This window comes from Tachysurus vachellii, chromosome 13, assembly GCF_030014155.1.
Source record: "Tachysurus vachellii isolate PV-2020 chromosome 13, HZAU_Pvac_v1, whole genome shotgun sequence".
Lineage (NCBI taxonomy): Eukaryota > Metazoa > Chordata > Actinopteri > Siluriformes > Bagridae > Tachysurus > Tachysurus vachellii.
Window position 1 is genome coordinate 8,985,593 of NC_083472.1, and position 288,358 is coordinate 9,273,950.

The following is a 288,358-nucleotide window of genomic DNA, read 5'->3' on the forward strand; positions in this document are numbered from 1 at the left end:
CCCGGCTTGCTCATTAGGGATAGGGATAGATATATATTATTTAAATTTTAAGTTAATCTTTTTTAACTTCATTTTAAACTTTAATTGTATATATTCTTTTATTTATTTTTCTTCTTATTTCTTCTTCTTCGTCGTTGTCTTCTTCTTCTTCTTCTTCTTCTTCTTCTTCTTCTTCTTCTTCTTCCTATTATTATTATTATTATTATTATTATTATTATTATTATTATTATTATTATATATTTATTTCTTTTTCTCTCTCTTCTGTTTCCATACTTCTGTAAAGCTGCTTTGAGACAATGGGAAATTGTTAAAAGCGCTATACAAATAAATAAAATTAAATTGAATTTACTTATACTATACTGAGGAGTTTCTGTAGGTGATCATTTGCATGCTCAGATTCATTTCTTTACCAAGCAATATTTACTTGCTTTCCATTTCTTCACCAAGTTATCAACTCACAAATGCATTTGTTCAAAAATAAATAAATAATAATAAAAAATGTTGCTTTGGTAAAGCCATTGTTTTTTTGTTTTTTTTTAGATTTTGCTGTTGTGTTTTTAGTGTTTTGAATATCGACGGTATGTTGGTTATGTTGGTTTTGCTATTGCATTTTTAAAGAACAAAGAAGAAATGAGCACTCAAAAAAGCTCTAAAGATACACAATATTTAATGATTCAAGTAAAATTCCAAGACAAGAAAAATCATTACACCAAATGTATATGAATGTATTTTTTTCATAGATTCTAAAGGGATATTTTACAGGGGCAAGACAATACACAGTATATTTTTTATTGTTTAATAGTGTACTGCTGGCACATATCAAAGCTGTCATCTTTCAAAGCAAGTGTGAAACACAACAAATGATTAAGTTACAAGCAGATATATTATAGCAATAGGTTCATATTGTTTTCCTGCTTTATACAAGATGCATGGTGTGTACATTATTCTGACCATCTCTGTGCCAGTATACATACATGCACACACACTAAGACACCCGCGCACACATACACTGATATATGCATAATGACGTCCTACATTATGATGAAGATTGTCTCAATGTTATAAATGTATAAATTCTGCTTTTTGTGTATTTTATCAATAAGTTCAAGACACACCAACCACACTTACCTCTGCCAGTGTTTTGTCAGATCATTTCATCTGAGGTTACTTCTAAATATATGTACATATTTTTCCCCTTCATGGCCTTTTCCATTTTTGTCTTTTTTTGCCACATGATGATGAAAGTTGGTTTGATTTCTGCGTAAATTATATGCACCAGTGTATTGAAATGTTGATATTAAATAGAGCTTGCATTATTTGTGTTTATTACCGCCATGACAATTTCAGATCTACAGTCTAACACAATCCAGGAATGGTCACGATGCACATCATCACCATCAGACATGAGCCAGGGGTCAAAGGTGAGAGATAGCGAGATAGGAATTTCCCCACGCAATAGTCTTAAAAATAAATGCTTTTGTTTTAAAGTTGCTGATGTTGCTTTCACAATGCACTGAATAGTTAAATATAAAACATATAAAAAGTGTTAAAAGGGAGAATTGTCATGAACATAGTGTACATTTATGCATTTTCCTATTAGAGATTTTACAGATATTTTTCACTTGCGAGACCTTTGGCACCAAATGTAACTCTACTAAACTAGTTACACACTATATATACGGATATTTATTAAAGGTATTATTACGAAGTTTGCTTTATGAAGAGCTTGTTTTCTTTAGATAGGCGTGAACTCACACTTCATGGCATTGGGGAGAATTTTGTTTTCTGCTTAAAAGTTGTTAAACTTTTGTGGATGCATGCAGTTTGAAAACAATATTCAAATTTGAATGTTAGTATTTTTCCCCCAGACTGACTTGGGAAATTGGCAAATTATATATGTAAATTATATAATATAAATGTTTTTTTTTTTTATATAATTATATATATAAATGTACTAATTGTAATTGGCAATTCATTACCAACAACTTAATGTATGTGTTTGTAGAATTTGTAGACTCCCATAAGTAATCATCATTAGCATTTTTAACCTCCCAGTTTACTGATCTATCCCTTCGACAAGTAGAGCTTCATCCAACAGGCATTAAAATCCCTATTCAAATGATTCTATCTTAGTAAGCAGAAAATAAAGTGTTCTACTGTACGGCCAGTCTATGGCAGTATCCCTTGACGCAGTACCATCCTATAGTTCTTCTCATTGATTAACAGCTTTAAAGGGATTTTTTTGCTGTAGTCCGGGGAGTTGCTGCCAATGCAACTGTGCATTCTCTCAGATCAATGAGCAATACCGCAGACCCAGTCTCATCATACCACTCTCCTGGCATACACTCTTTCACTGCTATTCCACCTAATTTATAAGAAAGTAATTTTTTGGATCACTAACTCAAATGCTTGGGCTTCATCAGTATGTACTAAGCAGAATTGCTGAATTAAAGAAAGCATGCTTGCTGGAGCTGGCTCATTTGGGGTCTGGCTAATTCCAAATTAATATAAAAAATAAAAGAGTGCATGGGACTTTGTTTAATTCAAGGAAACAAAAAGAGGAAGAAAAAAAAGAAAACGTGCGACTAATTAACTACACTGTGATGTTCATAATTACAGTTTAGTATTGAACTTGTTATTGTTTGGTGGCTTTATGATTGACACTGTCTGCTGTAAGACTTTAGGTCTGCATGATAAACACAGCTTTATTTTACCAGTTACAGCTCATCACTAGCTATGGAAAGCTATAATGCTGAAAAAGAGGGGAAAAAATGCTTCTGTTTAGCAGTCAAAAAGCATACAGGTCACAAATAAGTTTGAGGTCCTTGTCTGAAGCGAAAACCAAAGAACAATCCACATCAGGAACTTAGGGACCTAGTGTTATGATTTTTTTGTCAATTTTAAAAAAGTAGTGTGCCACAAAGGTAACACACAGACACACATGCAAAGAAAAAGTAAGCCAATTATACTATTACAGAGCAGTCTTCCACAGCTATGGCTGATACGGTGATTACAGATCAAAGTAATTATACTATCAAGAGATTCTCATAATTGGTTCCATAGCACTTGTTATGGTGCATAAATTGTATATTTCAAGAGCAAAACTTGATGTAGGAGAGAAGGAAAACAAAGAAAGGCTCTTTAACAAATCTGTCTGTGCCTTCCCAAGCTTGGTTAATAAGAAAATGAGTAGGTTCCTAATAATGGGAGAAAAAAGGGTGTCAGATGCATGGAAACTACAGACATCAGAGGAAGCCTCACTTTTCAGTTCATGAAGAAAAATAGAAGCTGATTTCATGAGGAGAAAAAAGTGCTTGTAAAAACTTTCGACATGTTATGAGAGCGCAAGAAAAATAACATGTTGGTTGTTTGGAAAAAGTCTCTGCAGCACTTAGATGAGGAGAAAATCTTGCTAGAAACAATTCACACTATATACTCACTGTATCTCACTGAAGCTAACGTTGCAGTCACTCGCGCAAAAAAACACCTCACTAACTTCATTCAACAGCATATGTGTATTTCATAATTACATCATTACTTCATAAAAGGCTCAAAAACATTGACATCATCTCTGAAGCTTGTTTCGTTAGCTGCTACCTACCTAAAGAGACACAGCTTTTTTTTTTTTTTTTTTTTTTTTAATTTATTTATTTATTTATTTATATATTTTTAAAGTTTTTTTTTTGTTTTGTTTTGTTTTTAACTCTGTTTTTTCATTTGAGATGCTACTTTGGTTTAGATCTACTTGTAGATTATGTAGTCTGGTGTTTCGAGAGTATCATGACTGTCTGTTCACTTAATTAATTTCTATCCTGACAAAGATACAGAAAAAGAAATCCTTTTATAAGCATTGCAAATACAGACAGATGATAAACTTTGTTAAGATTTTCTTTCGTAGTTGTCAACTAACTTATGATTTTCTCATCTCACTTTTTTTTTTGGGCGCTGTACCTAACTGGAAATGCTTGATTCTTGCTTTACAGCTGATGCTCGTGTAAGAATGAGGACTTGGTGCCAGCACCCGAGTTCTGCGGGCTCGATGTGGCAGAGAAGCTGGCCAGAGGGATAACCTTCACAGCGTCCTCTTTCTTGCTACAGTGTCTGTCCAGTGTGCTGTAGAACTGGGGCCGATTGCTCCCTTTGTCCAGATCATCTCTGGGCACAGATCTGCCGAGGGTGTGACGCCCGTCTGGCATGGCGCCACTGCGTGCCCAGCTCTGCTGAAGGCTGAATGAGGGCAACGTGGCAGCAGCAGTCGTCTGGAACTGGGTCATCGCTGGGGGCATCCAGCAGCTGTCAGAATGGCCGAGGATCAGACATTCCTGGGTGCAGGTCTCCGAGGCTTCAGCCATGGCCTTCTGCAGGTTCACTTCAATAGCTGTTGAAGAAAAGGAACATCATGAAAACTTTCAGGGTTCTCAGGGATATTAGAGAAGGAAGCGTGAACTTAAAAGAAAGCCTTTTAGCTGTAGCAAACTAAAGTGCAGCAGTTATAAATGTTTAATTCATCTCATAACAAGCACAGGAAAATCAGTATGTTTAATTTGCACCATATTCCCATGGTTTTCAATGTTTACCTGCAATATGCACTGAATTCCCTGTAGGTTAATTAAAGTGCTAAAAAAAAGAAAGTCTCATTTGTGTGTGAGAGGGGCTCTGCCACATTCAATAATTAATGAACAGCTCACAAAAGCAGTGTTTATTTTAATAACCGTCTTTGTGGAACACTTCATATCTTCAGATCTTCTCAACATTTGATGAATCTGGTCAAGTTAAATCTGACAGAGATCTCTGAAAATACACCTACAGGCTGACTTTGCCTACTTGTTAGCATATTTGACAATATGTTAGGAACAATAAGTCTAGCTTTGAGGAACCGTATTTGATTTCAACAAAAGAAGTGAACTGGAAGGTTCTGCAACATCCTACCTCATTAAGCCTGTTCTGACATCGTACATCTGATGGATCTAGAAAACATGCCTTAGTCTCAACTCTGAAGCCTGTCAGCTCAGATAATTAGAATGTAAAACAGTATTTCCAGAGGCTATGGTCTTATTATTCTTTACCTTCACTTTGAGCTGTCATGTAGAAATAATTGATCATATTTGCATGAGTAAGTACACTATCAATAATTAAGCAGGACACTATCTCGGATTTCCCCGCATTCTCTGTTTTACATGCTCTGCTGAGTTTTATTTGCTAACCACCATCCAGCTGACTTAAAGATTTAATCAGGTTTATGACCATCCAGGAAGGAAGAAAATGACATTATGATACACTAAATCCACAAGCATTCAGGTTTATTGTCAGTCAGAATAATCCTCCTATGATCTATACAAAAACTGCATTTCTATTGGCAGCGGCTTTAGAATGTACAGATGGGAATGAGCGAAAACGAGCGAGAAGACACACACACACAACACAGAGAAAGAGAGGTGAGAAGAATGAGAGAGAGAGAGAGAGAGAGAGAGCGAGAGAGAGAGAGAGAGAGCGAGAGAGAGAGAGAACGGGAGATACAGACATGTGGCTGGATCCCTCTGGTCCTGCACTGTTCCAGCCTGCCTCAGAGAATCGGTGCATAAATCAGCCGAGCGGTAAATGTGTCACCTTTCAGAGGGTCACTAACTTCATTAAGGAAAAATGATGCTGCTCACTCACTCTCTGCGCAAGCAGAATAAACGGGGGGCCAGAGCGCTTGCACAGCCTTCACTGTAAATCACCTCCAAGCTGCTTTGGAAATTGGAGGTGTCTTTCCAAGCCATTGTTCTTCACAGGAGCAAACACTTCATGCCACAATGGACACATTCATCCATGCTGGCAAACATACACTCTTGCAGTGTGCTCACCTGTGCTCCTAACTTCGGCTTTTGTGCAGAGACAGCAGAGATCAGCCCAAAGTGAACAACCTCATGTGTAATTATCTGATGCATGAAAGGTGATTTCGGTGCCTCTGTGCTTTCTACAGAAGCACAGCGCGAGCTGTCAGTGACGCTGTGTCAACAGCCAAACGTGCTACTATATATATGTGTACATTTTTTCACATTAAATAGCTCCAAATATGTAGTCAGTATCAGTTTCCATCTCCACAGGGACTGTTATTGCTTGACTGATGTGGGTGACAGTGTTGAATGCTTTCGTCAGCCAGAGGCAAGCAGCTCACTCTGATGCTGTTTAAGTGTCTTTTGCATAAAGAAGGAACTGCCACTCTCCTGCCGAGATTTTCTTTCCTCATATCACATGCACAGTCCAACCCCATGCATTTGAAAGTTATCCCTAAATTTCCTATATTTTTCTCTGCAAACCAAAGACCTCCTGCTGATTTGAAAACTGGAATTTTGTGTTAGATATGTGTACTCTTTAGTACAGTCCGTGAGGCATCATACACTCGGAGATGTTAAAAAAAAACATGTTCAAATGGATCTTGGCTTCTCAGCTACATTACGTGGATCGGAGTCGTACGGCTTGAAAAAGTTTTGTAAAATGACTGGTTGCTATTGATTTAGGCCTTGGCCGATTCAGACTGGTAATTACAGTGGTACAAATGCTCGGAGATGTTTTTCATCTCCTTTTCTCTGCAAATGCTTTTCAGTTCCTTCACTCTTAATCAAATGGTCTTGCCTTTTGACTCAGCTGGTGAGTTTGCTTTTATATGGTTTACAGCCTATGTGGAGAGAGAAAAAAGGCAAGATGCTGTCCTCATTTGATTTTTGTGTCAACAAATGCAATGCACAAAGATACAACCTGAAGGTTTTTAATCAGATACAAAATATTATCACATCTTGCAGAAAACTGGAGATGCAAGTTGAAAGCTGAAAGAAAATGAACCCAATGGAAACAGATTAAAAAAAAAAAAAAATCCAGAAGCATTTGTGCATCATTCATGTCTGAGAAAATGACAATAAACACAGATGACACTCAGCAATGGGACTGCTCAGAAAAACAGCACGACCTGATGGGATTTACATGGATAGACGAGGGATGATTACTCATCTCATTACGGTAGCATGTGCATACCTATTACTACCAATTAGAAGGCTAATTGCATAAATATAGAACATTATTTTCCATCCTTCTAAACAGTCTCTGGTGGGACAGAAAGCTTGTGCACCATAACTGAGATAACACTGTTGTAAATTCAGGTCTAACATGGTAATAATGCATATGCATTTATATTGATTTATCTAACATGTCCTGTATATATATATATATATATATATATATATATATATATATATATATATATATATATATATATATATATATATATATATATGTATACACACAATATCAATATTATAGATTTAAAAAGCATTTTAATCATAGATTTTTCCAACATGTTGTGTGAACACATACAGTAGCCAAATTAGAGCGTTTTCCAATCCAATCCAATATAACTTGACTTATTCAAGCTTTTTAATAGGTTGTTGCATGAATGACATTTTCAAGGACACCACTTTTCATATGTAAATGAAGCATAAATGACTCTTCATAAAATTTATGAAGCTAAAAAGATGTCAGCGGTCTGTGTCACACTCTGCTACATTTCCCTAACTAGAAGTACTGAACAGTTTGAATTTCACAAAACTGACAAAATTGGCCAATTCAACGATAGTTTCATATGTTGTAGTATTTAAATAGTGCTTATGTTTTTTAGATGCAGCCATCAGCCATAACATTAAAACCACCTGCCAAATATTGTGTAGATCTCCCATGTGCTGCCCAAACACCTCTGACCCATCAAGGCATGGACTTCGCAAGACCTCTGAAGGTGTGCTGTGATATCTAAGATGTTAGCAGCAAGGCCTGTATGTTGCAAGGTTTGACCTCCATGGATTGGGTTGTTTGTGCAGCAGATCCCACAGATTTGGAGCTTGGAGGTCATGTCAGCACCTTGAACTCTTCATGTTCCTCAAACCATTCCTGAGCAACATTTTCAGAGTGCAGTATCCTGATAAAAAACAGGCCACTGACTTTAGGGAATACTGTACCACTTGTATGATGGAATGTACTTGATCTACAACAATGTTTATTTAGGTGGTTTGTCAAAGAAGCATAACCATAAACGCCAGACCCCAAGGTTTTCACCAGAACATTGCCAATTGCCTTCTTCCCATAATGCATCCTGGTGTGTATCCTATGGTCGAAAGATATATCTACATAATGTAAAAGAAAATGTGATTCACCTTTTTACTTTGCTCCATGGTCCAGTCGTGATGCTCACATTCTCACTGGTGTCTTGTGACTGTCTTGTGGCTATGCAGCCTCAAACACAGCAAGCTGCAGTTCACTATGTCTTCTGACAGCTTTCTATCATAGCCAGCATTAACTTTCTCAGGAATGTGTACTATAACGGCCTCTCTGTGGGATTGGAGCAGACTGGATAGCCTTTGCTCCCCAACAGCATCAATGAGCCTTGGGTGCCCATGACCCTGTCACCAGTTCACTGGTTTCCTTTCTTGGTACACTTTTGGTAGTACTGACCACAACATACCGGGAACACCCCACAAGACCTGCTGTTTTGGAGATGACCCGACCCATTCATCTAGCCATCACAATTTGGTCTTGTCAAAATCACACAGACCCTTACACTCGCCCATTTTTCCTGCTTCCACAAATCCACTTGTTCACCTGTTGCCTAGTATATCCCCCCTTGACAAGTACCACTGTAACTCTGTAGCAGTTCAGTATCTGTGTGTCTAAATGAATTTAATGAAATATACAAAAAAGGAACATAACAAAATAATCAAAGTCTAAAAATATTACATATGGGGAATCTTGTCAGGGTTAAACACAATTTTCAACACGTTCAATAAACTGTCTATTAAAAAAGAACACGTGCTCATAAAAGATCCCACGTTGTCAGCCAAAATGAAATTTGAAAGAAATAATTGAGTTTGTAATTGCACAGACTGTCATTTTATTACAGCGCCACTCTGCCTCTACATCTGGATTGGCAAATGGGTGATCATTAATAATAATGAAGCCATTTAACCCCATGGGCCTTTTACAAGGGGAGCAATGCCATTTTTCAAATGTTGGACATGACCATAAGGTGAAAGAAGAGGCCTACTTTTCATTCTCCGAGCAGAAAAGGGCCACTTACCGCAGGACGTGTGCATTTCATCATGATTCCACTCCAGGTCCTCCACTACTCCTTCATCACTGATAATGTGTGATTTATACTTTTATTTCTGAAGAATGACTGATGTGAATTTGTACCACTTTTCTTTATTATGTTATTCATAAATTCCTGACTGTACATATGTCAAAAATTACAGCACAACATGTGGTGCAAAGCAGAATTTACGACCGAGGGCAAATAACATAACAAAACTAGAAAAAAGGTTCTATAGACATATGGGATTTGACAACATATTTCATACAGTTATGGGAAAATTTCAGCAGCCGTTTGTGGTTGACAGTTGAAAAAGTAGCAGTTGTCTTTTGGAGTGGTCTGGGGTTTTCTCAGTTATGGCTTTATGAGTAACTTTCTCTGACAAAATCAATGTTGCAGAGACTATTTTGCCAAGAGCCATCAATGGGATCTCGGTTATAACTCAGAGGATTAATGACAATTGTTATCTTTTTCTCCTCCAAAACTGTTAGAGGGCTAATAATATATTTTGACTGCAGCACTTTCATAAACTTGAGGTGGAACTGACGCTGTTATTAGCTGAATAACTAAAAATATGGTGATTTACACTTGTTACCAATGTGTAGTTTGGTGGAGTTAAATTAATACTTGAGTTTTGCAGAATGCAACACAGCTTTTCTCTATAATCAGACAGATCTCACCATCTGTTACTGTTAACTCTTATTGATGGTGAAGAAGAACAAGTCAAAAGCAGTAGGGGCCATCTATGCTTGGTTTCTGAATGAATTAATATGAGTAAATGTATTCCCAGTTTTAAATGTACAAACAGAGGACCTCGGTGAGTGTGATTCCCAGCTCCTCAGTTATTTAGCTTCATTAACACCTGTATGCAAAAAAATAAATAAATAAATAACATAACTTGTGAGCTCTCAGTTTTCAGAACATGTTGTTATATTTTCCTGATGTTGAGAAATCCAGCAGTTTGTGTACATGACAACTGTCAAGGATACTATATTTTCTTAAATGTCAGAATGATGAACATTTACAAATGAGGTTTTTTTTTTGTTGTTCATTTGAAAATGTAGATTTATACAAAAACAAAACTTGAGTTGGTGAGGACTCGACAGTCAAAACCATTGGCATTATTAATAAATAAATTAATTAATTAATAAATAAATTCTCAGATTTTCAATGTGGTCTTAGTTCTTTGGAGCCCTAGGTAGATAGATAGACAGATAGGTAGATAGATAAATACATATCTAGGGTTATTGTGTATACAATACAATATAGCTATTGTGTTATTGAATAAATAATAATAATAATAATAATAATAACAACAACAACAACAACAACAACAACAATAATAATAATAATAATAACAACAACAACAACAACAACAATAATAATAATAATAATAATAATAATAATAATAATAATAATAATAATAATAATAATAATAATAAATGAACTGTCTGTATCTGAAAGCATTCACTTTACAATTATTACACCTATATACTATTTCAACTGAATGTCTAGCTTACTTAATATCTAGGAAACAACAATGACTTCAATAAACATTCAATAACCTAGTCTTTCTGATAGATTATGGGCTGTTATTCATAGAGTAAAAGTAATGATATATCTAAAGGTTTTTCTAACTAAAGAAAAATAGCTGAAAATAATGAAATATTAAGTAAATAACCACTTCACCATATTTTTCTCAACTTCTATACAATCTAAATGAAAACGTTTAATGTCACGTTCAGTGTGGCACGTATCACACCTCACAATGTCTTTAGACATCTATATGCAGACTGACTCATTTATAATTTCTGCAGACAAACTGTCAAGGCACAGTCATTAAACATATTAAAGTATAATATCAAATATCAAAATAAACCTCAATTTTGGCCAAAAACTGATTCATAATTTTATTTTGTTGTGGTGTTGAAGTTTGTACTTTCTCTATGGTGTCTCAGTATATCAGTAATACTAAGCCGTTTTTTTTTTTTGTACGCAGAGCTTTGATTTAGTCCACAGTCGAGAGCATGTTTTAATTTCCTGCACCCACAATGATACTTTAACACTGGAAATTGAGTCATTCAGTGTTAGGAATATATCAACTGCAGCATGTTACAGTAAATGCCTGAAAGCTCTAGCTTCACACCTTTCTAGTTCTTCGTCACGTTCTCCCTCTACCACTCCATCCTCCTTCATCTCACATTTTTCTTTCCTCTCTGTGTCCATGTTATGTTTAACCCTACGAAACTATAAGTAATTGCGAGGCGAAAAACAACATTTAATGATACAACATTTACTGAGCCCGAACCGACGGAAGTTACAGGTAGGCACTTGCAACAAAAGACGAGGTTTTTTCTCCTTCGCTCCCGTTTCAAATGACAAAGAATATTATTGACTCAGCCAAGATTAAAACACCAAAACAAATAATGGAACAGCATCAAGGCCAGGGTGCAGGAGGAAAAACATGGCCTAGAACTTGACAGGTTAGCTGATGTCCCTTTTGTTAGTCTTAATTAAAAACATTCAGTGGCAAACAGATTAGATTTTTCACTTGGATATAGATAAAATTTCCTGCTCTGGTCAAGTCATTTGTATAATAAAGTCTATACGTGTATATGTCCACATTTATTGTGTAAAAAAGATAAAATGATAAAATGTACAATAAACTGATTGCATAAGTGTGCACATCCCTAAACTAATACTTATATATTTTATCAAAACATTCAATCTTTTTTGGTAAAAGTCGATCAGATTGGCACATTTTGACAATATTTTGATATTCTTCCCTCTAAAAGCATGTTCCCTCCAAAACTCAGGTGTCTCCTGTGCACAGCACTTTTCAGGTCACCCCACGCATTTTCGATTGGATTTAGATCTGGACTCCCGCTGGACAAGTCCATAACCTTGATCTTGTTTTGGTGAAGCCATTCTTTTGTTAATCTGTGGGTGTGCTTTGGATTATTGTCATGCTGGAAGGTGAAATTTCTCTTCATCTTAAGTGTTTTAGCAGAAGCCTTGATGTTTTGAGCCAAAATTGACTGGTATCTGGAGCTATTCATTATCCCCTACACCATGATAAATGTCACTTCCAGCTCAAGAAAAGCAGCATTAAAGCATGATGCTGCCACCCCCATGTTTCAATGTGGTGATGGTGTTCTTTAATGAGGTGCTGTGCTTTTATGGGCCAAACTTTCAACTTTAATTTTTACACATTATTCCACATGGGTTTGGGAGATTGGATGTTTTTTTTTTTTGCAAACTTTAGTCAAGCTTGGATTAGGTTTTTCCCATTGCCACTCATCCCTGTAGTCCAGACATATGAAGAATTTGAAAGATTGCTGTCACATGTAGAGAGCAACTAGTACTTGCCAGAAATTGTTGTTTTAATCTTATTGTAGGCCTCTATGCAGTGTCCCTGACCAGTTTTCTCCTGGTCTTCTTATCAATATTATAGGTTTGTCCTGTTATATTAATGTTACTGTTGTGCCTTACAGTATGTTCTCCACGTGTTGATTATTGCCTTTACAGTGTTCCATTATATATACAATGTCTTGTATGTTTTTTGAAACCCTCTTCTAACTAATATTTTAATCAGTGATGATCTCATAGTGCTTTGTAAGGTCTTTGTGGCTTTTCCAGTCGGACGTTACCAAGAAGAAATCAGAAAAATCCTGTTGGAACAACTGTAAGTTTAATCATTCAGCTATATAAGCTATATACTAATTAGTATTTAACATGAGTTTGAAGGTGATTGGTTGATTCTAAACACTGACACATTCCTAATTACAAAAGGGTGTGCACACTTTATTGTACATTCTTTATTTTATTTTATTTTTTTCCCCTAAAATGATTCTTGCTGTTTTCCACTTTAATATATTGGTTGTATTTTCACATGAAAGTTTGAAAAGGCTTTAACATTATCTCAAAGGATAGCTTGATTTATTTTTATAAACAACAAAAGCTTGCCATTTTAACATGGTTGTTTAGACATTTTATCTCCACTGTATGTGTGTGTTGGATGAGAAGTAAATGAAAAAAATATCTTGATTTCTATTCCCTTAGTGAATGGTAAAAAAACATCCATGTCACTGCACTCTGTCTTCTGACTACTTGACTTTTTTTTTCTCGTCAGCTCCTGTTGGCTGATGGGCCTGATTGCTTGGTTTTCATTATGTCTGATGGCCCCTACCTCTTGTCTCCTCTCCTCCGCTTAGGCCTCTCCTCCATTAAGAGTGTGGAGGAGGAGAGGAAAAGGGGGGCGGCACAGCGTCAACACAATCAGCACTGCCCAAACACACAGCGTGCACCGAATAGACGAGAGGCGCAAACACCATAACAATCAGCAATCAGCACTGATCATGATAATCACACGGAGAGCGCTACAAGATCCATGCTGCGCTCTCCCAGCTTGCCAAGAGTGGTTATTGTGTTGATAGGTCGGTGAGTGAAGAGAAGTAATAAATTCGTCCGTAATATGAGAGGTAAGAAAAGAAAATGTGACTCAGTTTTTTTTTTTTTTAAATAAATGCATGTATTTCAATATGCAGGTGGAAATTTGCCGGTAGAAGTGACCTTTTCTTAGGATAATGCTTTTTGAAATCTAAAAGGAAAGAAACAATTTCTCTGATGGGGGGAAAAACTCTACCTCGTATACTGAGAGGGTGCTTTTATGAAGAGATAACATAGATGGATGGAGCAATATGTGCAAAAGATTAAGGAGAACTGTGAAGACAAGGGCACTGAGACGAAGCCATGCTCTGCCTGCTCTTAAACCCACTCACCATTCATATCAGCTGTTTGAAAAGCTGGGAAGGGTCTCTGAGGTGATCAGGTATAACTTTAGGGAGCTCAGGCAAATACACTCACATTAAAAAAAGAAAAAGACACATCTACCAATAATCTAATCTATAGCGCTTGTACCTGACAACTTACAGCAGCATGACTGAAGTTCAACAATTCTAGCTTTCTGAACCTGAACCAGCGATGCTTCTGTAGAAAGAGCAACCTGGCTAGAAACATTCAATTTAAAATTCCGTATATATGGTGTATATATATTCATTCATTCATTTTCTACCAGGGAGCCTGTGCCTATCTCAGGCGTCATCGGGCATCAAGGCAGGATACACCCTGAACAGAGTGCCAACCCATCACAGGGCGCACACACACACACACACACACACACACACACACACACACACACACACACACACACACTCTCATGCACACACTACAGACAATTTTTCCAGAGATGCCAATCAACCTTCCATGCATGTCTTTGGACCGGGAGAGGAAACTGGAGTACCCGGAGGAAACCCCAGAGGCACGGGGAGAACATGCAAACTCCACACACACAAGGCGGAGGCGGGAATCGAACCCCCAACCCTGGAGGTGTGAGGCGAACGTGCTAACCACTCAGCCACCGTGCCCCACATATACTGCTCAAAAAAATAAAGGGAACAATTAAGCAACACATCCTAGATCTGAATGAATGAAATAGTCTTATCAAATACTTTGTTCTTTACATAGTTGAATGTGCTGACAACAAAATCACACAAAAATTATCAATGCAAGTCAAATTTATTAACCCATGGAAGTCTGGATTTGGAGTCACACTCAAAATTGAAGTGGAAAAACACCCTACAGGCTGATCCAACTTTGATGTAATGTCCTTAAAACAAGTCAAAATGAGGCTCAGTAGTGTGTGTGGCCTCCACGTGCCTGTATGACTTCCCTACAATACCTGGGCATGCTCAAAACAGAGTCTATTTGAACGTGGCTCTGTGAACCTTTTCTATTAAACCAATTAAAATTGTTAGACTTTTAACCTTGATGTAATCACCAATGGTTAAGCACAAAAAAATACTTCTAATTGCCTGAATTATTTATAATCAAGGAATTCATTATTGTAAATTCTACTTGAATATCCCTGATGTATATCATACAATACACTGTATTATAATATAATTCGCTTTTATTAGGTAGATAGTTTGCTTTCCTAATACACGCCACATGCACATTTATCAGTCCAAACCACTTTAAAATTCGACTCAACTAATAATGGAGTACAATTGGTCATGGAAAGAGCCTTTAACTCTTGGTGCAGTCTATAGTAAGCTCCCTCGAGGTGTGAGCAAATAAACTATGCTTCTGGATCCACAATATATCTGTTAGTCACTTGTGATTTGTTCTTGTTCCCTTAGCCATATATTTCTGTAACTGCTGCTATGGTCAGGGAGATAGTGAGTACATGGCATCAAAAGAAACCATCCTTCAACCCTTTACTGGCAGGACAGAAAGCTGCTTGCCACAGTTGCTCCTTTGTCTTAGAAAATAAATGTCTCTGAGAAGGAGAGAATCTGTTACATTGTGAATTGGGCGAGAGGAAGTCTGCTAATTAACTGTTAACAGGAAAAAAGTGTGATAAAAACTCAGTTTCTTTGTGTCAGCGATATATCCTTGAGGCCAGTGTACTTGCTACATGGCCTCTGATTATTTCAAGAGACAAACCACTTCTTTGAAAATGAGCTAAGAATAACTTGAGTTCCTCTGAGGCTTCTTACTGAAAAGCTTCTCCCTTTTTTTTTTTTCCAAATGAGAGCCTTGATGAAGTTTCTGCAATGTTAACACACTTGTTTCATGAGGATTAGACACGGCTTGAAGCGTGAATAATTTGACTGGGTTTGTTTTTGTTGTTTTTTTTTTTTTTCAAATGCGATAAAAGAGCAGATATACAGTATGACGGGTTAACATGCAATGCAACAGTCACAGTGAAGGATTTTCAAAGGTGGTCCTACAAATCTCAAAGGAAACAGGAATATGAAATTCAAATCACAAGGGAATAAAATTATATACTTGCATATATTTTATCATAAAAACTTTACATTTCTGCCATGCTCATTCGTTTCCCAATCCCCTTTATAAAAGAGTGACTTTTTCTTACTTCATACATAAACTTTTTTTTTCTTCTTAGAATATTAGAAAATAAGGACACTTTTTGGGTATTATTTATAAATGTCTGTAGAGTAAAGATGCTGTTTATTTCTCTGCTTGTCTTGTATCAGTCAAAGTCAATCGAACTGGAACTACGTGGATTACAGGGCTAAGCCCCCTGTCTTTCCAAGATAAAAAGACATCAATATGCTATTTCATTTCAGGCATCCAGATCAGATCAGATCAGATTGCTCTAACAAAAATTTTAAAGCAGATTTCCGGACTGTTGAACAGTATCTATAGTGGTCATAAGAAAAATACACTGAATGCTATTAAGAACTGAGGCTGAATTCTTTCTAGCCTAGACTGTAGATTCACGCAGCATATCAGTGACAGTTATATCAAATTCAATTGGATTTGAGTGCTTTGTCACAGCCACGTGCCTCCATGGGAACAGAATTCAGACCCAAATGCGAGATAAAATGGGAGTCAGACGTTTTATAAGGAAAATAACTAAACTAACAGGCACAGGCAAAAATATAGAAACAACTGTCGATGATTTGCTGTCACATCTCTAATACTTGTTTATCATCATGTACACACTTACAGGTGTAATAAACATGAGAAATATGGATTATTCACTTTATCATAACTTCCCCCCAAATTTTGGAGTAGCACTGAAAAGAATTGATGAAAACTAAGTGCATTCTGTCCAAGCAAACAGACCGATGACAGAACCATAAGTATATTTAGTGTTTTTATTTCCATTTTGTTACCTAGATGGTCACCTGATAAGTCCCACCAACCAGCCAGCTCTCTTCTATAAGATGACAGATACAAAGTGGACAGGGATAAGGCTAACATCTGCTTGCCCCATAACACATAAATCCAGTCAACTGGAGTTTTTTTTCTGAACTTCTGCTCATTCAGTGTCACAGGGCAACAAGACACAGTCAGAGGAAAGCTTTATTTGCCCTCTTCCACATATATACGCTTACAGATGTCCAGGGAGAGAGAGACTATGCCATCCCTCCCAACCAGACAGCACAGCCAATTTTGCTTCCTTGGATCCCAGTCACAGAAGCATTGTCAAACTCTCAATCTCCTGACAATAGTGCAAACGTTTTTTTTTTCTTTTTCTGCACCACATAAAAGCAAGGGTGTTAAAATTCTGTTTACCTTGTTTGGCACTCAGAGGAAACATACCAATAGAGCATTACAGACTTTATCAAACATGAATTATCTAAATAAATAAATAAATAAATAAATAAATAAATAAATAAATAAATATAATAATAATAATAATAATAATAATAATAATAATAATAATAATAATAACCTTTATTTTCTATAGCGCCTTTAAACGTACATCTCAAAGCGCAACAAAAATACACCACATAATATAAAGATTAAAATTAAAACAACAAAAATAGACTATAAAATAAGCACAATGTAAAATTACAATTAGTCAATTAAAAGCTACCTTAAAAAATGAGTTTTAAGCTGAGATTTAAAAATGCAAAGAGATTTTGCTTGCCTTATCTCAGTTGGTAAAGAATTCCAAAGTTTTGGAGCTAGTGAAGAGAAAGCCCTATCTCCGATTGATCGTAAACGAGTTGAGGGAACAGTTAAAAGACCAGTTTCAGAAGAACGAAGGTCGCGAGATGGAATATAAGGAATTAAAAGCTTAGTCAGATATTGAGGAGCCAACCCGTGTAAGGCCTTGTAGGTAAGCATCAAAATCTTAAAATCAACTCTAAACCTAATGATATAATAAATAATATAATAAATATTAATAATAATAAATAAATAATGAGTCACGATGCTCTTGTCTATCTGCCTTTAAATTTGTGTCTAATACTTTTCCACACATCATTCTTATTACGCTATCAGTGAGACCTTGTAATATTATGCATTCCTCACCTCAGAATATTTTCACTGTTGAGAAATTGATAAATATTACATTTTAGCTCACACCCAAATGAGTGTTATAATCTACAAGAACATGCCAAAAAATACAAAGTTCAAGCACACTGACGTTCCACTAAACATTTAGTCATTCCTGAGTTAGCATTAATGACTAAAATTCCAAATTAATATTTTTCCCCAAAATGAACTAGATGTGTCTATACAGCTGCAAAACCCTATTTACCTCCTTATTTCTAACTGCCAGAAAACTGTTTACTGCTACAACAAGAATGCTGCGCTTAAAATACATACAGTATGTAGGATATATATATATATATATATATATATATATATATATATATATATATATATATATATATATATATATATATATACACTGTATACATTTCATGATTATGATGATGATGATGATGATGATGGTGATGATTGCACATATAAGCTACGTATAAGCTTGTCTCCACAGCACACACACACACACACACACACACACACACACACACACAACACACACACTCCTGGAGCAAGGCGACAAATGCACCAAGTGAGTAGAGGAAAATATTTTTAGGGCTATTTTTTTCCACATATGAGCAATCAATGCAAGAGCTATGCCAGGGGCACTTACTGTGAGATGCTGAAGAATTATAGCAGTAGAAGGTGAAATGGATTTTTAGACCTCAGTAACAACAGGAAGTAATAGGCAACAACAACAAAAACCTCTGACAGTTTGTGTAAAAAGGAAAAAAAAACATAAAACCAGTTTGGATTATTTTTTAGGCTCAACAGCATGTCTGGGTAAATCTCATATAATTATTACGTTACTTGAAAAGCAACAAACACACAAATAAAAGCAACACAGATAATGGCTGATATGTGAAGGCTGCATTGCATGCAAGCCATGGTCAGTCGTAGTAATGGGAAAGCTGCTGTTTGATGTTTTCTACCATTTGATTTCTATACTGAGCACAACAGGAGGATCTGAGGAGGAAAAAGCAGGCTACTGCCTTTAGAAATAAAGCATATGTTTTCTTCTTTTAGTGTCCCAAATGCACAAGCATAATGCATTGAATTACTACACACACAAACAAAAAAATAAACAGAGCAGTAGTAGTGTAACTTCAAGATCCAACATAAAATATAACTTAGGCCAAGTAGTGAATAGTGATCAGGAATATATACAGTATTATTAAACGTTCGGTGTGATTCTATTAAGTATTGCTTATTAGCAGCATAGTGGCCTTGCTTTGTGCTCTGAGAAGTGGAAACTTAAAAATACAAACACGGCATAAAAAATCAATAGATGAGTGATCTCTAAAGGAGCAGACACACTGGGTTCCAGGAACAGGCACATGGCTGCGTTGCAGAGAGCACCAAAGGCCAAGACTTGTAGGGAGTGAGAAGAATTGGAAACAGCCACAGGGCCTATGCTCAATAGACTGCCTGAAACCTATTGACCTCATTGCCTTGATTTTTTTTGTGTGTGTCTTGCCTGAGGCAACCACTATCAAACATTAACCACAAGTTCAGCAGATATATGTATGTGTCTGGGTCTGGATCAGGCATATAAGTTATGCCTGGCCAATGAATTCCAAGAATACAGGATGGCCTGGACGTGTCATCCATTCTGGACATACCCCTCCCCAATAACCCTGTGTCTGTCACATTTCATGGTTGGCATCTCTTACAGCTGTAATGTCAGGACCCATTAGTGTGGCATGCTGACGGCACAGAAAGACAGAAGCTCCGCAGACCAAATGTCAGGGACTTTTGTCTTAGTATCGCACGCTCAACGTCACTGTTTGTTGTCAAAGACCATTCTGCTTCCTCTGTACACAGTCTGTTCCAAGTCTCATGAACACACACTGATATTGATACAATATGTATGATAATGCATGTTATTTGTATCGGAAACTCAACACAGCGTGCCTCATGCAATATATTTCCACAGCCACTGCAAACAAGTTGGGAGAAATTCTGGAGAGACAGCTGCTTTTAGATTACATTCATTATTCCATGGGGTTTGCTGTTCCAGTCTGAAGACAAGAAGCCTAGGCTTTAATTTGGAGCTAAGATTAGCCGCTATTGGTCAGCGTGAGGGCTCAGAGCATGCTACGGCCCATAATATTCAAGGTGATCCCTTCATAATTTCTCTCTTTCCAGACCCACTGCTCTCCACTCTAATATTTGATAATTAGGCAAAGCCATCAGGTAGACAATTTCGTTTTCAATTAAAACTCCTTCTCCCCTTGTGACCTTGAGAATAACAAGGGAATGCTCTATATAGATCAGTGTTCAGCATGGACATTTCAGGTGCCATTTAAAAATACATTTTAATTTAAAGCTGAACCCCCCTCAGCATCTAATCGTAATGCACATTCACCTTCATAGACACTGAAGGCATACCATGAGGTAGACTGGGATAAATGTTAATGTAATTACTGAAGCTGACCCAATTAACTCAGGGGATATGACTGGACACCATCTGAATGACATATTTATGACCATATATTGTGTGGCACTCTTGCAAAAACAGATTGTAAATTTGTTGGACTCTCACGAGAGCGTAAAGCATGCTGATGAGCTAGCAACGTGCAGACCTTATTATAAAACATAATAGTGTGATTAGACTTTATATCGATATATCAGAAAAAATCATTTCAACAATCACTTAAAAAATTATAACGCAGCACAGCACATTCACCGATGTGTGAATCTATTTACTACTGACAGTGATAAAGTAGATTAGGATTTATAGGATTTGTAATCATCAATTTAGGTGTTATTTTATGGTTATTATTTTGATTTAGTGGTAACTTGATTTGAGCAAGCTTTCAATATAGCTTCTGTTTCTGTCCTGAGGGTTTAATTTTAAGGGTTAAATGTTCTGTTTGTTTGACACTTTTAGCGCGCGCATCTCATCATGATTATTATTATTGTAAATATTATGCCGTGTCACAATTGACTTTTCCATCAAAAGTTAATTACTTGGCATCCACAGACACCACAAAATTCATCACAGAGTCTTCCAAATTTCTTCTGTCAGTTAGGAAACACTTTGATTCAAAGTTTAAACCCTTCTACATTGTATAGTAAAGTATAAAAGTAAATACTAGTCTTTAGTGGTAAGTATGTATGGAAATTTTTGATCTATAGGTACTGGCCTTCTTATTATGAGGATTCAACCATTAATGTGTCTAAAATGTCCCATGAATTGGTTATAAAACTTTTATGACTATTTTGTAAAATCTTCTAAATAACAACAAGCTGTTGGCATCCTAAGGTATTCAATGGTACCCGTCTTTTTTCGGGTGTCTAGAAATCTGGTTTCAGCTGTTACTTTCAAATGTTTTGAATTTTCGGAATATTCTCACAAAATTGTGGCAAAAGATTGGTAAGTAAGAAACAACGACAAAACATTATTTATTTATTTATTTATTTATTTATTTATTTATTTATTTATTTCATTGTTGAACTGAACTATCTAACAACAAAACATCAACAAAAACATTATTATTATTATTATTATTATTATTATTATTGTTGTTGTTGTTATTATTATTATTATTATTATTATTATTATTATTATTACTACTATTATTATTATTATTATTATTATTTTTAGTATTATTTTTATTATTATTATATATTATTATTGTTGTTATTCAGTTTAGGCTTGCAGTTTACAGTAGGTTATATGAAGAGGTAAAAAAAACGCAGTGCTAGATATGGACCCACTGAGCACAACAAACTACTTTAGATTTCTTCAGTTTGTTTTTGCTAATGTTAACTAATCACATTTGAACAATTTGGTTAAATTTGCAATAGTGGCCCACAAAAAGACAATTTTGCATGTGCACTGTCTTTTACCCCACCCTAATTTGCCATCCCAACAAACTGATTGGTTCTACTTTGGCATCGTACAATGTCTGGCTATAATCTTGTCGTCAGAGTAGAAATTTTTAATTTTAATATATTATTTCTTTTTAAATATTAATTTTTAATTCTTATCACTGTCAGGTACCAACTTCATTTAGCTTAATTTAAAAAATAAACAACTGCTGATAGTGACAAAATCGAATACAAAACTATAACTGGAAGACATATTTGAGGTGTCTCATTGCGGCATGTTGAAAAAAGTTATGAATTCTATCAAAATGGCTTTATTGAAATGAGTTTTTTAAAAGTCATGTCCCACTACTCAACTTTTCACAGAAGTTGTCTTATATAACTTCTAAAATTACAATCATGAGACCAATTTGTAGCTCAAAGATGTGTCCTACCACTGGGAATGGAATTTCTATTGCATTCAGTGCAGACAAGTGCACTACCATTGGGACATAGGTATCTAGTGCATCCCACAAAGAGAAGCACATCACTACTACTGGGACTTGAGTTTCCATTGCAGCTGTGCCATCTGTAGCCAAGGGCACCCAACTGGCTGTGTTCTCATTAGGGGGGGAAGGACAGCAGGGTCCCAGGTATCATTAACATAACAAACCAACCAGTCAGGTGTCTATGTGGTCAGTTGATTACCATTCCCCAAGCACACATCAGAGGCTGATATAGCTGTGCAGTTGATGGTTTGGAAAAATACAGTGGCAGGCTACATATGCCATTGAGGAAAAAAAACAAAACACATGCTGTATTCTTTCTTGTTCTTTTTTTAAGAGGCACACAGCTGGTAGAACATTAAATATGACAACAGTTTGAGATAAATAGATCAGCAAATAACAGCTCCTGAGCCAAAAGAAACATCTCAACATCATCACTAACGTCCCTGAATCTCAAACGGCTTCTGTTCCCGACAAATGCATCTCAAAAACATGCAAAGGTTCTTTGTGGCATATAAAGTGTAATGCAATTAAACCACAGAAATGTCTCGTTTCATAATAATACTTATATGTAGTACAGTTCTAATATTTCTTCAAATAAATAGAAAGTTTGCTGTAATGCTGCAAACTGCTAATATAGAAGTGCTGTGCAATCAAACTGGCCTCCGACAGTGCTGCCAATCAGATGAATGTTTATTCAGCCCTGCTGCTGCTTTTCATTTTAGAAATCAGCAGAGATGGTGCAGTACCTTGGAGATGATGGAGGAGAAAAAAAAAGTTGATTTGTGATTATTCTCTTCAGCTTCTCAGTATGGAATGTGTTAGTAGGCACTGCTTGCACTACACACAAAATGAAATAAAAAAAATCATAAACAAGTATCGATAAACCTGTATTAGGGCTCTCTCGCTCTCTTTAAGATGGGAAATCTTAGAAGATATCAAAAGCTGAATGCCCAGGATTGGTTTCAGTTGATAGAAAGGTTATGATACCTCAAATATCCACTGTGTGACCATGGTGACCAGAAAGGCAAACATTTACATGAATGGACTAAAACAGCAGAAGACCAAATCAGGCTCCATTCGTGTCCAGCCAAGAGCAAAAATGTGAGGCACAGGATCACTGAAACCTCATAGCTGATGACTAGTTCATCAACATTTTTAGTCCTGGCAACATTATTCCTATTTTCATCTGTCCAGTTTTACCAGCTTTTCTCGACCATTGACAATGCTCTAGAAGACTAGTACACTGAAATGGATCAAGTAAGATAGACTTGTTTCATGCATGAAACCTTAAATTGCCCCAAATCTGTTTGTTTGAGTTGATAAGAGAAGAGATATGAAAATGGCCTTTGAAATGAAAGTTTGACAACATCATATAGACGTTATTTTCTGCAGTGATTAGACTGGCCAGGCAGAATAAATGGCAAAGGCAAGATTATCTAAATGCAGTAATTGGCTATCTGAAAATCCCTACCTTACCACCTTCAATCGATATGGCCAATGTAGATAAGAGTGTTCATTTTCAATCCCTCAGTTCAGCGCTAATGTGAAATGATGCACTTGCAAACTGATTGTGACATCCAAGCCTTCCTCAGTGGTCACTGCATACTCCTAAATGCACAACGTGTTTTCTAGTCTTCTTTATCTTTGCTAGAATATGATTTATTTAACGGTCCATCCAGATCACATAATCAAATACACTGGACATTAAAAGTCTGAATCTGCTCTGGGTGGTTGTTTTTGAGCTGTTCTCTGTTTATAACAACCACACGATGAATTTATTGGGCTTGACATTTTAATGCCTTCCTTCCTTATTTTCCCTTCTACCATGACGTCATCAGCACCTTAAACCTGCAATGGCTGGTTCATGACCAGAATAATGGAGTGTGATCTCTTGATGAAAGTAGAAAAGATCATCTTAGTGGAAACGTGTTGGTGCAAATTCATGTGTGATGTAGCTACAGATTCTCACACAGAGAAGTATCCAGAACTCGAAGAAAAGTCAGTCACAACTATGACAATAGATTTCATGTGATGCTGTTCCATTGTCTACTGTCTTATTTTAGGAATGGAAATGAACTGAATCAGGAGCAATTGCCTGATTAATGTGAAGGGAAACAATAATAAAAACAAACATGGTGTATTTCAGTCTGGTTTCCAGATGCATATTATTGCACAGATGATTCTGCTTGTCTGAGATAATGAAAATGTTTCTATTTTCCTTCTGTTGGACTTGAGTGCCACATTTGACACTACTGACTATATGACTAGTACATTTCAGTGAACAAGCTTGAAAACATTGTAGGTTTAGAAAGACACCAGCTTTAGATCATATTTGACAGAACATTATCAGTTTGTTAGCATAAATCAAGATTACTCAGTTCCTTAAAAATGCAATATGGTGTCCCAAATAATGTATGCCTCCAATTATCCTGCATTTGTATTTGTCCCTTGGCCATTCAATTTTGGCTTTAATTTCTATGCTGATGATACTGTATAATAAACAGAATCTTAACACAATGAAAAACATCTTTCACCTCTTTAATTCTAAGTAAACAACGGCATTGTCTGCTGTTTTTAACCTAGAGCTTGATGGCTATTCTAAACCAAGTTCTAGTTCATCCTTTGTTTATTCATATCTAAAACATCTTAAATATTACATGTTAACATCTGAAAAAACATAACTAAAATAAGCAATAAGCTAACCCTACATGACACTGAAAAACTAGTGCATGATTTCATAACTTCTAGAAGGGACTATTGTGAGGTGTTGCTGGATGGCTGCCCTGCTGCCTCTTTAAATAAGCTTCGGCTCGTTAGAATAGGTTATGGCATAATAGGCTCCAAGGAAAGTAAGATTATTTTGTATGCCAGACTTTGTATGCCAGACTTTATATATATATGTGTGTGTGTATATATATACACACACACACACACACACACACATATATATATATATATATATATATATATATATATATATATATATATATATATATATATATATATATATATATATGTGTGTGTGTGTGTGTGTGTGTGTGTGTGTGTGTGTGTGTGTGTGTGTGTGTGTGTGTATAACGGATGTTGCTGTCTGATGAAAACCATGTAACTCTGACCATGAGGTTTACCCATCTAAATAACCCAAATCCAAATAACCAAGCTGATTAATGACATTTAACTAATTTGTTGTACAAAATAATGGAATGCCTCAACTTCCAAGTAAAACCAGCTCTATTCTTCATGCATTTCAACTTCACTTTAACCTACAGACAGGATCCAAGTGGATGCAGCATTTAAATTCCATGAAGTCTCACCCCAGCCACAGAGTCCTGATTCTTACCCACATGCACTGGTGCACCATTCCACTGGGAAATCACTGATGACATACACCAGGCCAGTTCAACAGACCCTGTCCACTCCTGAAAAGGTGTACATACCTGCAACACATCTGTCCACAAGTACTAAAGCAGGTACATAAACTTCATACAACATTGAGCTATTCATAGTCAAGTTTTCTACAGCTTATCCTTTTATCCAAGGCCCCCAGCAAGTTTGCTCTACGAATCAATGAAAACTAACCAAGATCACTGGCCCCAATTTATCTCTCATGCATGGCAAGCATTGTGTAAGTTATTGAACGTTAATGCTCAACCCCATAAATATAGCCCACTGGCTAAAGTCAAATAAATTTGCAGGCTTCTCACAATTCTACAATATCAAATGGATTTGATATCTTTGTTGAAAAGTATATGCATAGAACTCTGTTACTGGTAATCTCAAAGCTACTGTATGACATCAATCCGCTGTCCTTAGGTAGAAAGAAGACATGAGCAGTTGCATGTGTGAATATTCAGCAAAGCGTATGAGACATCTGTCTTGTTTGTCTTGTTTGTCTTGTTTTGTCTTGTTTGTCTTGTCCTGCACTGTTTGCACCAGGTTGCACAGTTGCACTTTATGTGGCTAGGACTTACTTACTAAGTCCTAAGCCCTGTCTTTGTTTTATGTAGCACCATGATCCTGGAGAAACGTTGTCTCATTTCACTATGTACTACATCAGCTATATATGGTTGAAATGACAATAAAAGCTTTTTGACTTGACTTGACATCCAAAGACCAATGATGATCGTCAACATCATCCAAATGTTGTGGTTGTCTACATGCAACCTGCGTTTCAACCTGCGGTGGTTGTCTACATGCAACCTGTAGTATCACTTCTCAAGTCTGTTTATTCTCTATTATTACCTCTTCACAAAGTCTTGTCTTCTATCTGAATTATTTTGTGAGACTTAATGTCTGTTTTTTCAATGGATTTTGATACTTTGGGATTGTTTACTGCTTGACACTTTTGTCTATTCTGTCTGGCTGTTTGAGTTTGAATCTGTCATAGGTTGGATCCATTCCTAATAAACCATCAACTGCATATATTTCTACTATATATTTATATAAACTATATATTAACATTATCTGCTTTATTTCAGGACTGAGTGACAGCATACAATTTAACATCATTTTTATTCTTACATGCTGTATTACTTAAGATATTTGTTCCCCAAATGCTACAGTAATACTCCTGGGGAAGTCTTTACTTTATTATTTTTTTTCCCTGACACAAAGTAAAATCTCTGCATTCTTATACAGCTCAGGTTTGTTTGCATGACTGCGTCTCAGGTTATCTGAGATGTTAATTGCTAATGTGGAGTGTCGGTTCATTCTTTCTTCACAATATACTTACTCCGAGAAAGGAAAAGCAAGTGCTTATAATGAAGTAAACAAATATACCTGCCAAACATTTGGAACAATATACAATATATGTTACTTATGATACTGTAAAATCTGTTCATAGGAGGACCAGGCAGTAGCCTCAGAGGTGTTAATCCAAAGAGGTGTTGCAAAAAATAACAACTAGGCAGGCTGACATGCTGGCAAATCTATTTTAGAGAGGTGGCCTGGATTCCTTCAGGTCCCCTGGTTTCCTTCTGCTGTACAAAAACAATCAGAAGGTCTGTGGATTGGCTATGCTAAACTTCCCCTAGGCGTGGAAGATTCTGTAAATGTGTGTGTGTGAATGTGTGTGTGTGTGTGTGTGTGTGTGTGCCTTGTGTCTCGCAATGAACCGTGAACTCTCTTATGAAATCTCTCGCCTTGTGCCCCGTTATCTGGATAACCTCGTACTTGTACAGAATAAAGAGGTTACTTAAGATGAATGAATGAATATAAAAAGATATATAATGTAAAATAATAACTGGAATCAATAAAAAAAAATCCTAAGACGATTCTGTACAATGTTTACTATGAACAGTCTAAAAATCTATATTAATAAAGATGAATAATTTAACTCTAAACTGAAAGATGCCTAAATTGTGTTGTATGAGAAGATATGTATATTAGCTGGATTTTAAGATACATATTTTTCATATTTCAGACTGAAGCAAGAGACTAAAATATAGTTCAGAAGCAGAAGTACACTGTCAGTGAGAGGTTCATCTGTATTTCTTTGGCCTTTCTTTGGCCATAGCTTTTTGTAAAAGATTTATTTTATCTTTCTTTTGTTTCTTGATGTTATTTATTTAGTTCAGAGCAGGCGTTCTTCTTGACACTATTCCGAATGACTTGTGTAGGTTGGCGAAGGCCTATCCATCTCTCTGGCAAGCTGAAAAGTAATTTACTAATTTGCTTTTGTGTGACCTGGGTCATTTTTATTTATGATCCATTAGTGAAATATATTCAGGCATCAAACCCTCACGTTAAGAGAATGATAGAGAATTATGTAGCCTGAGCAACAGAGCAAGCTCACACTTCACCCAACTGTTTAAAGGAGGAACTCATGATAGTGAGCATGCTTTGAAAAGCAGAAAGTGCATAATTTGTTCCCCTAACCTGGTTGATAGAAGTGTGTGAGGAAAGGAAATCTCTAAGGTTTATAAACTGAACTTTTTATACAACGCACATAGTATAGGACAATTACCATTTATAGTGGTTGCATGGCCTTTGCAGCATCCCCCTGCCACCAACGTGCCTTTTTATATGAAAAGTACTATACATTCTGCCATTACCTAATATATTGAGTGAGGTCACACTGGTAGAATACAGTGTGGGTTATTGAACTTGGTAAATGGGCACAGATTGCTCCAATGCCTCAACTGTCAATGCCTCATAAAATGGAAGGCAGTAAAAATGGAGTCATTAAAAACTACTCCACCAAGAGCTTCATCTTCATTTAAATATAAAAAAGCTCCTGTTCTTTTAACCAATGGGTTGAATTCTATAGGCACATCATGTCCCTAAATTTCGCTATGATTTATGTCATGTAATGAACGCAAAAGTCATGTCATGTCACGTAATGAACGCAAAAGCTGATGCAATGATGCAAAGAAAACAGGCACTTTTATTAAAGTAACATGAATGTACACAAAACACTGGACCTTAGGATCAAAAATAAGGTCAGGGAACAAGAACATCTAGACAGACGCTCAGAGGAACATTGTAAAATACTAACACGTCATCTTTTATATTGTCTTATCGGCTTAACACACACAGGAAGCACAACCTGCCAAGAGTTCTAAATACAGGAGCCAACAATGCTTACAGCATTATTAATTTTCCCCCCCAATTTTTCCTGAATATTTTAGCAGCATGTCTTTAGCTCACCCTTTGAGGGCTAAAAAAGTCTCTGAAGTGGATAATTCTCCTTTCATTTGGAGAAAACGTTCTGCCTGCTCATGTCAATACAACTTCTCATGAGATGTGCATCAAAGTCTGCACAGCTGTGATAAGTGTATTGAGAACGAATAATAATTCAGCACATTCAGAGTGCATGCACATATTTATTCCATATTGTAAATTAAGTCATGTCCCCTTGAATGTGGCTTTGATGTTTTTTTTACCCTCCATTTTAGCGAATCCAAGCTGAGGTGAACAATAGAAGGGGACGCTTCCTGTAAATTCACGGACAAAGCATCAATTAATGAATTGAAGTAAATAAATAAGAAGCGTCCCTTAGAGATGAATGAAATTTAATGTGTTCTGTACAAAGAAATGAAAAGGCAAAACCGAAAAAGTACAGTCCAATAACAGTAATGCAGTCTAGCTCTTGAGTTTAAACATTTTTTAACCACTCTCTCTCTCTCTATCTCTCTCTCTCTCTCTCTCTCTCTCTGTCTAGCTCTTTCTCTCTCAAAATAAGGTATTACTAAAAAAGTTAAGGCCTGTGGATTAACATATTGTTGGCCAGATTCGCATAAAAAGTGCAGGAGTGCATCCTCTATCATGCAGCCTGGGAAAGCAAGAGATTGTGGACTCTGTGGTTGAAGCTCTTTTGATCAGCGTCAGACTACTCCTCCTGCTGAGCCCTTCCATCCTGTTCACAGTTGGATCAATGAAGATGAGTTTCTTTCCCTAATGAAATCTGCACTGGATCATGGGTTTTTGAACGACCACCGTAAAAGGTCAGGCAGTAAAAAAGCTGTTTTTCCTCAAGCTGAGAAATAAAAAGCCTGCATCGAGCATAATGAGTTTACATTACTTTACATGAGACTTGACACTAGCCACTCTGTGAAAAGTTATGCCTTCGGTTTTAAATAGGTCGATAAATTAATACGGCCTGAGAGTGGACCGGGTTAGAAAATCGCTAGCCTAATTTACCTTGACCCATGAGCTTATCAAGTCATTAATGCTGGTGACAACATATACTGAGGTTCTTGCAACACAGTGGTGTTTTGCTACTTCACTCGGGATAGAGATGGACAGGAAAATTATAGGCTCATGTTTATCAGAATATTATTTTTATTCACTTCTCTTCACATTTATTTCCTACTTTCACACTTTTCTTGCTTCGCTTGTAGTATGTCTCTTGTGTTCATGTACTAGCTACTTTTAGGTGTACACTGTCCTGTATTGTAGTGCTATGCATCTAAAGTTCATCATTTAGACTAATACACTAATTAGTGGGGGGAAAAATGGTTGTTTGAATTGTAACGTTATGTTCCAGGCTTTGTACCACCTTTGTTGGCTAAATAAGTAAAGCAAGCAAATATTGTATTTAGTACATATACACAGCAGAAACACCGACAATCTCTGCTACTTGCTTATATATATATATATATATATATATATATATATATATATATATATATATATATATATATATAATATTTTTTAATTGCTTAATTAATTTATTTTGCACTTCAAAACATTCATGATATCTAAATGCACGTAGGAACTAAAATTGATTGGGAAACTAAAAGATATGCACAATAGGCTTGCCTGGAGAAATCATTCAAGCCATCATTTGGATTTAGTGCTTTAATAATTTGCACAGAATTGAGAAAATCTGCATTCAAATGTTGCTTGTCACACTGGCAGTATGTCATGTGGTGCTGTCACTGAAAATGTAGCTCTGTGTCACGTTCGTACATAGAAAATGAATGGCCGCCTGTCTATTTGTCGCCTGCTAGCGAGAACTTAGGGTCAGGGAAAGCAGTTAAAAAGCAATTAAATGACACATTAGGGTATATATTTTACTTTAATGCACTGTATGTTCAAAGATTTCAGGTTTCTACATTTCATGGAATCTCACTGGATTAATAAAAAATGTGCTGCAATTTTCAAACCTGGTTCTGTAAATATTACCTATCTTCTCCATTTAACACCCATAGGCATGCTGCAAGTGCTGCTCAGGCAGTATGTGGCATTTTGGATTCTCCGTTTGGGTTCTTTCATTAATATTTGAATGCCACATGAAAGAAATATTACAACATGGAGGGAACAAAAGGAAACGGACTCTTCCCCAGTAGAGGAGAATATAAGTTTTGTATCCGGCACGCTCCTCAATGGCGGAACGTCATGCTGAATTTTCTTCCCCTTCTTCCTGCTATCTGATGCAATGCTCATCTTTCACAGTCAGACACCCTCTACATCGTCTACAGGTTACACCTGGCACGTCGCGCTACGCATCATTCTGCACCATCTAAGAAAGAAATCTCAGGCTGTGAACATGCTGATGCCTCTTCAAATGTCTAAAAGGATTCAGCCAGGGTTATCCAGAAGTGCATCATACTGTCATATGACCTTTCAGCATCCTCTGGATCTCTAAGAGGTTTAGATGGTTTAAGAAGTTGGTGTGGTTTAGACTGTAATAAGGCCCCAAATGTACAAAGCATGCATGGTGCAGGAACAGAAGGCTTATTGTGCTGGCATCAATGCATGAGGGCCACTTTAAGAATGCAACCCAGTCACGCACAGCATGGCCTCCCTACTATACACAGATGAAACCGTATCCCATTGATCAATGGCAGGATGTCTCATTGTACAGTAAACACGAATCATTCTTTATCATCTGGCCTTCAAATCTGATTGCTTGCGCCACTACTCAGCCGCAGCACAGTGCCTCATTTCACTGACATTTCAAAGCTTGAGTGTTTAGATGCAGCACTGAGAAGGATGATGAGTTTACTGAGCTTGTTTCTTGACCTTTTACTGGCCAGCAGAGGGCAATAATACTCTTATGATATTTAGGCAGCATAAATTTTAAACTATAGGTCTATTTGTGTGCTTAACGCATAAACGATTAGCACTGTATTTCCACCCCGTGAAAAAAATAGTAGAAGGAATCGAATATTAAACATTAATTCGTAGCTAGTAAGCGTGCATACAGTAGAAGTAGAGACAGCAGCTACGTGCAGCCGACTGGTGCCTTATGTATCGTTTCTGCCAACGTATTTAAAATTTACATCACACGGATTTACATAAAACCTACATAAACCCTTCAGACAGCTGACACGAAGAAACGACCAACCAAATAAATAAATAAGCTTTTTTTTTTAGCAATATCTTCATCTGTTATAAAGACTGCTTTCATCACTGCATACATTTACATCGTGACACCTTCTGTACGTTAAATTATCATAAGTCAAATGATCTTTAGTAGTAAATCTGTCTTTCAGTATATCACATGTAAATGGACAGTGTTTATAACACCTGACACTCGTTCAATAATCCTTTTTGATGTTGTTCCTGTTTCTGTACATTTATGCCATGTGTCATTAAGGGCTTATGTATTGTATGTGTCGTGTATACATTAAAATAATAGCTGTGAATGTACAATATATAGGTTACAGTAAATTATTGGAATGTATTGTAAACAGTAGGGCAATCTGAGCAGTCCGCTGGCCTACAGTCAATTATCCAGAAAATACAATGTCTAGCCGGATAGGTGACATTTTTAACAAGAGTAAGAATGATGAAAAATCCTATTTTTATGTAAGTTTATATGCTGGTCAAAACTATCAAAAAAAAATATTTATTTAAAGTCTTTATTGAGGGTTGATGCACTGGTAGTGGTTTTGAATTGGTGTAAGCTAGCTGAGAGACGTGATGTCTCAGTGGTGATGGCTTTGAGCTCAGAAGGTTGTTAGTGCCATGGTTGCCATGGTTGGCTCCTTGAACAAGACCCTAAACCTTCAACTGCTCGGCTTGTAGCCTGCCAGATCTCGCTGATTTACAAATATAGTATATTCTAATTCATTTCCATTGCATCAATGAAGACATTATTCTGTAAAGACATTTTGAAATCTTTTAAAGTATTTTGGTATATTGTAGCACGATTGATGTCCTATTACTACAGTAATAACTTTCATGAAAATTTCGGACATTCAAAGAGAAGATATCAACTACTGTACATGCGGTTTCTGAGGACAACAACCTCCTAATAAATACACAATTGTCAGACTGTAGAAAAGACATTATTTATAACGACACTCCGGTGTTTATGATAATTCACACTCTCCGGTGTTTATAACGATTTATAATCACACCCTTCAGTGTCACCCAAATAAGGATGAGGTTCCCTTTTGAGTCTGGTTCCTCTCAAGGTTTTATCCTCTTCCATCTAAGGGAGGTTTTTCCTCACCTCAGTCGCCTTAGTCTTGCTTATAAGGAATAAATACAAATACGTTTAAATATAAGTCTAATATTAATTTTAAACTTTTCATCCTGTATTTCTTCTGTAAAGCTGTATTTCTTCTGTCAATATCCATTACTAAAAGCGCTATAACATAAAATTAAATGAAATTGAATTGAATATCATAGTTTGTGATAATATACCGGTATTTGTCTGAATATCTTGTTCACACAACATTTGTCTCATTAATACCTAACACCAGTGCAGGTTGTTTTACCTGACATACCATTTCCACAGTGGTATCGAGTTGTGAACTAAACACATGCAATTTGAACACAATTAGTGTGACACTAAGTGTTAAAAATTGTACTAAAGTTTAATTAACCTAGATATTCCCTTATGGAGTAGTTATTAAAGAGACTAGTCTTCTTTATAATGTGAGGAATCATACGTTATTAATGCTGCCAATTATTTACTTAACTTAACCATGTAAGCCTTTATACTGATGTTTTGCCAATTTAAGTAAAAAAAAAACACACAAAAATGTCTCAATTCAGGAAGTTATCATGTATCTGAAATCCTTTAGAGACACAGTGTACTTGTGGCAGATGTGGCACCAGTACTGGAGTCAGGTCCAGAGACAGACACAGAGACAGAGACAGATAAACTGGAAAAATAGAAGACGAGGTGGTGAAGGATGCAGTGGCAGTAACGATAGGAGGTGAGATAATGACACTGTAAAGCTGTGAAGTTGCAAGCCACCTGATTTAAAGTGGCTACAGTAAATAGGCTACTGTGAGAATGTGTGTGTGTGTGTGTGCATGTGCGTTACCGAATGTTCTATGCTCCAGTCTCAGCCGCCACAATATGAAGTGACATGTCGCTGCCATTATATAAGTGAAAACAGCTGTTTATTTATTTTTTTTTCCATGGAGAGGCTACGGCTGGTTAAGGTCCTGAGCATACAGGGAAAGAGTCCTGTCTCATTCATTCTCTTAATACACACACACACACACACACAGATAAAAAAAAAGCATGGAGAATGACCCAGATACAAACAGAACCATCCATTTTGCAAGACATCCATTTGCCTGATGCTTCCTGTTGACTGAATTTGGATGCACATTCTACATTTTCTTTACAGAATGAAGGAGAGGATGGTATGCTTTTAGCAATTATCTAAATATATTTCTTAGGCTTGTATAATAATAGTGACCGATTTAATTGTGCATCTATTGTACGTCAGGAAGGACAAACACAACCGCTCCAAGATTTTATCACACCGTGCACAGAAAGATACACTGGATGTAATTAGTTATGCTATTATTTTTACCATTTATATGCAAGACTGGCATTGATGAAACTATCAGAAGAAGACGTTCTATTGAGGGCGACTTGAGAGTTTGACTGTAAACACTATAACAAACCACCTTCTTATGCAAAATAGGACAATGAGCTATTTTGCATGTATACAAGCAGCCACCAATTCCCATTTTAAGGGAGGTTGAACAATTCAGTGCTGTAATCATCTCTCTCCATTCAAGTCCCTTTTGTTCTTCTCAAATGGTGTTCAAAGGAATGAGCATTTTCTTTCCAGTCCACTTGAGTTGAGAATATAAAGTGCGACAAAGCAATCTACTCCACCGCTCGATTGAATGAGAGATGTACTGTATTGTATAGAATAACTATGAAACTGTAAAGAAAAGTAGCTATAAATGCATATGCGCAAATGTATACTTAGGATACACATATATTATTCAGAAAGAGATTATATATTCAAATATTCAAATATTAGTCTTTTTTATTTTATTTTATTTTTTACAGGGGCTCACAGACCATCACAATATATTGTGCTAGTGAGAGATTTCTACTTTCGTGTGTGTGTGTGTGTGTGTGTGTGTGTGTGTGTGTGTGTGAGAGAGAGAGAGAGAGAGAGAGAGAGAGAGAGAGAGAGAGAGAGAGAGAGAGAGAGAGTGGTCAAAAGACTGAAGTCTGAAGAACAAAGACAGACTATGTTAATTAATATAGACAAGATTCCTTTACAAGGCTTGTTCATCATCCTTAGTGAATGTCTGGACCACACTGGTATAAAGTGGAGCTTCTAATCTGTTGATATTTAGAAGCAACTAAATTCATTACTGTGGGTGAATACAAAGAAATATAATCAGTGTGTGATGTGGCTGAAGTTTTGGAACAATGAAGGAAGGAAGGAAGGAAGGAAGGAAGGAAGGAAGGAAGGAAGGAAGGAAGGAAGGAACAAATAAAGTAAGGGTGGAGAGCAAGGAAGGAAGGAATGAAGGAAGAAAGGAAGGAAGGAACAAATAAAGTAATGGTAGAGAGGAAGGAAGGAAGGAAGGAAGGTAGGAAGGATGGAAGGAAGGAAGGAAGGAAGGAAGGAAGGAAGGAAGGAATGAAGGAAGGAAGGAAGGAAGGAAGGAAGGAAGGAAGGAAGGAAGGAAGGAACAAATAAAGTAAGGGTGGAGAGCAAGGAAGGAAGGAAGGAAGGAAGGAAGGAATGAAGGAAGAAAGGAAGGAAGGAAGGAAGGAACAAATAAAGTAATGGTAGAGAGGAAGGAAGGAAGGAAGGAAGGTAGGAAGGATGGAAGGAAGGAAGGAAGGAAGGGAGGGAGGAAGGAAGGAATGAAGGAAGGAAGGAAGGAAGGAAGGAAGGAAGGAAGGAAGGAAGGAAAAAAGAAAAAAAAAATTAGAGAGAAAGAATGGAAGGAAGGAAGGAAGGAAGGAAGGAAGGAAGGAAGGAAGGAAAAACGAAAAAAAATGGGGAGAAAGAATGGAAGGAAGGAAGGAAAGGTAGGAAAGGTAGGGAAGGAGGAAGGAAGGAAGGAAGGGTAGGTAGGGAGAAAGAAAGAAAGAAAGAAAGAAAGAAAGAAAGAAAGAAAGAAAGAAAGAAAGAAAGAAAGAAAGAAAGAAAGGTGTATTTGTTTTAAATACAAATACAGGTGCAGATAATTTAATATTCAGATAATTTAATGCATAAGATAAAGCAGGTAATTTAAGATATATTTAATTGCAGTGTGTTAAATCTCTAATACATGCAATAACCAGATTTCTGCTGTGCTTCATGCAGCAAAATAGAGATAATACCTTTATTAGGAGCTTAGTATAGGCTGTGCATCTGAGCACACTGTCCTTGCTTTTAGGATTCCAGCAGATGATGGAGGTTATCTAGGCATCTCATTTCCCTTTGGACTGTAATTCGGTGGCAACAATGTGCTATAGACCCTAAAGGCTTGCCATCTGCTGATGTTTTTCTTTTTCCTAAGGTGAGAGAGCCAGACCTCAACCTAGAAGTTCCAAATTGTGTAAGAACACACTCCACTTGCGCTCACTCTCTCTCTCTCTCTCTCACACACACACACACACACACACACACACACACACACACACACACACACACACACAAACTATAAATCCCAAAAAGCTCTTGCAAAATGCTGATGCCTGCTATAGACAGCTCAGCATCAGTGTGAAATGACAGAAGTTCCACTATGTTTGGACCAGATTAATTACGCCAATTGAGGAAATAGCTGCACACTAAATAGCCATTAGTCCCTACAAGAAACACTTAGAGCAAAACAGAAACAACAATCAACACCCTGCCAAGTCCTGATCAGACTGAGGGGGTGAGGGTGAGGAGGGGAATTGACAGAGAAAGGAAATCTCACTTAGCCAGCTTGAAGCCCGTACTTCGCTGGTGCTAAACCTCTAACTAGGACAGACACCGATGAAAGAGAAACAAAAGGGCATTGCTCTTTTACACCAGTTCTCTGTCCTCATTGACTGTAAGATTTATCTTCACTATCAGTCACTGTCTCTTGGTCCTCCCCTTCTTCTCATCTGTGATTTCAAGAGGGATTTGTCATGACTGTACAATCTTGAACTTCTGAAAACTGCTTCCTAAGAACCATTTATAGTTTTGGCTTTGTGATGGTAAGAAGCATGATAACATTTCTAGGCACAATTCTGTGTTTTTAGGGCTCAACCAGTAATGCAATTTCCTTCTACTATCTATATTATAAAAAGCCAATTTTACTGTTATTAGATCACGTCCATGGTTACATCCTGGAAATTTGAATGTTACGACTCATTTTTTCCGGAAAATCTATAATTCCTAGTAACATTAGTCATCTGTTATTTCTTTATATTTATATTTGTATCAGTCTCAAAAAAACTGCATGGGGGGGGAAATAAAAACATTCTATTAGAAGCCTTTTAGTACACCATAAATGTCACGTAACTCAGAAATATCACAAACTAAACAAATCAAACTTTCAATTAACAATTAAATTCACATCAACCTTCTGCATCAGTGTCATATGGTAAGATAGCTTCCTTCCCAAATCCTAAATGGTCGTTTATAGTCAAAACCATTTCCTGTCCTCATAAAAGTTTCTTATAAATATGGGCTGGCAGGTTAGATGCTGTTTAACCCTGTTTTTTTTTTATGTCAAAGACTGACAGTGACATTTAGCAAGAAGAAAAGCACATTGGCTCTATAAAAAGGGCCCTAGGAAAAGACTACACTAGCTGATATTTGGATGAAGATATGACCTTCTGTGACATGTACCATATAATAAGGAAACAAGCTATTGTTAGTTTTCTTCTTCTTATATTTTATTATGTATTTCAAAGGTAAATAAGGTACAATAACACAGCGGGAGTGTTAAAATGTCCAGACGACACAAAGCGTTCAGCACAAGGAAATTAACGGTGGATGTTTTCATTTACACTCAACCTTGTGAATCTAACCTAGAGCCTCATGAACAAGGTGAGAGGTGAGAAAGAGTAAATACAAGCGTATAAGGTGAGAAGGAATAAGATGAGAATGAGTCATTTCCCCTTAGGGGATCAATAAAGTACATCTAACTAATTAACTTTCTAAGGCTTAGCTGTATGGCAAGCACTTCATTTGCACTTCAATATCAGTGTGACTTAAGGTTGAATGATTTACAATGTAGATATTTTTTGGATGTGTGCATGCTGAAAAAAAAAAAAAAGTTAATCCATCTGATAAATTGATACATATCTGAGCACAGATTGCTCCAGAAATGATCTGTTGCTTCAGGAACCAAGTTGGCCTAAAGCATGGTAGGATCCTGAACATGCTATTTATAAATAGCCAACACTTCCTGAAAAAAGGGTGTATAAGCAATCAAATCTGACAGACAAGGACACATGACCCGGAGAGATGTGAGGTTACATTCATTCTTCCATCAACCCGGCTTCTGTTTTAATGGGTAAATAGCCGACCATTAAGCCGTGCGGTTGCCACAGCAACACGTCAGCTCTGAATATCCGGAGACGCTTTTGAAAAAGGGGCCAAGTGTTTTTTTTTTTTCCTTTTTTTTTCATTGGTGATGACACTAACCAACAAAGGAGAACTCAAGTTCCACTGTTCTGGAAGAATGTTCCAATGCAGTCTTCCTTCAAGTCCTTCCCCAGAGTATGATCATGAGACCAATTACATACACACATAGCAACCCATCCATCCTACTTTTTTTTTTTTTTTTTTACCAGTTTGCTAGGCACTGTTCCTGATAGCATTAAGAAAACACACAAATTTTGCAAGTACACATCAAGATGTTGATACTCACTAACCCCCATCGGACGCTGCGAGGCATGCAGCGTAATTCTTGGTTATTAAGAATTCACTTAAGTGCTATAATTAGTCGGAGAATGACAACAGTCAATTCGCAGAGCTCTAATGTAATCAGTGAGCTGTAAAAGCAGCACAACACTTGGTCGTTTCAGACACAAAACTGTTATAAAAATAATCTTTTCATTACAAGTTATTACTTGTACAAAATATGAATAATGCCGGTGAGACCCTTTAGAGTTTTGATTAGTTTACTAGCTCTGTTACGGCAATTAAGCATTGATGACAATACCAGTGGCTACGTGTAAAAGCATTTGCTTACAGGGAAAACAAGACAACGGAAAATGTGAATCATACTGAGGTCTGTTTTTTGTGTCTTTGTGCACGTCATGGTGTGATTTTTAGAGACACCATATGGCTTCAGTAGACATGGCTTTGGCAGCTGGAAAAAGATCAACTGGTGCCAAAGTGGAGCTCAATCACAAAACAAAAACAACAAAATAAGATTAGCCAGTCGGCTGTGCCTAATATTGTAAGGCTTAGCCAGTGTCACCCCTATTTTCATACAGTAGTCAATAAGACCCGTGTATGCGCCACCGAACTGCTCAATATTCTGCTCAAATAGCCAAAAAGCAAAGATCCTATATAAGCAATGCACGTTCATAAGAAATACAGCTATAATCATTCTACTTCTTGCTGCCAAACACAGTTCTGACACCACGGTGTCAAAAATATCCCAGGAATACATTAGTTGATAATGCACAGCAGCACCTCCAGGGTTGAACACACTGCTTTTGTTCAGTTGCATGATGCAATCAGATAATGTAGCAATACATCACCAGCATCATAGCTATCAAAGCTATACATTTGGCAAGTTATGCTCCAATCAATCATGTCAGAGGCTCTCTGGAAAGCCCTCCGCAGAGCGTAAGCGTGCGCAAGAACATTACTGAAGGCGAGGATCAGAGCACACACAAGCCAAGTAACAGTCAACTGCCTTGGCTGCTGTGTGTAAGAGCGAAGGTCATAAAAGAATAACGCAGAAATTTTATAATGGTGAAGTGGTGTTTACATAGAAAATCTGCCAAAATGGCTTTGTGTGTGTGTATGTGTGGTTGTATGTGCATGTGTGTGCTTGCTGAATATATGTAAATGTAGTGCCCCTTTATTGTTAGAAACATTTGGCATAGTCACTTAGTAATGTTCAAGTTTCAGTAAAATGAATCATTTCAAACAAACAATAAAATCCTGCACTTGTGGTAAAATCACATACATTTCCCATGATTATGTGTGATTATGTGAGAAATATATGATTTCTAATGTCAGACTAATGCCCTGAAATTGTACATGATTGCAAGCAATCATGTGTGACATAATAATAAGAATAATGATGATACTACTACTAACAATGCATGTGAAAATATTATCGATATTACAAAAAAAATCTAGTAGTTAATTATACTTTATACTTTTATATACAAACCCGATTCCAAAAAAGTTGGGACACTGTACAAATTGTGAATAAAAACAAAATGCAATGATGTGGAAGTTTCAAATTTCAGTATTTTATTCAGAATACAACATAGATGACATATCAAATGTTTAGAAATGTATAATTTTAAGGGAAAAATTAGTTGATTTAAAATTACATGGCATCAACACATCTCAAAAAAGTTGGGACAAGGCCATGTTTACCACTGTGTGGCATCCCCTCTTCTTTTTTTATAACAGTCTGCAAACGTCTGGGGACTGAGGAGACAAGTTGCTCAAGTTTAGGAATAGGAATGTTGTCCCATTCTTGTCTAATACAGGCTTCTACAGTAGTTGCTCAACTGTCTTAGGTCTTCTTTGTCGCATCTTCCTCTTTATGATGCACCAAATGTTTTCTATGGGTGTAAGATCTGGACTGCAGGCTGGCCATTTCGGTACCCGGATCCTTCTTCTACACAGCCATGATGTTGTAATTGATGCAGCATGTGGTCTGGCATTGCCCTGTTGGAAAATGCAAGGTCTTCCCTTGAAAGGGACGACGTCTGGATGGGAGCATATGTTGTTCTAGAACTTATATATACCTTTCAGCATTGATGGTGCCTTTCCAGATGTGTGAGCTGCCCATGCCACACACACGCATGCAACCCCGTAGCATCAGAGATGCAGGCTTCTGAACTGAGCGCTGATAACAACTTGGGTTGTCCTTGTCCTCTTTAGTCCGGATGACATGACGTCCCAGTTTACCAAAAAGAACTTCAAATTTTGATTCGTCTGACCACAGAACAGTTTTCCTCTTTGCCACAGTTCATTTTAAAGGAGCCTTGGCCCAGAGAAAACGGCTGCGCTTCTGAAACATGTTTAGATATGGCTTCTTTTCTGATATTGCTCCACTATTTTTCACCGGCAGCATTGGGGGAATTGGTGCTCCTCTGCCCATCTTGACTTCTGAGAGACACTGCCACATTGAGAGGCTCTTTTTATACCCAATCATGTTGCCAGTTGAGGTAATAAGTTGCAAATTGGTCCTCCAGCTGTTCCTTATATGTACATTTAACTTTTACGGCCTCTTATTGCTACCTGTCCCAACTTTTTTGGAATGTGTAGCTCTCATGAAATCCAAAATGAGCCAATATTTGGCATGACATTTCAAAATGTTTCACTTTCAACATTTAAGATGTTATCTATATTCTATTGTGAATAAAATATAAGTTTATGACATTTGTAAATTATTGCATTCCTTTTTTATTAACAATTTGTACAGTGTCCCAACTTTTTTTGGAATCGGGTTTGCACTTTACTGCTCGTTGTTCGGTAAAATCTAAATTTTACACTCACATATGGCTTATTCGCTGTGTGTTAAGCTCCCTTTTGGAAACTATAATACACTGAAATTTCTGATTTTTATACTTTTGAAACTTCTTCACTGCATTTTATATAATATAGCTATTTATATTATGTAGCTATAGCCACTGCAGATTACAATGATATTTTAAAATATGAAACTCATCTTGAGGTATTAGTGATTTACTGAACTCTTATAAGCTCAAAGTAATGAACTGCAGCAGTCAATTAACACAATAGCTAAAATTAAGAGGAGTAATATGCTGCCAATTGTAAAGATGTGCATTTAGAAAATGAATACTTATAATACAAAGATGAAGATTTACTGTGCATTACCACAAGTAATAATGGAATGACTGGTTGTTTTCAAAGAAATAGGTAATAAGGAACTGAGCTTAATATAGTCAATAGGCCACATTTCTAAGAATTAAGCCTAAAAAAAGATGATCGTAATGAACTCCTAATATGTGTTTCATAAATTAATTATCACTGAATCATGTGGAAATTACATGTACTAGTTGGCTTTAGTTGTGCATCAGTTTATATTATTATTATTATTATTATTATTATTATTATTATTATTATTATTATTATTATTATTATTGGAGGGCACGGTGGCTTAGTGGTTAGCACGTTCACCTCACACCTCCAGGGTTGGGGGTTCGATTCCCGCCTCCGCCTTGTGTGTGTGGAGTTTGCATGTTCTCCCCGTGCCTCGGGGGTTTCCTCCGGGTACTGCGGTTTCCTCCCCCCGGTCCAAAGACATGCATGGTAGGTTAATTGGCATCTCTGGAAAATTGTCCGTAGTGTGTGATTGCGTGAGTGAATGAGAGTGTGTGTGCCCTGCGATGGGGTGGCACTCTGTCCAGGGTGTATCCTGCCTTGATACCCAATGACGCCTGAGATATTCACAGGCTCCCTGTGACCCGAGGTAGTTCGGATAAGCGGTAGAAGATGAATGAATGAATGAATTATTATTATTATTATTATTATTATTATTATTATTATTATTATTATTATTATCCATCCATTTTCTGTACGTTGTCTTACACAGTGCATATATCAGGAGACTCAGGGCACAAGGCAGTGGACATCCTGGACAGCATGCAAACCTATGACAGGGCACAGGCCCACACACCCTCATACACCCACTCACACACTATGGACAATTTAGAGACATCAATTAGCCAACATCATCAAAATCACATGAATACAGCTTCTCTGAAATGTCCGCCACATAATTATGTGAATATTCACATGTGGTTTTCCTGTAAAATGTATTGTATGTGTTCCAAGAAAAGGAAAGAAATATTCATCAAATAATTTAGTGACTTACATTCATTCACACTGAACATCTGGTCACATATTGGTTTGCTCTTAAACCACACAGCCGATATATTTCACTTATAGAATTTTTAAACTACCCGTTATTGTGCGTACAGAGTGATTTGGACTTTTCTTTGGCTGCTGCACAGCATGGGAGCTTCAGTGATAAAAGGAGCGGAACTTCAAAGAGATTAGCTCATCAGCTAATAGATGCCAATAGGCCAATAGAGGAACAAGAGGGTATTTGTTGAAATTTCTGTATTTGAAGGCAATACAAATATACATATAAGTATAATATATACAACTATTATATATACAAGTATATATAAATGCAACCATTTTATCTTCAAGATGATTGTTATTAAGTCATTAATGCAGTCTCACTAGGAGAGGACCAGGTAAAAGTGGAGCAAACCTTTACAGGAACAACAAGCAGAAATGGATTAAGTGTTGGAAGTCACTGGGGAGTAGCAGAATGTAAGGTTTACAACACACAAATGTGCACCTGAGTCCCCGGTTCGGCACAACCCCTTGCTGAACTCGGAGCTTGTTAAAGGGGCTCAGTCATGTGATGTGTTATTTTAACGGCTGTTCCTCTAGATTGGTCTCAGTGGCATCGTGAAGGCTCATAAAGGCTGATTCATCACCTGCGTTGTTCACAGAGGGCACGGCTAGCCCGAGACAAGCTCCTCGCAGGTATATTAAAGTCACTCCCAATGGAATATGTTAACTCAAGACAACTGCCTTCCAGACTTGGTGTCCCTTGAGACACAACAGAGACTGTTCGTCTCCACTGGTTCTCAAAAATGACCAGAAAATTGTTGCCACTTGATATGTACTGCCCTCATCTTCATAACCTCAGTGCAATCAATGTGACTGATGTTATCAATATCACTACGACACATATACGGACAATACAAAGTAAGAGCTAACTTTATGGCTCATTTCCTGTGAGCCACACTATACATTTTATCAGCTGCCTTAACTTTAAGCAGGTCATTAGCGTTTGGCAGGAGTTATGTGTGATACTCTGAGAGCAGATACCCTTGTGTTTAAGGGACAATAACTTTCTGCAATGTGTCACCACATGGCGCAATAGAAAGGGACTTCAGAAGTGTCACTTGAGCTGATATCATTGGTTAGTTATGTGTGATTTGAAAAAAGTGGCACATTTTTGTATTTATTTTCTCCTCCGGATGAAAATACTGAACATCCTATGAAGCAATAAAGCCATATGCTGTTCAAGGTAATACAAAATGTAGAGTAGAATGTGGAGCCGGGGTAATACGTTTGCAGGATTTGAGAGGAAATACATAGTGAGTGTAACTACTTTATGATTTCGGATGTAACATGAACATAGATTTCCTTTTATGCTTGCAAGTAATGCCATCTGTCTACATGGCTTTAAGTTACAATTCCACATAAATTGACTTTTTAAACCGAATGTACCCTGGCTAGCCTCTATTTTGCTAGATGCCTGAGAAAGAAAGCAAAAAAAAAAAACAACAACAACAATTGGAACAGTCTGCAGCAATGCGACAACATCAAGAACCATTTCACACTATAATAAAATTACTCTGGAAATTTTCAGGATGACAGAAGAGTTAGAAGTTAGTTACTGACAGAACTGTTAGAAAATACTTGCTATGAATGATATCTATAATACTCATAATGTTTGTTGGCCTTAATGGGACATTGCACAATATTCTTAAATATCTTAAAAATCTAATAAAATTTGTAACCTCTTTACAAATATAGCACTAATATCCAAGTTGAATTCTTCCTTAACTTCAAATGTGAGGAAATTTATTAAACATAACATATTTTATGCTAAAGAAAACAACGTAACGTTGTTCATTTCGAACAAGTGACGTGCAAAATGTAGTAAAATTTGTTTGCTAAAGCAATCATTTCATTTCATTAGCTAACTTTATGCTAGAATGGCACTAGCTGTTTGCTAGCAATGTTTTATGTCTTTGAATGCAAACCAGCTCATCATCAATCAGAGCTTCCTGATATTATTTGTGTATACCATATAAATTACAGTTTATATATAGATTATTTATTTATAGTAGTAAGCTGTTAGGTAGCAAATTAGAGGCTAGCATAGCATGTCTCCTTTCACCGCTAGTTAAATATTAATAAAGTTTTATTAATTTCATTTAAAGTGATTGTTCCTTTTTTTCTAACACAGCATTTCACTGTAGAAACTACTGAAGATGCCCATGCACGCCTCTATACTGATGTCAGTTATAAAAGCCCATACATATTGACCTATATTTTCTGCAACACAGATGAAATCAGTTCAATAATTCCTCTTCTCTCTTCTTCTGACCACATATAAGAACTTTTGTTCCCCACAATTTCTAAGCTTGACAGGTGGAGCCTGCAGAAAATGGATTGAGTATGGATTTAGATGGGAGGTGCGTCAGCCTGTCTCGTGCTATTTTTTTCCCTCTCAGCTCTGCACCAATTTCATATTGATGAGCTCAGCAGCAACTTCAATTGCTTGTCTTCTTTAAACATTTAACCAGAGAACAGAGAGGTTAAAATGAATACAAAATATAAGGAATACCTGTAGTGCAGATCAACAATGATCTGTTGTGTTGACTGAAGTCTTGCTATTATTATTATTATTATTATTATTATTATTATTATTATTATTATTGTTATTATTATTATTACAAATGCTAAGCTGTATTGATTGTATTTCACATGTTAACATTCTTGAAAATATTCTCACAGTATGAACTGACATATGCAGCATTCTCTGAGCTCATATTTTTCCTTTAAATAAAATCCATTTTCCCTGTAATTGCATGGAAACATGGGTGGCAAATATGGGAAATATGGAGTGTGCAGAGGATACCGCTGCTGTCTCCCAGCTCAAGGGACCGCAGTTCTATCCTGAGCTCAGATTACTGTCTGCATGTAGTTTTGCATGTGAGGATTTCCTCAGAGTTCTCATGTTTCCACCCACCTCCTAAAAGCATGCAGGGAGATGGACTGGCTTGTATGAATTGGGTGTGAATAACTGTGCATGGTGTCTAGTGATAGACTGGTGTACCATTCATCTGTAAATATGGAACTGCTGCTTGTTGGATGCTTTTTTGTTTTTCATGCATTAACGCTACAGAATGTTGTGTATAAAAATCCAAGGCGACTTAAACAAGACTCATAAACTATAAATATGGCTTCATATAGTGGGATGTGCTAGCCTATTGGTTAAGGTGTTGGACTACTGATCAGATGGTTGTGAGTTTGAATCCCAGGGCAACCAAGCTGCCACTGCTGGGGCCCTGAGCAAGGCCCTTTACCCTCAATTACTTAGTTGTATAAATAAGATTATTAAGTTGCTCTGGATAAGGATGGCTGCCAAATACTGTCACTGAGATCACCATTTTTTCTATTCTGATGTTTGCTGTAAATATTGACTAAAGAATCTGCATTATGTTATGCATATGCATCTATCTATCTATCTATACATATATATATATATATATATATATATATATATACACATACAAATATATATATATATATATATATATATATATATATATATATATATATATATATATATATATATATATATATATGAATGCTACACCTAACTTTATCCAGGTCTACAGTCATCATCGCCATACAATGTGTCTACTTCCTGGATCCAGTATATTTTGCACTAAGGTAGGAGAAGAGAGTATTCTGAAGTGCTAGAATTGCTTGCTGAGTGGCTTGAGTTTCACCATTTTAAGTTGAACTGGCAGACAAAGAAGTGCCTTAGTCTTAAAAAAAAAAAAAAAAAAAGAAACCGGAAAGCTTGTAAAAATGTGTGGCCTTTGCCTGCTTTCCTGTTTCAAATTTTCAGATGTTCAATTTCCATGAAAGGAACGAACTTCCTGCTGAGAATCACAGAAAAGATGAAGATGAAGGAATACCTGACCAAAGACTGCTTTCAAATTATAATGCGGTGCTCCAGAAAATGCTCAGACTGACTTTCAAAATTCCAAGCCTTGCCATCCTTTTTTTTTTTTTTAAGTATTTCATGTGTGTGTGTGTGTGTGTGTGCATGTGTGTGTGCGTATACTTTAATGTGGAGTTGGCTTGGCATTAGCCTTGCTTCAAAAGGTTATATTTAAAGAGTTAAGGGTAATTACCAAAAGCAAGAAAAAAAAAGAAAAGAAAAAAAAATCAATCCTGTATACAGAGATCCATAGCAGTGTAGATGCTAGGGAATATGATTTTTTGAGCACACACACACATTTTAAATGCTCCAGTTTGTAACACAAAAACACCAGGACACTTCATCTCTGCAGAAAAAATGAGCAAAGATCTTTGAATCCCATTCAGAGAAAAATGATCTTTGGGGAGTTCATCCAAAAAAAATATCTGGTTTTTCAGCACTCATAAATTCTAATCACATTAACAGAGATAATCATTAGCATTTGTGTTTTTATAGGACAAGAGAGGTTGCTTTAATTAGCAATGAAAAACACAGGGATATGACCCGGTGATGATGCTCTTCTAAACCCGCTGTGAATAATTTCTGAGAGTAAATCAAAAATATTAAATTACCCCCATTCAAATTAGGCCAAGGGAGGAGAAAAAGAAAAACAGCTCGGAAAGAAAAACAAAAGTGGTTCATAAGGTGCATTCATAGGTGGATTTCTAGAGTAAAAAAAAATAAGAATCAGCTGGAGCTTTGGGAAACATATAACACATTGCAGTGCTCATGATTCCTTTGATTCACCTATTGCCATTAAGAAGTGATAAAGTTCAGATGGGCTAAGTGCCATACAGTAGTTCTCGTTCTGTCTAAACTTACTGCTTTGCCGATATTCATTCGGCGTTGTGATGACTGTGAGGTTTTGCTGGTGCGTGCGGTCGTCAGGCTCTTTCAAGGATCGCTTCTCTTCTAGCAAATCTGTCAATTTGTCTAGTGATTTATGATGTTGACTAAACGAGTCGGTATCATCTAACTAATTCACAGAAAGGCTGTGCAGGTTGCTTGGCAGCCGTCTACTGTGCACTAGGAAAAGTTGTCGGTAAGCAAAACCCTCATGAGGAAAGCAGGAAAGATGAGAAAATAAGTGGGTCAAGCAGCAGGCGCAAGGTCACGAGCTTGAGACGAGGACCCCTGAAATCAATGTCTACTTCTTCGAGACTTACTTTTGTGAGATATTGAACAACTGTAAAATGCTTAGCACAATGGTGAGTGACAGGGATAGAAGCAATATCTTTTATATCCGGCTTTGATTAGTCTGTTTCTATGTGCCGGTGAGTCATTTAAACACAGAACAGGCGTCAAGGATCATATCGTTTCCCTGCAGTGCTATTCTTCAGGTCTGCCGTGTACAGGCTAATCATAGAGGCCTGCTGTGTGTAAGCTTACCCAGGATACAATAATGCAAGCCAGCCACGCACTGTTACAACACATCAGCCATTCGATCCAAGCACGTGAAATTTGTTGGATGTTATATAAAGTTGTACTAAAATATCTATGTCTTACTCAAAAATCATTTGTTGTAATGTGACACCATAGTGTTCACAAAAATACTAATATGCAATTTCACTCATTATGACAGCATCTGTCACAAATTGACAGTAAAAAAATACATTTTGAGAGAAAGGCCATGGAAATGAGACAGAACGGTTCAATTCCTCACAATGTGGACCGTTATTCTGACAAATGACACACCCACGTAAATTTCTATAAACATGTTATGTTAAGTAGAAACTATGGCCCTATTTGGACAGGATTAAGTTGTATACTGACTCCATTTATAACATGCTACTCAGTAATTTTATTTCACTCTTGTCCATGTTTGTGTTGATTCTCCCATGAGAAAAATGCACACCAAATGACTGTTTTGGGCAAACTATGTAGTTATCTCATAATTTTAGTCCCAGAGATAGACACCTCTGTTATTTTGCAGACAAAAGCTGTCGCATGTGTTTGGAAAACCTCCACATTAAACACATCGTTAAAAAGAGTGGAGTAAAGCAAATTGATTAAAGTGGCTACTACAAGTATATATGAGATGGAGGGTTGTGTTCCTGTTCCCAGAATAGGTTCGGGATCTACAGCATCCGTGATCCAGATAAAATGCTTCTTGAAGATGAATAAATTAACTGATTAATAATGTTCGCTAGATTCAAAATTGCTAGCTTACAAACAGCATCAGACTGTGTATGAAAGAGGAAAGACAACCGTGTCGAAATGTTCTCATCCTGCATATATTTAATTGCTCTTTGGGCGCAAAAGTTTTATAACGGAGAAGACATATTATTACAGATGTCACCTAGACCCATGAATCCTATTTAAACTGGGATTTCTTAGCTTTGATTAAAATACTGAATCATTATTGTCATAATTTTTCAAATTGTGTTTAAACTCTTAAAGACAAAAAAAAAAAATAATCTTTTGTCTAAAAAGACAAAAAACAAAAACAACAACAAAAAAAAAACCCCTGAAAATATAATGAATACAGTCTAATCTATCAAATAATATGTCTACAATGAACCAAATATTTCTAGGCATTTTGCTATTTTCAGGTTTTTCTAATAGATAGCTGATTTTAAGCATTTAACAAGCATTTATCAAGCATTTAACAAGCATTTATCAAACATTTCTAACAAGAAGCAAGATTATTTGACAAAAGAAGAAAATAAAGCTTGGAAAAAGAAACGTTTACAAGTAGGCTTAATAATATAATAATTAATAATTAGCATCTTATAAAAGGACATGCTAGATAAATAAAACTATAAACAAGATACGTTCATTTTGTTAAAAAAAAAAAAAAAAAAAAAGGAAAAAGGTGCTTGAAAAAAGCATTGTAAAAATTGGAAAGTGTGTGTGTGTGTTGTGGGGGTGGGAGGGGGGTTTCATAGTGAATTTCATATGTGAAATATAACCAACCCAATAATACAATTCAGATAATCAAGGCATATGGTATGTTTGTGTATTTTCTTTTTTCTAACTTAATTTAAATTCCTTCATTGTTTTGTGTTTAGATGTCCTTGTTCTTGCCTGAAATTTCACTTAACTGTAGTTGTTCTATGTACAATGACAATAAAGTACCTTACCTTACCTTACCAGATGTGTTAGTGAGTAGACTAATAAAGGTGATTTAGAAAACAAATTCATTTAAAAAGATGAATCATGCAAGCAAGTGCATTTATTTACTATTCCTAGCCCATTGATGGGATGCTAAATGTGCTTAGATACCATGAGTATTAGAAATGAACCACAAGATAAGCTCCACTGTTTTAAAGGGATTACTGCTGTGCAATGTTTATAACACATTCACTGGAGTTCATATATCTCACCTTCCTGACAAGCAGTCACTGTTGCAAATGCAAGCATGGCATCAGGCCCACAACCTGACTTTTCAACAGCTCGCAATTATTTATTTATTACATCCTGGATAAGCACATATAGCTACCAGTGCTCTCAACCCTAAACAGAGCCATAGCACTACTTGAAACATCTATCTGCTCTCTACAGGTGTGTACAGATAAGCCATTTTGCTGTAGGTTAACTGTGTTATCTGCCATACAGAGCAGAATTAGGTTTATCTTGACTTAGCATTTCCTTTGCTGCCTTCAGGCGTGCTGCTGGCAGGAAAAAGACATTCTGGGCTCATCAGCTGTTTACTCATTACACTGCTTTTCAGTTAGAGCACAGTATTGCTCTGTTTGAAGCACTGAGGTAAAAGTCGGATTTCCCAGACATGTTAATCACTGCTAGATGAGCAAGCTTGCATGAATTATTCCAATCAATATCAACAGTAAACATTGACATCTATTTAAAAAGGATTAAATCCTACATTAGTCACTGAACAGGTGTGTATAAGTATATAAATCACTGCTTGAATGGTGAGAAGAAAGCGAATAGCCTGTTTGCCGTGCAGCACACCAGTGTTAGAGGTTCGATTCACACCTCCGCCTTGTGTGTGCAGAGTTTGCATGTTCTCCCCATGCTTTTGGGGTTTCCTATGGGTACATTGGTTAAATCCCCTACTCCAAAATCATGCCTTGTCTTTTGATTGGTTGTGTGTTTGAGCGTTTTTGAGATTGTGTTCCCCATCTTGTGACCTGTGTCCCCTGGGATAGGCTCCAGGTTAACTGTTAAAAAAATATATGAACATGTATGATGCAAACATCTGAGTTTGTACAAAACAATCATTGGAAATTTCACTCATTAATTTCAAAGTTACTATATATGCCATGGGGATGTGAGAGATTTACAAAAGAAGAAATGTGTAAGACTTTGTACACTAATCCTATATTAAGCAGTGTTAGAATTGCAAGCCAGCTAGATCTATTCCAATCTTTATCAAATGGAAAAAGGAAACAATGAGAATTATATACTAATAATCATGTCCTAGATTTTTTTTACGATCTCCAAATGCTCAACTTGTGTCTACTGTAGCAGGAGTTTTCTGTACTTGGCTGACCAGAGTGGAACCCAGTGTCTTCTGCTGTTGAAGCTCATTCACCTCATGGTTCAATATGCTGTGCTTTCTGAGATTCTTTTCTGCTCACCCTCGTTATGAAATGTCCACTCACTATTTTTTCTCCTTTACAGTACATTTATTTATTTTTCGCACCATTTTGTGTTAACTCTAGAAACGTTTGGTCAGGAGATCAGAAGTTTCTAAAACACTCCATTCATCCTGCCTGGCACCAAACACACCATGGTCAAGATCACTAAGATAATATTCATCCTCATTCTTATTCTGATATTTGAGCAAAAATGTAAGCTATTGATCTTTATCTGCATGATTGTTTGTGCTGCTCCACATGCTTCATGACTGAATAATTTCATGAAAGTCCAAGTGTACAGGTGTTCCTATTAAAGTGGCCAATGCCAACTTGGATATTACAACTGACCGGGTTGCCATACTTTATATCAAAATGTTGGTGAAGGCTGATAGCACTAGTCATGGTGGTTTAAGATGCAAAGAAAGAAGCAGAACAATCGACTGATTTTACACTGTATAGTGAACATCACTGTAGCTTACAGTAAATCTCCTACAGGCTTCAATGCAAGATGACAAGAATGCAAACGACACAAGCAAAATCTGAGGTTAAACTCGATCAATTATAAGGGAAACTATCGAGACTGACATGTCTTTTAATTATGTTATTACACTGATCATAAGTGCTGTCCAGTAAACAGTGACACATAAGACCGGAGACAAGATAAAGAAATACACTCTCACGCATTCATTTTCTACTGCTTATCCGAACTACTCTCATTCACTCGCGCAATCACACACTACAGACAATTTTCCAGAGATGCCAATCAACCTACCATGCATGTCTTTGGACTGGGGGAGGAAACCGGAGTACCCGGAGGAAGCCCCTGAGGCACGGGGAGAACATGCAAACTACACAAACACAAGGCGGAGGTGGGAATCGAACCCCCAACCCTGGAGGTGTGAGGTGAACGTGCTAACCACTAAGCCACCGTGCCCCCAGATAAAGAAATACAAATTAATGAAATGATTGCAATAAAAGAAAGTGACTTTTTCTTTAATGAACATGTTTTCACAAAAAAGTGATGACCCCTACTCATAGAAATTCAAATTTTCATGTGGGAATTAAAAGTGTAAGCAGGATGCAATGATTGAAACACTAACATGAAATAAGAGTGATACTGATAAGCTGCAGCTGCTGAAAGTTATTCCAGCTTTTATATAACTGAGAGAGAAAAAAAAAAAAGGAATCCAGTTGAAAAGAGGCTGCTGCGAGCAAGATCACATGATTTCAGTAAATGTTTTAATTTGATATAAATCATCTTAGGGCTAGATGAGGAAATATCTCATTTACAAATTGTGTCCTCGTTTGTTAGTGGCACGGCACCTCAATTACCCGCCAAGCAGCTTTTTATTTATTCATGCACACAAAGTCATGTATTCATGAGGATTAAGCAGCTACTCTCATGGAGAGTGGCAGTCACAGACAGCATATTTTACCAGACAGGGAAAATATGATGCAGATTAAACTCAAAATAGATAGAAGAGAAGAGGCCGCCTATGACTTTGTGCCTTCGTAGGTCAGTAGTTGGACAGTTTCACAGTAAAAAGCTTCAGTCTTGGAAATAATTTCCGATGAATGAAAGAACACAAAGCTGGTGTTGCTGCGATGCCTTTAAATCAGGCAGGAATCCTAAACCGCTGAGAAATGATATACTAGCAATGAGCATTTGGGGACATTTATATATGATAATGTATGCGCCATTGTAATGGGGAGATGTCAGAGCAAATCTAATAAATTCTTTCTTGCAAGGTGTCCTCCGATCTCTTATATATTTCATGCTAAACAAAATAGAGGGGAGAAAATGAAATGACACTGTACTGGAGAACGCCGAGAATGAATTGTTTTGATAGCTATTCATGTGACTGATATTTCTAATAAAGCATCCTAACATGCTGAAAAGCACACTGGCATTTGTGGCCCACAAAAGGATTACAAAGTTGCATTGTTCTTATTAAAAAAAAAAAAGTAAAGGAAATCGTCAAGCCCTTAATTTACCTTAATGCCTGCGCTTCCCACGGCCGTGTTATGCGCTAGACACATTTATCATGATCCAGTAGCAGCGTTATGACGAGCCTTATCAAATTATCGGGGAGCGGAGTGGCTGCAGGCGAGGAATTGGAAACACCAAGTCCACTGAGGAATGCAATTTGCTTAGATCTAGCGTAGCAAATGCTCACAAGTGCATCGCTGGGCCTGGCGGAGCATGCACAGAGACACTGGCGACGCATCCTGATTTGCTGTCTGTAGGGACAGATGTCCGCGTGTCTCTCTGACTGGTGAGGTGGACGTCCCTGCGAGCCATGACAGATGCTCTCAAAGGTAAAACAGATGGGCCTGACTTTGGGCCGGTGCAGAGCTATAGGCATTTAAGCAGAGAAATAATGGGGATAATCATTCTGTAAAGCAAAAGCAGTAAGGACATCGCACACTCCAAGTCCCACATGGCTCGTGAAGTGACAAGGGATATAAATGATTGGGACCTGGTGCCGAGAACGATTATTTCTGTCGTCTGTGATGTCTATGCTCTGCTACACTTTACTTTTCTGACAGAGGGGGAAAACAGGTGCGCGGGATCACTAGCACATTACGATACATAATCCAGTAACAGCACACAGGAGCGTTTACTCTTACTGTGAAGAAATGGAGTGTAAAATGCCTAATTAGATACACCGTGTACAACATATTTGCTTAGACTTGAGTAGGTACAATACCTTGGGCATAATGAAATGGCTAATCCTAAACCTAATGGAATAATTAGCCATGGGACAGGCTAATCAAAATAAACAAACTTGTGCTTTGATTCATTGGATGAGAAGAAATAAACATGGCTATAATGTCTTTCTGGAAAAAAAAAAGAAAAAAAAATTAGTCTCAGTTGTGCCGTGTTTACTTTCTTTCAAGTCCACTCATTACTTACTTATGAGACCACCATCTCAGAGCGATGTTTAAAGAAGCGTTGGCGATACAGAGGGAGAACATTCCTGGAAGAGAAGGGCCACTGTGAATAAACTGTTCATAGCAAAGCTCCTGTACGTTGCTATTGGAGACAGTGTCACTTCAGAGAAAGGCATAATTAACTGGAACTTCAGCAAGACGAGGTGGATGAGAGATCTATGGGCTGAAGCACATCAAGGCGCCTCGAGCACATCATTAGGATGCAAATCTGCCATTTGAAGGACAAAATGCTCATCCAGCGGTACAATAGGCCTCCTGATGTTTACACAGTTGCGGTGTAATACCTTTGCCATGCAGCAAAAGAAGCAGTCCTGTGTCTGGTGTCTTACTCGCGTGCTTTCTCTTGTACGGACCAGTGAGTTCTTATGCTGACAGCAGGCCTGATCATCAATTATTATAGCTCACTGGGTCTAATAGGCATTTCCCCCTGCTGTCAGTCCTGCCTCTCAGGCTGGTGGCCAGAAAGAGCAAGCTCTGGGGCATGATGCACCTGTAACCTTGCCACAAGACAACATCTGCCTCCCATGAGTTAAGCCAACTGCACACGTAAGGCGCACGCTGACAGTTAATCAGCAAACTCTAGCTAAATGGCACCTGATTAGCAATTCTTGCAATTTTAGACGTGGAGCTTAATAAAGTGCTATGTTAAGCATAATGTCAGATCCTGCCTAATTAAAACATTTACTCAGTATTATAATAGCCAATAAAGATGTATATGCAGCAGTGTTTTAAAGCAGAGTGTTTGACAGATGTGAGACAGCTGAGAGCTTAGGGAGTTATGCTTGACTAGAATGAGAGAAAAATCAATGCAGCCAAGCAGGTGTGTTGAGTTAGTGGGGCAAAAGGGACCAAATGGCCAGGCCGGGTGGCTGATGGCATTTCGCGCTGGTGGCCTGATCCACTTCAGCCTGGAGGTCTTGCAGATGTTCAGCGGTGGCCAACTTGACCATGGCAAATGTGATGAATGCGCTGGTTCATCTATGCTGCACCCGCACCGCTTGCCAGGTCTCTGTGTTCACTGTCAAGCCCTCAAAAGCTCCCTGTCATACTCAGTTAGAGCAAACATTTCCTGCAAGGGCGAGCATAATCCATCCTCACCATGTCCCAACAGGAATAACTGGAATCCTTTTTTTCCTTCACTCAGCAAACCTCCCCAATTCCCCACGCACTCCATCCGTCTGTGTTATCCAGCCCCTTGAGCTCTTTTTGAACTCATCCATTTGTCTGTGAATGCAAATTTATCAGCGAATCACAGCGCACATCGATCAACTGGACTACGGGGTGCCACCAAGTAATCCAGCCCTTGAATGCACACGCACATGCTAAGATTAAATCCCACTGATCTGTCCGAGACTACAAAGGCCAGGAAAAATAAATAAATAAATAAATGTTCCCATATTAGCCTTTATGGGACTTTCATGCTGAATTTTTTTTAGGAGACTGAGAAAAAAAATTATGAAAGCTACAGATATTCTATCCACCACATTGTTTGGACTTGTGGATATCCACCATGTCTTTTTTGAATTTTCAATAATATTCTCATAACAGGATTTCTCTCAACAGCAAACCTCCCTAAAATGGTGGCAGCATATGTTTGGAGTGATAGCTGTTAATAGGATGTAAGCACTACAGAGGGCAACAGCGTTAGGTTTTGTCAATCCTCAAATGTTCTCTTTTCAGCCTTTAGGGGGAACATATCGCTTCTCGGTTATTTTGGTCAATAAGTCCGTCTGACCGGACCCGTCTTTATCCTTGATGCTGTCTGCATGTGCAAAATAGAAGCTGGACAAGGATGCATTTTAATCAGTTTACCATGGAATATGGTAGAGCAAGAAGAACACACCCTCATGTCAGCTTCAGCTGTACTCCAATCAGACCTTGATCATAATTAATTATAATTCCTTAGAGATGATTGACCTTTTTACAAATCTACGGGGCCCCAACCTGCAAGCTATGAAACAAGGGCTTGATTACGACTGTAATGGAAAAAAGGATTGTAAATACAGGGAATCACACCGGAATGAGCAATGAGCATCTATCGGATGACACAGTGGGAAGCTATGCATATGCATATATACATATATATATATATATATATATATATATATATAGCGTGAGAGAGAGAGAGAGAGAGAGAGAGAGAGAGAGAGAGAGAGAGAGAGAAATGCATAATCAGTCTCCATTCATAGACTCAAGCCGTACTCAGATTGGACTACTTTTACATCAGGAGGTGGGGTAATGTAATTATTACCTGAGTATCTCAGGGATTTTAGCCCCATGTGAATCTGTTATATCAGTCATTTTTTTACACTGTGTGTCCATGTGTGTGGAAAGACTAGACTGTATTGTAACTTCCATTAAATGACTAGTAGAAATAACCTGAGGTAGTATATATCCTATCCAAATGGACATGTTGGTAAAGATTGCATTATATCCTTTGGGAAAAGAGGTTTCACACATTTTCTTCAATATGGAGACACTCCAGGAAGCACACTTGTCTATCGTATCTTGCCAAAATGAAAACAAACCAAGAACTGGCCAAGTTTATAATAGAACCGCATAATAAAAATTAAATAGTGTTTAAAAGAACATCACAGAGAAGCAGCTTTTCTCTTGGTTTGGGGAAAGTTACTGAGTTTCTAGTACATAAAAAGCATATATGGCTATGTGACCTACTAATGATAACTCAAGGTGTATTACAAGCAGGTATAACAAGCACAAAAAACATTGAATATTTAGTATTTTAGTGTTTTTTAGTAATTTAAAAAAAACAACAACAACAACAAAAAAACATCATTAAGACACTCCCATTTTTCTGATTTATCCAATTTATATAAATCAATTATCCCATGCAGTTTGATAATTTGATAAGTACTACTGATTTTTGATAATTTGATAAGTACTGTACTACTTTTCCAGCGATATTACTCAACAGACATCTGTTCAGAAATATTCTGGCATCCAAATAGTACTTAAAGATTGAAACTGCATGATTCAAAAAGTTCTTTCAGGCATAAAGCAAATCAGCCGACTGAAAGTGACAGCAACTGTTTCCTCTCACAAGTGCACATTAACACATTTCCCATTTGTCAGTGTAAACACTGAGCAATAGTCAGTTTGTAGGATTTCAATAATTCAACAAAATTTCAAACATTCAGTTAATCTCTATGAGAAAGCCACGCCCTAGATCTCGGCTGTGCCAAAGAAAAGTGGTGCAACACTATCGACGTTTATGCTTAAAGCAGCTATTTACAGATGCAGTGCAAACCTTATGGGGATTTTATTAGATAATACTCCTACTCGGGAACCTCAAATGTTGTATAGCCCCTCATACCAAACCACCCCCCATGCCCCCCACACAAAATGTGGGCAGAGATTGTGCCCTGTATGCCACTGACCTTTTAGACTCATTGGTGCTGGCTGGGAGAAAAGAAGAGAAAATAAAAACAACAGAGGAGGAAGAAAGCCACCATTTTCGCTTGATGTCAGATCACAAAATTTTCTGGGCATAATTTATGGGTAATCACACACGCGTTAAGTGCAGACGGTCTGGCTGTCTGCTGTGTAGGGGTGCTTTAAAAAGCTACCACTGTCCAAAATGACAGTGGATCTGAAATGGCTGCTTTTTTGCCTGCAATTGGGAAGGCAAAGCGATTTTACACTCATCTGGCAGAACCATGGTTTTAAGCTGTCTAAACCAAATTACACTGAATCCAACAGTTGACCTAATTCCCAAGCACAATGAAAATCTTTGTGCTAAATCTATTACAGAGAAGAAAAACAACCCAGGGTCCATGGCAACCTTTTAGCTAAAAACACCTCCATAAAGAACGACATGATGATATTATGTTTGCCGTAACATATGACAGCTTTCGTCAGTTCATGACACGGTACCACAGGCATATGTCTGTTTTGCGATTGACATTATGGCACAGTCACTTATGATGTATGACAGTCTGTCACAGATTGACAGTCATCACCTTTTTTTAAGCTGACCAAAGCAGTATGTCAGGAGAAAGGATAGCAGGCGCAGTCATAAGATTCAACCAGTCAAACAGCCGAGTTAACCGCATGACATTCTGCTTGACATGTATTTGATTTATTTTAACTTTTCAATGATAAAGGTACAAGATTTAATATCAACTCATTGTGATTTTTTGCTGACTCATGATGCACCTGTCTGTCATTTCTCTACTTTGTTCATGTTTTTCTGTTTTTTTTTTATTATTATTATAGCTTTGAGTATTATTTATATTGTCTTGAGTGTGTCCTTTGCACGTACGCCTCAGTAGAAAAGTCGACACTGGAACTGATTTCAAAAATAAGCAATCTCTTTGACTAAACCCTGCCTCATAGTCACCCTCTTATTTGTGGTAAAACTGCAGTTTTTGATCCACCAGAAAGATTTACAACAGTTCCTGATGTAGCCGACAGGATACGATGGTCTCTGTCCGTGTGCCGTGACGGCTCAGACGATCCTGTTTAAGATCAGTGCTAGGATTTATGTATATGTATATTATTTTGCTATTGGTTGGAACATCTAAAAGTTGATTATGATTCCTGTTAATGAGATTTCACTTATACCACAAATGAATATTAATAAAGAACAGAAATGTATGTCAATGCGACAAGTTCCTGTTAGCACTTACATTACAGAAGCCACAAAACGTTTGAATACTTTATGATTTTCCATCAGCAAAGACTTTCACATGCTGGAAAACTTACTGCCTGTTACATCACCCTGACACTGGAGACTCCTTCCAGGAATATTACTGTAAATAAACATCTTTTAACAGAAAGCTTCACCATTATCAGTGATTATTTACTGTATACATGTTAAATAACAGCATGTTTTTAATCCATTACCATTTATAGTAATATAAGTCTGTAAAGAATGAATCCCTCCACTGTGTTTGTTTATTTATTTATATTGTTAGTTGCAGCTAAAAAAAGTCTTGATTTTGCTGAAATTTGTGATGTGGAATTGCAAGCACAGGATTCTTTGACCAGTGAACACACATATGTAATATTTCTATTAATTCTATATTGATGCCTACAAATTAAAGAGGTCTTTGGCTGAACGTGTGGTGTGATAATGTCTCACAAATGTGTCTTGGCCCGAATCTGCAGAAAATCTGCATAATTTTGAAAAATTTCAAACCTTTCAAAATGAATCATGTTTCATGTTAATTTAAACATAAAAATCATGGAGGGACTGATAGAAAAAAGATCAGAAGCACATTGAGCCTCGTGTGGTGTTCTCGTCAAATTGATCTGTTTTATATTTTTACTAAAAGTGTTTTGCGTTTGTTGTAAATTGTTTGCATTTGCACATGCACTTTTTAGAGCTGTATTACATAGCCAGTGACTGCAATCATCTGTGCTAGCTTGTGCTTCTACGGACACTACACACTACACAATCACACACTACGGACAATTTTCCAGAGATGCCAATCAACCTACCATGCATGTCTTTGGACCGGGGAGGAAACCGGAGTACCCGGAGGAAACCCCTGAGGCACGGGGAGAACATGCAAACTCCACACACACAAGGCGGAGGCAGGAATCGAACCACCAACCCTGGAGGTGTGAGGCGAACGTGTTGTTCATCACCTGTATTTGATAAATCAGTTCATTGTTCCATTTATTCTAGATTTATGCTCCCATAATGTTTGTAACACTATATTTTGTTACATAAATTATATCTTCATATTATAACTAATATGAATTATACTGTCATTATAAAATGAGATCTAGTTATTAAACATTTATCACAATAGTTATTCATATTCTTGGGATTGAGATAAAGGCAAGATATTTACAGTAATACTTTTTTTGTAGTGCTTTTAAAACCCAAATAATGTCCAAAGAGTGAACATAACGCAAAATTTAATATAACCAATGGAATTACAGCTGGCACTATTGTCAGGTTTTGGCACTAATTATTTTTTGTGTATGAACATTGATCTAAGGAATTCCCTAAATTGCATCTGTGAGTAACGATGATGTGGATTACGTGTTTAATTTCCTCTCCACGATCTGTAAGTCAAATCTATCTTTGATCAGTAAAGTACCAGAAGTGAGTTTGAAATCTGACCTGACCAGAAAAAAAGCATCGTTCATACAAAATGTAGGGGTAAAAAAGAATCGGGTACAGCGATATGACAGGAGAAAGAGCTAAGACAGCTAACAAAGCATGGCTATGAATATTTATACATAAGCCTTAGTCTGCAGCAGTTTTGAGACCAGTTGCTTCCTCTGTTTAAAAAAAAAATTTTTTGAGTCTATTTATAATAAGACGTATTTTATAAAACACTGGCAGATTGAAACGCTATTACTTCTGTATGCTTTCCTTTGGTGTTTAGATAAGAATAAGGGTCTGGCAGCACATCATTACACCTCTCACCATGCAAGATCCAGCTGCTTTGACTGCTCAGACATCTGCAGAGAAAGGGAAATCTTTGGAGAAAGTTTCTATCACATATAAAGACAATAAATTAAATAAACGTGGAGTGAGAAACACACCTGCGATATGATTCTGCTCATCAGGAAAATCAAAGGCGTGAAAAATCACTGTTTATCCGAGACATAAACCTTGCATTTAAATGCTCTTGTAATGAGCTGTACATGTTCTTTTGGCAATGATGCATGAATGCTGTCACTGAAATCATGCCAGTTGGAAGGTGCTATATCAAATTGGCCCTTTGTTAATGAAGCCTTGTAAACAGAAGAGGCTTTGGCAGCAGGTCTGGAAAATGTCCACATTAGAGATGGTGCTTAAAAAAAAAAAGAATAGAAGTTCATATGATGCATATGATGGTGGGTTGATTTTAAAGTTGAACACTCTGTCCCCCCACTATGCTTTAAATACAAATGCCTGTGAGCAAAAAACTCCTAGGAGAATATACTATACAGTATAACTGTCTCTTAGTCGTCTTTTATCATAATTTAGTTGGATTCTGGTTGGCACTCATTAGGATTTCAAGGCATTTTTGAGCCAGGTGATTTCGATTTTCTGAACTTCAGTTCTTGTCAGAAAAATGAGGCATACCAATTTGATAGGCAGTTACTGGGTGCTCCCATGCTGAGCGTTTGAAGTTCCCTCACAGAGTCCACAACACTGAGAGGCAATCAAACGTGGCAGCTATCGATCGCCAGAAGGATGACTTAGTGCACATGTTAACAAGTTGACAATGGTTGCCTTAATTGTAAACGTTTCCCTTAGTTTACACGTTTTAATTCAGGTTAGTGTAAAGTAAAGGCGGCCTCCTGCAACAAAATCATAGAAACTAATAAAAAGTATATGAATTTTCATGTATATATTTGTATATATATATATATATATATATATATATATATATATATATATATATATATATATATATATATATATATACAGATTTCACACACTGTTATTACTGTTTAACTGCAATAATAAACAATAACAAAGTATAATAAACAACAACAAACTATTTTAAACATGTGCAATAAAAGGAATTTTTAAAAATGTAGTTCCCCATTGTGGGACGAATAAAGGTATATCTTATCTTATCTTATCTTATCTTATCTTATCTTATCTTATCTTATCTTATCTTATCTTATCTTATATAAGTTTCCATAATTTCCAGTACTCTAATTTGATTGGTCGAGCAGCGTTTCTACAAGAGCACGCAAATTTTGTATAAACGCACTGGAACCTTTCACTGTGTGTATCACTCACTTGTCTGTGTAAAATTCTTTCCTGATTTTTAGCATTTACTGCAGTAGAGTTAGTGAAATCATTAGCAGACATGGCAAAGGATACATAACTTTAGGCTTAGAATATTAAAGCTCGGCAAATCAAGATGAAAAGGAAGAAGTGATGCCGATTTCACCAGAAGCACCTTTAACACAAATGTACAGATCAATGCGAGCTATGTTCTAGCTGACGTGCTATAAAGAGAGCGTGGTTTCTTTGGGATCTATTTCCTCAAGCAGAGCAAAAAATAAACAGAACATTTGTGTCTGAAATGTGACTTACTCAATATCCATTACTTATAGAACTGTTGTTTTAAAGCAATTTTGCAGAAATTGGTTTTACAGAAATGAATCGGCATAGCTGTGATTAGCCTCGCTCTCTCTCTCTCTCTCTCTCTCTCTCTCTCTCTCTCTCTCTCTCTCTCTCTCTCTCTCTGAGTTTGTGTCTATATTCACTATCACTGCACTCGTGCTTGTGTGGTACCGCTGAAATCTACATGTCTCATAATTTTTTCCTGCTGCCTTTAATTTTAAATTTCTAAAAGGAAGATTTATAAAAATAATAATAAAAAACAAACAAACAAACAAACAAAAAAAAACAAACACAGTTTTGAGATTTTGAAAAAATGATTTAAAGCTTTTGGAGGGGGGAACATTTAGTGTGGCGAAACAAATAATAATAATAATAATAATAATAATAATAATAATAAGGAGCAGAAGTAGAAGAAGTAGAAGAAGAAGAAGAAGAAGAAGAAGAAGAGGAGGAGGAGAGAGAAGAAGAAGAAGAAGAAGAAGAAGAAGAAGAAGAAGAAGAAGAAGAAGAAGAAGAAAAAGAAGAGGAGGAAGAAGAAGAAGGTTTTATGTTCCATACAAATAGCTCTGTTAGAAACTATGCTAAACACTACACTACACTTAGATAACATTTTATTTAGTTAGGCTATGTCAGTATTATCATTCTGCATCATCATTAGCATGCAATGTTAACTGCACAAAAATTATAGCTATTTCAACAGAACATAGAAAGTATAAAAAATACATATATTTATCTTACTATGGGTCTTATTTCGCATTGTGACTCTTGTTAACTCTACTTCACAACTGAGGTGCTTCTCAAAGCATCTACGTTTCCCTGGGAACTCTAAATGCTTCACTTTTAACCTAGTTTACATAAAATCTGAATTTTTGAGATTTCGATTTTTTGAGATTTGTATTTAGGGTGTATTTCTGATTAGGGTTTGTTTTTCTCTCAGCACTGTAACCTTTAACTGTTGATGTTTTGGATGTTTTGAAATCTTAAACCTTAAAACAAAGAAATAAATCAGTGGTGAAAATATCTATTTTTTTTTATTTATTTATTTATTTTTTAAATACACTACAAGAAAAAAAAATATGTAATTCGTATTCAAATATTTTTGGCAGCTTCCGAGCCCAATACCCAGGAGTCTCTGCACTGATGAAATGCGCATCTTCCTACACGAGTCAGTAAATAACATGCTTAAGAACCTTCTCTCCTGCATTAACACTAAAATGCACCTCATAAAAGAAACAAGCACTCGCAACGTTTTTAATAGGCTACATGTATTTATCTTCAATGATGATATTACTACGAATGAGTGTTCTCTCCTTTCATGACACTCTCTTATAGCGAAGGCGGTGTAATGAACGCAGGACCCTCGAGGTCTCTAGATTGACTTCATATTAACAGGTGTTCATGTAGACCTTGTACGGAATTATCTCCACTATCTCCACATTTCTTTTCTCATTTCCTTTGTTCATGATGTTCATTATGTACTCTGTTCCCCAGGGACACTTAATGCACCGTGCATGAGCTGTCTTACATGACACTCCCCAGTCTCTTTGGAGGAAATTTCAGAGCTTTGACTCGCCTCGCCAAATCAATAGCCTGTCTCCTTGAGATGACTATCAATGGCATTTGATCCAGACGAAACACAGGTGCCCCTCCAGATCACCTCGGAAGCACGCGCGCTTCCCTAAAACCCCAGCTGCTACGATGGATATACAGATGAATCCATTTAAATCCCATCTGGCACAGCCAGAAACCTGAAAGAGTCAAAAGATGAAGGAATAAAAGACTTGAAATCAGCAAAAGGAAGAGACTGACACAGTATGTGGGTTAATACTGTTGGTGCATCATTTAGGACCAGCGCAGCAGCTGGGGGGAAAATTCTGCCTAGCTGTAGCACAAAGGCATTTGGGGAGATTATGTAAAGAAAGGAAATTACCAAATGAGATGAGGTGTAAATCTTTGTGAAGTCATACAGCACCCGAGAGAAATAAATACATATATATTTTTGCATGGCTGTATTGCCTATAATGCATTTTTATCTTGGCATTTATGCTTTGAGTTGGCTCTGCAGAATATTTAAACTATGCTACAGGTTGGTGGGTGACATATTAGGGCTATAAAGCCTTTAATTGTGAACATCTGGGGTTGGAGAATGACAGCAAAATGAAAGATTACAGTGTTAGGAATAGAACTGCTGCTAGTGATCATGAAATAAGACAACACAATGACCGGTATAATTGACCAAGCAAATTGTAACGCAACATTACCGCAACTGCCAATTCTGTCCTTGTAAAGAGCGACTGCTCCCATGATGTTCACAGCACTCCATTGCTAATTAGTATTGTCTTTGTTTTGGACTGATTTCAAGTCATGAAATGCCATCATTCGGTGTCAAAATGTTTCCAGAGAGAAATTTGGTGAGTAATAGAGATTTACACAGCTCAGTGTAATTAAGCACTACATTCATTAATGCTAATTGCATTTAAAAAAAAAAGAGAACTGGGCTTGAAATTAATGAAAATGTGTTTGACTGAGTACTCAGAGTGCCATCATGCTTCTTCTGTGTGGGCACAGAATCTTACATGTCCTGCTGCATTATCTGTGTTAGTCTAGTAACTGCCTCAATCACCGAAAAACAACACTAGATGGGTGTTTATGGGTGTGTAAAACTGAGAGAGGGAAAGAGAGAGGGGAGGGAGAGAGAGAGAAAGAGAGAGGGAATGGAGAGAGAGAGAAAAGAGAGATAGAGAAAGAGAGAGGGGAAAAAGAGAGAGAGGGCACAGAGAGAGAGAGAGAGAGAGAGAGAGAGAGAGAGAGAGAGAGAGGGCATGGAAAGAGAGGGAAAGAGACACAGGGCACGGAGGGTGCAGAGATACAGAGAGAGGGTATGGAGAGAGAGAAAGAGGAAAAGAGCGAGAAAAAAGAGAGAGACGGAGAGAATGAGGGTATGGAGAGAGAGAGAGAGGAAAAGAACGTGAGAAAAAAGAAAGGTGGAAAGCAGAAGAGAATTTGAGAGGGAGAGGGTGCAGAGAACGAGAGAGAGAGAGACTGTGGATATGAAGAGAGAGAATTTGAGAGAGACAGGGAAAGAGCGAGAGAATTCAAAAGAGAGGAAAAGAGAGAGAGGGTGCAGAGAGTGACAGAGAGATCGAGAGAGAAAGAGAACGGATGCAGAGAGAGAGGGATAAGGGAAGGGAATTCATTTAGGTCAAACCACATTTGTGTATATTATTCAGAACAAAACCGTATGATGAGAACAAATAAGCTCAGGAAAAAAAGTACATTAAGACTCACTCTGTAACCTTATTACTTTTAAAAAGTTTTAAAAAAAATAGTTTTTAATATCTAATTATTTGGTTTATGCAATTTGATCACGTGTACTCCTTACCCCTCTACTGCGTACTGCTGCTGTAAAGCAACTCACCGTTCATCTGGACTTTTTGAGCAGGAAAACCTTTTCACTGATTGGTTACTTTTTATTCCAGTCTTCCTCTGTTTCATACTGAACATCATTTTGTTGCACTCTATCAAAAGTTCTGGAATTTTCTGCTATTCGTTAATTATTTGCATATTTTTGATGACATAAAAATACCTAAGAGATCTTAAATATTTATTCTAAATCTTTGCTATTATTTGAATTTTCTTGTCTTCCATTATAAACCAAACCATACCATCCTCAGCATGAGGTTTGTACAGCACTTCAGTCAGTGTAAGTTGAATTTAAATGTGGTCTATAAATAAACTTACTTACTTGCTTACTTACTTTCTGTAACAGCCGCCCTGACGATATTGCTAGCTCTAATTTAAATGATAGGTTTAAATGATTGCGTTCATTCCACGATAAGCGTTGGGTTATTATTGATATGCCAACATTTTCTCTGAGACAGTGATCATTTACAGTATGGAAGGAGTCTCCAGTGTCAGTTATTTGTAACGGTTAAAGATCAATAGAATGATATCGAATCATAGTAGAAATAAAAGTATGAAGTTCTTTAAAAAAAATGAAAACTTGTTAGCATTTCAAATTTTATTTGTCACATACAGTGAAATGCTTGAAGTTTTCACATATCCCAGGTTATTATGAGCCCTGGGGTCAGAGCGCAAGGTCAGCCATTGTACGGCACCCCCGGAGCAGGTAAGGATAAGGACCCAATGTTGAGATCTAAGCAGTTTGTGGGCTTGAACCCGCAACCTTCTGATCAGTAACCCGAAGCCTTAACCACTGAACCATCACGTCCTCATTTACGAATAGCTGTGAAATCATTTCCAAACATTGATATTTACATGATATTTGTCCAGGCTATGGAGAGCACTGCTTTGTCAATTCCTACAGATATTATGAGAACTAAATTATAACTCTCTTTTCCTTCAGTGAAAGGGAGGGGATTCATTTTGAAACATTTTGGAAAGTACAACATTCCTTGTAATAAAAGAAAAGTCAAAAGTGGAGTAATGGAGCCATGGAGTTAAATTGAATGTGTTTACCTCTGATTCAGCAGCAGAAAAAAAATCTTAAAAGCGAGAATTCCATTGTTGTGTGGTGTTACACTATTTTCCGTGGGTTCATTTTTCTGGAACATTCTCAGCATAGCGGTGGCACTATCGTGTGCTGCACTTGTACCAGTGTAGGAGGCTCAGTGCTGGTGCTTTGAACCCAATTAAAACCACAACAAAAAATATTTAAAAAATTTCAAAAATGTTAATCCTTCCCCAGCCCTTGTTCAGTTAACTGGATGTTAATGGCTGGTGCACTGTTTCTCAGCCTAGTAGTGATATTGTGTTTATAATCTCAGCAACAGTGCCATGTCTGATCTAGTCATAGCATTGCAACACCTGCTAACGTGCCACTATCACGTCAATGTAACTGCTGTGCTGTGAATGTTGCACTATCCAAACAATGTCTGCTGCTGCCTTTTTACAGGTTTACCTGTTAAAGTGTCAGTGAGTGTAACTGCTTGCAAAGTGTACCTTAGACTTATGTGTATAATCTACTCACTGGCCGCTATATAATGCGAATAATCCAATTATTCGATAAGCTAATCGTGTAGCTGCAGTTCTGCAGAAAATGGAACATTTTCTGTTAAACTTGATTCAGCTGACAGAAAGGATAGTGTAGCTCAAATAACCACTCTTTACAACTGTGGTGAGATGAAAAGCATCTCAGAATGCACATCTCAAGGTGTTTAGGCCACAACAGTCAACATTCAGTTGAATATATTGGGTTCTACTTGTATCATCCCAGAACAGGTACAGTATCTGGGGCTATAGTAGACACAGGTTTGTCAAAAAGTAGCAGGTTAAAGGTGATTCTAAATTTCTGCTTGGACTTAGTTTAGATGATGAGTTTAGATGTAGATGATGAGTTTAGAATTTGGTACCAATTCATAGTCTTTAGTGAACATTTGACTGAAGGCTGATGATGGGGCATCGTTTCTTTACGCATATTGAGCCACTTTATACCGTAGTAATGGTGCACCATTTAAATGTCAAGGGTTGCTGTGGGTGCAGGTCTTCATTACAGTTGAACAGGAACTAGACCTAGTGTAATCTGTTCATTTTGGCTTTCTATAGACTCTATAGGTGTGGTTTTTGTTTGCACCTACACTGGCCCTTTCCGGATAAAATATAGACCTGACATATTCTGTGGTGAATTCAGAAATTCAATGCTGATCCATTAGTTCCTCAGGAGCTCTTGGTCGCACAATTCAACTCAACTACAAACTGTTGTAGAAAGGACATTATTTACACTTACATTATTTACTCTGTCCATTATCAATCAAATGACAATGGTGCCCCTTTTCCACCGAGGCAGTTTGAGTGCTGGTTCGGAGCTTAATTTAGAACCAGTTCTTTCTTTTTCGACAGCCAAAGCACCGGCTCTGAACCAGGAAAAGTGGTTCTTAAGTAGCACCAAAACGTTGCTGGTCTACACTTAAGAACCGCTTGCGTTAGGGGCTGTGGGCGGGGCTACTGTTAGCGCATTTTATAATGTACCTTAAGTATACTAATGTTTAATACACTTTTACTTTACCGTGATATGATACATTATCAGCACACATGATAGTAGTTAGCTAAGTACACACTAAGACTAACTTTTTTCTGTGTTAATGATAATATAATTTTATGTACTTTCTCGATCACAACCTCCATTTATACAGATTACATGGAGCTGCACGTACACGTTGGATTCGCTCCGTTTGGGTGTTAATGTAGGTTCACAAAGCCATGAGCATTAACAGTAAAGCAACATCCGCCATTGTTGATGTGTTTGTGTTTGCCGCTGCTTCGCTAACATTGCTGGGACACATGACACGTATACAGTGACGTCAGACTCGACTTTGTGACGGCTCTTTAGCCGGTGGAAAGGCAAACCGGTTCTTAGAAGGTTCGCCAGTGGAACCAACTTTGAACCAGCAACAGTACTAGCTCTGAACCAGCAACCAGTTCCTTTTGGTGGAAAAGGGGTATGAGTTCCCTTCTGACTCTGGTTCTTCTCAAGGTTTCTTCCTAATATCATCTCAAGGAGTTTTTCCTTGCTAATGACACCTCCGGTTTGCTCATTAGGGCTAGATGTTCAAGATAGATAGTAACTTCATTTTAAACTTTAAACTTTTTATTCTGTTTCTATACTTATGTAAAGCTGGTTTGAGACAATGTGAATTATTAAAAGCGCTATACAAATAAATTGAATTGAAATTGAATTTAATATAGACAACTCTACAGTTATGGTTAATGGTGCTTTTGGAAAGCACACACTCAGAGATATAAGAATTTGTAGTGTTTCATGAGTATCTTCCATGAGTTTTTTTTTTAACCTAGGGGCAAGATACAGAAAAATAAAGGAATATATAGGAAAGTTGCAATAAGTAGCCCCAGGTGGTCCAGCGCCAGGCTGTCATGGCTGCGGCCCAGGTTCGATTCCTGGGCAAGGAGCTAACCAAGCCACTGGAGAGATAACTCTCAGCGCCGGTCCTAAGCCCGGATAATAATGGGAGGGTTGCTTCAGGAAGGGCATCCGGCATAAAACCCGTGCCAAATCTAATATGTGGACCACATGATCCGCTGTGACGACCCTGAACAAGGAGCAACCAGAAAAAGAAGATAGGAAAGTTGCAATAAACAAAAATGATTATTTTTTTTTCCCACACATATGTCTCTATCTTCAAAGCAAATCGTGATCTCAAACCCATTTATGCTCTCTAAGATTCCCCAAGTGCTTCTTTTCACCAGCACAAGTTCTGTGTATCTAGGTTATTCCAACAGAGGCAAAAACATCTCACACTGAAAGCCAACAGCGTGCTGACTAATTTTGAACAATTGTTAATAATAAAATAAGTTTTTTTTCGTATTGATCGATAAGCAGTGGTATCTGGTGCAACAAAATTCTCAATTTTTGTCTCATTTCTCAAAATTCATGACTGTAGTTATTAGTAGTTACTGAGTCTGAATCTGTAAATTCAATTAGTCGGGTAGCCAACATTATGTGTGGTTACAACTGTACAAGGGCAGAGGAAGGGGAATAAAAGGATGCTCTTTACTTCGTCTTGCGGATCCACAGCCTTAAAAATAAGTCAATTCTACAGTTCTATGAAATAAAATCAAATCTGTTTTTGTATATCAATAATAATAATGACAATAATGAAAAACTAGTGTCATCTGTTAAATTTGTAGAAACACGTTATAATATTGGATTATATTATACACTCTCTAAAATGATTTATATCAGTGACGGTATTTCCTTTCAATCCGAGCTGATTCCACTTTTCCATGCATTTGTTTACTCAGTTTAAATGGCACGGGAGCAGGAGGAAGACTACAGAACACACACATCAGCCACAGTCACCATGGTGACAGCTATAGGCGAGATGCACTTTTTATGCATTATACTGTTTGATGTTAAGTACAAAGGTTTGGCTACAGCCTGGAGGGACGGTTCAGAATTAAAAGTGCTAATTGTTTGAGACATGCATCTCCCCCTCCGCCAGCTGTTTGGGGAACGAGAGAGGAGGTGGAGAAGAAGGAGCATCCATGCTAATTCTGCCACAGCAAATCGAGCCTTTTAGACAATCGGCCAGAGGCCACGGCACATTCGACCGGTGTGTGTGTGTGTGTGTGGTAGGGAGGGGTAAAGAAGAGGGGAAAAAGCACTGCTCACTGTCTGATAAAGCAGTGCTGGAGGAGAGGAAACAAAATAAATAAATAAATAAATAAAGTGGCCGTAAACCGAACAGCCTCCTCCCTCATAAATAAAGGCAACATAAACGTCATATGAACTTTATTTCAAGAGCGGGTCGGCGTAATAAAGACGCCGTTTTTAAAGAGGAGTGGAGAAATTCATTGTCATAAGAAGGCCATATCCCCTTGCTTCTCTGCACTGGCCGTTACTCAGTAGAGAGTTGACACGCCAGACCTTGCCACACCACCACGTAGACATAAAGCCTGGGAGGTCAGGCGCTTTATTCGCCATCACCTTTTTTTCCTAGGTCTCTCTATTCTTCCTTTCTCTCTCCTACCATCCATATCACCCTCTGTCTCTTGTTCTCACTCTTTTCAAATTGAGACGACAAGATAAGCGATTGCCACAGCTCCGGCAGCCTGCTGCTCATTGATAAAACCATATCTAATCCGTCTCGGGCTCGCGACACCACCGATGCACTCGTCTCCCAGTCTGTCAACAGAGCACGGATCTATCTCTCCTTTTGAACTCTCAACCACAGTGTCAGGTTTTATCGGTGAACTTTTTTTTAAGTGAGTAAACGAGGAGGATGAACAAGCCGGTTGACTTCAACATCACTTGTCCCGCGTTGTCAGATTCTGTTTCAAAGCCCTAGTGCTTAACCCCCAAACCTTATTATATATACATGACAGCAAGAAAAAAAAAATTCTATCCAAAACTACTGCACGACTGCAAAAAATTTGCGGGGATAAAAAAGAGTGCATGATGTGTTTTTCATTTTTCAGGCAGCACCGGATTGCACATGTTTATTCATGGTTCTGTCAGTTGGGAAGCTTTCGGGTTTCTAACACGCACAGCAGGTTCTTAACCATTGCTTTGACAATAGAATCAATGATACATTTTTATGTACAAAGGACCGGTTTTCTTAGACGTATGAATTACAAATTAAAAGTGGGTTATGTTAAAAAAAAAAAAGATCTACTGCTAATGAATTCCACAGTGTTTCTCTTAACACTGTTAGCAAAAAAAAAAAGTGAGGAAATACTGAATGATTGCATTAAAAAAGTTATTTAATTATTTCTTTTTTGATAATTAGCCTAGTTTTCACAGCTGTAAGGCTGCTTGCTGTACATGTCCACTGCTGAATATTATTAATCCAGGAAATATTTACAGCGTATTAAAGCAATGTAGAGGCTGTAAGCTTTGTTTTTTCTTTACAGTGCATCTAAAAGACCTGATTATGCGCCGGCAGCCAGCAATATGCAGCAAAAGGTCATTATCATAGAATGCGGGCTGGTGGGACAACAGCTAATCTAAGGGAATAGATTGGTGATCATGGGTATGGAAATAGGCAGGCAGGGGGAACTGCATGAATCCATTCATCCTCACACAGACACCGCAGGTTCTGTCAGAGCTGTGCTGCAATGCAGAGAGGAAAGACGAGCTCGCAAACCGCGGCCAGAGATGCTGTTGTCTCATTTACGGCCCAGGCTGAAAGGATATGTGCAGGTGTATGCAGGCAATTTATTCCTCCCCTGTCCTGTGTTTAAAAAAAGAGCTTGTGTCGCCTGTGACAACCGGAGCAATGCTATGGTAATTCACCCATATCATTGATGCGTAGGCTGGAGCGGGATGAAGAGATCTACGCTGATCACAGTCGGCCCACTGGCTTCCTGATTATGACACGGAAGCGGCGGTAGAAATCAAAGCCTCTGACACTGGCTTTTGACAGTTCCACCGTCTGATTCCAGTGGCTTTACAACACCAGATTTTGTAAAGCCCACCAGATAACTACAAGAGGGAGGAGATCTAGCATGCTAGCAATGTGCTTTTGCCAGTCAGTCACATTAATGGCTATCCAATATATACAGCATCACAGTGGCACGCAAATGCTAACCAGTTTTTGTGCGCCTCATTAAACCACAACGACTTGAGCAAATAAACACCCTCCCCCTGATCAAGCACTATTTGTTCAGCACTATTACAACAAGCCATGCAGCGTCCACCAACCATGGCTTGCCTATCATCACCCAGCCAGTGGCAGAGCTTTAAACCTCATCATCTGTGTATGTGTGCGTGTGTGTGTGTGTGTGTGTGTGTGTGGTAGGGTTTGCATGAATATTAATTTTTATTAGTCCGCCAGTAATTTAAAAAGTAGCCATCTGCCAAATCTGATTCAGGGCATAAGAACCTGACTTTACTAGTAGTGCAGGTAAATACTACAGCAATAAACAACAGGAAAGAACACGTCAAACTGCACTTTCATTAACAGCCCTACACAGGCTACAAATTACATTTCCAGCTTCGGTGCTTCTTTAAGCTGCACTATTAAAGATGAAAACAAATAAATCAGTGCAATAAACGTGCAAAAATATTAAGCTAATAAGAGACACGTCAGCACCGGGATCCTGTGGGACCTCGACTGAAAAGTCCCAGGCGCAGGTGGGTTTTCTCTCTCATGACACGTGGGCAGGAGAATCTGGTCCGATACAGTGCTCATGGGACACAGGAAGGCCATGCTGTTTAACATCTGAACATACTGAAGTGACCTGTATAACCACAGCTGGTGTAAACTGTCATTGTATTCATTCATACGTTCTTTTATCTTTAGTAACAACTTTATCCTTGTCTGGGTTGCTGTGGTTTAAATTATTGTATGTCTAGTTCTGGGAAAAAAGTCAGAAACCAGCAAAAAAAAAGAATAATAATAATAATAATAATAATAATAATAATAATAATAATAATAATAATAATAATTGTAATAAATAAATACATACATAAATAAATGACTAAAGACATGACTCTATATATTCATATATTCATTTATTTATTTTTATCCTTATTTTTTTCTTCTTTTTCTTCTTCTTATTATATATTTATTTCTTTTTTCTCTCTCTTCTGTTTCCATACTTCTCTAAAGCTGCTTTGAGACCATGGGAATTGTTAAAAGTGCTATACAAATAAATTGATTCTAATTGAATTCAGTTCTATAAAATAAATTAAATAAATTGATTCTAATTGAAAGCTCTTCATTAATTAATTATATCAATTTTGACCTTATTTACTTTAAAATAATAAAAATAGTAATAAAAGTAAGTTTTAAAGTAATCAAAATAAATAAACGCCTCTTCATCAAGCAATTAAATACCCCTATTAATAAATAAATAAATAAATAAATAAATAAATAAATAAATAAATAAATAAAGTTTTTCTTGTGTTTTTCCATACTGTACTAACCTCTCTTGTAGACTGATGGTACTCTGGTAGTCTCTGAACCAGTGAACTAGCTTGAGGATATGTTTTCGATCCAGACAACACAGCACTTCTATAAATCTCTCTGGATGTGTCTATCTACCAAATGCCATGAATGTAAATGTGAATGTAGAGGTAGGAGGGTGCTTGTTTGATATAGACTGTCATCTTTGCAGAATACTAAGATTTACAATTATTTTATGAGATAATATAATGATAACAAACAAATCTACGTTATAATGTAAATACAATAAATTCCAATCAGCTAAGAATATTTACTGTAACCCATTTTAATAAAGCTAGAATAAATGTAATGCAGTTTAATTATTATCAATTAATTAATTAATTTATTTATTATCGACTGGATGTGCGGAAGATCTATGAATAAATATGGGTTTAGACACAGATTCTTTCTTGTTGTTGTTGTTATTTTGATTTTTAAATGATATAACTTTTAGAACTTTTGCTTGAGACATATGCAAAAAAAAAAAGAAAAAAAAAAGAAATATTTTTGTTTAGTTAAGTTTCAGAATATTTTTATTTTTAATATTTTTTTTCCAGGATACCAAATATTTGTTTAAAATTTGCAAAATAACTGCTAGATCTCGTGGGATTGGTCAGAATTTCTTATCCAGAAGAGTAATATTACATGATAATGATATTATAATATTAGTGATTATTCCATTAAGGCAAAAGAAAATATAAAAATGAGTTTTTACAGTGTAGTCTTACAGCAGTGGAAGCTGTCTGTAGATTTGACTTCATCTAGTCTGAAATATGTAAAGAAAAGTACATATAGCACATGAATAATACTGAACGGTCTTTATTATTTTCCACACTGTTTTTTTTCCCCACACTTTCCCCCTTCGAAGCAAATCGACATCACAACGGTGATAAAATATTGAACGTATATCAGAACACTTGTCTGTGTAACTCCTAGTGTGTGGTGGAAAAGGATAGTAGTGGGCACTTACTAGACTCGGGGTCAGAGTTGCCGTCACCCTCGGTGCGGCTATTAGGCGATGTCTGCTCGTAATACTCGTCCTGTGGGAATCCCAGTGGCAGCGACTGAGTGGTGCTGGTGGCACCGGCAGTGCTGCCCACCTCCTGTTCCACTGGCCCAGTGGCATTACAGCTCTCCTGAGAACCATCCGGAAGGTGAAAGGTCACACGCCGCTGACTCTGCTGAACATACAAACACATATGCAAACAATGTTCAGTAGAAGCAGAAAGCTAGATGCTTTGTGCTCCGAGGCCGACAATTGGAGGCAGGAATAATGTTGATAACGAGTATCTCAAGCCGCACACATTGTATAAAAACGGCTTGTTTAACCCTTATATTCAGATCAATATATTCAGTGCTTTGAAGATGAAAAAAATAAATATACAGTATAAAACATGAAACTTTGTCTTGGACACTCACTCTCATTCTCATTCATTTTCTACCGCTTATCCGAACTACCTCGGGTCACGGGGAGCCTGTGCCTATCTCAGGCGTCATCGGGCATCAAGGCGGGATACACCCTGGACGGAGTGCCAACCCATCGCAGGGCACACACACACTCTCATTCACTCACACACTATGGACACTACGGACAATTTTCCAGAGATGCCAATCAACCTACCATGCATGTCTTTGGACCAGGGGAGGAAACCGGAGTACCCGGAGGAAACCCCGAGGCACGGGGAGAACATGCAAACTCCACACACACAAGGCGGAGGCAGGAATCGAACCCCCAACCCTGGAGGTGTGAGGCGAACGTGCTAACCACTAAGCCACCGTGCCCCCCAGTCTTGGACACAGTTTCTCAGAAAGATGCAGTAAAAATGGTCTGTTAACAAAAAAGGTGATCCTCAGTTTATGTTTCTTCAGTTATCTTCAGTTTTCAAATTTCTCAAGACCTGTATACCAAAACTACCACTTGAGGATCTTCAGGAATGTGAAGGGGTGTAATTTATTCATGCAATGCAGTGATAAATTAACACAAATATACTTAGCAAAAAAACTTGGCAGCTGAAAATCAGGGCACTGTGCCAGCAAAGGTATATAAGCAACTCTTTGTTTATTTATGTATTTATTTATTTATTTGTTTTTCTTTGTTTGTTTGTTTGTTTGTTTGTTTGTTTGCTTGCTTGCTTGCTTGCTTGTTTGTATTCTAAATTTTCACTCTGTCCATTTGTTTGTCTGTCTGCCTGTTTTATTTGTTTGTTTGTTTCTGACACACAAAGGAACATTTTGGAAGGTGGGAAAAAAGAAACAAGGGCCCTATAGACATGGCACTATCACTCTGAACCTGCTGCTCCGCCATGCCACTCTGCTGCATAAATTCAATGCATATTCATTGAATTTTCACAAGGTAATAAAAAATAATCATTTTTATAACACAGACTTTAAAATGACTGCAAATCCGATACATGAATATGGAAGTATCATCTGCCATGCTGTGAAATATATAATTTTTTTATCATTTTGTTCTATTCATGCATGGTACAAATGCCTGTGCCAGACATAATGATGTACTGTGTGAATAAAGCATGCAGAAGGCATTGAAAAAAAAGCATATAGAATTGTATTCTATACATGTACGTGTTCTGTACGTGTTTATATACAAACAAGTATAGGGGAAAGTGGTAGTTCAGTGGTTAAGGTGTTATATTGGTTGTGAGTTTGAATCCCAGGGCTACCAAGCTGCCACTATTGGGCCCCTGAGAGGCCCTTAATCATCAATCGCTCAGCTATATAAATGTAAGAAATGTAAGTCGATCTGGAAAAGAGCATCTGCCAAATGCCATAAATGTAAATGTCTTCACTGGAACTAAAATGACCAAGTCAAAGTTGGAGTAGATCTCAAGAGTCCTGCTCAGAGCCCTGACCTCAACCCCACTGAACTATCAGATGATCTGGAAACCCGACTTCACCCCTGACTTACTCGCATCAGTGCCTGACCTCCCTAATGCTCTTCTTATTGAATGATCACAAATAGCCACAGCCACGCTCCAAAATCAAATGGAATGTCGTCCCAGAAGTTATTATGGAGATGATTACAGTGTAACAGCAAATGGAGGACTACTGGAATCAGGAAGAAAATGATTGTAAAGCACATAAATCCAAACACATGTATTTTTAACCATCAGTGCCTGACTTCACTAATGAACTAATATTTCTACATGGATGTTACATACTGGATGTTATAACAGACGATATTATATTATAATAAGGGTTAAAAACTAAATTCTGCTTAATAGTGAGGTTAATAGTGAGCATCCAATGTAAAGGATTATTTACTTTACTGTACTGAGTTATAAATCCTAATAAAAAAAATAAAAAAAAACCAAGCAAAAAAAAAACAATACCCTTGTTTTTGCACAATGACTTTTTTCAAACCGTCTTTTTAGACTGTGAATATTACTGTGTGGAGATGAGTGCAGCTACTTTATTGTGCACAATCATTAGTGAATTGTACTTAAAGAAGTAGAAGAGAAACAGAAGCATGGTGTAATTCTCCTAACTACTAATTCCCTTGACAACTGAAATCCTGAAAGGATTGTTTTTTAATGTTATTATATTTTATTTTATTGGTTCACTTTGCTCTGGCTTGCATTTGATGAAGACAGAATTGCCTGGGTCAGAGATTAACCACAGACTGTGCCAAGCGCAATGTTGTTACCACTGTAGTAGTGAACACCAGATTTTGGCCAGAAGAGTGTAAAACACAATCTCCGGCATGGCAGTTGTTGGCCAGGATAATCAGCCTGGCAAGCAACATTAGGGAAGTTTCTCAGCCCAAGCTGGTCTTTTGCGTGGAGAAGATTACAACTCAGGAAAACTCATGATTGCTCGCTAAGGCATGAAACCAAAGCAGTAACGATATTCCAAACCTATTCCAAAAGCTATAGATTTTGTGACAAGATTGAATACTTTGTATATTGCTCAGGTAAAAACACGCAAAAAGGAGAAAAAGTGTGGAGTAAAAGTACTTATGGAAGTAATATCTGTTTCATCTGATTAGGCAAAATAATGCAAAAAAATGTAATAATAATAATAATAATAATAATTATTATTATTATTATTATTATTATTATTATTATTATTATTATTATTATTATTATTATTATTATTATTATTGGTGAATCAACAAGCTTCAATTTGTTGTGATAACAATTATAATAATTACAGAATTTGGGTTTAAATTCCCAAAATTATGTATTAATTAACACATAAAAACAAAACAGACATTTAATTTGCTTTGATTGAAATTGCAGTAAATTATTAGGTAGTAAATCATTTTTCATGGCTTTGTGAGTTTGTTTGTGTGTGTGTGTGTGTGTGTGTGTGTGTGTGTGTGTGTGCATTCAAAATTGCATGAATACAAAAAGAAGAGAATCAGTATTAAAAACTATTAAACTAAATCCTTAAAACATCAGAATTTAATTACTGACAACAATGTGTGTGCACCCACTGTTTATTTAAATAACTGAGATAAATTTAAGATTGGAAATATTACTAAAATTACTTTAAATTGTTAAAAGTTGGCCTGGAACAAAATCCAGCAAGCTGTAATTATGTTGCATATTATCACATGCTGAAATGTGTTTAGGAAGAATAAAATAATAAGTAAGCAGAAGAAGTGACTTCAAACTTTTGTTGTAATATCCTCTTTTGGATGTCGAGTGTTTAATTGATAGAGATTGCCCACTGCCATGCAAAATGGTGAATCTTTTTCGCTAGGCTCCACCGCTTTCGACCCAGTGGCCCAATTTAGAGGAAGGAGAAGGATGTGGATCAAGTGGCCTTAACCAGACGGGTCCACGAGCGTTATAAGGATTTTCTCGTTCAAAGAAGGAGCACTTCTGTCTCTCTGGGGACGGAGCTGCAGAGGTTTGAATGGATGACCTTTTTACAGACAGTCAATTTGTTGGAAGTAAGAAAACAGCCAAAGGCAAGCACAGCTTTGCTTGATTCTTTATGAAACAGAACTAACTGGATATTCTCTCTCTCTCTCTCTCTCTCTCTCTCTCTCTCACGTTGAGTTTGCATTAGTCTGAAAGCCAGAAAAGACCCATTTGTTTCCCTTTTCATTTGCAGCTCTTGGATGACTTCCTGTAACATTGTTAGAATAAGAATAGAAGTGACGTACATCCTCATATTTGCTCCCAGAAATTTGTGCAGATGAAAAAGCAATAATGCGGAGAAATGTTTTTTGTGTTTACACTTAGGAACCATTAGTGTATGCAAGAGGAAGACAAGATGATGGTATTTTTCTTGTCTTGTCCTTTTTTTTCTAAAGAAAACCGTTAATAAATAACTTGCAAAACAGTGAACCTCTTAAACAGTTTTTGATAGTTGGCAAATAAATCTATCTTGTAATCTTGGTAAAAATGAAACAAAACAAACAAACAAACAAAAAATCCACCTACTGAATGATTGGTTGTTTCTTTTCCTTTTTTTTTTAGGTAAATGAGAAAAACATTGCTAGTCACAGGTCTAAAAGAAGCTAAAATAGTATAAAAAAGAATATAAATCAAGCTTTAATAAAATATTTTTTTTCTTCTGTCAAGTAATTACTGTTTTATGAGGTTAAATAAAAAAAATAAAAATAAAAAACAACAACTAAAATAAAAAAATAAATAAATAAAAAACATCAACAAAAGCGGGGTGGCATAAAAGCAGGCTGCTTTCTGCCAAAACCACAGATCTCCAAACAGCTTACCAGTTCATTTACAAACTATCGGTGGATTGACTAAAGTAAATCCTTATTACTGGCAAGCTGAATGCTGAGTTGTGCTATTGGGTGTGTAACAGACATTGATATCACCACCTCGGAAATTCATACAGAAGCCAAGAGAGAGAAATCTCCCACTGTACTAATGGATTATGCTTTAAAGGGATCTTAGATAGACTTATCGGCTAAGATTGCCTCAACTCTGCGCTCTCAATTCAATTCATTTCATTTAAGCTATAATGATACTCTCTCGTTTTGACAATATCATAAACACTAATCTCATTTAGCATTTAGAAACTCCCTGCGTGGTGGGGTGGTGGTTAGGGAATGATGTAAGATGTAATGAGATTGGAATTAAAAGCGGAGGAACAATGAGCAATTCTACCCCCTATAGCCTGGAACCTTTGCTTTAAAGACCAGATCGAAGTACACAAAGCTATTCTCCTGACCTGAATCCTCAGTGCTGGGTGATGTTCAGACTGCTTTATCGTCGATCTGTGCTGTCAGAACAACAGGATGTTGATGTGGAATTATGTACTCTATAATTTAGAGCCTGAGCAGCTTTGTGCCACCAGATGTGGCGTCATTTATTAAGGGGTCTGTCTGGAAATATAGTCAGAGATAAACAAAGAAGTGAGGAACGTTTTACAGATGGACTGCTGGTGTCGGAATAATCACAACAAGAATACTTATTTAAATTAGTAAATAAATGAGAATATCCTTTTATTTATTTATTTTTTTACAGAAATAATTCGTATACATAAAGCGACACTTCACTTTTCTGCCTCGAGGCTCCTGGGTTTCAAATTCAAATCCAATTTTTTTTTCTCACATACCGTAGTCATAACTACACACAATACAAAATGCTTTACAACTGTGTGACAAAAGAAGTAGAGTAAAAGGGAAAGAAAAAGAAAAGTTACCATAAGATACAAATAGAATTATCTATACAAGCAAACAAAGAAAAAAAATGGATTTATATACATACAGTGGATTTGGAAAGTATTCAAAATCAAATCAAATCAAATTTTATTTGTCACATACACATACATACAGAGTACGACATGCAGTGAAATGCTTTTGCACCTGTCCGGTATTCAAACATAAGGAATGCACTTAGGGATAAAAAATATAACCAAAGGGAGGTAGATAAATAAAAAAGTATAAACTATATAAAAAAAAATTCATAATTTTTTTTTCTTCAATGTTAGTTTGTTATCATTTATACTTCCCGTAATGACAAAGAGAAAACAGAATTCTAGAAATGACTGCAAATTTATTAAAAAGAAAAAAACTGAAATATGTTATAAGGTATTCAGACCCTTTACTCACTACTTAGTTGAAGCCTTTGTTGACCTTTGGCAGCTATATATAGTTATATATATATAGTAGGTGGAAGGATAGTATGGCTACTGTGACTAAAGTGCAGATGTGTGCAATTTTGTGCAATTTTTACTCCAGTTTGGGTTCCTCAGAGTTCTCCCACTTCCCAACATTCTGTAGATGTACCAGCTACTGTTAACTGCTCTAAGGTATGACCGGGTGTGTAGATGCGTACTGTATATATAGGGTTTACATCAGGACACACTTCCATGGCTTCACACTTAATGACTTTTCACACAGCGCTTAACCTCAGGTTACTGTCATCCTAATCTCTGTGCTTAACCTCGGGTTACTATCATCCTAATCTCTGTGCTTAACTCCAGGTAGAGAAACATTTCACACTTATGAATTAAAAGCATTGCAATGCCAGATGTGTACTAATTGAAATGAATACACTAACGTTACATGCCTCACGTCAGGTGTTTCGTAAAGTCTCAGAAACCCTTTGTGTTGTACTGTACAAACAGTAGTACACCATATGAGGATAAAATAAAATGGTGACTAAAAGCATGTCAATTTATAGAGAAGAAAAGACAGTTTTATTTTTACACTTGTGCTCAGATGCTCAGAAATGGATGTTCAGAACAAATTGGATGGTGCAGTCAGGAATTAATGAGTATCTAAGGAATTACCTGAAAAATTTGCAATTAGGAAGCAGATATCGACAAAGACCTGGTCAAATACACAACAAATTTACAAAGGACTAAAAAGATTACCAAGCTGTGAAAAATAACAATGCCAGCTCATACGCAGACCTGTAAGAAGTCTTTTCTTTTTTAAGACAGAATTATTAAAGAGCAACCATGTGTCAAGTGTTTTTTTTCTCATTGTTGTGAAAGCGAAAGCACAAAACTAGACGTGGTTGCATCATTACAATTGAATATTCATACATTTAGAATAGTCTTGCATTGTGTCAGTCCATTTGTTTCTTGTCATTTTTTATGACCTCTCACAGTAATGGCTCAATAACAAAATCCGAAGACAGATGTTCTTTACGTACAGTACCTCAAGCAAAACGCTGCTTCATAAGGAGCAGTGTGAATTCACCACGCAACTTAATCTGCTCATTACGTGTTGTGAAACTGTTACAAGCTTTAAATGTCAATATACTTTCTGATGTGAAATCTAGAAAGTCCTAGTAATTCTTTGTTCACTTCCAGTACAATCCATGCATACACCATACACCGCCTCACGTATTCTGTTGCTGTTTATTAAACCTGAATATCTTTAAAACGAAATCCTCTTGTACCCTAGAGTTTGAACAAACATCTACCATCTCATTAGAAGGTTTAAGGTGCGGATGTAGGGCATTAACTTATGCCAGAAATCCATAGTGCAAGCACAAGCTGCTCAAGGAGATATCCAGACCAAACAAAGCCTGTATAACCAGATAAAAACACTGCCATCAAAAGTATGTGCATAGAGATAAAGGGGAGGAGCAAGCCAAATTTTGTACTGAGTCAGCTTCTGCCAAATGCTCCTTGCTAGTGGCGACCGAGGCGCTGTGCAGATGGAGCCAGATTGGCCGGTGAGCGGATTATGTGCTCCTTATATTAATGTAGATAGAGAGAGAGAGAGAGAGAGGGAGAGGAAGAACATCAGCGACCTGCACCAGAGGAAGTTGCGGATCAGTGCTTCGCCACGTCCTCTATTCCTAGCAAAGTCAAAACGTCAGAGTTATTCACCAAAAAAAAAAAAAAAAAATCTCAATTTCCATATGAGATGGCAAGCGCAGCCTGTCCAGCCTCATTCTGAGTGACAAACAGCAGCAGCTTAAGGAGCAGATCACCAGAGACCGGCTGGCTGGCTGAAGACCCATCCTTGCGGCTGAATTGAGCTGTGAAAAATCTATTTAACTGAAAAGGCTAATTCCCAGTCAATTGTTTAAAATAAGACTGGAAAGCAGAAAAAAAGAGCAAGATCGTGATGATCTCATTTGCCTTATCTGCATGCGAGCACATCAGATAACAGGAATTATACTGTACATTTCGGGCCATCATGTTTTTTAGAGGCAGAAATGATTTTGCTGCCAGATAACAAAATAAACGTAGCTTGACTTCGGCCTCGGTTTTGATCTTGTTTATAAGTTATGTTTTATTCATCCTAATTCTAATACTGCGAAGCTGTATAACAATAATACAAAAAAAAAATGTAATTTCCCATTCTTTGCCATAGTCATCTATTCTTCTGCATTGCAAAATTGACAAGTTTGTACGAAAAAACGAACTGCTTTAAGTTAAAACCTTCTTGAGCTTAAAATATCTGAATTATTCATAGCTACCTTACAACTGTTTTTAAGCCCTTTAACCTCATAGGAGAAGCAGGGATACGGTTTTGCACCTCGTCTCAGCTTTTCTCTATTTAAATGTGTCAGGAAAAAAAAAAGAAATCTAATTCACTTACTCCGTTTTGTGTAGCCCTCGGTCCAAAGAAGCTGCAGAAGTAAACTGTTAATACAGCACAAGCACCGAGAGGGCGCGCAAAGTATTACTCAGCTTCTTAAATCTAGTCGACTTTCTCCACTCTTCGGGTTTCTTTTTTTTTTTTTTCCTGTTGAATATGAGGTCATTATCAGTTTGAATTTGTTGTGCCGCTTTAATTTTTTCTCATGAATAGAAAATGAGAGGATAACTAATAGGAGTGTGCTCATGCAGAGTGACCCTGACTACTGCTCTGCCTTTTGCCTCCATGGATAGCAGGCAGAGCTGATCTCCAACTGTGGAGCACCGTGAAATAGCATTACGGTTAATTTTCTCGTTTGGTGCTTTTTCGAAAACCAGCAAGACACCAAACAGGCGTCTTTCCAGATCTGTGCATGGAGCTCTTCAACTAAAAAAAAACATATGTGGCCTGTATTTATTTATTTATTTATTGACGTCTTCTGAAAGAACCGAACGCCTAAGACCTAAATGTCCACAACAGCATACAAATCCTAGTTGTTTTGAAGCAGCTGTTATTTTAGGCACTTGCAGCTACTGAAGTTTATCTTTCTTAGCCTGAATTCCAGCTCCTGACTCAGCAGACAAGGGAGCAGACTGCAATACTAGACCCGTCTGCAATATAAAGAAAATCTGTATGCTACAGATGAATATACGCCTTCATATAGTGACACATGGAGGTAAATAACCTGCGGGAACAAAGATCAGATGTCAGCGAAGGACTTGTAAGCAATAGACTCTTATTTATGAACGTAAAAGTCTTTTTTTTTGTGCCACAGGCTGAGCGAGAAATAAAATCGAGAACAAATGTGAGCGCTGAGAATGTTTTTATACCAGGACAAAAGCAAGCGCTTACAGATGGAGCCTCTGTTCATTTTTAACCTTTAAGATTTGTTTAGGTCAGAATGATGCTTTTTATTTATTTATATTTTTTATTAACATTAACATGTTTTCTTTTTTTTTTAAAAATTGCCTGTCTTCGCTTCGTATTCGAAGCTGCGTTTGAATCGTTTTGACCTGAACACGACGAGACGAGACGTCCCTTTAAACGTAGAACGTGTGTTCAGATCACAAGGGTTAAAACACACGATGTTTAACAGATTTAAAGCTGACACGAACTGAACCTTGAGAGCAACATAATTAACTAAATGCCTGAGATTAGAGATCACTCTAATCATAACTTAGATGAACGTTTGACACCACGTTAGCGCTTCATGATAATGAAAAGATGAGCTGGTCTGTGCTGAAACAAGCACTTCAGAGACTGAAAAGACAATCTCAGCAGTGCTTAAGGCCTGTTCCCCCCCTGATGGAGCACACTGAGTCACAATGCATTTGCAAGTGACATTTGCTTAAAGTAAATGCCTTTTGATGGAACAGAAATCAGAAAATTGCTCATTAAAGCTAGGATAAGCCTTCGTGGCCTTACAGGGGAAAGGATACGGAAAAGAACTGTCACTTCATTAAGCATCACAGGGCTAAAGCACAGAAGTCATTAGCTAGTCTGGCTAGTGCCACATTCACATTACAAACTGATAATGACAGGTGAGAACGGGATCTTTTGCCTTTTTTCTCTTTTTTTCAAGAAAGTTCATCGACCTGGAGAGCCGAATTAAAATACACGATAAAAGCAAAAGCCAATGCGAGAGCTTAAGGCTGCACTATTGCTACTTTCTTGAAAACCTGCATAGCAAAAGGAGGAAGGTCGTGCTGCAATTAACCTCTTGTCCAGACACTTTAGAAGACTTCCTGGAACAATGACTGTCATACACATGCTTTAAGATTTGACCAAGGTTGCGTTAAATACTCAAACTTACTCTATTGACTGTAAGAGAAACAGATGGAGACGCATAGGTGGATAAATGGAAAGATGTTTGCATTGGTTTTGACGTGATTGTGTATTGATTTTTCCACTAGACGTGTCACCCAGCTGTGATTACGGCATTAGTACTCTGACATATCTCGTAGCGGCATACACAATGACAATGGCGTGTGACAGGCAGCCCCTTACACGCTGATGAAGCCGTCAGAGAGCAGCGTATATCCAGTGGATGATCAAAAAAGAAAAAAAAAACTGAAAAAGCGTGACATGGCTCTAAATGGGGAACACGGAGCGACTATTTGTATTTGGAACAAATAGCTTTGTCTCTTGAGGGACTGTATAATTACTCTAACAGAGAGAGACAGAGAGAGAGAGAGAAAGAGAGAGAGAGAGAGAGATGTGTTTAATTATTAATCACTGAATTTGTGCCTGCATTCTGTATATTATTCTCAGACAACTCTCATCAAAAGGAATGTGATGGAGCAGGAGTGGCAGTTACTACAGGACGACACACGCAACTCTTATGGCTTTTGAGCCACCGGTGCATGGGAGGCGAAATATTCATGTCAACAAATCAACAAATCACTCCAGGAGCTCAGGGGCCAGCCAGGAGCATGTAGGAGAGCAAGGAACTAACAAAGAACACAGGATGCACTGAATGATGTGGCCTGTCAGGACTACAAGGATACAGATGGCACGGCTGAGGCGAAGATCCACGTCTTGTCCGTCCAGGGTGGCTAAAATGCGGTCCTTCACATGCCACGGGCATAATTGCATTTGTCATGGAAAACAACAGAGATTCGTCAGACTGATCAAATATTAAAGGAGAGACCTCTTGGTCTGGTCATTTATAAGAGACATACATTTCACTAGTGACTGTAGCCTCTGGCAAAGCCTACTGGATGGTAAATGTTTCCACAAAACTTTCATATGCAGTGAATTATGAAACACTAAGGTTTAATATGTGCCTCAACACCTTAAGCCACTACTGTTGAACTTTATAAAAATAATAAAAGTAGCACCAATAAACAACATGATGATATGCTGAACAGATTTCCCTATAACTAGATTTGTTGAAGAATTACGTAAGTTTCAGCAACCTGCTCTCTCAAGTAAAGGCAAAAATACAACCTATTTGCTATACAATTAATTTGATCTGTTCCAAAAGGCTTGGCTTTGTGTGTCCAGGGGGAAAATGTAAGCCTCTGTAAATGCCGAGCATCAATAAGCTGTCGGTAGGGCAGAACGGCTTTCTCCGCCACCTCTTCATCGTGACACAGATTGGATGGGCTCATCAGCAGCCACTAAGCCATCTCTGCTTGTGGATTTATTGCTCATGAGTGATGTGGTTTCTGGAAAAGGCAAGCGCTTCTGCTTCGACAATGTATCTCAGAGTTAAAGATTAAAAAAAACGAACAAACGAATTAGCTCATTAGATAAAAAAGTGCACTTTCAAAAGAGATACAGGTTCAACCTGACATTAACAGGGTGGCCAAATTTAACCTTGAGTAGCACTACGTCCCCCAGTTCGATCCTTAGCTCGGGTTACTGTCTGCGTGGGGTTTTGTATGTTCTCCACGTGTCCGTGTGGGTTTCCTCCAGACTCTCAGGTTTCCTCTTACCTCGGAGCAATCATTCAGTAGGTCATCTATGGATATATTGCAGCCTAGTGGTTAAGGTGTTGGGCTAACAATCGGAAGGTTGTGAGTTCGATTCCTACGTCCACCAAGCTGCCACTGCTGGGCCCCTGAGCAAGGACCTTAACCCTTAATTGCTCAGTTGTATAAAAATGAGATAAAATGTAAGTCACTCTGGATGATGGCGTCTGCTAAATGCTGTAAATGGAAATTGAAATATATACTGCACCTAGGTATAAACAAATGTGTGTGTGGGATTATAATCCATCCCATCCAGGTTGTACTGTATTGTATGCATCATGCCCAGTGTTCCCAGAAATGGATCTGGATCCACTGTAGAACTGACCGTGATACGAAAAATTACGGAGGATAAATGAATTGAAAAAGTTTAACCTTGCTCAGAACTTGTCACAAAAAACCCCATAAAGATTCTGGTTATTTTGCAGAATAAAATCCATATAAAATGTAAGACCTGTCTGTGATTAATAAAGATTAGCTTTTTTGACCACTTTTCCCTTGAAATGAAGAATATAGTTTGAAGATCTGTGAGAAAATCAAGCCGGAGGGAAGAAAACGAAAAATTAATCAGAGCTCTGTGTATCGGGCCAAGTTATGGATGATTCAGTGTTGTATATTAGATGTTTAAAGAAGAGGTCATTGACCTTTTGCTATGCGCAGTGGCTCCTCAGACCAGCGCTGTCAAAGCCCTGCAAGAGAAATGTGGAGACAAGTGCATTTGTTGGCGGAGCACATCAAAGCGCCACTGCATGTCTCAGTGAGCCACAGCACAGAGGCACGAACAAGACCTTTGATCATCTCCAGCTTTCTGATCATTAAAATATCGGATGAATAATTGATTAAAAACAGCAGGGCTTATTGTGTTGTGTCTCTAGATCCCAATTTATTTCAACCTTGAGAAGGATTTTTTTTTCTTCTCCTTTAAATGAACAAAGATACAAAGATATAAAGATGTATCGCGAGCGGTGTTCCTGATGCGGTCGGGCGTTGTGTAGCGATATTTGTTTTTCCTGTGACATCACATTAACCTTAAGCATTTAGAGCTTATTAAAAGCGAGCGGAAGGATGGACTAGCTTGTATTTTAAAATGATAATGATTTTTATTTATTTATTTTTGTCGGAGTAATCACAAAAAGCAGAGAGGAAGGGTCTACCAAGGTCATATTTCACCAAGGGGTCTCATCTAGAGAAGGTTTTGTACATAAAAATTTACAAATATAAGCTACGTTCTATTATTCCTGGAGGCTGGGGTTAGCATCTAAGGGTCAGAACATGCTCGTGAGATTTCATGCCATATTGATGGAAAATAATAGCAAATATATGATACCAAATAGGAGCCATTGAGAAGGAGAAAATTATTCCAGCTACATTATGTGATTATTTTTTTTCACACTGAATTACAATGATGTAAAATGGACACAACTCATTGTTCTGGGGCAGCTTGTGCTGTATTACTTTTCTAAAGTCATGTCACTGTGCATGGTTCATATACAAAGCTTAACTGTGCAGAGGCTCAGAGACGATGAACTAATGTTACATTGCTTATTCTATTTGGCTGGGATCAGATTTGGCTTAAAAACTTCATCATATAATAAAATCTAATGTCTTTTTTTACTGTTATTTTATTTTTCTATATTTTTTGTTCAATACATTTTAACTAGCATTATGCTTCACGTCTCCATGATTGACACGAAAACCCCACTAAAACATTTCGGTAGTTGAGAGTAGTGACAATTTCCTAGTACATTATGAGTCTGTGATGTTTATTGAACACAATTTTACCCTCAGCAGCATATAAAAACTGTTATTATAGGTTGTGCTGATTACATACTTGGAGCAATCAACAATCGCGTGGCTCTGTCACGATCAGTAACATCAAGGCAGCTACAACAACAAACATGTGGACGTAATTTATGTTAGAGACACAACACCTTTAGAAAATAAAATACATGCATTCACCTTTATTAATCGTAACAGCTTGTGGGTGAAATCTACACACGTGCTAAAAATATCAGTGATTAACTATACACTCGTTAGTTTGTTCATCCGTCTGTTTATTCGTTTGTTCCTTCATTCCTTTGTTCTTTCGTTCATTTGCTCGCTTGTTCACTCACGCAGTCTCTCACTCACACACTCACTCACACTCTCACTCACTCACTCAATCTCTCACACACACACACACACTCACTCACACTCTCACTCACTCACTCAATCTCTCTCACACACACACACTCACTCACTCAATCTCTCTCACACACACACACACTCACTCACACTCTCACTCACTCACTCAATCTCTCTCACACACACACACTCACTCACACTCTCACTCACTCACTCAATCTCTCACACACACACACACACTCACTCACTCAATCTCTCTCACACACACACACTCACTCACACTCTCACTCACTCACTCAATCTCTCACACACACACACACTCACTCACACTCTCACTCACTCACTCAATCTCTCTCACACACACACACTCACACTCTCACTCACTCACTCAATCTCTCCCCACACACCACCCACTCACATCACTCATCCTCTCACACACACACCACACTCCACACTCACTCACTCAATCCCACTCCCACACACCACCACCACACTCTCACTCACTCACCAATCCTCTCTCACACACCACACCACACTCACTCCACCACTCACTCACCTCACTCACTCACTCCACCACCCACCACTCACCACCCACATCACCACCACTCACTCACACACACACTCACTCACACACACACACACACTCACTCACACTCACTCACTCACTCACTCACTCACACACTCACTCACACTCTCACTCACTCACTCACTCAATCTCTCTCACACACACACACTCACACACTCACTCACTCACTCAATCTCTCACACACACACACACTCACTCACACTCTCACTCACTCACTCAATCTCTCTCTCACACACACACACTCACACTCTCACTCACTCACTCAATCTCTCTCTCTCACACACACACACACACACACTCACACTCACTCACTCACTCACTCACACACTCACTCACACTCTCACTCACTCACTCACTCACTCACTCAATCTCTCTCACACACACACTCACACTCTCACTCACTCACTCAATCTCTCACACACACACTCACACACTCACTCACACTCACTCACTCACTCACTCACACACTCACTCACACTCTCACTCACTCACTCAATCTCTCACACACACACTCACACACTCATTCACACTCTCACTCACTCACTCACTCACTCACTCACTCACTCACTCACTCACTCACTCACTCAATCTCTCACACACTCACTCACACTCTCACTCACTCACACTCACTCACTCACTCACTCACTCACACACTCACTCACACTCACTCACTCACTCACTCACACTCTCACTCACTCACTCAATCTCTCTCTCACACACACACTCACACTCCCACTCACTCACTCAATCTCTCACACACACTCACACACTCACTCACTCACACTCACCACTCACTCACACACTCACTCACTCACACTCACACACTCACCACTCACTCACACACTCACTCACTCACACTCACACACTCACCACTCACTCACACAATCCCTCACACACACTCACTCACTCACTCACTCACTCACTCACTCACTCACTCACACACAATCACTCACTCACTCTCTCACTCACTCACTCACTCACACACACACTCACACACTCTCACTCACTCACTCAATCTCTCACACACACTCACACACTCACTCACACACTCACCACTCACTCACTCACACACTCACCACTCACTCACACACTCACTCACTCACACACACTCACTCACTCACTCTCTCACTCACTCACTCATTCACTCACACACACTTACTCACACTCTCACTCACTCACTCAATCTCTCAAACACACACTCACACACTCACTCACACACACACACTCACACACTCACTCACACACACACACTCACACACTCACGCACACACACTCTCTCACTCACTCACTCACTCACTCACTCATACTCACTCACACACTCACTCACCACTCACACACTCACTCATTGAAACACACTTTCACTCACACACATTTACTCACACACTTAATGACACTTAGGTACACCTGCTAATTCATGCAATAATCCAGCCTGTCATGTGACAGCATAGCGATGCATATAATTAGGCATATACATATACCTGTATTGACAGGTAATAAGCTTCAGTTAACTCCAGTTTACTTGTCAGACATTTGCGGTCAGTATTAACAAGTCAATTATTTTATTGCTGCAAGTTAAAAAATTAATTGTGACAATGTTGGCTTTCAGTGTGAGATGTGTTTACAAATGTTGACCTTACCTTACATAGATGTTTAGTGGTTGAAAATAAGGCCTTTAAATTTTAGATGCTTATGAACAAGCACTAGGGGCATCAAAGAGAGCAGAAATCAGTTTGATATCACCATCTACTTTTTGAAGATATAAACATTTGTATAGAAAAAACTTTTTTTTTTCTAGGAATATACTGTACTTAGTAGGCTAGGGAAAAACAGAAATGCTTATGAAAAACTGCACATTATTAAAACACAGAGTCTCTATTTTCATATGAGTCATTAACCACCACTGTGGAATGTGATATCACAAAGAAATTCAATGCTGAATATTGTCAGGCCAAAACAGGAGGAAATTTCATTTTTTTGGCCTCTGGTAAAAAAGAGTTAATATTCACATCAAACATCAGAATGAGAAATCAGTGACTACGGTTGCAGGGAACCTAGAACCTATTCCGGGGGACTTTGAGCACAAGGCAGGGTATACCCTGGACAGGATGCCAGTTTATTAGATGCGAGTGCTATTTCATGCGAGTCAAGATGTTTTTTTTGTTATTTCAACCATATATAGCTGGTGCGATACATAATGAAATGAAACAATGTTCCTTTAGGACATTGGAGCTACATAAGACATAAAGCTCCGTAAAACAACAAGGAACCAGGGACTAGTACGATCACACGGTCCCACATAAAGTGCAAGTGTTCAAAGCACGAAGACAAGAGACGGTGCAAAACTAACATTTTTGCAAAATGGCATTTCACAGACACTTATCTAGAGCAACTTCCATTTATCTCATTTTATACAACTGAGCAGTTGAGAGTTAAGGGTCTTGCTCAAGGACCAGAAGTAGCAGATTGGTGGTCCTGGGATTTGAACTCAGCCTTCTGAAGATGCTCTGTTATAAAGGGTGTAAGTGAGGATGCTCTGTTATAAAGAGTGTACTGTAAGTGAAGATGCTCTGTTATAAAGAGTGTAAGTGAAGATGCTCTGTTATAAAGAGTGTAAGTGAAGATGCTCTGTTATAAAGAGTGTAAGTGAAGATGCTCTGTTGTAAAGAGTGTAAGTGAAGATGCTCTGTTATAAAGAGTGTAAGTGAGGATGCTCTGTTATAAAGAGTGTACTGTAAGTGAAGATGCTCTGTTATAAAGAGTGTAAGTGAAGATGCTCTGTTATAAAGAGTGTAAGTGAAGATGCTCTGTTATAAAGAGTGTAAGTGAAGATGCTCTGTTGTAAAGAGCGTAAGTGAAGATGCTCTGTTATAAAGAGTGTAAGTGAGGATGATCTGTTATAAAGGGTGTAAGTGAGGATGCTCTGTTATAAAGGGTGTAAGTGAGGATGATCTGTTATAAAGGGTGTAAGTGAGGATGATCTGTTATAAAGAGTGTAAGTGAAGATGCTTTGTTGTAAAGAGTGTAAGTGAGGATGCTCTGTTATACAGAGTGTAAGTGAGGATGCTCTGTTGTAAAGAGTGTAAGTGCGGATGATCTGTTATAAAGAGTGTAAGTAAAGATGCTCTGTTGTAAAGAGTGTAAGTGAAGATGCTCTGTTTATAAAGAGTGTACTGTAAGTGAAGATGCTTTGTTGTAAAGAGTGTAAGTGAAGATGCTTTGTTGTAAAGAGTGTAAGTGAGGATGATCTGTTATAAAGAGTGTAAGTGAAGATGCTCTGTTGTAAAGAGTGTAAGTGAGGATGCTCTGTTATAAAGAGTGTTAGTGAGGATGATCTGTTATAAAGAGTGTAAGTGAAGATGCTCTGTTGTAAAGAGTGTAAGTGAAGATGCTCTGTTGTAAAGAGTGTAAGTGAAGATGCTCTGTTATAAAGAGTGTAAGTGAAGATGCTCTGTTGTAAAGAGTGTAAGTGAAGATGCTCTGTTATAAAGAGTGTAAGTGAAGATGATCTGTTATAAAGAGTGTAAGTGAAGATGATCTGTTATAAAGAGTGTAAGTGAAGATGCTCTGTTATAAAGAGTGTAAGTGAAGATGCTCTGTTGTAAAGAGTGTAAGTGAGGATGCTCTGTTATAAAGAGTGTAAGTGAAGATGATCTGTTATAAAGAGTGTAAGTGAAGATGATCTGTTGTAAAGAGTGTAAGTGAAGATGATCTGTTGTAAAGAGTGTAAGTGAAGATGCTCTGTTATAAAGAGTGTAAGTGAAGATGCTCTGTTGTAAAGAGTGTAAGTGAAGATGCTCTGTTGTAAAGAGTGTAAGTGAAGATGATCTGTTGTAAAGAGTGTAAGTGAAGATGCTCTGTTGTAAAGAGTGTAAGTGAAGATGCTCTGTTGTAAAGAGTGTAAGTGAAGATGATCTGTTGTAAAGAGTGTAAGTGAAGATGCTTTGGTTGCAAGGAGACAATCACACAATTACACTCTGAGAACAATTTATAGATGCCAGTCAGCCTACAACAGAAGTCTTTTGTCTGAGAGAGGAAACCGTAGTACCCAAAGGAAACCCCTAAGGCACAGGGAGAACATGTAAAATTCTCACACATATGGTGGTGGTGGTGATGGGAAACACCCCTTGAACCCTACTGTAAATGTGTGAGGCAAATGTGCTAAGCACCAGGCCATCATGCCTCCCAGCTACTGCCATGCTACTAAAAATGAAGGCAAGCTAGTAGTGTTGCTAGTAACGGGTTATAACTGGTGGACGGCAGCCATGGAATATGACCATACAACAAGATATACAAGATCTTAATTTTACTGTTTTGATGTTGAGTAGTAATCACTGTGTATACTGAATTCTTATACCTGCCTTCTTACATGAAGCAGACTTCCTGAAATAAAAAAATATGCAATGTTTCTTATCAATAGGGGATTTGAGGAAACCGTGTATATGACATATGATATTTAATCAATTTTTTTAGACTAATAACCATTAAGTTGAACAAAGGCCATTTGATAACATCTTGTAATATAGCACTTAGCACTAAGTCCTCACTGAAATGAATAAACATACTATAATCAAATGCACTTCCTTTACAGCCTGCTGCTCCTCGTCTTAATACGATTTTACATCACTCAGTCCATCAGTCTGCCTACAGCAATAGAAAGGTACTGTACAGCTAAAATAAGCAATGGCACATAGCGATATGGGAAACTGCAGTCATGGACCAAGTGTTAATCATGTAGCAGGATCTTTCTGTTCTGATCCAAACTCAGAACAAAAAAAGTTATTTTGTACTGTATTATTTCGTGAAAGAAACTATTGTAAGCGAGTTTAGCATTGATCACAAAAGTTTCCTACTTAACTAGCTCTGTTTCTTGGCATTTTTATTTAAAGAAAGTTTCTCACATGCAAATGATGCATTCCAGATTTTGGAAGTTTCTTCTGGCCTCAACAAGCTGGCTTGGAAACAAGGATCTTCTAGCATTTCAGCACAAACCTTCAGCTGTGAGGGAGTGACCACTAAAATGTGTAGGCATGCTAATCTATCTCCAGGTCCTCAGGTACATTTATAGCTCAGTGCATTATTCTGATGAATAGTCCATGGTGAGGTGCCTGAGTACCTTCACAATGCTTTGCCATCTGAGAATGTTTACAACTAGAGACACCTGGTGTTCTCTTTTCCCATATTTCATTCGCCGTCAACTCACTGTACATTTATTACAGATTATAATTTCCTGTTCTGTTTCTTTCGGCACACATGAATAAACATAGGCAGCATGCTCGTTAGGTAGCCATATGGTTGGGGTGTTTGCAGTACTTATGAATGCCTTTGGAATGCCGTCGTGTAAGACGTCCTTGCTGCTGTCACGGCCCTCTTGCGATGTCTGCCATGCAAAGGAAACGTTCACTTAATGTCCTCAAGGGACTACTTCTCTAGTATTGTCCTTCAACTTCAACTCGCTCTTCACCCAACTCGTCTCTCTGGACCTTAAAAAAAAACACTCCATGGATCAATTCCAACACCCTACTTAGTTCTTCCTGTGAGCCTGGATCAGCACTGTTGATGGCTGGGTTAGATTCAAACCACTGGGACCCCTGAATCCCAGCTGTGATTTGCAGCTTACACACCCATAAAGCCAAGTGCTATGGTCAAATGCAATTCTTATTCATCTCAAAGTGCTTGTGAATGTAGGACAAAACCTATAATGAGCCTAACCTTCCTCAATAACAGTCGCAGTGGACTGCCTGTCCCTGATGAATGATGTTTCACAGTGTTCAACCTTTCTAAAAAAAAAAAAAAAAGCTTAAACAATGTGTTTGTACAGCCGAACTCTCATAGAGAATATTTCTTCTTTGCCCTAGTATGTGTGTATTGATCACGTCAGATAAAAGACACCTGGCAAAAATAAATCAATACAGTATAACAGGGGAAACGGAAATTGAAAGTGGCCAAATTAATCTGAAAAGAAAAATGCAATTAAATTGCAATTAGTCAAAATCAATTTACATCCAATTTTTTTTTTTTTTACTGAGTAGTGAAAAAAAAAACCTGCTATTCCAAATCCACCTCAAACCTTTTTTTGCGCCAGGATATGATTCACTTGTCTCTCTCCTAAAGTCTACCTCCAGTTCATTAGTCCAAACAGAAGTGAAACCAGAGAGTCTCTTATTATCCCTGCTATACACACAAGTTCAGCTAACTCTGCTTACGACTGAGAGCTCTTTGTCAGTGAGAGCAGCAGGAGCTTGGTGTGTTAAAGCAGTGAAATGACGATCGAGAGCAAGCTGTCGTAGCAACTCATCCTTGCAGAACGGCCTGGCAGGCCCTGGACTTCCACCTCAGCTGTTAAGTAGAGGTGAGAGAATCACACGGCCCGCTATCAGACAGTTACCCACCGAGCCTTGTTTATGCGCTTGTGTTTTCCTGATGTGAAATACGGGCACAGCTTTCAGAGCGCAATAACTCGCTGCACCTTGTGCCAAGAAGGCACGCACAACCGCCCACACACCCAGGCAGGGAGAGATGGAACATATGCACGCACACATGCTCGTCACATTCTAATATCATAAATAGTCCTTTAGAAAATTAAAACTAATATAGAGAGCCATGTCGCCAGAAGGTTTAGTGGCATGTAGTCATATTACTTTGTAAGTCATATTACTATGTAAGTCATATTACTTTTATGCCATTTCAGACAAATATCTGGCTAGTTTCTCTCTGATAGCAGACCACGGGGGTAAAGGTCAACGTCGAGAGGCCGTGCTTCATAATTAGTTAGTGCGGAATATTCCGCTGTCAAACACCTTGCGTCGGCCCCATGCTAAATGAGGTGTTTTACTTTGTCTCTCACTTTTTTCAAGTATCATTGCTCGTGCATATTGTGTTTAAGCACTTTTAAAGGTCAACACTCTTTTTGCTGCTTTGCTAAGTATGTTTTGGCATGTAGTCATTTCATATTTTCTCTCAATCTATGCAGGTACAGAAATAGACTTCCCCTGTTCTGCAATAGGAGTAGATAAAGGACGGGAAGGGATGGGATGGGATGGCAAGGGTGAGACTACATCTAACAGATTCATGTGTATTTAAACTTTACACCTAGTACAGACATCTCACACTAACTATCACCAGAGGTACTTCTGCAATACACAATATCGTAGGTTATTATGAAAACTGAAAGAAACATGATGTTACTGCAAGTTCTGTCACCTTTGGTTTAGAGTGGCTTATATGACACAATCTTCCCAGTACACCAGTCCTACTCAGGCTCACATATAATTTCATCAAATCTAGTGAGGGAGAATGATTTCATCTGAACAAAGTCATCCAAATGGCACAACCAGTAATCCCTCTGTACTTTCAGTATCCATCCAACTTTACAGTTAGTTTCTGCTAATTCTTATACATTTTCAATTGCTGAGCCATCGCAATAGCAGCTAACAGACATCGCTAACCTAACGTTCGTAAACTCAGCATAATGTCTATGCAATAATTATCACCGATATTTCAATATTCCAGATGCGGATGTTCCAAAAATCAAAGCGGATAAACAGAAATGAGGAATGACAAGAGGGACTAAATGACTTAATGATGAATGCGTAATAATATTTGCAATCGGACAAACGGACAGTCGGAAAAAGCTAATAACACGAAAGTCAGGACAGAAACCAAAACAAATGCACAAAATGATAGGAGGTATTTATGACTATAAATAAAATCATAAGTATTCTATAAAAGTTGTTGTAATAATATTTTTCATTGTAATGTTCTTAAAACATTTGACTGGATGTTGGACAGGATGTTGCTTTATGGAACAAAAACTAAATAGAATGCTGCATTATTTTCATTATTAAAAACTTTCAAATGTCAAATGGCCTATAAATATACTTAGACGTGTTATAAAGCATTCATAATGCATATTTCTAGCATTTAGCAGACAGTGTGACATATTTTATTGATTTTTTTTTTTTTATACAATTAAGGGTTAAGGGCCTTTTCTCAGGGGTCCAGCAGTAACAGCCTGGTGAGCCATGTGGGATCGAACTCACAACCTTCTGATTAGTAAGCCAACGCCTTAACTACTAGGCTACGACATCCGATTAATGTTTTAAATACACTGTAGTGCATACGTAGTGCATTATGTTTAGTCAGCGATCAAGGTGCAGATTTTTTAAACTCAGATTTATAGATTTTTATTTTTTTTATTTCTGAGTGTAGATAACAGACAGAACTGTTCAACTGCAATAAAAGTTCAAAGGCAAATGACAAAAGCGATCGTAGAAATTTGTAGTGCGTTGTAAAGCTGTACAGATTTGTAATTTGATTACTCTTGATCTCCTTATAGTTCATTTAATATAATCATAATGCCTTCATTAAATGAAGGTAATAAACACGGTTCTCGTAATGCGACATGCAAAGACGGGTCTCTTTGGCATCGGTGATCTAATGTGTTATGGAAACTACTTGTCATGCATCACATGAACAGTTCTTAATGCGCAACGTACAGTAGATAGTTCATCCAGGTGAATAGATTATCATAAATGAATATAACAATGTGTATAATGTGCTATGAATGCAATATAACATGATAGTAATGTATTTATTTTTTCTTCATTATAATTAAGCTCTTTATAGAGAAAGTGGGTTACAGAAAATATTAGAACCTAAAATTAGCTGGAATATTAGTTACTCTATTACTATCAGCTCTGCAATGATAAACTGAGTATGTGTGGTTAATGTTATTAGATTAGTACATGTATAATTATTAGTAGTAGTGTACAGATACTAGGTTTTTGTACAGATACTATTTTTTGCACGATGTACAGTATTATATACAGTATGTACACTGGTCGGCGCTATGTTGTATTTTGTGTATTTGTCCTGTAGTGTTTTGTATTGTCTGTTCGCACTGTATTTTTATCTCGCACTGTTTGCACTAGATTGCACATGATGCACTTTATGTGGCTAGGACAACTTACTCAAGTCCTTAGCTCTGTTTTGCTTTATGTAGCTTTATGTCATTCTATGTAGCGACCACGGTCCTGGACAAACGGTCGCTTGTTTTTAACAAGGGGATGCCATGATTTTTCTTTCTTTTCTTTTCCAGTTCAGCGACTATAACATTTTCTATTTCTTATGTAAGAACCTGACACACCAAGGTGCTCGACGTACGCAAGTGTGAAAAGCTAATCCGTCTGCAAGCTTCGAGACTCTGCCAATAAAGCAGCTGAGGTTGAAGCAAGCACCTGAATGAACATGTTATGCCGTACATACTATTATATTTAAGTGACTGATTTCTTGATTACACTGGATACTTCATTTTTACCGGTAAATCATGTGCTATTGCAATCAAGCCTAGGAGCCATAACGCAAGAAAGGCGGATTAAAGAATTACAGACTTTGACTGGAAGACTCTGTTAATTACATCCATCTGAGGAGATAGTCTGCTAGTTTGTTTCAATATGTTAGCATAGTGAAGTGACATCTCATTTAGCACATGTGGACCTGGTTCATCAGCTTATTACTATTAAGTGGCTTGTATTTCCCTGTACAATTCCTAGCCAGGCCACACTTAAAGACCTGTATTGATCCTCATGGTACACACCATCCTCTCATTTCATTAGGCTCGGTGCCGTTAATTACTCCACACTCTAACCTTGTGGTGTTTCATTTGGACCGACAAATTAGGTGAATTAAAAAAAAAGAAAAAAATTTAAAAAAAAAAAAAAAAAAAAAATAGCAAAAAGCCTGACAATGTAAATCCCTGTACTGGCGGCAGCAAATTCCCAGGCGGCATAATAATTAAAAAAGTTCATCAATGTTCCCTTTGCTCATCACATTATGCAGAGGTTGGGTTCGCCTGTAATAGTTCTGGAGAATTCATTTACGAAATTAGACCAGTTTGATCTGGTTCTTCATCAAGAAAACGGTCCAATGCACCCTGGGAGTTTTCGGGTGGATAAACCTCCCCCTCCGCTTTCTTTGCAAAATAGTAAAATTTGCTACATGGTTTATTGGTGATTTTGTTCTCACACTATTGCTGTTCTCACATGATGGGTGTCCTCAAAACGGTCTCCTGACATCTTCCATGGGTATCTGGCCATTTGGTGATTATAACTTCATCGTGATTGGCTCAGGAGTGTTGAATAGACAGTTGCAGAGGGAAATGAACGGAATTATTGCTTGATTTAATTAAAGTATTAAAATTCAATTAGATATGCTTTCCACTAAATTTAAAAGTGAGTTTTGTCAAGAACTCCCCTGGAAGCAGGCATACTTGAAGGACATCTCCAATAATAATAATGTGGCATCTAACTTAATAGGGCTTTCATATTGAAATCAGTGATATGAGGATTAAATGGAAAGGGAAGCATTTCACACTGAGGTCTCGGTAAAAAAAACATCTTGGATTTTGATGTTTAAATATTAGTACTCTACTGGATGCAAGCATTATCAAACAACATTTTCAGCAGACAGACTGAGTAGTCCTTGAAGTAGAACTTTGACTGATGGGGTGATTGAGCGCAAAGCAAAGCTTTCATGAAGTTATCAAGTTGCTAAGGGCAAAAAAAAAGAGAGAAAAAAAAAAGTTATTGCTATGCTTGAGATGAGAGGCTGGATCCACTCGAACTCTCCGTCCCTTGCCCTCTATGCTACTGGAATGCCTCATCAAAGCAAAAGTCAGACCTTGTTTTACATGTGGCACTGATTTATCCCACCAAACACCTGGTTGATGTCATTTTCACACAACGGTGAAGGAGAGAGCGTGGAGGTCATGAACCACAGCACTTTGACAAGCAGGGAAGGATGATGAGGTAGGAGAGGAGCTCAGTCCTGCCTCAACCTTCAGCGCTCGCTCCTTCCGCTTGACATTTAAATTGTAAATGGGTTTGATCTTCCTTCTATCGAGTGACCTGACACTTTTGTTCATTGCGAGTGGCACTGGTATTGTCTTCACTTGATAATGTGAAAAGCCCACTGTATTAGGGCTCATGTTGGAACAAGAGGAGGATCACTTATCACTGTCACTTAGGCCTCGTCTGGCAAACAAGCCACCTGATGGGGACACTGATTAATGGCACTGGATAACTTTGTGAGCGCAGCAAGAGCACCACGTCAGTTCTGTCTGATTTATACTTAAGCATATGGACACCATATGGATTTGGATGCTTGATGAAATACAGTGTCCAACAACGTCAAATCCGAAGGTGTCCACTCTTGTTTTGTTCAGTTACTGTATGTTACTGTGTTTGGGACAAAATATATATAAAAAAGAAAAAGTCAAAAATTTCACTAAGCAGAGAAAGTAAGATTCTGATCCATTCATTTTAATTCATTTATTAATTCAAAAGGATAAAGTCTTAATAAATATAAAGTTAAAGTTTACATTTCTGTAAAAGTCTATACACCCAGTGTTTTAAAACAACACCATTAAAAAATAAAACATATTCTGATGAACTACTGTTTGATTTGTTGATATTATTTGAATGACAATTTTTTTTCTTGTCATCATTCCCTTCTGTCATGGTTGTGTTGACTCGGTGCTTGATTACAATTCCCATCAGCCCAAGCACTCCACATGTCTTAGTCACCCTCTCCTGTTCACCATCCTTATATAACGTGTTTTCTACTCACAGTTTTAGTTTCCTTTCTACCTCGAGCAAAATATAGCCTGCACCTATGTCTTTCTTCACCTCCCTCCATGACACCCTCCAGGAATACTAATGATCACAACTACTTCATCTTAATCAGAGTTGCAGTGAATCCAGAGTCTTTTCCAGGAGCTCCTGGTGTGAGGTAGGAACTTGGCAAGGTATCATGCACAACATTTATATAATCAATCACACCTATGGTCAAGCTAGACATGCCAAGTTACATTTACATTTTTTTACATTTTATACAATCTTTTATCAGATGTCCTTATCCAGAGTGACTTAAATTTATCTCATTTATACTACTGAACAGTTGAGGGTTAAGGGCCTTGCTCAAGGTCCCAGCTCAGTGGGCCTGGGATTTGAACTCACAGCTTTTCCATTAGTCCAATGCCTTAACCACTAAGCTATCCATGCCAGTGTAACTAGTTTGATTTCTGGGAGTGAGAAAAAACTGGAGATGACAGAGGAAACCCACTTCAACAGGCAAAAATCAAAACACAAGCTCAGAATCCAACCAAGAGACATGATGCTACCTGCTGTATCTTCAAATCACCTAAAACATGTGTAGCGTTTATGTACAGTATATTGATTATATTAGGACTGTGTGTAGTGTAGTTTTTTAGTGTCACGTCCATGAACTTCTGGTACAATATCAATCAATCAATCAATCAATCAATCAATCAATCAATCAATCAATCAATCAATCAATCAATCAATCAATCAATCAATCAATCTGTCTGCCTGCCTGCCTGCCTGTCTATCTATCTATCTATCTATCTATCTATCTATCTATCTATCTATCTATCTATCAACAGACATACAGACAAATAAGTAAACAAAAATATGCAGATAAACACAAAAAAACAAACAAACAAACAAACAAACAGACAGACAGACAGACAGACAAATAAATAGATGGAATATATCAGGCTGATCACATTCAAGCAAACACAGTACCTAAGTAATGTCTTAAAGATTAAATATTGAATATCAGAGATTTAGAAATTACAGACAGTCCCTTAATTAATTTTCATAATCATATCTACAGTCAATATTTTTTCATATAATTACAAATCGACAAATTTAAGGCATGTCTTGAGCAAAAGTAAGTCAATCTTTGGTTATACAAGGACATCGAGGGCTTTGTTTAGGTCAGCTTGTTTTGACCACGTCAAGCTGATATAAACCTCTCAAGTGTTTATTTACACTTCTGATACACTTAGAGGTATTGACTAGGCTCTAAGTCCTACAACATTTATAGCAAGAGTTATTGATTGTTAAAATTGATTTTGAGCTGATGGAAAAAGATGCTTAGTCACGGCGGACATGAGTAATTTACACACACAGTGAAAGTATAGAGGGGAGAGCTTAATAAGCCTGGACTAATTAAAGCAATAACAGTCATCCATGTGCAACATTGCAAGTAATCTTGGGCCAATGTTAGACAACACAAGTTTTCCTTTTTTGCTTAATATGTCAGTGTCATTTCCAGGCTTGTAATTGCAGCCGGCAGGAGATGGATGACCATCAATAGTACAATTCGAGGACATGCCTTTGTCAGATTGTAACCTTATTTATTTGTAGGTGTAGTTATAGATATAAGAAAGAAAAGAACAGAAACTAATAAAGCTGAAAAGTGAAATGTCTTTTTTTTTATAGGATTATAATAAAATGCTAATAAGGAAATATCAATACAGTAGGATTTATTGTGCAAGAAGGGGAAGCAAGGGGAAGAAATGAGAGAGGGTGTAAATGCCTGCGATTTTTGGCAACCCCGTGACAAAATGGCTTGTCAAAATAACCTCCTGAAACTAGCATTTTCAGTTAAAGCACTCCAAAAAAAGAGTCAAACTGGCCTTTAATATGGATTTCACACCCTGGGTTTAAGAGGCTAAAATATTAGAAATGTTATGTTGATACTGTTGAAAATGCACTAGAACGGATATCAGTCATGTGTTTTCTTGGCACTTTTGCAAGTGCTGTATGATGTAGCCACAACTTTGCAGGATATCTCTCTAGATCCATGATCCAAGTGGAACAAGCATCCTACAGAGGACAAAATGTGTCCAGTTAAAAAAAAAAAAAAAAAAAAAGAAAGGGGGAAAAAAAAAAAAAACCTGAGCATATATCGGGGCTGAAAAAATATATAACATATATAACTCTATATTGGGGCTGAAAAAAGCAGCATCAATGTCAATGCGTGTATTCTAATTCGCTCTACAGTGCATTAAGGACAAGGTGATTGATTTGTTTGTATTACAGCACATAAAAGATTAAAGCACATAAAGCTTTATCTGAGTCATTCTATGTTTAAATATTGATTGAAAAAGATTAGCTAATAATATTATACATTATGACGAGAGGGGAAAAAATGCTAAAAACTGGAAGTGCATGAAAACTCTTTATTAAAAGACATTAGTGCTGCTAAATGTGGCCCATAGCTTAAACATATGCAGGAAAGACACGACAGCATGCTTTCTAGTCCAGACCTCCTGCTGTTTTTGGCAGCCACTATCCTCATCGACATATGCTGTTTGCAGTGCACAGTGTTAAAATCCATTCGAGTTCAGTAAATGGAACATGTTCCTGTGTTCGGTCGTGGTCATAATCAGTGGTGTTTCTTCAAAGAGCAGTAAAGCATGATCCCACCTGGACCCTTAGAGCTGTGGGTGTACATCTCCTTAACTCCTTATTATCAACTACAACTGTCTGCTGGACAGGAAATATTAACAAGGACTCAAGGTCATTTATACCACTGCACCACTGAATTCCCTATTCCAGTAGGTTAGAAGGTGTTGATACATTTTTTTGGATAAGAAAACAGCTCTGGTGGCAGTCCACTAAACTGAAACAGAGCACGGTTTGCATGAAAAATTGCTAATGTGAAGCTGTCATATAGCGGAGCTGAACCCGAGGCTAGCCGTAGGAAGAGTTCGGGTTCTGCTGGAACCGTGATTCTTGTCGATGTGAAGCGAGTCGTACTCGGAGCTGGCCTTGAACAGGAAGTAAATTAACCTGCGTGTGTGTTTGTGTTTCCACAACACAACAACACACATGTACAGTAGCATGAGTGGCAGGTGAATATCGTAGGATAGAGAAGAGCACAGCACATAATAGCACCAACATAAAATAATAATAATAATAATAATAATAATAATAATAATAATAATAATAAAAAGCACAATGTTGTATTGTGTTCTTCATGTGCTGTGTGATGATGTAAGATGAATGCAAATACACTAGGAATGAGTCTGAATCTAGGCTAGGCGAGTCTGAATCTATCTGAATTCATGGAGGCACCAGGAACAGTCACACACGGATTTAAACAATAGCAAAAGTGAAAACCGTGAGGCTACAATGGACTACAAGCTTATGGGCAATAAACAGTTTTGTACTCAAGTCGAATCAGTGAACAGTTAATACCTTCAAAAATAAGAATTCATGTTATATTATACGTGTTAGAATGAATTAACTAGTTAAATAATTGCTCTTTTTGACCATATAGTACACAGTTAATTAAGAATCACACTGTCCAGGGTCGCCCAGGTGAGGCTGGGTTTCCTTTTCAGTCTGGTTAAAATCAAAGTTTATTCTTCTTGTCTTCTTGTCAGGGAGTTTTGTTCTTACTACTGTCACCTGTGGTTTGCTCAATAGGAATAAATAAAAATGTATACCTTGAATTGATCTATTTCACTAACGCTGCTTTGTGCTTGAAATGTCCTTTGTCAAAAGCACAATGCAAATAAAATGAAAGGTTGAAGAGTGGCTGAAAGGTGAATAACAATAAGGTGAATTTCTACCAATGCACTGTAAATATTATCGTTCAACATTTTAGTGGCTAATTAAAAGATTAACAGATAATTCGCAAGGACTTGTATGGCAGATGCTTACTTTTGACGGATTGAAACCGTGTGTATTTGCTGATAGGATCAAGTTTCCCTATTCAGCATTTTTCTTGAGTCAGAACTTTAGTTTTCCAACACAGGCTTTGAGTTTTGTGTTTAATGTCAGTATCAAGCTATTACTTTATTATTATTATTTTACTATTATTAACTTTACCTTTAAGACTTGAGATAATAAGTGGATTCTGCTACTATACCATAAGTGTTAACAGTAACAGGAACTAGTTTCAGAGCCTTTTCACATCATTAAATCTATCTATCTGCACCTTGTTTGTTAACAAGTGTCACCCCTCAGCTTGGGAAACGTGCTGTGACACAAGAAGAATAAAATACTTCCATGTGTGTTATTATTGGGAAATAATCTCCTTCAGGTTGGAAAGAGTAACTCGGCTTTCTGTGTCCGGTTTCGTTACACTACTGCCTTCACACCACTAATTATTGTCCCATAACAACACACCCGGTCGTGTTTTACTCTTTAAACGTATTCTAGGTCGGACGTGTTCAGTCTAATGAGGTCACCGGCCAGTTATAATGTTTTATTCCTTTTGTTTTTGAATGCTGAAACTTCAATCCCCTCACAGCTTGTACAAACCCCAAAAGGAAGAGACATAGTGAAATATTTAGAGCAAATGGAATATTTCAGGCCAGTGACATGCCATTATCAGCTTTTGCATTGAACACTTACATCCACTTAATGATCATACAGATGCAATTTCCTCTCAACTTTCTGGAGGAAATTTCCCTCAGGAGGGACGGAGAGAGACCTTCGAATGTCATAAATTCTTCGTAATAAACTGAACCAAGGCAATTATGCCAGTCCAAAAATTGCCATTAAATATTAGTGCAAGCCAGTTTCTCATCTATTCCTTCCAGCACGTCTTGGAAAAAAGGGGTTGGGGACATATTTAAGAATAGTACACAAATTATTTCCAAACCTGGCAGCACGAGTCCCATGAATAATAGCATAAAGAGGTGAGGAAAGGAAAGGTTGCGTGAAGGTGAGCAGCATTAATTTGCTTTTAAGCTTATGGGAGATTCCTGTACACTAGATACGCTCCACCACCTGCTGCAAAGAGACAAAGCGCCACTCTGGGTGTCAGTGACTCCATTTCATTAACAATTTACCGAGAGAAAAAGAACTTCCAAAAAAACCGATAATTACACTATGTTATAGGGAATGCCTTATGTGCTCAGATGAATCCTTTTGCCTGTTTCCTCCCATGGAAATTATCTCATGTCATAACAAAGTAAGGAGGCGAAACAAAACAAAAAAAAAAGCTGGAGAAGGTTCACGTGCAGAATTGTTATGACGGTCGGCTGCTTATGACGGAGACAAAGCATGTGCAGGATGCCAGTAATTTAGAGAGCTGTGGTTTTCAACCTGGGAAACAGGGTGCATAATGCATAGCAAGGCAGAACTGGAAAATGATTAGTGCTATTAGAATCATGTGAGTTTGAACCAGTTTGATGTTGCAGAGGCGCTGGGAACAATCACACTCGCATTCAGATTCAGTAAACGTGACAGTGAATTAAAATTCTTTTTAATTCACTAAGGCAACGCCTTTGGAGTGCAATTTTAAGAAAATAAAAAAAAAAAAACACCACCAACAAAAAAAAATCTGATTCCAATACACAGCCAAAATATTATTGCACACATTGAATTAGATTAATTTAGTTCTTTACTTATTACAATATATTTTTATAAATATTATGTATACATAACATTGGCAGAAATCATTTACCTCTGTCTGACTTGAAGCATCTATGGTTTCCTGGTGTAACTGAAAACATAAACACTCAAAGTCAATGCAGTGAGGCACGACAGCACGGCGTCTCTGGTCAATACAGAGGATCAGGTATATGTTATGGGAAAATGTGATCACTCAAGCATAATCTGGTCATCTCCTACTTCAATTACACTTTGAATCAATGCATATGTCTTCTTCTTTTTTATATATATATTTTTTAATCTATTTTACGTATGTGTTTCTTTTTATCGAGCAACTCTTTATACTGCTTGTGTATTGTATCGAGTGAGTCGTGCAGAAGGCACATCAAGGGGTTAGTCTCGGTACAAACAATAGAAAGTTGACACCGGTGTCAGCTCATTGCATTGCATAGTAAAAGTTCCGAATAATGCTGTGCTTGTTGGTGTTGTAATTAAAGTAACCGTATTTCTTTGCTCAAAAGGAATCTGTCTGGGTCTTTGAAGGGTGTTATTTAATCCAAAAATAAAATAAAATAAAGACAAAGCCTCACTGTAGGCCTCTCTAAATTAAACTCTGAACTTCAGAAGGAAATTGTGTAAAGTTTCCTTCCCAAGTTCTTCTGAGAGCAATCAGAACAAAGGAAGCTGAGTGAATCATTAAGCAGCACATAAATTCATCTTAATAACCCTTCAGAGCTTCCAATTTCTCATAGAACACCATCAACAATTACTGATCGCCAAGGTAAACCAGGATCCTCTCACCTCCCACCACAAATTACACAATAATGGCTGGCAATTGAATTACGCTTAATGCATTTGTTATACTAAAGGTAGTTTGGCGTATCGGGTGACGTCAAATGCAATAAGCACGCGATGGCACTGAGTGAAGGATTTAAATCCTAATAGCCAGTGTTCTGTGAAATAACACCATGCTTTCTCTGAGTACAGCTTTCAAAAAATTAAGAGGTTAAGCTGTGCAATCAAGAGGCTAATGCATGGAAAAAGCTTATGGAGCATAGCTGAGGCAAATCCAGTGAGCACAATGACACCTCATTAACAGGATGTAGGACAGCGGGAATGCCCAACAGAACAAACAGATTTCCAGGTGGATAGGATGGCAAGCCTCTGTCTCTGGACTACTTGCACTCTGCCTAAGCCGCTCCTTTGACAAATGATTCCATATCAAAGGGCCGCACACTTATTTGCGCTTAATTGATTGGATAGGAGACATTCGAAATCCCTGATTGGTTTAACTAAAAAGAGGCTGAAACATGCCGAGGCTTCAGAGAGAGAGCTCGGTACAGTCACTGAGGTGAAATAAGGCTTATGGCTCTAAATCCAACTGATTAATATCAGAACATAAAAAAGGAAGATAAATGAATCGAGTTCGTATGCAATGAATCACACAATACTGGCAGGTTCGCAGCCGTAACTCCACAGGTTAGTATTCCTTTTATCTGTTCATTAGCAAGGGTTGACCTGAACCAAGACCTTCTGTGAGGCGACTCTATAAATGCACTCGGTGCGCTGTGCTAAAGCAAAAGGAACAGACACCACATTAACACTTTACGTGTAATTAATAGAGGTGGGAGAAGTCAAAAAGGTGGCAGGGAGGCTGAAATCATATGCTAAAAAAAATGAATAAAAGAGGAAATTGTGCCAAATGTTTAGGTTAAAAAAAGACAAATGGTGCTTTAAGGCTTAGTCATATATGCACCATTAGCATAAGCATACATTTATAAACCTATTGTATAAAAAATCATGCACATTTTTCTTTGCGTTGGCACACTTTCAATGTATAATTTAAGATTTTCTTTCATTTCTTCTTTAATTTTCTAATGTTGCCTCTGAATGTGTAGAACATCTGCAGTTTACATCGTGCTGTTGCAATTTTGGCCGACGCTTTAAATATGGCTGCCAGAGAACATTACCGAGATACCAGGAATATCTCCATGGTGACATGGACTGAGGCTGGAAGGCATTCAGCAAGCTGCTTGTGTAAATAAGACTAATTCTCTGTAAAGCATACCCAAATTAGGAATAGATCTGCTCCAGAAATTGCTCGCGTCCATCCAAATCAAAGAAAAACCCCTGTTGATTCACAAGGCTAGCTATTTGATTCATGCAACCTGCGATGTAAGTGTTATTTGCTGTCATGATGCTAACAAAAATATTACAAATGATACGTTTAACATGGCCTTATTCGACAGTAATGATGTTATTAGGATGGCGAGTTCCAATAATTATTGGGATGAGTCACATGTATCTTGTAGATGAGTCAGGATGATGTAGATCTGCTTGTTTAGTCTGCGTGAGTTCAAGTCGAATAAACAAACCACATAATGAGACGCTAAATTCAATATATATTCATTATTCTACCTGGATGTGTTCGTACAAGTCCACGGACATGACACAACCCGCGGTATAGCCGAAACTTTTCTGCATATTGTGCTTTTTTCTCTGTTTGACATGGACATGTTGTGAGCACTAGTGACAGGTCTTGCACCCAAAGCTCACCACTGACCTTTCTGATTGTGTTTTTTTTTCCAGGTTCGTTACATGTTTGTCTGAAGATGTCGGACGAAGCTTCTCCAGGCACTCCAGCAGCGCCACTGTGTGTGTGTGTGTTTGTGTAACATTGTGCCGCTTGTCTTCCAAAATCATGCCTACTAGCTCTGAATGGTGGATGCATGCAGAGCACTGAACCTAAAACCTGCTGCTTTGAGCTTTACATGTTATAATAGTTAATCTCTGCATGACTAGTCTGTTGATAGGCGCTTGAGGGAGTTCCACTTATCATCCGGTATAAATCGTTATTAAGATGTACTTATTCACTGCTGCTTTCTCCCAGATCGGTGCGTCCTCAATCGGAGTGCGGATGAGTGCACAAGTGCACAGTCATGTGTGCTGTGTACATTTCAAAGCCAATATAAAAACTGGCTCCGGTAACTGGTGTTATGGATTGGAGAGCATCACACCAACACCATCTCACTTTCAGTTGGTGGTGGAAAGACTGTAAGGTGGTCCCACCAAGCTTGGATTGCCACCAATGCCAAGGTTCAGCATGACCATACCCAATGAGGGAGGGGTCAAATCCTGCTCCATCTGCTATCTGAAATTTTGGCAACAGCATGACGACTAGTGGTAGGCGTTTCTGCCAAACTCGGTGGTGGTGGTGACGATAACTCTGTGCTGTAACGGGCAGTGAGTTAAGCCAGAGCTGGAATATAGGTCAGGGTCATCAGGTGAATTTCCCAGTGAGCCATGCTTTTATGTCAGACAAATGGTCAGCTCTCCTCAAGTCAATACCACTTCATAAGTGCTAAGCGTTTAGCTTCTTGGTGCTTAAAGGCCTGTAATTGGGAGTCTTTTTATTTTTAAGATTGACCTGCAGCAAATACAGCCACGGAGTATGAATTACTGAAGAATGGACGAAACGCATAATGTAAGATATTATTGTGTAATTTAACAATGTTCAGGCCATTGGGACTTTTCATCACCTAATATATAGCCTTTGGTCTACAATTGCTATGGAAACCGAAGTCCTCTGGTGGCCAAGTGGCCTGCCCACGCGGACAGCCGTTAATCATCTTCACCGCAATACTGGCGTAGCAGAATTTGGCCAATGTGTCAAGCAGCAATTATGTATACTTAGTGTTGTCTCCTCCCTCTCCTCTACATTCCTCTTGCTGATTCTGTCTCTTTCGTGCCAGTCAGCTTCACTCTCTGTCGCTCACGTCTACCTTTCCTTGCCACTCGCTCTCTCTCCCTCTCCTCTGATTCTGTTTTATATAATCACTAAGCCTTTAAAAAGCTGTTCATTAGCTCCCTTTCATCGGGGATGCATACAATATCGAGGAAGAAAATAGAAACGGTCTTAGTGCCACATAATAAGACATTCCTATTATATAAATCATATCCGAGCATTTAGCCATTATACTTTCATTCTGGGGCTGAGTGACACACCAAATTACTCCATCGCTCCATTGCTTTCTTTGCATATTGGTTTGCGCAGATCACAGACGCTAATGGAAAGAGACGAGACAAAGATTATGTTCCGGTGGATGAGAAGAAACCGTTAAAGGCATCACAAATGTGTTGCATACCTTCATTAGCTCCATCCAGCAACACGGTTTCAAAGGGATTTGACAGCAATACGGGACTTCCCATATTTCAAGGACAACTTATATATGAACCTAGACAGCCCACTTTTGACTTATGGAGCAATAAATTGCTGCGGGTTCGAGAAACCCGGAAATTAAGCAGCATTTTTCCACTTCCGGTTCCACTGTCCTGAAGTCAATATGTTTTTTTTTTTGAACGGGTTTTTGATTAAAAGCCTGAAATAAGATCTGAGATTAACACAAGCTCGAGATATTGTCAAGATAAGCTTTTACATGTCTTACAAAAAGTAAAGAATTGGCTTAATTGGGACTCATCTACTAAAGCCTTTTGTGTTTATACTCAAACTATTCCATTCGTTCAGATTGAGCACCACTAAACAAAAAGAGCACCACTAAACCTTATCAGGGAAGATGTTTTTTTTTTCTAGTGTGGTGTTCTGGTCTAATTGAACCATTTTATCTTTTTATCAAAAGTGTTTGGCATTTGTTGTAAATCATTCGCTTTTGCAGATGTACCTTTGAGAGCTGTATTTCATAGCCAGTGACTGCAATAATCTTTTGTTTGTGCTTTTATTGCTCTGTATTTGATAAATCAGTTCAAAATAAAAAACAGCAACTGAAATATTGTTCCATTTCAATGTTATGTTTTCTAGATTTATGCCACAAGGTCTTTGTTAAAGTGTTTTACATAAATAAATGACATTTTCATTGTTAAATGTGATCTAGTCATTGAATATTAATCACACATGTTATTTACACAGGTTTTCAGACTCCGGACCATCACATTCACAAGTGTATTGTAAACATCCCGCTCAGGATTTAGCCCCACTTTTAGTGCGACAATAACCTCCACACTACTCAAAATGCTTACCAGTGGATTGTGGAGTGTGTTTTGGGGGATTTCTTCAAACAGCAACAAGAGTATTAGTGAGTTCATGGCACTAATAATCAATGGGGTGCAAATTCATTCCAAAGGTGTTCAATGGTGCTGAGGTCAGGGATCTGTGCAGGACACTCCAGTACCTCTTAGTTCCATTGAAGGGAAATTTAAATTCTATAATATATATATATAGTTTACACAATTACACAATTGTATGTTTCTAATTTTGTGGCAAAGTTTGGGGAAGACACGCATCAGTGTGTGCTGGTAAGATGACCACAAACATTTTGCCATATAGTGTACTGTATATTGTTTGGTATTGAGATCATTACAATATGTGTAAACTTATACTTATGTAAACTTATGCTCGATTTGACCTGAACAGTACCAAAGGATCCAAAGTGTGAACATAACACAAGGCTTTAAATTGATATGGAAAAAGCTGTTGGAAGCATCAGTGTTGGTGCCTTTAACTTTATACTTCTGCTAATTGTATTTAGATTTCAAATTTTTTCAAAGTTGTGTTCATTTGTGAAAATTTTCTTGCTTTTTACATTTCTGGTATTTAGCAGACACCCTTATCCAGAGTGACTCCCATTTTTATTTCAAATTATACTTCTGAGGGTTAGGGGCCTTGCTCAGGGGCCCAGCAGTGGATTCAAACTCATGAGGCTACCACATCCCACGTTGCTGAGCAAAATGGGTAAGAATCATAAAACTTTGTTGGTCACATTTTAGTTTCTGGAATAATCCAAAAGCCAGTGGAAAAATCCTATCAAGGGAACCGGAGTGATATGAACTTCTGGGTTGGCCTACAAAAGCACATCATCCCTGTAGCACTCTACAGTGCTGCGATGCCGAGGAAAGCTGCATTATAGGTGATTTTGACAGAAATGGTGCACACCGACGTGAAGGACAGGTCAGCAATTAAAGCCCGCCTCTATGTCAGCATGCTCAGGACAAATCTGATTGCCTTTTTCTATTATTGCCTCACATGGAGCTTCGGTACCATTTCATACAACACAAGAAGACTTAAATTATTTTCATCTTTTGCGACTCAAGAGTCTCTAAAAATAGCGGCGAGTGTATTAAGGTGGTCCACTTAAGATGGAGTCGAGTTTGACCACTCGCTGACAGGCTGTCAGACATGTCTGCTGTTTTTCCGTAACTCCAGTGGAGTCTTTACTCTTGACCCCACTAGTCAACCAGAAAAAGACATGAGCATTTTGACACATTTGGGGTTAGTGGACTGAAAATAGTGTGAGTTTTTGCAGTATAGCACATTAACACATTTTCATGCCGACATGCCAAAGTGCTGAGGGAATTTTTTATTTATTTTTTTTTATGTGAAGAAAAGCAAAGGAAGAAAAAAATAAATAAATAAATTTGAAAAAAAAAAAACAAAAAAAAAAAACAAAAAAACTAGAATGCCTGATTATTCAGTTCCTAGTAATGAGACTGTAGATTGTTATTTATGTTTGGCTGAATCCCAAGCCTTCATGAATGATAATCTTGTCACTTAAATCGAGTGGTACGAATCGCATTTTCAGAATTAGATAAGACACTGCTGAGGAAGACATCTGAGCTAATAGATGAAAAAAATAAATCTATGCCACTCTTGAATAGCGAAGAGTTTTTAAGATATGCAGGTGTGTGAGGAATTGCTGAAAAGAAATAGCTGACATTCTTAGTATGAAGTTTAGTCAAGCAGTTATTACTCTCTTGTTGATTACCAAGGTATGATACGATATAATTACGGACTTTTATACGACAGATCGCTGAATCACGAATCTAAATACAGTACGAATCCAGATAATGACTCACCTTATGTGGACAAGTGGCAGAAACTGCAGTCAATGTCTTGTCTGGGGTCTGGTTCTGGTTCTGTGAGAGAAATAAAACAAACATGTTCGTTAATTTCTCAATCTAAAGACATAAAAGAAAACAAGAATCTTATAACATCTTGTATTTAGAAGAAACAAGTTGACCTATTGCTTGCACAGAAATTCTGTGTAAAGTGAGTAAAGGTTAAGATCATTAATCTCTGGAGGTGAAATACAGAGAGCCATGACACTGTTTTTTCCTCCCACATTAATGACTCTACTAATAATTGCACCATTTCCATACAACATATGCAGTAACTCTAAAACAGGATTTCATTAGGCAATTACCATTTTGTAAATATGCCTCTACATCAGACAGATACATGAAATGCGACACTAAAAAGGTTACGCTTAGCTAAGCCAACAAGGCAACAACAGATGGTCCTGCTGTTTGTGATTATGCAGGATGCAAGGCCTCTACACACCGAAGGCAACACACAAAAAAGCGCCTTCTTTCAGGTGACCTCACAGGTGGGGGAGAAAAAAAATACAGAAAGAGAAAAAGTAGGCACTCCAGAGGCACGGTGGCACTCACAACGGGCAGCGCTGGCCTCACTAACTTCTCCCTCAACTACTTCAGGGAGGCCCAGTTGATTCCAAGCAGGTGCCGCCAGTCATTTCCTCATATCCAATTATCTTCCTGTGGCACAGCTAATGCACCTTGACACTATTAATGGCTTCCTTATGGTATCACCAAGAGAGATGAAACATTGAACTGTCCAGGATTCGACATCTATATTTCATTACCACTTAGTGGAGTCAGCGTGAAGCATGGGGTAACCTAGCTTCACACCCACAGATTCATAAAAGCAAAACGCTCTGTGTAGCAGCGCTCACTTGAACACAGAACAGAGAGAGTTTTTGTCTTTTTTTCCCCACACCTGCAACTCCTCGACTCCAAGAATGAGCAGGAAATGATCATCTAGCTTATTAATTTCTGTGACCAAATACTAATTAGCGCCTGGCACCTCTATGTCTCTGTATGTTAACCCGTGGCAACAGCTTCCACTTTAATGAGTGTGTTTCATGCCTTATGTGCCAATGTAACCTGAGCAGCGCTGACATAGGTACTGGAGAAAGGGAGGCTAATGACGTACACCTTCTCGCGGACACAAGGGCAGCCCGGAGGACATGTTTATTTCTGAGTGCCACTGTCAGCATCTTTCATACTGACCTGCATCTCTACTGCGCACCGAGACATCTTGTGAAGCTCTGAAGTTCATAAGGGACGCTTGTGATACCTTGGACATTTACTCATACTTGGAAAAAAGCTCAGCTACCAACATACCATGTTACGGTGTGATGTAAACCTGGTGCATGTGGGCTCGTTAATGAACTGACGACGTGATGATTAAGAGAGAGAGAGAGAGAGAGAGAGAGAGAGCGAGAGAAAACGGTTATCTATAATACAAGTAACCTGAGGAAACTTCTTCAGTATAAGTCATGTGCATGACTTGTTTGTTAATAGTAAGACATTAAGGCTCAAGGCGAAAAAAAATGTAGATGTAGACAAGAAAAAAAAGAAAAGATCAGCTCTTTTCTTCTTTACTTTCAGCTGCTTTTGACTCAGTTTTAATGCTATAAAAAAGTGGTAAGGAAGATCTTTTTTTTTAAGTGAAACAAAACATGCTGTCCTTTAAAAATCAGTTGATCCTAGTTAAATAACCTAGATAGCTAATACATTTCACTTCAATTTAATGAGCAAACATTTTCATACGCTGTATTTAAAACGAGCAATGTAGTTGAATCATTTCAGTGTTACTTTCATTATCAATGAGTGACAAAAAACATAACATTTACTCGTATTCATTCATTCATTTTCTACCGCTTAGCCGAACTACCTCGGGTCACGGGGAGCCTGTGCCTATCTCAGGCGTCATCGGGCATCAAAGCAGGATTCACCCTAGACAGAGTGCCAACCCATCGCAGGGCACACACACACACTCATTCACTCACGCAATCACACACTACGGACAATTTTCCAGAGATGTCAATCAACCTACCATGCATGTCTTTGGACCGGGGGAGGAAACCGGAGTACCCGGAGGAAACCCCCGAGGCACGGGGAGAACATGCAAACTCCACACACACAAGGTGGAGGCGGGAATCGAACCCCCAACCCTGGAGGTGTGAGGCAAACGTGCAAACCACTAAGTCACCGTGCCCCCCAACTCATATTCAGTCTTAAATAATAAAAAAAAACAACAACAAAAAAAGGTATCAATACATCCCTATCTCAAGGTACTCTATTTGTGTGCATACGGCTGTTCCTTTGCTCTGTAATATTTATGCTCTGTGCATGTCATGATTCATTAATAAAAGAGGTTCTTGATTAGGATTAAGATTCTCCTCGCTGACATGGAAATCTCAGTGGTGAAAGAATTCATGGTAATTCTTTTCTTTTCATTGCACATATATCGAGTACCCCTGGGTAATTACTCTACATGACAGGTATGGCATGTGCACTGTATTAACTTGTTCTATATTTTTAAATAATACATGGCCCTATTAGAATATGACACATCCAACACATGCTCACACTCACACTCATACACACACACAGACACATTTTCCCCACTGAGGCTTCACTGAGCTGTAGATGCGATTATCCGTGTCTTGCGCTGACCCGGTGTGTTGTGTGTCCTACCCTCGATCTGATATTCAGCGCAATTCTACGCTGCACTGAAAAGTTTGGGCGATGCAAATTCTTACTAGGCGGGTCAAAGCTGACATCTCGATGGTCGGCTGTTATTTTGGAGAGCTGTTAACTCTGTTAACTGAGAACGGAAGAGTAGTGTTAGAACGCTGCAGATTTTAAGGGGAAGGGGGAATATTTTCCATCCTGTCAAATCACTCCATTATTCATGCCGTGCCTGCGAACTACTGAAAACTGGCAAGAGTGTCGAACACGGAAACTAGAGACAAGAACACAAGAGCCTTCATATCTTGGCAATTTAATATTGAATTAAATCTTAGAAATGACTTTTTTCTATTTTTGAAAATTTGTCACACTCTTACTAGGTTTAGGATTCCTAGGTTTCTAATATGGCAATCTCTAAAGGAAGTCATATGTGTGTTGTTTTTTATTTATTTATTTTTGGTTGTTTTTCTACGCAGATTTGCCGTTTGAAACGTTTTTCTCAGTAGACGACTTCAGATCACCGTAAATGCATTGATCGATGTGACTGTCTATGATCTGGAAGTATATGAACTTGGATGATGGGACATTCTCCAGCTTTTCACACTTGAAATCGTTACCTCTGGGTCATTGTAAACTCTTCAGGTTATCTTTAACAGTTTACACTGCTTATACTTTACCTGGAGCTCACACATAACCCTGGCTATTCATAATCTGATGTTTCACACTGTACATTCCTAAACTCTGCATTAATATTCATTATTATTATTCATTCATTCATCTTCTACCGCTTATCCGAACTACCTCGGGTCACCGCTTATCCTCGGGTAGGGAGCCTGTGCCTATCTCAGGCGTCATCGGGCATCAAGGCAGGATACACCCTGGACGGAGTGCCAACCCATCGCAGGGCACACACACACACAAACTCATTCATTCAATCACACAATCACACACTAGGGACAATTTTCCAGAGATGCCAATCAACCTACCATGCATGTCTTTGGACCGGGGGAGGAAACCGGAGTACCCGGACGAAACCCCCGAGGCATGGGGAGAACATGCAAACTCCACACACACAAGGCAGAGGCGGGAATCGAACCCCGACCCTGGAGGTGCGAGGCGAGCGTGCTAACCACTAAGCCACCGTGCCCCCCTCATTATTATTATTATTATATTTAACATAAATACAGCAGACAGGCGCTTTAAATAATGGCTTGCCAAGTGCGACACTTTCGCATCAGTTCGAAAAAATATCCTCCATGCTTCAGGATCTATAAGAATTAGAATTCTGTCCTTTTTTAAGTTTGACCAGGTGTTCATTGATATCCAGCTTCTGCATTTTTAGTCAGTTCCCAAAATACATGGTTATTTCTGACTGCGCCATCCAGATCCTTCTTCTCCCTGTTTGACACATTCTCCAGCATCATTTGACTTTTTTTTATTTGTCCCTCAAATGCTGCAACTACCTTTTACACAACAAACAGGGTTTCTGTGTCTATATAAAAGACATGATATGAGGTATGAGCTGTTGAGTGTCTGTTGCTAAGCGTGTGGCCGTAACGTTCTGACACACATCGTTTTTCACGTAGTGTGGCACAGGAGCTGGTTACTCTGTTTCAGAGAAAGGTTTTATAACCCTGGGTAAAAAGTGGTGCTAATCCTGACTCTAAATTACAAGTGTGAAACGTTCCTCTACCTGGGGTTAAAAGAAGGGTTTAGAATGACAATAACCTGGGGTTAAGCACAGTGTGAAAAGCCTCACTGTGATTTAGATTATGTTAGAATTTATAATGAGTCGTTTATGAAATTAATTGAAAATGTGTATGTGTGTGTGTGTGTGTATAGTGTGCATTTTTCCTGCAGCTGCACTAGTTAGTGTAAAAACCCATACATTGTGTACACTATAAAGCACATCATCATCATCATCATCATCATCATCATCATCATCATCATCATCAGACTGCATTTTGATTGGCGGCACTTTTGATAAAATACTGTATCCAAATAAAATCTTTTCAGAAATGCTGAAAATAAATAAGGAGTGAATACAATTATGCATTATAAAGACTGTTGTAAAAAGATTAAATAAAAAAAGTAAGCTGTTAATAATTCAACATTGGGGTAATGAAAGAGTTACAGAAGCAGGAATAGCAGGATGTAGATACTGTAGAATCGTGTGCTAGGCATATTGTATATCCATGCGAAACAGAAATATGACTAGCAGTGTGAGGCGTATACACAGTGCAGTAGTGTCATAGTGTCATGAGCAGGGCAGCGTATGCTGTAGGTGTATAAGGAGAACGTGTACAACTGCAGGCGTACAGGTGACGTACTGTACAGTATATCAAATGGTTGTTCAGAAATGTGCAAAAATACAATGAGTAGTGAAGGACAGGAATATTAACAAATGGGTGGGGAAAAAAAGTGCAAGATAGCACATTATTGGCCATATGTGCAATGATCTATATGAGCATATGGTTGGTTTTGTGTGTGTGTGCGTGTGTGTGTATATGTGTTTGTGTGTTTATCCTCTCAACTGTATGTGGAGTGTTGTGTAGTTGTTTAAACAGGAACACTGTGCCTATAAAATCACAAGAGAGGAGAGACGTAAAGAATTCACCTTTCTTTCTGAAGTAGACAAACAACAACAACAACAACAACAACAACAACTGTTGCAGTAGTTTTTCACTTTCAGCCAAAGCCCTATTCGATTCACATGTACAGTAAAGTTATTCGAGAAATTCATTATATACAAGTCTTCATTGGTAGGAGTTATGAAAGAAGAATCTTGTGCTTGTAATTTCACCAATTCATGTAGAAATAATCTGCAAAATCAAACATTTGTGGTCTCAACAATAACCAAATTCAACAATCGCAATTCCCATCGCAGGGCACACACACACTCTCTCTTAGAATCTGAACCTGGCCATTTTTTGCACTCTGTTCTTGTGGTTTCATAACTCGCTCTTCGTTGCTTAGCTCTCATTGCTTAGAATTAAGACGCACATTCATGGAAACAAAGGGCTTCATCAGGGCTTCATTGTGTGATAAAAGTTTGAATGAGCAATCAGGTTTAGAATGCGCATTGTGTTCACAACACGCTTCTTCTACTTGATAAAACCAATCTGTATTCTCAGTAGACAGAAGAAAGTGTTTGAGTGTCATAAAGTCATCAAATTATGTGGAAAAACAGAAGGTTGTTGATTTACCTGTAAAAACAAACTAAAAAGAAGGCGCGTGTCCTCTCCTGCATTAAGCTGCACACGTATACTCACAAATATGGTGGTTTTATCAGTAAAACTCGCCAGTCACCATGTAACCAGACAAACTAAATACACTACACAGTACTACATAGTGTGCAAAGAGTACAAGGCCGTATAGCAACCCAGTCTCACGGCAGTTCGTGACATAGTCAGGAAATTTAATCTACTTCTATTTATTTAATTTCTTTTTTTTTTTCGTGTCACTCAGCACGACTTTCGATCTAATGTATTTCAATAGGAAGCATCTTTCGTGTCTGCACCACGTTTTTCTTTCTGCCACTCGGAAGCATTGTTTTTGCTCATTTGTTATTCATTTTTAAACTTTAAGCACTACATTACTCAACATTTAACCAGGAGATTTTATCCTTGTTTTTATTGCCTTATATTCTGTAGGGTACTAGCCATTGTGCCATGGTGTCTTTTCTGAGAAAAGCCGTTTTTCCATCTATACTACAGTACCCATGAGCCTTATCTACTTTTATGTTGAAGACGTCAGCTAAAACTACCTGATGACCCACCGCCGATTCTCTTTTAATGATATCCTCATCTTTCTTTCAACACAAACACGAAAGTGTGCTTGATAATTCAACAATACGATGTCGTTTTATTTGATTCTCTTGCTTTCTGCAGGCCGCAAATTCTCCTTCATTCTCCTTCAGGTACTGTCACTTGAATGTAATGATCAAATTTAATCATTTCCAATTCACGGCCTGCAGAAAACGGCCCGATCGCAAAGCGGACGCCCGCATTACCCGTGAGCCTCAGCATTTGTTGCTATGGAGACGGAACCGTTCCACAAACACGTTTCACTCTCAGTCACTCGCTCATTTTCTACCGCTTATCCGAACTACCTCAGGCGTCATCGGGCATCAAGGCAGGATACACCCTGTATGGAGTGCCAACCCATCGCAGGGCACACACACACTCTCATTCACTCGCTCAATCACACACTACAGACAATTTTCCAGAGATGCCAATCAACCAATCAACCTATGGATCAACCATGCATGTCTTTAGACCGGGGGAGGAAACCGGAGTACCCGGAGGAAACCCCCAAGGCACGGGGAGAACATGCAAACATGCAAAAAATGAATAAAATGAATAGGGCATGTTCTATGTTTCTGTGCAAATATAAATCCACCCTGAACCCCTGAACATAATAAGCTACGCTCTCACATGTACCAAGCTAGCTGTGCATTAGAGACACTCTGTTGGTCTTAAATGGTTGTCAGCAACTAAATCTGGCTAAATATGCTGCAATGTTTCCATGAAAGAATTCTTATTATTATTATTTTCTTATTACGAGTGAAAATGCAAAGCTACATAATAACATTTGTGTTCTGGAGCTTAACCGAGGCACAGCAGTGGCAGGAGTAGGTCTCAAAACTGGACTGAACAAAATCCTAATGTCTCTGCCAGCTGCGTTAAAGCCAGCTTCACGCGCAGTGTGCCACTGCTATAAATGGGGGTGCTCTTTGAAATGACACTGCATTAAAACCTTGGAAGCCCCCTGCTCCTGATGTGCTCATTTCCCAAGCAGTGTGAAGCCCCTTCTTTGAGACAGTGCTGGAGAGCCGAAAAAATCTCAATTAAGGCTTTGTAACAATTCTGAATTGCAAATGCAACCATTTTAGAGAGGGAAAAAAACATCTTTACAGGATCTATGCAGGGATAAGTTAGAGGGCTCATATTATACCTGATGCTCTCCGCCTGGATTGCTTACCATTAGTGTATATTCGTTGTATTATTTTTTTAAGGGCCACAGCTTGCAGAAGTCTCTCTGCAGTGAGTCATGCGTTTAATAGTTTGAAGAAACAAATGAATAAAATAGCGCCACGCATTTTAACTCATTAACAGAACTGCAACAGGGTTCAGAAGGACATACAGAAAGAGAAGGAAAAGGAAATGCTTTGACTAGCAATATAAACTGCGCAATCAAAGTCTCGACACTAGTTCTGCACTAATTTATGAGCCACGACTGAGCTCTTAAAGTGTTTATTGTGCTTGGTGTCTGGTCTAAAAATTTTTACATGACGTTTGCAGCACTTTTATAGACATTGTTTTCTGCAAATAGACATTTTTTTTTCCTGCAAAAGAAACTGCTCTGGTGTGTGTTTATAATAAGAGGAAACTTAATAAGTTGCTTTACCTGTTTTAAAATGAATGGACATTATAAACTCGCCTCATTCGAGATATAAAAAAAGTTTTAATTAGCCTCTTGAAGACGGTTTTAAGATGTAAGGAAGTGTAGTAGATTTTTAGCTTAGGCTTAACGCTGAATTTTCAGATGCACACGGTTTCTTTGGATATTTTTTTTACCTGAGATCAAATGGACAATGTACTTCTTTGTTAACAAAGATAATCCTACCCTCCTCATATTTACAACCGAACACAAAAACATGCTTTGAAAGAAAGATGAGGATATCGTTAAAAGAGAATCGACGGTGGGTCATCAGGTAGTTTTTTTAGCTGACGTCTTCAACATAGTAAAAGTAGATAAGGCTCATGGGTACTGTAGTATAGATGGAAAAATGGCTTTTCTCAGAAAAGACACCATGGCACAATGGCTAGTACCCTACAGAATATAAAGCAATAAAATCAAGGATAAAATCTCCTGCTTAATTGTTGAGTAATGTAGTGCTTAAAGTTTAAAAATGAATAACAAATGAGCAAAAACAATGATTCCGAGTGGCAGAAAGAAAAACGTGGTGCAGACACAAAAGATGCTTCCTATTGAAATACATTAGATCGAAAGTCGTGCTGAGTGACACGAAAAAAAAAAGAAATTCGTGTCTACAAACACGAATCAAATAGTTTAAATTTCCTGACTATGTCACGAACTGCCGAGAGACTGGGTTGCTATACGGCCTTGTACTCTTTGCAAACTATGTAGTACTGTGTAGTGTATTTAGTTATGTCTGGTCACATGGTGACTGGCGAGTTTTACTGATAAAACGACCATATTTGTGAGTATACGTGTGCAGCTTAATGCAGGAGAGGACACGCGCCTTCTTTTTAGTTTGTTTTTACAGGTAAATCAACAACCTTCTGTTTTTCCACATAATTTGATGACTATAATTTGTGCTAGGTTTAAAAGGTTTAAAAATGTCAACATGGCGTTTGCAGCACTTTTATAGACATTGTTTTCTGCAAATAGACATTTTTTTTTCCTGCAAAAGAAACTGCTCTGGTGTGTGTTTATAATAAGAGGAAACTTAATAAGTTGCTTTACCTGTTTTAAAATGAATGGACATTATAAACTCGCCTCATTCGAGATATAAAAAAAGTTTTAATTAGCCTCTTGAAGACGGTTTTAAGATGTAAGGAAGTGTAGTAGATTTTTAGCTTAGGCTTAACGCTGAATTTTCAGATGCACACGGTTTCTTTGGATATTTTTTACCTGAGATCAAATGGATAATGTACTTCTTTGTTAACAAAGATAATCCTACCCTCCTCATATTTACAACCGAACACAAAAACATGCTTTTATGTATATACATACACACACACACACACACACACACACACAAAAGCCTATCCTCAGGCAGTAATGAGTTTGCTATGTGTTTTAAAGGGATTAACAGCATTAAAAATCACATTTCATTCTTTTAGCAGAACAAAACAAAGCTGTACATGAAAAAAAGAGAAAAGTCCTGTTCATTTATTACTGCTTTAGAGGAGCTTAAATTTAATGCATGAATATTTTATCACAACTAATGCAACCTAGCTGTGTGTAAGATATGCATTCATTATGAAATCAGAGGAAAATGACAAAGACACACAGCACACAACATCCATGCATCTATGGAAATGACAAATGAGCTAATCAATTTGTTATGCAACGGTGATGCTCTGGATTTTTTATTTCTGTCAAAAAATAAATAAATAAATAAATAACATGCTGCCAGTGACACTGTTCATGACATGTTTGGAATCTTGAACATGAAAACACATGCGGTTAAGTTTCATTTATAACAAGCTGTGGCTACAGGGGAAAAAAGAGGTCTAAGACGAGATGAAACAAAGGACTCAGGCTTGACACAAATGAGCACTACAGTAGCTTTTGGCCCTAAAAGCAGTTCGTGGGAGGAGGTCTGAACATGGTTACATTAGCTTGTCTTCTTCAATATACACCAGGTGGAGCAGCCTCTTAGATGACCCTCTTTTTAAAACCGACAAACAAGCAGCCTATTCAGTCAGAGGTGGAGGGAATGCGGCACTTTTCTGGCAGGATGGCACTGCAAGGCCGCCTGGCCCAGTAATATTCTCACCACACACTGAGAGGCTTTGTGCGTCTCACTTCCTGGCTGATGCTCAAGAGCACTGAAGAAAAAAATTAGTTTCATTCCCATTACTTGCTCAATGTTTCATCAACTAATTAAATAAATAAAGAAAGAATATGAGTATTGCTGTATGTAACGTGCCATTAAAAGTAAAAGATTAAAACATTGTTATGATCATGTGATGGCTCTATTTTGGATTTTGAGGCCAACATGAAAAAGGAGTATATAACACGTTGCCAGTCTATGTCCTTAAGGCAGAGCTTCATATGGGAGATGATAGTTTAAAAAATGAAATTAGATAAAACAACACTAATCATTGGTGCTGCACGCTGTGTTTGGTGGTAAGTGTGCTTCTGGATGATAAAGTTTTCAGCAACAATAATAGCAAAAATTATAATAATGATAATGATAATGACAATAATAATAATAATCTGATTTCATGCATTTATTTATTTATATTTGTTTATCTTTCTTTATTATTATTATTATTATTATTATTATTATTATTATTATTATTATTATTATTATTAATTATTATTATTTATTTTTTTTTGCCAACTCTTCTTCTCCACCATTTTTAGCAAGAGCTTTTCAGCACACAACAGCAGATCCGCTCGGAGTCCCCGGGCACTGCTATCAAAGAGCTTCTCCGCAGCTGATCATTAGCAATTTCAGAGCCTTAGGCAACTCTGGGACCCCAGACTGCGCAGTATAATTTAGCGTCTGTCTTGGCCATACAATCAAGAGACCATACTGTACATTTAGCATTTCCAGACAAAAAAAAATGACTAGGGGAAGAAGAACAGTTGGCATTTGAGTAATAAAGTTAACTTGCAATACAATAAACTATAGCATATACATACTGCTTTTTGTGCATGTTCTGTAGGATCACTTCAAATTACTTCAATGAATTCCACTGTCAAATAAAATCCAGGACAAATCAAAACATGTTCCTATGCGGCTTTGAGTCGCAGAAGCACATCGTTGAGTTGTCTACCTGAAGTTGTGGCAGGAAGTGGTTTCAGGCTCAAGTCATCAGTGGTTGATTGAATATCTCTTTAATAGCAAAAGAAAAAAAAAGAGTCCGAGCAGCCATCTGTCACAGGCTGAAATGGGTCCTGTCACTCATATTCAGTCTAAGCTCATAGATTCAGCCTGATGTAGCCTGGCAGGTAACTTCTATATATATACCATCTGGGTTTGCCATTGCCTTAGAAATATACCACGCTTGAAGAGCCCAACTTCAGGCCAATGACAACTCGAATCACATCATGAACCAAATTCCAACATCTTTACAATGCATTTAACTCAAACCAGTACAACATACGGATATTAAAAGTCTACACACCCCTGTTAAAAAGGAAGGTTTTTATGATTAAAAAAAGAAAACAGGATCAATCATGTCCACCCGTTATTTCACCCTCAATGTGAAATCACAACGTCTACAATTTAAGTGAAAAGCAATCGTAATCATTTTAAAGGAATAAAGGAAACAATCAAACAAAAGAAACAATAACCTAGCCGCACAAGTGCACACTTCTAAAATAATACTTTGTTGAAGCACCTTTTGATTTTTGTAACTCCACTCAGTCTTTTTGGGTAAGAGTCTATCAGCGTGGCACATCTTGATTTCACAATATTTTCCACTCTTTTCTTGTAAAAACACATTCATCATATTGTAAGGGTCTCTCCTGTGCACAGCCCGCCGTAGGTCACCCCACGGATTTTTAGTTGGATTCAGGACTGGGCTCTGGCTAGTTCAATCAAAAACATTGATCTTCTTTTGTTTAAGCCATTCCTTTGTTGATTTCGGATGTGTGCTTTGAGTTATTGTCGTGCTGAAAAAGTGAGATCCTTACTCGCAGACACCTGAAGGTTTTGCACTATAATCGACTAGTATTTGGAGGTATTCAATCTTTCCAGCTTGATAAAAGCCCCAGTTGGGGCTGAAGAGAAGCAGCGCTAAAGCATGATACTGCAATCACCATGCTGCACTGTGGAAATGGTGTTCTTTGGTGGTTCTTTATTTATGCACCAAAACGTTTGGAATAATGGAATTTGTTTGAAGAGTTTTAGGGATGTGGTAGCTCAGTGGTTAAGGTGTTGGATCACTGATCGGAAGGTCATGTGTTTGTATCCCAGGTCCATTAATCTGTCACTTCTTTGTCCCTGAGTAAGGCACTTAACCCTCAATTACTCAGTTGTATAAAGTGAATTTAAAAGTGTGAGTCACTCTGGATAAGGGTGTCTGCTAAATACCAGAAATGTAAATGAAATTTTGTGATGTTTGAAAGTGCTTCTGTATCTCCACTCTATCCCATAGAGACTGTTATAGCCTCTCTGGTAAATTTTTGTCTTGTTAAATTTTGGAGGAACATCCGGTGATGTGACTCTCGTGCTTCATTTTCTATATTTGCCTATGATGGACTTTACAGTGTTCTGTGGTACATCTAAGGTTACCCTTTACTGATCAATACGTCTCAACAGGTGAGATAACATGCATGATTGTAAATTTAAATTCAAATTAAAATTTATTTGTATAGCACTTTGAACAATTCATATTGTCTCAAAGCAGCTTTACAGAACATAAACACAAAACAAAGATTAATATAAAAATGAATATAATACAAAAATTCAAGATTAATATTAGATATATTTAAATGTGTTTGTATTTATCCCCAATGAGCAAGTCTGAGGTGACTGAGGCGACTGTGGTGAGGAAAAACTCCCTTGGATGGTAAAGGAAGAAACCTTAAGCGGAGCCAGACTCCTAGGGGAACCCATCCTCATTTCGGTAACACTGGAGGGTGTGATAGTAAATATACTGTACACTAATCCAATATACAGTCTGACAAATGTTGCATTGCTGAGGAGTTTGTTGTCCTTAAAGACCCCATGTAGTTGGCATCTCCTCTTTGTAGATTATTTGTGCACTACGGCTTCAGCAACGCAGAAACAAAGACGATGTGAAAAAAATCCTACAGAAACAGCTGATCTTTTTTGGGGTTAATCAGAATCAATTCATTCATGGCAGGTGTATGATATTTACTTTTCAATATGATATTGAATGTAATTGGTTCATTCTGAAGACAGTCACATCCCCAATTATAAAAAAGGATGTGGAAGGCTCCTGGTACGACATGACGTGACAATTTTTTGCAAGAAGGATATAAAACAATTAATAAATTAATCACATAAAATAAATAAACAAACAAACAAGCAAACAAACAAACAAACAAATAAATAAATAACATAAAAATGTCCTCTATTTGAGAACAAAGCCACAGTGAAAATCATTAAAGAAATCCCTCTTAATCTCTTAATAGAGCTAAATATGATCCTAAACTTAAATAAAGAGCTGCTGTCAATCATTTAATGCGCCAATGGTGTTTTAAAAAACATTGCCAGCTACGAATGTATAAATGTATATATTAATACAATACTGTATATTGTAACTACAGCAACTACCAGCTCCTCCTGTGCTACTAAATACCCTTAACATTAATGTTAACTAAATTTATTGAGCCATTTTATTGAGGATCAGATGTTTTTAGTGGCTGGAGACTAACACTGGAAATCTGACTACGTTTAATATATAAGCCCACTGAAATGTCTAGGATTTTGTGAGAGCAATACTTCAGTCTACATTTCCTGGTATTTGGAGCTAGTTCAATAATGAGATTTACTCGATACCTGCTATTGGAGTTGTGAACCAGTGAAACAGGACTACCATAAACAGTAGTTGTTAATTTTTAACAACTGTTTTAGATTCAGCGCATTTTTTTTTCAATTCTCACACTAATCTTAAATAATACCTTTAAACATTCATATTTTGTGTCTAAAAACACTCAGCGTTTGATTACATTTTAAAAACGATCTATTTGTGAGCTGGGATTACTGAAGCCCATCATCCCCCCAAACCGACCGAGTTTTATCAGCAATTTCATTGCTACACAATACATTTCATCTCCAAGTGCGTTCAATTTCTGCTTGCAATGACTTCGGCATGATTATGTATATCAGTCCTTTACAATAATAATGTAGTTGCCAACTGGAACAGCACTTGTGTGTTCAGCTTGCATAAACTTAGTTTAGATTGCCCATTTGGTGCGGAGGGTCTTTCCTGGCATGTGCCTGTCGGTGGCTCAGACCAATTTGTCATTCCAAGCCCGCTTTGTGTGCTGCCAGCACTGAGATGATGGCCATGCTCTGATCCTGGTGGCACCCTGGGACAAGGCCAAGTGTTTCACACACACCACACAGGGACAAAAGAGCTTGTGCCTGCTGATCCCTGTCTCAGAGGGAGAGGAACAGAAGAACAGGCTTTGCAGAACTTCTTCTCTATACATGTAAAGAGCTCAGTCACTAGAATATGTGTGACAAGATACAGCTCTCTCTGAATGGAGCTCAGGCTCCAGTGTGCTTTGGGTCTCAGTTTGAAAAATGTGAACTGCTGTTTGGATGCATTGAATTGAAGGTTTTAAGAAGATGCGTGAAGAAATTATATTAAGTGCACATTTAGTTGTGTGTTAATATACTCATATGGTTTTACTTCATCCTTTTGATGTTCATGCGGTACTCAGAAGATTGTAAAAACAGGCTTTTTCCTATATTTTAAATCTTGTATCTAGTATCTAAGTTTATCCAATTTAGTAGCAGTGCCACATACATCATCCGGGTTAAACGCAAGAAACGTGAATACTTTACAGTGACGAGACCGTGTCCAGCGCTTTGTTTATATTTATGACATTTGGCAGAACGACTTAAAGAAGTGTCTTGATGCATCTGTTAATAAATACATCCTGATACTGGTTCACTAGGTCACAGACAGGAAGAATAGCATCAGACTAAACACTCTGTTGGGAGACAATGCTATTTTAGTTGCTAATTTAAGTCATTTAAGTCATTGAAAGCAGACAGTGGCTCACCTAATCAGACATCTAAAGGAAGTCCATTGCACATTGGTGCCAGAACAGAGAAGAGTCTTAATGCACAGTCTTAATAAAGAGTCTTCCTCTTACCCTGAGCGTTGAGTAGTGCTGGAGTATTGGAGGAAGTGTGTGCAGTGTTGGGTGCGATAAGTGCTTCGAGGTAAGTGGGTGCTGGTCTGTTGTGTTCTTATTTCCAGTAGCATAAGGGGGATATGGATTACACTGGTATGTTTTGGGTCTACTTTTTTCCTTACTGCAAATCAATTTTAATTGATCGCTCTTATCCTATGTTGAATCATTTTCCTAGCCTGATAATAGTAGTATCTTCCAGTATGACTCTGTTCCCACAGGGCATGAGAGCTCACTGAATAGTTTCATAAGTCTGAAAATTATATAAATCAAATTCTATTGCCTTCTCAGTCACTGGATTTCAACCCATTTGTACTGCTGGAATAACAGTGTTCTATACCATCATCAAAATACCAGGTTTAAGAAAATCCTTTGGTAGAATGGTGTATTTTCCTTGCAGTGCAGTTCCAGAGACTTGGGGAATTTACACCAAGATGCAATGAAGCCTTTCACAAGGTCCCTGGTGGCTCAGCAGGATATTTTTTACGTACAAAGAAATTCACAACATATTAAAAAGTGCGATTGAGTCATTTGTATGGAGTTTTTCCTACACTTAAACGTACAGGTATCAAAAAAATAAATAAAAAAAATAGAGACAGCAACGATCGCAAAGCAGGCATAGTTCAGGTGTTACACATCAGGCAGCTGGTGTGAATTGATACGCTTGTCAAAATGGAAACATGACTGGTGTGATTCACAAGCACTAAAAAATGCTTTAGAAACATGACTAAACAAAGCTAAAAATGATAAAGAACAAAAACATACACTGACAAACGTCAGAGAAGCAAGAAGCAATCAACTGGAATATTTGATTGTTATGTTTGTGCCTTCTTCAAGCTACACTGTAGGATTTTTTTATTTTATTTTTTTTTTTACATAAGAATACTCCATAATAAGATATTCGTCAGTTGTTGTGAGTCACCCTGACAAGTCTGTAACAGAACTTCACAGTCAGCAGTGTTTTATTGGACCTGGCTGGAAAATTTGTACACATACATCATACATCAGCTATGATACATTAACTTTAAGTAGGAAAGAAGGTCAACAGCCACAGAGGGACAGACAGGACAGACAGCAAGCAAGGTAGTATCTGTTTGTCAATATAATACCGTTAGAGTAAAACAGGTTCAAGATTGCTGGAGATTTAGTTTTAAACCTTACTAAAAATAAGTAAAGGCAGTAATCTGTTCTCTTATTTGGGGTGAAGCCAAATTCAATTCAATTACATTTGTGTAGCGCTTTTAACAACGGACGTTAATGATCGCATAGCGGAATATCTTCACAGGAATATACGTTAGAATAAAAATGAAAACTTGTAGAAACTTGTAATTTCATATTGTAGATTTATATTTATACCTAATAGGTGACAGTGGCAAGGAAAAACTCGACAAAAGACGACATGAGAAAGAAAACTTGCACCCATCCTCATCTGGGTGACACAGATTCTAAATTATTTCTCACTGTATATACAGTATGAAAGAGCATTAAAAGTGTCCATGTTGTGGAATTTGCAGTGTGTCTCAATTGAGAAGAAGTGTGCTAATACTGTCTTACTCATGGAAAATGTGTTTGGACAGATAATAATAAATGCATATAAAACACACAACTGTAGTGACTAGAGGTGATACATTTGTTCTTTATGTTATGTCTAACTACTTAACTAGAGTTTCTGTCATCCTCAGAAATGAATGGATCTAGATAGGCCAATATATCAGTGTGAATAGTTTAATATTAAAAATACTTAGATACTTATTTAATTAATATGGATGCTGTCAGTACACAATTAGTGACATAGCTGTTTTGGGTACACTACTTCCTACAATTTATGCTTTTTATGAAACAAAATGTCTGTAAATGTATTTATACATTTATTGCATTTGGCAGGCACCCTTATCCACAACGACTTCCATTTCATCTCATTTTTTATACAGCTGAGCAATTGAGGGTTAAGGCTCAGGGGCCCAGCGGCGGCAGCTTGGTGGACCTAAGCTCGCAACCTTCCGATCACCTTGACTTCTAGGCTCAAATCCACTACTACTAATAGATGTTAATGATATGAGACTGAATTCTAACACAACATACTCACATTAAAAATGACAAAATCTAGTCTTCTTTATTACAGGATGTTTCAAACACTGTCAGTTTTGTGTTTTATTCACTCCAGAGCTTCAGAAGTGTTTGCTAAACGGTAACACTTGAACTTGCATGCCAAAAAGAGGCCAACTGGCACTTTTCCCCCACTTCAAGCACTTAACATATAGCAAAAGGAGGATACAGGCTATGATCCAAATGGCATACTATAATGCTAAATATTATACTCCTACAAAAGGATTTCTCAAGGGTTCTTCGGACGTTTAAGGGTTCTACCTTCCTAAAGTGGTTGTTCATAGAAGTTTTTTTGAAAAGTAAATCTTCCCTGAATCACTTTTCATAGACGGACAAGCCAAAGAACCTTTCATGGTGCTAAACGCAGCTTTCGCTTGAAGGATATTCTCCATTATGTAGGGAAACATCTATGTATACTATTTTTGCATTCTTTCTAGTAGGAGAGGATGTGATTTGGGACATACCCCCAGGTTTTATTGATTTAACCCTAGCTAGCAAACTCAACAATATCTCAAAAATGTAAAAAAAGAAAAAAGTAAAAATAAAGACCTGGAAAATGTTCCTGCTGCAAATCAGTTAATAAATTCTTTCGTTTGCTTTCCAATGACAAAACTTTACATAAATGTTGGTTAAAGTTTATTTTTGACAATAACTTAGGTCTGAATGCAAGTACAAACATTTATTTTTGAATGCTAACAGTCCAAATTCCCAAAATCCACAAACAGGCAAGTTTCCAAAGATATTGATATCAGGCTTAGACGCAGATCCAAAGGCATAAACAACCAAAAAATAGCAAACAAAAGGTCAAGGATAAATTTAGATAGATTGAGAAACAATGGGTCAGGCATGTCCTTACTGTACAAACACTTCTCTGAAAAGAAACTCTTTACAGTCATAATGTTAGATATAATTATTTAAATTAGTTTTAGTTTGTTTAGAAAGTGTTAGAACATGTTTTCATTAAATATCTGTAAAATATATTGTAAAATATACCTTTTAATATAATCTTTTATTCATTTTAATATACTTCTTATATCTTTTATTATTATTATTATTATTATTATTATTATTATTAATAATATTATTATTATTATTATTATGCAGTAGTAGTAGTAGTAATAGCAATAATTTTATATTTCCTTAATTGTTTCAATTTGTATTAAGATATATATATATATATATATATATATATATATATATATATATATATATATATATATATATATATATATATATATATATATATATATAGTCATTAACTGCATAGCCATTAAATACTAATTACTAATTAAGTAAAAATGTGGTTTTATTAGTTTTTATCTATTTCTTTTTAATTTCATTTTTATTTTTTAATTAAGCTACTTTTATTTAAAATTATGGCAAATAACTGCTATGTTTGATAAAAGTATGCGCTAATTATACATGTACTTAAATATTTACACACACCAAATCACACTTTGCTTAAGTAGGATATTGAATTAATGGCAAACTGATTCAAATAAATGGCAAATAATGAAAAAACTATATTAATATTAATGTTATAATGATCTGTATTAAAACTACACTACAGTATCTGTAGTAACCTTAAGTAGGACAGTTCATAGTTTTACATGGTATCAAGGTGCACAAGTCCTCTGTGATAATAGAGCTTTAAAATATAGAGGTTTTAGTGTATTGTAGTAAATTATGAACTTTTATGAGCACAGCCACAAATAAACAAATAACTCCTTTGTAATACAGTGGAAACAGAATTGTGAAATAAAGAGTATTTCTACATCATTATTAAATATTAACTACTTTCTTGTCTTTGTCATTGGAACAACGTAAACAACGTAACCAGTCAATACTAACAGATATATTTGTTTGTAGATCTTTTAAAATGCAAAGAAAATAAAGATTGTAATATTAAGTATGTTTTGTACTGTATGTGTTTAATAAGTGCACTTAATCTCGTCTGGGCAATTATTGCCTTATGGCACCAAGTACTTCTACAGTATCACTGAATATCCATTCATGCTATTTAGCATGCACTTGAATTTTTAATGACCGCATAGTTACCTAGTCAATACCAAATATTTAGCAGAAATTTCCATATTAAATCCAAGTTAATGGTACGTTCAAGTCATGTATGAAAGATTTATTTATGTATTTATGATTCGAACACACGTATAATTACGAGTGGGAATTATGGGTGGGAATGTTTTTAAGCTTTAAGAAGCTCAGGGTTGCCAAGTTGGAGGAAAACATGCGAGGTTGATGGTGAATTTGTTGCAAATGAATGTTTACTTGTCTCAGAAGCTGATTTCAGTTATTGTGTGTTTGGTTTGTGTAGCAGTTTGTTAAAATACAAGCAAACCATTAACATTTAATCACCTATAGGAGAGAAATGGTTTAAAAAATTCTTTTTAATGTATTATCATTTTATTTTTTACAGCCACGAAACAGGGGTACAGTACAGGTATCCCATGGTGGCAAATACAAGCATCCATCATAGAATCATCCATCAGCCGGTGGATCAAGAGTCCAGTGAAGGGTAGTAAAACCAGAGTAAACAGGAATTATATAATAAAGAATATAGAAAAGTAGAAAACTCCAAAGAGTCGAACAGATATGCCAGAAATCATCAGATCTCTGAGGTAAGTCAAAAATCAAGCAACTTGATTCAACCACAAGGTACAAGGAACATGAGAAGTGGAACACAACAAAAGTACACATTTTCTAGCTAAATAAGTACAAAGATTTAACACAGAAAAAAATGTTTACCAATGATCTGAATGGTTTCATATATTGATTAAAAAATGCTAAATATTATCCAGAAATCACACAATGCTAGAGCTTCACATTTGGTTTCGGCTAAAAAGAAACAACATTTGAGAGATTTTTATGAACTTTGTCATTCCTTGCTACTACTGTTATTCTCATATTTTCTCTCTAACCAAAAGGTGTAGTACTTCTGGTGCTCTCACTTCATTTTTATTCGTTGTTGCTTCACACAGTTTTGAATTTTTCATTTTCAAGTCATAACCCACTCATTTGTGTAGTTCAGACCAGTAGCTCAGACCCGGATCAGAGCTGACCTTATGCGAATGTGAAAAAAAGAATCAATCAAAACACAAAGGAAAGTGAAAAGAAATTAATAACTACATATGTAAATTGCTGCCTGCCGCCTAAATGACATAGCCACGCTCTGTGCAAAATCTGCATATGAAATTGTAATCTTTAAAAGGGAAGAAGATTCAAAAGACGTTAATATTTTCAGGACTGAAATACAGCAAGGACGTCGGCTCGATGTCGTACACGGTATATTATCTGATTCTGTTCTAGAACGTATAACAAATATAGACGTATGATTCATTTTTTTCCTGTAGCTACTGTATGCTGTAAAAGATTGGGAAGTGTTGTTTTAAGTTATCTGTACAAGCAACTTCTTGAGATCTACTTTTTATCTTGTCAAAATAGAACGAAGTGCACGTTGTGTTCCTCTTGCCTTCTTCTAAAAGCGTTTGTCAAGGATTTGGATGGTTCAGGGTGCAAGTATCCATTTATTTATTTTTTTATCCATGTGATCTTCACCCAGCAATGAGCACACGATTACTCATCCAATTATGGAACCTCTGCTTTATCGTGCATCTTATATAATGGCACACTAAAAAAAAACTCTCAATGTCATGTGGGTTCTAACACCTCCGTATTATGACAAGAATATCGGTGAGAATTAAGCGAACCATTTAAAGGTTAGACAGGTATATCCACTCTGTTCTGTTCTGTTTCTGCACAGAAGTGTTACAAAAAAAAAAAAGGTCTGGCTGGATATTTCTTCAGAGTTCACATGACACATATGTATTATTTTAGCATTTGAACAATAGACTTTTTAGGATTTTTTTGAAAGCTTATATCAGATCCTGTGACATGATTCGATGTTTTATGCTGTATGATGTTTTCTTTACTTCAGACTCTCAATTATCTCTATGAGAAGACAGTTTAAGATCTGGGCTGTAGTGTTATTTGTTTGTTCGTTTTCTTTTTTATTTATTATATTACATGTTATTTATTTGATTTTTAGTAACAGCTTATTCTCTGTAGAAACATCAAACCAGGATAATCTCTGAAATGACGGCTTCTCCATATGTGCACAAAATAAATTGGGTCAAGTCTGATCTTTCATCCACTATGACAGATTTTTTGGAGTCATCAGCAAAATAAGATAGTTTTTCTGTAGAGTCTTTGACTGGCAGGTAAGACCATTGTAAATTGTTTGTTTTTATAATGGTTTAGTGAGTAGAGAGATTAAAAAAAATTATTTTGCTTGAAATAAGCATGAATTAATAATGTTTTGTTTGTTGCTGTGGCTCGGACACAGCGTGTGCATTTGTAGAGATGTTGTGTTAAGGAGTGGTTACGGCATTTCATGGAACCACTTGAGTTCAGTGGCAATGGGGAGGGGCTAGAAATGTAGGGTGGGGCAAACAAGGTAGGGAGGTGGGCAGTGGTGGCTCAACTGTAGTTGACAGGTTGTTGATCGGAGGATCGGGGTTCAAGGCCCAGTACAGCCAAGCTGCCACTGCTGGGCCCTTGAGCAAGGCCCCCAACCCCTCCCTGCTCCAGGGGCGCTGTATCATACCTGCCCCTGCACTCTGACCCCAACCTCCTCAGTTGGGGTATGTGAAGAAAAGAATTCCACTGTGCTGTAATGTTTATGTGGCAATAATAAAGGCTTCTATGCCCCCCGTTCTGTTCTGTTCTGTTCTGTTAGGGGCATCATGTGTGCTGTCAAAAAGTACCAGGGTTATACAGAATACATCACCCATCAGTTCTTGCATGACCGCATCACATATCTAACTATTCTCATTATTAGCTCTACCACACCTCATTGTCATATTGTTGTTGATACTGTGTCTTTGTTTGCCGTCTGTTTTGGATTTTATTCAACACTTTGAGAGTGGGGATTTGGTAGCCTAGTGGTTAAGGTGCTGGATTACCAATTGGAAGGTTGTGAGGTCGATTCCCGCTGTTGCTACTGGGCCCCTGAGCAAGGCACTTAACCCCCAAATAACATTAAGTCACTCTGGTTACGGTGTTTGCTAAATGCTCTAAACATTTTGTTGTTCTTTTTACACCATCCACAATATACACAATATACAGTACTACACCCGTAGACACTTGCACTCGCCACTTCTACAAATCCCTAACAGTCACATACTACATACTGTACATGCAGTAAATCCTCCCACATTACTTTATAAAATATGCACACCGTTCTGTTAAATGTGCTATAAAATTCCAATGTCATGCCTTCAATGGAAAACAAAATGCAATCCGGAATCACATTTGTCGGTAATGATGGTAATGATCAACCTTCTAGCAGTAAGTGTATGGTGTATAGATTAAAATGAGAGTTTGCTATGACAAGAGGAGTGCCAGGCTCCTGAGATGACTACTGTTTCCGCTTTCAGCTGAAAGAGCTCATTAGTAAAGACAACCTCCCCTCAACTTCATTGTTCTTCATGATGATTAGCCTGATTCCAACTGCATGGTTCTCAGTGTTGTTGCTTCGTTCGTGTGAACAGAGCAATATTATAACATTACAGCTTGGCTTCAGATTGAAACAAAGGGCTATCAACACGTGAACACACACACACACACACACACACACACACACACATCCCTCTTAGGTGGTTACCTTTGTTTTCCAATACTATGATAAGGTGGTAAGCTAATGGCTTTGGGCAGGGATGAGGATGTGCTTTGTTGGCCTCAATGCAGCGCAACGGATCAAATCAAATTTCCACGCTGCCAAAGGTTCAAGTGTGGCCGTGCGATTTATTTATTTATTTATTTTTTATTGTGGTGTGGGCAATTTAATTCAATCATGTTAAGAATTTACATGGTGTCAAAAGTCAAATTGTGTCTAAGAAGTTGGGGGTTAATTGTTTAACAGTGTTAACTTTTTAACATGACTTTATTTTTCTTCGTCTTCTTTTCTAATACAATACACAACATCAGTATGTATTACATTCACTTAAGCCAGAAATGGCTATAAAACCATCCCGGAGTTGCATTTTTAAGCCATAAAAAAACAACTACTTTATCCAGATCCGAATATGTATTGGGTCTCAAAATGGAACTCTAATCATTTTAATAAACAATCCCTTCTGAAAAAAATGAGGGCATACTTCAATAAATTCAACATCCTACTATAGGACATAACAATTCATTTTCTAAGATTATTCCGAAAGGAACAATAAAGCCTGTGTAATAACAACATGGAGACATTTATTTGTGCTTTTCTGCAGTATTCGGTAGAGGACACAAATCCTTAATCCTCCCCAAAGATAATAACTGTTCAATCCTCATTTCAAGACCGGGCTGTTTCAGGACGGATAGAGCGAGCCAGCGGAGGTGCTTCTCAACATAAATAGACATGATCTATAACACTAATAATTAGAAAAAGAAAATAGTGTGAATTTCAGACCGTATAACAGAAATAAACTTCTGCATTTTTGCATCTATATTTATAAATGTGTGGAACAGAGGTGCTAACCTACAGCGTACTCAAATCTCACCTCGAACCCTGTGCAGCGACCCACACACTCTCCAGCATTAATGAGCGTGCTCCCTGCTTCCCTCTGTCCTGATGTGAGAGGTGCTTGGCTTGATTCATTTGCTTGACGTTACTCAGTGTTGTAATTAAGAGCCCCGTGACAACATCGTTCTGATTGTTATCCACATCTACGCAGCTAATAAAATCGTGCCAATTGTCATGCAAATCCATTTAAATAATGAAGATAATCAAAACAGTGCAAGAGAAGGCATAGCAGAGTGGAATAAAATAAAAGGATTGCACAGGCCTTTGACCGACAATCTGCAGGCAGAGTCTATTAAAGATCCATCTGAGGAGTAAATAAGTTTTCTCCCCCTCTGCCAAAGCAGTGCTTCTAGGTCTGTCTCACACACACACCAAGACTTCAGCAAGCCTCCCAGATGCTCCAGGAGGGTAAAGACAAGGAATTGGGCATGAGTGATGAGTTTCTCGGTTTTCTTTTTTTTTAAATCTTTCTTGCCTTTCCTATTCTTTCGTGCCTGCTGCTTTACCTTCCTCTCTATCACACTGTCTCTTTCTTTCTCCCTCCCTTCTGTCTATTCTCAGCTCTTTTATTCCACTGCACGGCCACATCGAATCCCGCCAATGCTCGACTGCTGGATACGGCCGAAAGCCGTTGGCGGCTAAAGAGGCACAGCTTTGACTGCCAGGTACTCGCTGCCAGCTGCCGGCTGTGGGCCATGCCTTCCCAACTTCTACTGGCCCTGGGGACACCCCAAGAGGGGAACAGAGAACAAGCGATGCCCACCTCCACTCGATTGTCTGCGGGGAGGGAAGATTGGCGCCGCGTGCTGCGGCGTCAGGGCCGCTGGAGTGCTCATTATGGCTCTGTGGGGACCGGAGTCCAGGGCATCCAGTGTGTGGCTCAGCAGCTCATTATAGCTGCCTTTGAGTCAGTGGAGCCAGAGAGGCAGAGCCTGGAGAGGAGATAGTAGAAAGGAGGGCTGCCAGATTAAACTTAATCAGAGCCACGTGGAGCAGTGAGAGCACACTTCTCCACCTCAGCTGGCCCTGTCCTTGCAGGTGTAAAGCATAGCTTCTGTTTCTGCATCCTGGAGTATAAAAACATGTCAGTTGTGCTTCTCTGACATTGACAACACAATGCATGACTTCAATTATTCCGTTAGTCCCTTAGCTCTGTGAGCCACTTGCAACTTAAGTCAGAAGGTAAGATCAATATTTACACAGGATTTTTCAATAGCATCCAGACCAACACCTTTAAAAACAAGCACTCACCTTTAAGCATGAATAAACGAGGGAAGAGAAAATGTGGCATGAAGAAAGATTTTCCTCTTGGTGTCAGATGTAAATCAATGCAACTCAAAAACAAGCAACATTTTAGACATTAAAAATATATATAATATGAAGATATATAAATGAAATATATATTAAAAAAACATCAACAAAACATCTCTTAGAAGTCTATTAGTATATCGCCAATATAGTATATTGCTGTATGTATAGTCTTAGCAGCAATAATCAGAATATTCACTGTAAAGTTGTTGAAAATATGCATCCATTTTCAAGGATTGAATTTTTTTTTTTTCAATTCAATCAATTTTATTTTTATGGTGCTTTTTAACAATGGATATTGTCTCAAAGCAGTTTACAGAACATAAGAAATGTAGTACAAAAAGTGTATTATACAATACTTTTATACAATACTAAAAGATTAATATTATACAAAAGTTTAAGATTGGGGGCAAGTCATGGCCTAATGGTTAGAGAGTCTGACTCTTAATCCTAAGGTTGTGGGTTCGAGTCTTGGGCCGGCCACGACTGAGGTGCCCTTGAGCAAGGGACCGAACTCCCAACTGCAGCCCGGGCGCCGCTGCAAAAATGGCTTCCCACTGCTCCGGGTGTGTGTTCACGAGTGTGTTTGTGTGTACTGCTGTGTGTGTGCACTTTGGATGAGTTAAACACAGAGAACAAATTCTGAGTAAGGGTCACCATACTTAGCCGTATGTCACATCACTTTCATCTTTCATCTTTCACTTTCAAGATTAATATTAGACTCATATTTAATGTGTTTATATTTAATACTAAAGATTAAGCCTGAGGTGACTGAGGCAACTGTGGTGAGGAAAAACTCCTTTAGATAGAAGAGGACAAAACCTTGAGAGGAACCAGACTCAAAAGGGAACCTCATCCTCATTTGGGTGACACTGGAGGGTGGGATTATAAATTGTTATAAAGTCATATACAGTCTGACAATTGTGCATTGACATAGACAACATGAAGTTAGTATACACTGTATACTGTAGTTAGTATTTAGAATAAATCCTAACAAAACTGCGACACGGTTCTCTCTTCAACAAACTCTAAGCCGTGTGAGCAGTTCTCGGTATCGCTTAAGTCTGTAGTTTTAGAAATAAATCCTCTTAACTCTGAATACGGGCCCTTAATTTTGTTTTGGTTAGAGCATTTTCAAACTATTTTCACTTCTGAGAGAGCGGCGAATAAATAAATAATAAAGCACTACCTTAATGGACAGACTGCAAGGGGAAAAATATCTTCAGAAGTCTTACATAATTACAGTTGAAATATAAAATATTCCAGAGTCTGATTTCTTTGAATCAATCACCATATGAAGTGAAGACTTCCTGCATTTGTATTTAAACAGTTGAATAAAGTCGATATATCACACGGTTCATCAAAAATGTGACAAAGCTGCTTCTTAGAAGGCTGTCATCATGTTGGCATTTTACAATAACTGTGCAGTGATAGCGAGCGAAACTTTTGAGCAGCTTTTGTTCTTTACTGGTCCTGTGCAGGCAGTTTGTACTGCTCAGAAGGGATTAATGAAAAGCGTGTGATGTGATTTGCATAACTGAATTGCCTTCCTTGCACACCTCCCCTTAGGTATTGAAACATTCTGAAACATTCTTTGAAACAAACTGTCAAGCGGCTGTCTTCTTACCAGGAATACAAAGCTCTCACTACGCTGCATCCTGACACACACTAAATGCAGGATATGCTTCTTTACCTCAGAATACACACTCTGCCTGTAAGCTTAAAATAAAATCAACCTAATACAGAATTACCATATGTAAATGTGTGCTTAACGCAGTCCGCACAAAGTGTTTGTTATGAAATAAGGAAGAAATACATTCGGAAAAGTTTCTGTAACGGCATCTGAGCACCTGAAGTTGTCAGGAGTTGAAGATGTTCCAATTTCTCCAGCATTGATTTATCAGCTTTTCCCTTTTTAGGATTTCAGTTTACAGAGAGAAAGAAGTCTTTCAAGTTCAGTAAGAAAAGTGTGCACTGAAGTGTCTTTTAAGTTCTCACATTTACTTCAGATTGATTACATTTTTTTTTTTTGGAACATCTAATGGCCATTTGAGGCAATTTATTCTGTGCTACTAGAGTAACTGTTACCACAGCTTCCAAACTGCATTAACTGCAACTCTCTTTATATTCATTCAGATTGCATTAAACCCAAAGGACCCATTTAGGAAACAACAAGCTTTTTGTGATACGACCAGAGCGCCAGTAGCTGTTTTTAATAGGATGAAGCAACTTGCACGTGATCCACCAAGTCAATATGACTATGTTTATTTGTTACAAGGGAAGACAAATCCATTAGCAAGCCCACTAGGCAAATGGACGATCCAGTGTTCTGCCCGGGTCATATGGTTTGTGACTACTACCACTATGCTACACGGTAGCTAACACAGAGTAATGAGGCATAAACCCGGCTTTTTAACCCCAGGTAGTTGAAAGTTTCACACTTAGAAGTGGTAATTAAGAAGGTGGCCACTTATGGCCACTTTTGCCAAATGTTTACGGTGCGAAACGGATCAACAGATACCCAGTCAGAAACTGTTCCTTATATCACATGCTTAATACAGTCACAGAAAACCTGCATGTTGTGTATACAGCCGTTGCAACTTCTGAGGAAAAAATAGTGGCAAATAGAGTTGGAAACCAGTCAACTGGTGCAAAGAGGAGATTTTATCTTTTATAGTTATGGTCAGAGAAGTTAGTTCAGGACTAAATTGGATGGCAATCAGAAATAACCCAGAATTTAAGCAACTGAACTCTAGTGGAAGTTAATTATTGACAAGCGCCTGATAAACTACATAATTTACAAAGCAAAAAAAACGATTGTAAGGCTGTGAAAGATAACAATCACTCGACTGCAGAAATGCAGCTCTGTCCTTTTTTTAGATATAATACTTAAAGGTCCATGAGTCTAGTCTAATTTTTACACTGATGTAAAAGTACGAGAAAGGTCTTTATTTAAAATGGCTGTGTGCTGTATTTAGCAAATCATGGTTATTGGCACCTTGTTTATTTGGCAGACGCCCTTATCCAGAGCAGCTTACATCTCAATTTATACAACTGAGCAATTAAGGGTTAAGGGCCTTGCCCAGGGCCCCAGAAGCAGCAGCTTGGTGGACCTGGGAGTCGAGCTCACAACCTTTCTATCAGTAGTCCATCGCCTTAGCAACTAAACTACCACATCCCCACATGTATATGGAAATCATATATGCAAATAAGAATGTTCACACAAGGTTTAGGAAGGTACGGTGTGAAACGCCTGTTTATTAGCCAGATTAATTGCTTGTTTTTAAAAGTAAAACAAAATAGGATTCTATTTATCCAGAGTTTACGCTGACAGAGTTAACTATTACAAATGTAAAATGCCCTAAATTCTGGTCACACCACAAGAAAGAATGTTACATGAAGGCTTTGCAAAATATTTTCTTTTGCTCAGTTTTTTCAGTGTTTCTCTATCCGTGTGTGTTCCAAATATGAAAAAGAATGGCTATCGTTTGTGCATGCTAATTAAACCACTTAGTAAGAATTGTTCCACTATCAACCAGATTGCCTCAGATGATGGGAATATTGCAGCAGGTGGTGGGAAACAGAATGAGTAGTGCACACTGTAGTTACAAGGTTGAGGTGTGTTGCACCACAGTGAGGCACTTAAATAGAACTAATAGGGCTGTAGAGAAGTAGAGGGCTGATTATCAAGTACAAGACCAGGATCGGTGTCTGAGTCAAGAACAAGTCTTAAGCCAAATCAAAATCTAGGCCAAAAAAATTCAAAATTGTGATCAAATCCTTTCAAAATCCAAGCCTTTACTTCAAGCGTTCATTCGAGGCTCCAAATTCCAAGGCTTCATTCAAGCGTTGCACAAAAATTCTGGGTCTTTTTTTTAAGAAACTCTCAGATGAGACCAAGACCATATTTATTGAAACATATGCCTGAGAGTGGGACAAGTCGATTATAAATGTCAATACATCTGAGGCAAGTCCCAAGTCAATACAGAAGCCCCTAAAGCGCTTATATCTTACTAACATATTAAATGAAAACATTTATTTTGGGAAAAATCTAAATTGTGATAGGTTGAATGTTTGTAGGGAAATTGGAATAAAACAAAGAAAAGCCTGGACACAAAAGCTGCTTGTCCAGGGTGCTCAGGGTAATAGTTTGCCCACCTCTGATGGTACAGCAGCTAAATTTCAATTCAATTTAACATGAAAATAATAAATAAATAAATAAATAAATAAATAAATAAATAAATAAATTGTAATAAGTATTATTATCAGATAGAATTATTAAGCATTTTCTTCCCATAATACCCTAAATAAATGATAATAGATGTGTTTATTATGCACTGATGTTCCTGGACTGTATATAAAAACAATCAATGTGTCAGCCTCAATCGCACATGATCTGCCTACCTTTAAAACCTTCCCTGGATGAGATTTCAGAACGGCACTTAATACAACATTGAAAGTGGTGATGAGAAAATATTCATGTATATGTAAATGTATTCCTCCTCAAGCATTGTTTAACATGTCCTCATTATGTCCTCTTTGAGAACACCCTACACCTGCCCCAGGCATTATGTTCATCTAAAGTCAGTCTTGCGGCTGAACTTCCCAGACCTGAGCCGAATGACCGGGACTGTCCAAGCTGTTGGGAGCAGCCATATCTGTGATGCAGAGGGATCACACACCTTATTTTTCCACTCCAAATTTTTTTTTTTTTACTTTAGAGCTCGTGCTACTTTGTGTTACCACAAGCTCTAAAGTAAAAAAAAAAATCTGCATCTGCATCAAATATAAGGAATAAAACACAAGATGTTACATATAAACCTGGTGTATAAATAAACCTGTTATCACAATCCAACTAATAAATCCAACTCAGTTTCTTTGTTGTCCAACGTCTATTTGTAACATACATCATAATTATTATAATCTGCTATACTATGTTAATCGTTCCACATCGGTTAATAACAGCTTCCAGTAAACGAGTCTGAATTCAGGTCGCCCACATGGATTTCCAGCCGAAGAACTCTTAAGAGAAACTCACTTTCTCTGTGTCACTCTGTGTAGACTGTGGCTGTGGCGTGTTTTGTACGTGCTAGGAAAAAGTAGGTTCAAAAACAAACCTCATCTATTTTTTTTTTTTCGTATTTCTTCTCCAACCAGAAAACACAGAGATCAAAATGCACAAACCACGAATGTTACTCCTGCTTCATCTCTCTATTCTCTCTGCACCGTGTTCTGCTGGAGTGCACGCTGTGTTTTGTTTTGCCTGCAGTGAGAAGGCAAAAGGTGACATAAAGTGAAAGAAAAAAATAAGCAGATGCTTTTTGACTTGTAAAAAAAAAAAAAAAAAAAAAAAATCATACAGTCAACTTATATTTATGATCATGAATCAAGGGATGTGATCCTCTGGAGACTACATTCACTTGTTACATAGTCACTCTGAGGCTTGGTGATGTTGTATTTAAGTCCTTAGACCAGTGGATCTTAAACTGAGGGTGAATGAAGCATAGCAACACAATTGACCACTCTGATTATGCTAATTATCATCGATTTTTTTAATAGTTGGCCAATTTTGCACTTCTCCAGAATTGACGAGGTTTCATTAAAAATTCAATAACTCCCATATCAGTCAGCCTAAAGTACATGTTCTGTCAGCTGAGTGCATGTCAATAAAATCGTGTACTATGTGTGTAACGTTCATGAACAGAAAGCTCTCTGACATCCAAAATTTAACTGAACCTATTTAAACACCTAAGCTAATATTTGAACAGATCGATTAAGTTTGTAAACTATATCAAAGTGTGGAATTTATTTTATAGTTAAAAGGCTCCCTGGGTACAAAAGGCTTGAGAACAACAAGGCGATTTTGAAAAACAGCTCTCTAAATTTCAGCACGTCATAAACTTCGCATCAAGACAGATTCACGTGGGAAAACACCTAATGCAAATTTAGTTAGAGGAAAAACAAATTGCTGCCATGACAATATTTTGCATAAGTGAAATAGCTAACACTGCTGTTATTGTAAGTCTGGCGGCTTTAAACACGATTTTGCATTGCATGTGTACCGGACTAGTAAAAACAGGGAAGTATTAAAACAACTACTCTTTTATAAAAAAACAAAATAAAAAAAAAACAAGTCATTTGGTGGTCAGTTCTAGACAGACAACCTCAACATGTCCTTAAAAAAGCAGACATTTCTGAATCCAGATAGTGAATAATACTCAGTAATTTCAATGAATTATTCAGAAACTAAAGGGAAAATAATAGGATGCATATATAGTTATGAGAGTATAAGCCTGAACCTAGCAATGAATCCTGGCACTTTAATGCCTTAACTCTTATAGTTAGAGCATCATAAACTGGCTTACAAGCCATTGCTATTAATTTCTCTGTAGTTACTGAATAATTTAGACGTGCTGCAGAAAGATATTCTTCAAAATGAATAACTGAAAAATAAACAGTTTTAATGATATACCTTCACCAAAAACACTGCTTTTCCCCCAGCACAACCTCAAGACCAAGGTTTGTTTGTGTGGCCAGAAATAATCCGGCTGCTTCCCTTGAAGAAGATACTTGACCTTGGACATTCGTCGTAAATCAGTTTCATGGCTTTGATTTGTGCTGGACACACAGTAGCTAGAAATAAACAATCAGTATTTTTAAATAAAGAGTGACAGCATTGCCTCAAGAAGTAGAAAATTGTGCACAGATTAAATTCCTTGATAATATTCCAGTCACTAGTCTCATAACTATGTCGAATAGGACTTTAGCAACGTAATGATTCAAGCAAATCTGGCAGATTCTCTGAAACCAATGATAATTACGAAGACTGGAGCATTTGTACACTCAAAAACACATTCTCACTCATCCGCGAGAGAAAACAATAAACAAAATAAAGAGAGGGATAGAGAGAAAAGTGCAAGCTGACATTTTGAGGTTGTAAATAGCTCTGGGATGATCAAGTGAAAAATTGAATAAATAAAAAAACGGCATTCTCTCTGTGTAGTGGAACTAAACAATACTGCTGCCGCACCAATTGTCATTATCATTAGCATTTTATTAGAGCTGTGTGCTGGCAGCCACTCTTTGCGTTGTAGAGAGGGTGGAATGGAGCAAAGATACCCATTTCCACCTTAATTCGGGTCAGCCCTGGACCTGTGTGGGATGGGATGACACAACTCTGCAGGATCAAATCGCAAACGTAAAAAAAGAAAACGCATATGTCGGATCACTATTCCACTCCAGTTAATTGGCCTAATTATTCTCCGTACAGAAAGGCCTTGTCAACTCAGAACTGAGAAAGACATACGCACTTTACAAGTACATTTAGGGAGATGGAGACCGACTGTCATAATGACGTGAAGCTCTAATTGCTTTAAAATGCAAGGACTTGTAAAAGCATGAGGAAATGAAGGCAAGTTTGGGCCACAGGGGAAGTCAAACAGTCAGAAAAACCCACAGACTGATGAGTAAGAGAGGCAGGCGCCACAAACCAGGAGCCAAGAAACCTCAACATGATGGACAAACGTGCTCTCTTTCAGCAACAAGAGAAAACAGCCAGCTGTGCACTTCCAAGCAGAGAAGAAATGCCTGAATTAATTCACGCCAGAAATAATGAATGCACAAAAAAATGGGGGAAAAAACACAAAAGCAAAAAAATGTTATTTCAGTAAAAATAATCCTCCACACATGAAACATTGTTTTGGCTTTAATCAATTGTTGCATGCAATAATTGTGAATGTTGTTCAAAACTTGCCCACTTCTAATAGTTTTGAATACTACACAAGTAGGCCAAGGGTGTTATATTCGGAATGTGGCACTATTTTTAAACATTAAGCGTACTTTATGCCCGACTGCTTAATAGAATTTCACCTCATTTTATTTAAGTGCTAATCAATGGCATGCAATCATTGTGCCTCATGCATTATATATTTTAATGGGACATGCTTTTAGCTCCTGGCCATAAAGGTAATGTTCCTGCAAGGTGAATCAATCAGTCAATCAATCAACCAATCAATCGATCGATCAATCAATAATCAACCTGAAACATAGTAAGAGCTAGATAGTGCAGTAGCTTGTTGAGAATGATTGCTTTTCCTTTTTTACTTATAGGAGATTTCTGTTTACATGAGAGCACATTGACCTAATCAAATTATTGCCATTCATTTATTAAGTGAATAAAACAAAATCAATGTGTGAATAAATAGCATACGTCTATATTTTATATATAAAATAACTAAATAAATAAAATGCCAATTTACACTATGTGTTGGATCATGTGACACTTTCATTGTTGACACATCGTTAAATATAAAAAAAGAAATAAAAAATAAAGCTAAAGTCGCAGAGATTTATGTGATGAATGCATTAAGGACTGTTCATGCAGAAATATTGCAGTATTTTGGCAATATGCTAGATTTGATTTTTGCTTTAACGGTTGCCCTCTTTTTAATCATATACAGTACTGTCATATTAGTGTTTTTTTTTTGTTGCATTTAACATCAAAGTTAAAAAATGGCTAGTTTCTACTTTCGGTCAGTATTTTATATCCCTGATTTTTATTTTTTTAAGAGAAAAAAAAGCTCCTTTGTTTAAGTGTTAAAGACAACTGCTTGTGTTTAAAGGCAGTGGTCTGGACAGCATTGAAAAAACTCACCTCAGATGCAAGAACCACAAGACAAATCTGGAAATCTCTGAATTAATTTGCATATGCATGTTATTTGCATATTGCGAATGGGGAGTCCAGACAATTGACTTAAGCAGGCATGTAGCCCATGTCTGAATAAAAGCAACTTTCCCTTTGTAAATATTGATGTAACCGCTGGCCTTAAGTCATCAACTAAAGTCACCCTGAATTGTGCAAGGGAAGAAAGAAGACAAGGGATAAAGAGTTTTCATTTTCCATATTCAAATATCTGACGGCGGCAAAACAGAACAGCGGATTTGGCATCACAAACAAACATCTTCCGCATCTCAGATGCCGTGTCTTGTCCTCGTGTTGTACATAAAGCTCCATTCCAGAAAACATGTGCCCAGGTTATTACTAACAAATCTCTACGAATGTATTCGGTGCTTAGTAAAGCTGCATTGTAAAGAGCTACGCTATCAGAAGGTCATATGGAGATGAACATCTACTGAGTTCAATTTGTTATTGCGTTTGGCTTCCGACCTTGATGAAAAATAAAGCAGACTGGCATCCCTGTGTGAAAGTAACCTATTATTTAGAATAGGAAAACGGATCCTCATTAAAAGGTAGACAGGTAAATATATTATATATGTTATGGTGCATTCTTTCATTCATTTATACAGTCATTCATTCAGTTTTGCTTTCTACTTTATCCAGGTCAGGGTTGCAGTAGATTCCAGGAACAGTGGCCATGGGCAAGGAATACACCCTGAGTTGGATGCTGGCCATGTAAATACACTTACACTAGCCACATAAATACAATCACACCTAGGGGCAATTTAGAGAAGCCAACCCACCTACTGGTAAGTCTTTTGGAAGGCTCGGAGGATACCAATGACCCTGAAAGAAAACCTACACAGCAACAGGCATAACACTCTGCGAAACTTCATACAGACAGGATCTTTTATCCAGGGTCTTTATTTCCACTGTAGGTTAGATATGAGAGACACCAATATATGTAAACATGTGCTTCAATTCAGAGTCATTTTCAAAACATGTGCACTAAAACCTAATGAAGCATTTAACAGTGGTGCCATTTTGTAAATCTATCTGACAGGTCAACAGTTGCAATGAGATGTAGAAAGGTAATTTGCTGTTTGCTGGAAGCTCGCTCAGAAGCTCCTGCAAACCCTGCTTTTGCAAGAAGAATTGAAATGATTGCAACCTTGATTCCTCACCCCTGGCAATGTAGACTGCTTGGATCTTACTTTGAACAGCATTCATAGAATACAAAACACATTCTTATGAACTCTAAGCTGCAGATATAAGGTTAGTCACACTTCAGGAACAATGCCTACTGGGGAAAACAAGAGCTGCTGTGCAACCAGTGAGACATAATGAATGAACCAAACTTTAATTTTCCACAGCGTCCTAGAAGAAAAAGCAGGTTATAAGCCATCAATTATAAAAATACGACAGCTAACATGGTTGAGAGGACAGAGATTGGCGGCATCTTCAGATAACGGGCAGGAAGGAGTGTCTAAGGATCTGTTGGAAAAACACTTAGTCAACAGTAAAAGAGCCCAGCTGGAACCTAGAGTAAAAGCTGTAAAGATGCACTTGTCTTCAGCACAGCTTGAGCTGCAGCCAGCCATTTTAGCTGGCGCCATCCGTCTCTCCTCCAGGTAATGCAATTAGGTGCCACTAATATCTCGAGATGCTCTTCAAATTGCAAATGTATTTTGCTAACCAGCAAACCATAATAACCAATGACAGCACTTGAGAAAAAAAAAATCGGACTTTTCGATGTGACTGCTTCAGACTGTATCAATTCATCGGTCCTACCAAGAAAATAAAAATAAAATAAATAAAATTCCACAAGATATTACAAAGGACTTACAAGGAGACAACTGATGTTACTAGGCAACCACCATGACCGTATAGTGTGTATAAACACATTCTCAAGCTGCCTTGTGGGCAATAACTGTCTGTATGTGATTTCTCAGGCTGCCCAGGTTGTGCATGGGGAGAAAGGCGAATAAAAGCATGAATTGCATGCTTAGAGATTTCAATTAACAGCCAACTGATTAATCATTCTTTGCAGAGCTGCTGTGACTGAAGTAAAGACTCAGAGTTTACTTTTCATCCACCTTTTTTTAGGTGGGGGTTTCAGTAAGGTGTTAAAAACAAACTGTGAGCTTAGAATCACAATGAGGATTCATTCAGTTCATCTACAGGGCATGCTGAAGGAAGCTGGTGGGAAGAGACCTCAGAACACACACACACACACACACACACACGCACCACACACACACACACACACACACACACACACACACACATATGCACCACACACACACATTCTGGAAGTGAATAAGAGAGCCTTAGGCCAAAAAGCACACTCAAGTGCATGACATGCATATAATGTGATGAGGGAAAAATATGCAGCAGAGTAATTAAATACTATAAGATAAAGCTATAGGTGTATATCCAAAGCAGATTTGGTGGAATGGAGTATTCATGTTGACTTTCTCTGGACTGAATGGGAAGCGTCTGAGCTTCGCAACGTAGCTGGACTCTTAAGTGGATAATCTAGCATCGAGACAGTAAGTGCTGATGGTAGACATCAATCTGGGCATTTATCCACAGTCAGTCACTCTGGCCTATTTTCAGGAAGGTTTATAAAAGATTAATTATAGAGCGACTGTAAAACTCGCTCCGGACCGCTGTCTCACTACTTCATTAAAATCCCAGAAATCTTACTTATGTGTTGTGCTCGTTAAGGTTCATGTGCATGCGCCGCACTAATGGGAAATCCTGAACTTCCTTGTCTGACTGCATGACACAAACTGATGGCATTGCCTTAGGAGCCCCGGCGCATGCTCTCAAGAGTTTGCGAATCATCACCCTGCATTCGTACAAATGCCGCATAATCTCGACTTGAATCTTTTCACTTGAGGGATTAACGAGAATATCAAAGCGCAGAATGCAATAGCACTAAACAAGAGGATGGGTGAACCAGATAACTGTTGTGAAGCCAGCCAAAAGGAAGAATCAGCCTCCTTGTTCTATTCTTCCCCTAGGCTACTGAAGAATAAGTTGTGCAAAGAATTACACTCGTCGCATAATGCCGTGTTTTCTTTTTTTTTTCTTTTCTTCACTCCCTCCAATGAACACAGCTTGCCTGTTTAAGCAGCACTGATATATTAGATATTCACGGATGGATGAAAATCTGAGACAGGAAAACATTCCATGTGCCTCGCTTCCTCCTTCAATCTGATAAGCAATATCAAATAAACAATATTCATAAGAAATATTTGTGCCTCTGCTCCATACAGAGTGCTGCTGTAAGCCCTGGTTTGGCTCAGATGGTCTACATGGCTTCCTGTCTGTTAGGATTTAAGGACAAAGAAAATGGTTTGTGCTGCATTTCCATCCAATATTATACATTTTGCACCGCGCTGCATGTTATTAGCTGCGTACGGCTACTTTGTTCCAGAAATAGGAGAGGCGTCTGTAGTTCACAGAAACTCACCAGCTAAATTATGTTTCACAGATAAATGACTCAGAAGCCTTTTCCACACCATATACTGTAATTATCTTTCACTCAGCACACATCTGATTACAGACTTCTACACCAGTCTTTGCATTGTTAATGGTTACGATGCACCAAATTTTCATAGTTTAATGACAATTAATTGCCTTTATTCAGTCCCAGAATCACTCAGGCCTGTGAATCTTTAAGGCAAACTAACGATCAGGGAGTTGATTGAATTTGACTCATCTGGCACACAACAGCTGTGCATTAGTCAGTTTTGTATAACAGCTCAGATCCCATTCCTCAGTACAAGGCAAGTGGGTTTTTTTGTCACCCAATTAGGCTGCATTATACTGTGCATTTCCAACACTGAGAGGGCGGATTTAATTATTCTACTTGTAGGTTATGCCAACTTTGCTAAGTATGTTTATCAGCCTGATTTCTTTCTTTCTTTCTTTCTTTCTTTCTTTCTTTCTTTCTTTCTTTCTTTCTTTCTTTCCTTCCTTCTTTCTTTCTTTCTTTCTTTCTTTCTTTCTTTCTTTCTTTCTTTCTTACTTTCTTTCCTTCTTTCTTTCTTGTACTTGAACTTGTACTTCATTATAAAAAAGAATGAAAATACATAAATATAACTGAAAAATAAATAAATAAATAAATAAATAAATAATAGCTGATTTGGTGCCTTTGGGACCAGTAGAGTTTTAAGGTGTCTAGACAATATTCTCACCACCTTGAAACGAATAAGGAAGACACAAATCACAGTACAGCTAGAAATATGGTGTGACAAATACAAAAGATGCTAATGGTCAGAAAAATAGCCTTATTACTTCGAGATTGCTTTGAAGAATGAATCTGTTTATGTGACCCCATTTTCCTCACCAGCCTGGATCTCGCTGAATTTGACGTAAGCAGAATGTAGTAATTTTCTCTAATTGTAGGTCTATTATTAGAGGATCATCATATAATCTGACATGAAGAACACATGTTATCTCGCAGTCTGTCATCGACTTTGGCTAAGATTTTATTGGGATCATCTCATGCAGTGCGACACGTAATAATCTTAAAAGACTGCTGTAATCACAGCCTTTGGGGATAAAAACAAAGTTTTTTTTTTAGTTTGCACAGACTAAACTAGTCTTGCACTACAAAGTATGTCACTTAAACCAAAACTAGCATTAAAAACAATCCAAACTAAAGCTCTTAAGGTTCAAATGTAATAACCCATTAGCAGTAAATGGCCCAGTGTTCCAGCAGAATTACAGAAACAGATTGTATGATACTTGACTGCGAGAAATGAAGAGTGAGAGCCAGCAGCTTCGAACACTGAAGATGAGAGGTGATGTAGCAGTTCTAATCTCTTCTATGACATTGTTTTTAAAACACCGATTTTGGCCAGCAAAATCAAACTGCCTGCAATTATGTGGAGTGTCATTGCAAGGGCAACGTGATTGCTCACCTAAACAAAATGGCTCTGAGGCGTCACGAAGGCAGAAGCGTGAAATGTGTCTGCGGGCAATCTTGCTAGTTTTGTGTGAAAAATGGCTTAAGCATCTTGGCTTTTTTTTTTCTTTCTCCAGCTGTTTGCAAACATATTGTATGTGTTTTGTTGGTTTTTTTTCCGATGTCACACATTCCATTATCAGGACATTGAGCTTGGAAGAGGGCTTTACGAGCAATAATTAGCGCATTAAATGCTACCAGTGAGCTGTAAATGCAGGGGGTGAAATGGCTTCACCGGGAGACTAAAGCACGCGCCGAGATAAGCATCATAGTCATATCTCTGTTAATCCTCATTATCTGAGGATAAGGCTGCATCATGTCTAGATTTGCGTAACACAAGCGTGTTTTTGAGGTTTAGTCAATCCCTTTGCCCTCATGGCTTGTTTATTTCTTCTTTCTGTTAAGCACTGGTAGTTGTGAAGCGTTATATTTAGACAGAGGTTGCCTTTCTACATGGGTTTCGCATCATAATAACAGGACATGAATAATCCTGTACCGATACCTGAATTAATACTTAAATATGAACTCGTGACGAGTTAAGGCACGTACTAATCACAAACTAATTAAGAACCACAAAACAAATGACAAGTGCGTGTCTGTTAGTTAATCTATCAATTAATATACTGTAGATCAAAAATGAAATCAAACATGTGCTGTAAGAAATAATATGGAATAAATGTGCATCATTTCAAGTTGATATATAATTTGCCATATCCAGCTGTGTACACAAACATCAGAGGATGGATGGAGCTTGATTACTTCCAGAATTTATACCGATCCTCCTTATCAAATATGGAAAGAAAATAAGCACTAAAAATAAACACCAATAATTTCATCTTAGCATCATTCTCCATCTCTCTGCTCAAATCCTTCTCTAGTGTTACTATGTGTTCTGGGTGGCTCTGGCCTGAAGCTCTGCTCCTTTACATACAAAGATGAATGATTTGAAATGATGCACGTTTCATTCATATTCTTTCTTCTAGTACATGTCTGAATTAGTTTACGCTTCCATGTTCATTAATGAGGTAACAAACGCCTAATGTACTTAAGGTGGTTGTTATTCATGCATGAATTCATAAGACTCATGCTGTGGTTAAAGGTAGGGTCTCCGTTGTTTGAAAGCCAATGTTGACATTTGAAATCACCAAAACAAACAAGCCCCTAAACCCTAAAAGTTGACCGCATATTCACAGATTGGAGTTTCCCGAGTCAATAACTCCTGAGCTAAATGCCGTTACTACACAAAACGCGGTTGTAGCTGCCTCTCTACATTACTACGATAGAAAAGAGGTGTTATTTGTGTAGTAACAGCGTTTAGCTCAGGAGTTATTGACTCGGGAAACTCCAATCTGTGAATATTGGAGTTTCCCGCTCCTTCAGTTCTCTCTGATCCTATATTAACACGGGTCCTACGTCTTGCCTTATCGTAAGCCTTTCTTCGCTTTCTTTCTTTGTTTTTATCCTCCATGTCAATGTTAAAACCGCTTCCTGCTAAGGAATCCTAAGCTCGGGTTTCCGTCTGTGTGAAGTTTCTGAGCATACTGTAACCATTTGGGTTTGGGTGTCGTCTATGTTCTCAAGTTTTCTTCCACCTTCCAACAAAACATGCTAGTAGACATGGATGTCAGTACATGTGTGAATGTTGCCCTGTGATGGACTGGAGTCTCATTCGGTGTGTATTCCCAGCTCATGTTCTGTCTGCATCCAGGATATGCTCTGGATCCACCACAATATAAAGCGAGTGAACAGTGTAACATAATAAAGAATGACTGTGAAGGAGTTTGAATATTTTCTAAACGTTGTATATTGAGATTGTGGGGATCCACGGAAACGCATAATATGTTGTCGTGACCGCGTCGTGTCGAATAGCCAAAATTCTCCAAAATTGAGTTTTGCTGCCTATAATATTGTGTGACATCGACTTTATGGAGGTTTTCACACTGGCATTTTAGTGTGAAACAGAGCAGCGTTTTCATGGAAAATGAATAATGTGAATGTCGTCATGCCGACCATGAAGCAAACTATCTGTACTTATCCCGAGACCACATGTAGGAGGAGGTCTGAGTTTGTTTGACCTGAAAATGGGCCGTGATTAATGTGAATGTGACACAACTCGTACTCGGGTTTGTACTCGTTCAGGAAGTAAAGAAACCTGTGTGTGTGTTTTTTAAACCAACGCTGACAACATTAATTACCACAACACACGTGTAGCATGAGTTGCATGGGAATGTTTTAGGCCAAATAAGAGCTGAGGTGCCTTACTGCACATGATAGCACCGTGCTGCGTTCTCCTAGTGCATTTGTCATGATGTAAGATAAACACGCATGCACCAGGTTTAACAGAATCAAGCGAGTCTTACAAGCAAGCTCGAATTCAAACCACAGCAAACATGACCAGGGTGAAATCCACCAATTCAATTTCATCAAAATAATTTATTTACATATAATTCATTATAACATTATTTTATTGATATCCTAACCTTGGCCACGTTGTAACTACGACAGCAGTCGGTCTGCTTTAAGAAGTTATTTTATAGCAGTTGCTAGTTAAGTGCTTTCCATATGCACTGAATATCATTCTTTGATCAAGTTGTTGGTTATGTTCCAGAGTGAAATGGACATAAGTCTAATGTATTCAGTTTGCAAACAGCCTAAATACCAGCTGTCAAATTATCTCCAATGCACACACACCGTCTAACACTCTGACACCGTAGAGATGACAGCAGACAAAGTTGTAATGTTCTATGCTAAAAAGGAGACGGGAAATTTACCCAACAGATAAAAATAACTTGGTGGAAAAATGTATTTTGCAATGCTATAACTGTAACTTGGAGAAACTTATATCAGACATACATTAATCACATGATACTGTATCTATGTAAGAGGAAGAAAATGTTAAAATGTTCCCGACTGAATATCTTAATATTATACACTATTGTAAATAGACGTTTGTAGCAATATAATAAGATTCATAGTTTAATAACTTTCACACATCAATGGATATTAATTGTATAAATTGGCACGTTTTATTTTGACCTCAGATAAAATTGCTTTCAATCTGCTTTGACGAATGTACAAATTAGTTAAATGGCTTTATGACCAAACTGTTGGCTATGAAAACTCTTGGTGCTCTACGTGACAATGCTTAATTGTGATGCTTTTTAATTTACTTATGAAGGCTTGGCTAACCCGTAGATATTATTTAAAGTGCAAGAAAGATTGTGAATGAGCTTGAGCTTCCTAACCACTCCTCATCTATACAGCCTCTTACTCCACATCTTCCTCCTGACACTTAACTATGCCCGGTCAGATGATTTCGTTTCAGTCTCGTTGCCTCGAGCGCATGAAAACACAGCTGTCCCTTGATGTTTGAAGTGCAAAATAAAGAAAAATTACCAGAGTGCAAAATCAAATAGATAAAAGGCACGAATTCTGGGTGTTCAGTGCGTCCTGATGTGCTTGATCTTTTTATGTCTACTCTTTAAAGATAAGCGGTCAAGGGCAGATGATTTCGAATCTCCTAAATTTGAGCATTAGATTTTTGACAGTTGTGCACACACACAAACACACACACACACACATACACACGCACACACACACACATACACAGAGACTGGCTATTAGATCAGGAAATACATGTGGCTGCATTAATAACTAGCGCTGGTTTTCAAGGTAAATGAGAGTATGCCACACCTACACAAACACACACACAAATACACAAACACGCACATGCAAATCCACAGATACATGCACACAGACCCAAACAAAAACACACATAGGCACATATACATGTACACACACACAAATACACACATGCACACACACCAAAACAAATACACACATATGCACACATACATGTACACACACAGACACACACACACACACACACATACACGCACTCAAACCCAAACAAATACACACATATGCACACATACATGTACACACACCGACACACACACACTCACACATACACACACTCAAACCCAAACAAATACACACATATGCACACATATACATGTACAAACACTCACAATCAAATACCCGCATATGCACACACACATGTACACACACACACACTCACAATCAAATACGCGTACTGTATATGCACACACACATGTACACACACACACACACTCACAATCAAATACACACATATGCACACACGTACACACACACACACTCACAATCAAATACACACATATGCACACATACATGTACACACACACACCAAAACAAATATACACACACAAAAAGCAATTCAACATAAAATGCACACATAGTATTGGGTGCTGGACTGTTTTCAGAAAACACTGCTTATTTTAAGCTACGCACCCTGGGGTGTAAATGTGTTAAGAATATGCTTGTGACATTTTTGGTAACTCAAAACCTTTATTCTGATCTACACTCACGCTTCCCCTAGTTTGTCTACACTGTGTCGAGAAAGAAAAAGCAATACCGGTGTATCATGCTGGGTCAGAATTGCCCATGCTGACTTACGATAAGGTATACTTTCACCCAGATCAGTCATGACTGTCATTTCATGTAAAAATGATCTAGTAACCTACCACTGTGCTTAAAATGCCCCTGCAGACATGAAGGACATTTCTGAGGTCTTCTACCCAGGTACACCAAATTCACCTGAATTTACAGCCGGAGTTTGTACTTATAGATAAATGACGCCAAATGCTAGGTTTTCTGTTGAAACTGAGATTAAACCGTATTTCTCCTTGTTAACAAAGTTGCATTGGCTCAGATTTATTCAAGTCTCTGCTGAACTAAAAGTAAGAGAGCTAAAGATTAGAAAGATATGCTTTGTATGCTACAATCTCAAGGGTTGGTCATGATCTCATGTTATCCATGTTTCCCTAAAACATAAAAGTATTCTGTGGCATGCCAATGAGATCCAGAGAGCAAGAGGAGAAAAAAAAAATCTTCTTTTGACTTGTCTGGTAAATTATTAATTACAAAAAGAAGCACAGAGTGAACAGAATAACATTGCCTGAGATGCATTTCTAAAACTGGCTTGCATGCAACTGCTATAGGAAAGCACGCTTTTGTCCTAATCATCAGGAAGGTAATTAAACGAAAGCCTGAATCACCAGTAATTACAAACAACACGTTTTCACATTGACATTTATGGTTACGTCAGAAGAACCGAGGTGTCAAGGGTGTGTGGCTTACATCATGTAATCTAGACAGCAGTACATTGCCCTGTGGTGTCAGCACCGAGAGAACAATGCCGCTGGACGCAAAGCTCGGAGATATTGTGCTACAGTCATCAGTTATATTACACCACTCCAGCCAAGCAAGGCAGACAGGACACCTGAAAGTTACAAACGCATGACTTTCAAGCTAGATCACAAGCACAGAAAATGAACTCTGCATTCAAGACTCATAAATCTCCCCCTAGACATCGTATTCAGCTGGGAAAGCTCAACACATGCTGCAAACACTGGGCATTTTTTTTTTTTTTTTAATTCAGTGGTCATCCAAATAATTACACTACAGACTGGTTTTAGAACTGCGGTCATGTCTGAATAATATATACTAATATAACACACACACACACTTGCACACACTGTCTATTTTATTAGGAAAGCCCAATCCCCTACAATCAGCCAATCAAGTGCTTCAGTTAATGTTTACAGAAAAAACTTGGTAACTCACTGACTATAACTGGGTGAATGTAGATGATGATTTTCATCAGTTTCAATGTGTATTCTCTCATTTCCATTCATGGATGACAGGAACTGAACCCAATATGCTCATTTATTAGTGTAGTTCATCCACACATCTGAAGGTGTGTGTTTTGAGATGCTTTCTTCTTTCTCAGCTGAAAAGAGTGGATATTTCAGTCGCTGTGGACTTTCTGTCCACTGGGCCGTCGTCCTCTGCACTTTGTTTCCACCTACAGAAGTGCTGCTCATTGGATGTTTGTGGAACAATCCTCTCAGGAGGCACTTGGATAAAAAAATCAAGTCAGCATTTTCTGAAATACTTAAACCCATGTAATACCACAGTCCATGGTCACATGACATGGTCAAGGTCACTCAGATCACATTTTTTCCTCATTCTGATATTTGATGTGAACATCAGCCGAACCTCATGACCTGTATCTGTGATTTTATGCACTTTTGTTTTTTTAAAACCTTTGGCTTATAGAGCCATAACAAATAAGTAGCACAAGACAGCCCATGCTCTTGAAGTACATGGTGTACTGGTGCTGTATGGTGTTTGAATTGTGACAAGGACCACAATAGACTCCTCAATGGATTGAGTCTGTGGTCGATGTGAGCAAGAGGTCAAGCAAATGCGCAGTGTTGGCATGACCTTAATCACTTTCGGGTGCAGGTCAGCTCCAGTTTCACTTGTGGGGTATTATTCCAGGTCACTGGCTCAAAGTCAGAGGAGGGCACAGTCATTATCTCTGGCAGGAGAACCCAATCATCCACACAATAAAATGAGCTTTGTTCTCACAACACACTTCAGTGTTGCTCCTCAGACTGAACGCAGGCTCCCCCCACTCTCTTTTTCTCTTTCACTCTGACTCTCTCTTTCTCTCCCTCTCTATCTCTTTTTCTCTCTTGCCCATCTCCTCAGACTCAATGCATGCTCTCTCTCTCTCTCTCTCTCTCTCTCTCTCTCTCTCTCTCTCTCTCTCTCTTCCATTATCACTCTTCCTCTCTCTCTTGCCCATCTCCTCAGACCAAACGATTGCCCCCCATTTTCTCTCTCTCTCTCTCTCTCTCTCTCTCTCTCTCTCTCTCTCTCTCTCTCTCTCTCAGTCATGTAATGCGATAATCTGTGGCGTGAATAAGCCAAGAGAAATGTGGCGGTTGCTGCTGGAGACCATTTTAACACAACATAGAATCAAAGCCCTATTGAAAACAAGATCAGTCAGGCACACTGGTGGCACAGATCAAAAAATGCTCACAAAATAAGCTTTAATTATGCCACGGATCATCCTGTTTTAAAGTGGGTGATTATCAATGGCCTTGAAAAAAAAAAAAAAAACGAAATAAAAAGATGTATGAAATGATTGTAGCTAATCACTTTGCCTTCAGGTCTGTGTTGTACATAACACAACATTAATACAACAAAGATAAACCCTTCAAGATTTACTTACAGGGATTTATTTTTATTCTGTCCAGGTGCTTGTGTGCGTAAGAATTAAATTTGAGCCGAGTTTCCATTTGTGACCACTTACATTGTACATCTGATTGGTCCTTAGAGTGTTGATTTGGAATTAGCAGGCTCTAAATCAAGTTAGACAAAGCTGACAGTCCGCCAGCTCTGCGGCCCATTCTTTTTAATTAGCACAGATTGGCTCTAAACTCAGTCATCAGCGCAGCATGCTTCGCTACAAAAAGACCATATATGTAGTCACATGTCTTCCATTGAATGCACATGCCTCCATGAGGTAGATTTTTTATATGCATTTATTTTTTCACCCACTCTCATATACACTCCTTTTCGTTGCTGATTGAGGAAAAATGCACACCGAGAATCCTGTACAGAGAAAACTAGACAGCACCACAGTCACACATCAAATTGCAACTGAAGCAAAGTGACAAACAGGCCAGCGAAACCTGAGATGAATGCATATCACCTTATAATGAACATCTAAGCAGCCCCACAGTAGCACTGTCTTCAACTGCCTCAAAAGTGGCATGTCAAAATCTATGAGACTGATCTGAAGAATGTGTGTGCCTCCCGAGACAGATTTCGCCGCCTCTGTGCATTAATCATTCATGATCGTGAGTGACTCGTCCCTAACAATTGTTTGACAGCGCTCACAACGGTCTCAAACAATTTAATTGCGAGACTTGTTCAGCTCGCTCAGTCTTAAGACAGTAAGTAATTGTTTGCAGGAAGAAATGAAATTAGCTGTGAATGTGCTTGGCATCTGCTCGCTGAGATGCACCATAGCCACCACCTATGGCACTCCAAAGGCTCAGGCCTATGCAGACAGATTGCTGAACAGCCAAAGCCCATTTGCATCTAAGCCTCTTAAAAACATGGTGGGATTAAAAGAGAAAAAGACAGAGAGAGAGAGAGAGAGAGAGAGAGAGAGAGAGAGAGAGAGAGAGAGAGAGAGAGTGGGAGAGAGAGAGAGAGAGAGAGAGAGAGAGAGAGAGTGTGGGAGAGAGAGAGAGGGAGAGAGATGCTTAAAGCACAGAAATGTAGATCTTGCAACACAAACACAAAATTAATACAAGACCAGAAGGAGCAAAGATGACATGATGTTTGTGTGCAAGTTCTACTGGCGATGAAACCCAATTACATCCATCATCCTAACAAACAACAACCATCGGTTGCTGATTGAAGGATCAGGGTTCAAGTCCTAGCACTGCCACCATTGGGCCCTTGAGCAAGGCCCTTAACTCTCCCTGCTCTACAGGTGCTGTATCATGGCTGACCCTGTGCTCTCACACCAACCTCCAAAAGTTGGGATATGAGAAGAAGAGTTTCACTGCCCTGTAATGTTTATGTTTTCCTATTCTTCCCTATGTTGAAATCTAATCTTACTATTCACACAATTATATTTGTTTGTATTAATGTACAAATTCATTTACTATCTTGCCTAATACTTCCTTTTGACAAAGGATGATGTAAACCTGTCATCTGGATGTATACACCATTATAAAATATTCCAAACAAAAGTCATAACATCAGCAGGAAGCTTCACCTAAATCTAAATTTCCTGAAGATTACGAGAAGAAGAAATGCAACTTTGCTTACTCATGTTGAATATCATTTATATTGTAGTGCTGACGGTTAGGTCACTATTTTGAAAGTACCAAAATTTTGAAACTAATGAAATTATTTAATTAAATAAGCATTACACGTAAAGCGCTAGAAATGCCTGCATGTCGTCTTGCTATTTGCATGAATGCTAATGCATCTTTTGTTATTAAAGAAAACAACAACAACAACAACAACAAAACCTGAGCGAGGTTCTAATAGTTTTATGCTTTGTTGTGAAATAATTATTTATTATCATAGTATTACTTATAAGTACACAAGCATCATGAATTCACTTCTGTTCACGTTTGTTATTTGTCTGTTACTGTAATAACAATCCAAGTTGCCATCTTCAAATATCATACTCCCTCCATCAATTTGTGCCACTGGCCCACAGCTTATACAGTATACGTTAGCAAGCTACGTTTTTAATAAATTATTATTGGTTGGCGTTCTGCCATACCACTGGAACTAAACATTCAATTATTTTAGAGTCAGAGCCACACGAAGGTTGTGCATCGAGTTCATAGCGGCTTTTTGTGCTATTGATTTTAGAAATAGATCTGATTTTTCACACCCATCAAGTGTGACAAGAGACACTACTGTAGAATAGAAGAGAGTGGCAATAGGGCAGTTAAACTCTAGCTTTAGAAAGTGATTACTAGGCAAGACGAAGGCATGCAAAGGCATTCGGGGTCTTGCAGAGCAGCTCTCAGGGGTTGACAATCTGTAGAACAGTATGTCCACGCCTGCTGTTCTTCATTCTTACCCAAACATCAAGCCTGCTTTTTCAACAACCTCATGCCTAGAGCAAAATCTAATATCATGAACATGTAATGCTACTAAAACTATCATTCGCTCAAATCTTATTTACTTTTATTTTGTTTTGCAATAGACAGTGCGTCTCAAAAGTCTCCATACTGTATATAGCGGAAATTAACGTGGTTATGTCAAGCAAAATGTCTTCCAAAATAAATTCCTACTTATATATACAATATACTATATAATTCTTATATATATATATATATATATATATATATATATATATATATATATATATATATATATACAGTATATTCAAATAAAATTACTTTTAGTAGTCACATACACCATCTTACACAGAAAGAAGATGTTGAGAAACATCATAAGGAAATGTTATAAACAAAGAAACAAAAGGTAGAAAAATAGAATAGAAATTGAATAATACAATAAAACATAATAAACTGTACAGCTGTATACAAAGAAAAGTGTACTGAATTCATTCTCAAGGGATCGAGAAGCTGTTGCAAGGTTGTGATGGATTTTTAGTGCAAACATGGTTAGAATATTCCACACAACCCTGTCACCAAACTTGGAGCCAAAGGTGGGAGAGACGACTTCATGTGTTTACAATGAAATAGCATCAGGTGAAGGATATTTTGTCACATTTCCCCCTACAAGCCTTTTGGGACACCGTGTAATACCTAATCCTACTCTGATGCTTGTTTTTTTTAACATTACACCTGTACCTATTACTGTATTTGTACCCAATGATACCACAATGATAGATTTACTTCATATAGAATACATATCGTGGCCTAATGGTTAGAGAGTCTGACTCCTACCCCTAAGGTTGCGGGTTCGAGTCTCGGGCCGGCCACGACTGAGGTGCCCTTGAGCAAGGGACCGAACCCCCTAACTGCTCCCCGGGCACCGCAGCATAAATAGCTGCCCACTGCTCCGGGTGTGTGTTCACGGTGTGTGTGTGTTCACTGCTGTGTGTGTGCACTTTGGATGGGTTAAACGCAGAGAACAAATTCTGAGTATGGGTCACCATACTTAGCTGTATGTCACGTCACTTTCATCTAGTAACTGTATTAGTACCTGGAAAAAGCTGGTTTTTGAAGAAAAAATGACAACATTTGGCTATGTTTTTTTTTTTTTCATAAATTGTACAAGCAAAGTGCTTCTGAACTGTCAGAAGTAAATTAGTAGATTTATTTTAAATCCTACATTTAATTTCTAAGAGGTTCTGAAGAAAGAAGAAAGTTCTGAGAGCAGATTAAAGTTATCGCTGGAAGGAATCTGTATCTCAAGCATCATCAAATAAAACTGATATGGCTAAGAAGACTAGGTACGTTTTATTAACTTAATGAACTAAGCAGTGAAGGGTAGAGTTCACTGACAAATCTCTATCCCCTTTAAGTCTTTAGATGTTAATTGCTTGATGGTTTGCTGGCTGTGGGGGGTATTATTCAAAATTACCAGATAATGTCTTCCAAACAGACACAAATACAGAGCTGAACAAGAGGCACGCTATTCCTATTCACATCACAGATGTTGCATGAGCTGAAGGTTTTTGCTTTCATCCATGCATGAACAAACAATCAGATAGGAAGCTTGTGGGACAAAGAAAGAACAAATTAAAACCTTTCCAGTTCAGGCCACACCCACTTCAGGTTAAAATCCATACACAGATACCGATATGGATATTTGGAGCATTAAACTAGCATAGAGAAAGAAAAGAAAGATGTAATGTTATAAAGCTATGCATTTAGTATCCAAATACATTTTTTTTTACTTGTTATAATAGGTAAAAAAAAAAAAAAAAAAAAAAAAAAAGACATCCTGAATGATGAGATAGATTAAGAATTTTTAACATATTTTTTTTCCAGCTTGCAGAAACCTGAGAAACTTGACTGAGACTGACTGAGACATTAATTCTGGACATTCAGTCCCTAATCACACATTTTGTCACTATTAATGTACACGCTAATTGAATTCAATTAGATTTTACACACAATGTAGCATTATTATAGTGAGATTCACCTTCCTAGATGTGTATCATTATGGCCTTCTGGCTATATGACGAGCAAACATCCTTCGTACAGACCCATTTTTTGCTGCTCTAAGCCCCAATTAGTCAATGATTGGGCTAATTAGGCAAAAACTGCCTTTGTTGCAGATGTCTACTCCCTGAGAGATGAGAGTGCTGAAGGATAGAGGTTAGGATGAAGGCATCCATGGATCTGCTATTTTATACTTGTATATGATTGTATTCTAAAATGTAGACGTTTATAGGTGGTTGGTTTCTTTACTCAGAAAGGAAGTTCCTTGGTGGTTCTTTGGATGGTTAATGGAGAAATTCAAAAGTAGCTCTTTGCAGGGCTCTTGCAGGGTTTCCATAAAAATACAAACTGACGAATGCTTTAGCATGCTAGATTTTCAGTCTTTCTCTAAGATAAACCAAAAAATATACAAGAACTGAAAGAAAGACTTCTATAAAACTCCAAGGTGAATATTTTTTGTATTTTCACTAAAGCAAGGTGTTGCAGTGGGTAGTGTTGCCAACTCACAGCACCAGCATCCCAGGTTTGTTCCAGAGATGGGATTTATGTATGTGAAAGCTTGTTCTTCCAGATTTAGTAGATGCATTGGCTGTGTTATTTTACCTCTAAATGTAAATGAGTGCTGAATGTGTGTGTGCATAGTCCACTGGAATGGACTGGCATCCACTCAAGGGTGATTTTCTGCTTCACTCCCAATACTACCAGTATAGGCTCTGAATTTACCACAACCCTGATCAGGATAAAGCAGTTACTGAAAGTGAATAAATAAAATTGTCAGCTTAAACAAGGCTTGAACCTATATCTGTGTTACATAGTGTACATCTCCACTGTGATGCCTGCAAATCGCTAGTCTTTGAGCGTTCGGACATCATTCTGATCAGAGAGAATCTGATCAAAAGCTTAATGTAATTGGGTCTCACATGTGGCATCCAGAAGCCAGCAGAGCCAGGCAGACTATATCTGAGGTGTGGTGATTAGCACCCTACCAGTTAATTTTAGCAGGGTTGGGATCAGGACTAATCAGGAATTAAGAGTCTGTGTGCACCCTTACACATTTGTTAGGTTGATGTGTTCAGGATGCGTAAAAGGCAATTGTCCGGTGTCTCCGATTATCCCCAGGAAAGCCGATAATCTGACTTTAAGTACTTAAGGAGTCAAGCGGTAAAATAAACAACTCTGATTACCATTCACTGTCCTTTGGTTTTTCTTCCCCACCAGCCAGTTGGGGAAATTCGGTAGCTCTGACCCCCCTTGCTACCATCTGCTCCGGCAAATGTTAAGGCTGGATAAACCCTCCTGAGTCCTGTATCCAAACCAGATTACCAACTATTCTAAGATTGGCTTGCACTCTTTTTGTCACCCAGTTTCTTGAGCAAATGCAAATCAAGAGCACTGTACCGGATTACCCAGATTACAGTGGCCAAAGACATGGCTTTCATCTGCATCTTGTAACCTGCCTTTATCCCAGCCCTTGCTCAGGCGTTTGCCCAAGATTTTGTGTGAATGTTCTCAAACACCCAGTTGGATATAACATCCTGGAAAAACACAGAGACACTGTATGCCTTCTTTGGAAGAGAGCTGACAGAAAACACATGAATTTGTAAAAGCAAAGCAGCTAAACTTAGTTTTATATATTATACATTCTGTTTGAAAAATATCATACCAACGACTAAATGTGTGATAAATCACTTGATTAGAGCTCTAGAAACAGTGGTGACTAATTCATATGAGCATATCAGCCAGCCATATCATCCATTCAATAAATATTAATCTACATAAAAACCTCATGAATAATCCATATATTTAAAATTCTACTAAAAAATAATTAGCTTTAAAAGTACATTAAATAAACGTTGCCATTTCACAGACAATGGAAAACCCATGTTCCATTGTTTTGCTTATCTTTCTAAATATTATAAGATTGTGAAGCACTGCCACATTTTGGTCCCATAGAGTTATTATTGCAACTTGAGCCCAAAAATTAGAGCTCTAACAAGAGATAGTAGAAGTCCATTGGGGCAGGAATCACATTGCCCCATGCTCGTGGGAGGAGCAGTATACCGAGCTGCCAAATTGGGTTAGTATAAAAACAGTGTGTATATAAGTGCATGCAGTGTGGATGTGATGTACACAACTATTTCATTGTACAATATATTGTAAATACTGGGAGATGGAAAGGGGGATGATGGAGCTCATATTGTACGTTCAACAAAATGTGTGTGTACCGCTGACCTTCTATCCCACGCAAAGTCTGAGAAAAAAAAGAAGTAAAATCTGTCTCTCTTTTTCAATGCCCAATATTTTTGGGCTAATTTCAGTTTTGTGTGCGTGTGTGTGTGTGTGTGGTTTTTGAGATTAAACAGGCTTGAAATGTTGCTGAAATCTGGCAAGCTTTGTTAAAGGTGCTGCTGTTGAAAAGGGCCTCAGCTCTACTTACTGTATAGCATTAGAGTAAAGAAAGGATGCAAAATCAAGACAGGATATCAAATATTCAGTGGCAGTGACACTGAGTGAGATACATCAGGACCTCATGATGGATGTTTTTTAACTTGTGTAAGTAAAGACTTTAATAACATGTCATTTCATCAGAAACAATAGCGAGATCAACATCTTACAGAATTCGTGTAAATTTCTAAAAAAAAAAACCTAGCGGTCTCCAGTCAGGAAACTATCCTAGAGAACAAATCTGCCAAAAAGAAAGAAATAAACAAAATAAAAAATAAATAAATAAAATAGAGCAAAAAGCAAGCTCTCTGAATTGAATTTTGATCCCTTGTTTGAGTGAAATGTATTTCTTCAATGGCTTCCGCACAAATAACACTCTCCCAGTTTCATTTAAGAGTTTGTCATCCTAAAGAGGTCTATCTTTTAGAGAACAGAATACATCTGCAACCTCTTGATCCTTAATCTACATGAGTGACAATCGTGTTCAAAAGCAATCTGTAATCTCTGCAGTTCGCCAACAGCTAAAGCGAGGATTTTGTGTTCTCTAATGTCAACCCTGAGGTAAAAGCAGAGTTTTGGTCTATGGAATTTATTTTATTTTATTTGTTTGTTTGTGTGTGCGTGTGTGTGCGTGTGTGTGTGTGTGTGTGTGTGTGTGTGTGTGTGTGTGTATTTTCCCCATATCTGCAGTCAGTGTTTTGTAATAGCACTATGCTAGAGCGCATATGTCAAGTGACTGGAAAAAACAAAATCCATATTTATGAAGAACTGTTGATTTATTATATCCGCGGGTGTCGTTTGTATATTTGTATAACCTATCACATAGCAATTGTATGGAAATCAATGCAGCTTAAAATAGTTTTTGCATTGTTTTCTAAATGAATTTTTAAATTGCTGCATCAGTTAACCAACTCAGTTTTGAGAAGCACTTGCTGATTGTTGTGCAGACAAAGGTACACTACAGCGGTAGAGAAATGATTGAATTATTCAGTTTGGCAGAGTTTTGGCATCACTAGGTTGCAGCATTGCCCTGAGTGCCAGAAAAAAAAAGGAGTGAGATTCTTCCTGCTTCCTGCACTGCTACACACAGCATGCATAAATAGCTCTACCTCAACCATCAGCAAAGCTTTGAGGCTTGAGCCCATTACTCTCAGTCCACAGTAACTGCTCTGCTAATTCCCCGATGCATCCGATCATTTATAACAATGAACAGCTTTGCCCGGTCTACAAAACCCCTGGCCCTGTTCCGCCACGTTTGTGTTGTGTAACACAAATGATACAGGATCAGATCAATATGAATTATGTATATGATATCAGGACATGTGTTTTTTTGTGCTGTTTTCAGCACTTGAATAACGGACGCCTGTTTCCAGTCATGTTTTATCATTCTGGACCGCCCAATTTATTCATTCATGATCTCACTCAGGTTATACTGTAATGGCTATCTGCTCGAGAGGAAGGTTTTTAAACACTGGGAGTAAACAGATGTCCTCTTTATTCCACTTACTTGTTTCTTTGCATTTACTTATTAGCACATGTTCATTTCACGCTAACCTTAAAACTGTTTAGAAATCAAACACGGAGCTCATCCGACTACGTTTGTTAAGTCTTGGGATTTATTCTGACATTAAACTAGTATATACTATCTTTTTATGCACAAAACTACAGTTATCTTAAAAGTGGATTTCAATTGACTGCCAGTGCAATCATTTGAGTGCACACATTAACATTTTCAAGGTTGCACAGTGTGGCTAAGCGGTCATGGCTAAGCAGCCTCCTCCATTATCTGAGCCATTACATTATAGGCTTCATTAATCAGTCTCCTTATCAGCACTTGCTTATTATGAGTGCATGTAAAAAGATTCGGCAGAACTGGGCTCTGCATATTACATGCACACCATCTGACGATGAAAGCTTATACATGGACCTTATAAATAATGCACTGGCATGTCAGCGATGGAACATCCGACTAGCTTTAAGCCACTGGCACTTGGGCAACTGTTGGATTGACTCTGAAAGTCACCTTACGGTAGATAAACCACCGATCATTTGTTCTGTTCTCTTGTAACACTATATCCAATACAAGGATGAAGAATAATATTGGGAGATTACATATCTTCAGGAAACTCCCCAACCCCTCAAAAAAAAAAAAAAAAAAGGAGAGAAAGACAGAGACTGAGAAAGAGAGCGAGAGAGAGAGAGAGAGAGAGAGAGAGAGAGAGAGAGAGAGAGAGACTGTGAGAGAGAGAGATTTGCCAGAACCCCAGATGGAATCCAATCTGGACTAAGACAGAATTTTATTATTATTATTATTATTATTATTATTATTATTATTATTATTATTATTATTATTATTATTATTATTATTAACATCATTTTTTTTCAAAATGCAATCAATAGTGAGTTCTATAACATAATTATTAACATTGATAATAATAAAAATAATAATTATAAGAAGTTGAAATAAAATAAAGATACATTAAATAAATAATAAATAACAATAAAGTTGTTATCATTTTAGGATGGAATTTTCTTTCTTTTTCCCTTGAGCTCATGTGATAAAGTGCTATTTGCACACTAGCACTTACAGTTCACATAATACAAAAACAGCCATGAGCTGGTTGATGAGAGAGAGACAATTTCAGGTTTACGTTTAGCTATTAAAAGCAGGCTGACATTTGCACACCCTATTCCAAAAAAAGAAAAGAGATGAGCGTACACAACGTCGACCATGTGCACTATTTTCTCTAATCACCAAGGACACATTTCCCTCAAGGGAAATGATTAGCTCTCCAGTCGCGCATTATAGAGTAACTTTGATAAGCAATTAAATTGTTTCCCATTGCTCCTTATCCAGCCCACACCGACCATTGAAGAGCAGCTATATCAGGACAATGCACTTGTTCTGAGAATTACTGATAAATGCAGGACACAGATGTCACTAAATTGTAGCTTACAAACCACCTTTTAAAAAGTTGCTGCATCAATCAAAAGCAGCTCCACAATGGCAGACATGCAGAATAGAGCAGAGGTAAAGTGCATTTTTAAATGCTTCTAAATGAACTGAAATCTACTCTGTCTAATAACAGCAACAGTGCATCAGCTAACCACTGCAGAAGACTTTTTTATGTGTTAACAGTAACTCATAGTGTAAATATGTGGAATATTGTGTAGAATGATGTAGGCTTGGTTCAATGCCTATGATATCTTTCATACCTGTAGGTGTTAAACCTTTGTGATGTTTGAAGGAAAATACAATAAATTTATTAAGAACAAATAGGATCCTGCTTAACTTATTCGACCCGAGGTCTATTTTTGAGCATCTTGCTTGAAAACGACATGGTCAAATTAAAATGAGTATATCTCAAAAACGAGAAGGTGTATTCCAATAATTCTGGTAGATAAGATAAGTATATACAGTATATTATATTCGCTTCATGAAGTATTTGGACATTCTAAGATAAGATGCAAACTATATGTCTGTCTGTCACCCAATGAGTATGAGGTTCTCTTTGAGTCTGGTTCCTCTCAAGGTTTCAACCTCTTCCTCCTCTAAGGGAGTTTTTCCTCACCACCGTCACTTCAGTCACCTCAGGCTTATTTATTAGGGATAAACACAAACATTTTAATATAAGTCGAATATTAATCTTGGACTTTTTGTATTATATTAATCTTCGTATAATATTACATTTTTTTGCATTATGTTTCTTATGTTTCGTAAAGCTGCTTTGAGACAATGTCCATTTTTAAAAGAGCTATACAAATAAATTTGAATTGAATTGAATTGAATTCTATTTCCAGTTTATATTCTTTATATATTACCATATTATCATTATAATTCATAAAAATTTTTTTATTTGCTCCTGGTTTTGTACGTTTTGTTCATAGAATGTTCATCCTTATACCGTTGGAATCTGCAGGCTCTGGAGGTGTTTGTAAAGTGTAATGGCCGATAGCTCACGTCAGTTTTGTTACGTACGCAATGTTTACCAATTTTTTTCTGCCTGCTCATTTAGCCGCTCGGTGTTGGAATTGTGTTTTGTTTAGATGGAAATGGTCTTTGTAGTCTTATAGCTAGGTTTCTTCTCATGCTTCTGCATGTGTAGATACATTCAGGCTTTTTATGCTTAAGAAAGGATTTATAATTTCTCTCTAAGGGAGGAAAGGGTTAAAAGTAAAATACTGTATAAATAGTCTGTGGTGCCAAAACTGATAGGTAAGGAATAAACCATACTGTACCTGGTGAGCTGTTACAGGAGAATAATCAACAGCAGTATGGTGTGATGTGTTACTACTACAAACCTCCCAGTTCCCAGTTTATTTCTCTTTTCCTTCTATTTTCCTTTTGCATCTTTAGGTTCATGTCAATTCTGTCCTGTTATTTTTGCTGGATATTTTTACATACCTAATCCAGGGACATGTCTAAATGATGACTACAGTTTGTATTTATGGTTCATTAAGAAGAGAATTTATTTATTTGCTAGCTTTACGTCTGCAAAAAACACAATTCATGCTCAGTATTTCTTTGGACTCTGGACACCTGAGATTTCTTTTCTTTTTAAGATATTGGACATTATGGGTTCCTATAGGAATTGCCTTATAGGACAAGATATAAATGTCCTGCTGGATGACTTTTACAGCATTTTAATATAATGTTCAGGTCTATATGAGAATTCAATGTCTTTAAGAATTGATGAAATTGAAGTTGTAAACATTTAATTTACCTGGAAAAAGCAGCACACAATTTTTTTAATTGTCAACATGGGGTGGGTAAGATTTAACTAAAACAAATTAACTGTTTAAAACTTGACTTATTACCCATTAATGACTAATACAGATTAAGAGTTTTACAGGATGGTTTCTTATGAAGTAGAACTTATATATTAATATAATATAACCTGTGTCTGCACTAGAATATGTATACAGTACATACAAACATACATACATACATACATACAAACATACACACTTTCCTCCACTGGAGCTATGAAGTCTTCATGTGCTTTACTTTTTCACTATAGTGATAAAATGTAGTATAAAAATGCTGAACATAATCAAGAACAAAATTTCATATAGTTAGCATTTTTAGCTATGGTTAATGTTGCGAAATACCCTGCAAAACAAGCTAGTTTTGATATGTTCTCTCTCTCTCTCTCTCTCTCTCTCTCTCTCTCTCTCTCTCTCTCTCTCTCTCTCTCTCTCTCTCTCTCTCTCTCTCTCTCTCTCTCTCTCTCTCTCTCTCTCTCTCTCTCTCTCTCTCTCTCTCTCTCTCTCTCTCTCTCTCTCTCTCTCTCTGTCTTTCTTAGTCGCTCCAAGTTACTCACATACCAAAAACTAAATTGCAGCTTTACCCCTGACTGATATGAAGTGCTGACGCTTCCAAAAATGCTAAATAAATAAAACGTCACCGTACGCATGCAACAATCTGCAGAGCTACAGTGATCTTACAAAATATTAACCTGACCTTATCAAATATATTACATTTACACTTACTGTAAAATACCATCTTTAATATGAAACTGGTTGCAAGGAAAATGTAACGGATGCTTAAATGTACTATTTGGGAAACTGACCTGCAATCAAAATATTTTTGATGATTACTGAATAAAGGATAATTAGGAGAGAAACATAAGTGTTATGTGTAAAAATAAGGCACCACACATGGCACTGATAATCCGGTGTTTCTACAAATTTTCTAATGAAGAACAGCTATTACTGTATGTTGTGTTTATTACCAAATCAAGTATATTAATGAAGTGGCACAATTTACGTCACATGGCACTTGATGGAGAAGCTGAAAGACAAAATGATTTGTACGATGCAAAAGACTTTAATAAAGTTTAGAAGCCCAAACATACATTAACAAAACATTTATATACAGTTGACACATTGGCAAATTAGAATACAAAGAAAAACGTAAGGTGCATATTGTACTTTACATTTGACAAGTGCTAATGTCCATCTCCCTCACACAATATAATAATAATAATAATAATAATAATAATAATAATAATAATAATAATAGCTCTTGATTTATTTTTTTTTAGAAAGTCAGGTAAATCTACCAATTTGTTACACAGTGCTACAGTTTATGTATGAGGCATACTGTTTTCTAACATCATAGAAACATATTCAATTCTGATTTAAGACATCTGACACCTCTGTCATGGAAAAAAAAGGTCAACACTTTGTGCCCGAAAGCTTCTCTACTTAATACCAAGGGAATCTATAGACCTTGGGAAATGATTCACTAGACTGCATTAAGGTGCCCTTACATCAACGTAGCTGTGGGATATTAAAAAGTTGTACTAGTCTTGTACAGACCTTAAATGTTACAACAAAAAAAAAATCAAACAAATAAAAAAATCTAATCACAGCTCACAGATGATCCTGGTTTTAATTTATTGCTTTCATATGTAAAGCTTGAATTGGTGATTCTTTTTTCTTTCTTTTTTTTTTTTTTTCTACACCATAAAGGAACAACAGTTTCTGTCTTGTTTCTTATGTGGAATAAATAGCAAGTCAGATTCAGAATAGCATGACACATTTCAGAGTACATACTCAACCTAAAGCTTAGCAAGTCTTATTATAGACTGCCTGAGGGTTGTCTATATGATAGCAAATAAATACATCTCACAGGTTATACTGACTCTGCCGCAGGATCTCTGACAGACAACAGATACAAATCTGACTCTTCTTCTACTCTCATATATGTATATATATATATATTTTAAAGAAAGTGTTTTTGTTTTTTTATTCTTGAAAATGTGGCAAATGTGGAATGAAAGACACAGCTGTCGAACCCTGTGTCACAGTGATACATCAGCGATACCACAGTGATCATGTCAAATCATGCATTTACTATTGACTTGCATGGGGATGGCGTCAATAGGTGAAGAACAACGGGGCAGCTGAAGTAAAGTGAAGAGGTATAGCATAATCATAGAGGTCATGGGGATAATGGACTTACTGCAACATCAGAAATTAGAAGTCAGTAGTTTTGTGAGCAAAACCCCTGAACGGGAGATTTAAAGAAAGAAAAGAAAAAGAAAAGAAAAATACTTCAGCACCCAGAACATCAAAGTGTTGCTGAACTGTCTAATTAAATCTAAAAAGTCTGTGGCAAACAAATCAATAAATATCCAAACAACAAAGACTGTGCTGAATTTATAGTACATGAACACATATCGAAATAGACATCCTGTACATAATTATTTTACACTGTTAAAAAATTTAGAACCCTTTAAGGATCTTCTGTTGCCCCTCTGGGGAACCCTTAAAGCTAAAACCCTAAAACCCTACAACAAAGTGTGTCCCTTTCCATGTAGAACCGTTATAAGGTTAGAATAAAACAATAAATATGTAGATTTAAAATCATTTGATATCTTTTTTTTTTTTTTTTTTTAAGATTAAAAAGTAATTAACAGTGTTTGAACAATTTTGTTTAATTTGAACTTTAGCAGCAGTCTTTGGATAATAATTCATTACTGAAGGGTCAGTGGTGGGTTTAAATATCAGGTGAATCTACAGAAGTGACTGTATACAGCAGGAAGGTTTTATACCATTTTCTATTTTAGAACGTACTAAATTTCACGAATGAGGTTTGTCATGTTCATGAGCATTTTAAGATAGTAAAATATTAAACAGTCAGTAATTCAAAGTAAATATCTTGTAAAATCCAGTATTTTTTTTTAGCAGGTTGTGAAGCCTACGTGATCCACAAAGTGCAAGACAGGTTGGTACAAGTTAAAATTCAAGTTCTAGGTACGAAGAAGAGATTGACGTACGACAGTCTTACACAGTTAAATATATAACACTGATACAGAAACTAGGTTTAAGGGTTTATTGATTATTAAGGGCTCTTAGCTTCACAAACAGGGTTCTACTTGTAATCCTGAAAGGAAACCCCTTTGCTGTAGAGTCGCGAAATAGAAATTCTAAGGTGGGGGTTGGGGGCAATTGAAGAACCGTTAAAAAGGTTATACATTGTTTTAAAGTGTACATGCCATGTGAGTGAACAGGGTAAAAAAAAAAAAAAAAAAAAAAGATATTTTCCGACGAGTTGTATTGTGCCTTCGTTAGGGAGGCTAGTAAGTGAGCACAAAAATGATTTAACAAAGCATCTCGAATTCTCCTACAAAATCACTAGCGGATATTCTGACAAGCTGAAAGCAGGCAACAAGATGTGTCTCAGTGAAAATAGCCTGGCCATCCTCTCCTCTCCTCTCCTCTCCTCTCCTCTCTCTAGGTCCTGTTTCAGGCTGCAGAACGTGTACATTATGCGATTGTTTTCCCCCTCTTCAGTCAGTGCCTTCCTCTCCCTCCCTCTCTTTCTCCCTTCTCTTTAGGATATGGCAGCTAGAGATTGATTTTTATCCTGTGGGAGCGAGTAGTACCTGTGCCACAGAGTGTGCCATAGAGTGGTGGTTTCAGTGCCGTCTCCTGTAATATAGAGAGACAGACAGATATAGGGAGAATTGTAGTTACAATAGCATCTGGGTAGCTGATCTGCAGCATGTACTGTGTAAGACGATATAATACTCTCTTTCTTTCTCTCTCTCTTCGCATATACATTCTTATGCATACATAAAGAGAGAGAAAACATTCTTCAAGGTGCAGATAATGAAGATATTGTGTTTTTTTTTGTTTTATGTTTTATGATGTCAGTTTTGCAGATTTACCTTGAAGAATGCTGCACAGTGCAATTAGCTAGACTGATCGGTGCATGCAGGTATTATATATATATCTCCAATTAATCCAGATTTATTTTTACATCCACCACACTACAGCATCACTCATTCTTTGATGATATCAGGAACAGTGTAAATTTGTTTTGTTTTTTTATTTATTCCCACATGATAGTTAGTAAGAATCACAAACTGCTTGATAATGAGCTTATTAGCAAAGAATGTGGCTACATCTTTTTTTTCTTACACTTTTCTGTCATAAAGCTCACATCATTCATTTGCTTCTAAACCCCGATAAGACTGATGAGGTGATAGCCACGTTTTGTTTCACGTTACACTAGCTCGTGTTTGGAAGTTACTCTTCATTCAAGTGTAGAATTTTGCAATCTCAAAATGACACATATTGTGTTTAAAGGGTGTCATGTTTTTTCCACTGCTCATGTCAAAAAAATCAACTCTTCCCTTCAGGTAAGATCTCCCTAATGGAGAGCAGACCTGGTTTTGTATGAAACCATGGCTTTCTGAGAAAACAAGAAACAGTTCACTTAGGGAATGTCACTCATTCCAAATAATTTGGTGAATATTTTCTCCTTCTTTCAACAGAGAGTGGATCTCTCGCTACACCCGTCTAATTTGCTTTCAGTGTGAAAAATGCCTCTGCCTGAGCTGTGTCTTGCAACATTTACAGCAAAAAAAAAAAATTTGCTTCTGAGAAAGAAGACAGCCTTGAGATGGACTGGTGAAGCACATAAACTGCAATACAAAGACCCATATACAGAGTACCCAGCCTCTTACTCTCATTAGCTGAAATTGTGGTGCTCCCACTGGTCACAAGCAGATTTTTAGTCTACAGACCACTACAGAATAGTGTAGGCAGAACAGACCCAAGATGGATTTCATGCAGTGTGATATGAAATATGCGTGGGCACAGACCCCAAATGATTTCCTTGACTTTCCCTTTGTCTCAAATGCATCTCTCTGAGCTGAGTGTCGAGTACAAGTCATTATTGTGAGGCCCGAGCCACAAAAGCAAGCCTCACATCTTATAAAAATATGTTCTGGTGTAGAACTGCTACATTCCACGGCCGGCAGGATAGTATCCTGGGCTATAGCCTGTTTACTAGGAGTCAAGAAACTGAATATAACATTGCCAAAGTGGCTCTGTACCACAGACAATACTGTAGATAATCAGCAGGTAACCAGCGTAGGTACTATATTTTATCCATACACACTCATTGCCATGCCAACATAAGACAGACACTTGCTTCCTGAGATGAATACAGACCAGCACATCCAGGACTGCAGGTTTGAACGTACTACATATGTAATCTAATTGTTCGGGTTATATTAAACTGAGGAAATTCAAGATTAACCTTTGCTTAACCTTTTTTTTAACAGTATACTGGCAATAAATAAACTTATCAGACATTTTCAATCAGTATAAACAAACAAATTATTTTATCTTATATTTAAATTAGTCAGGACATTTATGTTACTATCCGTGTCAGATGTTTGTACCACTGTTGGGATAACCTTACACAGAATTTTAATGGTTGAAGCTATAATTATAAACATTTGTACGGTGAAAAATAACTTTTCTCTGAATCTATTGCCTAGTAGGCTCAGGAAAGACAGAAATACTTATGACAAACTAAAAATTCTTAAAGCTTTCAGTGTCTTTTAGTGTTTTCATATGAGCCACTGTCGAATGTGACTTGAGAAAGTTGACCTACTTGAATGCTGAACTACTTTCAAACTAAAACTAAAGCGTAAATTCCATTTTTTGTTCTCAAGTTAAAAAAAAAATTGTTAAACTCAATAGGATTCCAAGAATAAAATATAAAAATTAACTGGATTTAACATAAATGTTGCTCTACAAGAGCAGTAATGCTTCTGCTACCTTACACCTCATGGATCCCTAGTTGAATCCCAAACTCTACTTACTGTCTGTAAAGTTTCACATGTTCTCTCTGTGTTCATGTTAGTTTCTTCTGGGCTTCATCTCTAGTTTCCTCCCACCTTTCTATAGACATTATATATGTCAGTAGGTAGTGTTTTTGCTCAAAAATGCCTCTAATTGTGTGTGTGAATGTGTGTATTGTGCGTTGGACTGTGTGATAGACGGCCATGATCATCCAGAGTATATTCCTGCAACCCTCTCCCTGAAGATGAAGAATGAAGAACCGACAGCACTGTGTGGATAATTTAGAAAGCTTTACCGGGGATTACCAGGTGTACATAATTGTAGTCATACTGTATATAATTAATACATACTTGATTAATGTGGAAATAGGAAGAAACAATTAGTAATATTTATAGCAGGTTTAAAGGACCTCGATTGTGTTTGTTTTAAAACAAAGCAGTCTTCCTACCTGACCAATTTGTTAGAATTGAGAATTGAGACAAGTGTTAAAATATTCCACACTTGGTATTTAAAACTAAATGTCTTGAAGTTGCTAGATACTTAACCCAGCCCACTATCTCTTCATCCTGAAATCAGATAATGAGAGCCAAAATGAGAAGAAAGCTTATTAGCTGACCAGGCAAGAGCCACAAACCTGTCAAGAAAAACCACTACAGAAGCCAAATAGATTTTGAAAGCACACAATTACTTCTATTGGCCAGAAACATGACAATGTGTGGAACTTTTCTTGGTAGAATCTGAAAAAAAAAAAACACGGTATCGCCAGACTAATGAAAACCAGTCTGAGATGATGCAGAGCAACCAACGTCTAAAATCTTCTCCAAATGCAACCATTATCAGATAACTGCTCTAAAAAAGTATTTGATAGGGATAATTTCCAATAAAATTGAATGAATCATTTTCTGAGACAGAGACAATAGATGCAATTATTTCTCTCTTGGGGTCAAGGCGGGATTATTCGCATATTGCACAGGGCAAGAATGCAGGTTGCATCAGCCAATATGTGGAGAATTAATGCATCTGGCAACTAACAGGAATTTCAAGTTGACCTTGTACATTAGAAAACATCACTGTTGATGGCATGTGATAACTACATATAAGTTGTAGCATGGAACAGTTCAAGAAGAAAATAAATTATTGACCCAATCCGTTTTTATAGGTGCAGCGTCTGATTGCATCACATCACATGGTTGCATTTCCATTTACTTTTTACAGCATTTGCAGAACATCTCCATGTTATTTCACATCTCAGCCACACAACTGTGCTAAGCAGAGGTACATTGTCAGAAACCCACTGATAGCAGCAGGTACTAGAAGCTGCAAGTCTAACATTAATGCTTGCTCAACTGAGATACCCGATTCAGACACAGCAGTGAATGTGAGCAAAGTGAGACAAAGAGCCTGGTCTAGCAGAAAAAAAAGAAAAGCAGAAATAACAGAAAGCATGTGGGGCCATGCGGTTGGAATCAAAGAGCCACCATGGAAGTGGAAGAAGAGGTAAAAGCGAGAACGCTACTAATTAACATTCAAATGAATATTCGGGGACGTATTCCTGATAAGCCTGAGCTGGATGTACAGACAATTTTCATTTCAGCTGACCCAGATGATGTAAAAGAAGCAGTCCTGTAGCCTTTAACAGTAATTCCAAAAAGAGTAACCAAATACCCAGCTTCTTTGAGTGACATTGGTACTGGGGGTAAAACACGTTCATTTACTAATGACTTTCATAAATCACTGTCATGTCAGTGTGAGGTTTGATCTCTTGCTTTTCCTGCAAACTGCTGTCAACACAAGCACATCTGGGTTCTTTATCTGGAGACATCCAGAGCCTATTCGTCTCACAAGCTTCTGTAATTGAGAACCACAAACACTGCATGCCTGCGTCGTTGCACTAATTTAGAGCTAAGGGTTCATCAGATGCTTAGGGGGACTATTAGTAGAAGCCTTGAGGTGTCTAGTTTTAAAAAAAATATATTAGTCCAGACTTTGATTTAAGGATGGTGATGAGCTTTTGGTCTTCATTGAGCAATTTTATTACTGGAAATAATTGCGCAGTTTGATCCCTTATCAAACACACACACACACACACACACACACACACACACACGGCCACAAATCAAGTGTAAGATCTTACTTATCATTTAGTGTCTATAGGGATTTCATTAGTTTAATGGGTGAAAATGTTATGGGGTCATTGGTTGTATCAGAACTTCAGAATATATCAAATATATATATAAAATATGTCAAATATATTTAAGTCACAGATTCAAATCCTGACATGTAACACTAACTAGTCAACATAATTTTTTATTTTTTTTTCGTGAGTGAGGAGAGATTCACAAAATCATGTACTGTAGGTGTAAACTGCAGTGAGATTTTTTTTTTTTATCAAAAATGACATCTAGATAATGAACTCTCAGAAAGGCCATAAGAAATTGTCTAGCAGATGAAGCACAAAAGGCTTGTGTCAAGCATGTAGCAAAAACATACCAAAAATCTCAGTAATGACCAGCTTTGGGAACCGTGCTATGTTGATTTAAAATACTACTAATGTCGTTTATTGTAAATGGGTTACATAGACCTGGAGGCTGTGAAGCAACTGTTCACTGCTTTCATTAACATTTTTCCGAGATACATTTTCCCAGTTTGAAAAAGGCACTCAGGTGTGAAAGATAGAAACAGTCCAATGACTCTGATGCTCAGCAAGGAGGAAAGCAAAAAAAATAAAAAAAATAATTAATCTTCAGTATAGTTTCTAACCTAACATACACACCATTCCCAAGACCCACAAAATACCTCCTTAGTGTTAATGACCTTCCAACAAATTCACTCTGTTCTGACTCTGAAGCGTTACAGTAAAGACTAGAGGTGTACTGGTGGGGTTTTTTGTTGTTGTTGGTTTTGTTTTTTTTTGTTTTGTTTCGTTTCGTTTTGGATTTTTCATAATGTATTCTTATCTTACTATACCTGCTAGTGTCCAGTGTTTAGAAAGTATGTTATGAATGTATTCCCATGAAGTGTGATGTTCAGCTTCCTTTATTATATATACAGTATATATACTGTATATATATAGAGCAAAGACATGGAAGAGGGTCATCTCTTCCATTGAGAGACTAGGGCCAATTATGCTGTCTTGAAATCCACAGGTGGCATCGTAAGAACATGAGCTCATGATTTCCCAAAAATAGGGTGAAGACTACTATTGAGACCAGAGTCTACAATTTAAGGCTGAAACTGACAGTGACAATGTTGAGACATTGCTGTTTGAAAATGAATGACATAGATAGTGAAGTGTTTATAAAAAACAATAAAAATATAAAAGCCCTAGTGTTTATGGAAAATATCAAGTAAAGACTATTCACCATTGGTTTTATGAGATATATATATATATATATATATAATATATATATATATATATATATATATATATATATATATATATATATATATATATATATATATATATATATATATATATTTAATTTGCTCAAAACTGATGCATTACATTAATGTGACACTGAATTACATTACCTCAATATGAACATCCTTTCATTTCCTGAAATCCTTTTACCTTATCAGCCGGTGCTGTATTATTCACTGCTGTGGATTTTTTTTTATTCTGATTTATTCAACACTTTCTATGTAAGAGTCCAAAATCTTTAAACTTATTTCTTCCTGTAAATGTACCTGAAATGTAAAAACTTCAATTTTCTCAAAACATCTGCTCATTACTCTATTGTGGCTTCACATGAGATTGATTTAAATGCGTTTCACCAGGTAATTGGCTTGAGATATGTAGGTGTCAAGAGAGAATGAAAGAATACTAATTGCTAATTGTAAGGAGAATAAGAATTATCGTGTGTATACGTATATACACACGAGAATGACTTGTTCCTTCAAGTACATGCATTTCCGCCAGTAAGACGACCAATAAGATATCACTGTCAGAGCATGAATCATACACTTCCTCAGTAAAGGTAGGTGAGCTATATTTAATGACACTACAAGCCTCAAGAAACTGAAGAGCAGAGAATATTTGCTTTTCGGAAGATTGATGTACTTTAGTGTATTGGAGATAAAATTTGTCAGTACAATGATGATCAATCATTAAAATTGTACAATATATAGATTGCCGAAAGATCTTGAACGATGTTTAAAAACTGTGTTCCTGTTTGAAAATCAAGGCACCTCTGAATCATGTTGAGAATCCAAATTTAAGTGTATAAATAAATAAATTATTTATTACTACATATGCCGAAGAGCAAATTCTGTGTGAATTCTGTTCATTTTTATAGAATGCTGGTTGAATCATGGATCTTGATCAAATAAATACAAATAAATAAATCAACTAAATGCTCGGTGTTGTGCAAACTGCAATAAATCCATAAATCCACTGTTTTTAAGAATAGATTTAATATGTGAAGCATTCTCTACTAACACAAGTCACAAGAGGTTAGTATGGGAAATAAACTGACCTCTGCTATAGACCTAGCCTGAATATATAGGTCAAACAAAGATCTTATTGGATTTTATTCTACTGCATATTCATAGCTCTGTCTGAGAACAGTCAAGTAGCTCGGTATTTATTTGATCTTCCACAACCAAAAGTGTGTGTTCTAACCGAAGCTCTTCTATCACCAGGGGTATTGGCCTCAAACTCATCGGCTCTGAACCAGGAGAGCAGGATATAAAAGAGATGAGAGTGAGATGAGTATGAGGAAGAGAGTAATAGAAAGAGAAACTCATGCTGCACTGAGTCTACTGTAGCAAATGGACCTTTTACAGTACTATAAGCCATATGGTCCCTTTGATTTTGACAAGCATTCCTCTTTAGTCATCGCACACTTAAAATTGGTTTAAAATCCACTTGATTTTTATCTCTTAATATATTCTTAAATGAAACAAGTTATTTGTCCTGTTTTTAGCAATGCTAAATATTTGGCTACCTAGTAAACTACCTCAAAATATACCATAACGTTAAACACCGTGCATGCGAAAAACACTGTGTGTCTTTTGTAAGCCAAATGGTTCTAGCATTATTTTTATGTAGGTAACTTTAAAATAGTTTAAACACACAGGTGTTCGAAAAACGCAAACAACAAATGAAGATGTCTTGCCATCGCCAGCTTTGACTCATCACACAATGACACAACTCTATTTTCCAAAGATCCTCAATCTGATGATAAATTACAGACACCGTCAACTGATTTGTTACGTAAACCATGAAATACTAATCCTGTAGATCTTGTCTCAATCATGCAAATCCCTTTTAAATCACAGACATTCTCCTGCTAAGTGCAGTGTCTTGTTCCTCTATTCTGCCAGCGATGGCTCTTCTGATTGACGTTCTGGTTCTGCATAGTTTACGAGTTTGCTCTAGCTTAATGTCTTTTGTTTGTCGATTGCCGTCAAGCCTGCCTGACTTTGCTTCACTCTTTTGGATCCTTAGCTTGATCTTTTAATAAACCTGCTTTTGCATCCTGTGTGATCTTCTGACAGAGGTTAAAAACACAGAGACATACACCACAGCCTATGTATATGGAAATACAGTATACAGTGCTTGGCAAGAACGAGGAGAAAAATTAAGTGCCATCAACCGCTACTTTCAGATCTATCACTTCCATGTATACATACTTCAAATTATGGAATACTACATATAGGACACAATAGGACTACATATAGGATGCAAAATAGCTTTATATATTGTGCACAATTTCAACAAAGTAAATGGGAAATTCTTGGTTTACCTTTTTACGTCAAGTTTAATCAGCTAAGTCAATATAATGGCTTAATAATGACCTTCCTTGCAGGTTGTTTCTCTTGAGAAGCACCATTAAGCTCAATGTGGCATTTGAAACATACCAGAAGATTTGAACCTGTGGCTACATTACAGAGAAAATGGAATGCGTTCTATATATTTCTGTCTATTTATTACAAAAATACATTTGTTTAATTCATTAAATTCTGAAACAATATTTAAAATCTCTAAGTTTCTGCATGTTTCACAATGGCTTGACAAACCTAAAGTGAATTATGAAGAGAAATAATATGTAATTAAGTATTCTGACCATGTAAGTAGGTTTATGTATAATGCACCGTGGCAGAGCATTGCTTTTAGTCACATTCGAAAAGAAATGCTGATGGCGAGAAAGGACTATTAGCTGCGTGTGGGTGTCACCTTAAATCATCATGCACATAATACTGTATGTCTGAGTAAATTTGCAAGGAATATGTGGAGAGGGATTTTCTGCATTATGGACAACCGTTAAAGAAAACAAAACAAACATGGTGAGGAATACAGAACAAAAATCCTTAAAAATATTAAAGTCTGAGGAGATGTGAAAGCAAAAAACAAAACAAACAAACTATATATATATATATATATATATATATATATATATATATATATATATATATATATATATATATATAGTTTATATATTTTTTTAATTTATATCAATATTTTCATTTGCCTTCCACATACCTGGGTTCCTGGAATAAGAATTGAACTGATAATGTTGCAGTAGAAAATGGCTTTGAAATTAGACAATATTTCAAAGACTCTCTAAAAAAAAAGAAAAGAAAAGAAAAATGGACTTCCCTGTAACCTATTGTGAATCTGCTTCTTTATTTAAGTCTTTGAATTGAAAAAGCTTTGCATTCACCTTGATCTTTTTGACCCGCAATTTCACAGCTCAGTATTTGTCTAAGGCAGGACCTGTCGCTGCAAGGCCACCTCCCCATCCAGCCCGGATTTCCATTTATTTCCCTTGTCTACATATATTTATAAGCCACTTTGCATTTGGCACATATCAGGTCTCATAAACTAGAATATACCAGTATTCAAATGAACATGTCTGTTAATAATGCTGGTGCATCACCACTGAGACAGCTTATATAATAAACTGTTTTGAATAGTAGTGGAAAAAAAAAAATACACTTCCATCTACGTCTGTACGACTTTCAGCTGTAATTGTGAGAACTATTGCTTCGACCGTGTGCATCTGTACAGCTGTGCCTGTGGAATGCATCTCAATCTTTGATTTGATTTGCTGTCAAGCACACTTGGTTTTGACATGTCAATCATAATTGAACATTCAGTTGTTTCAGTGCTGAGACTTTTGTATGCCTAATAATCGCTCTTTAATATTGTAACCTCTCTCTCAAAGGAAGTAATACTCTTTAACTTTGATACTTTCACTGAATAACGTGATGAAATGTATCATTCCTCAAGTCCTACAGCTGGTGTTTAACCTAATCCATGACAGTTTGTCTAATTCTGTCTAGCTATGAATAGCTCAGCGTCTTTTCTTTTTTTAGCTTTTGATAAAAGCTCTAAGCCAAAAAGTACAACAGATGCCATCTCCTTAGGTGTAAGCATTTTTCCCAACAGCTTTCTCAATACATGAGAAATGGCAAGTCGTGGCCTAATGGTTAGAGAGTCTGACTCGTAATCCTAAGGTTGCGGGTTCGAGTCTCGGGCCGGGCACGACTGAGGTGCCCTTGAGCAAGGCACCGAACCCCCCAACTGCTCCCCGGGCGCCGCAGCATAAATGGCTGCCCACTGCTCCGGGTGTGTGTTCAAGGTCTGTGTGTGTGTGCACTTTGGATGGGTTAAACGCAGAGAACAAATTCTGAGTATGGGTCATACTTAGCCATATGTCACGTCACTTTCACTTTCAATACTCAATGCTGATGGGTGTTCGAGCTTTTGTGTGGTTGAACCCCTGCCCTTGCCCCTGCCAACCTCCACCCAGTCTCTTTCCAACATTAGTGCAGTTACATGAGAAGAACAAGCAGGAATTGTGAAGTGAATTAAAAAGAAAGTTGTGAATTACCTGTCGGGTGTGAATTTGCCCGGGTGCCGTAAAGCTCCCTTGACAGTTGCACTCTGAGACACTGTAGGGGTCGGAGCTGCTGGAGGAGCATTTGGAGAGAGTGTCACAGCCAACTACGAATGTGTTGTCCAAGGGGAGTTCCTGAATGACATGGTGCTTCTTAGGAGCCACTGGTGTTTCTGGTTTGATCTGAAAGGTAGGCTGGGGAGATGCTGACTTGTAATGCTTGGCTAAATCAGGGCTGTCAGGTTTAAATGTGGTTGGTGTGGTGGCCCAATTATACTTTCCCATTGTCTGTTCCTCAAGCTCAACTGGAAGGTCTAAGGTGCCATTGATGTGCTCATGAGAAGGGTCTTCAGACTTGGATTCTTCGATAGTGACAAAATTCAGCAGCAAGCTCTTAGGAGACCTCTTCTTTTTCTTCTTCTTCTTTTTGATCTGCCGCCCTTCCTGGTTTGGTGATACCCACTCACCACTTTGCTTGCCCTTCTGAACAACTTTGTGCCTGGGTGTTTGCCGACAACGTACCAAAGCAGTTACAAATATCACCAATATGACAGTCATAGTCCCAGCAATTATGGCTATGACAACGATTACATAGCCATTGTTTTGAGGGATTACATCATTGTCCCCAACATTTCTGTCCAAGGGTGTCTCCATACTTTTGCGGACTTGCTCCTGAATAAATGTTGCGTTGGAGATGGTATCGTTCACAAACAAGTGAACAAGCGCAATTGCATGCAAGGGGTCTGGCTGTCCTAAGTCTTTGACCATTACGACCAACCTATGAAGGCCTTGATCAGCATTTACGATCTTCTCCTGCAGAGTAATGTTCCCTGTAATTTTGTCAATAGCAAAGAGTCCTCTTGGTGAACCTCCAATAATGCTGTACTGCAGCTCTGCATTCATGCCAGTGTCATTGTCAATGGCATACACTCGGGTCACCACAGAGCCAGGGCTAGTTGTGAAAGGGACTAGGTCATAAGAGTAATTGGAAGGTGGGATAACAAACACAGGCCGATTGTCATTAATATCAACAACATTTATGGTGACCTTGGCGTATGAAGTTGTCTGAATTAATCCTCCATCCACAGCTTTGACTATGAAGGTATAGGAACTTTGCTGCTCCCTGTCGAATGTGATGTTTGGTTTAATTACCCCAGTTTTAGGGTCAATAATAAAATTGTCCTTTCCATTTATGATTGAGAGGGTAACTACTGAATTATCACCAGCATCTGCATCTGTAACTGTAATCAAGCCAACTGTGCCATACAAAGGCAAGTTCTCAGGCACATAGAAATTGTACTCGGGATGGGTGAAGGCTGGACTGTTGTCGTTTTGGTCTTGGACAATTAGCTTCACAGTGACATTGCTTTGCAGAGGATTAGACCCGTTATCCTTGGCAATGACTGTAAATGAATAGGTTTCCTGTTTTTCTCTATCCAGTCTCTTGCTGACGGAGAGTATACCAGACCGTGGATCTATGTTAAACCCATCAGGTGCGTCTTGTCCAAGGGTATAAATAATAAGGGCATTAGAACCACTGTCTGCATCCGTGGCACTGATCTTTATCAGCTGTGTGCCAGGGTCATTGTTCTCTGGGATGGACAGCTGAACCTCCGGCTGGGGGAAAACTGGGGTATTATCATTTTCATCCTTGATTTTAATGAGGATCATTGCAGACGTGTTTAAAGGAGGTTTCCCTGAATCTGAAGCTACTATCTTAATTGCGTACTCCCGAGTAGTCTCGTAATCTAAAGGAGCCGCAGTTTCCAACAAGAATTGGTCATTAAAAACAGGCTTCAACCGAAAGGGTACGTCATGATCCGTGTAACATGTCACTTTACCATTAAGGTCAGCATCCTTGTCAGTCACTGTAATTAGAGCTATTTTTGTGTTTAGAGGGGCATTTTCAGACAAAAGTACTGTGCCATTTACAAGGTTTATTATATACCGAGTGTCGATGGATGGAACGTTGTCATTAATGTCTGTTACATTTACTATGACAGTAGCCCTTGAAGGTGTGGTGCTACCATCACTTGCCAAGACTATAAGCTTGTGGACAGGGTTAGATTCTCTGTCCAATGGCTGCTTGATCGTAATCAATCCAGTAGAACTGTCGATAGCAAAGTGCCGTCTGGATACCAAAGAGATTTGATTGCTAAAGGAAAAGTGGATCTGAGCATTGGAGCCAAGATCAGCATCAGTGGCGTGGAGTTGCGTGACTGATGTCCCCATAGGGGCATTTTCTGGCACGTTTACCTCCACCTCAGTGTCCTTGAACACTGGCCGATTGTCATTTACATCGGAGACAGTAACCTGGAGGATGGCTGTGCTGGACTTTGGAGGTGTGCCACCATCTTCCACTTTGATTTTCATCACAAACGTGTCCTTGGTTTCTCGATCCAAATTTTGTTGGACTATGAGTTGGGGCCACTTGTCTCCCTCTGGAGTTTCAATGATGTCAAGGCCAAACTCGCTTACACTCTAAAAGAGATAGAAAACAATAAGTTTGTGAATAAACTGCTTACTGACTTAAAAATATGCAAATTCATGTGTATGTCTAAAAGCCTATTTTCTTAAATACCCTGGTTGTATCACATAATTTTATACCCACATAAAGCATAACCCTGTACCTCTACAAATATAAAAACTGTCTTTTTTTTGCTTTAAATAGATGTTTATTCAGGCAGCAGCAACAAACCTTAAGGATAAAGTTCCTTAATCCTATTAGAAAGTGCACAAGGCCTTAAAATACTTAAAACATGCAGCCAGGGGATAGGATCCACTTTTAAATGCTTATGCAAACCTGATTTGCAAACCTGAAAATGCTTATAGAATATATAGAGTATGCGCATTATGAGTATACTCATATAGAGTATGCGCATTACGTTTTGCACTTTGCTCTCTTTTTCTCTCTGAGTTAACCAAGTCCAAAATATGGTAAACAATCAAGACAGTTATGATGAAACAAGGAAAACTGGACGGAATTAAATTTTTATTCCGTATTTGCTCGCCTAAATATAAACTAATGCAGAAATTGCTTTTGAAGTCATTACAACACATCTGTTTATTGAATGTTATTTTGAAGCATTTGCATTTCCCCCATGCTTTTAATCATTTTTATATTATTCGAGAGATTTAGCTGATGCTGATGCTCAATACATTATGTGTGCTGCAGTATAAAGCACTGTGCACACTGGCTTCTCAGCACACTGGCTTGTGCTACACCTAAAATAAGGCTTCACCTTTCAATTTTACCCTTTTTCAGCTTTTTATAAAGAGGTTGATGTAGTGAAGACAATACTTTCACTTTAGAGTACATAGAAAGACAGTTAAAAGAAGAATCCAAATAGATAAGCTTCTATTTTAAGTATGCTGTACTGTAGGACCACCATAAATTACAGTGCGGAAAAAAGACAAAGCTTTTAAAAAGAGAGCTTTTCTTAAAAGGAGGGTTAAAGCCTAAGCAAAATAAAATAGAAAAGAAAATGTAATCCCCATGAGAAGCCAGCTTTGACTGTTCAATGTAATTACCTTGCTTTTAAAACCAGCACTAATATTTATGATTACAGATCAAGCTACGTAAAGCTAAAAGCTGTCAACACATTCCCTCCTTTTTGAAGGTAAAGCAAAAGAGAATGACACGGGCAAACACAGCACTCAGTGTTAGCATATCTAAGAAACAATAAGTCTCTTTGAAGCATTTTCAGTCAGCAACACATTCATGCTGAACCTAAGAAAAAGCATTTACCGTTTGAGATAAGCTGCACATCACATTTAATGCTAGAAAAGATTATCCTGTTTAGCAAATATTTTGTCATGGCTGACATGGGAAAGTAGAAAGGTGGAAAAAAGAGGGGAAAGAATTTAAATGCCAGACCCAACTAGAATTTTTGGAATTAAATAGAATATTTAGATGAAGTGTAAATTACAGCCAGCTAACTAAGGTTAGCATTGATAATGTGTAGCTAGATGTGTGTGTTTAGTGTTGTTTCATAATTTTTCCCACAAATTTCTGTTGTTTACAACTTTTACAAATGCAGATTGTTTGAAGGACTTAGCAACAGAATGATAACAGTGATAAAAAAAAAAACAAAAAAAACACGCATAACAGATTTTTTTGCTAAAGTCAGCTAGGTGTATTTCTAGCTAATCGGCTTCTATGTGGGAGTTAAAACTAATGGCGAGGTTTTTGCTTTTGTCTTAATGTATTCGACAGCCAGCTAGATGCTAACAATCAATGAAGAGCATGACGAGCCTTATGAACTCGAGGTAAACTCTACGTGTTGACCTATTTATCTTTGACCCCCGAAACAGTACTTGTGCTGATATTTCAAGCTGTTTCTTTGATTCCACTGCAGTTCACCGTTTTTCTATAATACATCTTATAAACGGAGGTTGATTCCATTTGGCTTTCTTTCATTGCATTGTTGTTGTTGCAGCTGAGGCAGCATTACCCTCCAAAGGCTACTTGGGAAATGTGAAAAGGGTCCACCAGCATGAACCTCAGATTGGAGAAGGGGGTTGTTGGGTTCTGATTGTGATCTATTTAAGGTACACTGCTGGACAGGGAGATTACAGACCCCGAAAGGACGCTAGGGTAAGACGTGAAGAAAGAGTGTGGTAAAAGAGGCAAACATGACAGAGAAAGGACTAGAGCTTGAGGCAATAAGTGTGTGAGGGAGAACTTGAATAAAGGGCGGAGGAAGAGTGAGAACGAAGACATGTGGCACTCGTATTTTAAGCAGTCGGGGCCTGAGGTCAGCTGGTTATGTCCACATTTTTATAAAGCACACTGTTGTTTCTTGCCGACCTCCCAGCTGAAAGTGTTGCCACCAGCATGTTTTCCTTCTTAAAGCATAGTGCATGCAGGGTGTTTATACATGGTGAGGTGTGTTCCAATTTTCATTAGACTGAGTGCTATTGTGAATGTGCTGCTACTGTGTGAGTGTTGCTGGAGTTTTCGTTGCTATGCAATCTTTCCACGATTCCTATTTGTTTCACTGCTGGTGTGAGATCAGAGTAAATCTTTGTTGATTTTTCTGCTTTTTCTTATAAAAAGGCTTATAATTGAATCTAGTAAACTCTTGGGTATAAAGTGTAATTGGCAATAAACATTGGAGAAATTTCATATTCTCATGCTTGTTAATTAAAATAAATAATATTTGCTATAGGATTTAAGTGTTGAATTGTAAGGTACGTGGACTACGTATTTATTTTTACAAATAATGTTTGATATGGTTTTTAGATGAAGAGGCAGTGCTGTCTAAACTGAATAAAAAAAATGAGGAAAACCTTAAAAGTGTACAAATAATGATTATAAGTATGTTTATTATTATTGTTCAGTTATTATTATTATTAGTAGTAGTAGTAGTAGTAGTAGTAATATTACATACAATTTAATATTGAAAATATTTTATGTGCTGTTTTCCTAAAAAAAAATGTTGTCTCTTTTGTATATTCCTTTCTTTATTTGCACAATTTCCATGGCATTGCCATCGGTTATTTGGCATGTGAATACAATATATTTTAGTCAAACTTTTAGTAGTCTATATCTGGTTGTGTTTACACGCACAGTTGAAGACAATACCCACTGGATCTAATAGAACTAGCTTTTTTTTCCTGTGGCCAAGGGCTGCATGAGTTATCAAGCAACACTTTTGTTCCAGTTTAGCCCATACGGAATGAGGCTGGGGATTGTGATTACCTTCAGGCAGGCTAAGAAAGAGTCAAAAGAGCATGAATCACCAGCCCAAGGGAGGTGACAATCATCTGAAAATAATATGCATGCTGGTTGGGATTCGTTCCATATTTATTCCCCCTGACCTGCAGCTTATTAAGAGAAACACATAAGGTGAATTTATTTCTTAGGAGGATAACCCCCAGAAGATGCTGAAATTGGTACCAACTATAGAACACGCAATAAAGATATATATACAACAGTGACAATGCATCTCAAAAGTCCCAGGAACCTAAAAAACATAGGGTTTCTGTGAAAGACAGCTAAATCAGTGACTCCTCTAACATCATGAATCGATAATATGACCTTGAATGAAGTGCCCTGGACAGAGAAAGTAGAGTATAAATCTATATCTAGCATGGATGTATAGGGCTTTGTATGTACAAGACCATTGCTAGATGTTGAGTGTAGCCCAACAAATGAGGCTATAAAGACTTAAACACTTTCTTTCCCAATCCCCTGACCATGTGCTCCCCCTTTCTCTTTTGTTACCAACTCTGATCCAATTTAAACCATTTGGCAAAGACCAAAACACAAGAGCTGTCTCACTGGACCAGCCCCCAGCCAAAATTCAGCCACAAATGATAACTGGAACCAAATGAAAGTGAGCAGTATGGCTGGAAGCCTCCTATGTTCTGTCCAGGGCACTATCTGAAATTAGTCAGCCATCACCATCAAGCTTGTACTTGATCTATTTTGTATGTTTACTCAAACTGACATACCCCCTCCTCTCCACACACATACACACACGCACACACACACACACATGGAAAAGCTCTAAACACACTGTGCTAATGACTATCCACAGACCTTGAGTGCTCTTTCTCACAACCTATTTGTCCCCAAGGTAACAAACTTCTGGACTGATCAGCTTTAAGCCTCATGATAATTAGTTTGTTCAAAAAGAGGACAGCTCATTACAGCTAGGTTGGAATGGAAATGTTTACAAAAAAAAAGGTCTCATGGCATGCCAGTCACTTCTTCACTTGTCACTTCTTGATCATTAATGTTTTAATGAGTGCATCACCTCCTTGGCTGCCACTGATAGAGCTTCAACAATGTAAGTGCCAAATTAAATATGCATACATATTAGCTTACCGGAACAAGACTAAACATACAAGCAATGTTAACACAGCATCAGACGTAATGAGATCCTGGCTTGAGTAATAAGGAAAGCCTTTTGTAGTGTTTTATTTAAGCACAGAACCACCATATAGTGATAGTTCCCCCATGAGCCATTTAAGTGGTGGAAAGGGAGGGATAGGTATCTTAATGTGGGGTTAGAGTGCTTAAATGGTGGAGTGAAAATAACAATGAGTGGGGTGGAACCCACAACAGAAAAGTCAATATTTTTATCCCATGAGCCTGATCTGATCCACATGCCTCGAGACAGAACTTGTAAAAAAAAAAAAAAAAAAAGACTCTTTTTTAAGTGATAAAATCTCTTCTAATGGAAAGCTCTCCCCAGTAATGCATAGTATTACTTTCACCAGACTGACCTTGATGTGTCCACCATTTCATGTGACACAGCAACACTAATGCTGATGGAACGATAAATATGGCATCAGTTAAATAAAGACTAAAGCGTAATGGAGAATGCTGTTATATGAATACAATCCCACAGCGATTACTTTCCTGGGAGACGCTAATACCTAAGAGTTGTTCTTTCCTGACAACGATGAATGCAATACTTCATGACGATGAATACAATATTTCATTTATGAACATATACTTTTTATCCATTTATAGTTATAATTATTGTGAAAGCTTGCTAAGGCAATTGAGTTCTTGCTATCACTTATGTTATAGCAGCTGTAAACAACCATCCCTTCACCAGCCTCTCTTTATCGTGTATCTTTATCGTGTATCTACTGATACCGGGTAATCCGTCCATAAACACCTCTTTACAGAAATCTTCGCCATACCAAGCAAGTCCCCATGTACAGTATGAGGGGACTATGTACTATAGAAAATATTAACATAAGCACATGATAGCTTGAACCTACAATCTAAAACGAACAGAGACATGATAATATAGACAATCTATCAACACCCACTAACCATTTCATTCGACAACTCCATAGCACTTGTGGTTAAAACCAGGCATAGGGAAAGAATTCAAAGGCTGTGTCATAAGTCAAGGCTTCCGCTTTTCCAGAATATGCCGTGAGCACGCAACAAGCAAAAACAGGATCTCTGGCATCGCTCTTTGAGAGCAGAGCCTCTCGTTGTACGTGCAAACGCTGCCATGATGCTAATCAAGCACCGCCATGCTGTAGATCAGCTCGTCTCTCTGGGTAAAGTAGGACTGTGTGAGAGATCACAGGCTCACACTCGCTATCTGTCAGAGGACCAGACACAGTCCAAGAAGTGCATTTGCGGTCAGATTCTACTCAAGTGAAATTCACAGCAAGCTCAGAGGACAAAAATACTTCCTCTCGCCTGTATCCACCGTTCACTTTGTCCCGCCGTGACTGAACTGTCCTTTGATTCGTGTTTGCATATCCAATTTGGAAGCAAGCGGCTGCTCTCAAGTTCAAAAAAAGAATAAACCGAATTATCAAGCCAAAAGCAGACGTTGCACATATTTATTCGACTATGCAGCTATGTTGTAATATTACTTTGGTCATTTTCCAAGCACAAGCAATGAAGTGTTGCACTAGAGATGCCTTGGCAGCTATAGCGCTTTAAAAATGCAAATTGATGACTTAATCAGACATGGAATGCATGGATTCTGCTAATTCTCACAAGCAGATACAAATGACTCTTTCACATATTAATGGCAGTAGTGCTTTTTTTTTCTTTCAAAGTGTTTTATGGTCTTAATCAAACCCAGAGATAAACCTGAGTAAAACAAGATGTCCGATTGCACGCACGGTGCATTTGTGTGAAAGAAATTTGTTCGAGTTCCATTACTAGAGGTTAGAATGAGTAGATTAAAACACAGAGATAGTACACATGTTTTCTGAAACATCTTAGACAGGAATAGAAAAAATTAATACTCAGTATATTGTTTTTAGTCGATATCCAGTCTCTCCAGGATTTTGTAGCTTTGCGATTGCAGAAATTATTGCAAAATCAAACCATACACGGAGGAGGTTGCATGTTTGTTGAATGCCTACAGATTTTCCATAGATTTGGGCCAAGATGTATGTGACCTCATTACAGAATGCATTTAGCCTAAGCTCTCTTCGTCAAACATGATTAAAGCAGAGAAAGTAAATATATATATGTGTCTTCACTGGTAGGGGTTTAAAAAACAGAATTCTATGATTTAAAACAACAATACTTTTAAGTTGCTTCGCTAATTAAAAAAAATCGAGAATTTTTGTTGCAACCATACCAAAAAAACAACAACTGTGAAATCCTAGAGGGACTGAATATCTTGCTTTAAAGGAACAGTAAATTGCTTGTGGAACCCTGAGCCTGCAAACAATGCCAGTATTTTCCTTATTCCTTAAGGATCAATTTAATGGCAGTAGCAATTAAACAAATCACAGGAGAGCAATGCACCCACCTTGACAAGCTCATAGTGCTGGATGCCATTAAGCCCCACGTCTGGGTCGAAGGCTGAGGGTACCGGATAGCGGTTATTGATAGCTGTGTTCTCGGGAATGGAGATGTTAATGACGGTAGACTGGAACAGAGGGGCGTTGTCATTGATGTCTTCAATAAGGAAGCGAATCTTGACCAGGCGAAAGATCTCATCGGGCAGCACAGCCACCTCAATCTCGTAGAAGCAGCGCTTCTCGCTGAACACCCCGGAGCACAGCTTCTCGCGGTCGATGCGATTCGACGTAGTGAAGATCTCGCCAGTGCTGGCCTCCACCCTCACCAAAGGAACCTCTCCTGACTTGTAGACAGGTTTGAACTCCAGGGCTGAGGACAGCTTAACATTGGGGTCCAGATTTAGGTCCAAGTCTTTGCGCAGGTTCCCGATGCGCACGTTCTCCGGCTGTTCCTCCTTCACTGTGTAATCCTTCTCCTGGGCCCAGCACAGCGACACCAGGCAGGTGAGGAAAAGCACCAGCACATGGGATTCACTCAACAAGTCCATACTCAGAGTGGGTGGAGATTTGTCTTGGAAGGTCTGTAATTTCTATGGTAATAAGGGAAGACGAGAGAAGAGGAAAAGATAATTGTATTACCAAACCATGTAACACACAATTACACATTTGGCTATAATTAGCGTTCTTTTCACTAGTCTTGTTTTTTTGTAAATGACCTTTCACATCTTAACAAACGAGGAGAAAGCTGCATATCACATCTTTGGACGTAGCAACATTTAATAGTACTAAATACAATTAACCTTTGGTGCTCCACGTCAAATGATAACTGTATGAACAAGGAACTTGTATAGGTTCACTTAACTTTGACAACCACCCTAATTAATGCTGTTAACCACTTTCAGGAAATAAAGCAAATGTACAGCCCAGGGCTGTCTTTATTTCAATTCAAATGCCTCTAACATAAAATACACCAATTAGATATTTAGTGGCTAAATAACTAAATCTTTTAAAGCTTGGAGCACAACACATCGACAAAAATGCAATAGAAAACAATGTTTAGTCCAGAATCAGCTGTTAGCATTAATAGCAGCGTCGTATTATATATCCCACTCCTTCTATAGTGTAGAAAGTTAGCCTGTTTTATACAATTACCCACAATGCAGTTATACAATTATGCATTTATACATTTTATACAATTACCCACAATGCATTTAGTTGCATTCTGACTAATGGTCAGATCTGTTCCATAAATGTTTTTTTCTAGCTCCAACCTGTCATGTAACAAATACACTTTGGGGAAGTAGTAAATAATGTCCTACTGTATATAAATACATACAGCTGAAACTGTGTGCATGTGTGTGTGTGTGTGTGTGTGTATGTGAACACTGAACATGTGCTGTTAGGTTAGATTTTGCAGTTATTATATATATAAAATGAGGAAGCACTGTTAATATAAAGTGGACACACGTCTCTAGTCTCTTGATGGCCATTACAGTCCCTAACAATATTTGCTCTGTAAGAAATTTGACCATATCAAATCTAATGGATCAACCCTGCTCTAATAATCATAATTATCCCCTAGAAGAACACAAAGACATTTCTAAAGTGATTGAAGAATTTGTATTTTTGTGCTTCCTGTAAATTAACTACAACAATCTCATCAGCCGTATAAATAAATATTATATAAATAAATGCTGCCAGAGTGTCCAGGCCTTCCTATGTGTGGGAAAAGTAATTGAAAACCAGTAGGGAAGATGCCTAACACTCCCAAAGTCTGGCTATTGTTACTTTTACACAGTCTCATATGCTGTGCTATTTCTGTAAGAAAATGTGATTTGTGTAATTTCCCCAGATGCACTGAGAAGCCATTCTAGTCGAGTTTTCTTTCTTCTAATCAAAACAATGGCAACTATATGAAAGTTTAAAAAGTGCAATCTATGCATCTTTAATTCGCCTGACTCCAAAAAGCTTTGCCCCTATGAGTTGACGGATTCTTACTTCGGCCTTTAGAAGGAAAAAAACTGCATTAAAATATAACTTTGGTATATTAATGGTTCTAATATGAGATGGTAGAATCAGTGCAGCATGAATAAAAAAAACACTCTTTTGTGAAAGATTCATTAAAGGATATTTAATTAATATTTAAAAGAGAGGAACACAAATAAAAGCTTCATGATTCATAACACTAACATGATTAGTTATTTGCAGATTTAAGGAGCTTTAATGAACACTGGGTTGGACAAATCATTAATTTATTAATCAAGCCTCTTCGGCACGTTGACGTTTTTTAGTCCTTTGTTTTCTGTGATAAAAGCGGTAGCTAACCTAACATAACGATGTAGGTCCGAGCTATTTACGTGCACTAATAATGATTATGAAATGAAAGTGTGCATGACCGTGTATTCACTCACTCTCACTCATTTACTACCGCTTATCCGAACTACCTCGGGTCACAGGGAGCCTGTGCCTATCTCAGGCGTCATCGGGCATCAAGGCAGGATACACCCTGGACGGAGTGCCAACCCATCGCAGGGCACACACACACTCTCATTCACTCACACAATCACACACTACGGACAATTTTCCAGAGATGCCAATCAACCTACCATGCATGTCTTTGGACCGGGGGAGGAAACCGGAGTACCCGGAGGAAACCCCCGAGGCACGGGAAGAACATGCAAACTCCACACACACAAGGTGGAGGCGGGAATCAAACCCCCAACCCTGGAGGTGTGAGGCAAACGTGCTAACCACTAAGCCACCATGCCCCCCTGACCGTGTATTGTGTTTGTTTATTCAACATATGTCTGTATCTCACTTAAATGACTTGATATTTTAACAGTACTGTGGGTATGTTTACATGTGCCCATTTTGTCAATACAAATACATTCTATTTATAGGTACCCTAAACATTGCAACCCGATTCGCACCACTGGAGGTGTCTGCAAGATATTTTGGAATGTGCCTGAGAAAATAGTCTGATTCGAGCGTTTACATGGCTGATGTTTTTCTTATTTCCGATCTATACCACCCTGTTCATCCTATTCATTCGAATCGAGATCGTTCAGATCGTTTAAGACGAAGGCTTCTTAATACGGTTCAGCTATCAATCCGATTACTAACAGATTACTGCACGTAACTGTGAAGGTTACTGTTACTTATAACAGGATTGTCGACAGCTTTGTCCTGGATTTCGGGTTTTTCAACTATCCTGATTTATGTCATACTTAATTACTCAGCTGAGTAAAAATCTTTCAACCAACACTTTTTTCTTTTCCATGTTGTTAAACCTACATGTCTGTGGCTTTCTTGAATTAAAAACTAATAGACTGTATAAGAAATGTGCTTGTCGTGGGCACCTAGACCGATAGAACGATCCGTGCATCTCTGAATCACACATCCCTGGCCTTGCTAGCAGACACTCCAGCCATGAAGATTGGCTCCCCGCCATCAAATATACATGATCAGTTGATGAAATGAGCATGACATTTCTCACTGGAATTCCATCAGCTCTCTGCAAAAAAAGGAAGACCTCTTTACATATATAAGGCCACGGAGCCTGTTTTGATGTGTGAGAACTGCAAACTGCGGTGAGTTCAGGTCGGTGCTGTCAGGGCATGTTGGGTTACCCTGAGCATGCGCTCTGTAGCGGACCTCTAGAGAGACTCATTAAATGTTCACCGGATAGAAGAACTCTGTACACACTATTTACATGGCAGTGATCAATGAGCAGCTTATTCTTTACACTGATTCACAAATTGGTAGCTCGGTGCAGTCCTTTGCAAAAAAAAACCCACAAGGAGCTCATAATTCGTTTTGCTTTTGAAGTTCGGACCTTTTTTCGGCCAGCAAGAGCAAGCAATTATTCTACACCTACTCTACTATGATAAGCCTGAAACAGTCAGTCAGAGGATTTGCCCAACAAATGTATAATGAAGAGAACTTGCTGGCAAAGGGATGCATTACAGTGTGGTGAATAAAAGATGAAAAGATGATCTAGATTTTTGAACATTGCTCTGCCTTACATTAAGGGTGGCACTGAAAAGCCTTTCAAATGTACTTAACAGAACCGAAAGCACTTTTAAACTTTCTGTTGTGAGCTATAGGATGCCATTCAGTTCATGCTCACTTGTTTCCTCTGTACATTTCGACGATATCCCGAAATAATGACATATACAGTCCTGCTGACAATACAGACCCGAAATAGCACACAACAGTGCAGAGAGAGTATGCACCATAACACACAGCGAGCACTGTTTAGCATTTTGTAAGGAGCTTTTCAGTCCAGGGACATGGAGCTGGGATTAGTCAATTCCACAAGGGAGAAAACATGCCATTCCTCCCCATATTTAGGACAGTTTATCTTGTTGTAGAGCATGTATAGTCATTTTACACTGAGATTTTCTCTTGGGAATGGCTCTCAAAACTCCACCCCAGATAGATTTGCAGAGCTTTGAAGGTTCAACTTTCTCAATCTTTGAGAAAACTTCCAGCTTGCCAGCGCATTGGGAGCTCGTGTCAAGAGAAATCACATGTGTCACCGAGGATGCTTTTTCTGCTTGCAATGGGTTCCGATGATCTATTTTGAGCGCTGGACCATGGAATCCACAGGGTAGGCAAAAGCCACCCATCCCTCTGGTGCCTGAGCTGAAGAACACACCAACTCCGGATCTCTTTACATGACAATGTGATGGACTGAGCTGCCTGTTTTTATTATGAGCCAAGCTGTCAAGGAAGAAAATATCTCCGCAGCCCCAGAGCATTTCAGCTTACATTGCAATGGGATGGCTGTTTTGAATAATTGTCTGTATGGTGTCTCCTGCCTCAGCAGCTGGGGTGGTGAATTCTGCATGATATTCAGAGATTATAACCTCTGAGCGAAGTCAGAATTGTAATTAAACCAAGGAGGCGTTGCACAGAATTATTAAAGGTGCTTATGGAAGTTAATCTGGGACAAGTGCCTAAAGCGTGTCACTCACTTCAACTTGTTCATTTTATCAGTCGAGCTTCGTGCTCCCAATCGGTTTGAATGTACCTCATTTCTTTGACATTTCAGCGTCTTATTTGAATTCACCCTCAACCTCCTGCCGTCAGCAACACGAGGCCATTCTCTGTCCTGCCAGCCGCCTATCCCCCTACCTGCTCTCCCTCCTCTCTACTCGGGATGTCAAGCTTCACATCCATGCGTGACTCTTTTTATTCATCATTCTGCTTTAACACTCCATGAATATAGTAGAGGCAGCTATGAATTTCTAGTACATTCAAGTGGATGACTATATTGTGCAAGGAATGTTGCACTTTTACAGCCCTCCGCTGACTTATTTCACTGTATTTCAAACCTAAGGCGTAAAGACAAATGCAAAATAGGATCGAAAACCTCTAATAGAGATCCAGAATGAAGTTTAAAGGTCAAACCTGTTTCAATATTGTAAAGTGAAGCCACAAAGTTGGTCTGCCACACAGAAAGCTTGTGCTTGATCAATACAGAGGTATTAACATACTAAATAGGTTGTCAATCGAAAAGGATAAACAGATGTAGTTAATTCAACACAGTCGATTTATGGCTGTCACCAAAGATTACTTAGCCGCAGAGCCGTGTCAGCCGTTTTTGTGCAAAAGTTTTTATGTAGTAGACTAACGAAATAACTTGCCAACAAAAACGCAGGCAGAAACTTGTTTGGCCGTTATGGCGAGGCATTAATCACAGTCAGAATTTTTAATTTCACCTAAAAAAACTGTTTAATAAAACTTTGATTTTAATTTCTGAAACCAACATCCATCAAGTTACAGCGGTCAGCTTCAAGAGGAAAAACGTGTCAGCGGCTGACATGTCATTTTATCGGATTAAATTTATTTTAACAGAGACTGCAAAAAAGGCTGAAATTTCCTCATACAGAACAGATAAAGGCTGTTTTGCTTTCAGTCCAATGTTCCTTAGAATCATAATAGTCAACCTCTCTGTAGTTCATTATCGCAAAAGAATGGGTTATTTCTAAAACAGGACTTATTTCACCTTTGATAAAGGCTGTCATACAATAACAGAAGGAAACACTTTTCAGTCTTTATAGCCAGGAAGAAAATGCACAAAAGACAACATAAAGGTCAGGGTGTTACGGTCGAACATTTTCTTTTTCACTTTAACATGAAGGCTGAAGTGAGCTGTTGCTAGGCCTGTGAAATAGCTTCTTTTTTTTTTCTCGGACACGTATGACATGCTTAGTTAAATCGATCAAGTTTCACGTTCATCGTCGTTTATTTTTGAAAGTTGTCTATTATTTGCTAGCTGGAAATAAAAAATTTAACAAGAGTATTGTCCCTTGTTATATATTTATCTATTATAACCGCAATGGGACAAACAAAGAATAACCTGTCAGTAGAGGGCACTCAAATAGTGGGGATGAGATCAGGATTAGCATAGTTACATTTAACTTTAAAGATGAAAGCGAGCGTATACATCATAAAATATGCTTAGCATTGCAAAGTATCATATCACCGTCGGGGATTGGAATAGCACTATATACTTATTGCCAATCAGCCCCTAGGCTTAAATACTGTTTAAAAAAAAATAATGCCCATGTCTGATCATTAAGTGCAAGTAACATTGTCTTGAAATACCCATCTACTGATGTGTAACATGTTTGTAGCTTTCTGAAATCCTAAAAATTATTTCAAATGTCAAAAAAGAGTAGTTTGCCCTTATTTGATGCCAATTTTTTTGCACAGTGGAAGGACAAAATGTCAGTTGCATGATATAATTAACTTCTTCCTTATTTTTATATAGTCACGGGGAATCAATTTGTTTCCTGACTTAAAAACGTAGCCTCACAAAAGTACAGACGTTTTGAACAATGTAGCTTAAACGACTGTTAAGGCATTACATTCACTTTCTCTTGTACAAAAAGACATACCCTTCAGGCTATATCACCAACTTCTATAGCCAGAAGGATAGTAAGGGCAACAGGTTTCCTATGCTGAAACTTTGGTTATATGTTTCACATTTTTCATTCTATCAACTCAAATCTGCTTATTTTGACAACAATAACCTCCAGACAAATATGTGAGAAGGTTTGTTATGATTTTTGTTTAGATGACACCCTGAATCTAGGTCTAGTCTAACGATAAGTCCAAAAGTAAAACTTGACCTAACACTCCAACTAACAAGCACTGAAAGGGTTTCATAGTTTAACTAAACAGTCAGATATGTACATATGCATTCTTTATGTAAACAGTATTGTTTTGCCTTAAGTGTGCTTTAAATTCTTGCAGCACTGGTCAAATATCCTTGAATAAAAAAATAAGAAAGATATTAAATTGTGCATGCACTATACTAATTTTTTTCTAAATATATATTTCAAGGTCACATGTAAGCTTAAAGGATGTAACGGGTGTTCGTTAGAATGGAGAATTAAACCGGGACTCAATGGATCCTCCGGAAAATCCCATCAGCTGCCCGGTTACAGAGTGACGAACCGTCGGCAACTCAGTAACCACAGATTGCAAATCTACAGCTTAATTCTACACATTTCCCATGCAATTCTACAGCTTAATATTTTTTTTTACAAACCCTAGACTAGTTCTAGACTTTTGGCATATATAAACTTTTTCTTTCTTTTATTTATTTTTATTAATTTATTTATTTATTACTCCAAAGTAGACTCTCCAACATGCAACTGATGCCATGCATCTGCTTGCATCTTTATTTTTTTATTATTTTTTTTTAAGCCCTAACTTTAATCCTTGCCCAGGTTAACGTGCACAAGGTTCGAACCCTCGGACCGTCTCGCGCACAAGGCCGCTTTAACTTTCTTTTCAACCCTGGATCATTCTGCTGCAAATAACCTTTATATATATATATGATCTCGTTGGCTTTCTCCAGGTGTCTATCATGAAATAGCATGTTTATGCGGTGCATAAGCAGCACGCACTGGTTAATAGGCTATTCTCTAAAGGGATTGATGTTGGGACAAGAGAACGCCGAATGCTTGTTCGATTGTAGTCGATTATTTTTCAGTATAAAGAAAGATACAGCCAATGATGGTGCGATCGGGAGAAAATCCCGGCTGATTTTCTTAATCCTGGGCATCACCGTATTAAGATTACACCAAATGAATGAGCTGAGGTTAGTGAGAGCGGGTTTTATACGTGCGTATTTTACTTATGTTAACAAAAGTAGATACAGAAGATCCAAAAAAGTCCTTTACGCACAGCGGTTATATGCGTCCTGTCTATAAACGCAGGTCGATTTGGGAGATTGGATAAAGAACGCGCAAAAAAAAAATCCCAATCAGATTATTTATGATATATATTTAATCTGGAATAAATATAAAAGACGCTTCTTACCTTTGATTTATTTTTTTTGAGAAATATGGGGAAAATAAAACTCTTGTTAATTCGCGTCACGCAGCGCCATCGCCGTTTTAGGAGACGAAGTGCCGTGAAGCTGAGACTCAAGTGGAGTGAAATAGGGAAAAAAAAAGAAATCTCTTCGCAGGAGAAAATCGAACAGCTTGAGTCGGTATCCAGCTAAACAGCACGATGTGTGTCCTTTAAGAAAGAAAGCAAAAAAAAAAAAGTCTACGGTCCACAAGAACGGCGTTGGAAACCTTGCGCTTTACTTTTCCACCGTGATTCCTCCTCCTCCTCCTCCTCCTCCTCTTCCTCTTCTTCAGACGGATGGACTCGACTGCTTTCAGTTGCACTCTCAGTCACACTGATGCTCCGAGCCGCTTACTCAACACGCAACACTTCTGAATGGATGGGAGAAAGAAAGGAAAAAAAAAAACTGGGGAAGAAAGGAAAAGGAAAAAAAAAGGAGGGAGAAAACAAGTCATCATTGGAAACAGGGGAGTCTTCCGGGCCACACAGGGATTGTTTGAGTGAATTTGGTGTGTCTGACGCACAAGTGCGCACTACTGAGGTGCGCTGAGAACATAACCAGCGCGTTCTCGCGCCTGTCACGCTCACTGTTTGGCGAAACGAGTCACAGTTAAACGCAGAATGGATGGGAACATGGACTGCTGTCAGCGCGCGCTCTTCCCAATGGAGGAGGATGAAAGCGCGCCTTGGTGCAGCATCACTCACTCACTCCCTCACTCGCTCGCTCGCTCACTCACACACACACACAATCTGACACTGGTCGCGATGAGTCGGCTCAGTCGGCTCACTTTTTGTGAACACGCCCCTTGCGCCGCCGACTCCTTGAGTTCCCGGGTGACGTCAGGGCAACAGGGCGGGGTGACGTCTCGGCGTCTCCGCCTCCATCATGTAAAAGCCGCACTGCTGATGAAGACTGTGGCTCACTTCGCGGAAGAGGGGGCAGTGTTGGTTTGGCAATTATATGGTCACTTGTTTTCCTCCAGCAGAATGTGTGGTTGATTCAAAATGTTAAACTCTTTTAAGTTATCATTTGTCATCGACATCCTTTAAAGCTACTTGGATGAGCATGATTATCATGTTCTCTCCCTCTCTCTCTCTCTCTCTCTCTCTCTCTCTCTCTCTCTCTCTCTCTCTCTCTCTATTATTTCATTTTTTTATGGAGATTCACCTGATTTGGAAATTCATTAATAGCTTTATTATGGTCAGGATGGTGATTAATCCATAACCGTACTGCAGAATGTAAACACCCTGAATGGGACGTCAGTACGTCGCATGTTTTGGGGATGCAGGAGGAAACCAGAGAACGTACATCAAAGCCTCACGGACGTGTGGAAAACACAGACAGTAATCCAAGCTTAAGATCATATACTGGAGCTGTAAAGGTGTCAGTATGCCTTCAATTTGTAAACTGAGGTTGTATAAACGTGCAGAAGGTCTGACGGCATGTTGCCTTATATCTATTTTCTCACACTCAATAAACACTCATATTGTAAATGTTAATCAGTCCATCAGTTTGCATTAATAAATTAATTCATGTGGATTTATAAAGAGAATCCAGATTCATCAAGAGAACACCCTGAATGGGACACCGGTTTCTTTGCGTATTTTTAGTAAGTAGGAAGAAACCAGAGAACCCAAACTGAAGATTGAGTGCTGGAACATAACGAAAGCGTGATCAGACCAAAAATCTTTACCCTGGTCGGTGTCATGGTGGATGTGGATCCTAACCAGGTAAGCATATGTGAAAGGCAGGAGCACACTCAGAATGTGACACTAGTCCATCCCACGGCATGATCCACAGACATAGGAGGAAACTAGAGAACCCCCACAGAGACACAGGGAAAAAATAGTAAAGTCTGTACAGACAGTAACCCGAGCTCAGGATCGAACACAGGATCCTGGGGCTGCAAGGCAGCAACACTACCCATTTGTAAATTGAGGTTATGTAACCTCTGAGGGCTGCTGTGTGCCCACAATATGTGATTCATCTAAAACGAAAGTACAGACCTGCCAAATAACGTGTCTTCTGTGTACTTTATATGTTTTAGCTAATACACCATAGCTCTCATGGTTTCACATTCAATAAAGGTCATTCCCTCGCCATGTAGACATTGATCACACCATAAATTTTGACATCACTAATATGTTACAAATCACAAGCAATTACAAGTGGCCTTAGGCATCTTTTGTAAGCAATGGCTATTACCTCAGTAACTGTAGCTGCCTGTTATTCACCTGGTAGACTACAGCTTTGTATAGCAAACCCTGTTCAATATGTGTTCTTGTGGGTCTTAGATGATAAATTATAAACTCAATAACGGTTACATATGCCTGTGGAAATGTGCACAGAATCTATGGATGATGCTGGCCAAACTTTATAATATAGTATACGGTTACCGTGACTCAGCATCAGAAGAATTTACCATTACTGTCAGCTGTCACGGTTTTAAAATTTAGGATGGAAATGAATTGAACACTGACCTCATAATCTATTTAAAGTGGAGAAATGATCAACCACTTATAGTTATAGGCCCAGTGGGGGGCTGATGATAATATTCACTGACAAAATGTTTCCTACAAAATTGCACTGTGAAGTCAATGCCTAATTTTCTTATGCAGGGAAAACTGACATTTCCGTTTCGTTTTAAGGTCATGTGGTTATCCCATTCCCAGAGCTTAAAGGGTTTGATCACTTGGTATTTTGTTTTTTAAGATTCATGCTTTATGACACTGAAGGACTTCTCTGAGGCATGTTAAAGAAATGCAAATCTGAAAGGCTTAAAGCAATGTAAAAGGCACAAAACAGCCCATGAATAATGCAGAGGGTTATTTTGCTACTCAAAATGAACTTTCATAGTAACTGGTTATGCATTTGTGATAGCGTTATGGAATCCACCACACACACACACACACTCTCGCTTTCTCTCACACACAAACACACACACACACACACACACACATACATGACAGCTAAATTGGTGTTGCTGCTTTTTTCATTTGGACATTGTTTTGGGTCTTACTGAAATGGACAAGACGCGTGTATGCTAACTGCTATGAAGCGGCCTTCAGCAAAAATTGAGCGTTTGTATACGTTTGTGTGATTGATATTTTTCTATCAGTGCTGTTGTCCTTGGTGCTTCAACCCCCACAGATTGTCTTTCAATGGGTGTTTTGACAGCCATCCTCTGCTGTCTTAGCCGAGGTAGTGGAGTTTTGTGACACTCAATACCTCTGTGGAAATGTCTAGATTCTTCAGCATTGTACGAAGGATGGTGTTGGTATAAATCTAACAAGGAAGACAATGTCCCAAGTGTTCATTTGCTAAAATCCCTCCAGTCCTCTCCAGGAAAAAAGACTTCATTTATTATTTCTTTGTTTCCTAATGAACTAAAAGAATGGCATGGATTGCCTGTTATTTCCCCACTGTGTCATATAAAGCATGTACAGTAGACTCTGTGTGTATGCGTGCTGTGTGTGTGTGTTTTTAGTAACATTGTGTTCAGTGTATTTCTCTTCCATACACATTTCTTTTGTTTCTTTCTCTCCATGTCCCTCTTGATTGATCTATGTCAATAAACTCATTGAGACAAACCCCGCTGTGCTTTTCTTTAGATTAGATTCAGCAGTGAATGGAGGTTCCTTTTGGCATCGAAAGCAGAAGGCTGTGACGTTTCATTGGCAATCAGATCGAAAAAACATGTGTAGTCAAGGTGAATACATGGTGAGCTAATTGCACCTCTTGCACTAAAACCTAAACCAGTGCATGCACTGCTTGAATCATTTCTTTAACATAATTAAAATCCTTTTTTCTTTTTTTTTTTTTTTTTTTCTTTTTCTTTTTCTTTTTTTTTTTTTTACAGCAGATCAGCACTTCTGAAATCTCTGTATCAACATTGTATGAGACCCATGAGGTAAGCTTGGTACAAATCTTTCTTTTCCTCTCCCTACTGATATGATCAAATGGGCTTTTCTGTATGCCTTAATCTGCATGCTGTTGGCACCACTCCCTGATCCATGAGTCATTATGAGCAGCAAGAAGAAAAAAAAAACATTGAAGAAAAGAACACACTAATATACCTTATCAGTCTGGCACAGCTGGGCAGGGATCGCTGCTGAGGGCTGCAGAGGTAAATTGCAAGGTGTGCCTCAGTGTATTAACATTCAGGTTCTTCAGAAAGGATTGATCTCTGCCTGCAATAATACATGCCTGTGTATTATCCCATCTGTCTCTAAAGAAAGACTAGCTTCTTTCTCTCTTTACAGTCCTCAACAGCCACTCAAATCCTGTCTTGCGACACAGAGCATCTGCAGCATTTGTTACTTTAAAAGTTGAAATTTTGAGAAATGCTGAGGTGATATTTGGGTGGAAAGAGAAATGAAAACCTTTACGGGGTCGAAATCTTTGGCAAAACACAATTTCTTAAAATTAAATTTTTTCATTTTGCAGATTAGTTCTGGTGTTATAATGTTACGTCCCTGCAATTGTGAAAAAGAAAATATATTTATTATACCATTCAAATTCCACAGACATGCCCCTTTTCTCTCTTTAGAACCTAAACTATTTATGGAGAAATATTTCTATCAGAATATTTTTTAAAATAACTTTAAAAATGGTCACTTTATCATTTTTTTTTTTTGTTTGTTCAACTATTTTTATTAATTTATGGCCCAAATAAAATCAATTGTACTTTAGTCACCTGGTAAATTCACTAGTGAATAAATAACACATTTATTTATTTATTTATTTATTTATTTATTTATTTATTTATTTATTTATTAATGATAAAATATATCTCAGTCAACCTGCATCTTTTATCACTTGCCAGGATGAGTCTCTATGGAAACAATATACAGAGGAGCTTAGGGAGGAGAGAAAAGTTACCTCCTATGTACTGCCTTTGTGCTATCACTTATTGAACAAGATGAACAAAGTTGCGGAGGAGTCTGAGGGGGCGAAGGCGTTATAAATCTTGACCTTTGCTTTCAAAACATGCAACAATCATGACCTTGGTTCAATGTGCAGAAGAAGACTGGCATTCAAAAGCAACTGCCCTTCAGGCACGAAGATCATCTGTTGAGAGGAAGGCGCAGCACATAAACAAAAAGTCTGATTCAATACGTTCGGGCCGTCAATTTATGGAAGGTATGCTTCGGATTTAAAAAAAAAAAAAGAAAAAAGAAAAACTATTTAAATCACCTTCACTGGTTGAGGCTTTATCTCAATGTGCTGTGCATGTAGGTGTATGTGCATGTGTGTCGTGTAGTCCACACTTAAGCGTCAGAGAGAAATAAAGACAGAGAGAAGGAGAGAACTCCGTGTACTCCCATCTGTATTTTCAAATGTCAATGAGTGCTGCCATCAGGTGAGAAGTGTGGGTGTGTGATGGGTAATAAGCAGATCGTTGAGGGGGTGGGAAGATCAGCGTTTGATGCATTGTCAGACCATGTTGGCTGTCTGACCATTATGTGGCGTCTCAGTCAGATGAGATGAGAAGGGATTGTATGACTGCTGGACTGTAATGAATTACCAGAGATAAGTAACCTCAGTAATGGCTCAGGTGAGGGATTGTTGTTTGTTTGTCAGGTGGACAAGGCTTACATGCGGAGGATCTATGCTACAGTATGTCTATGAGGTCACAGGGTCAGACCAATAGAGAAAATCCATTTGACCTAAGCTGAACCTTAATACATTTCAAACTAATATACTACATGTCTTCAACAGATTAAGTGAAGTGAGATTATTGTATTTTGTATTAGTTTCTCTAGATTGGGCAGTTTATTCATTGAAGAAAGCAAAATAAATGAGATGCACTAATGAGTTTTGCATCGATTCATTGATACGTATTTATGTGGGACCGAATAATGTCAGGCTCAGAACCCGTAGACCCTGATTTCTCACCTTAGCTGGAATTTATATCTAAATAATAATGATTCCATTTAATGCGTAATCTTTTTATATATTCCATGTGATATTTTTAAAAGGTTTATCTTTTTCACATCAGATATGATTTTGTTTCATTTATCTTCAGTAATCACTTTATCCTGCTCAGATCATGGTGGATCAGGAGTCTATCCTGGGAAAAGTCATGGGAAGAACACACCATGAATACGTGAGTATACTGTCTCATTCACTCATTCATTGAAGTCAAAGCCAGTCGAAGTTCAGGCATGTTTTTTTTGGAGGATGAGTAAAATATGTGATGTTCTCATGCAATGTAAGATTTGAGACTTGAAGGTGCAAGGTTATTCTAAAACCCTCAGACCTTGCTTGCATTTTGCACTATTTAAAATAAAGCCTTTCCTTAGTTTCTTATTCTCTGGGGAAACAATTAAAGGCTATTTGTAGAAAAAAAGGCAACATGTCGCATGTTTAATTGGCATAGAAATGCATATCTGTAGCTGTATCAAGCTAATTTCATGGAAGAGATATGCCACAATTTTAACCAGTGTCACATCAGCTTTTCTCATCAATTGTGGATGGAATGATGCTTGAATGCTTTGTAGGTCTTCTACAATTTAGTTGCTGCCACATTTACATTTACAGCATTTGGCAGACGCCCTTATCCAGAGCGACGTACATACAGTAAGTGGTTAAATCTCCAACATTGAATCATTAATGCTGGCTCACTAGGTTACATACATAAGATACCATGAGTTTAAAACATTTGTTCAGAGTTACAATGAAAAAGTGTCAAATGTTGTGTTTTTTTTTTTGTTGTTTTGGTTTTTTTTTTTAAATGCAAAAGATAAGGAAAGAAGTGCTAGTTGAAGTGTTTCCTGAATAAGTAGGTCTTCAACCGCCGCTTGAAAATATCCAGTGACTCAGCTGTCCGGACCTCTAGGGGAAGTTCGTTCCACCACCTTGGTGCCAGAACAGAGAAGAGACTTGTAGTATACTTGCCTCTTACCCTGAGAGATGGTGGAACCAGTCGAGCAGTGCTGGTAGATCGGAGGGTGCGGGGTGCAGTGCGAGGAGTGATGAGGGCTTTGAGGTAAGAGGGAGCTGGTCCATTTTTGGCTTTGTAGGCCAGCATCAGTGTTTTGAATCTGATGCGTGAAGCTACCGGAAGCCAGTGGAGGGATCGCAGCAGCGGGGTGGTATGCGAGAACTTTGGCAGGTTGAAAACAAGCCATGCAGCTGCATTTTGGATCATTTGCAGAGGACGGATTGCGTTCAAAGGTAGACCTGCCATTAGTGCGTTGCAGTAATCCAGTCTAGAAATGACAAGAGACTGAACAAGTACCTGAGCAGCCTGTGATGACAAAAATGGCCGAATCCTTCTAATGTTGTAGAGAAGAAACCGACATGAGCGAGTCACATTAGCAACATGAGAGGAAAAGGACAGTTGATTGTCCATGGTTACCCCAAGGTTCGAGCTGTGGCTGAAGGGGAGATCAGATCGTTGTGCAAGGATATAGCAAGGTCATGACCTGGGGATGAATCACCTTGGATGAACAGCAGTTCAGTTTTGCCACCAACATGATGAGTGGGATGATTTGGAAGCCATTAGAAAAAAAAAAGTAAAATCAAAGAGCGCAATCCTGGATGCAGAGTACAGAGACCTTTGTATTCATACAGTAGATGTGAACACAATATGTGTCATAAACATGAAATGCAAGAAAATAAAACATGTTAATTAATAGCTTAATTAATTACCTTTTGCAAATAATTTTATCATAGGAAAAAGAAAAGTTTTTATTATGATTTTAAAAAGCTTGTGGGAGTAATTTCTGTAGCCAAATACTTAAATATTTTATAAAAGATTGTACGTACATATACAAAAATATCTCTAATGTTTAATGTTTTATTAGGTAATTTATACAGCCAGGCAGTGCAAAATATACTGCTTATTACTGTTATCTGCACGTCTTGCTATGAATGAGAAACAACGATTGTCCTTTGAATTGCATTTGAATGAAAAATAATATTAATGTGTCACAGTCATGCTGCTTGCCCGTGTACATCACCGCATGTAACATCTGTGTTCTGAGACAGAACAGTGCAGGAACAATTTGTTGTGTGCATGTATAAGTAATTCATCACATTGTTTTCCGGTAGATCTGAAACACACACGCACACACACACATACACAAGATATTTTATATATAGGACCCCTATGCAACAACAGCTAAGACACATCAATGCATAGACTCCACAAGATCTCTGAAGGGGTGCTGTCAAATCTGTGGTATCTGGCACCATGAGGTTAGCAGCAGATTCTTGTGTGTTGTGTCCTGTATCTTGAGTCCTGTATGTTGTGTCTTTGGATCAGATTTGATGCTTGATCAATTCGAGATTTTGGGAATTTGGTAAAGTCAACACATTTAACTCTTTGTCATTTTTTTTTTGCAGTGTGGTTGTGTGCATTATCCTGCTCTTGAATTGCTTTAAAGGGGTGTACTTGGTCTATACAATGTTTAGGTAGGTGGAACATGTCAAAGAAACATCCACATAAATGACAGGACTCAAGGTTTCCCAGCAGAACATTGCCCAGTTCCTGTGTCAGATTGCCCACTTACCATTGAGCATCCACTTCGAGAACTGACTATACACTTGCTGCCTAATGTATCCCACCCCTTGACAGGTGCCATTGTGACAATATGATCCTTGTCATTCAGTTCACCTGTCTATGGTTTTAATGTTATAGTTGATATACCTTCCTCAAGTCTATTTACCTTACAAATACTATGTAATATCTACTTTTTAGACATTGCAGTACCTAAAATGTTTTGGAATGCTTAAATTTGCATGGCTAGGCATTTAATATTCAATTTGTACTTTTTAGACTATACATTTTCACAAAAAAAAACAAAATCACAGATGTCTGGATGTAGATTTAGATCCCTTATAAGCAAAGCTGAAGAGACACTGGCTATATTTACACGCAACGCTATTCATTCCGAATAGATTAATTCTGAGTGCCGATTCTGAATGAACTGCTTATACATATCCTTTATTTGCAAGTTAGACGTAATCCGATCCAAAGTAATCAGCATGCGGGGAGTGGGATTTAGTGTCAACATTACCATAACAACAAGTAGCACATGAAACCAGACAGAGGGTGCCAACAATATCGCATCCAAGTGTAATTACCGAATGCAAGATGAAGAGAAGATGATCACCTTAATGTTGTTAATGTTGCATTGTGAAACAAGGATTCTCTCGTTGTTGAAATGGCTTTTACTTTGGCTTTTATATACCTTGTTCAATCAGATATTTCATTGAATTGGCCTGTTTTTTTTTGTTTTTTTTTAAATATTATTATATTTTTATTATTGTGTACTAATTATGCTGTATACTTTATTCTGATTGTTGTATTATTAGAGTGTATATTAATAAAAGCAAATGATCATATTGTGAAAAATCACTCATCCTTCTGCTTTAAGCTACCTTAAATATTATATTATATTATATTATATTATATTATATTATATTATATTATATTATATTATATTATATTATATTATATTATATTATATAATATTATATTATATTATATTATATTATATTATATTATATTATTAGTATATTATGTCCAGTTGAAGACTGGAGCTGATGCCAAAGATGTGTTGGAATGGAAATCTCGTTAGCTCTATCCCAAAACAGAGGTTTGGGTCACTGCTGATGGTTGGTCGACCCCAGCAAAAACCGACAAACGAGTGTGATGATGTGTCAAAAGGAGCATGATTGTAGATCACTATCTTAAAAAAAAGTGTATTATCTGCATGCAAAACAACATAAGGAATTGGACCCAACAACGCCAGGCCACTTACGCTGTACTACAAAGTCCTTTTGATCATCTGATGATGGACTTATATTGAGTTAAATCCATATAAAAGATAAATACTGTTTATAAACAGTAAGTATGGGTTTTAATGGCCAGAGTGTTGATATTTACCGGAATAAGGGTAAGCATTTTCAGATTTTGAGTGGCAGCCTGTATGACTATAGTCAGCATTTCATTGAATCGGAGTACTCTAATACCCCTGGCTATAACTAATTGCATTAGCTGTGAGCTTAGCAAGGCGTCTTAGTTGTACAACTCGAAGAGGTTAATGTTCGTAAGAATTCCAAAAGTTCCCTTCCAAGATTAGCCAGCTAGCACAAACCAGGCAGTGGCAGAGCACAAAAGTTTGTGTAGAAATAAATAAATAAATGAATATAAAGGGATGGAACAAAGGGATGAGCAAATGTCAGTATTTATAATTACAACAACAGTTCTACAGTATTCAGGTGACATTATTATTCTTCTGCACAACAATAAGAATGAGCACATGTTTTTAGGAAACACAATGTTTGCTCTATGTCTGTGGGACCGTACACAGCAGTATGATGTGAGTCATAAGAGCAGACGCCCTTGCGAATGTGATGCCAAATATTTGGTAAACAGCTCAAATTTTAAATAACGATTAAGTGCCATGTTTTAAGGTGCTCTTATAAAGAGGACAGGCTTAAGGTTATAGTTGAGCTGTGGCAGTGTCTGTCATGTTGCTCTGTCTCATCTAGATGGAGTTGACATCACCTGTCTTTGCATAGGAAGGTCACGGAATTGATTTCAAATAAATTTTTATGTGCTGAAGATACCGATCTTAATGACTAGCCCTTGTAAGGTCAGGGATTAGACTGGCCCAGGTGCTAACAAAGGCAGGTGAAATAAATTGCATATATAAGTAAAGACTCCATCAAGCAAAGTCCAGGCTGTGTCTCGTATGTGTGTGCAATTTTAATAGAGGCCTTTTCGAGCGTTGTTTTGGCATAGAGTAGATGACAGGGTTGCACAGACAGACAGTGAGATGAAAATAATAACACCGAAATATATTCTGTGGAATGTACTGTTTTAGGTGAGACAAAACAAGTATTACCAGGACAATAAAGAACCAGTCGCACTGGTAATCTTGCACAGATGGTCCAGCGCTTGATGTTCAAATCACGTTTTGTTGCATTTTCACAGCCTTGAATGAGCTGTGTACACAGCCATTGTTTGATGAGGAAAATTGAAGGCATGCCTTGTAAACTGTCAGCGCCTGATGCCAAAGACAGAGCTTGACTGAGGCGTTTTGAGCAGGACGTTTTTTTTTTTTTTTTTTTAAATCATGTCACCAAGTCTAGGATTTGAGCTGAGCTGTGTGCAGATAGAGGGCACATAATGACTGTGTTATGAGGTAGAATAGTGGCTGCAGTGCAGCTTATGGGCAAGTAGTGAAATGGCGTGGGGGAATAGACTTTGGTTTACATGGATGAGACAATTTCTCTTCAGGGTTTTCTATGTAATTTAGGTTGAGCAATGTTCCTCCTCTGACAATTGAAATGAAGGCTCTGTGTAATTAACCTAGAAATAGGATGACACCCTAACTCAACCCTGTGCTTCAGCATAATACTGTCATCATCTTTTCCAACAATTCAATTTCATGCTTTTCCCCATTGTTCCTTTTTGAATAAACACTTTAATGAAATCAAAATTAGGCACAATCCTCTTATCGGGTCAACCTTTTCAAAGCTGGATAACATTCCACGACAGAGACTTATCTGCTTCTGGTAATTTTATATAATTATTATTCTCTTGAAACAATAATTATGTAGCGTTTTAACAAATATATTGCATTTATACATACAGTCTGGGTAGACACCGCTTTGTGTGTGTGTGTGTGTGTCAGCGACATGGGGATAAAATAGAGCCAATTGCAGGATAGCGAACCAGAATCCAAGACATGACACAGGACAACATCACGACAACGACAGACGACAGGACAATGACAATGAGGATTAAAATACTCGACTTAATACTAATAACAATTAGACACATGAGGAACAGGTGTGCAGAGGCGGGCAGGAAGAGACAAGGGTGGGGCAGACACGTGACACAAAACATAAACAAAAGCATGTGGCCAAAGTCCAGAGTCCTGACAGTGTGTAATAAATTACTACATTACTTTAATCTACAGTAGTTTAAGGATGGTGATGAGCTGTGTTTTAAGATACACATGTTAGCATTAGACATTAACCAAAAATTATAAAGAATTTATTACAAAGGTTGTTTTAGTTATATTATTTGTAGAATATTACCCAAATCATCATGATTAGATGTCAATGATGCAATCTAGTACCTACAGTTGAAGACAGTCTCTCTCTTTGTACTCTTTCTCTTACTGTAACATGTATTGGGAATATTCTTGACTACATAATTTCTGAAAAGCAAAACCTGCATAATATAGGAATTTACTCCCTGACAGCAATAAATGACCACATTGCATGTGCGTTTTTTTTTTTCATAGTGAGTAGGTGGATGCAAAATATTTTGTTGAAACAGAATTTAACAGTTTCCTCTGAGACATAAAAAAAGTTTAATATAGACATGTTGTACATATAGTTGTGGAGTGGAGCCACATACTGTATATTACGGTCAGTCAGTTGTAAAAAAATATCTCTGTAGATTTTCTTTTAACTGACTGTTAGCTCTTCAGGGATGTAAGCAATAGGAGATATGGAATGGAATGGAATGAGTAATAACACACAATGAAGCGTGCTACTTTAGGGAAGTATGAAGCAGAATAACATATCTCAAAATGTTTTACTCCTCTTACACTACAAACATTTCATACTGTAAACACCAAACTGTTGGGTTTATTAGAGACCAGGTCACACTTTTTATCCAGTTACTGCTACAGTTACGTGCTGTGGAACACCCACAAGAAAAGTTTGTTTTTGTTATTACTTGCATATTGACACGTCGTACCATATATGGTTGTGTATGTGACCAAAAACATTTGCATTTGAAATGATGTACTTGATAACAGCTGCCATCAGACACGTTAATGTTTTCCTCTTAAAGCTAATACGGTGCAGCTTGTCATGTTTAACAGAAAGCAGAAAGTAAAGTGCTGACAATTTAGACATCATCCATACAGAAAGTATCACTTTGGCAAGAAAATATGAAAACCCCACAATTTCTTTGAAATCATTTATTACTGACCTTAGATTATGTGAACAAGTCCCTGTGGCTGAGCTGTTGCAATAATAATGCTAATGTGTAGTAAAAAAACTGAAGCTGATGCTGCTACCGGGCTCTCTCTCTCTCTCTCTCTCTCTCTCTCTCTCTCTCTCTCTCTCTCTCTGTGTCTCTGTCTCTCTCTTTCTCTCTCTCTCTCTCTCTCTCTCTCTCTCTCTCTCTCTCGCTCTCTCTGTGTCTCTGTCTCTCTCTCTCTCTCTCTCTCGCTCTCTCTGTGTCTCTGTCTCTCTCTCTCTCTCTCTCTCTCTCTCTTCTGTCTCTCTCTCTCTCTCTCTCTCTCTCTCTCTCTCTGTGTCTCTGTCTCTCTCTCTCTGTGTCTCTGTCTCTCTCTCTCTCTCTCTCTCTCTCTCTCTCTCTGTCTCTCTCTCTCTTTCTCTGTCTGTCTGTCTCTCTCTCTGTCTCTCTCTCTTTCTCTCTCTCTCTCTCTCTCTCTCTCTCTCTCTCTCTCTCTCTCTCTCTCTCTCTCTCTCTCTCTCTCTCTCTCTCTCTCTTTCAGAATATCCTTACTGAAACTGACTGTTACTAAGTGCTTACAATGAGATCCTCAATCCTACTATAAATATATAATGTGGTCATAATATAACATAACATATATATGGTCATAATAAAACATTAACACATATATTATTATACATTTTACTCTGTTTAACAACAACACACGATTAAAGTATTGTCTATAGTTATTATAGTAACTATAACATATTAGTATGAGGACATCAGTATTAATCTATTGTTCCTGTGCTGTTATATGAAAATAATTCATACATTCTGCCCAATCAGATTAAGTCATTCAATAGCACAAGTGTTTAAATGTCGTAAAAGATGTGTTTTAAACTTTTGGTCAACATAGAGGGATCATAGAAAAAATAAAATGCAGCTAAAAGCAATACAGAACACACAAAGCAAATAAGAAAATGGAAATTAAGAACAAAGGCTAAGAACTGCTGGCATAATACAAAAAGACTCTGTAATGCACCACAGCATTAATAACCCTGACACTGGCACTGGACAGCAGATTGATTAAACACACATGAATAGTCATCCAGACTAGTGCAATGCTTTTTCTTCTCTTTTATCATCTCTGAGATCATTGACACCTTTGCAGCAGCACGTAGCAGGAATAGTCGATCAGAGGGTTCCTTCAAAATGAGCAACGGATATTTGCCTTAGGAAGGCAAGACAATTTGCTGTTAGAATTGACTGACCTTTAAACTGGCTCATGCACATTGTTTTACTATTTCCTTTGTAACAGCTCAGATATCACATTGATAACTGAGAGATCTAAATTGATTTCATATGCAAAATAGACATTTTCTTCACCATGGTGTTCCCCAAGTATGTATACTGGGTTCATTCCTATTATGTTTCGAAACACTGGCACTACCAAGCCTCTGCTGAAACATCTGCTCAGTTTAATCCTGTTTGAAGTGTCATTCTAAAGAGGTAAAGGTAAATGTAGAGCTGTCAGTTGTGGCCATGGAAATAAAGTCCATAGTTACACAGCTATATATACACTGCATTTCATGACAGATGATAAGTTCTCTTGATCAGTTACTTAAGCAGTTTTTCAGCTATTAAAATAAATAAATATATAAAACTGTTTCCTCAAATTAAGTGTTAATCTCTCAACCTAGGTGTTATTGCCTATACTGGTAATACGAGTATACAGACTTTCTTGCAGTGCTGCTGGTCCCTCATTTTAGTGCAGAATATAAATTTGAGAGTTTCTTACATCTGAACAACATTAATGTCCACTTTAACGCAGCTACCAAGAATTCACACACAGCTGGCAGCGTACAGAATCCAGCAAATAGAGTGCTTACGAAAAAAATGGTCTCACTGTTCTAGAGGTTTCTTTTCTGATGCATTTCGAATTATATCATTTATTTTTAAAACATTACTGGTACATTTGTGCATCTCAGCCTGACTGAATATAATACATAGTGACGGACTGCCTAATGTACCAAGAACTAGAAAATAGCATGAAGATATAGGAGTCCCTTCCACAGGACATCATCAATAAGTACTTTTAAATCTCAAAAAAAAAAAAAAAAAAAAAAACCATGATTTTTTTTTATTTTTTGTAATTTCATTTTTATTTTGTAGTCCTCTCGAAGAGTGACTTGAGTTAATAATGAAATTCCAATTATAACGATAGTATTCACAGGGTGATGATGCAGTGTGATGCTCTGGGCAATGTAATGCTGGGAAACATTGGGTCCTCGCATTAATGTAGATGTTAATTTTGACATGTACCACCTACTAGATTATTGTTGCAGATCAAGTAAACTCCTTTATGGTAACAGTATTTCTCAAACGCTCCCTGCCACAATGCAAAAAAACTTCAGGATTGGTTTGATGAACATGACAAAGAGTTATATAAATTTAGTTATATGTAGCGTTTAACAATGGGCATTGCGACAATGCCCTGACTTTTTACATTTTTGTTAAGCTCATTTGCGACAAATGAGCTTAACAAAAATGTAAAAAATCAGGACATACATTAAAAAACATAATCTTGAAATTTATATTTATCCATAATGTGCAAGCCAGAGGCAAGTATGGCAAGGAAAATCTCCCTGAGACAATATGTGTTTACCCCAGGTCTCAGTCTAATTGAGCATCTGTGGGATGTGCTAGAAAAAAAAAAAATCCACAAATGCCCCATCTCACATCTTACAAGACTTAAAAGGGTCTGGTGCTGTGTCTTGATGCCAGACACCACAACACACCTTCAGATGTCTTGTGGAGTTTATGCCTCGATGGGTCAGAGCTGTTTTGGTGGCACAAGGGGGACCAATAGCACATCCCAGTGGATGGTCAATCATCAGGCATATTATATATATATATATATATATATATATATATATATATATATATATATATATATATATATATATATATATATATACATATACTCATTATGCAGGCCAGACAGCATATTTTTTAAGATTGATGAGAGTTCACACCCACTAAATTTCACATGAAAAAACATAAATATACATTAGATTTTTGCTCTGATGTTGACTAATTAATGACTCTAATGACTAATTGCACACACACACACACACACACACACACACACACACACACACAGAAAATACACACACAAATTTATTGTCCTGTACTGCCTGTGTGACAAGTATTTTCAATTAAATTAGAACAGCTAGAACCACTCATTCTCTCATCAGCCTCTCTTATTTTTATCTTTTAAAAATAATCTATTGCAAACAGGAACTTTTTACACATCCAGAAGCCGCAAACCCCTCCTTCCTGAAGACGTTCCTGTTCTTAAAGCTTAAGCTCAAAGAAAAAATGCATCTACTCACAGAAAACATATCAATCATTATTTACGTTTTCTTTCTCCTGATCTGTTAATGTGGCTGTTTATGATATAACTTCCTTTGCAAGTTTCTACAAACATTATAGCTTTCATATGAGCATATTAATAAAAAACCCAGCACAACTGTTCATACTGCTGTTATAGAAAATTAATCAGCACCTTCTTAACAATTAGTTTAGATAAATAAGCATCACGTTGATAAATACTTTCACTATGTATTTTAAATGATGTGCTTGTGCAAGTATAAGAGAACACTGAAATGCAGCACTTGCCTCCCCTGGATCTTGTTACTGTGTAATATTACAGCTGTAGATATAGTTTGCTCTGCTGGTTTTGCAATTAGAAGACGTACTTATCAGGGTCTGCACCACCTTAACCACTCTTTTGCATACTTTACCTTCCATGAACATATTAATTTACTTCTCAGTGGAACAATCATCATGAAAGCCTCTCAAAAGCGCCACACTTTCTATTGTATAAATGAATCAGAGAACAGATGTTCTTAAATAAATATCTAATTCATCACCATCACATCTAATCCTGCAATTCGATCTAGGTGCAAGGCACTGGCTTGTAAAATGTGCATGATGCATCATTTTCTTACACATCATGCTTTAAGAATCATTAGCCCGTTCAAACAGCTCGGTTAAGTTAAACACACCTGATAATCGCTAAATACATTTATCATGTATAAAAATCCATATATATTCCGATCAGGCGTGTGCAGTTTTATATAGTGAGTGACAAACAAAAGCATGAGCATGACCATTAACACTTGACTAACTGAATTAACAGGATTCAGTATTTGGATGAATAGACATAGCTTCACGCACTGCATCACTGACGGTGCTGTCTAACTGTCAGGTATCCTGTTATCCTGAAAAGGCATAAACAAAGTACGGTTTTATTGCAATTATTTGTGTCTCTGTCTTGCTGCTGTAGAATGAGCCGCATTGATTTCATGTCTCGGGGCCATGCAGAGGACGACTGGGAGTCATAGGCCCTGCCTCTGCTTCCCTGTGACATGACATTGTATCTTGGGTAGGCAGACTTCAAATGAATAAAGTACAACGACTGTGAACGGTTGCCTTGAGCCCTGATTTCAATCCAGCTAATATAATGTAATGTATTAACTTATGACCATCTAGGTAGCTGGTTTAATACATTAATGCAGACAAAGGGAAATGAATGGTTTGAGTTTCTCATGCCTAATGTTTACAGTAATGCCTGAGCCCTTAATATAAAAAATCTATTGGCCAATGAGTCTTGTTAGTGATATTATTTTCTTTTCATACTCTACCACTGCATCTTAGCAAGTGAAAATATCTTGAATAAAGACAAATGTATCTAATATTTCCTATTACAAGACTGCAACAAAATAAATAGACATTTTTAAACTAAATAAAAATGTCTAGAAATAGGCTTAATGTTATAAGAATAAATAATAAATGAATCAGACTAAATTCAAGATATTTTCACCTGAAAAGACACAAAGTGTGTGTCTGATATCTTAGCAAGTAAAAATAACTTGTACTATTCTTGTTGTACTAAACACTACACTTCAGTTATAGTGTTTTATTTGTATGATTAAAGCAAATACATGATTACTAAACTCCTTCCTTCCTTCTTTCCTTCTTTCGTTTGTTCCTTCCTTCCTTCTTTCCTTCCTTCTTTTCTTCCTTCCTTTTTTCCTTCTGGCCTTCCTTCCTTCCTTTCATCTTTCCTTCTTCCTTTCTTCCTTCTGTTCCTTCCTTCCATGCTTCCATACTTCCTTCCTTCCTTCCTTCCTTCCTTCCTTCCATGCTTCCTTCCTTCTGTTCCTTCCCTTCCTTCCTTCCGTTACTTCCTTCCTTCCTTCCGTTCCTTCCTTTCCTTCCTTCTGTTCCTTCCCATCCTTCCTTTCCTTCCTTCCTTCCTTCCTTGCTTCCTTCCTACCTGCTCATTTACTTCCTGCCTTAACAACCTTAACTCTTTTTATATCGCCTGATAATTTTCCCCCATTTCTTTAAGCACTTATTTTTAAAAAGACGCAACATTAGTCAAAACATCTAAAATGACCAAAAGCTGACTAATCTTTAATATTTAAAGTATTTAAACTAATCTAATATTTAATCTATAATATATTTCAATTATAATCATGATATGGAATATTACATACATTTGCCCATATTTAATATATCATTGTTTGCTTATATGATTTTCTGTCCACAAAACTGCATCTTCCTGAGTCTGAGCACACCGCAGGGATATCTAAGCAAGACAAATAACACTGAATATAGGCAGATTTAACTGATATATTTTAGTATTATTTTATTTCAATAATTCTAAATAAAGATAAGGTCATTAAGTCATTTCTAGACTTCGAAATTCTGGAATATTGTATTTACTATTTGCTTGAAAGTCTTATCTTGCTGATGATGTTGCTTACTTCGGCTGGTATTTTTAGATGAAAGCTAAATGATCTGCCAACAGAATTAGATAGCTTTAAGCCTGAAATTAGTCAGCGTGTCTAGAAATAGAGCAGAAATTGCTTTTCCTTCTAAGATGTTTTCACTTGATAAATCTTTTTCACTTCACAAATCTTTTTGCAATGCACATTAAAGGTGGGGTCTCCGTTGTCTGAGAAATGCTTCAGAAAACTGCATTGGGCCGCCAAACAAAACAAAAACAAAACTAAAGTGTAGCCAATGAGCAGAAAGGGGCGTGTCTTGTCGATATGGACGGAGAGAGAGTTCAGTGCGCATGTGTGACATTAGCAGGAAGCGGTTTTAACATTGACATGGCGGATAAAAACAAAGAAAGAAAGCGAAGAAAGGCTTACGATAAGGCTAGAAGCAGGACCCGTGTTAATATAGGATAAGCTTTCCAGCGCTGGAGAGAACTGAACGTCTTCTGCGTGAAACGGAGCTAAACCTTTCACAGTACAATACACAGTACTACAAAAACACAGTTGTATTACTTAGTATTACTCATTGAGTTCATTTATTGATAAAAATATCCCCTCAGTCAGTTGCCCCAACAGGTTCTGCCATAATACTGTATAATACTTGGGTTATACTGTACTTGTCTGGCGTATGTGTGGGGCGGAGCTATCAAAACAGGGGTGGGACCCATTTGGGTTAGGGGTGTATTTTTGTTTTGGTGATTTCAAACATCAGAGACCCCACCTTTAAACTAAATCTTATTTTTGCTTAAAAACAGAGATGTAATCTACTTGTCCCAGGCACCTGGGATACTGGAAACATGTGACGCATGATCCAGTAACGAATAAGGGCATTACAGGTAACTACACAGCATAAAAACCTAAAACCTATAAAGTGTCTGAGTAAACTGAGCAGTGTAATTCTACAAAGTAGAGCAAACCACCTGTGCAATTTACAAGATCCTGTACACCATTGTATGTATATGAAAATGTCAAGAACAGCACACATCTCAGAAAGCTGACAGTGGATCTAAAAGCTGCTTGACAATAACAGCAATAATTGATGCTCTTGTTCTTTTGACTGCAAAAACACACTAACCCTAAATACACAGCCATGTAAGATTTAAAGCACCAGAACATTTGATCTCAAACATTCTGTCCTTTGTATTTACAGTAAGTCTATAAAATTTGTTGCATTTATTTTTACATCGTTCAGTCTACTGTAATGACTGTTTGAACTGTTTTGGATCATTGCTCATTGAGCATTTTGCTGCCCTTCAAAACTTACATGTGCAAAATTGCTTCATTTTATCTGTTAATTGCATCGACTCTATTGGAAAATACGTCAAATCCAAAATCATGATTCAAATCCACTCCTGTAACACAACGGCAATAAAAAGCCATATTTTCCTCTGAGCTAAACTGAGCTAATCTGTCACATATCTAATGAATCGGATTGTTTCACATCCTGGTTGTAAGGTTTTGTTCATTCTTAAGGGACTGAGCTACCGGTCTGTTTGCATGTCTAGAAAAGATAGATTTCTGCATAGAGTTCTATTAGTGGTGGTATCTCAGGGATTGTCAGAGATCACTCCAGATTATTCATTTCAGCCCATTCTATACGTATCTATACGCACATGCATTACAATTACAGACAAAGAGACACGCATGAGGAAATAACAGAGAGCAATATCAGTAGAAGTTTAAGTGCAGATTATTTATTTATTTATTTATTTATTTATTTATTTATTTGGATTTTTTCATTAAAATATTTTTTATAATAAAAACTTTAGAATATATTTTTTAGATATTTTGTTTTGCAAGAGGGGACACGTCTGGGTTACCTGTGTTCATGGAAGGTCTGTTTTCTGTTTTAGCCTTTTTTTTTAAATAGTGACGGATTCTGCTACATACATACACATATGCAAATGGTTATTAAATGTAATTATCTATCAAAGATTAAAGGAAAACATCTGATATTAGCAATTTAATTGGTTGGAGCTATATTTTTTGTTTTTTAAGGGTATGAACAAGGGTACAGTTTAGTGATGTACTGTAAGTCTGGGGTTAGTTACCTATATTGAAGTATTGGTCTATTTATTTATTTTTTTTTGAAGCATTCTGCTATATGGTGTGAAAAACTGTTTTTCAAAACCCTTCATGATTTTTTTTATGTTTTGCATGTTTGTCACAGTTTCAGAGTCTTCATTTCAGACATTCAGAGGTGGACTTGCTGGTGTGTTTTGGATTCGTGTCAGCTTGAGGTCACGAACAGATAGCCGCACATTGTCCTTCAGGACTTTTTGGTAGACAGCAGAATTCATGGTTCCATTTATCACAGCATGTCTTCCAGGTCCTGAAGCAGGAAAACAGCCCCTGACCATCACACTACCACCACCATATTTTACTGTTGGTATGACGCTCGTTTTCTTTTATGCCAGATGTAACGGGACACACACTTTCAAAAAGTTTTAGTTTTGTCTCATCAGTCCACAGAGTATTTTTCCAAAAGTCTTGGAGGTCATCAAGATGTTTTCTGGCAAATCTGAGACGAGGCATGATGTTCTTTTTGCTCAGCACGGTTTTCGTCTTAGAACTCTGCCATGCAGGCCATTTTTACCCAGTCTCTTTCTTATGGTAGAGTCATGAACGCTACCTTAACTGAGGCAAGTGCGGCCTGCAGTTCTTTTGATGTTGTTTTCTTTAACAGTCAATTAAAGAAAGAAGAGCTGCTAGGAGCTGCTATGTTTTTGATTGGTGCTGTATTTTGTGTTATTGCTATGAGAAGTGTGTGATGATGTCACTGTTTTTTTTCTAGTGCAGTTACAATAACACTGGAGATAAATTACAACAATCTAAATTATAACATAAGTATAAGATATAATACTATAAAAACATAAGATAATACTGCACATTTAATATCAGCTCTGTGTTGATGCAGGTATTAGCATAACATTTGATGATTTGATTCTGATTTGTTTGAGCAGATTTTACAGATGAGGAGATGAGAGAGCTGGACAGACTAAAGCGCTAAAGCACCGCTGCATTATTCTCGTTAGTTAGATATGAAGAAAGGAGTAAATCCCACTGGCCCCATGATCAGCAGGTAGTCGAACAGCATTGCAGCTAACGCAGGAGACTGACAGCCAAAATGAAAACATACTTAGGTGGAAGCAATTTGAGCTTTCAGATTTTTACTTTGAAGATCACATATTAATTCAATATGAAGGCAATTCAGGGTGGATTTTTCTGTTAACACTGAATTAAATTAGTATTAGGATTAATAGAAGGATTTATTGTAGTGTTGTTTTAGAGGTAATAATGTAATAATTAGAAAGACTACAGAGTCTACCTTAAAACTAGTGTTTTGATATACTACCAAATCCTGTTGTTCCAAACCATGGTCCTGGAGTACACTCTATCCTGCCTATTTTAGTGTTTCCGCCTTCCAACATTCGACTAATTGGCACACTAACACAACTTTCTGCCTGAAGTAGATGCACAGGACAGCAAGTACTCCAGGACCAGGGCTGGGAAAATGTGTACCACTGAATAAAGTCCAATGGCACATTTAACTTTAAATACACTGTGTGTGTGTGTGTGTGTGTGTGTGTGTGTGTGTGTGTGTTTACCCTCACTGATTGGTGTTAGGTGTTTTCATTTTTAAAATTACATTTTTTTCTTTCTGTTTTGAGATCTGTCTTTTTCGCCACCACCCAGTACAATTGTTTCAAAGAATATACTGTAAATGATCATCACTTGTGCAGGAAATCCACAAAATTTTACATGAAATAAATATATTTTTATTCTGTTTACAGACTGCTGCTTTAATTCCAATACATTTTAGGCTCTCCGGCTCGTCAGGGCCATAACGACGAGTGTTCTCAGTTTTTGTCAAATTAGTGTGTTCTTTTTGAAGTGTGTATTTCTGAGAAAGAGGAAAAGCCACATGGCCACATTTGTTTGTTCAAACATTTGCATAAAATCCCCCCCGGTCTGGCAAGTCCTGAACGGATTGTGACTGGAGAGAAATTAGGATAGGAGACAGTGTGAAAGGAGGAAGGTGAACCTTGGCTTGTCTCAGTATGAAAGAAGGGAATCTGTCTTGGTTGGTAAACAACTGCCCCCAGGCACTTCTTTCCTTCTGTTTGTGCAGTATTTGGGAGCAGTACTTGTCCCTCTGCGATTCAAAAAGTGTAAGCTCACTGAAATCGTCATTCCTAAATGCTAATAGTGGTGAAGAAAAAAAGCACATTTTTAGACATGAGCAAAGATTGCACAAGAAATGCCATGTCTTTAGAACATGTCCTACTGGCACATTTTTACTTGTCAGACATTTCTTAACTGAGGTCCCATCAAATCACGCTCCTCTCATATCCTGTGAGACAGTTTTTACGTGCTGCATAAACAGGAAGAATACAATTGACTACAGTATATCAAACGGTGGCCTTTTTTCTATCTTCTTCATTTAAACCATTCCAAACAAATGGTGTGGCTTTTAAGCACAACTTCAGTATTTCAGACAATAGGAACAGCAATAATTATTTTTCCTGCATGATAGCGAGGTTTTGTTTTGTCAGGAAAAGCTTGAGGCTGAAATCCACAATGCAGAATGCCCTGAAGCAAAGCTTCTCCAACACAAAAGCTTAGAATACGTACCCTTACCAGCTAAAATCCCCTTCTAGTCAATCATAATGTGAACAATTTGGGTTTGAAATAAGCAACGGTTTCCCATCTCATACTGAGTGCAGTCATTCTCAGCTCTGTCACTACGTAGATGATCATGATAAGCTTTGGAAGATTTACAGTTTTATCGACTTGACACATCTCCAGAGTCTCTGACTTGATTTGCAATGCATGGAGAAAAAAAAGGCAGTTGAAGAATGCTCGTTGAAACACAATTTTTTTTTTTATTTTTTTTTTTCTTTTTGTGATCATCTCACTTTCCATCCTTAATACACCAGAGTAAAGAAACTACAATTCATCTTCATCAATCTACATGGACATCCCCCAAAACCCAAAGAGTGGGCTGAGGTACATCTTGCCAATGGCACAATTTTCAGGAATGGCAGATCCAATTTTTATAGCTGTCTCTGTAGTATTCTCCAGCTGTTGCTATATGTGACCTTTCACTTTATTCACATAGTGCTATATAAGGCTTACCTTTTTACTCCGAAACCTTTATTTCAGTGGTAGAGAAATGAAGTACAGCAAAGAAGCATTAGAGTTTTCAGGTCGATTGATAACATTCAAATTACATTTCTAAACTCGCGTCACAGTAACAAGAGATGTTTATTCAGAATGGCAAAATACACATAAAACGTTAACATGGACTCATTACAGTATGTGAGCCAGGTTGCGTGAAAATGGCATTAAATAAGCTATAATAGCTATATGTCACAAACTAGATTCTGACACTATGATTGAAACTATAAACCATCATGCTACAAGTTCACTGTTAATTAAAGAATCCCTTCCTGATGGATATAAAGTGTAACAGGTATCATACTTTCTTTTCCTTGATTTATAGTTCATACCTATTTTTTACCAGTGGCAATACATCTGAGATATTAAGATAATTAAGGTTGGACAGAGGCATACTGTAGTAAGGGGGGATTTTGGATATGGATACTATTCTGTAATGTTGTAATGGATGGTTAGCATGGTTTAGATAAAATATAGCTGCTAATATACTCTATGTGTCAGATAACATGCTTATTTGTGATTTACTGATGTATAAATAAAGGTCAAAAAGTCATTATTACAATTCCATATTTAACCATAACAGACATCAAACTGATGCTTTCCTGTTCCCTGTTCTTTTGAATACCTCAGCTCTTATGCTAAGATGAACCAATAATGTCATTTTCACTCACTCTCACTCACTCACTTTCTACCACTTATCCGGTAGAACTACCACGGGTCACGGGCAGCCCGTACCTATCTCAGGCGTCATCGGGCATCAAGGCAGGATACACCCTGGACAGAGTGCCAACCCATCACAGGTCACACATACACTCTCATTCACTCACACAATCACACACTACGGACAATTTTCCAGAGATGCCAATCAACCTACCATGCATGTCTTTGGACCGGTGGAGGACACCGGAGAACCCAGAGGAAACCCCCGAGGCACGGGGAGAACATGCAAACTCCAAACACACAAGGTGGAGGCGGGAATCGAACCCCCAACCCTGGAGGTGTGAGGCAAACGTGCTAACCACTAAGCCACCGTGCCCCCCCACATCATTTTCATTGCTAGTAAACTTCCAGACAGCTGGTTAGCATGCTATTTTAATCATCCAGTGGAACTGTGATTTTAATTCCTATACCTATTAAATGCAGTAACCCAATCTGTAGTTCATCCTAGATTCACTAGCTACTTTATTAGGAAGACTGGCTGCTCATTCATGGCATTAATCAATCATCTAAATATGTGTCAGCAGCTCAATGGATATCATCAAAATGCAAGACAAGAGCTGTAGGTAATGTCCAATTAATGCAATTCAATTCAATTTTATTTGTATTATTGTGCTTTTAACAGTGGACACATTAACACAAAATGACTTTTCACAAATATATGTGATGATTGCAAAAAAAAATGTCCGAGATGACATGAGAAAGAAACCTTGTGAAGAACCAGACAAGGAACTCATCAACATCTGGGTGACAATGCATAGGGTGATTATAAATAATTTCCCTTTTATAACTTTATTAACGGTTCCTGCTGTCGTTCTGATTCACTGCCTGTTCACCGACCTTGTTTTTGCCTCCTATTTTATTTGTTTGCTCTGTATAGATTTTTATTAAATAATAATTTTATATAACCAGGAAATTCATTTTAAATTTTTGACATGAAATCTATTTTGTTGAAGATATCAACTGTTAATTGATGGAGAATTCAAACATGCATTTGCATCGCTAAATCTTTATGGTTTTCAACCATTGTCTATCTTTGTCAAAGCTGTAATTTTTAAATTGTCTGCTTATTCAAGAAACACTTCAACTAGCACTTCTTTCCCTATCTTTTGCATTTATATTTAAAAAAAAAAAAAAAAAGAAAAAACATTTTCATTGTAACTTTGAACAAGGTTTTAAACTCATGGTATCTTAAGTATGTAACCTAGTGAGCCAGCATTAATGTAAATGTAATGCATTAATGTAAATGTAAAATCCAATGTTAGAGATTTAAGCACTTACCGTATGTACGTCGCTCTGGATAAGGGTGTCTGCCAAATGCTGTAAATGTAAATGTCTCAGATTAAATTGTTTGATGCCACAAGATTCTTGAAGAAGATTTTCACAGATAGAAAAAAAAATAGAATAAAATAAATAAATAAATAAATAAATAAATAAATAAATAAATAAATAAATAAATAAATTTATTAATAATTAAATAAATAAATTTATAATAATAATAATAATAATAATAATAATAATAATAATAATAATAATAACAATAATGTATAATAAAAAAGTAATCATACTTTTGAACACTAGGAAAATAGACTCCTTGCTCCTTGGAACACGTCCATTTAATTTTATATGTGCTACATATTAAACTTGAAAACAAACTGTTTGTTGCAAATTATCTAGAATACCGAAGATGACACAACGGTGTCATGCATTTGGATCGGAATGATTTGCCAAGTTGGCATTGCAAATTCCTCCATAAAGCCAAGTCAATACATTTTAAAAGCCTATAAAACAATTATACATCATTACCCATAGCAAAGTACACAGGATACTTGAATGTTATGGCATATCATGCCTTAAAAAATTAAATGACAGATTCCACCAAATAATTAAATGAATAACACAGCCACTTCTATTGCTGTCTGGCATTTCCACACTCAACACTTATCAGTTTAATTGGACAGATCACACAGTGATTTTATTAAGCATATTTACTCATCCACCTCCTGAAATTAATTTCTGGCTGCACTCAACTCATATTGGAGCCGTGTCGTCCTTATTATTGTAGAAACGAAAGCCATATTTAGTAACACAATGTTGAGAATTTTACACCTTGTTATAATGTGACATTGTGCTCATATATTACTGTACGTACAAGGTATACTGTTAAGATCCGTATATACTGTATGTTACTCATTTGCAACGGGTGATATATCTGTTTATTTAGAAAGTGCAATAGGTGCTAACAACATGCCAGTAAACAGAAGAGAGTTGACTTTATAAATATTCATAATTATGGAAAGCAGGAAGTGAGTAAAAGCACAGCAAAAGAAGCACACCTGCTTCGAAATAACTATTCTGTCATGATGAATGTCAAGATTCAGACCATGTTTCATGCAGCATTAAGTGTAGACTTTAATCTTTTAACAAACATTTGTTTGACAAGCGCCTGTATTTTGAAGACACGCATTTTGAAGACAACGTCATGGATTTTGCTGTGAGGCTGAACATGTTGCCAGATTCACTACAGTGTCCCTGATGCAATGGCACTGTGAAGAAATGCAATAATGCTTTGTGGTATGTTTCAGAAATCAGCTTAAGTCCATCATTGTTCATGAATGCAATATACACATCTCAGGATACCCATTAAAAATCTGTGCTTTTCATTTGGTTTGATTTTCAATGCTTTTCAATTGGATGGATTAGAAATAGCAGTAGTACATTATTTAAAACAGTTCTGGGGCATTTCCCAGCATCGTACTGATCTCACACCAGCAAATACAAGTTTGCTTCATAGGGAAAAGGGGATTGAATGTGCCTTTTTTTATTTTCTTCATATGTAATTAATTCGAATGCCTGTTCAATTCATACATAGTGAAATAAAGATACCAGCACAGCAACAGTAGATCAGAATGCTGCATGTGAATATAAGCTGGTCAGCCATTTTAGCCAGACTGTGCTCAATTAATCTGGTTTGTCAAAACATGATATTTTTCCCAACCAATCTCAGCAACACGTTCATAGTCTCGAAGAAATGAATATGTCCTGATTCTCATATAAAATGTCAGATTATTTTTTTAAAGGCTGATTTTTTTTTCTAACACTAGAATTAGAAACAATTTCTTATAGTATCGCTCTAGTAAAGTTCTCTGTAATAAAAAGCCCGCAAAGTTCTCATCAAATGTAAGTGATTAAATTAATTAATACTTAATTAAGCTGAAAGAGGAAATTTGGTGTCAAAAATCATAAAACGTGCGACAGGTAGAACTAGGACTTAACACAAGCACAGCAAAAACTGTAAATGCACAATACAATACCTCACAAAATATCACAGATAAGTAAGAATGAAGATACAAATACAGAATTCTCCAAGTTATTTAGACTGAGATTTCTCTACTGTTTAACTGTCTGAACAATTTTACAGCGTAACACGTAATGTGTACATTAGATGCTATGATGAGCAATTAGGTACAGATTATGGATGAGTGTTTTGTTAAGGTTTTGAGACATCATTATCTTCAACTCATTAATGATCAGGCAATTATTAACCCTTTTTACCAGTACACTGTCATTGTACTGTTCCTGGGGAGTGGAAATCAACTTATTAGACATTTTCAATCAGTATAAAGAAATACTGATTTGTTTTTTTAGGGGTTGAATGTATCACCTTTAAAGTTTAGATATGAACAAGCACTAGCGGTTTTAGAGAGCAGAAATGGGTTCGATATCAACATTGTAATGGAAATTCTTGGCGAAAATATACATACACACTGAATACAATTTTTTATTTATTTATTTTTTTTTGCCTGGAAACATTTCCCTTAGTAGGCTAGGTAAAAAACAGAAATGACGAACGAACAATCAAACAAACAAACAAATGAACGAATGGTAAAAAAATGCATTGCTGTAAATATGTTGTTGTAAATGCATTGTTCATGTTCATGTTAATGAACATATTTTTTTTTTCACATGTAACCACTCAGATCCGAATGACTTTTTGTCTATTCTCAAACAGATACCATGTGACACTTTATTAGCCAGCTTTCTAATCAAATGAAACATGGCAGTCAAATGTATAATAGTGTGCCTTCTATTAGTATCTGTTTAGAACAGGTTTTCTGTTCATTCTAATTTTTTTTTTTTTTTAAGGTGAATATCCTTGACCCAAATATTGATTTTATTCTTCTTTCTTGAATTATTTTGCAACAGCAGTCTAAACCAGGACTGATAAGAGACCGACATCACAGACAGCAACCCAAACAAAAACAAACCCACGTGCACCAGGAGCCGCTTGTGAAGGGGAACACAAGAGAACTGCTCAGTGCAGAGAGGAACAAAGTCGATGTCTGGAAAGCTGTGATGAGAAACAATGAAATACTTGCTCTTTTATGCACCCCATAGATTCACTAGAGGAAAGATCTCCAGCCTACCACTAAGAAAAGAAATGCCCTGTGCACAGACTTACTGGCCTTCCTTTCTCACTGCCCACGAGCCCTTCATCACCTCTTCTGAATGTATCTCCACCACTTTAATTTTTGTAAATAAAATCCACTCCAGGCCTTACGACCTCTTCTCATTGTATGCTTAGGCTAACATATCTACTGTATGCCCCTGGACCAGGCCATGCTAGAGTATTTACATTTCTATAATGTAAGTGTCCTAAGTGAATCATGTAGAAATTACAATCCTGTTTATATTTAGTCCCACACATCCATTTCAGAGATTGTATACCTTTGGTTTACTTAGTTTCTTTACCAGCTGTGTCAAGCATATTAGTTCAAAAAGATATTATGTATTAAGATACAATTTTGTATAAGAAAGACATAAGAAATTGTATGAGAAAGTATTTGAAATGTCAACGAGTTTTCATAACGAAAATAATAGAGCAGGGTTATATGACCTTAATAGCATTAGAAACAGCGTTTTTTTTTTTTTTTGCACGTTTGTCACACTTTAATGTTTCAGATCATCAAACAAATTTAAATATTAGTCAAAGATAACACAAGTAAACACAACATGCAGCTTTTAAATGAAGGTTTTTATTAAGAGAAAACTAAATCCAAACCCACATGGACCTGTGTGAAAAAGTGCTTGCCCCCTAAACCTAACAACTGGTTGGGCCACCCTTAGCAGCAAGAACTGCAATCAAGCTTTTGTGATAACTTGCAATGAGTCTGTTACAGCGCTGTGGAGGAATTTTAGTCCACTCATCTTTGCAGAATTGTTATAATTCAGCCACATTGGAGGGTTTTTGAGCATGAACCGCCTTTTTAAGGTCATGCCACAGCATCTCAATAGGATTCAGGTCAGGACTTTGACGAGGCCACTCTAAAGTCTTCATTTTGTTTTTCTTCAGCCATTCAGAGGTGGACTTGCTGGTGTGTTTTGGATATTGTCCTGCTGCAGAACCCAAGTTCTCTTCAGCTTGAGGTCACAAACAGATAGCCGCACACTGTCCTTCAGGACTTTTTGGTAGACAGCAGAATTCATGGTTCCATTTATCACAGCAAGTCATCCAGGTCCTGAAGCAGGAAAACAGCCCCTGACCATCACACTACCACCACCATATTTTACTGTTGGTATGATGCTCGTTTTCTGAAATGCAATGTTACTTTTATGCTAGAAGTAATGGGACTCACACCTTCTAAAAAGCTCATCTTTTGTCTCGTCAGTCCACAGAGTATTTGATGTTTCCAAGAGTCCAAGAGCCTTGATGTTCTTTTTGCTCAGCAGCGGTTTTTGTCTTGGAACTCATTTTTACCCAGTCTCTTTCTGGTGGAGTCATAAGCAGTGACCTTAACTGAGGCAAGTGAGGCCTGCAGTTCTTTGGATGTTGTTGTGAGGTCTTTTGTGACATCTTGGATGAGTCGTTGCTGTGCACTTGGGGTAATATTGGTCGGCCGGCCAATCCTGGGAAGGTTCACACTGTTCCATATTTTCGCCATTTGGGGATAATGTCTCTCACTGTGGTTTACCTTATAACCTTTTCCAGACTGATAGATCTCAATTACTTTCTTTCTCATTTGTTCCTGAATTTCTTTGGATCTCGGCATGATGTGTTTTTATTATTTATTTATTTGTTCTTGGACAACAAAATGAGAAATTGGATGTGCATTAGCCTCTGCTAGAGCACGGTGAGAAGCATGGAGAGCAAAATAATCAAGTAACTGATCCAATGCATGCAAACGTATCTATGAAACTAACAAGTGTAGGTGTATCTGCCAACATGTGACTGCACTGTCCAATGCTGGCTGCAAAACAGATACAAGTTGTTCAAACGGAAATCTCGAGTAAACAGAAGAACCCAGATCCAACCAAATGCCTAAAAACTCGTGAATTGTCCTTCAGCTATGACAGAGCATGGAATCAATTTACTGACTAGACTATACAAGACTGGACCGAACAAGCAAGAACTGAAAATGGGTGCCATTAGAAGCTTGCCAAAGCAGACTCACTTGGCCAGGCTTGAAACATGATAACACGTGTCTAGCGGTTGTCACCAAATTTTTAATATCCAGGCATGAAAAACTAGACTTTCCTTCAGAATAATTCCAGGCTGTGCAATTACTTATGGTGCCCTGAAGTGTGGGAACGCTATATAAAATGGCTGTGATTCAGTATTTCATACTCGTCCACCCAAAATTAAAGCTGTCATTTTTCCCCTTTATCTTATCTGAAACAATTGTTTCATTCCATATCCAATCTTCTAGAGTGCAGAGGGTCATAATCCAATTACCTATGGGCCATACTGTATATTCATAGATCAGTATATAAGTAGTCAACACAGTAATCGAGTGGCAGAGTGTGTTTGTATGATAGCCTGCATTCATGCCTTGTGCCCAGTGTTCCCGGGAATGACTCCAGATCCGTGGCAATGCTCACCAGGAGATGATTTTCCATGCACTTCAAATCTTTTGTATATAAATAGGTGAAAAAAAGACCTTTGTAATTTAATTTTGTGGACAAATTATAAATTAATTGTCTCTCTGATATTAATTGTCTCTCAGCCTCTTGCTGATCAACTTTGTACATCTTATTGCCCTCTTATGTTCTTGCAAACTGTGATTAACCTATATTTTGATCATAAAGGTACATGTGATACTTAAAACCTTGGGAACTACATATACTGTATGTACATATGGCATGTGGAATCCATTGGCCTTTGGAATATGTAGGCGTTGCAGTGTCACTATGTTACACCCTACGGAGTAATTATAGTAATTACAGTAATTATAATGAACAGGAAGCCATTTGATTATTACCTGTATATGAGTATAGAAGAAGATACCAACCATAGTATACTCTATAGTAACATAAAAATACATAATCAGAATCGGGATCAGGTTTATTACCAGCTGTTGTGACAGACATAAAAGTACAGACGTAAAATAACACCGTTAATTTACAGACAATGATATACAGAAAACCTGCGATGGGTTGGCACTCCGTCCAGGGTGTATCCTGCCTTGATGCCCGATGACGCCTGAGATAGGCACAGGCTCCCCGTGACCCGAGGTAGTTCGGATAAGCGGTAGAAAATGAATGAATGAATGAATGAATGAATGAATGAATAAACAGAAAAATTAAATCAAGACCACAATATACAGAGAATGATACAGGTTAGCAATGTATAAAAAGTGTGATAGTGCATAGTAGTGTAAATAACAGTAGTGAACATCACATATGGTGACTGTCTGTACAATAGAAAATATGCACTCAAGTCAAGTCAAGAAGCTTTTATTGTCATTTTAACCATATATAGCTGTTACAGCACACAGTGAAATGAGACAATGCTTCTCCAGGGCCCTGGTGCTACATAGAACAACACAGTGCTAAGGACATAATAAGTTAGTCCTAGACACATAAAGTACAACCTGCTGCAAACAGAGCAGGACAAGACAAAAAGACAGAAAAAGGAAGACAGTGAGGAAGAAATGATGAGTACAATTCTTACAGTACAGAATTTATAAAGAGCAGTGGAGTGTAACAAGTTTGTAAAGATCACGTCGGTGATTTTGCACATAGTCAAGGTTAGCTTCCAGAAAAGTTTCCAGAAATTTTTAAATGTACAATTTTCTTCTAAAATGTATGCATAATGGCCTGTGAAAAACTGCAGCTGAATTCTGGCAAACAAACTTTTGCCTGTTTGTCTGCTTGTGTCCATATTCAGCATTGAATTTCTTTGTAATGCCACAATGCACAGTGATGCAGTAATGGCTCATATGTATGAAAGTAGACACTAAAGACTATTAAAATGTTTAGTATTTTTTTTTCTAGCCTACAACAGGCAATATTTTCACAGAAAAGTTTGGATTGTTATCTACCCCCACGCAAATGTTTATTTCTTTAAATGAAATGAAAAATTTGAAGGCGTTATCTTAACATTCGTACAATTCTATGTAAGGTTCCCACAGAGAGAAAAAAAAAACATCTGACACCGAAAGCCAAGCTTTTATATTACTTATTATATATCAAACTTGCAGTAATGAAATTATTCATTTGTTTATAATGATTGAATGGAGAATGGAACACCAGTGTACTAATAAAAAGGGTTCATTGTGATTAAGATATTAAGTTTAATACATCATCGTTTAACTGTTTCTCCAGCCCATCCAACTTACTATAGTATTAGATACTAGTTGTTGTTTTGTTTCGTGCGTATCTCAACTAGAAGTAACCTTCCAGCTTAAAGTCAAAATGAATGCAGCTTGAATGTCAGTGCCAGATTACTATCTAGGAACATGGTCAAGGTGCAGGCAATGGCCAGGTGATCAAAAAAACAACGTAATTTTTGCTTAGCAATTAAATTCAACAGCTTGGACTTGGAGTGGAGGTGTATACTCTACTACAAACAAAGAAACACAAAGGCTTAAATACACAGACTATTCAAAGGGCACATTTAAAACAAACAAGACTAATTATGACACATTAGAGAGACAACCCCTGACAGAACATATGTCTTTTACAAACTGAGGTTATTAGGCTTACATCCATTTCTCAATATCCATGAACCACCAACTTGAACAAAGCATGACATCCACTAGCTAGCAAGCTAGCAATTAGAACATCATTAAGCAGACTGTTTATCACTGCCACAACACTCCCGGGTGGCACCCAGTGATTGTTATATTCAATACCACAGTCCTCTACAGCTCTCTAAAGCAACAGAAATGCCCGTGGTATATTGGTGGCATTCGCTCGCTCTCAATAAAAGCTACACTAGCAATCATAGGCAGTTCATGTATGCAGAAGAGAGTGTATAGAGCATTCCTCTGAGTGTGTTAAGCTGGCTTGTGATGATAGATGTCATATGAAAGGGGACAGCTGACTGATGAGGGGAATTGCTCAAGAATAAATTAGGAAAAACATCTAGCATATAGGCACACCAGATGCCTTCTAGTTAAGACTGCGGCTCTCCGTCACCGTCGGCACTGCTGTCAGATGACCCTGGGCTCAAACTTGTTCAGCATAGCTCTTAAAAAACAGTTGCCAACTTAGCGTCTACAATGTCTTGTTAAAACTGACAGGCATGGGTAAAAGAGGCGGTGAAAAATCCTTAAGTGTTGAAAAAAAGCTTTTTGCTGTTATCTGTATTTTGTTAGTTTGCTAAACTACTATTAAGCACGTTCATTTTTTGGTAGGAATGTGCCAAACTTTAAACACTACTAGCTGTTTAAGTGACACCAAAGAACATTGTTACATATAAACTGTTAATATTTTAGTTATATAATGCACAGGAGAGATAATCTGAGATATCAAACTATGTCACATCATCATCATTATTATCTGGCTGTGACGTACCAGACGTATATTCAGCTACAGACTCCTTTTGTATAAATTAATAATCTATAGTGTAAATTTCTTCAATAAACAGTCCTCTCAATGTCATAACAAAAATGTAAATTGTTCTCATAACTGCCGTATGTTACACAAATTCTTATACATATATGTTCGTTCCAAGTGTCCTGAAAGACTTATATAAGTGCTACCTTTTATTTTTGTCTCAGTTTTAACAAAAGGAAGAAAGCATAAAAGTCTTTGTAAGGATTCAGTGTTCATATAAAGCTGCAGTAAAATGTGTAGTTTATGATGCCTACATCAGTCATATTGTCAGAAGTGGCACAAAAGAACTAGAATAGTTGCTACGTTCTGTTTTTGTTATTCAAATCAACTAAAAGAATAGAGATATCCTACCTATGGGAAGGCCAATCTCAGAAGGCAATACACTGCCCTAGATTTGGATGTGTCAGAGAAATAAGTGGAGGATTATTAGTTATTTTTACTGGCTCTCTAGATGCCGAGTCTTTTCAAATAATATACTGTGGCAGGAGTGGCTTTGTTTAGGGAAATAACAGACTGCATATTCCTGTTCAAAAACATTTTTGATGTAAAGACATGAAAAGCTGGCAAGCGAACGTTCAGGTTTTGCAGAGAACGAGATATAACCTCCAAACTGTCAAGGAATCAGTAACTGCTCTGACTCCAATCTACGAAAAAATCCAAAGAACCAGTGAACCAGGTTACTACAGTGAAAAGCAGAGCCAGAATCAGCTTGCGATATCTGTCACGTATATAGTTCATAATTCTGTTTTTTTTTTTTTTTTTGTTTGTGTTTTTTGTTTTTTTTTTGCAACAGAATTGATTAAATCTTTAAAAAGCTCCATGTGTTGCTTATCCAGGATGTCAGTGAATGTTCTCATGGATGGAAAGTAGCCAATAAACAGCATGCTTCTTCCTGAGACAAACACAGGAAAGGATGCAAAACACGTATGTGAAGTGTGGAGACAACAGAGTGTGATGAGCACCGAAGCAAAAAATGCAGCAGGGGGATCTTGTCAGAGAAATCAAAGTCTTGACAAGTTGATGAGAATGATTCAAATGTGAAAAACACAAACGGGGGGTAAGTGGGTGGTGGTGGGGATTTCCTTGCCAAGGTTTGGGAAGGAAGCAGCAGAGCTTAGTGTGTACCATTAGGTTATTGAACTCCTGCCCAGGCAGAAGTAAAGGATCTTTTTAGGTAAAGCCTCGTTAACAGTTTGAGCTTTTCTTGCATCTCAATTTGTATGAATTCCATCAAAATCACTCTCATGTGCTAAAATTCTTACAAATTCTGCATGAGATTGATATTCCAAACAGGATCATCTTCCACGCAGAAAACAAGCTAGAATGAGATCCTGTTTATTTCAGAAGGAGCTCCTTAGGAGTTTCGATGTTTACTGTTTTCTTTCGCTTCACCTTGTCAGGCAGAATTGCTACAGATACAGAGAGTCTGCACTACAGGGTGAAGAGTCAGATTTAATATGTAATATTTGGCCTCAGAAGCTTACTACATGAACACAGTGTTCATTAATCAAAACCTGGCTGTCATAAAGCCTTAAAATGAGTTAAGAAATAATAATGAATAAAATGCTTTCTTTTCAAAATTGAATTAATTACCACAATTATTTGTCAACATTTTGTCAGGAATCAAAGGTGTATGTAAGCGCAGGTTAAGCTTATTTTATAATTAAAGAAAACTGACTACAAATGACTACGGAAGACGAAATTCAATTGAAATTCAATTGTTTATTAATTAACATACTATATAAAAAAAAAACATCCTAGAAAAAATGATTTCCTTGCAAGACTTGAAAATAACAGACTGTGGAAGACCATAAATATACAGCACTACATCTGACAGTAGAACCTCCCTCCAAAACCTCCTTCCCACTTCCCAATTGTACCATAACAATTTTTCCTTCACTGGAACTAAGTGTTATTTACCTGTGTACCTTTTAAATGTACCTGTGCACAAAGTAAGCTGGAAGCAAAGCAAAAATGGATGAACTTGAGTGGTCTGCACACCTCAAGCCCTCAAGCTCTTACCTCAAGCCCTCCCATATTACAAGTAACCAAAAATCATGGAATGACCTCTGACTGAATGACCTCTGACTGTGTTTCTTGTTGCCAGGTTGTATGCACTGTTAGATTGATTACTTAAACATTTAATATCTCTGAATGTCTACTCTAGGATCGTGCCTGGGTTTTACCTGTGACTGCATTTGTAGCTTAAACGAATAAACCTGCCTATTGGAGAAAATGAAGCCATTTTCAAGCTGAGAAAAGAGGGAAAATCGATCACTGAGCACAGCCAATACAACAATTTAGTATGTCCTGAAAAAGAAAGAAACCACTGGTGTACTATCAACCAGATAATGAACAGGTGAGTCAAGGAAAACAACAGCAGTTGGTGACAGAAACATTAAAAGCTGTAAAGAAAAATCCAAAAACAAAAGTCAGTGGCGTCACTAAAAACCTCCACAGGGCAGGGAAGAAGGTGTCACAATCCACCGGCCAGAGAAGACATCGAGAGCAGAAAGCCATACCACAATATCCATGAATTAGCAGTAAGATTTAGACAGCAGGACTGTAATGTGCAAAGAAATAAGAAATGAGGCAAAAAGTTCTGGAAACAAAATCAACCTCTACTAAAGTGAAGAAATGCATCCAATCAAAACAGGAGGAACTTCATTATGCAGCCACACAGTGAGCCAAAACACACAACACAATATAGAACTTCATCAAGGAAAAGAAAGAGAAGGTTTTTAGACTGACCAAGTCAGTCACCAAAGCTTAATCTATTCTAAAGCATGCATTTCTCTTGCTGAAGTGGAGACTGAAAAAAGAAATCTCAGAAAACAAACAACTGAAAGAAACCATGGTACAAACCTGGAATAGCAGCACAAAAGAAAAATGCAATGTCATTGAAAGCAAGCAAGGGATAAGCACCCAAATATCAATTGTTATTTAATGTCATTTAAAAAAATTTTGATCACCAAGCAGGTAAAAAAGTTTGCAAGGTTATTTACTTTCTGAACCATATTTCAAGGAGTTATTGCCGATTGATTTAGCACCTCTCCACTCTGCAGTCCTTCATATGTGATGTGAATATTTCAGCAGAGCTGAGGGCGAAGGTGACTAGCATGATTTAAAATTACCTTGATATGTTTTACTCATACACTGACCCAGAGTCTAGCACCACCATCCATCCATCCATCCATCCATCCATTCATTCATTTTCTGAACCTCTTACGTATCCTACACAGAGTTGCAGTGAACCCAGCGCCTATCCCAGGCTATTCTAGGCATAAGGTGGAAGACAGGGTGCCAAGCCATCGCAGAGCACAATCATACACACAATCACACACCTATTCACACTTTGCAGATAATTTAGAGATGCCAATCAGCCTACAACACATGACATTAGACTAGGGAGGAATCTGAAGTACCTGGACGAAACCTGAAGAACACAGGGCGGAGTCAAGAATCAAAACCCAAGTCACAGAGCTGTGAAGCAAACGGGCTTCACACTAAGTAAAACCAATCACATATTTCAGTAGGTTCTTTGGTAGATATAAAATTAATTATTTTTTTATTCTCTATGATAATGGCAATAGAAATCGTATTAGGCTTTAACAAAGCGATAATAAGAATTATTACAAATGCACATTCACTGCACAACCCTCCAAATTCACTTTCTATTCATGTTCTCGATCCCAGGGGTTTTCTCATCTCTGCCCCTTGTCACATATTTTAATATAATTCAGATTGTTCTGAATTCTGATGGCTAATTTGAAATTCTATAATATTTTACAGAGAACTGGACACAAATAAAACTCAAGCACACATAATGACAACTTAAATAAAAATCTAATCTTTAGCAATTATTCTAAAATCAATCATTGCTCGTAATATGACTGGCTCTGCATAATGGATGTGATGCATGAGGATTATTTCAGGGTGCTATTGGCTGTTCCTTATAATATTTGGCAAACATTTAAAAGGTGTGTGTGTGTGTGTGTGTGTGTGTGTGTGTGTGTGTGTGTGTTTGTGTGTGTGTGTGTGTGTGTGTGTGGTAAAAGACTGCTGTCATATGCATGTATTGGAGATGTTTAAGAAAGAGCCTTTGAAAATAATTCATTCATGAGCTACTGGATAAATGATAAACACGTTCTTCCTGCCTGCTGATTGACCCAAATGCAGAGTTAATGACTTTCTGGTCATTTAAGAGTCCAAATACTTTTCATGACCATCTAATCAATTTTAAGTAATGCACCTTTGATTTCCATCAACTACCGCTGCATGAGTTCAATGAAACCTGCCAAGTTCACTGTAATCAAGAACACGACCAAAAACAAACACGACCTTAAGTAAACACAGCCATTTTAAGAAAAAAACGAGGCATAAATAAATATGAGTTGAGCTGGTTTAATAATATACTGCAAATTTAGTGTGAGAAAATGTAGGTGCTCACACCCCTCTGGCAAACAGGTCTTTTTTGGGGTCTGCTTCTGATTATCACATTCATCTGGATGTCTGCGGGGTGTCTGGGGAGGCTACACAGGGAAGTTTACTACCTGGCAACAACCTCTCATGGGACTTCCTACACCTGCTGGGCCCCAGATGTGCTCCCTCATGTTTTTTCAGGTCTCTGCTCTGTGCAAAACTCCCACAGGCCTTTGCCATTACTGCCGAGAGAGGGGTAGAAGAGCCGCTGCCATGCGTCAGGCACATTCCACTGGAGACTGCACACTTCTGCTGTAATGTCCTGAGGGAAGACAGAGGAAGTGCAAATATACATGTGAACCAAGTTACTCAAAAGAGAGGTGATTTTCATTATAATTCAATGGTAAATGCTCTTGGAGTAAGCGGTCACTGAGAGTCCGTGAGATTCCACTGTGGCTCCAATATAAATGCATGTTTTGCTCTTTCTTTTTCTTCCTAAACTCTATATAAATACATGCCATGGATGTTGAGAGCACAAGAAACCATTAAGGTAGGAAAATAATTTGTTCAAGACATCCTCAACTAATAATATTATTAGGATTATAATTAATCACAATATAATTCTTGTTTGTACAACAGGAGTTTTATCGCTACTTGTTTAGAGGCATGATTCAGGAAGTGCTATTTAAAATATTAAGATAAATAAGATAAGATAAATGCAGAATCCATTATAGTCATTAATAACATTAATAAGATAAAATATGTCTATTATTAGAGGATAACTGTAATGTATGTACAGTCATTTACTGCATCGATAAAACTTTATCCTGGTCAGAATGCGAAATTGAAATACACATTGGACGGGATGCCGGTCCATCACAACTGATCATTAACAACAAATCCAAAAAGATGATTCAAAGACAAATCCACCACAAATCAAAATGACTTGAAACCAAGTCGGTATCTATGTATCTAATATGTCTATACTGTATTATCATAATCCTGCCTGGTTTGGGAATATGGTACCTTGTTACAGATACATAGACAGGATTGGGTACTGTTCTGTATATCTATCTTTAGAAAAGAACAAGGAAAAAAAAAAGTAATAAAAAATGAGACTATGAAAATCCCCTTGTGACAAATGCTAACTAGTATATTACTGGAATTCCATCAGGATTCAAATACACCTGATATTTGAGTTTCTTTCCTCGTCTGACATTTCAGACATGGATGAACTGATTTCTTCTTTGCCTCTTGCCATTTTGATAACAGTGTAATAAAATACAAGATTGATAATGACATTGAACTGTATATCCAGGGTAAAGGGAGGAAGGGTTGGGGTTGGAATAACAACTGATGGCCAGTAGGGCTGTTTGTAATTTGCATTTTCCTGCATATTCATAGATCCCTTGATTGTTAATGAGAGTCCAAAAACAAGATCATTGTTGGACATTAACAACGCATTACGCTTAAAGCTCTATTCTTGTATTTTTCAAATGTTTTTCTCTTATTTAATGTTTTGCATTTCTCCGTATTAACTCTGAAATATGAAACACTGGGTTTCGTCTCAATACCCAGCAGTAATAACACTAAGCCCAAAATATTCCTTCTCAAATGTGGGGAAAAATTACTTCACTTTCCATATATGGTGTTTGGAGGAAAACTCGTCTTGGCCATGCAACCATCACACAGTGAAATAAGACCTGCTTGCTTTCATTCCTGAATGAGGACAAAAATTCAAGTCCTTCAAAAAATCTTCAAGACCCTACACATGGATGCCATAGATATGTATTCATGAGATGAACCTTTGCTACCAACGCTTTTATTTAATGGATATAAGTTACCCAAACATTTCATATTTATATTGAATAAGTAAACAGTAGCTCACATGAATGATCCACAGTCTATCATGAGTTGTTTGTTGACTTATTTATTTTTGTATTTGTATTGAAATTATCAATTTTATGATTGAAATAAGAACCGAACATACACAGGATGCTTCAAGCATCTGTTGAAGTCAAAAATGCTCTTCATGGTGAATCTCTCAAGGGTGCAAATCAATTTCTGTCCTTAAACAACATGAAAGAAATGACTGGATTTAAAACAGATGGCTTCGTATACCACACTTTCCCTCCCTCCTGTTTTCAAAAGGTATCATTTAGCATCGAAAGTGTGATGCATCTTATTTGTTGTATCTCCACTTACATTTGATGTCATACTACATACTAAACAGAGACAGGTTCAGATAATTAGAAACTCAAGGCGAAACATCTTATGAGCAGAATTTAGCACAAACAAGCCGGTGTATCGATAATGATCTGTGGAACTGAAGAACTTCCTGAATCCTTGTCCTGTTGAGCTCAGATGGGATTCTGAGTGTTGGTGAGTGACCTTATGTTAGATCTCTGCAGCTTAAAGTGACATGCTGGGGAAGCAAGCAAGACCTGTCATTTGCCACAGAAGTTGCCTGCAGCGACCCAGAGGCTCTGCCTGTGTAACACACACATTTTTGCCCAGAGGCCATTTCCTTTTTCTCATATCATCTTGTTTTATCTATTGCATGATCTGAAGTCTAATGCTATCATATGCACCCAAGCCACTTTTCCCTATTGTGTTAACTCAGCCTTCCTGTTGCTATGTGTAATCTCAGTTTGGTAAATAGTTGAAAGTTTGTGAGCCAGATACTAGAAGGTTAATGTGTATAATGTACATGTGGATATACCTTATTTAACCCCACTGTAAAATCTCAGGGTACGAAGTAGCATTTCTTTGGCTTTGTACATGTATTTGCACAATTTCAATAAAGTTTAATCTAATCTAATCTAATCTAATCTAATCTAATCTAATCTAAGATAAAGTTGTTTTTACCAGTCTGACATCATGATTAAATACAGCCATGTGACCAACAGGGAAATTTACCACTCGTATCTTTAATCCAGACTTAATTTTTTTAAAATATATCTAAAAGCAGTACTGTATGTTAGACTTTATATAAACTTTGAATTAGATTAAAATGATTCAGATTTTTGTTTATTTTACTGTGGTAATGAAACTTTGGACATTCCCATCTCCCATCTTCATCACCTGTGCCATGCTGACATCAGACAGATGATAATGCAACATCGGATCCCACACCAGATAGCTTCTTCTCACAAACCTTCAGAGTGTTTATTATGTAGCATACACTGCACTTTACCATGCTCACTTATCATATCGCTTGCTGTGCATTCCATACTATGCTATTAATTTATAGTACTGAATATGCGCAATATCTCTGATTATTCCACTTTATGACTGCACACACTGCTAAAGCTCTCTTTATGCACATGATAATAAAACTGATTGTAGGTGGGCATCATGGTGGCCACAGAATGAAAAGGCAAATCAAGACTTCTGAATGTACTGTATATTTCACTCCACCCGGGGGATCTTCAGACAATCCCTAATAATGTGCAATGTATACTCCTTCGAGCATGTCCTCACCTGGTGAGTAAAATGATGCTCCTGATACAACTCCAGCAGCAACTGATCAGAAGGCATCCGTATGAGCTGCCTGGATCAGATCTCTTGGATTTCCAAGCTACTGTAGATATCTGTACAGAGGAACTGCATTTCTGCTACCCGTTCACATTATCTTAAGTTCTTGGTCAATAATGACAGATCATGATCTGGGTAAAAATATGAATGTAGATTGACTGGTAAACAAATGGCTTTGACTGAAAGCTACGCTCCTGCTTTACCACCACAGATCAACAGAGTGAGTGCAGTACAAATTGCTCTGACCTGGTCTGTTTGTCAATCTCACACTTTGCCAGTTTCTACATTTGAGAGGTAGAGAACAGGTATTTAATCGTTCCCACCAGTCTCAGGATTTCTTCACTCAAGTTAAAGGAGCATGCCGCTCTTCTAGAAGAGGACCATGGTGTCAGACTTGAAGTAGCAGACACTCCTTCCTGCTGCTCTACACTCAACACGTAGAGATGCAATTGAATGGAGGGGATCCAATTTAAATGTTGCCAAGAAAACATAAATTGCAAATATCAGGGATGTTAGTCCTTCATACTGGTCACCTTTTCAACCTTGACTGTGCTTTAACATTCAGTAGAGGCAAGTCCAGATTACATGAAGCAGCAACCTGTGCACTGTACTCATGCAGTATCTTCCACAGCTTTGGCATTTATACTAAAGTAGAATACACCCATGAGTATGACCAACAGCACTCTGCACAGACAAAACTCTGCATTCTTCATTTTTAGGGTTATCCTCTTGGGAAAAACAACACGAAAATAAGTATTTCTCAATATCAAACAAATAGGATTGAATAATGGGCTTGGCTTAAATTCAAAGCTTGAAAAAGAATGGTGATTATTTTCTAAAGACTAACAGTGTAATATCATGGATTTGTGTCACAGTTGGCATTTTATCTAATTTTATGCATTAATGACAGGTATTTACTTATTTATTTATTTACTTTGCTTAAACATTTTTTTATTGTGTTACTGTTAAGTCATAAAGCATTCCTCCAGGACAATGGTGCTACATAAAACATACACTAAAGTGCATGTGTGCAAATGTGTGTAAACAGTGCTAGACAGCATAGTACTACAATTGTCAAGTAATTGAGAAATGGTATGAATAAAGAGGTTAATAGGGTAATTTAATAGAATAAAATGTGTTTTAGCAGGAAAAAAGATGGACAACAAGGAGGCAATACAGTGCATACCGATACAGATGGGACATCAGTCCATCTTATTGAATAGTGCACACAGAAACACACACACACACTCATTTACACTTAGATGACAATTCAGAGCAGACAATTCACCTACCAGCATGTTTTGACAAAATCAGGAGAAAATCAGAGTAACACAGGAACTTCTAAACAGATAGGAAACCAAGGTCTAAGAAAGCTGAAGGTGCGTCAGAGTTGTACTGCAACATCTTACTTCTACAACAACATATTATTATTATTATTATTATTATTATTATTATTATTATTATTATTACTTATTTTTAATGTATTTCTTGTAATCAATTAATTAATTAATTAATTATTTAAAATTAGAAGGCATCAACCATGAACAATAAAAGTGAATAAGAAATCATTTCTGAATGCTACAACCTTTTCCTCCAAAACTCTATTTTCAAAATGATCATCACCCTTACAATTAATATTTGATGAAACCTCTCCTGGAGACAACAGCATTGAAACTTTCTCTACAATATTCAACAAGGTTGAAAAGGTCTTTTAGAGGCATCCTGGGTCACGTCTGCATGCAGCGCATTTCAAATTCCTTTATATCTTTTATATCTGTATTTGAACTGCTCTCGTCAATTAATTTCATGCTAGAGGAAAATTACTTAAGTAGAAAATTTTAATTATTGGTTTATACAGTACATTCATTTTAAAGGGTGCCAATAATTCTAGAGTTGGCAATAAGATGTGAAATGTTTTTAAAGGAGTTCAGCTTTTTTTGAGGTTTACGTGCCTATTTCTTACTGCTATTTGTTTTCTCCATTTAATCTACAACCTAATAACTGTTAAATGTTATGCATTCGTTATTGTTAAAAGGAATCCAGGAACCTAATCACACCTTTTTGTTTAACAGGCTTCACAAACTTTAATAATCAGATCGTTGCTAATTAAGCTTGGCCTAAGTGAAAAGAAAAAAAAAAAGACCGGACTTTTAAAATGAAGTGTGGTGTCAAAATGTTTGAAGACCAAGCCTAAAAAAATTGTGAAGTGCAGAGCTGAAGATTCTCCTAATAAGTCTGTATGAGATTACTTATTTTATCCTTACTGCTGCTGGATGTCTGTAACAAATATTGCTTTAACTACTGAAACCTAAGATGTATTTAATCAACCAAAAAACACTCTTGAGGGCTACACTTGAAATTGTTATCCTGGGTCATTGTTAACTCTGGGAAAACAGAATCCCGGGTTGTTGTTTCACACTGCTTACACTTTATATAATTAATCCTGGTTATTCATAATCTGACTAAATTTCACTATACTTAGCATTCCTAAGCTTCTGCTAATTTTTCAGTGTCAGTTAATTCCTCCAATTCTCAAGATTCGAGAGGTTTATTGTCATGTGCACAGTCAAAACACAATGCTTTAGACCGTACAATAAAATTTTTACTTTGTATCTTGATGCTACTGAGACGTTTTTGGTAAGTGTTGATGAATCCTGGTTTTCATGTAATATGAGTGACGTGCCGTTCTATTTCTGATTAGATGTCTGTTGCTAAGCATCTAGCAGTAACATTCTAACACCACATTGTTATACACTGTACACATTTGGCAGAGTGATGAGTGGTTAACACTAACAATGTGGTGGTTACTGTGGGTTTCATAAACACGGGTGAAAAGCGGTGCTAATCTCGCTCCTAAATTCTAACAGTGTGAAACATTCCTCTACCCGAGGTTGAATACAGGGTTTAGATTGACAATAACTTGAGTTTAAGTGCAATGTGAAAAGCCCTATGGTGTCTAGAGTAAAATTAAAATTTATATAAGCACAAATGCGAATGAAGACATAAAAAGATGTTGATGTTTCAGTCTTGTGCTAGTCATAACACCTTTGCTTGCTTGATTGCACTGTAACATGCAGCCCCTTTCTCTTTTTTAGTTTTATAAGCGCTGATCCCTGAAACCATCCAGAGCCAAATAAAGAGTCAGAGCTGATAATGATTCTCTTGCGACATCTAACTAACAGAGAAGAGAGGCACTGCTGTGAATAAAAAGCAATTGGCTATGGGCTGAGTGTTAGCAAATAGCCTTGATGCATAATAATATTTCAATCCCAAAGAGTTCTGCCAGGCAGTATCTTGTGGTTGGAATCTGAATACAAAAAGAGCAGTACGGTCTTGTTAATTGTATTGATGTATCTTGAGTTCCGAGGCATTAGTGCACGCCTTATTCATTTGGGACCTTTAGAACCCCTGAGCCATTTTAGTGTTTCATTAACTAAGTCAATGATGTGGGGTTCCCGTATCCGCAGTTAATAATGAAAAAGTGTATCAATGTCAGTTTTAACATTTCTATGAATCTTCTTTCCATATTCTGCATCCAGAGTAAAAAGTGGTTCTTCTATTTTTTTTCCTGCTTGCTCTATTTTTCTTGGTCTTCTCAAATTAGCATTTTAGTCACGGACGTGTTTCAGAAGGCATTGCTCTTCTCTTACATGAGCTGAAAAGTGGCTGAAATCAATGCCCAGCTCCAAGAGATTTGAAGCATCTCTCACTATTCTAATAAATATCCTACTTGGAAAGAAGGATATATTTCCCATGGTCAATTCTTTAAGCAAAGCTTAGATATCAACCATGAACAGATTTTACCGCCGCAGCTTCACCCCCGGACATCCATATAGCCATCCAGAATAAAAGGGTTTTAAACCTAGGAATTAAGGTCATGTAAATCTAACTAGCCAGTGACAAACCAATTAGTCATCTGTGTGTGTACAAAAGATTTGAATCATCGCTATGAATCACAATGAGCCTTTCTTTTATTCCTTTTCTAATGAAATCTTAAAATATACCACACTTTCTTTAGCGGTTGCTAATTTGCATTACGCCAATGGGCTTAGAGTAAATTGTCTATACAGGTAAATGCATACAACAAACAGCATTTATAAAGAAAGTAGACTTTCTTTAATCACTTGCATATAAAATCTTTGGAAGAGAATATAGTATTTTTTTAGAATCTATAACAAATATTCCCTTGTGCAAGGTATTTTTTATTTAGAACTTCTCTGAGTGTAGGGGTGTTAGTAGTAACTGTAACAACACCATATGCACTTTCCTCCCCGACCTGCCAGAGGGAGCCCTTACCAGAATATTGAACTGTGTCCAGGTCAAAGTTTGCTTCCTGATTTTGGCAATTTAAGCCATGCTCATTTCTAGTTGCTAGGTGCAAGTTATTGTCAGTTCACTTCTTTACCAAGCCGGTCCATTGTTTCACGTTTATATGCATATGATCTAGTTTTCTGTCGTTTTGTGGCTTTTGGATTCTGTGTTTTTAAAAATGTTTGCCTTGCTAATTGCCTTTCTGGATTTTTCTGAACTCTGTTTTCTCTTTCTGCCTGTGCCTTTAAATTTGGATTTGTATGATTGTCTGCTTGTATCCATAACATTCCCACCTTGGGCCTCCCCAGGATGCAGCAAACAACCACTAAGGTTCAACATTCCTTCCAATGACCCGCTAGCTGCTGATGTTAGAGACATGGTCAAGTCTTGCAAAGTCTGTGCACAATCGCAAACTCCACTTCAACTCACTCGTGGGATATCTTAAACCTTTGCCCAAGCCTCAGCAACTACGGTCCCACTTATCCATTGACTTCCTAAACAACCTTCCTACCTCCCAGGGTTATATACGAATATCCTAGTTATCGTGGTCCACTTTTCCAGGGCATGTAGACTGGCCATGGAAACTGCTACTGTACAGCGTTGTTTCACCACATATTCAGAGTATATGGCCTACTGCAAGGCGTCGGCACAGAGTCCCTCTCCACTGCTTCTCTCTTTCTACCCATCCCGAGGCATCCAGACATTGTACCAGCTCCAATCGTCTTCCGTGCGATGAAGATTTTGGACGTCCACTGAGATGAAGACATCTGAGACATCTACAGATCTACCAGCTCCAGTTGGACTCTGTGATACTAAGAGGAGATCTGGACTCCATGTGATCCCTACACCAATACAACATTGTTTGACTGTATATTTATAATCACACCCTCCAGTGTCACCCATATGAGGATGGGTTCCCCTTTTAGTCTGGTTCCTCTCAAGGTTTCTTCCTTTAACGTCTAAGGGAGTTTTTCCTTGCCACTGCTGCCTGAGTCACCTCAGACTTGCTCATTGGGGATAAATACATACACATTGTGAACTATATATATCTAATGGTAATCTTGAATTTTTTTTATTATATTAATTCTTTAGATTTTTCCTTATGTTTACTGTTCTGTTCTATGTTTATGCTCTGTAAAGCTGCTTGGAGACAATGTCTATTGTAAAAAGCGCTATACAAATAAACTTGAATTGAATTGAATTGAACAGAGGGCTGTAGTTCACTTTGCGAGTGTGGAGGCTCTTTTGCAATCATTTAAACATTCGTGTCAGAATCACATCTGGATATCATCCCCAGTCGAATAGCCAAACAGAGCAGCTTAACCAGGAGAATGGCCGGCACTTACGGTCCGAATGTAGTGGCGAGCAGCAGTGGTGAACCGAGTTACTCCCACAAAACTCCCTAATACACTGCTCCATGTGGTTCACCTTGTTTTAATGTGTTCTTAAGTTTCAATTCCCACATTTCCCTGGTCAGGAGAACCCTTCAATGTCCCTAGAGTGGATGACTGGCTCCAACATCAGCAGAGTGTTTGGGAGAATGCTACTTTTTTAAATTTATTTATTTATTTATTTATTTGTGTATATATTTATTTATTTATTTATGTTTATATGGAACATTAGTAAAGATTAAGAATGACAAATATAGAACTCCAGATATTTATGTTCATTTACAGTAATGACCCACTCATAATACCAAACTAAACTGTTTATGCTTTATGTGAGTGAGATCAAAATGTATGATGAGCATTCAGTGATGCAAAGCGTGCTGTCGAGTTAAAAGCCCATTGAAGCGCATTGAACAATGCTGCTGCTACTAATCAAGGTGCCATTTAAACTAACCACACGAACAGTGTTCACAAACATTGAGGTTTAACAAGCTTTATTTGATCTGATACAGAAGTAACACATTATATATATTTTGAGGCCTGCAGTTGAATGTGCTTCAGTTTAGCAATATGGTATTAGGATAAATATATTTCCTTTAGCATATGTATTTTTTTATTATTATTGACAGAGATAGAAACAACACAGGCTCCTTATATTATGTAGATAAAATAATCACTTTCTCTCACTCACTTATAGAAAATCCTTTATAATGGTTAGGGTTAGGGATCTGGAGAATACCCAGTGACCCCTTCTGCTCTCCAGACCTGCCTGATCCATCCTGATGCCATACATCTGGTTAGAGTTCTAATCACTTGGAAGCTTCTTGCTGCTCTTGAAGATGGACAGCCTGGAGATACATTAGATTACTGTTGATAGTACAAATTATAAACCATGGAGACAGATTTGGACTGCGTTTTCCATTAATAGATTTGCATATAAATCATCGGCAAATAGTTAATAATTTTAACAAGATGGACTTCATGTTATAACTAGAATGAATCTCCTGGTTACATAATTCCAAAAACATTTTTGATCGTATAGTATGGTTGTAAAGCATGAATACGATTCGATTGGGACACCATCACAGAGCTATCGAACGATGCACCAACATTCACTCTTAGGTAAAATGGAGAGAATATGCACAGAAATTCCACTCACAGACAATAATCTCAGTTCAGGATAGAACCAGGAGCCATGAAGCAGCAACGCTACCCACTGTGCCACCATACTGCCTTAAATCATCTCCTTTACAAAAATACATTTCCATTGTTATTTTCCCTAAATATTGTAGAGTGTCTGATTTGGTTTTATGTTGTGGGATTGTGTGTTATGTGTTATTTATCTCTAAACCACGATTTTGTAAATCTGTGACCTCAATATACTGTAGGAACCTTTTGGAATTAAACACCTAAAGTACTTACACTATATGGCCAGAAGTGAGTGAAAACCCATATATTGAACATTAAACAACTCTTCTGGGAAGGCTTTTCAGTACATAATGGAACATGGTTGCAGAGATTTAGCCACAAGAGTGCAAGAGGTCGGGCACTGATGTCGGGTGGGAAAGTCTTGTGTGCAGTAAGACTTCCAGTTCATTACAAAGGTGTTCAGTGAGGTTGAGGTCAGGGCTCTGTGTAAACCACTGGAGAGCTCAGGAGCAGTTTGTATAAGCTTTACTCTCACTAATCAGAGATGTTATTAGAACTACAGGTATACCTTCAAGCTTGAATGACCTCTTTCAACGCAACCTAGTAAACAAAAGTGAATATATTTTTTACACACAAGATATAATACACAATATTTTACGCAATGTTTTCTGACAAATACTAAACCATGCTCGTTAGCTTTAATGAAGGTATAGACCAACACAATTCACTAGTTAGTATGATGTGGAAAACAACAAACTGTTGGCGTAAGATGTCAGCGTTACATACTCCGTTTAACCATGGCCAATAAACAAGGTCACCATTGCATCCATGCCTTTTTGCATGTGTTTAAATGTGTTCTATTATGTATGTTTGGTTTATACAAGGGGTCGGCAACCCGCGGCTCCGGAGTCGCAAGTGGCTCTTTCATCCCTCTGCTGCGGCTCCCTGTAGATTTGGAAAATAAATATTTAATTTAAATTTATTTTATTTTAGTTAGTTAGTTTAAAAAAAAAAAAATTCTAAGATTATTATGCTCTTGTAACATTAAAATAAACCGTGTTTAATTTTTTTTTCTCGCTCAAAATATGCGTCATAACTGCCGACTTGCGAAATCCGACACACAGAAGCAGAACCATTTTTGGTTTGCTGCAGCCGGCAAGTTAAAATTTTGATGTCATGAATACAAAGAGGACTCAATTAGACATTGAACATTTTATTTGAAAGTAACCTTCAACCCAGCATCTTTTTTTGTTAAGGTTAGTTCAAACTGTTCAAAATATTTTTGTTTGCTTGCAGAAATAAAATTTCGTTTACTCGGTAGCAGTTCGTTGATTTCATAAATGCAACACACTACAGTTTTTCGTATACTTTCCATAAAGGTAAAAAACTATATATGCAGTGTTATCTTCATTTTAGATGTCAAAAGGGTTTTGTGGCTCCCTGTGTTTTTTTTTCTATGGGAAATGGGTCCAAATGGCTCTTTGAGTGTTTAAGGTTGCCGACTCCTGGTTTATACATTTGGTTTCTACAAGCACCTGGTTTCAATTGCTAATTGCGATGTACAGTACTGGTGTGAAAAAATGCTGTAAACAAAGAATGCTTTCAAAAATGGAAGTGTTAAACATTTATTTTCATAAATGAACAAAATGCAGTGAATGAACGAGAACTAACCACAGATCTTCTGTGGATGTAGGCTTTCTCTCATCCTTCTGTCTCTTCATGTAATCCCAGACACACTCGATGATGTTGAGATCAGGGCTCTGTGGGGGTCGTGCCATCACTTCATGCTGGTTTGAAGGCAAAAGGTAGTAACACCAAACATTGATTTGATTTAGATTTTTCTTTTGTTTGCTCACTTTGCATTTTGTAAATTGACAGAAATAAACACTCATTATTTATATTTCTGAAAGAATTCTTTGTTTAGAACATTTTTTCACACCTGCCTAAAACTTTTGCACAGTACTGTATATTCTTTCTTCCTTTGGTCCATGGTGTTACTAAGCCTGTTTGTACTGTATATATTTGTCTGTGATTATCTGGTTTTTAAACTCTGTTTGATCCTGTTAATATTTTCAGATTCGACTCCAACCCCCTCCAATACTTTTGCCCTGCTCCTGATATTTTGATTGTTTTGTTACTTTTACCTTAAGTCATTTGTGTCTGATTTATAACATAAGACACAATCCTGGATTAGCGTCCCACCCTGTACACAAAAATATATTAATATTTCTGTCAAATAATTGCACTAATAAATTTCAGACTAATTTATGAGTATTATGATACACACTGAGATGCCACAGCTTGAATGTCTAGAATTTAAAGCAGATCCTATCCCTGCTGAGATATAAATACAGCACTAATTTGTGTGTATATTTTCTGCTTGCATGTACAGCATGTTGTCTTGTGAATGATGTATTATAAGAAATTTAGGGCAGGGAGAATTCTCTGATCGTATCATGACAGCTTAGGTCAAGTGGACTGTGAAGAACTGCCATGTCTATGAATGCTCTTTCACTGCTCCTCTGTTCATCAAACTGATATGGAAGCCTCTTTATCCTTCTGTCTTTTAGTGTTACACTCAAACACAATGAACTTTCTATCATTTCATGCACTACCTTTGAGCAACATTCGTCACTGCTGTTTCAAAAGGGAAGGAAAGAATAAAGAACCACATTCAGGCTGCGCATAACTACAGCACCCATGCGCTTCCTTTTTTTCTTAGCAAAATAGTCTTGCTGTGTATTCTCATGTCATGTTTGATAAAACCACATCTTGTTCTCAGTGGCTCATGGTAAGTGAAATTGGTCAAAGGGAGATAAAAGCAGTAGCCTTATTTGGCAATATGAATTGAAATGTGTTTGGCAAGAAAACACATTCCAAGAAGTCTGGCAAGATTTTAAAATTAGTTCATGTTTTTTCTAAATTTTCTTTCTCTTCCCCTTCAATTTCCTCTTATAACCCTTAATTATATTTCTTAAGATTAAAAGGGGGGTGGCTTAGTGGTTAGCACGTTCGCCTCACACCTCCAGGTTCGGAGTTCGATTCCCGCCTCCACCTTGTGTGTGTGGAGTTTGCATGTTCTCCCCGTGCCTCGGGGGTTTCCTCCGGGTACTCCGGTTTCCTCCCCTGGTCCAAAGACATGCATGGTAGGTTGATTGGCATCTCTGGAAAATTGTCCCTAGTGTGTGATTGCGTGAGTGAATGAGAGTGTGTGTGTGCCCTGCGATGGGTTGGCACTCCATCCAGGGTGTATCCTGCCTTGATGCCCGATGACGCCTGAGATAGGCACAGGCTCCCTGTGACCCGAGGTAGTTCGGATAAGCGGTAGAAGATGAATGAATGAATGAAAGATTAAAAAGGCTCTTAAGACATAAGCAGTCATATCTTTCAAAAAATCTTCCCTAACCCACTTGAAGTATTTCCACTTGAAGAATTGTAATACTTCAGCAGACACAATCAGCATAGACTAGAATTAGAATAGCAGCCCACTGAAATAAAGTATTTTGTAATTAAAGTCCACTATACAAGAAGCCAAACATTTTTTGGGGGGTCCGATGTTCAGCATTAGGTTCCTTTGTCATGTTATGTTCGACTACTAAATTTCTGTGTAATAATATCCCTACAGAGCTAAAAACATCTCAGACAGAAACAGTGTCCTAACATATTTTATGTCAAATTTGCAGTGATAAAAGAATTAATTTGTTTATATTAATTGAAAAATATCTGCTAAGATGATTTCTAGTTTAACATTATCCAAAGCCAGTGTCCTGGTATAACAGGTTAATTGCAACTGCAACTGCTAAAACTACTGTACTATATTAATATCCTTTGATATCTGACGATACATCTAAAAAAATGAGGTTTGCAATTTTGAATGATTACCTTAATGAAACAATTGAACTCTGATGAAGTACACACCACCTCCATTAGCTGATTACCATAACTGCTAGTTGGGGTTTCAGTAACCTGCTGGATTGCTAATCATAGTTCACACACATTTTTAACATTACCGATGCACAGGATCACTGATGTGACATCTTAAGTTTAAAGCAATTAGACCATGGACCTGCACAAGCCAAGTACTAGAAGTAGCCACATGACTGTACTCGAGTACATGGTTTATTTTACCAGTGATTTTTTTTTTTTTTTTAGTATAAATTACAGTATAAATTCATTCTCATATTTTAACTATTTAAATTTATATAGGGGGGGGCACGGTGGCTTAGTGGTTAGCACGTTCGCCTCACACCTCCAGGGTCGGGGTTCGATTCCCGCCTCCACCTTGTGTGTGTGGAGTTTGCATGTTCTCCCCGTGCCTCGGGGGTTTCCTCCGGGTACTCCGGTTTCCTCCCCCGGTCCAAAGACATGCATGGTAGGTTGATTGGCATCTCTGGAAAATTGTCCCTAGTGTGTGATTGCGTGAGTGAATGAGTGTGTGTATGTGCCCTGCGATGGGTTGGCACTCCGTCCAGGGTGTATCCTGCCTTGATGCCCGATGACGCCTGAGATAGGCACAGGCTCCCCGTGACCCGAGGTAGTTCGGATAAGCGGTAGAAAATGAATGAATGAATGAATAAATTTATATATTTTAAATAAAATAAATAAAAATTTCAGCCATGTTGCATTTATTTTGATCAAAAAAAGAGTAAAAAGTAGAAGAGTAAAAAAAAGATTAGAGTTAAAAAAAAAAGGCATTCAATTTAAATGATTGTAAGTCAGACATGTGACAGGTTGAAAAAACCCAATTACAAAACTAAAAATAAAGTTTTTTCCTGCAGAAAATAATTAGTATAGTATAATCAGTAATTTTCGTGAAAACTATGTCTGAGATAGTGGAGCCAGATGAGCATTTAACAGATATTTAACATTTTTAATGCTTAATAAAGATTTGGAAATGACATGAACCAAAACATGTGAATCTATGAGCATTACACAACTCAACAGCCAACCTGTGGAAATGTAAAAATACACCATTACTGTAGATAACTGAATGTGTATAAAAAGCACAGTATTATAGTCTGATGATACTGATCTAACAGATTATCTGAACATATTTGTGCTCTCCAGCTTGTCTTTTGTTCTAATCTAATGTTCTCTAGCACTGGATCTTAAACAAGCCTGACTTACTTTCCATATGTGGAGCGTTATGATGCACAGAACTCTTGAGCATTGATCGTGACAGTCACTCATTTTGGTCTTTTGTCACACTCTCCTGCCACACATTGTATTCCTCACGCAGAAAAACTTTTTGACTATTTATCATATATTTAATATGCCGCAGCGCCCAAAATGTAAACCCACCACAAAAGTAAGGCTGCCTAAGTGAGAAACAAAATCTAAATCATTTGTTGCATAACAGAAGCATTATCTATTCTAAAGATATGGACCCAAAATCAGTCCATGGAAATATTGAAAAAATGTCTTATGCAAAAGAAGTTCTGTTAAACAGCACAGAAAAGAGAAGGATCATTTGTTAAAGTTTTACAGGTATCTAGTTGCCAACAACAACAACAACAAAAAAGCAAACAATTAATCAAGCTGAATCAACTTGATCCTGTGGTGGTGGTGGACATTTACAGTATGGTCTTTATATATATATATATATATATCTATCTATATATATATCTATATATATATATATGTATATATATATACACTCTATATATACACTATATACACTCACCGGCCACTTTATTAGGTACACCTGTTAACGCAAATTTCTAATCAGCCAATCACATGGCAGCAACTCAATGCATTTAGGCATGTAGACATGGTCAAGACGATCTGCTGCAGTTCAAACCGAGCGTCAGAATGGGGAAGAAAGGTGATTTAAGTGACTTTGAACGTGGCATGGTTGTTGGTGCCAGACGGGCTGGTCTGAGTATTTCAGAAACTGCTGATCTACTGGGATTTTCATGCACAACCATCTCTAGGGTTTACAGAGAATGGTCGGAAAAAGAGAAAATATCCAGTGAGCGGCAGTTCTGTGGGCGCAAATGCCTTGTTGATGCCAGAGGTCAGAGGAGAATTGCCAGACTGGTTTGAGCTGATATTAAGGCAACAGTAACTCAACTAACCACTCGTTACAACCGAGGTATGCAGAAGAGCATCTCTGAACGCACAACACGTCGATCCTTGAGGCGGATGGGCTACAGCAGCAGAAGACCACACCGGTACTAGTAAGGTGTACACACACACATATATATATATATATATATATATATATATATATATATATATATATATATATATATATATATATATATATATATATATATACATCTCATTAGCATTTCATACAAAAAAATACATACCTAACATTAAACAACATCATGTTTCAAACAGCCCAAGTTAAATGAAGAGTTTTAGTTGAACTTTTTTCGAAAGAAAAAGAAAAAAAAAATAGCAGTTTTGCTTCACAGGTTGCTGCTCTTGTGGGTTTAGCGCAACAGACGCTTGATGCTTTCGTGTCCACTGGAATGTTGCGTGGGCCTCCATCATTATAGTTGACATGTGATGCGATGTAAAACAAGCAAATGATTTGCAACACTGTCTGTTTAGTTCACAGGCATTCAGAGATTAAAGGAGATACCAAAAAGGCAAGATTTATTACTTGCTTGTATGACAAGAGGAGTTTTTACCTTTAGTCTTGTGTATTTAATTATTAATATAAACTAAACTATGTGTGTATATATAGGTATTATTGAGAGTTATTTCATATTTAAAGATGAAAAACAGCAAATTCTGCCCAAATATGAAGCATTAGCCTGCCTCGTTGTTCCCGTCTAAAACTGTCATTAGCTCATTATTTACCATCTCTACATTGTGTTCTATCCCTGAGTTGTGGTGATCAAAGAAAATCAAATAAAATCGTTTTTATGCTTCTTTCATTACATTTGCTCATTATTTTCACACAGCCAGAGAAACAAATTGGCTGATGTGACTTTTGTCTATTTTTTGATGGTCAGTATCACCAGTGATTTTAATGAGTACTGGTCTCTGTGAAGGCTTTCAGACCTCAAGGTCATGTTGGACGTCTCCGAGTGATAAGTCTACATTCTTGGTTTGTTCCCTAAAGGAACCCTAAAATAATTTAGGTAGTAAACAGACAACAAAGTGTTTCTCACTGCTTGCCCTCTGCACACAATACATCTTAAACATCTTCAGCAATTACAGGACAAATCCTAACCTGTGTTTTCTTTCCCCTTTCACAACTCTCTCTCCTTTCTCTCTCTCTCTCTCTCTCTCTCTCTCTCTCTCTCTCTCTCTCTCTCTCTCTCTCTATCTCTCTCAAGATTCACATGATGCTCCTGAGATATCAGTGATACTGATTCCTTCTGCACTCTCGTTCTCCTGCCATCCTGATTCCCTACTTCTCCTCGGAAACTTCTCGTACACCTGAAGATGTTTTGATGCTGCTGAAGATGGCTCTGCATGGATAGCCTACAGATCAAAAAAAAAAAAAAAATTTATTTGTCACATACGCATACATACAGAGTACGACATGCAGTGAAATGCTTTTTGCATCTGTCCGGTATTCAAACATAAGGAATGCAATTTGGGATAAAAAATATAACCAAAAGTTCATTTAAAAAAAGTATAAACTATATAAAAAGAAACTATATAAATTATGAAAGTATTAAAATATAACTGAAAAAAAAATGTATATACATATACATAAATATACATAAATGCGTATGGTTTTAATTATTGTCCTTAAAGTGTCCATGTGAAGTATGGTGTGTATAAAGTGTATAAAGTGGCGCTGTGCTGTGCAAGTCCAGAGTTAAAGTGTCAGTGCAAAAAAGGTGTGCAGAAAAACAGTGAAGGGGCGAGATCCAGTACTAGATCCAGCTCTAGATCCAGATCCTGGGTGTTTCCTGGTTTAAACTCTGAATGGCCTGTGGGAAGAAGCTTCTCCTCATTCTCTCTTGGTTTGCTTTCAAGGAGCGAAAGCATTTCCCTGAGCGCAACAAAGAAAATAGTCCATTGTTGGGATGGCTGAGATCTTTTACAATGTTCCTGGCCCTGGTCCGGCACCGCATGCTGTAGATGTCCTGCAGGTCAGGGAGCTCAGTGTGGATTGTGCATCCTGCATGGTGCGGTACCCGAACCAGGAAGTGATGCTACCCGTCAGGACGCTCTATATAGTGCAGGTGTAAAAAATCTTTAGCACCTGAGAGGGTAGTTTGAAGTCCCTTAAGCGTCTCAGATGGTACAGACGTTGCCGGGCCTTCTTCACCAGGGTGTTGATGTGACAGGACCAAGATGTGAACACCCAGGTATCGGAAACTGTCCACTCTCTCCACTGGAGACCCGTTAATGTTTAGCAGTTGGTATGACCGCTCCTGCTTTGTGCTGAAGTCCAATATCAACTCCTTAGTCTTGCTGCTGTTCAGGAGAAGATTGTTCTCCTGGCATCATCTCTCCAGGTTTTTAGTCTCCTGTAGGTAGGCCATCTCGTTGTTGTTGTAGATCAAGCCCACCACAACAGTGTCGTCAGCAAACTTTATGATGGTGGTGGAGTTGAAAGTGGTCACACAGCCATATGTGTACAGTGAGTACAGCAGGGGGCTCAGAACACAACCCTGTGGAGCTCCAGTGCTGAGGGTGAGGGTGGATGTGGTGTGTTTGCCCACCCGTACGGCTTGTGGTTGGTCCCAGGACCTCCAACTTAGAGGTGAGCGTGGAGGGAATTGTGGTGTTATACGCTGAACTGTAGTCAACAAACAGCATTTTTGCATTATTCCTTTTTCTGCAGTCCAGGTGGCTCATCGTAGTGTGAAGAAGATGAGCAATGGCGTCCTCAGTAGAGCGGTTCTGGAGGTACGCGAACTGTAGTGGATCAAGTGTGTCTGGTAGTGATGCAGTGATGAAATCTGCTGAGGTTAGGGCTACAGGGTGGTAATCATGATCACCGTGGGGTTACTGTGCATAATCCCACACAGACATAGTAAATATGGCTTTGGATGTTCTCCTTTTGTAGCCTAAAGACAAAAATAGCTGCACTAATGTTTCACTGAACAATTTGGTACAACAAGACTTTCCACATTTGCACTGCTTGAATTAAAGTTAGAGATAAGCAATTACAGTTGGGGTAAAGTAAAAATACAGCAATTTGCATGTCATTTTTAATTGAGATTGTTATTTATTGGACTTCTGTGAAGCTGCATTTGGACAATATCATTTATTAAAAGTGTTATATATGTAAAGCAAAAAAAAAAAATAATAATGAATTGGATGGAATTATTCTTTAATTATATTTAATCCTGTTCTGAATTAAAGAGGAGACCATGCAGTTCTGGAGCATAAATGTAAAAATATTATGAATAATTTCTTATCCCTGAACTCTGTGTGGATTCATAGCTGTGACATCACGTGATTGACATGACACTACGGTGGGTCTTTGTGAATTGGTGTGAATTCACTGGAGCAAACATGTCAGCAAAGCATTGTACATAGGTGTTCACTTCAGACACGTTGACATAAATGGCTTCTTTCACTCCATCAATAATGTATAATGCATTGTCCCTCGTAGACTGTCCCTTGATCTTCAGGTAATACAGACAGCCGAGTCCTAACCTTACATTTACGATGTGGTTGGTTTTCAACAACGAACACCGCTATGCATTTTTCTCTGTACTGCACTGTGTATGATATGCTGCTCAGCTTGTTCAGACAAGAAAAGCTTAGACAATTAAATCCTCCGACAATGAAACCTGAAATCTTCCTTTTGCATTGTGCATATAATTCATAAATATTCTGATATTCTGTTCATTCCTGATGAAAAGCAGCCTTGAATTTCATCTATAGCATTCTGTAATTTAAGAATATTTCAAAAGAGGTCCCATAATTTCTATAACTGCAGAAAAAACAGAAATCTGCTCTGTAGAGAACTCAACAAAATCACAAATGTGCACTGACCTGCTAAGATAATCATGTGCCAAGATCATTTAAGTAAACCACACATTTATTTAAGATTGAGATACTGTAGGTATTTATATGTATTAATGTGGGTATGAGATCTGTAAGTTTTTACGAACTAAAGTGTAAGCAGGAAATTTCTTTACTTGAATTAGTGTTTTTTAGAAGAAATTTGTTAAAACTTTTACATGCTGTATTTGAATTGACCTACAGTCTGAAATGAAATGTACAGAAAAATAAAGGTAACAAGGTTGAATATTGTCATGTCTAAAAGTATTAGATAAGTACACTACAGAACATTTTATATTTTGAAGAATACTACACTGGATGTGAAGTGAAATATTAATTGGCATTTATATGCTTATTTAAAGGCCAGCCTTCCTTTCATCTTCTCACTCTCTCACTCATTTTCTACTGCTTATCTGAACTACCTCGGGTCACCGGGAGCCTGATCTCAGGCGTCATCGGGCATCAAGGCAGGATACACCCTGGACGGAGTGCCAACCCATCGCAGGGCACACACACTCTCATTCACTCACACAATCACACACTACGGACAATTTTCCAGAGATGCCAATCAACCTACCATGCATGTCTTTGGACCGGGGAGGAAACCGGAGTACCCGGAGGAAACCCCCGAGGCACGGGGAGAACATGCAAACTCCACACACACAAGGTGGAGGCGGGAATCGAACCCCCAACCCTGGAGGTGTGAGGCGAACGTGCTAACCACATCTATTTTTAATTTAATTATAATATTTAATTTCATTCTTATTCTTATAAGTTTTAATCCAATATACCAACATGCCAGTAAATGTTTTATTATTGTATAGGGTAAAGGGATTTGAGTTTATACTTAAATGTTGTTTCAATCTGACTACTGTACATTTATTGTACATGTGAAGGGCAGCATTGTGGCATAGAAGCTAGTCATGTCATCTCATATCACCAAAGTTTGTATGGATTTTGTCCTGTGATAGACTGGGTTCCCACTCTGGATCCACCCAAATCAGGATAAAACAGTTAATAAAGATGGATAAACAAAAGGAATGGAAACTCATTGAACTATACTATAAACGCTCTGCTGTTTTGAAGTGGTTAAGCTTTTAGCCTGTGATCCAAAGTGTTTGAATCCTGGCTTTCCTCTCTCAGCCGAGACTCAGAAAACAATCCAGTACTCCTTCTATTCCTCCCATCGATTTACAAAAGATCCTTTGTGACAAAACGGATGCCTAAATGAAACTTAAGTGAGAATCAGTATTAAGCCTCCTGAGATATTACAGAAAAACCTTTGAGCAAAAAGAAAATAACATCTGGAATCAGATGGTCAGTTGTAGTCTAGACCGCAGCATTACACCTCTACAGATCTTACTTTCTGTGCTGTCACTTCTCTTCAAAGCATCCAAGGTTCTCTCAAGTGTGTCCCTTACTGCGATCACTCCTCTCACTCCAACTTGCAGCAGGATCAAATCCAAATCTCTAGTGATTTCTAAGCCTGTAAACCATGGTCATGACCCCCAGCATGTCAACTCAGAGTCTCACCTTCAGGACTGCTGACATGTAGTTAAGTCAACCAAATAGAACATATTCTCATTTCAACCTGTTCTGTAGCCAGTCCTATAAATATTTATAGCAATGCAGTAGACCAACGTACAGTGTATATACACTTTTTGCCCCACATTACACTTGCATGTGATCAAGCCAGAATTGGATTTTGTTCTTTCACATATTGAATTTTGTTTAAACTTCTATGCAGTTTTATCACTTTGATTCTACTGTAGGGTTTTTATTTTCTTTGTAATAACTCAAATTCTGTACAATGAGTCTAGGTGATATAAAAATATAGAAAGCTTCCGAAGAAACATGACAAAGGTACCAAACGGATATTGTGGAAATAAAATATCCAAACAATGCAATACAGTCACATAAAACCATTTCTGTATACACAAGAGGACACTAACTTGATTCGCTTGTTTTAATAATACCCCTGATAAAACGTAAGTAGACATGAGCTAATTTCATCATGGATTATTTTATTGAATTAATTTAAAAGCCATATGCATTTGATTGCCAATGTTTCATAGTAATACAAGTCCTTGGAAAAACAAGATAACCTAATTTATATAATGGCTTATGCTTTGGTGAGATCGTAGTTTTTGACTGATGGATACTGTTGAAGTGATTATCGAATAATTTAAAAAGGTTTCTTAAGAGTGTTATTAACAGTAATAAAGTATGAGCTTTAGATATGTTGGAGATTGGTAAACGCCAGCACTGATTGATATAACTGTATAACTCCATTTTTTACTATTTTAATCATTTGTTTTCTTTACAGTACGTACGGTAGCTACAAAGAATATATAAATAAATAAAAGGAAGGTAGCTCATATGATCTTATGATTTTTTTTTTTCTGCCAATACTGGGGTGCAGACAGATTAATGACAATATCATCACAATTTCCTCACAAGCTGGACAGCTCTTAAAAAGACACACCCAGAAGAAAACAACAACGCGGTTTAGGCTTTTGGAAATGGCTCATAACTGCATTAGTATCTACCCGGAACTGGAAATGAATCAAATGGCGGCTCTTTACTATTCTACCTCCCTCCAGAATTGTATTGAATGTTATTCAATCCGAGCCTCCTACTCTTGTCCACTGTTGCTCTATAAGCTCTTGTATAATCAAGTTCCCTTTGAAATACACAAAAGCATGGTCTTACACACATTGAGGAGCAACATGAGACTGCAACATACTTGGCAAAATCACTATATTCACCAGTTTCAATAGCGGTTATTGTTGCAGAACAGAGAGGGAAAAAAAGCAAGTAGTGCATTTAGGGACCATATTTGATTGTATTCATTATTTTAATTCCAGTCCGTTAGATAGCAAAGTTTCTATGGAAACAAGTCTCATAAACTAACCAAACATAAAACAGAACCATAGATATATATAAAAAAAAAAATCATAGTTTTTATAAAATATAAGCAATCTAATAGTTTGTACCGCAAGCTAAAGACAAAAGATTATGCACGAATGAAAATGGGAAATTACTAAACTGTTTTTTTTAATCATTATTTTTATTTATTTATTTATTTATTTATTTATTTTAGTTAATTAGGCACACAGCTTTATACTGTATGGCAGCAACATATAATATTGATGTCAGGAAATTGTAATGCATGTGCATGCTGTATTTCTTCCAATTTCATTCATCCTACTGATTTTTAAATGAAAAAAATATGTTTTGTTTGATTTGGGAAACAAAATAAAAACAATGACAATGTACAGTATGACAATCAGTTTAAGCAAGCAGTCATCTGCTTCTCTCTGACGAAGATCTATGCAGAGACAGATGATAGTCTTGAGCTTTAGACATCACTGTGTTTTGCTCAGTTTGTGTTCATAGAATAAAGGGAATTTTAAAACAAATATTCACCAAAACAACAACAACTAAAGCGTCATCAGTGTTTTTACCAAAGTCTGCATTGAGTTGTGAGGAGTTCTCCAAGGCTACACTCTCACAAACAAGCAAAAATGCTCCAAATCTGATTTACTGACCGAATCCATTTTTTGTTAGGCTTTTTACACTGTTTTGTGTGGCCTATGTCTCACATTAGTCTGAACAGACCATGCACATAAACTGAAGAAACAGTGCGCCATATGAAGCATTCAAGCTTACTGTAAAAAGTGCACATTATTCGACCAAGGCCACTTCACTGGTGGTTTGTGTCCTTGTTTTATTTTATTTTTTAAATTTCAGTTAAAACTTTCCTCATATATTCCTTTAGCACTGAAGCCAGTTTTTTTCCTAAAACCTTGTTCAGCCATTTCTTTTTTTCAGATTAGATTCATTAATGAATCATTAGTCATGAATTAAAACACTAATATCAACGGTATCATGTTTTCTAATTTTGCTTGTATGGCAACATCACCCTGAATGTTACCTCACTATTCTACTCCAGAAATCCTCCTTTACTATAATCTTCAAATTTTCCTTATTTTCCTTAATGTTGAATTGACATACAGTAAAACAATTGCAGGAATTCTGAATTCACTGTTCAGACAGAGGTCCATGTATCTGAAACATGTCGGATTTTAGAAACACATACTGTAGTATCAATGTAAATTAACTACTTTACAAAGTCTAATGAGGATGTTGGTGTACTGTATATAACTATAGTAGTAAATTTAGGTAATTAAAAGCTGAATGGTAGAATAGTGCCGTGATGATGTGGCTGATTCTCAGCTCAGAAGTGAGCTCGGTGTTTGATTTCATTCAGATTTGAAAATACATTTTCATATCATGTTGGATGTACAAAAACCTAATTGTTTTAATATTCAATCATGTTCGGTTCACTCACATGGAACCAATGTATTCGTTTGAATTAAACAAATTCAACAAGCTTTTTTTTTCTTTAGTTGGAAACTTATAATTACATTTCTTGAAAATATCTTTTGCGCAGCACTGTATAGATAAATCTAAAAATTATCATATTTATACTTTCCTAAGCCTTAGGAAAGCATAATAAAAGCCCAGGCCACATATCACAAACAACTGTGCTTATTCATCAAGGTATTTGCTTTGTGTGGATTTTGAAATGGATTCAAATTCTGGGTCCAATTTTTCTCCTATTAATCCACTTTTTCTATTTTTCTATAAAATACACACCTCTTATATACAGTATGTCCACTGTAATGATCTTGCTTACTAGAAAAACTACATCAGTAGTACATGAGTGCTTATTAAATCCTTGATAAATTTGATAAATTATTATATGGAATGAATAGATTTTTTGTTAGTTTTATGATTATTTTTGTTGTTTAGGTATTACATGTCAATCAGCTTGAGCTCATGTGAGACAAAAGTAAAACAAATGTCTTTGCATACAGAATGCAAAGTCAGCTTTATTGGCAGGCAGCATCAGACACACTCGAAGAGTTCATCATCCATACTAGAGGCGCTGGTGTGGAAAAAAAGCCTCCTTATTGCTTCCAGAAGAATGACATTTAAACAGCTTCACCAGCATATGTTGGGAATTACCGCCAACATATGATATTGTGCGAGAGATTTTATTGTTATTTCTATAGTTATTGCGAGTGAGGCAGCACACTGCATTTCTAACAGTGCACAATAAGCATTAGCGTTGCTTTGCTGTTGCTATATATGTATTATCCTAGATTAATGCTTATTGTAAACAGAAAAATGCACAATACTGTCTTAATTAAGTTATTTATTTTCTGTAAATTCCGAGAGTCCATAATATAGTTTAAAGCTTTGACAGCTAGATGTAACATATGTGTAAAAAAAAATAAATAAATACTGGGAAAAAAATGATAAAGAAATTACAAGAAGAAAATCAGAGCAATTAAATTGTATGTTATATTCATTTGATGTGTTTGAGTCTCTTTAAGGCAGCATGCTATGTTTAGTGCAAACTAGCATTAAAATTCACTCCTGAAAACCAGTAACATTATACTGTATATATTTTACCTTTCATCTATACTTATTTTCCATGGTCTGGGGCAGACTTAATTTGTGCCTAGATAAACATAATTAGATCACAAGTCTGTTTCACTGAGCTGCCTCTGTAGAGGTACTGATTTCCTTTTCTCCGTATAGTTATACTGTTATGAAATACATCTAAAATTTGTATAAACTTTTTCAAAATCAATTAAAGAAATTCTCTCTCTCTCTCTCTCTCTCTCTCTCTCACACACACACACACACACACACACCATCTCTCTTTCTCTATCTCTCTCTCTCTCTCTCTCTCTCTCTCTCTCTCTCTCTCATATACAGATATATCAGCTCCCTAGCAGGAACTAACTGCTTGTTCTTTGCTATTTTCTGTTTCAGAAAGCCTGCAGAGAACGTCGCTACCCGAGAAGGGGGAACTACGTCTAGCTTTGTCAGAGCAGTCTTCTCCTTCTTCGTTCCTGTCGATGATGCGCCAACCTCGCCGTCTGGCCTCCAGCACAACGCTTCTGCCTGCGCCCCCTAAGTTAGGTGTCTCTTTCCTTCCTTTTTTTCCTCTTTTCCTAGGGTTTCTATCTTTATCTTATTTTTTATGCAGTTTTTCTTTTTTTCTTTTTTTTAATCTATTTTTTTACTGTTGAAAATAAAGTCTCTCGCATTGGTTCACACAGCTGACTGTCCTTTGTGAGTGTCTGGGTTTGTGTGTGTGTGTGTGCGTGCATGCGTGCGTGCGTGTGTGTATATGTGTGCTTGCCCTTACAGTTTAGCTTGCTATAACAGATAGATAGATAAATAGCTATAGATAGATAGATAGATAGATAGATAGATAGATAGATAGATAGATAGATAGATAGATAGATAGATAGATAGATAGATAGATAGATTGAACATGCACATACATAATGATAATTTTTAGAACCATATTATTGCTTAATCTCCCAAGAAATTGCAAGAAAACCGCAGGTTAAAATGGGAATCCATTTAGAATGTTGGCATAAGCAAGTCCTTATGGGCCATTTTGTAATATTACAAGAATGACAAAAACATTGTAAGGTAGATTCTGGCCTGGTTAATGTGTTCTCAATCAAAGTGCTGATTTAATTAGTCCCTGCATGGGGTTAAACTGCCTTACAGTATGTGCATTTTCAATTAGACTGATAAAAGTCACAAGCAAATTATGAAACTGGTGGTGGGAAGTATGCCGTAGGGCGCTGAAACTCGCAGTCGCCGCTTACTTGTCAGGGATAATTCCCACCAATGAACATCAGTGTGAACGTTAGGCCCCTCTGCCTCAGCTCCTCCAGGACATATTAAAATAATCCCCAACATTCATTTAGCTAATCAGAGCATGCATGGACATTAGCTTAGGAATCTAAATGGTGCTATCCAGCTCTGACCTGCATTTCTGTTAAAATGAGCAGAGGAGGAATTATTCCTCTGTGTTGGTTTTTCCCTAGGTTCACTTATGAAAACCTTGGGTTCTTATTTACTTGACAAAATATTCATAAGACGTTTTTTTCCTCTTCTTCTATAAATCAAGGAGTGCAAACATCAGAGAAAATCCTAAAAGCTTGTGGTTACCCAAACTGCTCCTTAGTCAACACAGCAACATGCTCCAAGATGAACCAGGACAAACACGCTGAAGAGGAAGAACAGAGCAAACAGAGACACGCTGTTACCCCCGTGGCATGATATCAAAAATAAAAAAGCTTCAAAAGTTCTACAATCTCCAGTATACATTCTAGTGACTTTCAGTTCTAGCAACAAAAAGTCAGAGAAGCTTTTACAACAACAACAAAAATAAATAAATTACAAGCGGATAAAGTGAGTAATAGAAGGATTCCTCAAACATTCATCACACATCTTGAATTAGCATGTTAGCATGTCATTAGCATTTCAGTCTTATGACTTCGTAATGGTCGAATATACATCATGTTTAAACTTAACCAAATGAAGGACAAATCATAACTGGATTATGAATGTAGTTTAGTATTAAATTTGTAAACTGGATGTTTATAACTGTTTACTGATACTACTAGCTACTAGAAAGGTAGCAAGCTGTTTGTCAGCCAACAGTAAAACACAAACGCACAATGCAGTAAGCCATTATGTACAGAAACACTATTGAAAGTCAGGTCTATCATTAAAAAAACATCTTAAAGAACTTTAATATGACCAAAGCATTATATACTGTAGCTTCTAAATGATAAAAATTATACTATATGACCATCACACCTGTATGTGCCTGTAGAACATCCCAGTATGATGTTGGTCCCCACTTTGTTACTAGAACAAAGGCTAAAAACATGCCTGTGAGAATTTGGACCAGTTCAGTCACAAGAGCCATATTAAATAAGAAGTCTTGGCCAACATTCAGAATACCAGTTCATCCTAAAGATGTTCTGTAAGTTTAAGGTCAGGGCTCTATGCAGGCCTACTCAGGTTCTTGCACTCCAACCTTTTCAAACTATCTATTCATGGAACTTGTTTTTTTTTTCAGGCTGGAAAAGGTTTGGACTCCTTCCAGTAATGGCAAATCTTAATGTCTCATACATAGAAGCACATTCTAGATGATTGTCTGCTACCAGCTATGTGGCATCAGTTTGGGGAAGGCTGACATTTTGTTGTGATGGTCGAGTGTCCACCTGCTTTTGGTTATCTAGTGCAGTAGTGATTAGCTGATTAGCAATATTAGACTACTTAATGGGGATGTAAAATGTGAATGTGGTAGCCTAGTGGTAAAGGTGTTGGTCTACAAGCTCATATTCAGCATCCTCCAAGCTGCCACTGCTGGGCCCCTGAACAAGGCCCTTAACCATCAGTTGTATAAAATGAGATAAGTCGCACTGGATAAGGGCATCTACCAAATAAAGTAAATGTAATCAATTGATAGTTTGTAATAATGATGTAAAGCAGTGACACCATCAGTATCAGTTTATTTGCTCCCTTTGTTTCAATTTGTATCTGTATCTAGTGTACCTCCAGAAATGCTGGGTATAAATATGAACTCAAATTAAATTATTATAATCTAATAATTGTGCACAGGACATTTTTTGTTTCTGTTGGTGTTATTTGTTTGTCTTTTGTTTTTGGGCTTGTTTGTGCCTGCCCTTGATATTTTCTCTATGATTCAGTTTCCCAAAATAAAAAGCAGACTATTTTTTAACCACAGAAGCCCTGACCAGGCAGTTACTAAGGATGAAAGAGTGAACCTTGTCAATTCATCACACAGCGACTCACTTTCATTTAATTTTTGTCATCGCTCTTTAACATGCAAGCTTTATATCTGACCACTGGACCACCCCAGATTTAAGAAACCTCCGGCTTGTTACACAAACTTTTTTGCTGCATAATTTTTCTAGCCCTTTGTTGCACACTCAACCAGATGCCTTGTGCACTTTATATTCATATCTATATTTATATCTGTTTTACACACATTATCTGTTGGCTCCGAATAATGTATTCTTATTCAGTTACATTTCTAGTTGGTAATATCTTTTGCAAAGCAGAACCATTTTTTGAGGTCTGTCATTTCTTTCCAGGTTCTTTATTGAACAAATTCAATGCAGATATCATGCTGCATCATACATCATTTCCAAAACAAAATCCTAAACACAAAAGTATTGTCTGTTTTTGTCTCTGCTAGTAAATTATTATTATTAATTATTAATGCTGCACCTCTTCAAATTAACTACAAAATACAAATTGTTGTTGTTGATCTGATTAAAAATCATAGATCTACTAATAATTCACTAACATGCTTGTTTAATTAATATTTAAAAAGATCGTTATTCATGTTATACCCAAAATGTGCAATGTATAACATTATACATCAGGTATCTAATCAGCCAATGTACCAGCAGAACAAAATCATGAAATCATGCAGATACAGTTAAAGAGCTTCAGGTGATTTTCACATGAAAAAGCAAGAATAAAGAAGAAGGCTTAACCAAACTGGTAATTGGTCTTTTTTCAGTCTTCAGCTGTCCAGAATCAGTGACTGTGCCCATGATAGCCTCGGATTCTTGTTCTTGTCTGACTGGTTCGGAACCTGATTTGGTCTTCTGCCATTAAAGCTCAATCAGCTCACACAGTTCGATGTACAGCACTACCTGTAATACCAGCCCGTCTGGCACCAACATCCATGCCACTATTAAAGTCACAATGATCCCAATTTTCCCACATTCTGATGTTTGATGTGAACATTAACTGAAACATTTGGCCTCTGTCTGCATGAAGTTACGCACTGTGCTGCTGCCACGTGATTGGCTGATTGGATAATCGCTCAAATGAGAAGGTGTGCAAGTGTTCTTATTAAAATGGAGTGTATTTCTTCTTGCTTTACCTGTAACAGATCTTATTACATACAAAGCAAAATGAATATAAGTAATTCATTGCCTTTAATTAACCATTAGTTTAAATAGCTCTGTTCTAACCCCCAACCCCTTCTGTCTATCAGCTACAAGGATCGTCTCTTATCAAGTGAGATTTGGTGGTTTTTGAGCCGACGTTGGCAGCTATTATAAATAGTCTCTGTGCTGGATGGGCATAAATCAAACAATTGAGGCACAGAAATATTTCAGGTGCAGCTGCTCTCCTCCTAACACACTGCCTATGGCATTAGTGTTGACATTTTCCACCTCTCTTATACTGTGCCAGATTTATGAGACAGCACTGATTGATCCTCACAGACAAAGCCTCACCAAATATAGCCATACAGAGTGTCTGACAGCACGCGGCTGATGGGCCCTCTGAGGAGACTGGATTACCTGCAACAATGTCAGCAGATTCAGCAGAAAATTAGAGAGCAGCCTGGTACAGTAATTACGAAGCTTATTTGTCTACAATTAATTAGGCCATTTAAGAGTCATTAGTTTAGATGTTGCATTTTAAGTTTGGTTTATAGATGTGTCTTTTTTATGTTTGGCTTGTAATATGTCTTTGTTTTGGAAGTAAAAAAATCATTAAAGCTTAAAAGCTGAAAGCAACTTACTAATTATTGTTTCAAAGAACCTTAGAAATGAATGCTCTAACTCATCAAATCATACAAATCATGACACATTCTTTAATTCTTAAACTGGAAATCCTTATAGAAATGGTAATAATATATCTATAAATCTATTTGGGTTATAAATCTGTAGTTTTTTTTTTTTTTTTATTCTGTTCTTTAGAGAAATTTCTGCCTGTAAAATGAATTAAAACTGTCATGAATCATTGATGTATGATCACAGTTATATACACCCTTTTAAAGAACTGTAAGATAAGAGTATATTTAATAGTCTGTTCTTCTGAGTTCCTGTTCCTGATCCTGGCACACTTCTAGTGCTGTGGCTTCACTCCTCTCGTTCCTCCAAACATGTCTGATTCATCTTGATGCCCGACTTCTGCTTGGAGCTTTCTGCACTCATGACTCACCTTCTGCTGCTCAGAAGGGTTCCACATGGATAACCAAAAGCTTTGCACCCCTCCATCCAAGAAAAATCATGCCCAGGTCTCACACTTTTCTTTCCACAAGAACCTTTGCTGTAATCATAAAGAATTTGATGGACATACTGAGTGTGCTTTCAACATATTTGTCTTTACATTATCTTTACATCATTTATCATGTATTATTTATCCCAAAGTTCTCTTTTAAGTCAAGGTTTCTTTGTATTGTTTCCTTGCCGTTGTTGCCTATAGCTTGTGCTTTAATTATAAACCTACATCTTGATTGCTGCTTTGTGAAAATATGTTTTTGTAACATTAGAATATACTGTAAATAAAATTGAACTGAATGGATATCTGAGCTCTTACAGTTTCCCAACCTCTACACTATGTGTCTGTACATACTGTAGATAAGGTCAAATTCAAGGCTCTTCTGGGAAATCTTATGTAAAATGTTATTAGGATAAGGTATAACGAGACTTGAATTGCGTTGTATTAATCTCTTTAATAAAATCTACTTCTAAGGTTATAGCCATCTGCAATGGCAACGCTAAATACGTTTGGGGCTGCTGCACTGATTTTAAAACAAAACGCTATCTTTGTTTACTTGTATGCCTTGCTGCAATTCCATCTAAGATCTAATACAATACAACCTCCACTGCTCAAAGATTTACAGTTAAGCAAAAACACGCCTTGAATCTGGCCTTGAGGCTGACTGCCACTGCTTTATCAGCTCCCAGCAGCACACACTAGGTTAACCACTGGACAAGATAGGAGCAAACAAAGCATAAAATTAATATCAACTCAACTGGGTCTCAAATAAAAAAACACACTGCAACAGATGAGGTAAACACAGGCTAAAGGTAGCTGTCAGTTGATGTCAGGTTTTGCGCTTCGGAGAGATGACATGGAAAAATTGGGAGGCTTTTGGAAATGATTGAAGGATTTACCAATCGAATCCTTCTGTCATTTTCAGTGGACAGAACATCTTCTAAATGGAGTGATAACATAATCCCACATACGTTTATTTTGATCATGGAAAGCTGTTTCAAATCCTTTAGATTTGATTCCTCTCAAACCAAACCGCCTTGACCTAAGCTACAACACGGACATGTTCAGCTGGTCTTTTGTAGTCTAGTTTCTAGTATTCATGTTATATCATATTAGTCATTTTAATTGCTGCTATGTTGACATGTTATAACCTGTTCCATGGTGCACAACTTAACAAGTAAATAAAAATGAACTCTGCATTGTTGCTTTCGCTCTTAGGGAAATAATTTCATACGCATCTTGATACTAAACTATTTTCTAAACCATAACACAAATATAGTGCTTCTTATGTCAGCTTCCCATTGCAATTTGGGATTAGTGTCTTATTCAAGGTTACAGAGTCAGATTATAAAGGAAGGGCAAAAATATTAGGACCTGCAGGTTTCTGACAGATATATTGATTTGGAGTGTGCACCGCACAGGGGATTTGAAACTGAAGTCTTTGAGCTATGCATATGAAAATCACCTCTGTCCTCCAGCCACCTCCAGCCAATTTGTTATTCGATGTGTTATTTACACTTGAATACATAAGGTTACGCCACTGCCCATCTCGTCTTATACCAATTATAGCGATATGTAGTTCAACATCTTTGCACTGTTATCAAAGTGAAAAACAAAATACATAAGCTTTTAACTTCTTTTTTCATGAAACTTAAAGGTTAATCAATGGTGCCATCATATGATATGTCAGTTATGACAATATGTGGTTATACTTTATTTGGTTGTTTTGTGTATATTCCTACCTCACACACATTTACAGCATTTAGCAGACGCCCTTATCCAGAGCGACTTACATTTTATCGCATTTTTTATACAACTGAGCAATTGAGGGTTAAGGGCCTTGCTCAGGGGCCCAGCAGTGGCAGCTTGGTGGATGTAGGAATCAATCTCACAGCCTTCCGATTGGTAGCCCAACACCTTAATCACTAGGCTACTACATCCCACATACATTTTGCACTTTTCGGAAATATTTGTGCGCACTCTATGATGTAGTTCTGTACTGTATATATTCCCGTCTACATTATTTAACCTCATTACATTGTCTATGGACTGCTATATTTTACTGCATATTTATTATATGTCTATCGCATTTTATAATATTCTGTTTTTTTTTTTCTATTGTTCATTGTTGCATAAGAAACCAAGGAAACATTTTCACTACATTACATCACACACATGTTATATGTAAGCGACAAATACTGAAACTTGAACCTTGAAAAATAAAAATAATTATTTTCATTTTACATTTTTTAACTACCTACTTTTCTGTTAAGTATCCAGTAAATACAAATAATGTGGGTTTAATTTTTGTACATACAACATGATAGATATTCAATTGCATTGTAACATTACTTAGCAGTAAAAAGTAAAGTTTTAAAAGTGCTAGTACTTTGAATAATGAATACAACTTTACTCATACATTTAACTCATACATACAGTTTCTGTCTCTGACCTGTGCGTGTAAAGATTGCATGTTACCACTGTGCTTCAGAGGTTTCCTCTGGGTACTCCAGTTTCATCCCCCAGTCCAAAGACATGCTTTGTAGGCTGATTGGCATCTCAAAAATTATCCATTGTGTGTGTGTGTGTGTGTGTGGATAGGCCTGCAATGGGAGACTCGGTGTTCCGTGACCTGTGTAAGATAAGCAGCTCAGAAAATGGATGCATGGATGGTTTATGCCTTCCAGGCTGCCAGATTTTTTCATGAGTAATGGTGTCTGAGCATCTAGACCAACCCAATTAAACTCAAGCACTTTAAGACAAAACAAACTGGGGGAAATGCAGAGTGAAGAAGCATATCACATTTCTTTAGCTTTTTGTAATCCAATGCATCATAAAAGCAAGGTCCACTTTACAAATGAAGGAAAAAGGTTATGATGATCGTTTTATATACACTTTCAATGTAACGTAGAAATCCTTAATTCATACTAGTGTATGGAACGATACACTTTTAATTACCACGTCCTTGTTCTACTAACACTAGAATTGCTGCTTAAAATACGGCTGGTGCAAATGTCTATATGTAAAGAAAAGTGGCATTCTAAGGTTGAAAGTATAAGATACTGTATAAATAAAAAAAAAACGATTTTTTCTTTTTTTTTTCTACACCCAGTCATAATTATGCAGAATTAAACAAGGATTACAACTCATCTGTTTATAATATTCTTATTGATCTGTGAATGCAAGTATTATTGAGTTGATCTAACAGTTGGGTATGGTATTACAGGTACCGCTGCTACTATATTACGTTACACGCTTAACATCTCAGCATATGTTCAGTAGAGCTGTGCAGATTCAGACTTTAATGCTGAAGCAGGTAATGTTAAATTCAAGTCCATGCACACGGATGTGCTTGTATAAAGATTGATATCATATGTGAGTTTGGCCTCTGACAGACAGAGAGGAGATACTGCATAGGCTGTCTGGTCCTGTTTTTTTTTTTATTTTATTTTATTTTTTTTTTCATTCTTTCAAGTCTAGGAATCTTGTTATTTTCAAAGCCCTTATGCCACCCTAATTGGCCCCAGTCATTGTCTTGTTAGATAGACATGGTCCAGCCTGATATTTCTGCTGCTGTGCAGGTCACTCATTTTTGCAGCACCTCCTTGTTTCACACCAGCTATCTGTACTGCTGTAAAATGTTCATGATCCTCTTGAGAATAATGGACAAAACCATCTTCACTGCATAGTGTCTGTGTCTGGTGCAGAATTCATGGACAGCAAGCGTAGTATCTTCAATTCCATTTTTTTAAATTTATGCAACTTTTATCTTTATGTTATATGCTTTATTTTTGCTTGATAATATTATATAAGTCATTTTATTCATAGCTCAAATGGAGAAAATGTAGCACTTAATGAAGGTAGTATTGAGGGCTTAATGGGGCAACCGCACCTTAGCTTTATCGCTCTTAATATCCTGTTAAGACAATTTTCATCTTATTGATTTTATGAGTGACATTATAAAATGCATTATCTCAAGATTATTGTAATGATCAAAAGTTGAGCAATAATTACAGACACAAAATTGACCAGAGAAGACAATACAATGCTATTTCTAATGTCTTTAGTTTTTCACAACTGAATTTAAGAGATATAAAATATCAGAATCAGTGGTGCATGTTTTTAGGCCATTTTCAGTTTCAATATTTCAATATTGCTCTCAGGGAGATAAGTGGTGTTCAAAAATAATTGTATCTTTCTGCTTGTCTTCAACATGTGTCTCACAAGATTGCAGTGTAATAACTGAAAAGCTGAAATTGTGACAAGTCTGAACAGATCGATTATTGTACCTAAGGATTTTTGTAAATGTTATTTTTCGTGATGTATTTTAGGTGCAAAATGACAATGCCTTATTGTCTAGAAATGTAGAAATTACTATAGAAAAACTATTTTTTTTTTTAAAGAACATATTTTTATATGTATATTGTATATTGGCGACATGCTTTAAACACTGACCAGAGAATTGAGCAAAAACAATGTTTTTACCCCAGAAGGTCTCAAAACTTATTATTAAGTTATTATTAGTGTGTGTGTGTGTGTGTGTGTGTGTGTGTGTGTGTGTGTGTGTTGTATTTAAGTGAGACAGACAGACCAAGAAACTATGTTTATGATTTTAACTGCATAACTGGAACTATGCGCTGAATTATTTTAAGTCATTTTAGCCAAATGTTTAAAACAATAGAAATCAGAAAGCTATCATAATTGTTGTTACACCAAATGCTGTAAACACCAGATTGTCATTTCTGTATTTTAATAGCATTTGTAACATGTTGCCCTATAAGAACATTTTAGAATTGAAATACTTCTCCTGTAGAAGAGGGCATGGTGACTTAGTGTTGAGCACAATTGCCTCACACCTTCAACAATAGGGGATTGATTCCCATATCTGCCCTTTGTGCATGGACTTTGCATGATCTTGCCATGCTTTTTGTTTTCCTCAAGGGCCTCTGGTTTTCTTACCCAGTCCAAAGACATGAATTGTAGGTGGATTGTCAACAATATTCGCATTGTGTGTGTGTGTATGTATTAAGCTCCAGGCTCACTATGATCCTGTAAAGGATAAGTAATACAAAAGAGATAAATAATTCTCCTGACGTAATTAAAAACTTCTGTCTGTTGTTCATGGCACAATTAATTCTGGAAGCAATATAATCATCTTCAAAGTTTAATGTATTTAATTATTGAAAATTTTAATGCAATAGTTGTGACCTTGTTTAATATATAAAGAAGTTTCTCTCTTCTTTGCTAACAATTCAGACAAATTGATCGTAAAGAAAGAAGAAAAGTGTTTCATGATCACTGGAGGGATTTGTTCAGACTTTGGACATCTGCCAGAGTCACTTCTTTAATGTCCTATCACAGGACATCTCCAGGAGTTTATATCTACCCTAACGGTGTGAGGTCTTCGAGCTGTAACATCGAGGACAAACGGATTCTGAAACCGGTTCAATCGTCACTGTTAATCTTGAAGAAATACAAATGGAGTGCGATTTGCACAGACATGTGACAGGCTGCTTGCATAGAAAAAAAAAACCTCTGTGTGTCAGTGCAGAAAACTTGTGCAGTATGTAACTCTATGTCTTCTTTCTTTCTAATGAAGGCAGTTTTGGTCACTGAATTTCAGTATTCTTCTTGAACAGATAGTTTGAGGCTGTTGAGCAAGTTGAATATGTCATCTAGGCATGCCAGCTTGGCTAGCCAGGACAGGTTGGAAAAGAGTGCTGCCATGTTAGGTTTGTCTTGTCTTAGAAACTCAGAGATTGCTGCAATACCTTCCCTCGAAAGAGTCAGCAGACATCAGAATGAAATAACAGGGCGTCCAAGTTCACATCTCCTTACAAAGGTAGCCAAACAGACATGACTATAGTGTTTATGATGTTACAAAGTCATTATAAGGGTAGGTCTAGGTCCATTGAGTTGGATATGAGTTCCTGGCTACATGGCATACAGCATGCTGTCATAATGTTCGGGTTTACAGCTTTTATCCGTGCAGCAACTCCACTTTTACAGCCACTGCGCCATCTGTGCATATGGCTACACAATTCTCCCATCTAAGTCCAGCTTCTGTGAATAAAATAAATAAATAAGTAAATAAAATCCAACAATTTAAATATTCCCTTGCCTGTTGTTCTCCCATGTAACACTTTGCAGAAGAAAAGAAAATCCTCTAGAATTTTCTTTCCCTATGGATACAAGAATACAAGTGCAATTATGAAGAGCTGGCTATATCTGTGGATTCATCCAGCTGAATTGCAAACTGATTGCATGCCCACAATCTGTCTAATAGTTCTGACTGGATATCAGCCGAGAGATCCTCAATTCTCCTCTCCACTGAATTATTTTACAAAGGAACAGCTTTAAAATTATTAGCAGCCTCAGGCTATAAAATAACCCTACACAGTTTAACCACTGATGAAGCTCTTTGCTTTACTTTCAGCATAAAAGGCTGAGATACTAAATAATAAGCCTTTAGCACTTTCTCCAAGGTTGTGGCTTTTTGTGTGTAGATTGTATTGTTCAAACTTTCATTCATTTTTCTGGGTATAATCGGGGAGCTTTGTGACAAAACATCACTATAGCTTGACTGGCTAATAGCTTTTTTTTGCTAACGCCTTGGCAGATGGCACATTTTAGCTTATGCTTAATGTTTCCTGTCAAAGCAAATGCAATGTTGTCATCATTCTTACAATACAAAAGGTATTTGATTTGGCTTTAGCTTATGTTCAAACTTTCATACAGTAGTTGTTGCAGCAGGCACTTTAGCTAACTAGGTTAGCTTTAACATTTAGGTTTGTGATGCTAGGTTTGTGTGGGTACAGATGCAGCTCATGTTTCTACTGGCTCATGCCAAAGTTTGTATTGACTCAGACAAAAATAAAGTTGAAGTGATTACAGATGATTTCTTATAGGCTGCTATATTTTAAGGTTAAATATAATCACAGTTAGCATTTAAAAAGTGTTACAATAGCAAACACTCTAGGTATGTATCATAGTCTCAATCAATCAAAATTGATTGAATCAATCAATCAATCAATCAATCAATCAATCAATCAATCAATCAATCAATTTCACATTTCCTCTTTTTGACCACTGGGCAATTATGTGTTCATTGTTCTCTCTGTAGCTTTGTTTTGGTTTTAGTCATATCTCCATATCTGCCATGCTATTGTTTTTTTTGCCCTATTGTGTTTGTTTGGTTTGTTTTGAGTCCTCTTATGCTATATTTTTATGCTATATTTTGGGGTTAAATATATTGCAGATATAATCAGTTACACCATTTTAAAAATGTGTTAAAAATAGAAAACCCTCTAGCTATGTATCATAGACCCAGTGAATGAATCAATCAATTAATCAATCAATCAATCAATTAATTAATTAAACAGTTAATCATTCAGTCATACATTTCTTCTTTCCAAGCACTGCACAATTCCCAGTATTCATTGTTTTCTGTGTGATTTTGTTTGTGTTGAACAAGTGCCATTGTTTTGGTCTTAAGTCCTGTTTCCACATCTGTCATGCCACTGGTCAGTTGCCTTATTGTGTTCGTCTGTTCTGTGTTGAGTCCTTGATTAGTTTGTCTCTTTTTGTATTGTATCTTTGTGATTTCTATTTGATTGCTTTGTGAAATTCACAACCTTGTTTTTTCCATACTATTGCTTCCATTTTTCCACTTAGTGCCTCATATCTGAGTTGCTGATAATTATTCTAAGATAACTTTGCCTGCCTGTGTTTTGACTCACACTCCAAACAGTGATGATGATTTCTGGATTTGCCAGAATAATGCCCACGCTTAGTTTACGCACTTGTGTCCTGCCTCGTTTGCCAGCACATTATAAACTAAAGAAATAAATCATTAAACATTTTGCAGGTGAAGGTGTGAATAAAACTTGAAACAGCAACGTGTGTGTAATAACCGAGTCGACTTTTGGCAGTGTATTATTCTACTGGTATAGACAGAGATTAAAGAAGCAAACAAAATAAATCCTCATTTAGGTGCTGACCTGAATATAACTTGGCTATGTAATTATAGCAATGCTTTCACTTTCCAACGATAGCTCGGATTCATGAAGGGTGTAAATTTTCACCATTGTTAAGAATCTTTTTACCCTTCCCCAGGAAACTGAAATTCTATACAAGAAAAATTGAGAAAGATTGTTTAATGGGACATGAGACATTTGTTTGCACTCAGACGATGACACTTTATTAGAACTTGGCTAGTGTGTTGTGCATCATCTATCAGGCAATCATAGTCATTGTACCTAAAATACAAAGATAGTAATAGGACCTCAATCAGTAATGGGTGTAAGGATTTCAGAAGAGTGAGCCAGGTTGAACATTTCTCTGCATCTCACAGCATATGGTCGAAATGTAATACTTTCCCAATATTGGCAAGCCGCTTTAATAATTCATGGCATAGAGTAGGAGATCTAAGAACCATTTTCTCTGTTCTTGCTAAGACTGCATGTTTTTGGAGGAGTCATTTATAATAAAAAAGTCTTCGGGTTGTCCTGGCAATGGCCCCTACACAATAGTGCTGGTTTTTTGTTGTACTTGGTGGGGGGTAAAGGATAGTGTTGGGTTCTGCTTGAATTTTAACAACACTACATCCTCAGGGGACGTGTACTTTGGCAGCTTGGAACTGCGGAGATTTCGTAAGAGCTGGAAGTGAACCCACACTATTATTTGAAATTGTGCATTCTTTTATTTAGTCAGTGGTCTTTAGCTCTCACTGGGAAGCACACTGAACTGTGTTGGAGGTGTTAACTTAGCTTATGTGTTTTTGGCTGAATATTCTTGATACCTGACGATTCCCCAAAGGAACTTAATAATGAGTGGCAATTTTGGCAGACCATTTGGATTCAGATTTAGTCCTAGAGTTCCGAAATATTACTTTGTCTCATACACTGCTATATATAGAAGTGGATGCACTCTATTACAGTAAGAGTTTTTTCACAGGCAAGGCAGTCAAACAAATCCAAATTTTTAGGCAAGGTCGACACGAGAACTCAAGGTGGGATGCAAACACAAGGTATAATAATCAAGGCAAACAAAGCAACAAAAGGAAAAACAAAGTAAATGAATCAGAATACCAAACGTGAAAAAATACAGAACAATTAAAAGTAATTGAACACAAAACCAAAAAATAGGAGATATACAAAACAATTCAGAAATGCAATCCAAATTAAGGCCAAAACAGTCCAGGGTTAACAAGGCAAACAAAGCAAAGCACGTAACAACAAGCCCGAGCTTAAAACCAGAAAAAGTCTTGGCACTGTCACAGCAATATCACAAAACATACTGCACAAAGCATAAAACAACAGAGTATATAAAGGGGGAGTGAGCAACACACTTAATTGGAGTGCTAATGGCTGCTGGGATTTGGGTCCATGGTGGCTGTTGGGAGTTTGAGTCCATGGTGTCCATGTTTGATTGCTGTGTAATAGTGCAGGACTGCGGTGTGGCACCTGGTGAGATAATCCACAATCATGCAAATGTTCAGGTAATGTGCAAAGCATATTAACAGAACAAAATTCACATGAGTAAAATCAGGGACGGGGGGGCACGGTGGCTTAGTGGTTAGCACGTTCGCCTCACACCTCCAGGGTCGGGGTTCAATTCCCGCCTCCACCTTGTGTGTGTGGAGTTTGCATGTTCTCCCCGTGCCTCGGGGGTTTCCTCCGGGTGCTCCGGTTTCCTCCCCCGGTCCAAAGACATGCATGGTAGGTTGATTGGCATCTCTGGAAAATTGTCCGTAGTGTGTGATTGCGTGAGTGAATGAGAGTGTGTGTGTGCCCTGCGATGGGTTGGCACTCCGTCCAGGGTGTATCCTGCCTTGATGCCCAATGACGCCTGAGATAGGCACAGGCTCCCCGTGACCCGAGGTAGTTCGGATAAGCGGTAGAAGATGAATGAATGAATGAAAATCAGGGACAAACTAATGTTGAAATTCAGATAAGCAACACACTCATGGTACTGTGAGATTGTCCAGTACAACACATTGTAATAAGAGTGTGGAACTAGAGAACTGGAAAATAAGAAAATAAGTTTTATATACATTCAATCGTGATATCCAAATAAACCAAAATCTTTTTTTAATCAAATGTATCATCAACATATTTATATATTGTATAAACACTTCCGACCAAAGAAAACTGACTACATACAATACAGCAATAACAACAACATTATCAAGGAAACTTGAGCAAATTAAATGACAATGTAAAGGAAAAGAACACTTTAGAATTCATTGCTCACTGTAGCTGGAGGAAAAAAAAAACAAAACATTGACATGTAAGAGAAAATGCATTAATAAACCATGCTTTAGTTCCTTGTTAAATGAAACGCCAAACTGTTTTCCAAATTAAAATGTACAATGGTGGCTTGTTAAAGCCTTTCAATTTTTCGCTCTTTCACTGATACATATGCTTAATGAAAGTTCTGCAGCATTTTCAAATAAATTGATGCATTTAATAACTTTATTATAGTGAGCACATGTCTGATGCATTAAAAGAATGAATGGAAAAAAACATTTGCTAGTTCCTCTAGTGTGGATATAAGGTATGCTAGTTAGCCGACATTAAAGGTGGGGTCTCCGTTGTTTGAGAAGTGCTTCAGAAAATTGCGTTGGGCCGCCAAACAAAACAAAAACAAAACTAATGTGTAGCCAATGAGCAGAAAGGGGCATGTCTTGTCAATATGGGCGGCGAGAGTGTTCAGTGCGCATGTGTGACATTCGCAGAAAGCGGTTTTAACTTTGACATGGAGGATCAAAACAAAGAAAGAAAGCGAAGAAAGGATTACGATAAGGCAAGAAGCAGGACCCGTGTTAATATAGGATCAGCTTTCCAGCGCTGGAGAGAACTGAGCTCCTTCTGCGTGAAACAGAGCTAAACCCTTCAGGGTACAACACATAGTACTACAAAAACACATTAGTATTACCATATTATTACTCATTGAGTTCATTTATTGATAAAACTATCCCATCGGTCAGCTGCCCCAACAGGTTCCGCCATAATATTTGTCTGGGTTATACTTGGGTTATTCTTGTCTGGTGTATGTGTGGGGCAGAGCTATCAAAACAGGGGTGGGACCCATTTGGGTTAGGGGCGTGTTTGTTTTGGTGATTTTAAATGTCAACATTGGCTTTCAAACATCATGCACCCCACCTTTATAGTATCGCCTAGGCAAACTCTGCAAACCATTTTTTTTTTTTTATCACAAAAACAATGCTGCTGCAGGTGAGCAAAGTTATGAAGTTCAGAGAAGTAAAGAGGTCTTGAGTTTAGCTTCCAGTTTACAGTTTGCTAAACCTCAGCAGATCAAAGTGTTTATACTGCTAGGTTTTACATCTGAGCTTTTAAGAAAATTAACACTGGTAATAATAAAATCATTAAGCTTAATTATTAACAGTGCTTGGAAACAGGTGGCTGATATATTAGGCTAGAATAAGTCTCAAAAAATAGATCACATATTACTTACAGTAGGTCAGTGTAGCCATATGTTGTTTATACTTGTCCATTTTGCAGAGCCTTTTATCCAAAGCAACAGCTGGGAGAAAAGAAAGAAAGAAAAAACATTCAGAGCATCTGACTGTGTAAGAGCTGACAGTGATACCAACTAACTATCCACCCAGCAAACATTGGGGAAAGTTGAAAACTGTCAAACTACAAAAGACTCATGATTTAAAAACAAGCTACAGCCAAACAACCTTTGAATAAAGAAGACAGTTACACTGCAAAGAAATAAAAGTCCTTATTGCACAAAACACAATTCAGATTTTCAATAAATATATTACATATATTAAGAGTATTATTTAAAAACTGAAATACTTAGAAAAAATACTTTGACCACCCATGTGAAATATGGGAATATGACAAAGAAATTCAATGCTAAACATGGACACGACAAAACAGCCACAATTTCCATTTATGGCCTCTAGTAAAAAGTTTAATAGCTTGTTTGGCCATTTGCTGCAATTCTGCGTCATTGCTTATTATTTCACCATAATCAATGCTTTCTATTAGACTAGATACCTGAGGGCAGATACCATGCTCTTATGAAACACTTAAGTGCTTGATATTTACTGCTTTATCACATTAATTTAACAGAAAACAATCACATGCTATAACTCCTGTCCATTCTGTTAACTTAGCTATTCAATCAAAACTTCTAAAAACAGATAATTAGCAAATTTGTTTTATGTGTTTCCATATCCCCACTGGTAAACTATGCTATTTAATTTAGATTAAATAACTTACTCATCAGAAATGATGCTAAAGAATGCTATCGTTCATCATCGGTTAGGTTCTTTCTCTAAAATGGTGAACTCTTCTTCACTAAAATCACTGAATCTGATGAAGCAAGATGCCATTTTTATCACATTGATGGTTGAGTTGAGAATGCTTGAATGGCTCACCCAAGTCATTACAGTATGAATACAGTAGCGCACTCTGTGGGTGGGAGTGTCTAGATCAACGATAATGAGCTGAGACAAAAAAAAAAACTGTATTATCTTTAGTTTCATGCATGTTATACAATCAGAGAATATTGTTTTGGTTCATTTAAAAGATCATTTTCAAAATATCAAGGTTTCCATAAACATATTTCTCAGAATTATGAGTGCACACAAATAAAAGTAGACCCTGTATATTTCAAATGATGTCTTCCTCTTTTCTTAGCATAGAAAAGAAGAGTATAGAAGCATAGAAGAGTATTTTGTTCCATTGCTGTTGGAATAAGACATTGTTCTCATTTTCTGGTTTGCACTAGAATATAGACAAATTATACATTGCTGTGGTTAAAAATGATTAAATGATTCATATTAAACCATGTATTTTCAGTTTGTAAGTTGTAAGTTTGTAGGTTCACCATGTAAGTTTTTTTTTTCATCATGAAAGGAATTGTTTTATCTTAAATGGAATGGTTCTATTTAAAATTCTATTTAATCTAAAATGGTTCACTTAAAAAAAAAAAATCACAAAAATCCTAAAATTAAAAAAAAAAATTGGAATCCTTAAATAATTTTCATATAGAACCATTGGAAGAATTCATTGAAAGAAACTCCGTTGGGATTCTTTAAATTCAAGATACATGGCTCTTTTTAGAATTATTTACTGTTATTATTATTATTATTATTATTATTATTATTATTATTATTATTAAACAAAATTGTATACAGATTTGCAAAGAAATAATAATGATATTCCTAAGAAACAATAATGACAGCCAACAACTCTCAGCATTTTCTAAAAGTCTAGATACAATTTCAGAAATAAATAGAACTGGTTCCACCTTAAACATTGTTTGAATTATAGAACTATTTTTCAAATAAATGATTTCTTGCTCTCCAAGGCTTTTTCATAGAAATATTTCTTTAGGAAAGCTTCTATTAGACAAGTACATTTTAAAGCATGAAGCTTAACTCAACATGGATAAGGATATATAATATTAAGAATTCCAGTCTAATATGAGTAACACAAAAGTGTTAAAATACTGGTTTATATATGAAATTTAAGCTCAGGGTATTTTTGCACCAATGTGCATGTGATTTCAAAAAGAGAAAAGAACCAAGTCTTTAGGCATTTCTTTAAGCCTTGTGAAGGGAAAGAGCTGGTGGAATCATTACACCAAAGCAAAAGGTCTTTATTTTTTGGTATTACCATCTGTGGTGTATTCATAAACCTAGTGATTAGGGTGAAACATAAGATTTTGCAATTCCTTATATAAGATGATGAAGTCTCATTTGTAGGCAAGAATCAAGTCCTTGAGCTACAGCAGGTTAGTGAATTGAGTTCAACATATATACAACATATATGTACATTTCTTGATTAAAAAAATACTATATACAGTACTAGCACAGTTTCTTTCACCACATATATTTCACCTTGAAAATGTTTTCCTTATTTATACCATCAATCAATTTTTCAGAGAAAGAAAAAAGACAAGAAGTAGCACACACTTTCACCTCTGGAAAAAAAAAACTATCTGCAGAAAACATATAAAACTATTTTTGGAGTGTTTTCTCACAAACTGCAAAGAGAATGAATATTCTCCGAATATGAGTTTTATGAATAGAACCTTAATAATGAAACAAAGCTCTCAAGGTAGCAAGATGGAGCAGTAATTCTCTTATAAACATTTAATTGTGTGCCTGGATATTGAATGCAACTTTTAATAAAGCACTACAGAATTATGCATTATTCGACACTCTGAAATGACAGATATCAAAAAGTATAATGCTGTAATATATAAAGTCTAGATCCATCTTAGAGTACAAAAATATATTATCTTTAAATATAAATACAGAACCCAAGGATATGAATTGTTATTTTTTCACCGAAGTACTTTTTTCTTACATATTATAGTTAATAAATTGTGTTTCATAGAAAATGCTGTGTTATTTATTTTACCAAAGCTTAAAAATTGTAACTAACATAACAATTTAATCATAATATTGTTCCGCTAACCTACGCAACTGCAGCATAATGAATAACAACCACCTTAAGTGCTTGTTTGTTAGTTAATACATTAATTAACGCATACTGCAGAGGGAAAATAAAATAAAAGAAGATGAATTAAATGTCCATTGTATCAAATTCTTTATACAGTATAATTTGCCATATGCAGCTGTGGACACAAACATCATTGGATGGCCCTGGATTACTTTCACACTAAAGCTGCTTAAAGAAAAATAAGCTAATGATTTCATCTCATCTTGTTTTGCATCAATCTACAGACACTTCTCTTCAAATCCCACTGTAGTACCACTATGTGCTCTGGGTGGCCCGGACCTGAGGCTCTGCTCCTTTATACACAAGAGTGAACATTTTAAATGAACACACATTTAATTCATATTCTTTGTTATAGGGCAGGTTTGATTCAGTTTACCCCTAGAGTATGAATCTAATATAGTAAGTAACAAACATGTACTAAAGTACTTAAGGTGGTTGTTATTCAAACATGAATTCATAAGACTTGAGCTGTAGTCAAGGTTAGCTCTTCATTAGTTTGGGATTGATACATGACTTAACTTCTCATGAGTTCATATTTAAGGAAGTATTAAGTCAGGTATTAGTGCAGGATTATTCATGTAAGCAAATAGTTTAAGATGTTTATAATCCATATTCAGAATTGTTCATTGCAACATTAATATTTGCTTTTGAAATAATATTCATGAATCTTTATAGGTAATTTTCTTTTGTACTGTATATAGGTAAATATTTTTTTTCTGCTTTGCCGCATAAAGATCACATTCAGTTACATTATTCAGTTTTAAATCCTTGCTTTAAATCCTGAAGTTTGGTTGAAGCATGAACAATCCGTA

At 37.4% G+C, this 288,358-nt stretch overlaps 1 protein-coding gene across 2 annotated transcripts; it reads right to left on the bottom strand.

Annotated features, from left to right (window-relative positions):
* Positions 1-3,689: 3,689 nt before the first annotated feature.
* pcdh11 (protocadherin 11) lies at positions 3,690-203,169 on the bottom strand. 2 transcript variants are annotated; one of them, XM_060885674.1, is made up of 6 exons: positions 202,783-203,169; positions 194,451-195,032; positions 185,191-187,677; positions 113,763-113,822; positions 74,923-75,133; positions 3,690-4,378 (listed from the first exon to the last, which is right to left on the bottom strand). In XM_060885674.1, the coding sequence occupies exons 2-6, from the start codon at positions 194,988-194,990 to the stop codon at positions 3,978-3,980; spliced, it is 3,699 nt and encodes a 1,232-aa protein (XP_060741657.1). In that variant the 5' UTR covers positions 194,991-195,032; positions 202,783-203,169; the 3' UTR covers positions 3,690-3,977. The 2 variants fall into 2 exon arrangements, with proteins under 2 accessions (XP_060741657.1, XP_060741658.1); XM_060885675.1 differs by lacking the exons at positions 3,690-4,378; positions 74,923-75,133; positions 113,763-113,822 and adding an exon at positions 172,773-175,183.
* Between the last annotated feature and the right edge of the window lie 85,189 nt (positions 203,170-288,358).

What these genes read in the sequence shown, in the direction of transcription:
- pcdh11 (XM_060885674.1), bottom strand. Translation starts at nt 194,990, where the DNA reads ATGGACTTGTTGAGTGAATCCCATGTGCTGGTGCTTTTCCTCACCTGC. An exon ending in GGCAAATTCACACCCGACAG is followed by an intron (nt 113,823 to 185,190) that starts GTAATTCACAAC and finishes TTTCTCTCACAG; the next exon opens with AACCAGAACCAGACCCCAGA. An exon ending in CAACTCTGACCCCGAGTCTA is followed by an intron (nt 4,379 to 74,922) that starts GTAAGTGCCCAC and finishes TTTCTTCAACAG; the next exon opens with CTATTGAAGTGAACCTGCAG.